General features: G+C 52.7%; 9 protein-coding genes, 4 long non-coding RNA genes and 6 other non-coding genes across 28 annotated transcripts in view; 10 read left to right on the top strand and 9 right to left on the bottom strand.

Annotated features, from left to right (window-relative positions):
- The window catches only part of CACNA1I (calcium voltage-gated channel subunit alpha1 I), a 117,499-nt gene extending 102,306 nt beyond the window's left edge, over positions 1-15,193 (bottom strand). Inside the window, exons 1-2 of the mRNA XM_069581655.1 lie at positions 15,034-15,193; positions 14,662-14,915 (exon numbers count right to left, since the gene is read on the bottom strand). Coding sequence (XP_069437756.1) covers positions 14,662-14,915; positions 15,034-15,147 — 368 coding nt within the window. The 5' untranslated portion in view covers positions 15,148-15,193. The remainder of the gene's footprint in view (positions 1-14,661; positions 14,916-15,033) is intronic.
- Positions 15,194-55,009: 39,816 nt separating this feature from the next.
- Positions 55,010-58,712, top strand: RPS19BP1 (ribosomal protein S19 binding protein 1). Its single transcript, XM_069586043.1, has 4 exons — positions 55,010-55,224; positions 55,378-55,506; positions 57,781-57,878; positions 58,259-58,712. Exons 1-4 carry the CDS (start codon positions 55,173-55,175, stop codon positions 58,391-58,393), a joined length of 414 nt encoding a protein of 137 aa, XP_069442144.1. The 5' UTR covers positions 55,010-55,172; the 3' UTR covers positions 58,394-58,712.
- A 2,717-nt stretch (positions 58,713-61,429) lies between these two features.
- On the bottom strand, positions 61,430-63,964 carry ATF4 (activating transcription factor 4). Its single transcript, XM_069586042.1, has 3 exons — positions 63,335-63,964; positions 62,434-62,754; positions 61,430-62,341 (listed from the first exon to the last, which is right to left on the bottom strand). Exons 2-3 carry the CDS (start codon positions 62,657-62,659, stop codon positions 61,506-61,508), a joined length of 1,062 nt encoding a protein of 353 aa, XP_069442143.1. The 5' UTR covers positions 62,660-62,754; positions 63,335-63,964; the 3' UTR covers positions 61,430-61,505.
- LOC138437924 (uncharacterized) lies at positions 62,726-64,536 on the top strand. The gene is made up of 2 exons (XR_011256206.1): positions 62,726-63,967; positions 64,322-64,536. It is a non-coding gene; the product is annotated as an uncharacterized lncRNA (long non-coding RNA).
- Positions 64,537-66,501: 1,965 nt separating this feature from the next.
- Positions 66,502-80,885, bottom strand: MIEF1 (mitochondrial elongation factor 1). Of its 2 annotated transcripts, none has more exons than XM_069586040.1 (6): positions 80,780-80,885; positions 77,981-78,337; positions 72,514-72,664; positions 70,950-71,127; positions 70,489-70,751; positions 66,502-69,968 (listed from the first exon to the last, which is right to left on the bottom strand). In XM_069586040.1, the coding sequence occupies exons 3-6, from the start codon at positions 72,655-72,657 to the stop codon at positions 69,162-69,164; spliced, it is 1,392 nt and encodes a 463-aa protein (XP_069442141.1). In that variant the 5' UTR covers positions 72,658-72,664; positions 77,981-78,337; positions 80,780-80,885; the 3' UTR covers positions 66,502-69,161. The 2 variants fall into 2 exon arrangements, with proteins under 2 accessions (XP_069442141.1, XP_069442142.1); XM_069586041.1 differs by lacking the exon at positions 80,780-80,885 and having other exon boundaries at positions 66,551-68,289; positions 69,261-69,968; positions 77,981-78,064.
- Positions 78,097-78,309, bottom strand: MIURF (mitochondrial elongation factor 1 upstream open reading frame). The gene has a single exon (XM_069586045.1). It carries the CDS (start codon positions 78,307-78,309, stop codon positions 78,097-78,099), a length of 213 nt encoding a protein of 70 aa, XP_069442146.1.
- Positions 80,303-99,263, top strand: LOC138437925 (uncharacterized). The gene is made up of 4 exons (XR_011256207.1): positions 80,303-80,466; positions 82,041-82,218; positions 86,533-86,644; positions 97,689-99,263. It is a non-coding gene; the product is annotated as an uncharacterized lncRNA (long non-coding RNA).
- TRNAG-CCC (transfer RNA glycine (anticodon CCC)) lies at positions 81,611-81,683 on the bottom strand. The gene has a single exon. It is a non-coding gene; the product is annotated as a tRNA-Gly (tRNA).
- A 984-nt stretch (positions 99,264-100,247) lies between the features above and the next one.
- On the bottom strand, positions 100,248-139,555 carry MGAT3 (beta-1,4-mannosyl-glycoprotein 4-beta-N-acetylglucosaminyltransferase). 4 transcript variants are annotated; one of them, XM_069586036.1, is made up of 2 exons: positions 139,331-139,555; positions 100,248-104,965 (listed from the first exon to the last, which is right to left on the bottom strand). In XM_069586036.1, exon 2 carries the CDS (start codon positions 104,962-104,964, stop codon positions 103,351-103,353), a length of 1,614 nt encoding a protein of 537 aa, XP_069442137.1. In that variant the 5' UTR covers position 104,965; positions 139,331-139,555; the 3' UTR covers positions 100,248-103,350. The 4 variants fall into 4 exon arrangements, with proteins under 4 accessions (XP_069442137.1, XP_069442140.1, XP_069442138.1 ...); XM_069586039.1 differs by having other exon boundaries at positions 139,386-139,474; XM_069586037.1 differs by lacking the exon at positions 139,331-139,555 and adding an exon at positions 130,955-131,093.
- A 15,865-nt stretch (positions 139,556-155,420) lies between these two features.
- On the bottom strand, positions 155,421-181,857 carry TAB1 (TGF-beta activated kinase 1 (MAP3K7) binding protein 1). 4 transcript variants are annotated; one of them, XR_011255343.1, is made up of 12 exons: positions 181,722-181,821; positions 167,761-167,897; positions 167,245-167,398; positions 166,237-166,323; positions 165,607-165,745; positions 164,526-164,639; positions 163,465-163,576; positions 161,763-161,907; positions 160,036-160,258; positions 158,887-159,049; positions 157,849-158,058; positions 155,421-157,363 (listed from the first exon to the last, which is right to left on the bottom strand). XR_011255343.1 is itself a non-coding variant. In XM_069581649.1 (11 exons), the coding sequence occupies exons 1-11, from the start codon at positions 181,752-181,754 to the stop codon at positions 157,156-157,158; spliced, it is 1,515 nt and encodes a 504-aa protein (XP_069437750.1). In that variant the 5' UTR covers positions 181,755-181,857; the 3' UTR covers positions 155,421-157,155. The 4 variants fall into 4 exon arrangements, 2 of the variants coding, with proteins under 2 accessions (XP_069437750.1, XP_069437748.1); XR_011255342.1 differs by lacking the exon at positions 181,722-181,821 and adding an exon at positions 168,114-168,508; XM_069581649.1 differs by lacking the exon at positions 157,849-158,058 and having other exon boundaries at positions 181,722-181,857.
- Positions 170,369-172,653, top strand: LOC138436119 (uncharacterized). Its single transcript, XR_011255344.1, has 3 exons — positions 170,369-170,437; positions 171,125-171,250; positions 171,606-172,653. It is a non-coding gene; the product is annotated as an uncharacterized lncRNA (long non-coding RNA).
- A 22,449-nt stretch (positions 181,858-204,306) lies between the features above and the next one.
- On the bottom strand, positions 204,307-232,255 carry SYNGR1 (synaptogyrin 1). Of its 3 annotated transcripts, none has more exons than XM_069581654.1 (4): positions 231,774-232,039; positions 211,203-211,440; positions 209,698-209,843; positions 204,307-205,650 (listed from the first exon to the last, which is right to left on the bottom strand). In XM_069581654.1, the coding sequence occupies exons 1-4, from the start codon at positions 231,870-231,872 to the stop codon at positions 205,429-205,431; spliced, it is 705 nt and encodes a 234-aa protein (XP_069437755.1). In that variant the 5' UTR covers positions 231,873-232,039; the 3' UTR covers positions 204,307-205,428. The 3 variants fall into 3 exon arrangements, with proteins under 3 accessions (XP_069437755.1, XP_069437751.1, XP_069437752.1); XM_069581650.1 differs by having other exon boundaries at positions 204,307-205,584; positions 231,774-232,038; XM_069581651.1 differs by lacking the exon at positions 204,307-205,650 and adding an exon at positions 208,128-208,428 and having other exon boundaries at positions 231,774-232,255.
- Positions 232,256-256,659: 24,404 nt separating this feature from the next.
- LOC138437918 (uncharacterized) lies at positions 256,660-259,393 on the bottom strand. Its single transcript, XR_011256205.1, has 2 exons — positions 259,254-259,393; positions 256,660-258,189 (listed from the first exon to the last, which is right to left on the bottom strand). It is a non-coding gene; the product is annotated as an uncharacterized lncRNA (long non-coding RNA).
- A 64-nt stretch (positions 259,394-259,457) lies between these two features.
- On the top strand, positions 259,458-265,808 carry RPL3 (ribosomal protein L3). Its single transcript, XM_069586034.1, has 10 exons — positions 259,458-259,613; positions 260,579-260,771; positions 261,523-261,691; positions 262,227-262,362; positions 263,285-263,471; positions 263,933-264,093; positions 264,594-264,695; positions 265,047-265,142; positions 265,388-265,507; positions 265,713-265,808. Exons 1-10 carry the CDS (start codon positions 259,611-259,613, stop codon positions 265,755-265,757), a joined length of 1,212 nt encoding a protein of 403 aa, XP_069442135.1. The 5' UTR covers positions 259,458-259,610; the 3' UTR covers positions 265,758-265,808.
- LOC138438466 (small nucleolar RNA SNORD43) lies at positions 260,068-260,131 on the top strand. Its single transcript, XR_011256393.1, has one exon. It is a non-coding gene; the product is annotated as a small nucleolar RNA SNORD43 (small nucleolar RNA).
- Positions 262,171-262,226, top strand: LOC138438513 (small nucleolar RNA U82P). Its single transcript, XR_011256435.1, has one exon. It is a non-coding gene; the product is annotated as a small nucleolar RNA U82P (small nucleolar RNA).
- On the top strand, positions 263,516-263,609 carry LOC138438499 (small nucleolar RNA U83B). The gene has a single exon (XR_011256424.1). It is a non-coding gene; the product is annotated as a small nucleolar RNA U83B (small nucleolar RNA).
- Positions 264,858-264,951, top strand: LOC138438498 (small nucleolar RNA U83B). The gene has a single exon (XR_011256423.1). It is a non-coding gene; the product is annotated as a small nucleolar RNA U83B (small nucleolar RNA).
- Positions 265,809-268,503: 2,695 nt separating the features above from the next.
- Positions 268,504-268,638, top strand: LOC138438481 (small nucleolar RNA SNORA2/SNORA34 family). Its single transcript, XR_011256407.1, has one exon. It is a non-coding gene; the product is annotated as a small nucleolar RNA SNORA2/SNORA34 family (small nucleolar RNA).
- Positions 268,639-280,712: the final 12,074 nt, after the last annotated feature.

Below are 280,712 nucleotides of genomic sequence, written 5' to 3'. Positions count from 1 at the left end.
CCTCCCAACGGCTGAACCTTCACTCACAGGCTTTAAATACAATCAATCTACAACTTGGAGAGTTGCCCTTCACCTTCAGCCGAGTCCCCTCAACTGGCCGGTGCTACTGTTACCCCATTTTACAGATGAGGAAACTGAGGCACCAGCACTGGCTCCAGGGCTCCAGCCACAGCCACCCAGGGTCACATGGCTGGTATGTGGCAAAGTCAGGATTTGAACATGCTTCTCTTGACTCCAAACCCCATGTTCTCAGCCACATGCTATGGCCTCAGGGAACAGGGCCTGGACTGGCACATGCTCAGTGGAATATTTGCTTTTCCCTTCCGACTGGGAGACTTCCCTGGTGGCTTAGACGGTAAAGCGTCTGCCTACAATGCAGGAGACCCGGGTTCAATCCCTAGGTCAGGAAGATCTCCTGGAGAAGGAAACGGCAATCCACTCCAGTATTCTTTCTTGGAAAACCCCATGGACGGAGGAGCCTCGTAGGCTACAGTCCATGGGGTCGCAGAGTTGGACACGACTGAGAGACTTCACTCACTCACTCACTCACTCCGACTGGGAAGGAAGGAGATGGTGCAGGAGAGGGTGGGAGGGGAAGCCAGTGAGGAGAGGGTGCCAGCCTCAAAGTCCCCAGCAAGAGCTGAGCCAGACCAGGAACATCTCCATCCCATGCCTGTCTTAAGAAGATGGGGTGTGAGCTGGTAGGACAGGGCCACCAGCAAAGCTATGATACCAGGGGCCCCCTTGAACCTGCCACTTCCTAAAGAGAAGACTGACTGGCTGGGCAATGTCCAGAGCCCAACCAGGCCCCTCAGGGCAGCCTCCTCTCCAGGAGCCAGAACCAGAGGCCTGCACGGTTACCACGGCAACCACCACCCTCCATCCTGCAAGCTCCGCTGACAGTCATGGTTTCTGCAATTCCAGGGGGCTCTGGGAGGGTGGGTAGGGGATGGGAGTGCTCAGTTTGGCTGGGGCAGCCAAGTTTGTTTTTATTTTTGTCAAATCTGAAATCAGATCCATTTCCCAGTGTGCACGTCAGTTGTCTAAATAAATCAAGTGGAGGAAGCAAGCCTGGAGCTACGTCCTCCTAGACCAGGGAGGCAGGGAAGGTGAGCCTGCCCCTATACAGAGCTCCCTCCTCTGTCTGTCTCCATGGCATCCAAAGATGGGCACCCAGGCCTCAGGCCTTCATAGACCAGGGCCTGAGGTTCCAGACCCTTATTCTTGGGCCAGTTTTGTGCTCCTCTAAGGCCAGGTTCATAAGCATCCATGGAGCACCTACTGGATATCTGACCTGTGCATCAGTGTCCTGAGATGAGCCAGGCTGGAGGTGCCCAGAGTGCTTACCTGTTCGAGGACCTGCCATGGTATGAGGCCACGTAGTATGCACTGTGCCAGAAGTGGCTACCATTTTGAATGTCGGCTATGTTGCAGGCCCTGGGCTTTAAAGAGGATATCCATTCACTTACTCACTCATTCATTCAACTTATCTTTATGAGCCACAACCACTCTGGAAAGCTGCTTGGCAGCACTTGTTAAAACTAAACAGAGGGCTTCCCTGGGGATCCAATGGTTAAGAACCCGCCTGCTAAAACAGAGGACATGGGCTCAATTCTTGGTCTAGGAAGGTTCCACACGCCACAGGGTAACTAAGCCACGTGCCACAAACTCCTGAGCCCATGTGCCACAACTACAGAAACCTGAGCACCCTAGAGCCTGGGCTCCACAGCAAGAGAAGCCACCGCAGTGAGGAGCCCACGTACCGTCACTAGACAGTAGCCCCCACTCTCTGCAACTAGAGAGAGCCCTGTGCAGCGATGACGGCCAGGTACAGCCAAAAGTTAAACAAATAAATATTTTTTTAAAAAGAAGGGTGACTTTAAAAAACATAAGCCCATGCTAGGATCCAGCTGTGCCCCTCTTGGGTCCACAGCCCCCCAGAGAAATGCCCAAATAAGTCCACAAAAAGGCACGTGTTACCCTTAACAGTCCCAGCTTGGGAACAACCTACGTGTCCATCAACAGGAGAAAGAGTCTGGCAGGGGATTTCAACTGGAGATGATCCGGGCCCCCGGGGGGACATGCGGCCATGTCTGGAGACGTTTTGGGTTGTCACAACTGGGTTTTGAAGGAGGCTCTTGGCATCCGGTGGATGGAGACCAAGGATGCCACTCAGCACAGCACAATGATAGGGCAGCCCCACCACAAAGAATCCTCTGAAATGCCCACAGTGCCAAGGCTGAGAAACGGCGGCACATTCCTTTGATGGAACGCTGCTCAGTGATCTAAAAGAACACACTATACAGCAGCATGGTCGGAGCGGCCAGATCTAGCGCTGGAAACGGGAGCCAGAAGAGCAAAGAGCGTCCAAGTTATATGAAGTGAGACCAGGCAAAGCGAAGCAACAGGGAAAGGGGTCAGAAGGGCAGTAGCGCTAGAGCAGAGAGAGTTCATCGCGGGCGGGGAGAGGGAGCCTGAGAGGGCTGGAGATGTTCTTCTTGGACGGAGTGAGGTCACAGGAGCGTGTTTACATGGAAAAATGCCTTGAGCTGGACATTAAGGTTTGCGAGCTCTATTGCATGCAAATTTTATCACAATAAAAAGTGTAACAAAAAGTGATGCCGAGCTACAGCTCTAGGGAAATATAAAATGCAACAATTAAAAAGCCACAACCCTTGCTGGGGCACCGGACCCCCCAGAAGACCTTCAACCACAACCCTGCAAAGGAGGGGTGTCACCCCTGTTTCACAGACTTGCCCAAGGCCACAGCAAGGGACAGAACAGGGATCTGAACCTCGCAGCGTTCTGTCTTCATTTAAGAATTTCTTCTGTCCAAGCCCACGGCAACCTTGGAAGATGGGCATGGCAGACATCATTCCACCCACTTTACAAATATGAAAATGAAGGTCCTAGGACTTCATTAGTGATCCAATGGTTAAGACTCCCCGCTTCCAATGAAAGGGGCATGGGTTTGATCCCCAGTCAGGGACCTAAGCTCTCACATCCCACATGCCTCGTGGTGTGGCAAAAAAAAAAAAAAGAAAGAAAATGAAGGTTCAGAGATGGCAGGATTTTCCCAAGCTGACACAGTGGTTCAGCTGAGACAGAAAATTGCTCCACAAAGTGAACGGACCCGCTGGGCAGATGGTCCTCATCCTCTTTCCACTTACATGCTTCTAGTGACAGGGAGCTCCCCACATGACACACAGCCCTTCCCCAGGCTGACTGGTTCTAGTTATAAGCTATGGAAGTTCAGTGGGCTGAGATCCCTTAGAAAGAGTGTCACTGCCCCCAAGCCCACTTCTTAGAGTCTGTGTAATTTGACAACTCATTGAATTTGGTCGAAGTCTTTGATTCCCAGATGCCCAGCAGGCCTCTGTGCCCAGTGCAGACAGCCGGAGCGGAGGAGGCAGTGGCGAGGGAACTGGGGCTGCCAGCTGGGAAGGAAACTGGGGTGGATGGTCCATGGGAAGGAAGCTCCAGCCAAGGAGACTCACCAGATGCCGCACTCCAGCCACTGCTGAAGAGAAGGGCAGGGAAGGCCCCTGGGGACCAGGGTCCCGCTGTCTGTGAGCTGACCCAGCCTCAGGAGCCCATCCACAAAGAAGGTGCGCCTGCAGGGGAGCCTCTTGGAGTCCTAGCAGGGCATGTGGAGGCCTCCCCTGGGCCCTTACAGAACCTCAGACGTGCCCCTGATGACAGCATGTTTCTGTCCCGGCATCCCACCCCCAACCAGGCCATGCTCTCCAGGGGCAGCGCATATCCGACCTTCAGCGCATATCTGACCTTCTCTCTGCCCAGAGGCCCACCTGGAGCAGCAGCTCAGGGCATCTACAGCCTCGGGGAAAGGAGTGAGGTGCCCGTCACTTGGAGGCATCAAGGAGGCTAAAGAGGGATTTCTGTGTTGAAGGGACCTGCAGCCCCCCTCCCCACCTCGAACTCCCCCTCCTCTCCTTTCTAACATCCATCACTCACTATTCATATATTCAGCCTCTCTTCACTGAGCCCCCGCCCCTCCTCTGTCTGGCCCACAGTGACCCTGGAAACCCTGAATGAAGATGACACAGTCCCTGCCCTCCAGAAGCCATGAGCAAACACAACACTAATGGAGATGAGGTTGGACAGGGTGAGGGCTGGACAGAGGGTGATGACGCTCTTCCTTGGCCTCCTGGGGGCCTGTCCCCCACCACACGTCTTCTCTGCCTGCCCCTGACCACACATGTGTACATGTTCACATGTGCATTCCCACGGAGCCCCTCCCACACTTACACACGCCGAAGTGTGTGCACACCAGCCTCCGCGGCCCCTGGGGGCAGCAGCACTGGTTACGGCCGACCCACTCTCTCCCCGCTCCAGCAGCTCTTAAGCATTTCTGTACCTCCTGGGGAAGTTCATGAACCCTTTCTCAGAATACTGTTTTTAAGTGCATAATTTTTTTTTTTTAAAGAAGGCTTAGTATTAGAAAGGAAGGAAACCAGTTATGTTAAAATAGTTGTCAAAATATTTTTTAGAAAAACAAATTTGTGATGGAGAACTCTGTGTGCTTCGTTATCAACACAATGAATAACCAAAGCCAGGGGCGGGTCTGAGCCTGTGTGCCTGGGAAGTTGGGGAGAACGACAATGACATTCCCAGAGCTCTACAAGGAACCGTGATGTGGCTCAAAAATATCGGTGACTGCTGCGGATGACAGTGGCAGGAACTGCCGGTAACCCCATTGTGCTCGGTTGCCTCTGTTCATAATACAAAGAAATGCTACATTTCAGTCAGAAGTCAATGAAACCAAACACGCAGCTTGTCCCGATTCAAGTGGACGAACCTCAGTTTAAGACCCTTGTTCCAGAAACTCCTGCTGGGCGCTGGGGATACCACAAGCCCCTGGACAGACCCTCATCTTGCTCGGTGGACCTCACCTTTTAAATGCTGGCCTTTCCCGGGCTCCCCAGGCCCCTGAGATTCCCTCTCCATCCACCGAACCCACACCCAGACCCACAGCCTCGATGACCTGCCCTGGACTGACAGGTCCAGAGTGAGCCACAGGCTCACTCGGCTGAACTAGCCTCCCAAGCACTGCTCTGGGATGTCCCAGGGAACCTCAAAGTCATCATGTCCAAAATGGGATAGGTCATCCTCTCTGCAGACCACCAAACTCCCCCCTGAACTTCTCATCCCATGAACGATGACCCCAACTACCACCAATCCTGCAAGCTCTCCAGGCTAGAACCCATCAGGGCCCTCCTTCCCTTCACCCCTGACGTCCATCTCAGACCTGTCCATCTCACCCCCTAAATCTCTCCTCTCCATCCCCCTCTGAACCCCATGGCCCCAGGCAAGCCTCGCTCTCTCACTTCTAAGTCCGTGAACAGCCTGCCCCTCCTGCAGCCCTGCCTTCTCTGACACATCCTCCACGCAGCAGTCTGAGGGCTCCTCCAAAACCAAAAGCCTTCCGTGGCTCCCCACTGCCTTCCAGAGAATTTCCAGATTCCTCGGCTCTGCATTCCATTGTGTAAGAGCTCTTGGCCAGCCTCCTCTCTGTCTGTATAACCTCCACCTCCAACCTTGTTAACTAGGATGTGCTTTGCTGCAAGCTTTGCTGCACACCTACTATGTGCAGCATAGGGCTGAGGGTCAAGGCTCAAGAAGAGCCATGCATTAATGGAACACGGAGCCTGCCCTCAGGGAGCTCACAGTCTAGCAGAAGGTGAAAATAAGAAGTTAGGTACAAGAGGTCTCGTAAGGGCTACAAGGAGAGAGTGATGGTGCCCAGCAGAGGGTTGGGCTGGGTATTCTGCATTTGCCAAATAAGTGAATGGTTGATAGATGGGTAGGTAGGAGGGTGAGAAGGAGGCCTTTGTGTGGTTGGAGCAATGGATGATTGAATGGGCAGATGATTGGGAAGGTGGGTAGATAAATGCACAGATGTAAGGACTGAGTGAATTGATGGGTGGGTGTGCAGATAAACAGATGAAGAAATGAAAAGATGAATGGATAGATGGGTGGATGGATGGATGAGTGGGTTGGGGAGTGGCTGGATGAATTGATGCATGAAGCAAAGGAAGGCGGGTGGGGAGATGGGTGAGTGGAAGGAGGGAGGTGATCGAGAATGTGACTCCCAGTAAATGGCAGCTCCAGGACTCAAACTCAAGGCTAGGAGACCACAGGAAACCCTGCCAGTTGGGACTCTGCACGTCCTCCTCTTCTCTCTCAGTGATCATCCTCAGCTTCCCTCCGTCTCAGCCCTCCTCCTCACAAGACCCTCAGCTCCATGCTTTCCACACTCTCGGAGCTTCAGGAGATCTCAAGGACCTTCTGAGCCTCTGCACTACTGACATCGAGGGATGGAGGACCCTTTGTTGTAGGCTGCCCTGTGCGCTGCAGGCTGTCTGACCTATACCCACTGGTAACCAGTAGCACATGCTGACACTGGGAAAGATAGAAGGCAAAAGAAGAAAGAAGTGGCAGAAGATGAGATGGTTAGATAGCATCCCTGACTCAACGGGCACAAATGTGAGGGAACTCTGAGAGATACTGGAGGACAAAGGAGCCTGATATGCTGCAATCCATGGATGGGGTCGGAAAGCGTCAGACACGACTTAGCAACTGAAAGACAACAACGCCCAGTAGCACACCCTCCCCGAGCTGTGACAACCAACAGTGTCTGCTGCTGCTGCTGAGTCACTTCAGTCGTGTTCGACTCTGTGCGACCCCAGAGACGGCAGCCCATCAGGCTCCCCCGTCCCTGGGATTCTCCAGGCAAGAACACTGGAGTGGGTGTCTGGAGACATTGTCAAATACCGTGGGCAAAATCACTCCCAACTGAAGATCACGGTTGATACGCCTCAACCCTTTCCTCAGTCCTGGTTTTTTTTTTGGAAATTGAGATGAAGACGGGAGGAGTGACCGCCTGAGGTCACAGGGCTTACACATGGGCTGGGTCTCTTCCCCTAGCCCAGCCCCCAATATTCATACAGAATCTCACAGTCAGCCAAGGCTTCTCCTGCTTTCTCATCTACATAAAGGAGCCAGATAGAAATGGGAGCCCAGAGAGGTCACGGGCTTGCTCAGCACCACACAGCAGTCAGTAGCAGAGTCAGGATTTGAACTTGTAGGGAGACAGGGACGCAGGACTCCCCAGGGCAGCTGGGGAAGGAAACGTGGATGGCGCCCCATAGGAGAGCTGGAGGGAGATGAGCAGGAAGACCTTCTGGCTGATTAAAAAGCCATATCGATTTCTCTCCCAGGGAAATGCACGGGGCCATTTGTCTCCCAACAGGACCGCGAGGCAGTCTGAGGGAGGCGACAGGTCAAAGTCAGCTTCTGACACGAAGCTGCAGCCCAGGCGGGACTGACAAGTAAAATTCCAATCGCGTTTTAAATGCCCCAGGAGGGGGTTGACTCTTCATTAGCCAGCCAGCCCTCCTTCTAATCCACCCGCTCTATATCCATCATAACGAGGCTTCCCAGCTGGGCTCACCTCGGGGCTTCGAGGGGCTGGCGACACAGGCCCAGGCCCCCACCCCAAGCCCCCTCAGCCACCTCCCAGCTGGGTGGTCTGGACAAGCACGTCCCCTCTCTGAGCCTCGGCTGTCAAATGGGAAATCTCTAGGGGGGACCTGAGCTGCACCCAGCAGCACATGGGAGGCCCTTAGGGATCACCAGCGTCCTCTCTGGCACAGCCTTCCAGAATCTAGACCCCGAATGTCCCTCTGTGCTCAGACTCCACTCCTCTGGTCTCCCAGCCCAGCCCCCAGGCTGTAGTCAGCGACCTTGGTGACCCCAGCTTGACTCGGAGCCTCCGATCAGGCTGTTTCCTCAACTGAGATATCATGCCCCATCCCCGCCTTCTCCCCCACCGAAGTCTCTCCTGCCCTGCTCCTCGTCCACAGAGGGCTCCTGCGGCTTCCCAGTCACAACGGACTGACCAGCCTCCTGGTGCCCACAGCCCGCTCAGAGTCCCTCTGCCCAGTCTTTACCCCGTTTTTCTTCACTGGAGTATGATTTGGGTGTGGTTCTGCCTCCCCCATCAGATTGGGGTCTCCCGGGGGCCAAGGCCAGGTGTACCAGGCCTGGTACACCGTGGCCCCACCCAACGTGGCTGAACAGCCCTCCACTTCTGTCTAGGACAGTGTCCAACACTACTGAAGCTGGGCTTCGCTAAACACTTGTTGAATCCATCAATCGACCTATCTATATCTATAATAGGTGGTTCTTGCTTGGTCTCCTGACCTTAGTCTCTCTCTCTCAAGCACCTGCCATTCTGCTCCAGGAGGAACTGTTCTAATAAATGAAATTACACGTGCCCTATCCCTGCTGGACATCCTTCAGTGGTTCTGCAGTGCCCACAGGATGGAGAGTAAGCTCCAACCTGGCATCTCATACCCTGCTATCCCGCCCCTCCTCACACCACTCCAACCACACTAAACTCCTTCCTGTTCCCGACACTAGTCTCCCTGCTAAAACACCATTCCTCAACTGCCGTCCTAGGAAACTCCTACTCATGCAGCAAGACCCAGCCAAAAGTCCCCTCCTCCAGGCAGGCTTCACCAACCCTCCTAGGCTTTGTCAGGGGCAGCTTCTGCACCTGTAGCTCTGTTTATGTAGACATCTCCAGGTGACAGTACCTGAGACTGCCATATGGGTCAGGCTCTCCCTGGCCCAGCCAGGCTCCTCTGACTGGCCGTCAGGTCCACCCTGCTGATCAATGAGTGTGCAGCATCCACTCTGACCACCGTGAGCATCCCCAGGGCACAGCTTGGTGCTGACTTGTACTTCTGAGAAAAACAACCTTCTCTACGCCAGATGGAGGGAAACGGACAATTTCCCAGACATGTGCTGATTCTTCCAGCAACACTTGCTGCAAGAACGTCTGGACGTTCCCTTTGGGCCAGGGCTGAAGGAGGAGCGGATACCTTCCCTGAAAGAACCCCTTCCCCAGCCACGAGTAGGCCCTGGCCTGAGAGTCCTGGGCTCTGATCTGCACTGGCTTTGTCCGCTACTCAACACGTGCCCTCGGGCAGGTCAGGCTCCCTTCCACAGCCTCAGGCTTCCCAGCTGTAGAATGGGGAGCTAGCAGACTTCTGGGCCCGGCACCACGCGGGAGGAGAGCATCTGAGAAGCCGTGGCGAGCGGGAAAGTACCCTGTAAACCGGAAAGTGATGAGACGCCTGTGCGTTGGAGACAGAATCAAGTGACAGCCACAGGCCCAGCCCTCTGGGACCCCAGTGGAGGAGGAGGAGACAAGGCTAGCCACCAACAATCTCCCGAGGCCAGAGGCTAGGGAAGGACTGCAGGAGGCCAGAGAGGGAAAAGCTGAGATTCAAGAACACTTCCTGCAGGTGGTGGCCAGGAAGCTGGTGCTGGTGGGGCTGGCAGGATTTGGCACCCTGGAGACTGGGGGAGAGGGTGTCTCAGGGGGCAGACCCAGCGTAAGCAAAGGCGGGCGGGCAGGGGTGTCAGGAAACACCAGCAGCGTGTTTGGGCTTCAGGATAGAGTGTGTGAAGGGAAACAGCAGAAAGGCGGCTGGAGGCCAACCAGGTGGATGGTGGAAGGCCCCGAATCCAGGCTAAGTGAGACTATTCTGGGGGTGAGAGAGCCGCTGAAGGTTTCTGAGGGAGGAATGAATAAGCAAACAAATGGAAGAAGGCAGCAAGGGAGGGAGGGAGCAAACAGCACTTGACTGATGACAAACCATGTCCACACCGGGAGCCCAGGACCCCCTGAGGATGAAGGCCAGCGGGGAGGAGCGGATGCAGGGAAGAGGCACTCATCGGAGGGCACTACGCTCTGGGCTCCTGGTTGAGGGTTGTCTCCACTGTACAGGGAAGAGGAAGGAGGAAGATGCCAGCAGTCAGTGGGGCAGGAGGGGTGAGATCCCAGAGGCCACCTGTTTAGACAAGAGGTGGTGGAGGAATACAGGCCCAGATTTCCCAACGGCCCCGACCCAGGGAAAGGGCTCAGGACAGGAGGGGTGGGGGTTAGATTAAGGAGGACTTCCTAACAGTCAGTCTAGGGCCTCAGAAGGCCCAAAAGGTACTTATCAGTTGGCCCCAGGCCCCGTCTGATGCAGCAGAGAGGTAGCCCACCAGAGGCAGGGGGATGGACTAAATGACCAGAGCAGGGACAGCAGGGTGATGGAGGGTGGTGACGCCCCGTTTCTCTTCCCGTGGCGAGGGCTTTCCAGGCCTTCTCCCCGTTACTCCCCAAACTTCATGCCCTCCCTCCACCCTGCAGGAGTCGGCACCTCTCTCCCTGGGGGCAACCCGGCCCACAGGCTTCTCAGACCATCATCCAGACATGGGACCCAGCTACCCACCAGCCTTGAAAACCCTTGTTCTGAGCCGGGTCACCCAGTTCACCCCAGGTGTGTCCCTGTGAGCTCCATCATTGGCTCCAGGGTGCACACAGCTGCGACTCCACACTTAACAGTTTGCCCAATCAATGCTTGTTCTGGAATTCTCACTGGAACCCCTGATATTCCCAAATGGGGGTCATTAAAGTTCCCATTTCACAGATGAGCAAACTGAGGCTCAGCAAAGACAAAGGCCCCTTGGCCAAGAAGGTTAACATTCATGCTTGACCAAGCTACAGTCCCTGGGGTCACCCCTGTGTCTTTCCAACACCAACCCCAAGGCAGCCATGCCTCCACGCGGACCCCTCTTTCCAGCCCCACCAGCACCCTCAGCCACCAGACTCCCCAGATCCCCTCTCATGATGGTCTCCTGGCTGGCTTATTGCCAAGGGAGCCAGAGTGACCCTCCCCTGCACAAAATGGCCATAGTTGGCCTCTGTTTGAGCCTGGTACATGGCAGGCACTCAGTAAAGGCTTGCCGACCCAACTCATGAATGGGTGAGTAAGGGACGGATGAACAAGAGCCCGTTCGCCCACCTCAGCAAATTCACTGAACCCTCACAGCGAACAGCACAAGGCTTGACACCGCAGGGCTGTGATGAGAAAATGGATTCTGTCTCTTCCTGCCCCAGGATGACCCAGGTCAGAGGGTCTGCAAGGCGGCAGGGTCTCAGCCAGGTGGGGTTCAATGCAAGTGCACCCACAGACCCCCAGTCCTAGCAGCAGAGCCAGGCGGGGCACCAGAAGCAAACAGAAGTGGGACAGAGGAGCAGATGAGAACCAGGCACAGCCATGAAAGCACAGAGCGAGGCCAACCGCCCACCAGGAACACGGAGCCCCATCCCTGCACACTACAGGACACTTTCTGACAAAGGCAGCAGGGAAACGGGCACCCTAGACAGCCCCTCCTGACTCAGGGAGACTGCCCGAGTCTCCCCATCCTGCAGACAGGCAGCCCGAGGGCGAAAGAGGGGAAGTGACTTGCCCAAGGTCACTGGCAGCTGGTGTCTCCCGCCTCCCGGCCCAGGCTGGCGCCCTCCCTTGCCCAGCAGAGAGGCAGCCTCCACAGCCGACTGGCTCCCACCACGCATGGCTGGCTCACACGGCGCTGGCTCAGCACAAGCTGGCATGGGGCAGGCAGCAGCCAGGGGCACGCGGGAAGGCAGGGGGCTGCAAAGTCCTCCTGGCACAGTGAGGTGGCTGCCAAAGGTACACGTTGGAACCCAGGAAGACCCCCGCCCAGCCGCCCAGAACTGCAAAGCATCCTTGCTCCAGTGGAGTGTGGAGAACCTGTCTCCAGCCTCCGAAGGTGGCAGCTGTGTCCTGGATAAAAGCTGAGCCTGGGGAATTCAGAGAGATTGAGGTATTTGCTAGTTTTACCACATCGTGGCTGTGCAACTTGGATAAAAGTTAGTCAACCTCTCTGAGCTCACTTTTCCCGTGTGTAAATGGGGCTCTGACAGCACCTACCTCCTGGGGTGTGGTTATAAGGGTTAAAAGGTGATACTGCAGGCAAACCATTCAGCACACAGTGCTGGCTCTTGTTATTATCACCGCCCCTCCTCCCCTGGCCTCACCTCTGGGCTGGACACGTGGCTGGGTGCTTGGCAAGAATCATCCCTAACCATCTTTAATTGTCCCATCACAGAGATGAGAAAACTAAGGCTCAGGGAAAGGAAACCAGAGTGCATACAACCCACCACTGGCCGTTCACCCACATGCCGCCAGTGACATGCCTAAGAAAGGCTCTCAAAGTCTAATCGAGGGTGGAAAATGGGTTTCAAACTGATTAGTCATGCTGCCAAGGGTGCCCTGCTGGAGGACGCCGTGATCGATTTGCAATGTCTGCATGGATGAGGGCATGGGTATCAGCATGGTAACTGGCACAAATCTACCTAAATCACAGAGATGGAATCTGATTTTCCCTGGAAACAATGCCCTCTGAAGGCATTACATTCTATCTAAAGATGTGATGCCCAGTGTCTTGGTGAACCTACCACGAGTAATGTTTACTCAGCTGTAAGTGAGGGCCCTGATCACTTTTGGACACAGGTAATAAGAGTGATAACCACATGTGTGGTTTTCTAGGTTACAAAGATTTGCTTTCCCATGTGCTAGTTATGTACTGCTTTGGTCTTCAATGTAATCCAGTAAAATGCGTAAATACCACCTCTGTTTAACAGATGAGAAACTGAGGCTCAGAGAAGTTAAGAAATTGGCTTGTGATCACACAGCAAACAACAGGCAGAACCAGCCCATGGGTCTGTCTTACTCCAGTCCCCAATGCTTTCCACATGCCACTTACCCATGAGTCAGACAGCACCAGGGGGGACCTCCCTGGCAGTCCCATGGTTAAGAATGTGCCTTCCAATGCAGGGGACGTGGGTTTGATCCCTGGTGGGGAAACGAAGATCCCACGTGCCATGGAGCAACTAAGCCCAGGCACTGCAACTCCTGAGTCCACACACCACAACTAGAGAATCCCTGCACTGCAGTGAAAACCCTGCACGATGCAACAAAGACCCCATGGACGGCAGCTAAGGCCCACAGCAGCCACAGAATAAATACTTTTCAAAATAAATTAGTTGATTCAAAAAAAAACAAAACAGCACAACGGACCCCCTGACATTTCAGATGCAGAGTCCTCCCAGCTGAAACCCGGCTGACAGTGCGAGCTCAAGGCCCAGACCAGGTAAGGAACGGTGTTGACCTCTGGGTGAGTGGACCTCTGCCACCCGGGCTTGGCAGCTTACGGAGGGTCCCAGCGGCCTTCTGTCTCTCCAGTGAGTCAGGCAGTGACTCAGGGCCTGCCTCTGGTCTGGGAGAGGAGCTGAGTCAGGAAGCACCAAGTTTCAAAGGGCAGCTGGCTCTGAGCCAGGGCCCCTCAGCACCAGGGACTCCGGCGCGCAGAACAGTCTGTCCCGGGAGGACCTCCCACACCACCCTGCTCCCACCCGGGCCTGCAGGTCCTGACAGCCTTTCCCTGCTGGCCTGACCCTGACACCTCCATGTCCACCATTCCTTTGGGTTCTTGATGCAGAGCAGACTCCTGCAACGTCTGCAGATGCAATGGCTCATTTTTGGTTGTCGCAATAATGGAGGGCTGCTCCCTACCAATATTTAGGGACCAGGAAGAGCAAACATCCGGTGCTGTGCAGGACAGCTCAGACCGCACAACACCATCACACTCCAAATGCCAACCCTGCCCGCACTGAGGAACACTGGGTTATGCAATGCTCCTTTCCTGAGCTCCCTCCCAGGAAAGAGGGGCGGGAGGGAGGTTTGTGGCTGGGGAAGAATCCTGGAGCCCTTGGCATGGAATCAAAGAATCCCACTACATCCCCCCAAGATCCTAAAGCCCAGCCTGAGTGCCCCGTGATGGGGCCTCTGCTCCGTTCACTGTGGAGACACGCGCCCAGCGAGCACTGCAGGAGCGCCCGCAATGTGCCAGGCACTGTGCTGGGTGCTGAGGTCCCACAGTCAAAAAGACAGGCTTGGTCTGTGTCCTGGTCACCTGACAGTGCCCTGGAGGAGACAGTGTCAGATTCTGAGTCCCACACTAGCTAGGGACAACAAGCAAGAGGGGCGGAGGAGAAACCACAGAGGGTTGCCCTGAGGAAGTGACTTGTAAGTGGGGATTTGAAGGATGCAACAAAGGATTTGGCCCAGTGAAGAGGGAAGGGAAGGCATTTCAAAGGAGAGAGTGTGAGAAGGCCCTGAGGCCTGGAAGAGCAGGGGAAGCAGAATGAGGGGAGCGGGGCAGGGCCTGGGGGCTGGGTGGCACTCTGCTGTGCCTCCAAGACAGTCTTCACCAGGGGGTGACCCGAGCAGAGGAGAGGCAGCAAGTGGAGGCAGGAAGCTCTGTAAGGAGGTGAGGTGGGTGGAGCCTCACCCTGCGTGTCAGGGTCACCTGTCAGTGGTCCAGGCCCATGGTTCCCCGACAGGCTCTCATCTCTCATCACCCCTGTGGTCAGCAACCCCCGAATGACTTGAGCACCGGGAGCTGGGCCACGGGCCAGTGTCTGACTTAACTCTGCTTCCTCCTGCAGACCTAAAGTTCACACCCGAGGGCTTCCTGAGCCGGCTGGACACTGCACTGACTGCCCATGGTCATCAGCAACTTCACATCAGCAGGACGCCAGGTCCTCATCCGTCTGAGCTCTGTAGTCCGAGATCTCCCAGGCCCAGCACCTGAGCTTCCTAACCGACACCACAGCCTCTCAGCCTCAGTCCAGGCCACAGGCCATCTGGCCAGAGGGACCGGCGGGGACCCGGGCAGAATCCAGATAAACCCAGGCCCCACAAAGGATATGGGTTACACACCATCTTGATGCACCAGTTCCGGGGGCTGGTGGTCTGTCGCAGGCAGAAGAAGGCAACGGGGGCCAGGTCCGGGTGAGGGACTTCTGGGTCAACTCCGTCCATGGGCTCTTCTGGGCCAGGAGGGGAGGGAGGGGGGCTCTGGGGCCCCGGCTGCTCCGTGACTCCGGGTTCAGCCACCGGGGCTGCAGCGGGGGAAGGGGGCGGTGGGGAGTTCTCAGCCATGTCGGTGCTGAGCAGGGAGCCCTGCAGAGGAAAAAGAGGCAGCACTTGGCAGGGGGTTAGGGGCGAGCCTGGCACCCGCCTCCCTCGACAAAGGGACACGGCTCAGACAGCCCAGCCTCAAGCCCTGTAGGCGCCTCACCCACACTCTGGCTGTGAGGGTCAGAAGAGCTGAGGGCCCGGAGGCACCCAAGTTGGAAACCACTTCCAGGCTGGTGGTATTGGGGCAGGTCTGGTCAACCTTGGTGAACCTCATTCGGAGGAGATGAAATATAGAGAGAATAAAACCTTCTTAGAACACAGTTGTGATACTGTTGTAAGGTTTTTTTTTTCCAACGAGACCAAAGTTGTATATTTATTGCATCACCGAAGAAAAGTTGCAAGAGAAAGACAAGAGTTATTGGGAAGACAGACAGTGCCAGGATGATGTGTGCTACAAAGCAGAGGTGCCGTGGGACCTCTAGGTACCCGAGAAAGCCAGGGTGGAATCAGGGCAGACTTCCCTGAGGAAATGACCCTTGAGCCAAGACCTACAGGTGAGCCCAGGGACACCCCACCCACCGCTCCATAAAGCTGAGAACTCAGAAGGACCTCACACACCAGCCTCTTTACAGCTGGAGAAACTGAGACACGGCAAAGAGAGAGGACAGACACAGAGACAGAGCTCCATCGGGGCTGGCTTCCTGAGTGTCTCAGGAGGACCCTCCGCTTGGTTTGTTCTGTGGTCACAAACTTGAAACCCTTAATACTTTTCCATCAAGGGGCCCACATTCTCATTTTGCGCTGGGACCTGCAACTCACTTAACTGGTCCTAACTTCCACTCGGAGGTACTTTGACAGCCTGGCTTCATCTGATGCTCATTACAACCCCAGAAGCCTTACTGGGCCCATTTAGCAGATGGAGAAACTGAGATGGGAGGGGCATACCCAGGTTACTCCTGGGCACAGGCTAAACTAGGGCACGTCTAGAGGCCAGAAGCCCAGCACCAGCCTCCAGATTCAGTGACAACTGACTGTGGCCTTGCTCAGCCCCCTCCACAGCCAGTCAAGGGCAGGGCCTTCCCCTGCCCATATCACCCAAGAGGTTAACAATCCCTGAATCCTCCAGGGGAGTCTCCTGGGCCCTGACACCCTGGCAGTGCCAGGGTGGGCAGTGGGAGTCAGGGATGAGTGGTACACACCCAGCTGCCACCTGTGGCTGCTAAGCTGTCAGCTGGGCCACCCAGAGGTGATACATTTGGACATTTCTCTGGCTCTTGGGGCAACAGGCGGGAGGTGGCACCTCCTACCTCTTCGCCCGGCTGGTCAGTGAGGCCAAGTTTTCTCCTGAGCTCAGAGCTTTGCTCTTGGTTCCAGAAAAACAGCCATGGGCCTTACATAAGCTCCCAGGCACCTTGGCCCGCCACGTGTCAACCACTGGGCGGAAAAACATCCTCCCCGGGGTGGCTGCAGGTCTGCTCACGGCCGTGCCAGCCCGAGTCCACCGCTCCCCACGCTGGCCCCATGCTCCTGCCAAACACTGCCTCGTCCCATCCTGGGTGCAGGCTGCCTCCTCTCCCAGACCTCTGCTTATGTGGCTCCCTCTCCCGAGAACACCCTCTCCCCATCTCCCATCCTCCCTTCTCCCGGGCCCTGACGATTCATTCATTTGCCCAACACTGATTTCCTGAGCACCTACTATGTGCAGGGAGCGTGTGGGCTCAGGGGGCTACATTGGTGAAGAAGCCAGACTCGGCACCAGCCTTCATTCAGCCTTCAGTCCAGCAAGAGAGAGAGAGGAACACGGGTCAATTCATTTTTCTCTCTAGGCTTCCAAAGCTCTTATCACCACCCAACATGCCGCATAATTTATGTATTTACATATTTATGATTTAGTGTCTGTCTCCCGACCTGAAAGGGGGCTGCAAGAGACTGGGGACTGTGGTCTGCATCGTTCGCCCCAGCGCCTGGACAGTGCCTAGAACATAACAGGTGCTCAGCAAACAGTTGGTAACTAAATAAGTAAAAAGTGCTGGGAAGTAAATAAACAGGGAGAAAGGTGGGCTCGGGAAGAACCCATCTTGCCCTCTAATGGCGACCTTTACAATAAAAACAAGAACTGGAGGCACCAGCCATGGATGCTCGGTGGGAAGAGGCCTCCAGGTACCAGGAACAGCTGGTGCATCCAAGGAACAGAAACGAGGCCAGTGTGGCGGAGCTGGCACCAGGGAGGAGGGATGAAACTGAAGAGTCTGGCGGGGCCCGTTGTGAGCCACGGAGCTTGGGTTTTAGTCCAACTGCAACAGGAAGCTGCGGAAGGGTTTATGCAGGGAGTGGTGTGCTTGGGGCTGCGTTTTAACCCCACCCCTCTGTGGGCTGAAGGGAGAGTAGGAAGAGAGGCAGGGGAGGACCAGAAGGAGCCTGGGAGGATGGGCTGGGCTGGCCTGGGATGCTGGAGGGGGTGAAAAGAAAGGGGTGGCTTTGAGGTATATTTTACAGGCAGGGGAGCCTGGCCTGGCACTGGCCCCAGTGCCACCTCGCCCAGCTCCGCCAAAGCCCTGCTGGGAACAGCAGAGGGGGTAGCGGCTGCCATGGCCTCTGGGACCGCACAGAACCGCCTCCTCTCCCCGCCCTCAGCTCATTCCCCTCGGTGCTAACTTGCTCTTCGCCTTACCTGGCCCTGTGGAAAGCTGTCACACTGTGCCGTCCCTCGCTTTCACGCGTCTCCTCCCACACTGCAGGGCTCTTAGAGACCAGGACTGCCAAGGCCACCAATCCACTCCCCACCGCCCCACCCAGCTTCCACCCTATCACCTGCTCCCCCGTGACCCTCCAGCCATCTCCCGCTGGCCTGCTCCCTCACAGCTGCCCAGGCCAGAGCTCTCCGGCTTCAGCTCTCCGTTCCCAATTCCCCCTGCTCTGTGCCTGTAGCCCAGCTCCTGTCCCCAGCTGCTCATTGTCTGTGGCTGAAGGTTCTTGGGGAGTTGGCAGCTGGGTCCCCCTGGGCTTTGTCCTGTCTGCAGATGGAGCCTCAGAGAAAGCAGACCACTCACCTTAGGTGGTAGGCAGCGTTGATGAATTCAAACTCAGGTCCATCTGGCCCCAGAGTCTGGGCTGCCTCCACGTTCAGAGTCTGGGCTGCCTCCATGTTCACAGCCTCCTCCCTCTAAGCGCTCCCAGGGTGGCCCCACAGGCCAGTGTGTGACTAGACTGGCCTCCACGACCAAGGGCAGGATCAGGACCCCACTGTATCTACAGCATACCCCCACCTACTCCTGATTCCACTGGCCTCTTGGAGTCTCAGTTTTCTCTCTGTGAAGCTCAGCCTTCCTCCTGCCTCCCTCTGCAGACTCCTGTGAAGAGGCAAAGTGGCACAGATGGAAAGATGCTATAGGACCCATGAAGGTGGTTGCCCAAGCAGGTATGGGGCCAGTGATGTCATCTCCAATGGCTGTCACCCTAACCGTCTCTGTGCTATCACCACCATCTCCACCATCACCACCACCATCATCATCTCCACCATCACCATCACTACCATCACCATCACCACCACCACCACCATCACCACCACCACCATCACCACCATCACCACCACCACCATCACCATCATCATCATCACCACCATCACCACCATCACCATCACCACCATCACCACCACCACCATCACCACCATCACCACCACCATCACCACCACCACCACCATCACCACCACCACCATCACCACCATCACCACCACCACCATCACCATCACCACCACCACCATCATCTCCACCATCACCATCACCACCATCACCACCACCACCATCACCATCATCATCATCACCACCATCACCACCATCACCACCACCACCATCACCACCATCACCACCACCATCACCACCACCACCACCATCACCATCATCACCATCACCACCACCACCACCATCACCACCATCACCATCACCACCATTACCACCATCATCATCTCCACCATCAACATCACTATCATCACCACCACTACCATCATCATCACCACGATCACCATCACCACCATCACCATCATCATCATCTCCACCATCACCATCACTACCATCACCATCATCACCACAACCATCACCACCACCACCATCACCATCATCACCATCACCACCATCATCATCTCCACCATCACCATCTCCACCATCACCATCACCACCACCATCACCATTACCACCATCATCATCTCCACATCACCATCACTACCATCACCATCACCACCACCACCATCACCACCATCACCACCACCACCACCACCATCACCATCACCACCATCATCTCCACCATCACCATCACTACCACCACCATCATCATCATCTCCACCATCACCATCACTACCATAACCATCACCACCATCACCATCATCACCATCATCACCACCACCACCATCACCATTACCACCACCATCATCTCCACCATCACCATCACCACCACCACCATCATCATCATCTCCACCATCACCATCACCACCATCACCACCATCACCACCACCACCATCACCATCACCACCACCACCATCACCACCATCATCATCTCCACCATCACCATCACCACCACCACCATCATCATCATCTCCACCATCACCATCACCACCATCACCACCATCACCACCACCACCATCACCATCACCACCACCACCATCACCACCATCACCATTACCACCATTACCACCATCATCATCTCCACCATCACTATCACCACCACCACCATCATCATCACCACCATCATCACTGTGTCCACCATCACCACCATCATCATCTCCACCATCACCATCTCCACCACCATCATCACCACCACCATCATCTCCACCATCACCATCACCACCATCACCATCATCATCATCTCCACCATCATCACTGTGTCCACCATCACCACCATCATCATCACCACCATCATCACTGTGTCCACCATCACCACCATCATCATCATCATCTCCACCACCACCATCACCACCATCACCATCACCACCACCACCACCATCATCCCCACCACCATCATCATCATCTCCACCACCACCACCACCACCACCATCATCACCACCATCATCACCACCATCACCATCACCACCACTATCACAGCATCACAGAGGCCCTGACTGAGTCTGACCCTATACCATGCAATAGGCAAAGGGCTTCGTATGCACTGTCCATGTTGATTTCCACCACAGTCCTATGACATACACACCATGCTTATTCCTACTTCATGGAGAATGTGACTGGGGACCAAGGAAGTCCAGCAGTGCCTGAGATCATTCAACCAGTATAGGGCAGAGTCAGGTTCCAGGCCTGGTCTGCCACCCCTGAGCCCAAGCCCACTGAACCATCACAGGCACCACTTTGGGACAAAGAAAGGTACCCTGGAGCCAGTCTTTCCCTCCCAGCTGAGTCACCAGGCAGTGAAGATACAGCTGCTGGTCCAGCAAAGACCCCTAGTATGGGCAAAGGCCCCTCAAGTCTTCCCAAGTCTCTGGTTTAATCTGCCTGTCAGGGTCTTACCGTAGGCACTCCAGAGCCTTTAGAGCATGGTATGGGGAAGCCTTGTTTCTGCAAAGCCCAGAGTCCTGGTGGAGAAGAACCCAAGGCCTGGCCGGGTCACCCAAGCCATGTGTGTGTGCGTGTTTGTGTGTGTGTTCACAGGTACACACAGGCCAGCAACTTGTTTATCCCTTTGTCAACAACCACACATCAGCTAATGTCACAGCTCCAAGAACAACAGATTCATTCTGGGAATCCTAGAATCCAGGAATCTCAGAATCAGAATATCTTAGAATCACCCAGAACGAACCTTAGAGACCCAAGATATCAACTATGACAACCTTACACTCTGTAACGTGTGCTTCAGAGCACCAGAGCGGGAAGCCAAGACTTGTATCAGCCCCAGTTCTGACACCAGCTCACCTTAGCACAGGACAACCTGGCAGGCCCCTGTCTATAAAATGAGGCCATTGGCTGTTCTGTGGTGGGGCCACTGGGAGGATGAATGGGGTAACACACACACCAGCACCTGACCACACCACCAGCCACTGGGCCGGTGCACAAAGAATCTGTGATGGTTTCCCAAGCGTGTTAGAGCATCAGCCACAGAATTCCAGAGCTCTGGAACTCAAGTGTCCCAGAAACGCAGTGGCTCCAGATTTCTAAACAAGGAATTTCTGAAAAGACTGAGACCCCAAAAGTGACATAGTCATCACCACACACATTCACCAGCACAAGGTAACACAATCACAATCACACACAGAGACATACCTACAATCACACACTCACACCACACCCAGTCACACAGATGTCTTACACATTGTCAGTCACAAACACGCGCACACATACAGACACACACTCACCATGATACACACATACACAGACACATTCACTCACACAAACATGCACACACACACTTCATACACTCATTATCACACACGCACAGACACACACACACAAACACCACACCCTCCAATGCAGAGCCTGGGAAAAAGTCTCTATGAGGCTGCGGGAAACCTGCCTACCAGAATCTTCCAGCTGGCGTCTCAGAGCCCCCCGCACCCTCTGTCTGCTCCCTCTTCCAGATGACAGCCCAGCAGATGTGTGACAACCGCCCGCCCACCCCCAAACCTCATCTGCCCCAGGCCTCTTGTCACTGGCTCCCTGATCCATTTCTTGGGTGACAATTTCCAGATCATCTGTTCCTTGGGACCTCTCCCCTGTCATGCTAGAGTCTGCCAACTTCCCCTCTGCAAGGGCTAGACCAGGTTTGCACCACGTCACCCAGAGCAGAGCAGACAGGTGCGCTCCTGACTCTGCAGAGATGGAGATGGAACTCTCTTGATGCAGTCTGGGAGCCTAGCAGCCAGACTGAAGCAACAATGAGGCGTATGGTCCACCGGTCTCCTCTGATCTTCAGAGGAACGGCAGCCAAGTCAAGGGCTCCTCTAGCCTAAAGAGGAATGGCTGAAATCTGGCCTCTAAGTGCGGGACCTGACACAAAACTTGCTCTGGTCTGGCCAGCTGAGCCTGCCCACATACTGCGGTCACCTTGGTTCTGTCCCCAGAATCAACAGCTCACCCTTCATCCTTGCTGCATTCGATGAATTGGATGAGCAGCCCCTCCAAGACAGCTAACAAGACTCACAGCCGACACTGTTGAGCGCATGCTATGTGCCAGGCACTTCTTTACAAACCAATGAAGTAAGCACTCTTGCCCTCTCCAAGTAGAGGCGAAGAACCGAGGTACAGAGAGATGCGGGGATTTTCCCAAGGTCAGTCGCTACTTAGTCAAAGAGCTAGGATTTGGATAGAGGGGGTTCAAATCCAATTCCCCAGTTAAAGGGTTGTCCAGGCCAGGCTGTAGACGGAAGGCTGAAGTCATGCTTTCGCCCCCAGGACCTGTCCATGTGTCTGTCGCTAGGCATCATCATTTGTTCGTCGGCCCTCGGCCTCAAGACAAGTCCCAGCAAGTGGGGCTGTGTTTGAATCTCCATCCGTGTGTTTGAACATCTCCCATCTGGTGACTCTGCTGATCATTTTTCAGTGCCTCTGCAGGAGGTAGGGCCTCGGGTCTTACTTCAGCAAACCAGTCAGGGTGACGGTGGCCCCTGACGGAGGAAGAGCATTCTAGCAGAAAGAACCCTGGGTCCAGAGTCCCAGCTCCACCTGCTCTGCATCGTAGTCACAGCAAGCTTCATTTCTCTTGTATAAAATGCAACACAAGGTCCTTTCTCTATCTCTCGAAAGGGGCAGCAAATGGGGAAGGAGATTCAGAAAGCACCTTAAGGAAAAAAGGCAGCTTCCCTGTACCAGAACCCGTGCTAGGCACTGCAGAGACATTTCTAAGCCTCATAAAAATCCCTTAAGGTGGATGCTATTTTCCCAATTTTACAAGCAGCCAATGCTCCCATGATGCTAAGTGCCTTGCCCCTCAGGGCCCAGGCCTGTGACCCTGCATGGGCTCATGTCTCTCCCGGCTGGGACAAGAGCTGAGGGATCCAGGGAGGAAGCCTGAGTCCCTGGACCAGTGGCGAGTGAAGGGCAGCCCTGACTGCTCCTCAGGGCCGGTGGTCAGCGGTAAGAAGGAAAGCCCTGACACTCTTCTCAGCGAGACTGCCCAGGCCGGAGTGCAGAAGATGGGGAACTGGCAGAGCGAGGGCCTCCGAGATGAAGGGAGAAGGTCGGCAAGGCAGCACGAGGCCTGTGCTGACCTTGGCCCCAAAAGACTGTGGCCTCCACCCTGGAGAAACCACTTCCCTCTCATCTTCTCCTGCTCAAGGAGCCCCGGAAGCTCCCAGCACTAGCTCCCAGGGTACCCAAACACCTCGTGCTTCCAAAGGCTTCCATGATCTGCACCCTTCCCCACAGGTGCCAAACACAGCCTGGCTCTCCTTTCTGAGCGTGAACGAGGAAAGCAGGCCCTATGACCACGTGCCCACACCTGGGCACCTGGCAGGAGGGATGCCCCAGACCCCTCCTAGGGGCACAGATACTCCAAGCCTTCGTCTGCTCCCCTCTGTTCACTGCTACATCCCTCCAGGGCCCAGATCAGGGCTTGGCACAAAGTAGGTGCTTATCAAACACAAAAGAGAGGAGGGAATCCAGGACATCAGATTTTTTTTCTTCCCTCCATAGACTGGCAGCCATGAGGGGGAGAGACTCAGCCCACATCTTCCTGGATATGAGGATCCACAGACCCAAGAACGTGCGGACACACAGACCCATGAACCCACATATCCACCGGCTCGCAGACACTTTACACCCACAGTCCCACGGACCTAAAGGCTCACAGACCCACACACTCACACATTCACAGAGATCCACGGATGACGGAGCACGGGCCCACAGACCACACGCTTCCAGCTCCCTGGGCAGTCTCTGGGCCCCCAGCAGAGCCGCACGCCAGACTCCTGCAGGCAAGAAGGATTGAGGGCGCTAGCCAAGAGCACCTCCTGGGAACTTGCAGAAAGGAAAGGCTCTGCAGAAAAGAACCAGAGGGCGGGGAGAGGTCAAAAAGGAGCAAGGGGAAGGGCGGACCAAAGGAAGCCAGGAGCCAGAAGAGGAGGGGGGATGGGGAAGAAGGGAGAAGAGCCATGCACCCCCTGCCGCCCCACCCAGCCCGGCAGCCTCTCTTTCCAGACATACTTTTGAGCACACTGACTGGGCATCCGGTGAACAAGGCGGCCCAGGAAGAGATGGGCACGAACCAAGGAGCCTCATGAGAGCCTGTCTTGTTACCTTGCGTGCCTTCAGAAGCTGCTGGGGCGGGAGCCCCTCGAGCGTGGGGGAGGGACAGAGCGGGGCCCAGAAGCAGACTTTCCTGGGGAGCCCCACTTGGGGCACAGGGTGAGGGGACAGAGATGGCAGTGGAGGGGGACAGAGGGAGGTGAGTCGGAGGCGATGCACCCCTCCAGCTGCGGTTTCTGGGATGTGGATCTGGGTCCAGGACCCCTGGGAGGCTGCGGTCAAATGCCAGTCCCTGAAACTGCTCCCAGCTTGGCTGCGGGGCCGCGAGGGGCAGGCTTGTCTGAAGACAGCACCAGGCAGAGGGAGGGGAGGGAGGGGATTCTGGCAGCTACCTCCACCCCCACCTCCCTACCCAAGGTCAAGGAGAATCAGGGCACAGAGAACTGCTGGGTGGTGCCCCCTGGTGGGCCTAGAAGATGCCCTCTTGGAAGGGAGGTGGAGGGAAAGGGGGCGGAGGACCTCCATCAAAGCAACTAGGAGAGACCTTCAGCCAGGCTGGCCGCCCCTCCCCCAGGCTGCCCCCCATGGAGCTCCAGAGGCAGCCTTGGGCAGCTCTGAGCAGCCAGGCAGGGTCCTGGAGTGGTACCCAGGCCCCTGGGGGTGGGGGTGTTGGGGGGCAGGGCGAGTTTGGCGCCAGCCAGCTTAGCACTCCCTCGGGATGGAGCTCTTCCCTTTTCCTCCCCCAGACTGCAGCCCCAGAGTCATCCCAGCTCAGTGCCACCTGCCCTGTCACCCCCTGGGTCCTCCCCGACTGGGCGCAACATGGATGGTGGCGGAGGGAAGAGGACAGAGAAGTCTCTAGAGGCCCCAGCCCACTCCCCATACAAGGCCCAGGGGCCTGGAGCCTGAACAGAAAGTTTGTCCTAAAGGGTGGACAAGAGTTTCCAGGGCCAGTCCTGGGGGCTGAGGGGAGACACTGATCTGAATGGTGGTCTGACAGCATGGACAGGGCCTGAGCAGCAGGCAAGCAGCCCAACTCCTCAGCCAGACCCTTTCCCACGGGCCCCGGGCCACAGACCCACAGCTCCATCTGCACAGCACCCTGGCCCGAGACAGGGCCAGTATCTGCTGGCTGAGTCCCCTGGGCAGCAAGAGACAGCAGGACAGACCGGCTCCCTGGTCAGGCCATCCTGAGCACCCCAGCCCCTAGGACGCCGTCACACGGCGTGTCGACATGTCAGACCTGATCACACCCCACAGCAGACGCAAGCAAGCTTCCTCTCGCTTTCTCTCTCTCTCTCACTCACACACACACACAAACACACACGCACACACACATGCACACACCTGGCCCCAGACCACAGACTCCCAGGGCCAGAACACAGCTCCAAGGTGTCTCCAGAGGCCAACCTCATTCACGGCTTTAGAGCCCCCAGGACCCTGAAGGGAAAGAAAGACACAAGCAGAGCAGCTGACTGAAGCCTCAGTCTGGGCCCATCTAAGAGCCCCCTCCCGCCAGGCTTCATGCCCTACCCCCAGAGGCCTGCCACCCCTGCCAAGGCCTCCTGTCCCCCCACATCCTACACACACACCACCCAGCACACAATTAAAACCCAGTCATCATAAACACTCATTATATAACCAGCCCCAACCTACTGAGGTTTCCTTTTACCCCCCAGAGTCCCAGCTCCGACCCCCGCCTGGCTTCCCACAGCGAGGCTCTGGGCACCCTCGGGGTGCTGACCAAGGAGGGGGCCGGCTCCCACCCCGGCCTCGAGGAAAGTTAAACGCTTTCTGGGATTCCCCCATTCAATCCCCCTGCGGCCGCCCTGCCTCCGCCAACACTCCCAGCTCAGCCCCCTGGACACGGGCACGAGCTTTGGTCCCGCCGGCCGCAGAGCCAGCCACGGAGGGACAGCGGGATAGACCGACAGACAGCCTGGGCGCCCGCCCCCCCCGCAACCCTCGGCCGGCAGCCTGACTTGTTGAATAAATTTCTGCAGCGCTGGCTCAGCCGGCTTCAGCATTGGCACGGAGAGAACTTTCGTGGCCTTGGAGAAGAGACCGGTCAAAGTTTCCCGTCCTTCCTCCCAAGGCACCTACCCCCAAGGCTCGGGGTGGGGGGGCCGACCTGATAGGCACACGCAGGTGGGGGGACCGGTCCCCAGAAATAAATAAACGCCCCAATAAAGAGCACGACGCGCCAAGAAATTGGCATCGGAGAGGAACCCTCCCTTGCTTCCAGTTCCCTCCCCCTCTCCACCCCCACCCCCACCTACCTTGTCATGGACTTGGCCGGGCCGCGGGGGGTTGGGGGGGGGGGTCGTCCACGTTAGAGCTACGGGGGCGACGCGTCCCCCGAAGCCGGAAATCGAGGGGGACCCGCAGCCCCGCCAGGCGCCCCCCGCCAATTCAGGATCAGCTGAGCCCCTGGGGCGCTAGGGGCGGCGGGCGGTGGGCGGCGGGCACCGGGGCCCGGGCCATGGCGCGAGGAGGCGGCGGGCTGGCGGGAGTGTCGCGCGGCTCCGGCGGGCGGCGAGAAGCCGGCAGCGCGGACGAGCCGCGGACCGAGCCGGAGTTGGAGCGCGCGGCGGGCGGGCGGGAGCGCGGCGCTCCCGGGCCGGGGCCGGGGCCGGGGGCGGGGGCGCTGCGGGGACCGCGCGGCGGGCAAGTGCCGGGAGAGGAGCCCGCGCGGGCGGCGGCCCGGGGCGGGGGCGCGGGGTCGGGGCCGCGTTCCTCGCCCGGCTCTGCTGGGCTCGCGCCTCCGGCCCCGGGCTCCAGGCGCGGGGTCTGCGCGCGGCGGGGGCTGCGGAGGAGCCCGAGCGCCCGGCGGTGCGGGGACGTGCGGCGGCGAGACCGAGCCGCGCCGCGTGCGAGGCAAAGCCGTCCTTATACTGACACCAAATGTCTTCGGGGAAAGCTGCAGGCGCGGGACGCTGGAGGGGGGAGGCGTGGAGGCGACAGACAGACCGACGGCGGCCGCTGGTGAGCCCCCTCTTCTCCCGAGAGGACAGGAAGCCGCCCTAGCCTTGAGGCCACCTCCTCAACATTCAGGGTCGTGCCTGGGGGAGGGTCCTATCCCCTCCACAAGGGGGCTGCGTCATGCATTAAAAAGGGAGGGACCCCATTACTGACCCGCTGCCCGGTTGGCCACATTACTGTCCGGATTCTAACCGAGACGCTGTGTGAAGGGCGGGGAGAGGATCCTTGCTGCCCCGGTGAGGGGCTGCCCGTCTAAGACCACCAGCTTTTCCAGGCTGGAGCCCGGCTTAGAACTCAACTCCAAAGGTTCACACCACAGCCCAGGCAGCCTCCCCTCCTCTCATCCACACCCAGCTTCTTCCTACTCTTCAAGGCTTGGCTGAAAAGCCACCTCCTCCAGGAAGGCTTCCAAGAGGGCTCTCAGGCGGAAAGGAAGCCTCACTCCACCTACAAATGCCCCAGCCTCACCAATTCCCTCCAGGGAAGCCAGGGCCACAGGACCCAGAGGGGTCAGAACCTCTGCTCAGCTCTCCCACCCCCACTTCATCTCCTTGGAGGCTGGGGGAGTGGGGACACCCTGCTGGGCTGGGGCTGTAGTGAAGGGATACCGAGACCTCCCTTGGAACCACTTGGTCTGCTAAATGGACAGAGAGTTGGAAGAGGATGCCTTCCAGCTTGATCCCAGCTCAGCCCCTTCCTGTAGGAGGGCCTTGCGAAACCCCCTGCAGTCTCTGGGCCCCAGGTTCCTCTTATGTGAAAGGAACACACAGATTCCCCGTAAAAGAATTTCCAAGTTCATGCTCTGCAGAATGAGAAGTCTAAAAAGGGTTTAGCACAGTGCCTGGCACATAGTAAGTCCTCAACAAACATTCATCCCTCCTACCTTTTCATCTGTCCAGGGAAACCAGACAAACCTTCATCACCAGACCGCGGTACAAGGTCATGTAAGCACACACCAGCCTGGGTGGTGGTGTCTCACAGGCACGGACTGAGCAGGCCAGAAGGCGTCCGCGGGCGGGATGGATTTATTTCAGAACAGAGTGGGCTGCAGATCAGACGTCTCGGGGAAGACCTCATCCAGGGCCAAAGGCTTGCACGGGACCTCAAAGGCACGTGCAGGACTGAGATAAGAGGAGACGAGGTGGGTGGAGAACTGGCATCGAAGAGGGAAAAGGGACATGTGCAAAGACTTGGAGGTAGGAAGGAGGTGGCGCGAGCAGGGGCTCCATTCCCTGACCGGCTGAGTGCCCAGCGGGACAGCCCCGGGCTTAGGAGAGTGAAAGAGATCAGACAGCAAGGCAGGGAGAAGATGCCAGCTACTGTGCGCTTTCTCTCCAGTCTCCTCCGGCAACATTTTCATTAAGCTCACAGGCTGGACCCTGAGAAGCCAGCAGATGGTAAGTCCTCAGGACTGGGGCTTCTCTGTCAGTCCCCCCAAGTGAGGGCCCAGCTCCCGCTTGTATACCTGGGGTGACATAGATCTCACCACCTCCTGGGACAGCTTCTTTGTTTTCTGAGCAACTCTGATCATTCATGGTTCTTTTTCACATTGAAGGAGACATTTGCCCCCCCTCCATGATCCCAGTCCCTTCCCTGTCCTGACAGGATTAACACCCCCTCCCCAGCCTCCTTCAAGCGTCCACACTGGCAGGAGGTCCTGCTTTGTGTCCAACCTAAATGCTTTCTGCTTCAGCAAAAACCTTCATGGTGCATTCCTTCACACTCTGCCCACCCCATCGCTCAGCATCGGATGGGTTCTGTGGGCATGAAGGGTGGACATGGAGTAAAGGTCACGGAAGCAGTGTGGATGAGGGGCGACCCTCAAACCTGCTGGGGGATGGGATTGCAACTCCAGGTCTCCACAAGAAGCAGGGCTGTGCCAGCCCCTCCTGGAGGCCCTCGCTGCCTGCAGGAGCTTCATTTATTCATTATTGCTATTTATATTGTGCCTGGTATTTGCAGAAGGCTGCAGCAGCCGCACACACTCGTTATGCCCTGCCCTGCCCTGCCCTGGGAGCAAGGGCCTCCCAGGCCCCTGCTAGGAGGTAAGTGAGCTGGGCCCTGGCCTGGAGTCCCCTTGTGCACCCACCTGACAGCTGGACCAGGCTCACCATCCCCTTCCCCAGAACGAAGTCCAGGCCTTGTTGGGTCCTCATACTCCAGCAGCTGCTGAGCAGAGAAGCCCAGACTCCTCTCCATCCCTGAGGAGAACTTTCTAGCAATTGTCATGGCTGCAAGAGTAGGGAACATCTGTCAGTGGGGATAAGCAAGCTGGGACTAAAGGAAGCTGGGGTCAAATTCCTGCCCAAGGACATGAGAAAGGTCCCTCCCAGGCCTAAGGATTCTGAGAGCACACAGATTCCAATTTCCTCCAAATCCACACTGATTTATTTCTCAGACACTTACAGAGCATTTATGCGCACCAGCCCCTGGTCTAAACCCTTGACAAATATTAACGCATTGAGTCCGTTCCGCAGTCTTGTAAATCGTCCCTACTGTGTTGCAGATGAGGAACCCCTGGCAGAGAAGAGTTAAGTAACTTGCTCAAGGTCGCACAGCTAATAATTTGAATTCAGGGGGCCAGAGTCTGTGCTCTTCACTAGGCTCCTGAATTCTAAGACTCAGAAACTCTTAAGAGTCAAGGTTTCAGTGTTCCAAACAGGCAGAGTAACCCCATCCACTAGAGCAGAGAGGGGATGGCCTGTGATACCCTCACAGTGGCCACCCTGCGCCCTTCAGGGGCATCCCCTCCAGGGCATGGAGAGGAGCTGCTCTCAGTCCAGCTCCCTAGACACCTAAGAACCAGGCCCTGGGGGCAGCCCACCATGGGAGCAGCTAGAAAATCAATGGCAGAAAACAAACTTCAACATTCCAAGAGATTTTATTAAGCATCTATTGGGTACCAGGCCTGTGCCAGGGCTGCAGAATGTGACGAGATGGAAAGGTCCAGAAATGCTGACTGTGGATGAAACAGGGAGGAGATTTAGAGATAGTTTCAGAGGGAAGAAGAGCCAAATGCTGGGCCTCCCAGGAGCAGGCGCTTGATGAGTTTAGAGAGGCCAAGGTGGACCCAGAGCCCAGTCTGGAGGATCGTGGCTGGATTGGTCAGGGGAGAAGAACCGGAAGTTTCAGAGGGGAATGAGCAGAAAGTGATGGCAGAAGAGAAGAGAAGAGGAGGTGGAGTCACAGCAAGGGGGAGCCCCCAGGGAGGAGCCCCCAGACAGGAGGACTTGGCTATGCCAGTCCCCTCTCCCAAAAGCCCCGGGGAAAGTTGCTAGATGCACACAGGCCTTGTGAGAGTGGGGTTTTCAGTGTGGGGCTGGATTCCCCTTGGAGCTGATGTGCACGAGGCCAGCCCTGGGCAGGTCAGCCAGTCCATCCCCCAACTTGACTAAGCTGATGGAAGCAAAGGTCAGGGCCAGAGGGGCCCAGGAGGATGCTGGCAACCCTCCAGAGTCGCTGCAGCCCCAGGAATTCCACCCAAGCTGGAAGGTGCCCAGCTGAGGCACGGCAGCCCCCTCCCCCAGACAGGTGTCCTTCTCCTCTGTTAGCCCACTTAACCTGGCAGCAGTCCTCGGTGAGAGGGGTCAGGAAGCTCATTTTACAGATAGGAGAACCGGGATCCAGAGAAATTAAGTAAACTGCCCAGGGTCACCCAGCTAATAAGCGGCAGAAACAGGATTCTGTGCTAGAGTGAGTGAGTGAGTGAGTGTGTGTGTGTGAAAGAGAGAGAGAGATAGAGAGAGCATACAGACCCATCCCCCACTTGCCTGCCCAGGAAGAAGGCTGGAGATGGGCAGAGGGGGAGGGGACGGATCTCAGGACCCCCAGGTTCCTGCCTGGTGGGAAGACCCAAAAGAAGCCTCTGGTGCCCTAGAAGCTTCCTGGGGGGGGGGGGGGGCTTGAAGAATCTAGCTTGAGTGCAGATGGACAGGGAGACTTGATGCCCCAGTGATCTGCAAAGGGCAGGGGTGGGGACCAGGGGCTTAGGAGCGCCAGTGCCTCTATTCCTGGGTGAACGTCAGAGAAGAGAACCGCAGGGAGGACTGCCCAGACCCCAAGACAGGACACCAGAAACCCCCCTCACATCTGGCTGGTGCTTGACCGTGAGCACACCACCCTCTTGGTGCCTCTCGGCATCCGGCGTGTATAACTCAGCAGACAGTAGGCGCTCACTGTTTGCGCAGTGCATTCCTGAATGCCAGCACTCTGAGCAGTTATTTGCACATCCACATTACTGATGAGGAAATGAGGTCACGAGAAGATGCGGCACGCGGACCATCACTCCAGGGGGTCATTCAGTGACACGTAGGGACCGTCTACCATGGTTCAGGTGTTGGAGGTGGTGCAGCCCAGCAGGGGGGCGGCCTGACAAGCCTGGTGAAGCGCAGTGGAGAAGGGGCTCCCCACGAGGAATCCATCTTTTCCCATGAGGAGGGTCAAAGCAGGCTTCCTGCAGAGAGCCCTGTGAAGGTCTGGAGGGATGGTGGGCGGCGGGAGAAGTCATCTCGGGCAGGGGTAAGAGCAGGAGAAAAGGCCTGGGGCTCTGAAGGAGCAGAGCTTGTCTTGGGAACAAACGGCCTTGAATGCCAGGCCTGGGGGTGGGGGGTGAGTCGCCAGTGGCAACATCAGGTTTGTGGTGAAGCCTGGACCTGGGTACCTTGTGAGAGCCCATTGCAGAGGGCGGAACCGGGGCCCAGAGGCCTGCCGAGCCTGGGCTGTATTGCTGATTGGAGGGATGGAAGCAGACTCGAGGGATGTGCTGGAGGCAGAGGGACAGGACTTGGGGAAGCTGAGGAAGGAGGGCTCTGGTGTCTGGCCGTTCCCCAGGCGGGTGGTGGTGCCCGCTATCTCCCCCAGCAGAGCCCCCAGGGCTGCTCCCAGCAAGACAGGCTCTGGGATGACAGTGAGACGGCACAGTGCGGCAGAGACGGCCCAGGAGAGGCGGAGATGAAGGACCTGGGGAGAGAGGGGTGGAGGGAGAGAGACAGGAGACATGGGGGAGCTGGGGGGGAGAGCGAAGGAGGAACCAAGGAAAGCAGCTTCTGCTGTCTTTTCTCTGCCTCTGTCCCTCTGTCTCTGCCTCTGTCCCTCTGTCTCTGTCTCTGTCTGTCTCTGTCCCTCTGTCTGTCCCTCTGTCGCTGTCCCTCTGTCTCTCTGTCTCCGTCTCTCTGTCTCTGTCTCTCTGTCTCTGTCCCTCTCTCTGTCTCTCTGTCTCTCTGTCTCTGTTGCTGTCTCTGTCTGTCTGTCTCTGTCCCTCTGTCTGTCTCTCTGTCTCTGTCCCTCTGTCCCTCTGTCTGTCTGTCTCTCTGTCTCTGTCTCTGTCTGTCTCTGTCTCTCTGTCTCCGTCTCTCTGTCTCTGTCTCTCTGTCTCTGTCCCTCTGTCTGTCTCTCTGTCTTTGTTGCTGTCTCTGTCTGTCTCTCTGTCTCTGTCCCTCTGTCTGTCTCTCTGTCTCTGTCCCTCTGTCCCTCTGTCTGTCCGTCTCTCTGTCTCTGTCTGTCTCTGTCCCTCTGTCTGTCCCTCTGTCTCTCTGTCTGTCCCTCTGTCTCTCTGTCTGTCTCTCTGTCTCCGTCTCTCCATCTTTCTCCTTCTTCTGCTCCTCTTTTCCGGCTCCTCTCCTCCCCAGCTGTCTCTCTCTCTTCTCCTTTCTCCGGCTCTGCCCATCTTTCTTCTCCCCCTACCCTTGTCCCGTCCCCCTCTCCCCTCAGTATCTCCCCCTCTCCCCAACTCAGGAGGGCTGCTCTCTGTCTTCATCCTCTGTGTGTAAGTCTCCCCCACACACACGCTCTGGCTGCCTTTTTCCCTCTGCCCTGCTTGCTGTTTGGAGACAGAATAATAGAGCAGGCCACTCTTCCCTTTATCCTCGGCTGGACAAAGGCTGGCATCCCTGCAGTCAGGCCTCCGGAAAGCCACCTTCAATGCCGCCCTCCAGGAGAGACAGCTGGGGGCTGTCTGGGTAGGAGCGGGGTCCTGAGCAGGAGAGGCTGTTCCAGGTTGGCCTCGGGCCTCCTGGCCCTGCAACCTCGGGACCCCTGATGACTCAGGATGGGCCTTCCAGGGATCATCTCCTCAGCCACCCAGGATGGCTGAAATTTCTCCCTTCTTTTAAGGTTCCAATCTTTTTTAAAACTGGAACCCACCCCACACCCCTCCACCCCCACCCACTCCCACCCCCCACCCCAACCCTTGGCCCTGGGAAGAATCAAGGAGCCCACTGCCCCAGCTCTGGAGCCAGGTCTCTACCCATGCCTACTCTGAGCTTTAGAGAGTAATCCCCATCCTGCCCTCTGTTCGGCCTTGGTCTTGGGGGTTGTGGGGAGGAGATGAAAAACCACGATCAAATGTCTCCACCTAGAGAGTGGCTTTGCACCTTCAAGCCCCACTCAGCCTCCTCTTCCCATCGTACCAACTGAGTCAGAGGTCCCTCACTCCTTACCCCTCCCCATCATGATGGCCTAGCACTCTGTCCTGCCCTGCCAGACCAAGACCCCTGCAAAGAAGGGTAGCCCTTGGCATAGAGCAGGTGGCAGCACAAATGAAGGGCTGAGTGAATGGATGAGTGATGATCACACAGGAGAGCGTGACAGGGCTGCTCTGTCTGTTCATCAGCTCCGCTCTGAGCCCCAGTTATGTGCCAGGCACATTTCTAGGCCCTGGGGGCACAGCAATGAACAAAATGAAGTCTTTGCCCCCTCTTGGATCTCATATTGTAGTGAGCAAGTCAGAAAATATTCCCTGTAGCTCAAACGGGAAAGAATATGCCTGCAACGCAGGAGACCCAGGTTCAATCCCTGGGTCAGGAAGATCCTCTGGAGAAGGGAATGCAGCCCACTCCAGTGTTCTTGCCTGGAGAATCCCATGGACAGAGGAGCCTGGCGGGCTACAGTCCATGGGGTTGCAAAGAGTCGGACACGACTGAGTGACTAACACTCCACTACTGTTACTAAAAATGTGAAATACATGTGTGCTTAGTCGCCCAGTCGCATCTGACTCTGAGACCCTGTGGACTGCCATGCCCTCCTCTAGGGGAATGTTCAAAACCCAGGGATCAAACCCAGGACTCCCACACTACAGGTGGATTCTCTACCATCTGAGCCACCAGGGAAGCCCAAGAATACTGGAATGGTAGCCCATCCCTCCTCCAGGGGATCTTCCCGACCCAGGAATCGAACCAGAGTCTCCTGCATTGCAGGCGGATTCTTTACCAGCTGAGCTATCAGGGAAGCATAGTACACCAGATATGATCAGCCTACACGTGCTATGTTGTTCTGAGTTGATCAGTAGTTTCTGACTCTTTGCGACCCCATGGACTATAGTCTGCCAGGCTCCTCCATCCACTGAATTTTCCAGGCAAAGAAAAATAAAGCAAGATGGACAGTGAGGACAGAGGGGTCATTTAAAGTGAGGTAGTGATTTGACTCAGATCCTAAAAGATCTCCTTAGAGACTTTCCTGGTGGTCCAGTGATTAAGAATCCATCTTGCGATGCAGGGGACACAGGTTCGATCCCTGGTCAGGGAACTAAGATCCCACATACCGCAGAGAAACTAAGCCCACACACCACAACTAGAGAGTCTACAATAAAAGATCTCTCACGATGCAAAGATCCCAGTCCCTGCTCTAAGACCTGAAGCAGCCAAATAAATTAGTATTTTTAAAAGGGTCACCCTGGCTGCTGCATGGCGACCAGCCTGGGAGGGGGCACTGCTCACCCATCTCAATGTGCTCTAGGGCCAGAGGACTGATGCTTTCTCAGCAGGTTCCTTGATCCCTGATGCAAATGGCCCCTGACATCGGGGCCCACCTGCCCAGCTGAAGGCCCAGGCTCCTACTTCTCCCTCTGGGTGAGCAGAGCCTGGGGCTCAAGCTGCCCCACTTTATCTCTGCCCCTCCCATCCACCTCTCATCTTCCATTCTCTTCCACCATTCCCAGGACACACACATCTCCTTTCATAAAATGCTTCTGGGGATCCCTCTATCAAAGGCAGAGACACAGACCATGGTGGGGATGTTAGAGGGCTCACGGGGGGAACGGAGGACGCAGATACACACCCTTGGCGGAGATCTGGGAGGCTTCCTGCCGACAGTGGCTTTCAAGATGCATCTTGAAGGTGAGAGTAGCCATCCACGGATTAACATGGGGGATACTTCCAGTGGGAGGACCCAGCCTCCAATTCTTTGAACATCAAATTATAAACACACAGTTGGGGAAGCAACATGAGCCAACCCATTGAAGCAGAAAAGCTCACACCTGATGGAGGGGCCTCAGGTGTTCTGGTGACCAGCGTGTCCTCACCAACTCCACACCCGTGAATTCCCTTGCTCCCCACCTCCAGCCTCATAAGATGAGCAGGGATCATGTTCCTCTGGCAGATGCAGAAGCAAGGACCAGAGAGGCCAATAGACTGACTCAAGGTCACACAGCAGAAAGTGACAGAGCAAAACAGCCCGAGCCTGGGTCCACTCTCTAGATAGTCTAGAGCCTGTGACCACCCTGCTCCCAGTCTTTAGGGGGTCTGGTGATCTCCATGCACCCCAAGCCTCTGTGTAAAACTGGGGAGGGGTTCTCCACTGCTTTCCCTTCCAGGGCATAGAGCTATACCCCTCAAAGGAGAAGAAACACACAGAGACACACAATCCCCTCACTCTTGTGTGTACACAGACCCACAAACACCACAGACAGCCTCACATATACACCCAGACAGAATTTTTATTGAATACATCCTCACAGCAAGACACAAATTCACACAGATACATTCACACTCCCTCTCAAGTACACACAGCCACTTGAGCGTTACTGTTATTAGGTTCACACAAACACAAGAGCAAAAAATACCCTTTCTCAGATGCACTCGTGAAGGCAGAAAGACAGAGTTAAGTGTTAGAGAGACAGAGGGAAAGGGATGAGAAAGAGGAGGAAGGTGGAAAAATCGAGGGAGGGGAGAGAGTGTGGGAATGGGCAGATCAGGGAAAGGCGGAGGGGGGGTTTCAGAGCATCCAAGAGGAGAGAGGTTTAGGGAGAAAGAGGGGAGAGGAGAGGGGAAAGATGGGGAGGAAAAGATAAGGAGGCAGTAAGGGACGGAGCGTGAAGAAGGGAAAGAGAGGGAGAGGGAGCCTGTGATTGGAGCCTAACTTTAGCTGCAGAAGCACAGATGACTCACACTCGGGGGGAGCATTGGGTTGGCTCCAGGTTTCTGTTTATATACCTCGATGAGCTAAATATACAGGCTAAGGGGTTCTTCTGTTCTGGTCCAGCAGCTCCTCTGCGTTCTTCCTCCCGCCCTCGCCTCCCCTTCCCAGCGCGCACACACACACACACACACACACACACACACACTCAGAGTCCCTGCCTCTCCCTCCCCCAAGCCCACAGAACCCTGCCTGTGGCCTCCGGTGGCCAACAGCACGCATCCTGCCCTTGCCTACAGCTCTCCCCGCCAGTGTATTGACTGCCAGGAGTTGACCATGAGATTTGGCTCCAAGCTCAGAAATAGCATGGTCCAAACTGCCCCCTTCTGATGCTAGGAGGTCAGGCGGGAGGGGTTGACACTTGCCCAAGGTCACACAGCACGCAAGTAACTGAGCCTCACCAGAGCCTCTTGTGACAGCCGGGCCAGGATCTCCCACATGAGACAGGGGTGTGGGCCTGAGGAGGTGAGCTGAGGGCCTGTGGACAGGCAACCTGGGGCCTGGAGAAGGGAGCATGGAACCTGGGGGGAGACAGAGCTCGAGCAAAGTCCTGCAGAAGGAGGAATAAGTGGAACTGGGAGCAGGGGTGGTGGCTGAGGGTCTTGAAAAAAATAAAAGAGAATTCCACTAGGAGAAGCATCTCTGGACCCACAGGGAGCTTCTCTGACATCACCACCCCAACCCAGCCACCTGCACCCCAACTTCCTGAGTTGGCACTCAAGGCCATGCAACCAATCTTTTTTTTTTTTTTAATCATTTTTTGTATTTATTTTTGGCTGTGCTGGGTCTTCGTTGCTGTTTGGGCTTTTCTCCAGTTGTGGAGGGTGGGAGCTACTCTCTAGCTGTGGGGTGCGGGCTTCTCACTGTGGTCGCCTCCCTTGTTGTGGAACACGAGCTCTAGGGTGCAGGGGCTTCCGTAGCTTCGGCACACAGGCTCAGTAGTTGCTGCTCCCAGACTCTACAGCACAGGCTCAGTAGCTGTGGCGCACGAGGTTAGTTGCTCCGGAGCACGTGGGATCATCCCAGGTCAGGGGTCGAACCTGTGTCTTCTGCATTGCCAGGTGGATTCTTCAGGAAAGCCCTCAACTCGCTGTCTTTGCAGAATCACTTCCTATAGAGCGGAGGCTGTGTCGCTGTCCGTGGTGCTGAACCTCTCACTGGCCTCTCCCCAGCCAGGACAGCGTCCATTCCCACCCACACCTCTCCTAGCAGTTCAGCAGGGTTGGGGAAAGAGAGTGGCAGGAAGGAAGCGGGAGACGGAGACAGAGGACAGGGATTGTAAGAGAGGTGACTCCAGCCAAATATTTTAAAGGCGAGCAATTTCTCCTTTGACATCGTTTTCAAAGAACCACAGTGACCAAGCACACCACAGCGAAGATGGCTGACAAGTCGAGAAACCAGCGCAGAGAGAGATGTCTGCTGATCTGGGCGAGTGTTGACACGCACAAACGAATCCAGGCCGGAGGGCGGAAACCGGGCGGGCTGAGAGTATCGTCCTCAGCAGACTTGAACCAAAACGCTTTTAGTGTTCCTGTGTTTTTCTTACCCATGTTGATGAAAAGACTGTGAATTTTCACACTGCCATGGAACAAACAGAGCCTTGACTTCCGTTTCCCAGGGTACGTGGCTGTTTCATGTACTCCTGACAGCTCCATCACATTTCTGACAGTTTCAAAAATTCTTGTTTTCCTCTGGGAATGTAGCAGAGTGCTAGCCCTCCCTTTCTCCATCACACGCCAGGCTCTGGAGCCTTGTTCCCCGGCACACACCTGCCCCCCAGTGCTCCAGTTACACTCGCCTCCTCCCTCTGCTGTCTCCTGCCTCTGAGGTCTTTACACATGCTTTGACCCTCCCCCCACCCCCAACCTGGAAAGCCTTCCCTCCCCCCTTTCTCCTTCTAGGCCCAGCTTCTCTGTCTCCTCCTCGGGACATGGCAGGGCAGGAAATACCACACTCAGTATCCCCGGTAGCCAGCAGAGAACCTGTCATATCCATTTCCTGGGTTTCCCTGCCTTTTAGATGAGTGAGCTGAGCCAAAGAAATGCTTAACTAAATACCCTAAGGTTGAGGAGGAGGGGTGCAAATTGACTCCTCTAGAAGGAGAATGTTGCAGGCGTTCAAAGTTCTTAGATGGAAATTTACTGCCTACAGCAAGCTGAAAAGCAGTTTAACAGAATCCTCCCTCCCTACTTTGTGTCACTTTGCAGATGAGAAAACCAGCTGAGAGAGGAAGGGCCTTGGTACAGGGCTGGTCGGGGAGACAGTGGGCAGCCCGAAGCTGCCCGAGACTGTGGGGAGGTCCTTCTGAGTGGGAGCAGGTGGGAAGGGAGCTGGCTCTGTCTCCCAGGTCTCTGGGCCCCAGCCTGACCACACACACGCCCCCAGGAGAGAATCTAACAGCCTCTGCAAGAAAAACGGCCCTGCCCCCTCTCCACCATCACCCCACCTGCCAGAGAATCCCAGCCTTCGAATAATGAAGGATTCCTAATTTAATTACATCTTTAATTCATTCAGGTCTCTGAGGAGCTTTGAGGGGATGCTCAATAGTTCCCAAGATGGGGGCAGGATTTCCTTCCCTATTTCAGGGAGGGGAGATAGAGAGGCCATGGTCCCTTTTTCCTCTGGGACTGTGTGTGCCCCCCACTTTCCCTGCAGGGAATCCCTCCATCAGACTTGGACTTTGGGATAAGCAGGGTGCTAGCAGAGGGTATGGAGGCAGCTGGTGGAGGAAGCAAGGAGTACTGGGGAAACCCCCATATTTTAAAAGACACTGTGGACTTCCCTGGTGGTCCAATGGTAAAGAATCTGACCGCCAGTGCAGGGGTCACAGGTTCAATCCCTGGTCCAGGAAGATTCGACATGCCACAGGGCAACTAAGCTCACTCACCAAAACTAGAGAGCAGCCCCACTCTCGCCACAACTAAAGAAAACCCTCAAGCAGCAAAGACCCACTGCAGCCAGAAAGAAAGAAAGAGTAAGCTCAGGGCTTCCCTAGTGGCTCAGAGGTAAGGAATCCACCTGCCAATGCAGGAGACATGGGTTGGATTCCTGATCCAGGAAGATCCCACATGTCACGGTGCAACTAAAACCATGTGCCACAACTATTGAGCTTGTACTCCAGAGCCTGGGAGCCCTGAAGCCTGTGCTCCAAAACAGAAGGAGCCACCGCAATGAGAAGCCCGCACCCCACAGCTAGAAAGCAGCCCCGGCTTGTGCAGCAGTGAAGACCCAGCCAGCCAAAATAAATGCATAAAAATTGTTTAAATCTGCTTTTAAGAAAATGAATAAATAAGCTCACTACTTTAAAGAAATAAAAGCCACAGAGCTCACACACGTAGCAGGAAGTTGGTTGTGGACTGCCTGCTTTGTGCTGGGGCATCTTAATCACTGATCATTTCTTGAGGGTCTTCTTTCTCAGGCACTGCATCCGATTTAACCTTTACCTCACAACATTACCATCTGTGTTTTGCAAAAGAGGAAACTGAGGCTCCAAGGAAAGGAGATGACTCGCCCAAGACCATCAGGTAGGTAAGAAACATAACCAGGCCTCAGAGGTGTTCTTTCTGGCTAGAAGCCCCAGTTCACATGTCCCACCTCCACAGGGATCTCCACTCACACATTTCTGACAAGGAATCCCAGGGGATATCTAATCCAAGGATATTGACACTCCAGGAATGAACCTCTTGGAAATGTTTGTGAAATCTTGTGCCCACGTGCAAATTTCATCAACTTATAATAATAGCAAACATTTATACAGTCTCTATGGTGAGTTAGGCGTTGTTCTAAGCACTTTCACATATTACCTCATTTAACCTTCACACCAGCCCTGTGAGGTAGGTGCTCAGATTATCACCCCCATTTTACAGATGAGGAGACTGAGGCACTGAGAGACAAGTAACCTGGCTAAAGTTCACATACCTGGAAAGTAGTGGGTTCTTACAAAATAAGGCTTATAATCCTGACTCTAAAGGTCAGGAAACAGGCTCAGAAGGAGGCATCTCCCAGAGACACACAGAAACGACCTGACTTAAACTCACGCCCAGGTCTGACCTCCCGGTCTCAGGTTCTCCACTGCATCGAGTAGGTAGGAACCTCTGTTTCCGCATTCATCAAACAGATTAGGTGTGAGGCCCAGAGGTTAACTGGGAAAGCACTCTACAAATGGATAGGCACCTAAAAACTTAACAGCTAGGTTCCTAGTTCAGTTCAGTCGCTCAGTCGTGTCCAACTCTTTGCGACCCCATGAATCGCAGCACGCCAGGCCTCCCTGTCCATCACCATCTCCTGGAGTTCACTCAGACTCACGTCCATCAAGTCTGTGATGCCATCCAGCCATCTCATCCTCGGTCGTCCCCTTCTTCTCCTGCCCCCAATCCCACCCAGCATCAGAGTCTTTTCCAATGAGTCAACTCTTCGCATGAGGTGGCCAAAGTACTGGAGCTTCAGCTTTAGCATCATTCCTTCCAAAGAAATCCCAGGGCTGATCTCCTTCAGAATGGACTGGTTGGATCTCCTTGCAGTCCAAGGGACTCGCAAGAGTCTTCTCCAACACCACAGTTCAAAAGCATCAATTCTTCGGCGCTCAGCCTTCTTCACAGTCCAACTCTCACATCCATACATGACCACTGGAAAAACCATAGCCTTGACTAGACGGACCTTAGTCAGCAAAGTAATGTCTCTGCTTTTGAATATACTATCTAGGTTGGTCATAACTTTTCTTCTAAGGAGTAAGCGTCTTTTAATTTCATGGCTGCAATCACCATCTGCAGTGATTTTGGAGCCCCCAAAATAAAGCCTGACACTGTTTCTACTGTTTCCCCATCTATTTCCCATCAAATGATGGGACCAGATGCCATGATCTTCGTTTTCTGAATGTTGAGCTTTAAGCCAACTTTTTCACTCTCCTCTTTCACTTTCATCAAGAGGCTTTTTAGTTCCTCTTCACTTTCTGCCATAAGGGTGGTGTCATCTCCATATCTGGGGTTATTGATATTTCCCCCGGCAATCTTGATTCTAGCTTGTGTTTCTCCCAGTCCAGCGTTTCTCATGATGTACTCTGCATAGAAGTTAAATAAGCAGGGTGACAATATACAGCCTTGACGGAGTCCTTTTCCTATTTGGAACCAGTCTGTTGTTCCATGTCCAGTTCTAACTGTTGCTTCCTGACCTGCATACAGATTTCTCAAGAGGCAGGTCAGGTGGTCTGGTATTCCCATCTCTTTCAGAATTTTCCACAGTTTATTGTGATCCACACAGTCAAAGGCTTTGGCATAGTCAATAAAGCAGAAATAGATGTTTTTCTGGAACTCTCTTGATTTTTCCATAATCCAGTGGATGTTGGCAATTTGATCTCTGATTCCTCTGCCTTTTCTAAAACCAGCTTGAACATCAGGGATTTCACAGTTCAAGTATTGCTGAAGTCTGGCTTGGAGAATTTTGAGCATTACTTTACTAGCATGTGAGATGAGTGCAGTTGTGCAGTAGTTTGAGCATTCTTTGGCATTGCCTTTCTTTGGGATTGGAATGAAAACTGACCTTTTCCAGTCCTGTGGCCACTGCTGAGTTTTCCAAACTTGCTGGCATATTGAGTGCAGCACTTTCACAGCATCATCTTTCAGGATTCGAAACAGCTCAACTGGAATTCCATCACCTCCACTAGCTTTGTTCGTAGTGATGCCTTCTAAGGCCCACTTGACTTCACATTCCAGGATGTCTGGCTCTAGGTGAGTGATCACACCATCATGATCTGGGTCATGAAGATCTTTTTTGTACAGTTCTTCTGTGTATTCTTGCCACCTCTTCTTAATATCTTCTGCTTCTGTTAGGTCCAGACCATTTCTGTCCTTTATCAAGCCCATCTTTGCATGAAATGTTCCCTTGGTATCTCTCATTTTCTTGAAGTGATCTCATCTTTCCCATTTTGTTCCTTTCCTCTATTTCTTTGCATTGATCGCTGAAGAAGGCTCTCTTATCTCTTCTTGCTATTCTCTGGAACTCTGCATTCTGATGCTTATATCTTTCCTTTTCTCCTTTGCTTTTCACCTCTCTTCTTTCCACAGCTATTTGTAAGGCCTCCCCAGACAGCCATTTTGCTTTTTTGCATTTCTTTTCCATGGGGATGGTCTTGATCCCTGTCTCCTGTACAATGTCACGAACCTCATTCCATAGTTCATCAGGCACTCTATCTATCAGATCTAGGCCAGTAAATCTATTTCTCACTTCCACTGTATAATCATAAGGGATTTGATTTAGGTCATACCTGAATGGTCTAGCGGTTTTCCCTACTTTCTTCAATTTAAGTCTGAATTTGGCAATAAGGAGTTCATGATCTGAGCCACAGTCAGCTCCCGGTCTTGTTTTTGTTGACTGTATAGAGCTTCTCCATCTTTGGCTGCAAAGAATATAATCAATCTGATTTCAGTGTTGACCATCTGGTGATTTCCATGTGTAGAGTCTTCTCTTGTATTGTTGGAAGAGGGTGTTTGCTATGACCAGTGCATTTTCTTGGCAAAACTCTACTAGTCTTTGCCCTGCTTCATTCTGCATTCCAAGGCCAAATTTGCCTGTTACTCCAGGTGTTTTTTGACTCCCTACTTTTGCATTCCAGTCCCCTATAATGAAAAGGACATCTTTTTGGGGTGTTAGTTCTAAAAGGTCTTGTAGGTCTTCATAAAACCGTTCAACTTCAGTTTCTTCAGCGTTACTGGTTGGGGCATAGACTTGGATAACTGTGATATTGAATGGTTTGCCTTGGAAACGAACAGAGATCATTCTGTCGTTTTTGAGATTGCATCCAAGTACTGCATTTTGAACTCTCTTGTTGACCATGATGGCTACTCCATTTCTTCTGAGGGATTCCTGCCTGCAGTAGTAGATGTAATGGTCATCTGAGTTAAATTCACCCACTCCAGTCCATTTTAGTTCGCTGATTCCTAGAATGTCGACGTTCACCCTTGCCATCTCTTGTTTGACCACTTCCAATTTGCCTTGATTCATGGTCCTGACATTCCAGGTTCCTATGCAATATTGCTCTTTACAGCATCGGATCTTGATTCTATCACCAGTCACATCCACAGCTGGGTATTGTTTTTGCTTTGGCTCCATCCCTTCATTTTTTCTGGAGTTATTTCTCCACTGATCTCCAGTAGCATATTGGGCACCTAATGACCTGGGGAGTTCCTCTTTTGGTATCCTATCATTTTGCCTTTTCATACTGTTCCTAGGTTCCTAAGGCACTTAGAATGTGTTCATTTAATCCTTATGACAACCTACAGGGTTGACGTTATTGTCAAGCAGCTTATGATGGAGCCACCAAAGCACAGAGAGTTTAAGTAATTTGCCTAAGGTCACACAGCTGACAGATGGTGGAGCTAAGATTTGAACCCAGGCATCTGACTTCAGAGTCATGCTTTTAACCATCATGTTCTGCCCCCTCTGCCTGGGAGCATGAGGGAAAGGGAAGGGAAGGGAGCCAGCGACCAGGCCTGGGAGGACACAGGAGGAGGTCATCTGGCAGAGAAGAGAAGGAGGCAGAGACACAGCCTAGCGCCCACCCCCAGGACAAAGTGGTCCTGTGAGCCTGTCGGCGTAGAAGCCTAAGCCATGGGTCCCCGGGCACAAAAGGTCTGTATGGGGGGAGAGGATGTGTTGCCGGCCTGGGGCCAGCAGATGAGGCAACAGCCACCCTAAAGGCACTGCTGGACAGGCAGAAGCTGCCCACTCCCCAGGCAGGCCTCCCAGCAACTCCCACCCCAAGCCAGCACCTGCAGGCACAAGCCTCGGGACAGACGAGAAGTCATCTCTAGGGCCTGATGACCCTGGGGGCATGGTCCTGGGGGTGGAGAGAAGGCAGAGTCTGAGGTGATTCAGAAACTTGAATGGACAGGACGGGTGACTCCTCTCAGGTAGGGTAAAGGACAAGGGGAGACTGGCACCCCAGTTTCTGGCTGGAGTGAGACAGAGGAGAGAAGCAGGTTTGGGGGAGGAAAGCAAGCTCCCTTAGGGACAGGTTGAGGCTGAGAGGCCCATGCAACACACAAGAGCAGAGGACATGCCGGGAGCCCATGGAGACATGAGTCTGGGCCCTAAAGAAAGGTCGGAGTTCACACAGAAGCCACACAGCCTGAGACGGCTTGGCCAAGGGCCAGCGGACTCACCAGCCTCCTTTGATCTGTTTCTCAGGAGAGGAGATAAGGGGAACTACCAGGACCCTCTGGGGAGAAAGAATTGATGCTTTTGAACTGTGGTGCTGGAGAAGACTCTTGAAAGTCCCTTGGCAAGGAGATCAAATCAGTCAATCCTAAAGGAAATCAACTCTGACTATTCATTGGAAGGACTGATGCTGAAGCCGAAGCTCTAATACTTTGGCCAACTGATGTGAAGAGTCGACTCATTGGAAAAGACCCTGATGCTGGGAAAGACTGAGGGCAGGAGAAGGGGACAACGGAGGATGAGGTGGTAGGATGGTATCCCTGACTCGATGGACATGAGTTTGAGCAAATCCTAAGAGATGGTGCAGGACAGGGAGGCCTGATGTGCTGCAGTCCACGGGGTCACAAAGAGTCGGATGCAACTGAGCAACTGAACAAGAACAACTAGGGACATGTCCTGCCAGTGTCCACCAAGTCAGAACCCCCCACAAGGGGCGATCACCCAGGACGCCCTCCCAGACTGAAGCTGCAAGTGACACTGTCCTCAGGCTGGGCTTTGCCTCCCTTCCCAGCAATTCCAGACTCAGGGCCTCCAGCACAGACGCTGCAGGCACCAGGGGCTGACTCAGGTCTGAAGGCCATCCTGCCAGGAAACAGGCTGCCTGCTGAGGAGCGAGCTCCCCGTGACACGTTACAGCCACACAGCGAACGGATGCCCCCCTCCTCCCGACCAAGCCTTCCCCCAGCCCTTTCCCCCCAACCCCGTCTCCCTGTCCTTGAGTCTGTGGGCACCATCTGCACCCCGCCTGCCCCTCTACTGCTTGGCATCCACACTCACTCTGCTCCCCTCTCTCACTTCTGCCCCAAAGCTCACTCATAAGGAAACCTTGGACAGTCCCTGGCACACAGTAGATGCTCAGTACATATTTTTTACCTAACAAATGGCTTGACACTCATTCATTCATTCAACAAATATCTGCCGGGCACTATTCGAGGGTCTGTGGCTGCTGGCAAGAAGATATAAAGAGTTTCCCAAACAAGCAAAACCTCACAAGAAATGTTAGAGGGATTCCTTTAAAAGGAGAAAGAGGAAAAGGCCATAAGTAGGATTCCTTTAAAAGGAAAAGAGGAAAAGGCCATAAGTAGGAATACAAAAACTATGAAAGAAAAAAATCTCACGATAAAGGCAAATAAATAGTAAAGGCAGTAGAGCAACCACTTATACAGCTAATATGAAGGTCAAAAGATAAAAGCGGAAAATCTACAATAAATTAGTGAGTATGAGTGAGTGTGAAGTCGCTCAGTCCTGTCCAGCTCTTTGCGATCCCATGGACTGTAGTCCACCAGGCTCCTCTGTCCATGGAATTTTTCAGGCGAGAGTACTGGAATGGGTTGCCATTTCCTTCTCCAGGGGACCTTCCTGACCCAGGGATCGAACCTGGGTCTCCCGCACTGGAGGCAGACACTTTGCCATCTGAGCCACCAGGGAAGCGCCACGATGAGTTAAAGGATACACAAAATTAAAAGATGTAGAATATTACATCAAAAACATACCTCACTCTGTAGTAGGGGGGTAGTAAAAATGTAGCACTTTTAGAATGCACTCAAACTTAAGCAACCATCAACTCAGACCGCTATGTACGTAGGTTGTTATATAAAACCTCATGGTAAACACAAACCAAAAATCCATGACATAAAGATAAACAGAAAGGAAGATGACCATAACACTCTAAAGAAAGTCATCGGATCATAAGGAAAGAAAGCAAGGAGGGAGGAGCAGAGGACCAGAAAAACCACCACAGACAATCAACAAAATGGCAATAAGTGCATTCCTACTACGTTTAATGATTAATTTAAATGTAAATGGACTGAAGGCGTCAATCAAAAGACACAGAAGGAAAAAAGGCTATGTAGAAGCCCTGTGGGCCTCACATCACGTTTGAGAAGACGGACAACAAATAAGAATAAGACGTGGAATAAAACATCTGGTGGTCAGACAGTGGTTAGTGCTGTGGAGTGAACACGGGCATGGGCGGGGGTGGCAGGAGGTGTGATGGTCATTTGAAGATCGCAGGGTGGATCACCGGTGGATCCATTACTGCCCCACCCCACCTCAAGGCTTTACACTCTCCTGAATCCTCACAACTCTAGAAGGCGGAGTCATTTTTTTTTTTTTTTTTTTGCAGATGAGGAAACTAACTGGTTCTTGTGCTGTGGTGGGAAGGGTAAGGGATGCCTTAGAAAAATCCCGAGCTGAAAAACCCTTCCAGGCATGGGCAGTCCCACTGGGTTCCCCACCTCCACCCCCAAGGGCCTCATGCTTGGTTAAAGGCTCTGCTCTCAGCTCACCGTCTCAATTATTTTTGAACAAGGGGCGCCACACTTATTTTGCACAGGGATCCACAAATAGCTAGTCCTGCCCTCAGGGAACAAGACTCTGACAGATGCTCCCTTCCCCCCATCCTGCAGCCTGCCAGCCAAAGGCCACTGTTACCGTCTTCCCCACCAGGCTCCTTGACTGTGGTGGGGTCAGAGCAGCTCTTCTCTGTGTCTGCAAAGCCCAGCACGGGGCTAGCAAAAGCAGACCCATGGAGGGTGTTGGCTGGGTCGGACCACTGGGGTTGGGATGGAATAAACTGACCCTTCCTGGGGGTCCTTGGTGGAGTCACTGTTGCTCTGTTGCTAAGTCCTGTCCAACTCTTTTCGACCCCATGGACTGCAGCACAATAGGTTTCCCTGTCCTTCACCATCTCCCAGAGTTTGCCCAAACTCATGTCCATCAAGTCGGTGATGCCATCCAACCATCTCATCCTCTGTCTCCCCCCTCTCTTGCCTTCTGTCTTTCCCAGCATCAAGGTCTTTTCCAAGGAGTCAGCTCTTTGCACCAGGTGGCCAAAGTATTGGAGCTTCAGCTTCAGCATCAGTCTTTCTGATGAATATTCAGGGTTGATGGTTTGATCTCCATGCAGTCCAAGGGACTCTCAAGAGTCTTCTCCAGCACTGCAGTTCAAAAACATCCATTCTTTTGTGCTCAGCCTCCTTGGAGAAATTTTTGGCCCAAATTTCTAACTCTGTGTCCTCCTTCCCCTCTGACCACATCCTGACTCCAGGTCCCAGGGTCCTGACTGGGAGGCAGGCTCTCAAGATACACCCAGTTCGGGGATCTGGAGTCCAGAGACGCCCCCGTCACTGGCCCTGCCCCCATCACCTGGGCCCTCAGCCCCACCTGTGTGCGGTGAAGAGCTTCGGACATTCCGCGCCTTCTCTTTTCACAGGTTCGCTGGATCCTCTCCTGGGCTGCCAGCAAGGGCATGCAGGAGTGAGATGACCCTGCCCCAGCCCCGACTCTGGTTCCTCACTAAGCTCCCCTGTCAGCCATCTCAGGACCCTGGGGTTTCCTCCTCTGAGCTTGAGGAAGCCCCAGAGACCTGGTCGAGGTCTCAGCACACCCACAGGCCTCAAGCCCTAGCTCCAGGCCTCTCAGCCCTCTGCGTGCTTGAAGGCTGAGCCTTCGGGGACGGGAGTTTAACCACTGAGCAGACACAGGACCCTGAAGCCACAACAAACCCTGCTCCTTCTCATTCTGCCTCTGTGCATAGATGATATAGGTCATCCTGGAGCCCCGCCCTGACCTCTTGGGGGCTCCTGGGGACTCTCAGGAGGGGAACTGGGAGGTGTATTAGTCAGGCTGTGGTAGGCTATGCTATGGTAACAAATTCATCCTGAATCTCAGAGTTACAAAAAACTTTAACAACAATAGCTTATTTCTTATGAGTGTCACAGTTCTACTGGACTGTCCTCTGCCACCCACAGTATATTGTCCCAAGGTTGTGGCACCAAGGAACATGAGCTGGAAGGACTTCCCTGGGGGTCCAGTGGTTAAGACTCCGAGCTTCCAATGCAGGGGGCTTAGGTTCGACCCCTGATTACTGTATTACAGTAATAATGCCATCCAATCTGAGCTTCCTAGTGACAGAGGCAAAAAGGGATACAGCTTCTTTCATATAATCATCCCTTCCGGCTTCTTTCAGCCGCTCTCTTTTCCCTTCCCAAAGTTCCTTCTCTTTATCCTCCCTGTTTTCAGATTCTCTGGGGGTAGAAAGATCCCTCCACCATTTTTCAGGCATCCACATCTCCCTTGCAAGGAAGGAATAGCATAAAGTCAAAGGGCTGCAGCAGTAGTGTAAGACTGGCTCCAACTGAAGGCCTGAGCGTACACAGGGCTTGAAGGTCACTCATGCCATTATTTTGGCTCTTGGTTCAGGGACACAGCAGAAGCTAGAATTCCAGGGCAAGAGACACCTTGGTTCGTCATCCAGTACCCTGGAACTGCATCCAGAGAGCAGACCCTGCTCTCTGACATCCTGTGCATTTAATCACTGAATCCCCAGGGCGATCCTGCAAAAGAGGCCTATAGTATTATCTCCAGTTCACAGATGGAGAAACTGAGGCCAAGGAGGGAAATGACTTCATCAAGGTTACCCAGCTCCCTTCCCCTAAAGACCCAGCCTTGGGGCGGGAGCCCCCCAAGTGGTGCATGAGAGAGAAGAGCAGTTCCAAGCAAACTGAAAGTTCAGGAGATGGAGACCGGCTCCCCTTTCCCCCACCCCTCAGATTCCAGTTTCCATGACAACAGGTCCTCCTTTCTGGGTGTTTGTGGAAATTTGCATTTTAATGGAGATGTAATTAGAATTAAAAAGCTGAGGCTGGAAGGGATGAGACCCTTCCTGGCCACTTGGAACCTGAACCATCCTTCTCACCCTTCACCCTGCCCGCCACCCCCCAACCCCCCAGCCCTATCCTGACACTTTGCAGCCAGGCTCCTGGTGTCTGTCCCCACTGCCCAAATGGGCAGTCTGAAGCCTGGAGCAGAGAAGGGACTTATTCAAAATCTCACAGTGAGGACAGGTCCCCAGAGTCTGCACTGCCTAAGGAACCCCCCATCTGACAAGACGAAGGGGTGCTGGCTTGATGAGGGCCCCTCGGGTCCTCCCCTGACTCTTCCAAGCTCACTTTTCCTCTCCCTGTAATCTCACAACATCTTAGTGACCCTGGGGACCTGGCAGGCCTCTGCAGCTGGGGCGGGGGCTGGGGGCGGTGGTGGGGACCCTCCCATCTCACCCCAAAGGGAACTGAGGCCCAAGGGATGTGCTGAGGACACACAGCAACACTTAGTGTCTTTGGCCAGGCCTGAGTCCATAAAAAGATCCCACCTTTGGGACTTGCTTGGCAGTCCAGTGGTTAAGACTTCATCTTCCAGTGCAAGGGGTTGGGTGTGATCTCTGATCGGGGAGCTACCCTCCTACTTGCCTCCTGGCCAAAAACCCAAAACATAAAACAGAAGCAGTATTGTAACAAATTCAACAGAGACTTTTAAAATGGTCCCCATCAAAAAAAAAGATCTCATCTTTGACCCCCCACCCAGAGTCACTACCTGACCCCAGAGCTCCATGGAGAATTTCTAACAGGGTGACAATGGCTGCATTTGAACACAAGCCTGCTGACTCCAGGCTCTTGAACAGCACTCTCCCCGTGTGATCACAAGAGCATGGAGGTCCAGCAGCTATACAAACACACGGATCACACTCACAGACGTGGACAGAGGTCCCAGGGCACACTGCTGGTCTTTTATTTTCAAACACATAGTGCTTAAACTCTGTACCCGATGTGCTATTCCAAGTATTAACACTTTGCGCTCAATCCCCACAACCACCCCAGAAGGCAGGGACCACTGAAGTCGCTCAGTCGTGTCCGATTCTTCGCGACCCCGTGGACTGTAGCCTACCAGGCTCCTCTGTCCATGAGATTCCCCAGGCAAGAATACTGGAGTGGGTTGCCATTCCTTCTCCAGGGGATCTTCCCGACCCAGGGATCAAACCCGGGTCTCCTGCATTGGAGGCAGACGCTTTAACCTCTGAGCCATCAGGGAAGCCCTTATAATGAACACACAGATGAGGAAACCAAGGCACGGAGAAGTTATGAGACTTGCCCAAGGTCACATAGCTAGTGAATGAAGAAGCCAGAATCCAAACGTACACCCTGGCTTCAGAACCCATGCTCGCCCTAGACCTCAGGACCCTGGAGCCAGGAGCCCTGGGCGCCACCCCTCACCACCCCCTGCAACCCTCAGCCCTGGGAGGAGGGCCAGACAATATTTCTCAAAGCCCAATTGACAGAGGAGGAAACAGGCCTGCACAAGGAAGGCAGCCTACTTTGGGGCACATGGCTGTGTGAGCCCAGAGCCTCTGCACCAGCCCCAGCCCTGCCCACCTCCCAACCCCTCCCTCAGCCCACAGGGCCCTCCCCTACCCTATGGCGGCAGCCTGGTCAGGGGGAGATGAGGCAGGGGACACGAGCATCACCTTTCAGAAAAGAAAGCTCCAGAGACCCTGAGAGGGAGGTGATGAGACCAGAGGCCGAAAAGAGCCCATTCCCCATCCATTTAGAACCAGACAGCGCAGAAATGGATTTTCTCTTGAGCACTCTTGTGAACACACTTCAAAGCCACTGATGGCAGGAGCAGGAGGTGAAAGGGAGGGGAGGCAGAGAGGCCAGGCGGCAGAGGGATCAAATTCCATTTGGGTTTTCAGTTTGAAGATGGAGAGAGGCTGGGAGCTTGGGGTGGGGGTGAGGGGACAGTGCAGTGACTGAGGATGAGACAGAGAGGACTCGGAGATGGGGAGAGAAGGAGAGGACAGAGACATGGAGAGACAGAGTCAGCGACAAAGGCGAGGAGATAAAGAGACACACAAGGAGGGGGAGGCAAAAGCAAGTCACCAGATCCCGGGTGCCCCCAACACGCAATTCAAGGCCACACAGGGACTTGCCCGGTGGCCCAGTGGCCAACCCCTCCTCCCAGTGCAGGGGGCCCAGGTTTCACCCCTGGACAGGGAACTGGATCCCACACCTAGTTCCTGGACAGTGGAAACTAGATCTGCTGCAACTGAAGATCCCTCAGGCCACATCTAAGACTCAGCACAGCCATATAATTTTTTTTTAAAAAGAAAGAGATTTCAAAATGGACTCATGCACACACTCACACATGCTCTTGATCAGGACTCAGAGTTGTGGGTCCTTGTCCTCCCTCTGCTCTTAAAACACCCTGTGACTCTGCAGAAGACCCTACCTCCCTCTGAGCCTTGAGGTTCCCCACCCCCATGCCTAGTGAGGTTAAGTTGGCTCCAGAAAGGCCAGGAAGGAGACTAGGATGGGGCACGTGGGCAACAGGGGCTAAGCAGGCAGCCACGTCACCTGGGTGCTTCTGTGCAGCTAAGGGCCTGGGCCAAGCAGGCAAAGAGAGACACCCAGAGAAGGGTCGGGGCAGGCTGGTAAAGAATCTGCCTGCAATGCAGGAGACCCCAGTTTGATTCCTGGGTTGGGAAGATTCACTGGAGAAGAGATAGGCTATCCACTGCAGTATTCTTGGGCTTCCTTGGTGGCTCAGCTGGTAAAGAATCTGCCCGCAATACAAGAGACCTGGGTTCAGTCCCTGGGTAGGGAAGATTCCCCTGGAGAAGGGAAAGGCTACCCACTCTAGTATTCTGGCCTGGAGAAGTCCATGGACTATACAGTCCATTGGGGTCTCAAAGAGTCGGATACAACTAAGCAACTTTCACTTCACTTCAGGCAGGAGCCCAGCGCTTCCACCAACAGATGAAGAAACAGGCTGAGAGCAGGAAAGCAGCGGGAAGTCAGGCAGCCAGGACAGAAACCCACCTGTGAGACCTCAGGACCACCCCCTCCACTCCCCAGGGGCAGGGAGTGAGCAGGAGGGAGCTGCCCTCTTGGAGCTGGACCAGAACAGGCAAGGCACTTCTAAGGTGCCCAATTGCAGGCACCTCGTTCTTGATCAGAGTGGGGCAGACCTGGCTGTAAAATTCACCAGGAACCCTTGTGGGGTACTTTCCTCCCCAGTTTCTAGTCGGGTAATACAAGCTTTATCAGTATTAACTTACTGGCTCCTCCTATCCACTTTATCAGGGAGCTAAGGGAGCCTGGTGGGCTGCCACCTATGGGGTCGCACAGAGTCAGACAAGACTGAAGCAACTTAGCAGCAGCAGCAGCAAGCCCCATTTAACAGATGAGGAAACTGAGGCACTGTCTGTTAAGGGGCTGGGTGAATGCCCCATTGTCATTTGCACACCTTTCCATAAGAAAGCCTTATCTCCCCACTGGACAGTCCAACCTGGTGGCTCTGCCTCGACTTCCCCACCCAGTCTTGGAAGGCCATGGGGCAGGGACAGCAGGAAGCCAGGGCCATGCAGGGCTGACCACAAAGAGTCAGCCGACTCCGAGGGATGTCCCCACCCCACGCTCCGGCACCCTAGCCTGGACAGTGGCAAACCAGCTTGCCGGGCCGCGCGATGGGAGAAAGTGGTCCTGCGGCGCCACCTAGTGGCCAGAGTGGCCGCTTGTCCCCTCTGGAGGCCGGCGGAGACGCTACAGGAATCCACTGGTTGTTTAGGACATTGGCATACACAAAAAATCCCTCCACGACGACGACCGTGTGCTGACCATCCCACGTCGGGAGGAGAAAGGGGATACGGTCGGGCTTTGTCCTTTGCCCTCCTGAAAGGCAGACTCACTCATCCCACACTGACTGGACCTGGACATCTCTGCCTTCCTCTCTCTGATTCGTACCTTTATGGAACACTTACAATATGCCAGACTCTGTTCCAGGCGCTTGATGTAATAGTGAATAAAGAAAGATGCCTTTCTTCATAGAGTTTATACTGAGGAATGGGTGGGGAAACATTCAATAAACACTACATGAATGTATCAGTTAAGTTCAGTCGCTCAGTGGTGTCTGACTCTTTGCGACCCCATGGACCGCAGCACATCAGGCCTCCCTGTTCATCACCAACTCCCGGAGCTCACTCAAACTTATGTCCAACGAGTCAGTGATGCCATCCAACCATCTCATCCTCTGTCGTCCCCTTCTCCTCCTGCCTTCAATCTTTCCCAGCATCAGGATCTTTTCCAATGAGTCAGTTCTTCGCATCCGGTAGTCAAAGTATTGGAGTTTCAGCTTCAGCATCAGTCCTTCCAATGAATATATAACAGAAATGAGAAAATCTGGCCATTTCAGAAGCAGGAAAAAAGAGCCTGTCTGACAACATCACTGGAAGGCTGGGATCACCTCCCCCCACCCCCCCTCCCCCGCCCCACCGCCCCACCAAGCCCTCAGGGCAAATCTGTGGCCCTGATGCCAACGAAACCACCCAGCCCTCTGCTCCTTCAGGGCTACACCTGTCCCAAGGGACAGGCCCCCACTACAGGGTCCTCCTGCCCCGGACACTCCCCTCCCACATTGCCAGCTCTTCTCCAGAGACCTCCTGACCCACACTGCATCCTGGGTGGTTGGCACAGGCCAGCAATGCATAAATGCTCCAGCCCGATGGTCTTTCTTTATTCCCAGCTCTGACACCATCGATGTGACCTGGATAGGTTCCTTGGCCCCTCTGAGCCATTTGTAAAATGAGGGAAACAGTGGTTTCTACTTCAGAGCGAGGGGGGTGGTGTAAGTGAGCCAACAAATGTAAAACACTGAAAACAGCACCTCGAGGTAGTTTGTTATTATTAATGTTTGTTTAGGCATTTCTCTCCCTTCTGGACAAGCTGGTGGAGGTTAGTCAGGTTCATTCACACAGGAGCAACTGAGTCACCTCCATGTCCTACACTCTACAGCGTCTAGTATACAAAAGGCCCTCAGAACATGTTTGTACTCCGAATTCATTCACCACTCATTTATTGAGTGCCTACTGCATGCCAGGTACTGGGCTAGGAGTGCAGCAGCAGTGAACAAGACAGGGCTCCTCCCGGCAGCAAGAAGAGCACTAATTTCTAAGCCAGGATCTCTCAAACTATCGATATTTTATATAAGAAACTCTCTGCAACCCCATGGGCTGCAGCCTGCCAGGCTCCTCTATCCATGGGATCTTCCAAGACAAGAATACTGGAGTGGAATGCTATTTCCTCTTCCAAGGGATTTTCCTGACTCTGGGATCGAACCCATGGCTCCTGTGTCTTCTGCACTGGCAGGCAGATTCTTTACCACTGAGCTACCCAAGAGGTGGCCCAAGGTCCTCTTCCTTCTTAAAAAACGTCAGAATCCCAAAGAGCTTCTGCATATGTAACTATCTAATGAGAGTTACCACGTTAGAAAATAAAACAAATACATTTTATAATATTTATTAATTTAAAATAACAGTAACAAACTCACATATTAACGTAACTGACGTATTTTAATGAAAATGGTTGTATTTTTCAAAACCAAACAAAATAGTTTTTTTAAAAACCCACTGATACTGTTTTGCGTTTTTGCAAATATCTTTAATATCTGGCTTAAGGCAAGACAGCTGGATTCTCACGCCGAAGTAAACGTTGCTCTGGTTGAAGTATATGAAAAAATATTTCCAAAAATATATTTCCCTTTTTCGTAAAAACTGAGAATACTAAGTCCCCTCCCCGGCCTTGCCCACTACGTAGCGGCCAGACCGCAGAGGCTTTACCTACGAGGCTGAGTTACTGGCGGGCGGTTTCCGGGAGAAGGTGCCGCCTGTCTCGCAAACGGTTGATTGGGTTGCGATTGGACAACAAATGCTTCTTTGGCGCTTTGGCCCCGCCTCCAGATCCCGCCCCCTTTCCGCCGATTAGTAAACCTTACGCATGCGTTCTAAGGAAGGTGGGCACTTCCGTCCGCTCACTGTGGAACTTTTGCTTCTGGCTCAGGTTTCCGCCGAAACCACCTCGGGGGCCAAGGCGGAAGTAGTTGAGCTGTGTGGGCAGAACTAAGGGCAGCTATGTCGGCTGCTTTGCTGCGGCGCGGCTTGGAGCTACTGGGGGCTCCTGAGGGTAAGGAGGCTCTGTCCGACGACGTTCGGCCAGGCGGGAAGGTGGCAGGGGCTGGGGGCAGGAGCCCCGAGGGCGCCAAACGATCCAAACCAGTCTTAGCCTCGGTGGGATGGGAACCCTGAGAGCCCTCCGACCCGAGCCCGTTCTTTACAGCCCCCAGCGCCGCTCCAGGACACACCAAACCGAGCCAAGCTCCGATGAAGCGGACCCGGAAGGCGAAGGCGACCCAGGCCCAGAAACTGCGGAACTCCGCCAAGGGAAAGGTGCCCAAGTCGGCGCTGGGTGAGCTTGGGAAGGGGCTGAACGCGCTGCTTCCGGGGGCCGGGGGCGGTGCCCTGGAGGAACTGGCGCTGGAGTCAGGGCTTCACATGTTACCCAGGCGTTTCTAAACTACCTGCCGTGCGACGGCCGCGGAGCGGGGTCCTGGGAACACGGAGATGAACGAGTCACATCGTCCCGACCCTCAAGGTCTACAGTCCTAGTGGGGAGAGAACACTGAGGAGTTTCAAAATCAGCGTTTTCAAACTTTTTGGGTTTGGGTTGGGTCAGGTTGGGTCTCTGTGATGAGATTTGTGCTGTAAAACTAGGGTAGTATGAAAGGGACTTAGAATAAAGACTTCTCTGAGGAAGCGACATTTAAGCACAGACCTGATGGAAGTATAAGAATGAGCTGGGGGAAGTATACTGTTGGCATATGTGGAATCAGAAGTTTACTATTAATCTTTGAAATGTCAAAGAAAGAAGCCTGGTTGAGGTGACATACGGTAAAGCAGGGTGACACACTGAGCGTTTAATACAAGTTAACACTCTGGGTGCTGTTCTCAGCCTCTGACAAATGTTTGCTCATTTGTTCCTCACAACCCTGTGAGGTCGGCGCTGTCATTACCCCCATTGCTCAGATGCAGAAACAGACCCCTGCCCAGATGGTACAGGTGGAAACCAGGCAGTGTGTCTCCAGAGCCCTGCTCCCACCTGTCCCTTCAAGCAGAAGGTGCTGTGACCTGAGCACTGGTGACAGTGCCGAGATAACAAGAGAGTCCTGCAGATGGAAGCTGTGTTGATGGTGTCAGTGGTGGATTGGCTGTGAGGATGGAGGGAGCATCTTGAGGGATTTGGTGACACTTAATGAGATGTACAGACTTGAACAGTGTGGGCAGGATGGCAGGGTGTTTTGATGTTTTGACCTGTGGCAGGACTTGAGCTCCTAATGTGTCTTCAAATCCCCAGTGTTAGTTGCTCCGTTGTGTCTGACTCTTTTGTAACCCCGTGGACGGTAGCCCGCCAGGCTCCTGTGTCCATGAGATTTTCCAGTCAAGAAAGTGGAGTGGGCTGCCATTTCCTCCTCTACGGGATCTTCCCAACCCAGGGATCGAACCCAGGTCTCCCACATTACAAGCAGATTCTTTACTGTCTTGAGCCACAAGAGAAGCCTCAATTCCCCAGGGCCTGGTGCAGTATAAAGGTGTTCAGGTATTTGTTAAAAGAACTGAGTCTCGGGGAGGTAAGACAACAGGAGCAAGTGTGAAATCAGGGAAGTGAGCCTGGGTTGAGCCACAGTGATTCCAGGGTGGAGTGGGCACCCCCTCCATCCCCACCCCATCCCACCACCCTGCCATGGCACATGAGTGAGGGCTCTCAGGGCCAACCTAAAGGACACCTCTGTGGATGCCACCTTGGTCGGAGCTATACCGTCTCTTGCCTGGATTATTACAAAAACTTCCTAATTGGCCTCCTCCTTCCCCCTCCCCCAGTCATCTTGTTCTCAGCATAGCAGCTGAAGTGATGCCGTAAAATCCTAAGTCAGACCTGTCTCTACCCTGCCTTGCACCCTCCAGGGGCTCCCATCGGCCTCAGTGAAAGCCTGAGTTCTTCTCATGCCTCCGTGCCTGCTGAAAGCCCCCCAAGATCTGCCCCCTCCAGCTTCCAACCCTCAGGTTCACCCCTCCGCTTCCTTCAAGCACATTAGTCACACTTCTGCCTCCGAGCCTTTGCACTGACTGTTCCCTCTGTCCAGAATGCTCTTCCGCCCACAGTTTAATGCTGTTTTCCTCCAGGATTTCCTTCAGTGAATTTCAGGTCTTCTCAGAGCCTGCTGTTTATTTAGAATTGCCACCTTCCCCCCATCCCCTGCATTCCTCCTTTCTGATTGCCGTTCTTTTTTTCTCCATAAAACGTCCACCTTCTGAACTACTGTTTGCCTTGTTTACCATCTCTCTTCCTTCGGAATGGAAGCTCCATGAGGGCAGGACTTTTGCTCTGCTGTTTCCGGCTCTGTGCTCTTGCACCTAGAACAGTGCCTGACACACAGTAAATGCCCAGGACACATTTGTTGAATAAATCACTTGAGCAGCTGGAACCAAGGGGGACTTTGAGCGGGATCTATGTGGAGTGTGGTTTTGACATAAGAAGCCAGACTGTTGCAGTGACATAGGGAATGGATGATGGGGCCTTCAGCAGGGCTGGGGGGTGGGGGTGAAGTGGGGAGGTGTCAGAAGGGGACCCAGAAGGCTTCCACAGAGTGAATCTGGAATGATACCACCCTCCCTGCCTCCACAGCTGAGTTCCGGAAGAGAGAGCGTCGAGGTTACCTTGGAGTAAACCTGAGGTTTATGACCAGTGCAAGAAGCACAGTGGACGAGTCCATCACCCGGCAGGTTCGTCAGGGGTATGGGCTGTGGGAAGTGGGGGTGGAAGCTGAGGCTGTCCCGGGGATCCCTGGGAGTCTCAGCCCTGAGCCTAGGGTGGCGGGTGGCGGGTGGGCCCCCACCCCGCCCAGGCTCCCAAGAGCTGGACACACTGCTGTGCAGTGAGGGGCCTCCTCAGAGGACTGACAGCATATCAGGGAAGGTGGGAGCCTGGCCTCACTCCCCGGCGACCCCTCTGGGCCTCAGTCGGCTCCTCTGTGAATGGAAACGATGTGCCCTCCCCCTCCCCAGACGTGGTGAGGGCCGGGGGAGAGGGCAGCCCTGCCACGCTGTGGGGCTCTAGGTGGCGGAGTCACCACCCAGGGCTCCTGACCCCTACACGCCCCCAGATTGTGCGCCAGAACCGGGGCCGCAAGGCCTGTGACCGGCCTGTGACCAAGACCAAGAAGAAGAAGAAGGCCGAGGGCACCGTGTTCACCGAGGAAGACTTCCAGAAGTTCCAGCAGGAATATTTCGGCAGCTAGGCTCCCAGGAGGGCGCAGCCTCCTCTGACGTCTCAGCCCGGGGTGGGGAACCCCTGGGGGAGCTGGCAAGCTGGAAGCCCACGGGAGGACCTTCGCTCAGACTTGAGCTGACATTTCCAGGCTCAGGAGGTACCACCTGCCTCCCAGAAGAAACACTTCCGACTGTTCTGTTTGCTTTGGCCCAGGGAGGGCCTCTGGGTTGTTTGCTGTGGAGAGGCCGGTCACTGGGCCCTTGGGGACCACACCTCTGACAGGAGGAGGGCCACTGGGTGGGCTTCGGGGTCTAATAAATGTGGCCCGGGGCTGTGTACTGCTCTAACAGGGTGTTTCCCGTTGTCTCCCCCAGTACCAAGGAGCCTCCACCACCACCCTCCCACCCCTCCAGCTGCTTCTTAGGCTCCAGGTGAGAAGTCCTTGGGCCCAGCCCCAGTGCAGATGCCAGCATAGAGCAGTTCACAGCCTCCATGGGCCTCCTCCCCCTGGCGGGCAGCCACGGCTCAGAAGGCAGCTCTTGGTGCAAAAATAGCACCCACAGCTGCTGCGGCCTCATTCCAGGGAAGCCGACACCAGGATCTGAGGGAGGGATCACTGCTGCCTCAGGCCAGTGCCCAGGGCACGTGCACACACAGTTGGGGGACAGATATCAAAGGCTACTTTTTTTTCCTCTTACCTCTGTCATGAGGTGGGAACTAGCGAGGTGAGGGGGAAGGTGGAGGCTGGGCCCCATCTGGCGGGCACAGGCACTGCTGAGCAGAATGCCTGAGTGGGTGAGTGGTGCCGCCTAGCTCAGGCTTCAGTGTGGTATTGATGACAAGCCCTGGTAGCCCCAGGAGTTCCTTCTGAGGACAAGTTGGGGGCCTTGTGGAGAAAGGGCCCTGGAGGCCTTCAGGCTGCTAGTCTGGCTCTTGTAGGGCCCCCACCCACCCACCCATGCCTAAAAGGCTCCTTGGGACACGCATTGTCTGGTGAGAACTTCCGAAGGGCCCCGTGGCTGGGAAGAGCTGGCCCACCCCACCATGGCTTCTTTAGTGCAGATTTTACCCCTTACACACCCATCCTGGCATGGGGAGCACTTTCCCTGGTTATTAGCCAGCTTTCCATCCTCAGTGGGGACACAGGGACCACAGACCTGCCTGAGTCCAAGTTGGAATCCTTCCTGTCTGCAGGTGGCCACCATCTGAGTAGAAACTGGCCTGCCTTCTAGGAAGTCAAGGTGGGCGGAAAGGAGCCGAGTCTCCAAATCGGTATTGTGCCAATGTCCTCAGATGGGCTTGTCCAAGAAGGGAGAGGCTGGTGTGCCCTGAACTCTCCACCCTCCTCCCCCCACAGGGAGAGGTGGTTGGGTGTGCTTCCTCTTTTAAGTAGCTTAGCAAGCAGGCTCAGCTGCTCACTGCCTCTCACCAGGAGTTTGTTCTCTGAAGAACAGGCTGATCAGGCCCCCCTTCCTAACAAGATGCACCTGACAGATCTGATGGGAAAGGCAGGCTCGGGAGCCAAGAAAGAGGACACTGGGTTGCCGTGTTGAGGCCAAGACTAGAAAGACCAGTTCTCTGAATGGCCGTGAAGCACCTGGAAGCATGTCTCTGGTGGTTTGGAGCAGCTGGCACATTTGCCTGGAGGAGACCCTAGGGTAACCAACAGAGCCCCAGCCAAGGCTTCCTGTGGCTTCCACATGGGTGGGCTGGTCTAGCCATCCACTGCCCTGGGCCTCCATGAGTGGAAGGGCCGGCTGAGGCCCTAGCCAGACAGCCGCATGGGCACATGTGGGTGGGAGGCAAGTTTATGCTAGAGTTGGGTGGGCCTTCTCCAGGGACTTCCTCTAGCAGAGCTGGGGTGGGGCCGTCCTCTTGGAGGTTACTTGTTGGGGTTCCATCCCCACCTCCAAGGCTTTGCCTGAGCTGCTTTCTCAGGTGCTCTCCCCATTGTGTCCACAACTTTCCCTGTCCTTCTCAGGTACTTAAGACCTCAAAAGTCACGAAGGCCACATACACCCTTGGTGTGCTGGAGGAAAATTCCCACCTAGGTCACCAAGCAGCTAGCCCTACCACTCTGAACACCCCGCTGTAGGACATGGGTCACCATGGGCACTGTGTTTACAGCAGTGCCTGGTGCCACATTCCCATCACCCTTGTGACCCACTCAGCTACATTGTCCTTCATGATAGTACACTCATCTTCCTTCCACAGGCTCCAAAGGACATAAGGGAAGAAGAAACTTATCTAGGCTGGGATCGTCTTAACAATCCCAAAGAAAATGTCTGCCATAACCTGCTCTATGTTACCAGCCAGGGTTTCAATAGCAGCATAACCCCAGTGCCCTTCCATGCTGACACTCTTCCCCAATTCCCACCGCCAATGGATGGCAGGCCTTCTAGCTGGCCTAGGTGCCAGAGGGAAGCCTGACAACCAGCCAACCTTTTGACCCCTCATCCACTTCAGCTTCCCTGGTGACTCAAAGGTTAAATCGTCTGCCTGGAATACAGGAGACACAGGTTCGATCCCTGGGTTGGGAAGATCCCATGGAGAGGAGTCTGGTAGGCTACAGTCCATGGTGGCGGACATGACTGAGCAACTTCACATACATGGGGTCTTATCTGAGTTATTTAGTGTTGGCACAAAAACGGAAGTGGAGTCCAGGCTCTTCCTACCCCCACCCGTTTCTTAAATTCCACAGCCTCACACCCAAGGGTGGTAGTGTCAAATCTAATGGTTTGGTTTATTGTCAAGTCTTGGTTTTCAGCGTAAACCCAACCACCTACTGGAGGGATGTAAACCAACTCATTGTTTCAGGTCCCATCATCAGCCATGGCCCAAGGGTTAAAACTCCTGCTCTTAATGCAAAGGGTCCAGGTTCCATCCCTATTTAGGGATAAGACCTAGCACAGCAGGTTATTAAATCTTCACCTATGGCCCATTGTGTCAAGAAATTTAAAAAAGATCTGTGCGTTTAAATACTGACAGCCAACCCACAGCAATTGAGACACTGGGGGATTCATCAGGACTCTTACCAGAGGCAACACACCAGACTCTGCAGGAGTACTTCACTAGAAAATAATTTATTAAAACAGCTTCAGCCTCCTATATACAAGCGCACATACTCCTGACTACCCTAACTAAGGGACCCTTTTCTTCTCCCTTGCTTTGCGAACCTCTTCTATCAGATCTTTAAGATACTGGATCTCCTTGGCCAAGGAATCTGCCTTCTCTTTCAGAGCCTCATTCTTTTTTTCTAGCTCTTTACATTCCCCAGTGAGGGCCTCCTGTTCTGCCCTCTTCTTCTGGCGGTACCTAGTAGCTGCTGTCTTGTTCTGCTCCATTTTCTTCAGCTTCTTATCCAGTTTCTCACCCTTTACTTTTGCTGCTACCATCTTCTCTCCAGGAGGGTCGTAGGGTTTGGGGCGGGAAGAGCCACTGAGGGCACCTGGAGATAGCAGGCTCTTATTTGGAGAGCCCCTGGAGGTGGAGGGGCTATGCTGGGGAGAGCCCAGAGAGGAGTCAGGGCTCATACAGATGCCACTGTCGTTATCTGAGTGGGCATCCTCCTCTTTTATGCACTGAGGGATCACAGTAATGGAAGTGGAGGAGTCTGGCTTGCTATCTCCTTCAGAGATAACCACTTCACTGCATAGCTCTAAACTAAAGGAATGATCTGGAGTGGAAGACAGGGCCCCTGGGGAAGGGGGAAGAGGTTGCAAGAAAGTGAAGGGGGCACCCTGGTCAATTGTAGGTAAACTTTCTGGAAGATGGCCAATTGGGTTCACTATCTCGGGGGGCTCCTTGTTAGTCTCCTGGAGTAGGGGATCAAAGAGATCACACGTGTCATCCAACGTGGCCAAGAGCTCATCTGGCATGGTTTCCAGGTCATCTATACTCAACAGGGTATCACTAATATCAAACTCCTTCAAATCCATTTTCTCCACCATCCAATCTGTCCCGGAGAAAGCATCCTCTGGAAAAGATAAAAAGTCAGAAGAAACGTGAATCAAATATAGAAGCCCCTATCACCAGATCCCACGAGCAGATAAAAAAATCCCTCCTTACCCGTGCTGTTGTCTGAGAAACTGACCAACCCATCCACAGCCAGCCATTCGGAGGAGCCTGCCTTAGCCTTGTCGCAGGAGAACCCATGAGGTTTGAAGTGCTTGGCCACCTCCAGGTAGTCATCTAGGAGACCTAGGCTCTCTTCAGCCCCCAAACCCGACTGGTCGAAGGGGGACACGAAGTCCCCCACAAACACCTCGCTGCTCAGGAAGCTCATCTCGGCCATGTTGCGAGGTTTTGGTGTTTAATTCGAGGAATGTGCTTAATTCGAAGGTGTCTTTGTCGGTTACAGCAAGGCTGCTGCTGAATGCCGTGAAAAGCCTGGATGACAATTAGAAACCGAGTCCCATTAGAAATCAGCTGGTCCGAGAATTTCATCTTCTCACCCATTAGGCAGGATGGCCAAATCAGAACTCCACTCCATGTTGAAACTAGGGACGACCACGTGGCCCCAAGGCCATGGTGTCACCCTTCTATGAGGCCGCACAAGATGGACGCCCAGCCCTTCCGTAGCGGCCACAAGAGGAAGTCGCCCCACCCTCGCGCCCAAATCCGGCACCAGCCGCCGGCCCCGCCCACGCCCCTACGACTCGGGCCGCGGCCGCCGCCCTGCCCCGCCGCCATCTTTGCTGCCACGTTTCGCGAGACGCCAGATGGGACTCCGGTGGTTTCCAGGGAGCCCGGGGCCGACCAAGGCTTCGCTCTACGGCAAAACGCCGCGGCCCCCCGACACAAGGGCACCGGCGTTTCGGAGACACCCAAGCAGGAGTCACGCGTCCAGGGCGCTCGTAAAACCGCTTCCCCTCCGCGACCCCTCCAGGCCGTCGGCCGCGCCCAAGCAGGCGAAAACCCCTCACCGACCTGGGGACCCCGGCCAGAGCGGCTCCTCCCTGGTACTTACGCCATGGCTTAAGCCGCTGGGGGGGGTTGCCGCTGCAGAGCCTGGTGCTGCTGCCGCCGCTGCAAAGGCCGATGCTGCCGCTGGCACTGCTGCCTCTAATGCGCCATGGTGGCCGCGGATCCTGGGGGAGCGGGAGGAGAGACTGTGCGCACTTGCCCGGAGGAACTACATCTATGGGCGGGAGGAAGAAAAAATGGCGACAGCAAGCCAAGCGCGGCTCCTTTATAGACTCTGCTTCTGTGAGGACGCATCACAGGCCACATCCTTCCGCCGCCGTCACGTGACTCGCGCCTCCTCCCCACGTATTGTCATCTATCCGACGCCCCGACCGTTTCCAAATTTCCCACTTTTATGTCTAGGACATGCCAGTGAAGAGAGAATTAGTTGTTTTTTTATTTACGGCCTCAGGAAAAAGGCGTACTTCTTTACAAGGCTTTTAAGATCAAAGAGTCACGCTAGGCAGCCGCCAGAGAACGCGGAGGGATCCGTACACTCACTTCCGGCGTTGGCTCGAGGGGCGGAGAAAGAAGTCTTTAACTCCCAAGAAAGGTTTTTATTGTGAGGTAGACGGTCTCCTGGTTCTCGCGCGAGATAATGGAGGAGCGAGCGCGTCGAGATGATTGGTCAGGCAAGGTGAGTCATCTATATTTCCAGTTCCTATTGGCTCAAGCTCCTGATCTGCGCGGGAAGGGGCGGAGCGGCCGGTGAGGTTCCCGCCGTCTGGCGCTGTCGCCCACTCGCTTTTTTCTGTGGTAACGCTTTGGATTGGTCTGCTCATGCCAGTCCGCCCGGAGCCGGTCATGATTGCCTGGGGCAGCCCTAGCCTAGTGCGTCCCAAGTAATGGCGTTAGGTCCCCGCCTTGCAGTCCTTTCCTGCCGTTCTCAGTGAAGCCCCTAACTAGCCACCAGTTTCAGGCCCTAAGGTAAAACTAGGCAAAAGGAAGTGTCACTTCGTGTGTGCGTTTTCACAGTGTCGTTTTCTTGCAGACATTTGCAAAATACTGAGGACTGCAAGCCCTTCAGTAATTGAAAAGGTTGGCTGATGACGTCAGTCGAATCGCCGCATCTGTACCCACCTACCATCAAAGGCCAGCTCCGCGTCCCTACTCTTGACTGTAAAAGTCGAGGAGATGCATAATCTTACCTCCGAGTGTATTTTTACATAATTCATTTTGCTAAAATACAAATCTGCTATTCTGTTACAGGGGGGATTTCTTTACGTTTATGTAGTTTCAATTCCGCTAAGAACAAGGAGAGATTTCATTAAGCTACAGTCTTTCGGGTGGTTTCAAGTATCTCCCACCGCTGTGACTTCTAGGCACAATCGCTTCCCATCAAGTCCTCCTAATGCCCAATTGTGGTAGTTTGTGTTTGGAAGCCGCCGTCCACGTCGGGATCAGCAACTTGCGCTCTCTACTGGGAAACTTAAGAGTAATGAGAAAGCCCTCCACCACCTCTCAACCCTCTTGTCAGGCCCCGTAGAAGTGGAAACCTTGAGTTTTTGTTTCCATCCACTTAAGTGGGCTCTACAAATATTCCTTTGAGGACTGTGATGTGAAAAACTGCCGAAGCACTGTCCTCCGTGACTACTGACCATTCATTGACTTAATTCAGTCTGGCCTAACAATTTCTTTTCAGTGATAAACAGGACTAAAGGGATGTGTTCTTGCCCCATGAAGGCAGTATGAGGTAGGAGTTGAGAGATTTTTTAGGGACAAATACCCGCAAATTTGGCTGTTTATTAGTGGAGACGTTTTGGTTGAGTTATCCTGCTAAGTCTGTTTCCTGATCTGTAAGAGGAGGCTCGTGATGAGTATGCTTAGAATGAAGTAAGGTAATACATGCAAGCACTGAGCCAGAGCTCCTGGTATCTGATAAGTGCTGGATAAATAGTTCCTATTACTACTATTATTAGAACTGAGGTCTTCCGAACCTCCCAGGTCCCCCGTTCCCATCTCCATTACATCATCCTGCTTCCTCAGAGGACTATTATTTACAGAGATGAAATCAACAGCTGAGCAACTAGTATAGGCAAAGCATACTAGATGCAGTTTTCCTTTCTCCTTGGGGAATCACAAATATCTCGACATACATAAAGCATCTAGTCTCTCTCTGCAAAGACAGTAAGAAGCCCTGAGCCACTACTCAAGTCTTCCAAAGGTGTCACCAAGGACCCTGGGGGACATGTCCTCCATTTGCTGTATGGAGGGAACTGTCAGTGCTTCTTGACAGATGACCATATAGATGGCTGAGAATTAAAGTAATCCTGCTCCAGACTGACACTGCAGAGGGGTGGGAGAATGACTCCAGCAGCAGGTCATCCCATCCTTTCCATTATGGTAACCCAGTTCAAAGTTTCTCCTACCTGCAAATTTAGAACCAGTCCCACTCCTATAGGAAAATGTTTCATACCACACATACAAACCAAAGCTGTTGGAAACTTTTTATTTTCATCTTCCCATGCTGTAGACAGACAGCACATTCCCTGGCTTTATTTCCTCCCTCAAGGAGAAAAAGGATAGTAGTTGTCTGGGTCTCAGGGCTAACTGCTTCTCTCTGGACCTAGCCCAGACAGGACAGAAAAGACTGGTGCCGAATTCCAAACCTATCCGCCAGACATAGTAACCTCTTATTGAAGGGCAGGCAAATGACTGGATAGCAGGTTGTGGGCCTGGCCTCAGGGGTGAAGAATAGAGACCATGAGGTGACTGTAACGAAAAGGTAAGCAACGCGCTGTACACAGCCCCAGAACACACACCTCTGCTATTTTAGCCCCTTCGAATCAGCTAAGTGTACCTACAAGGGCTACTGCCTCACAGCTCTAGTCCTAAGTCCTCTTACCATTCTCTTTGGCTTTAAGCTTCGGCTCAAAGGTCAGGATTCTAACACATCCTGTGAGAGCAGTTCTCGGCCAGGGTCATAGTCTCAAAGATGTGCCACAACAGAGCCTCTGAACACATGGCAGGGATCCCCGCTCACACAACTCCACCCCCAACCTTCTCCAGGGCTCTTGATCCCAAAGCCGATTCCTCATCAAAACCATCTGCGTTCTCAACTTGAGTGAAGTACCAGGGAGGAAAACCAGCCAATCAAGAATATGAAGAGGACCACAGGGGCTGAGCCCAGGAGGAAAGATTATAGGTCTCACAACACAATTTTTCCAGACATGAGCTTCAGTTATTTTTTTATTTGGGAAAAAAAAGTCACAACCAAGAGTATAAAGTACTTTGTATTGAACTCATGTTTTAGGAAGGGGCAACAAGGAAAACCAAAATACACTTTGGAATTGATTGGGGTTTCGAGATGATGAGTCTTTTTTCAAGCATTAAGCTAACTATGTGGTTTGCTAACCTAGATGGTGCAAAAAAATTTCCAGATGGAGTAGAAGCAGATGCTGTTACTTCAGGCAAAAGTGAAAGTTACAGAGTAGAAAGGTGGGAAAAGGCCCTACATCTTTCCCCAAAGCTAAAAAAAAGTGTGTGTGTGGGCAGGGGGGGTCCCCTCCTTCATCCAAGAATCTCAAAGCACTGACTTCATCCACATGTGATGATGGGACTTGCCCCATCTCAGTCAGCAAACCCACCACGACTAGAGTAAAGAATTCCCACTGCTTCTAGTTCTGAGGACCACTAAGATATTCTTGTTTGCGAAATGGCAGAGTTAGGCGTTTTGGTTTTGTGAAAACAGGTAAGAGACAGAGCTGCCTGTAGAAAGGTGCTCAGAGATAAACTCAAATCACAATTACACTTGGCTTAGATGATTTGGGATCTGGTCTTTAAAGTCTTTTGTCTTTTGAGTCTCCATCCAATGTCTTATATAGAATTTGGTCAGAGACACCTGCTTGGGAAAATTCCAGGTTTTCTAATATTCACATGGGGAAAACCAGATCCTTTCTCTGAATGAAGAAAAACAAGAAGGAATGCTTCTCACTCACTCATAGCCCTATCTTTCCTTTTCTTCTAAAGACAGCAGATGGGTGCATCAGTGCTCAGCTCCACCCCACACCCGCTACACCAGTCACCCTGGATGGTACTCAGGCGTACAGAGCATTTTAAACTCCCAGTTTGACTCTGATGAATAGCCAAGATGGAGAACCTCTCTAAGGGTTCTGGGCTGTTGTGTTTTTCATTCTCTCTCAATGTCTTCATACAAAGGGAACAACTGAACCATTTCAGGGAGCCTTTGCATGTATGTCAGAGAAGAGACAGAAGACTCTCTAAATATAGCCAATGTTAACCCTACTGCTCAACCCACTAAACCATGACAAAAAAGGGGACAGGAGTCTCTACCTTAAATTCAAAGGGAAGCTAAGGTTTCAATGCTATTTAGTCATTTCATGTCACTGTCATTGGAAAGGAATGAGACAGCTGCGGAGAGCTTCACCAGAATCTCATTGATGAAGAGGTAGTAAGAATAAAAATAAGATTTGATGGGAGAAACAAAATACTGGATGGGCAGATCAGAAATAGAATTATCATCAGTCTCCTGCCACAAACAGGAAAAAAAACCACACAAAACAAGATGCACTGACATTGTGTATTAAATATTTCTCCCCACTCTCAGGATACTTTTTACATTGCAATAAACAGTGCAATTTTAGCAGCAGGAAACAAGAAGGAATGTGGGAAGTACCCACCTCCCTCTCATGTGTTCTAGCCGTGTGCTCTTCCTGGGTAGCACCGATCTCCCCAGGTGCTGGGTGAGAGATGGGATGGAGGGAGGAGGTCTGTGCATGTCTGCCTGCCCTCTGGCCTCTGGTGATGCCTGCAGAGTTCAGCAGACACTCCCTCATGTTCTTATGGCACATGCTGGGGATCGAAGGGCTGGCTCTTGGACCCGTTCTTGCGCTAAGGCAATATCTGAGAAAGGCAGGCCCGACAGGGAGGAATGTGGTCATTGATGTTCAGCTGCCTGTCAACCTCGAGCACTAAGACTGTGTCCTTGAAGGCCTTGTCCTCATTGGCAATACGGCCAGGAGGGGCCAACAGCAGCCCTTCCGTCCCCTCTGACACCTGCAGCCAGTGGCGCCGGATGTGAGCAGCCCAAGGTGAGGCACAGACATCAGGCACACAGACTCCACTGCCACCTCCAGGTTTGCCCACCTACACTCTCACTGATGGCCACGGAGAAACACAGTCTCCGGATAACTCTGCATCCAGTTTATCGTGAGCCCTCACTCCCCTGTGCAGCAGCCAACAGTGTGCCCAGGAGACCTCGGTCCTTCTGGATATGAATTGGTCAAGAGGTGGGGGTGGGCTTCTTTTTTCCAGGAACTTGGGTCAAAGACCAGCTTTATCCCCGGAAATCCTAAATACTGTCTCAGCACTCCCTGCAGAGTTGAGTTTGAAACATGCAATCCTAACTTCAATGACAGTCAACTGCAAGGCAACATCTTAATTAGGCAGATGCGCTCCAGGAAAAAAGAGCAACAAAGAAGATGTGAACAGGCAGGAAAGACAGAGCAGACACCTAAGAGGAGCAGGCGGCACAGCCAACACAAACAGACCTAGGCCAAGATGCAAAATACCCAGTGGTCGCCACAGCTCAGGGCAGGGCTCCACCTTCTCAATTCATTCAAGGAAAACTGGCGTGGAGCATGGGGGAGGGGAAGAGTAGGGAGCACAGTGTTTGATAACAAAAGTCAAAAGGAAAGGTGAGAAAAGAGGAGACAGAAACATCATTCTAATCAGCATGAAGTGACCAGGGGGATGACCAGCAAGACAGGAGGCACCTAGGGACCCTGTGAGGCACCAACTATGTAGCCAAGTGTTTCTAACGGAGAATTGGGGGCCTGAGCACCCGACACCTGCTTTGGCCTTCACCTGCCCTACGTCTGCAGCAGCACCTCCGGCTCGGATAACGAGCAATAGAGAGTGTATCCCAATTCGTCTATTTCCTCAGGGGTGAGCTCTGCAAATAAGTTCACCTTGGGATTCAGGACACTGGGCAGAATGCCGGCCTCTAAGTGGCTGATGAGCCCCCTCAAGGCCTGCAGGAAGCGGTCGGCCAGCACGTCCGGGGACCAGTCAGCCTCCTCCTGGGCCAAGTGGAGGATGACGTTGGTGAGCTGGCTGGCAGTGAGGCGGCCCAGGGCCGGAGTGGACTTGCATATAGCCTTGAGGATCTTGAGGCACAGGGAGCGGCAGCCCGAGTCGGCCTGGTCCAGGGCCCGCAGGCGCGCTGTCTCAGCAGGACGCAGGCTCAGCCGCCACAGGTTGTCATACTGGGCTAGCCGGTGTGGTTTGGCCACCAAGACAGTGTCACCAAGGGTCACTGATGGCAGGAAGTCAATGACGAGGTGCTTGTCGCGCTCATACTGCACTTCCAGAGTCAGGGCCTCTGGGGGCGGGGCTGGTCGAATCACATAGTCCAAGAGGGACCCGATGGCCGGCCAGTTGATGGAGCCAGCTACTACCTTCTCAAACGTGTCTGCCACCGTCTTCGGAGAAAGGTAGCCCCCTACTACACAGCGGTCCCAGTAACTGCTACCGCGAGGAAAATACTCTGGATTCTCCCGGCGAACTAGAAAGAAGCCAGGGACGTTCATGATGGTGTCCTCCCCGGGGATACACGACCACAGGTTTGCCTCTAACACAAGGGGCACGATGAGTTGGATGTGGTCGGCTGTCACCACCTGTTGTAGCAAAATTAAAAAGGGTTTGCGGGACCTTCATCTCCTCAAGAGACAAGTTTCCCCAAACACAGGTCCCACCATCTTGTATCCGCCCCCCCCCCCCCAGCAAAAAAGGAATCTAAAAATTCTTGCACATGACCACATCAATTCAGAGTGAGGACTTAAACCCAGGTCTGTTAGACATTAGAGCCTGTGCTCACTCCACACATCCCACTGTCTCTGGACCCAGAAGTACACATAACGTCCTCCATGCCTTCAAGATCCCAGAAGACAGAAAGCCAGGAAGGAGAAACTGGGACAAGAGTATGGAGGGAGGAAGCCTCTAACAGCTTCCTAGAAGTTTTATGACTGAAAACAAGTTAAAGGCAGGGATCAAATGCTACCACAATGCGCAGAATTCAGAAGCAGTAAGACTAATCTTTTTTGGCAAGCCTGGGACACTGATCTTCTGCCCCAATGGCACTATTGAGAAGCATCGTGGTCAGAACCACCCTACCCTTCGTAAGCACCCCCTGGTTACCTGCAGGTCATCATAGAGGCTGCCACTCAGGTACATGTCCCGAAGTGGCATATCAGGCAACTTGGCCCGCAGGAAGCTCCGGAGCTCGGCACATATGTCCACAGCAGCTTGCTTGGCCCGAGCCTGCTCGCCGGCAGGGATGGCCGCCCGGTTCCGGTAGTAAGTGAGAAGTTTCTCCTGCAGGGACATGCGGAGTCGTGACTTCTTCAAGTCTACCTGGCCCTTCCTGGCCAATGGCTTGGGCTGGGGCGGGCAGAATGTATCTGCCAAGGCAAGAGAGAGAGGCCCATGAGCTCATCCCGTGCTTGCTCATCCACAGCCGCCTCAGCCCCAGAGGGGAGAAGGGCTTAGCACAAAAGGCCAGCATGGCGCCAGGCGCGTGTGTCCTTAAGAAACGTGTTGAGGGCAAGAGTAGCACCAAGAGCCTGAGAGGAGTCCCAGAGGGCGACAGCCTTCCTCACCTGTGTCGAAGGCAGAGGAGCCTGTGGGAAGGGCCTGCAGGGACCTGCTCAGGCCTGCCTTCATGTCCTTATTGAGCAGTCGGGGAGAGCCCATCCAGTTGGGTTCTTCCCAGCTCCTTTTCCCCGAATGGCTCAGGCGGGTGGGGCTGGTGGGGGCGCTGATCGCCCTGTCGTACATCTGAAAGAGCAGAGAGGACCCAGCGTGTGGACTTCTTTCCTGCTTCCCACCAGTTCTACCATAATGAGTTCCTCTACTTTTCAATAACATCATCTTAGTCTAGATTATGGAATGCTTTGCTCCACACAGAAAATCTCAGGAAATACTAAATCTTATATATAAGTAAGAAACACATTTATCCATAATGTCACAACCCAGAAAAAAAACTCAGAATTTCTGCTAGTTCTGTTCATAAGAGCCTGCTGGGTGACTCGGGGACACCCCCTCCTCCACCCAGGCCCCAGGGCTTCCCCGACGGGGGTCAGACCTGTGCCCCTGCGGGGCTTGTCCACAGGGCCACCTCTCTGTCCTGGGGGCACAGGCACCAGCCTGCTTTCGGGGCTCAGTACCCATTTCAGGACATGACCGGCTCTGAAGGACTAAGTGCCGTGCTGTGTCCTCAGTCGCTCAGTTGTGTCCGACTCTTTGTGACCCCATGGACTGTACCCCGCCAGGCTTCTCTGTCCAAGGGTGTCTCTAGGCAAGAATACTGGAGTGGGTTGCCATTTCCTCCTGCAGAGGATCTTCCCAACCCAGGGATCGAACCCAGGTCTCCTGCATTACAGGTGGACTCTTTACTGCCTGAGCCACCAGGGAAGTCACACCAGAAGATAACTATTAATATCTGGGTATATTTCTTTCTGGAAATATGTATTTATATAATTAGCATCTTCCACTATATATACCTTAAAAAACTGATTTTTTACTTGTCATTTTTATCACTCCTCATATCACTAAGAATGAATCAGGGCTGAACAATATGGTACAATTTCTGATGATACAACACTGTACCTTATCAATACACCATAATGTCAAACACCGATCCATTTATTTAACAAACACATCACTGAATGGCTACTCTGTGCCAGGCACTGTTCTAGGTATACAAAATAAATCAGTTTCCCAACCCAATTCCTGCCTTCATGAAGTCTGCAGTCCAGTATAGGGATTTAGGCAATACATAATCAACAAGCTCAAGCAGGCAGACACAGGTGTTAATTAAGAGTAAAGCAGGAAAGGGAAATAGAAAATATATGTGTAAAAAAAAAAAAAAAAGAAAATATATGTGTGGTGAGGGTGCTGCTATTTTAACTAAGGTGGTCACAAAAAGCTATTTTGGTTCTTTGCAATTTAACCCTGAGATAAACTTCTTTCTTTGTATTTCCAGCAGTTTCTTTATAGCAGGATCCTAGAAGCACATTTACTTACTTCTCTTAAGGTCTCGTCTAATAATGTCGAATTGCCATGTTACCTTCCCATCAGCAGTATCACGGTCTTCTTCTAGGTCAGCTCCACTTGGCAGCCTTACCACCTCTCCAATGCCTGGCCTGGCCTGAGTGCACTTACCCGCTTAACCGCCAGGGTAGCGATGCCCAGCATGGCTGCTCCTCCCACCCCCAGCACCAGCCGGGCGTTGGAGAGCACAAAATCGATGGCCGTCCCGATGCCATTGTCATCTTTCTTGCTTTTGCGCTCACCAGAGCCTGCCATTGCGCACCTGAGGACGAAGGCAGAACACAGCTGTCACCACCTGTGACCCTGAGAACCAGACCTCCTCCTCCCTCCCGCTTCGGGCCAGTCCAGGGTACTCGAGTTCCAGCAAACCAAATCCCCCTGACTCTAGCGCTCCACGCTCGAGGGCCAGGAGGGAGGTAGCGTGTCCTCAATGTACCTGGATGCAGGTGGAGGAAATGGTCATGCTAGTTATGGGAAAACCACCCCACCCATCTACTGAGATTACAGAGAGCACTAAGCTCATGGTCAACCCTTTCTTGTATTAGAGTGAAGACCCCACCACGAAACCCAATCCTCCGGACCCTTTCCCAACACTATAGTGCAGATAGTGCTTTGATCCTTTGGCCACTGCTGATGGAAAGTCAGAGCAGGAAGGTCTGATTTAACTAGAGGCAGCCCATCTAGTCCCATCACATCACCTCACACACAGGGAGGTGGCTTGTCAGAGTCCTCAGAGAAAAGGAATGACGGAGCCACGTGCACAACTCGCAACTCCCAGCATGATGCTTTTCCCCCTCTATCATGTCTACCCTTGCCCAGATCAAACTGTCCCTATTCTGTGAACTTCCTGCGAATAACGGTAACGACGACGACACGGACTGAATACCCTGGCACACGGAGACTTAACTACAAGTCCACGTGTGAGGAAGGGCCAAAAAAGAAAAGAACTCTCTGCGGACAGTCCCACTTGACAAATGCTGTTTCTCAGGGAGCGTGCACAGGGGGCCACGAGAAGCTCAGGTGAGCCTGGCACTGGGGCAGACGCTGCATAAACACGACGGTCGCTGGAGACTGAGCTGCCAACTGGAGAACGAGAAAATCCACCCGCTCACATGCACCTGAAAAACGAACTGAAAATGTGGCCACCCGAGTGGAGTTCACAGGCACGATGCAGACGGGGCTGGCCTCTGTGCAGTGTTCCCGCGGGGTGAGCTCACCTTTGTTCCCTGGCAACAACTGGGTCATCCTGACTGAAGTTCCCCTCATCCCCCAAAAAACCCATTTCCCATGGACTTAAAACCCTGGGCCCAACCCAGATGAGGGATGACAAAGTGGCTCGGATCAGAGCTCGGTGCTTCACACTGCTTCTCTCCTCTTCCTCCCATGTCCTGTATCCCAGGAACTACCTATAAACAGTTGTGTGCCATCCACCCGTTACCCAGAATGGGAGGACAGAGAGACAAGATCACTGGTGCACCTTCCAGTGTGAAGTAGTTTTTCGATACCCTTACAACCGAGTGCTATTCATCTCACACTGCATGCTTCGCGCCTCCCTCATCAACAAGAAAGGAGTATTTCTGACTCTACTTATTTCAGCAGGAGTTGTAGTCAAGCATTACTTTTTCTCTAACTAGAATTCACCACCTTGGCACTTCTCTGTTCTCTTCTCCACCTTCTGCAGTTAGTAGACGCTTCAGATTCAGGGACAGAATGAGAGACTTGGCCAAATTAAATATACTTCCACTTCAAATGCTCAGAGCAAGCAAGGCTGAGAAGAGGGAAACTCTGTATTTGCAGGTGGGGTCAGGCAGGAACTCTAGCCATCATCATCCCTCCAGCAGCCACTGAGACAGAGATGGGACATAAATGTCCCCGAGGCAAACTAATACAGTCAGGACAAAGTTGACAGGTACAGTTCCCCACACATAATGATGACCATTGTTTTGTGTGTGCTCAGAGTCTGACTCTGCGACCCCATGGACTGTAGCCTGCCAGGCTCCTCTGTCCGTGGAATTCTCTCGGCAAGAATAATGGAGCGGGTTGCCATTTTCTATTCCAACCACTGTTTTATTTCTTTTAAAACAAAAGGCTCTTTAGGGATGTATTTACAATAGGGAGAACCATCTCCTAAATGATCCTTGCATATGATACAGCAGAGCAAGAAGGGCCCAGCTCCCCTCTGCACGGAAGCTGGAAGGAGCCTCTCTGGGCCATTTAGTTTTTGACCCTCTGATGGCTGGTGAGAATGAGGCAGTGAGGTGGCACGACAGAAGAGGCTGAATTTTAGAGTCAGAAATCTTGAGGACTTGCCACTGAGCCCTGACTAATTAGCTGGGTGACCTCAAATTAGTTACTCAGCCCCTCAGCTATGTAAAGGGGATAATGACGCCTGCACGGCCTAAATCACAGGGTTGTAGTGAGGCCAACACAGCTACTAAAATACTGCACGTGAACATTTTATCAGCTGTTAAAGGGCTCTACAAACATGGGCTATCATTAAGTCTTTTACAATTTCCATCAACAGGACAAAGGTCACGTTTCAGAAGCCACTTTGAATCCAGACTGTCCTGTGAGGTCCATTTCACCTTCTGAGATGGAGCCAGGAACGGTCTCTAAAACCGACACTGATGCCATCGTGGGCTTGAGACCAAAACTATTATGTTGAGCAGACTTGGGAAAAGGCTCTTCTACACCAGTGCAGTATATTCCCTGCCCCATCCAAGGACCAGGTGCTGCTGACAACCTAGCAACCAGCAAGAGGAGAGAACACCCACAAGCTCCCCCAGGGAGATCAGAGTTTCTATTCTAAAACTGAACTCAACCTGTTCCAGTTGAAACTGCTTATCCACAATATACCCTCCACTCAGGCCGTGCTCTACTAGCTGGGAGCCGCAGAGGGGTGCGAGCTCTGCCTAACCAGGGGGAAGGCGCCTGGGTCCTTGCGCAATTAGGAAGGAGCCCTGTGGCTTAGCTTCAGTTTTTCATGATGAAAAAGCTCTGGAAATCTGTTACATCATAAGATGGATATTCTCACCACCACTGAACTGTACACATACAACTAGTTAAAAGTATTTAAAGAAAGAGGAGGAACCACTGTCCCGGTGGGCAGGGCTGAGGATGCAGAATGTGAACTCTGCTAACATTTCAGACGAGGTGTTCAACCTGTCTCCTCAGACACAAGAATGGGAACAGACATACTCACCACCCCGTGTACTGGCAGTGGCAGTGGTGAGTAACAGTGGCCCTGTGGCTTCCTAGGATGATGACACAGAACTCTGAACATTCCAACTTCTTTTACTTGAAAAGGTCATATGATTTGAACGAAACATGACCTGGCTTAAGTATGCATAAGAACTAACGCACGGTAAGCATGTACCATGTGCTGGGCATTTTCCCCCTCTTTGCTCTCTTACTCTTCACAACAATCCCATGAGGTCAGTCACATGGTTAGCTCCGACTGTCAGATGAAGAAACTGAGGCAGAGGTCAGGTAACTGGCTCAAAGTCACCAAGCGAGTAAGTTGTGCAGTCGCGAGTTGAACCTAGAGCTCACGGTGCAGGGGTGCAGGTTACAGGGTCCCAAACAGCCTGCAGCCCCACCTTGTACCCATCTGCTCTCCACGCACCACTAGACCATATGCCCCAGAGGCATTCTGGCTCATTCACTGCCCCCAGGGCCAGCAGTACCTGACAGACAGGACTTGACGCATCTGTTCCACCAGTGAGCTACTAATTCTGTGGCTTTTTTTTCGTTTTTGGAGGAGGTAGTGGCAGCAACCTGTAACCCAACTCACACTCAAAATAGACTCTGAACAGAAAGTCTTCAGTACTCACTTCCACTTTCCCTACGCAGGCAAGCCCTCGTGGGCATCACTTCCTACCTCCCCTTTACTCCCAAAGGCAGGTCTGCCAATCAACGCAAAACTATTACACAAGGCTCCTCCTGCCTTCCCTCTCTGTTAAAAACAGTACCCTCCACCCAGCTGGCATGCCTTCCACCTCAAAGTCATCCTTCATTCTCTCTCCTCCTGCTGCACCAGCCCCCTCTTGGTAAAGTCCCCTGCTGCCCACATTGCACCTACATGCAGCCACCCCACCACCTCAGTCCCTCCACTCATCTGCTCAGATTCACCCCCTATGGGGCCTCTCACCGATTTATTCTGCATGCTGCCACTGCCCTGACCCCTCATCCACACCACTCCCCGGCTGACAAAGCTGTGGTGCCCACCACCCCACTATCAGATATCACAACTTCCTCAACAGGAGATCTGATGTCCTTCCAGACCTGGCTCAGTCTCAACGCCAGTCACCTGCCTTACAGATACGCAATTCGAGCTACTCCAGACTCAAGTTTCCAGACTACAAAATGTGTTTTTCACCTCCTCACTTGCTCATTCTTGCCCATCTACCCGATGAGCTGCTACTTTTTGTTTGAGGCAGACCTCCAATGTCTTTTCTATAGCTACCTGTGATTCCTCGCCCTAACCCCGCTCTCCAGGTAGTTTTGGCCCCTTCCCCGTCTGTAAGCTCTTGACCCACCTCTAATCCAGAGCTACCTCCTGCAGATCGCCACATCGTTCATCCCCATCTCAGCGCCTACCATGATGCTAGGGCGGGCCCTCTGGGAAAGTTGCTGAATTAAGTACAGTCATCAGGTTACAGTGGAACATGCTGGTCACACTGGCATGACAGGAAACAGAGCTCACACACCACTGGCCAAGAACCAGTGAAGCACTCTGTGTGCATTTTCTTATTAACTCCTGCAATAAGCTGAAGAGGTGGGTACTATTTCAGTGGTGGTGCTCAGTCGTGTCCCCTTTGCAACCCTACTGTAGCCCGCCAAGCTCCTCTATCCAGGGAATTTTCCAGGCAAGAGTACTGGAGTGGGATGCTATTTCATCTACAAAAGAGGAAATGGAGGCCTAGACAGATTGAGTGATTTGCCCTAAATCCCACAGTTGTTAGCAGCAGTGGCACGAAGGCAGTCCTCTGAGGGCTGGACACTATGCTTGCTTTAGAGACTTTTGAAACAGAGTATAGTTATATTTACAGCTTCCCAGTGGCTTAGTTGGTAAAGAATCTGCCTGCAGTGCAGGAGACCTGGGTTCAATCCCTAGGTTGGGAAAATCCCCAGAGAAAGAAATGGCAACCCACTCCAGTATTCTTGCCTGGAGAATTCTATGAACAGAGGAGCCACAGTGGGCTACAGTCCATGGGGTCACAAAGAGTAGGACTGGATTCAGTGACTAAACCACATAGTTATGTTTGGAAGAACGTGATCTAACCCTCAAGAGAACTGAATCCACTGAAGAATGAGCCAGATGGAACAAGATCTAAGTTTTAACCAGTAACTTTTCTAGCATTTTCATACATTTAATGTTGTATGAAGAAAAATGATCTCCTAGTAGGACTTGAAACTAAGGGCCTTTTTAACTGGGAGCATTTTATAAGGGACCATTCTGTTATGTTGATATTTCCTTCAGTATGCCTAAAGAACTTTGGCCACTAAAAAGAAAGATTCTCCCTTTCCTGGTCCCCTGTATCAGAAAAAATGAAACCTAGAACAGAGGCCTACCTACCTGAGGCTTCTTAATGCATCTGTGAGGTGGAGGTGGGAGAGAGGCAGGTGTGTCTCTGGAAGGCACCTGTGTCCTCTTTCCCTTGGAATTAGGATGGGAGGGGAAAGGAGAGGACACTAAATGATCCCTCCTAGCTTGCTGTGGAGGAAGACCAGGCCCTTTTCCAGCTGCTTCTCCCGGGCCTCGGGATCCTCCAGTTTCTGGTTTTTCCGGAACTCACGGCGGATGGAGGCAAGGTAGAAGTCTCGATCAGTGTAGCGAAGCTGTCGGCCTTGGCGAAGCAGAGCCCGGTAGAGACTCAGCACCGCCTCTCGGCTCCATGAGGCCATGAGGGACTGACAGGGGCTGGGCGTCAAGCTATACACAGGAGGGAAGAAAGAGAAGCCTAGAGTCAGAATTAATGATAGAAGGGAACTACACTGTTGTTCTCGTTCAGTTGCTCAGTTGTGTCCGACTCTTTGTGACCCTTTGGACTGTAGCCCGCCAGGCTCCTCAGTCCATGGGATTCTCCAGGCAAGAATACTGCAGTGGGTTGCCATTTCCTTCTCCAAGGGGATCTTCCCCACCCAGGGATCGAACCCACATTTCCTGCATTGACAGGTGGATTCTTTACCGCTGAGTCACCAGGAAAGCCCAGAAGGACCTATGAAAGTGAAATGTGAAAGTGTTAGTTGCTCAGTCGTGTCTGATTCTGCAAACCCATGGACTGTAGCCTGCCAGGCTCCTCTGTCCCTGGGGTTCTCCAGGCAAGAATACTGGAGTGGGTAACCATTCCCTTCTCCAGGGGATCTTCTTGACCCAGGGATTGAACCCAGGTCTCTCTTGTTGCAGGCATTCTTTACCGTCTGATTCACCAGTAATTCTGTAGTTCTTAATCCAGGTCTCAGAGACCCCCTCAAGGTCACACTGTGACTTAGTGGCAGGGCCGGGACTAGATCCCAGCCTACAGACTCCTGCTCCTGGGAAACTACCAGTTATGCTGAAAGGTCAGGGACTGGAAGCTGGACTACCTGCGCCTGAATTTTGGCTCTGCCACTTACGTGCCATATGATTTTGGGCAAAGTACATAACCTCTTTAAGCATCAGTTTCCTCGCTTGTAAAATAGAAATAATGCTATCTACATTTATATACCGCTATATACTTTTATGCTAATAGTACTTACCCCACAGGATTATTTTGAAACTTGCCTGAGATATCGCATGTAAAATGAAAGAAAGTGAAAATATTAGTTGCTCAGTCATGTCCATCTCTTTGTGATCCCATGGACTGTAGCCCACCAGGCTCCTCTGGAGCCTAGCTTCTCTAGGCAACTGCAGGGGGTTGCCATTTCTTCCTCCAGCAGATCTTCCCGACCCAAGGGTTGAACCCCGGTCTCCTGCACTGCAGGCAGATTCTTTACCATCTGAGCCACCAGGGAAGAAGCACACATAATGTAACTTCACCACAAGGGGCCTCAGTCATACTTGAATCCTAGCACCAACACTTAGTAAGCTGATTACCCTGGGCAAGTTTCTTAACCTCTCTGGGCTTACCTTAGTTCCTCATTTGTAAAATGAGGATTAAAACTGTATTTTCCATATGGTTAGTATGAGGATTAAAAGTGGTTAGAATAGCACTCAGCATATGCCAAGCCATATCGTGGCAGCTATGATTAATGCTACCTCCCCTTGTGTGTAAGTGCTCAATAAGTATCAGATTTAGTTACACATAAACCACCATCATCTGCCTTCAGTAACAATAAACCCTTACAGAACCAAGGAGTGTTATCATTTGTAAAGTGCTTTGTCATCCATTATCACATTTAAACTGAGGAACTTATGAAGTGGACAGGGTTCATAACAACAATGGTTAATGTTTATTGATTGTTTACTGTTATAGCACACACTGGCCAAGCAGGTCCCACGTGACATCTCATTCCATCAACAATTCTAGTGTCACCAGTATCTCCATTTTAAGCAGAGGAAACTGATGCTCCCAGAGAGAAGTAACTCACCAACAAGCAGGGCTGTAAAGGGGGGTGCACTTCCGACCCCGACTCTGCCTGCCTGTGGAATGAAAACTACCGTTTGCTGGGATCTGCCCATGCATACAGCACTTCTAAGGTGCTGTACAAACTTTCCCAGTTCAGCGCCTGGCACATACCCAGGGCTCAAAAAATAAACTTAACAAAGGACGCTCACAATGTCCCTGTGTGGAAAAAATGATCACCCCTCTTTCTGAAATAAATATATGAGACTGAATGGGAAAGGTATCTGACTGGTAAAACGGTCTGGACTTTGGGCCCAAAGTCAGCTACCGTCAGCCTCCGGCCTTGCGAGCCTGCTGCGCGAGCGTGAGCAAGCCTCCGGACTCGTCCCTTTACCCTCAACTGCAGAAGAGCGCCCCTCGGCGCCAAGTCTCCCTGAGTGGGACAGATGAATCCAGAAATCAACAGAAAAGTGTTTTACGAAGTAGGAGGCGACTGGCATGCAAGAGCTGTTACAAGGTCGACCGGCGAATGGGCGGGTGGGCCCTGGAGGGTCCCCAGGTCCTCCCCCTACCTGGGGGGATCGCACCGAACCGGGGTAGAGAGACCCTGAGGCTGGGGCAGGCCGGCTCTGGGGCACCGGGAGAGCTCCGGAGGTTGGGGAGAGGCCCCGGAGCGGCCTCCAGGGGAAAATCCAGGGCAGGCTGGGGAGAGACCCCCGGTGGCCAGGCCGATAGTGTGGGCCCCGGCCGGGCTAGGGACCCAAACAGCGACCCTGAAAAGAGGGCGTGGCGAACCCCCAACCCCGGCCTTCACTCCTCCCCGCGCTCACCTGAGGACAGCGCGCACTCCCTCTACTCGAGATTCGCCTCTCGCCCGGTACCTCTTCTAGGGTCACCCACCAACATGGCCCCTTTACTTCCGGGCCACGACCTTGCGCCCGGACCTGAGAGGAGGAACCGAAGGGAGCCGGGAGGCAGACGGTGGCTGGAGGACTTCCGGTCTCCCCTGCCTAGGCCTCTCTCAGGGTGGGGCCAGGAGCCGCATCGGGCCCCGCCCCCTCTCGGGGCCCCGCCCCACAGTCCTGAGTCCCGCCTCTATGCGTGACGTCACCCAAGGGTGGGCCTGGCCAGGCCATTTGGTCCCCGCCCAGAGGGCCCGGTGGGGGAGAGGGGGAAAGCGTTGTGTGGGCTGGATCAGCCGCTGTGCGGGCTGGTCCCCCAACCTGCTGTCAGCCCTGTAACCTGTCATGCCCCAGCGCTGTTTGCTGATCTCGGGCTGGAGCCGTGGAGGGTCCCTGGGGAGGTTTAGCACTAACGATGTTCCCTATCGTGGCTTTTAAAGGTCTTTTAAAGATTGCTCATTTTTTATCCTTCCGTGCTGTTACCGCTGTTAAAGACCTACCGTCCAAGGTCCTCCTCAAACATCCCCTCTAGAAGTCTCCAGCTCATTCCGCGCCCCTATCCAACACACCTAGGTGTCTCCTTTGAGTCCCACAGAACTGTTTGCACATCCCAGTTAGGGCTTCACTCCTTCAAGGAAATGTGTTGTTTGGGTTTTTTTTTTTTTTTTGGAGGGGGGGGGGCTAATCCGGGTCTTAGTTGGGGCGCTCAGGATATTTGTTGCTGAATGCCAATTCTTAGTTGTGACTTGTAGGATCTAATTCCCTGACCAGGAATGGAACCTGGGCCCCCTGCATTGGGAGTGCAGAATCTTAGCCGCTGGACCACCAGGGAAGTCCACAAACATGTTTACTGGCTCCTGTTATTTGCTAGGCACTGCTTTTTAATTTCTCCATTACTTTTAGTCTCTCATCAGATTTGAGGGCAAGAGCCATGTCCTTATGGAATCTGTCAGCCCTCTTTCCCCTTTTTCCCAGCTCAGCATCTCAGAAGGGGAGGGGAAGAGGTAGGCTTTAGAATCAGGCCCAACCTGCTCCAAATTCAGCTCTACTTTAAAGAGAGCAGCCTGCCCTCTGGCAACTTTCCTAACCCCTCTCAGCCCCTCTCAGCCTTTGTGAGGATTAAAAGGCATCTAGCAGGAAGGTGTCCAAGGTCAGGGGCACCGGCCGAGACGAGCTAACCCACGTCCAGGTCAGGGGCGGCAGCCAAGAGGAGCAAGGCCACGTCCAAGGAGCGGCGGCTGCGCGGGCGCAAGAGGGCTGAGAGGAGCTACTCCACATTCAAGGTCAGGAGGGGCGACTTCGTCCAAGGTAAGGAGCTGCAGCTGTGCCTTGCTGGAGCAGCCGTGAAGAGATACCCCACATCCAAGGTAAGAGAAACCCAAGTAAGATGGTAGGTGTTGGGAGAGGGCATCAGAGGGCAGACACACTGAAACCATAATCACAGAAAACTAGCCAATCTGATCACACGGACCACAGCCTTGTCTTAACTCAGTGAAACTAAGCCATGCCGTGAGGGGCCACTCAAGACGGATGGGTCATGGTGGAGAGGTCTGACAGAATGTGGTCCACTGGAGAAGGGAATGGCAAACCACTTCAGTATTCTTGCCTTGAGAACCCCATGAACAGTATGAAAAGGCAGAAATGATAGGATACTGAAAGAGGAACTCCCCAGGTCGGTGGGTGCCCAATATGCTACTGGAGATCAGTGGAGAAATAACTCCAGAAAGAATGAAGGGATGGGGCCAAGGCAAAAACAACACCCAGTTGTGGATATGACTGGTGATAGAAGCAAGGTCCGATGCTGTAAAGAGCAATACTGCATAGAAACCTGGAATGTTAGGTTCATGAATCAAGGCTAATTAGAAGTGGTCAAACAGGACAGGGCAAGAGTGAACGTAGACATTCTAGGAATCAGTAAACTAAAACGGACTGGAATGGTGAATTTAACTCAGATGACCATTATATCTACTACTGCGGGCAGGAATCCCTCAGAAGAAATGGAGTAGCCATCATGGTCAACAAATGCAGTACTTGGATGCAATCTCAAAAACAACAGAATGATCTCTGTTCATTTCCAAGGCAAACCATTCAATATCACGGTAACCCAAGCCTATGCCCCAACCAGTAACACTGAAGAAGCTGAAGTTGAATGATTCTATGAAGACCTACAAGACCTTTTAGAACACCCCCAAAAGATGTCCTTTTCATTATAGGGGACTGGAATGCAAAAGTAGGAAGTCAAGAAACACCTGGAGTAACAGGCAAATTTAGCCTTGGAGTATGGAATGAAGCAGGGCAAAGGCTAAGAGAGTTTTGCCAAGAGCACACACTGGTCATAGCAAACACCCTCTTCCAGCAACACAAGAGAAGACTCTACACATGCACATCACCAGATGGTCAACACCGAAATCAGATTGATTATATTCTTTGCAGCCAAAGATGGAGAAACGCTATACAGTCAGCAAAAACAAGACCAGGAGCTGACTGTGGCTCAGATCATGAACTCCTTATTGCCAAATTCAGACTGAAATTGAAGAAAGTAGGGGAAACCAGTAGACCATTCAGGTATGACCTAAATCAAATCCCTTATGATTATACAGTGGAAATGAGAAATAGATTTAAGGGACTGAGTGCCTGATGAACTATGGATGGAGGTTCATGACATTGTACAGGAGACAGGGATCAAGACCATCCCCATGGAAAAGAAATGCAAAAAAGCAAAATGGCTGTCTGGGGAGGCCTTACAAATAGCTGTGAAAAGAAGAGAAGCGAAAAGCAAAGGAGAAAAGGAAACATATAAGCATCAGAATGCAGAGTTCCAGAGATAGCAAGAAGAGATAAGAAAGCCTTCCTCAGCAATCAGTCCAAGAAAATACATGAAAACAACAGAATGGGAAAGACTAGAGATCTCTTTAAGAAAATTAGAGATACCAAGGGAACATTTCATGCAAAGATGGGCTCAATAAAGCACAGAAATGGTATGGACCTAACAGAAGCAGAAGATATTAAGAAGAGGTGGCAAGAATACACAGAAGAACTATACAAAAAAGATCTTCATGACCCAGATAATCACGATGGTGTGATCATTCACATAGAGCCAGACATCCTGGAATGTGAAATCAAGTGAGCCTTAGAAAGCATCACTATGAACAAAGCTAGTGGAGGTGATGGAATTCCAGTTGAGCTATTTCAAATCCTGAAAGATGATGCTGTGAAAGTGCTGCACTCAATATGCCAGCAAGTTTGGAAAACTCAGCAGTGGCCACAGGACTGGAAAAGGTCAGTTTTCATTCCAATAACAAAGGCAATGCCAAAGAATGCTCAAACTACCGCACAATTGCACTCATCTCTCACACTAGTAAAGTAATGCTCAAAATTCTCCAAGCCAGGCTTCAGCAAAACGTGAACTGTAAAATTCCAGATGTTCAAGCTGGTTTTAGAAAAGGCAGAGGAACCAGAGATCAAATTGCCAACATCCACTGGATCATCGAAAAAGCAAGAGAGTTCCAGAAAAACATCTATTTCTGCTTTATTGACTATGCCAAAGCCTTTGACTGTGTGGATCACAATCAACTGTGGAAAATTCTGAAAGAGATGGGAACACCAGACCACCTGACCTGCTTCTTGAGAAACCTGTATGCAGGTCAGGAAGCAACAGTTAGAACTGGACATGGAACAACAGACTGGTTCCAAATAGGAAAAGGAGTACGTCAAGGCTGTATATTGTCACCCTGCTTATTTAACTTCTATGCAGAATACATCATGAGAAATGCTGGGCTGGATGAAGCACAAGCTGGAATCAAGATTGCCAGGAGAAATATTAATAACCTCAGATATGCAGATGACACCACCCTTATGGCAGAAAGTGAAGAGGAGCTAAAGAGCCTCTTGATGAAAGTGAAAGAGGAGAGTGAAAAAGTTGGCTTAAAGCTCAACATTCAGAAAACAAAGATCATGGCATCTGGTCCCATCACTTCATGGGAAATAGATGGGGAAACAGTGGAAACAGTGTCACACTTTATTTTTTTGGGCTCCAAAATCACTACAGATGGTGATTGCAGCCATGAAATGAAAAGAGGCTTACTCCTTGGAAGGAAAGTTATGACCAACCTAGATAGCATATTGAAAAGCAGAGACATTACTTTGCCAACAAAGGTCCGTCTAGTCAAGGCTATGGTTTTTCCAGTGGTCATGTATGGATGTAAGAGTTGGACTGTGAAGAAAGCTGAGTGTTGAAGACTTGATGCTTTTGAACTGTGGTGTTGGAGAAGACTCTTGAGAGTCCCTTGGACTGCAAGAAGATCCAACCAGTCCATTCTAAAAGAGATCAGTCCTGGGTGTTCTTTGGAAGGATTGATGCTGAAACTGAAACTCCAATACTCTGGCCACCTCATGCGAAGAGTTGACTCATTGGAAAAGACTCTGATGCTGGGAGGGATTCGGGGCAGGAGGAGAAGGGGATGACAGAGGATGAGATGTCTGGATGGCATCACCGACTCGATGGACGTGAGTTTGTGTAAACTCCAGGAGTTGGTGATGGACAGGGAGGCCTGGTGTGCTGCGATTCATGGGGTCGCAAAGAGTCGGACACGACTGAGTGACTGAAATGAACTGAACTGAACTGAGCAGGAAGGGGTGGGCACCCACAGAGCAGTTGCCCACCCATCCAATTATTCTTGCACAAATCGTTGCTTGGGGTCTCTGTCAATCCTAAAGAAAATCAACCCTGAATATTCATTGGAAGGACGAATGCTGAAACTGAAGCTCTAGTACTTTGACCACCTCACCGAAGAGCTGACTCACTGGAAAAGACCCTGATGCTGGGAAAGATTGAGGGCAGGAGGAGAAAGGGCAACAGAAGATGAGATGGTTGGATGGCATCACTGACTCAATGGACATGAGTCTGAGGAAGCTCCAGGAGATAGTGAAGGACAGGGAAGCCTGGTGTGCTGCAGTCCATGGGGTCGCAAAGAGTCAGACATACTGAGTGAATGAACAACAAGGTGCCCTGCACTGCCACACGAGTGGCCAATGACGAGATCAAGGCCTCATCTTCCCACCGGGGCAGATGTAAAAGGAAGTGATAAGAATTGGGGGGAAAATAATGCATGAGGGTGGAGAGAAAGGAGCTCCTTTTACACCTGGAATGTTGCTGGAGAGCCTGTCTGATAAGAGGACCTGAGTAGGACCTGCAGGAAGGGCATTCCAGGTGTTGGCCCTCAGGTGGGCCCTTAGTCTATCCTAGGAGCAGGCGGGGAGGAGGCCAGTGCCTGGGGGAATAGAGTGAGCAAGAGCTGAAGAAGAGGCAAGACAGGAGGTCCTTATCCTGGGCAGGGGAGAGGAGACCATCTGAGATACGAGCCGCCAGAGGATTTGGAGTAAAGTAGTGATGGGATCTGACATCCATTAGTTTGTCTGTGGTTTAAAAAAAAAATATTATACTTAGAATTAGCCAACTGGACTTAGTTTACATGACACAATTTGTTGGCACCACCCAAAGCATTATGAGGCCTGTCGAACCTATATGCCTTCTTCTCTCTGTCAGACCCCATCAGGGTGTTGGCCTGGCTAGGTGATGTCATAAAAGCATCCTCCCAGCCTGTCTGATACCTGTGTTGATGGCCTTGACCTCCATAAAGAACATGAGCGTGTTGCTGTCCTCTCTTTCACGGCGGATCCAGTGGCCTGGGGGATGTGGTGCTGGCATAGCGGTCAAGCTTGGTCCTCCTGGAGGTGTACTTCCGAGAATATTGAGACTCGCACTGGAGCCGTGGTGCCTCTGTCCTCTGGAAGGTGGGTGACGTGGATTTTCTTTTGTGTGTGTGTCTTTGGATGCATTTCAGCACCGCCTTGCTGACCTTCAAAGTCTGTTTTGACTTCAGCTCTGGGAGGGCAGGGGCTTTCTTCTTCACTTTTGGTGTCATCTTTGAGAAAGAGGTCCCTGAATTCTATTTTCACAGGATCTGTCTGACTGGAGACTAATGGAAGGCTGAAGGGCTAAAGCAGGGTGACTGATCAAGAGGCTGCTGCAAAGCCCCAGGGGAGAGAGGACAGGGGCTCGGACCAGGGGGCAGCAGTGTGGAGGGGTGTGGTCGGATCCAGGAAGTATTCGGAGGTAGGGCCACAGTTTGTTGATGGGGGAGTGAGACAGAGGGTCAACCATGGCTTTGGGGTCCTGCCTGAGTAATGCCTGTTGCTTCCCCTGCTCCAACCTATTCAAGAGCCTCTTCCAAGCTTCCCATGTTTCTAAAAGAAGGCAGTTTTCTGGGGTCTAGAGTATCCACTCAGGTAAAGGAAGATCTCCCATGACAGAGGGAGCCCCATCAATACTGGGGAGACCATGGACCCCTGGAACATCTAGGAAAGGGAGGGACCCAGATAGGGGCCTTGAGGAGGCTAAGATTTAGGAGTAATAATGTGTATGGCATCTGGGATCTTAGGCATCATTCCCTGAGGGCTAGATTGGTGCGGGGGAAACACCAAAATGGCAGCAGACCCTACATGTGCCTTTATGAAGCATCTGTTGTGTGCCAGACACGTGGCTAAGTACTTTACAAATGTTGTTTATGTCAAAAGTCCATGTTGGTCAGCATGATTGTCATGATGATGATAAGCAAAGCAGAGAAAGGTTCAGGCGTTTCCCTAAGACACCAAGCCAGGCAGCTGAGAGGCTCACTGCGGAACCCAGGTCTGTCTTACTCCAAAATGTGTACTCTTCCAACTCTTCGAGGCTGCCCTACTTTGCTCTTTAAGGAAATAATGTTGTGACCCACATAAGCCTAATTGGTGACTTTCCCAGCTGGAAGACCAAGGGAACTTTTATATCTCCCCTGACCCTCCTGTTCTAGAGAACATTAGTTTTAGGAGGGAAAGAGGAAGGCCCCTTGGGCATCTGCCCTTCAGATCAGCTCCCCCAGACTCTTCTTGCTCTTCAGAGCAAACTCCGGGAGACAGTGAAGGACAGGAAATCCAGGTGTGCTGCAGTCCTTGGGGCTCACAAAGAGTTCTATGTGCCTTAGAGACTGAATAGCAGCAAGACAGAAAGCCCAGCCCAGCCCACCAACCCTCCCCAGCCTACCCAGGGAGACTCAGGGTGTAGTGAAAGTGTAGATGCTCTTATTACCCGGGATGATGGAGACGTTGACTATAACCAGATCAATGAAGACTCCGTGATATAAGTGGCCGGGGATTTGGAAATCATTCTTTGAGAGCCAACTCCATCCTCATGGGATTTGCTATCTTCAGATGTCATCGATTCTATATTTACCAGACTAGAACCTGATATCCCTGGACAGGTGTTTCCCCCATTGTCCTGTGAAATCTTTGCTGCCCACATTGTGCCAGGTGGTGCTGAAATGGGCAAAGGGAATGGAAGCTTGTTCATTGAATACCTCTCTTTGGCAGGCACAAGGAGTAGGGGCCTGAGGGCAGAAGATGTGTGGGCTCAGAGCCCAGATCCCAGCTCCCCACTTTCCACTTGTGCACCTCAGGGAGTTCCAGGATGTGGGAGAGAGACAGGGAGAGTGAGTGCAGTGAGCAGCCCACAGTTGCTCGGGGAGTGGCAGCTGCTTCCCTTTACATCCTTCACCCCCATGGATTGACTGCAGCCTGTCAGGGCACTGCACTAGTGAACCCACTTTTTAAAAATTATTTTAAGCTTAATCCATGTTGTCATATCAGTTTATTCCATTTTACTGCTACCTGACCTGCCTCCTGAGAAATCTGTATGCAGGTCAGGGAGCAACAGTTAGAACTGGACATGGAACAATAGACTGGTTCCAAATAGGAAAAGGAGTGCGTCAAGGCTGTATATTGTCACCCTGCATATTTAACTTATATGCAGAGTACATCATGAGAAACGCTGGGCTGGAAGGAGCATAAGCTGGAATTAAGATTGCCAGGAGAAGTATCAATAACCTCAGATATGCAGATGATACCACCCTTATGGCAGAAAGTGAAGAGGAGCTAAAGAGCCTCTTGATGAAAGTGAAAGAGGAGAGTGAAAAAGTTGGCTTAAAGCTCAACATTCAGAAAACAAAGATCATGGCATCTGGTCCCATCACTTGGGAAATAGATGGGGAAACAGTGGAAACAGTGTAAGACTTTATTTTGGGGGGGCTCCAAAATCACTGCAGATGGTGATTGCAGCCATGAAATGAAAAGACACTTACTCCTTGGAAGGAAAGTTATGACCAACCTAGATAGCATATTGAAAAGCAGAGACATTACTTTGCCAACAAAGGTCAGTCTAGTCAAGGCTATGGTTCTTCCAGTAGTCATGTATGGATGTGAGAGTTGGACTGTGAAGAAAGCTGAGCACTGAAGAATTGATGCTTTTGAACTGTGGTGTTGGAGAAAACTCTTGAGAGTCCCTTGGACTGCAAGGAGATCCAACCAGTGCATTCTAAAGGAGATCAGTCCTGGGTGTTCTTTGGAAGGATTGATGCTGAAGCTGAAACTCCAATACTTTGGCCACCTCATGCGAAGAGTTGACTCATTGGAAAAGACTCTGATGCTGGGAGGGACTGGGGCAGGAGGAGAAGGGGATGACAGAGGATGAGATGGCTGGATGGACGTGAGTTTGAGTGAACTCCAGGGGTTGATGATGGACAGGGAGGCCTGGCGTGCTGAATTCATAGGGTCTCAAAGAGTCGGACACGACTGAGCAATTGAACTGAACTGAACTGAACTGCTAGATAATATTCCATCATATGTGTGTACAACAATTTTTAAATATCTGTTTATTTTACTGTCTTGGGTCTTAGTTGCATCGTATGGGATCTTTATTCACTTGGGATGATGTGACTCGAGTTGCCCTGCTGCATGTGGGATCTTAGTTCTCCAATCAGGGATGGAACCTGTGCCTCTTTTGTTGGAAGGCAGATTCTTAACCCCTGGATCACAAGGGAATTCTCTCAGTGTACCCATTTTACAGATGAGGCCCCATTCAGACTGACTATACCTTCCTTGACTACAGCTTCACAACTTAGCGGTTGAACAAGCACGTAGCTTCCACCTCCACAAGGGGCAAACTGGAAGTCCCCGTGCTGGGCTGGACCAAGACGTGTTCTTGCTTCACATCAAGCTTTGTAAGATACAGACAAATATAAAAGACAGCTTTCTAGTTCGGCTTAAATGTTTAGAAGATCTGGAAGCACTGGGCTCAGAGTTTGAGCTCCCCCTGCACGCCAATCCACGCTGCTCCCTGTCATCTTCTCCATGGATGTTCATTCATCTACATGACCCGTTGGGCTCCTGTATCCTGCCGAGTCTGTCAAAGCCTCACAAGGCTTTCTCATCCGAGATGGAAAGGAAAGGGATTCGGAGAGAAAGTATGATTGCCTTCCGGAGTCAGGATGGGTACCCTTTCTGACGTATCTTCCCAGCTGTAATCACAAAGCATCAAACCTTAAAATATAGAACGAGGAAACCAGAACAGCACAGCTGTGCTCAAAGCCAGGGTAAATACCTCCACAGCTCAGGAGGGGGACTGAAGCTGAAGTTCTTAGTACAGCCTGGGAGCCCAGGTGGACTCCCGGGGGGTGCTGGGACCTACAGGGCCCCCAACCCCGCCTCCCGGGAGTCCCAGAAGAAAATCCAGGCATGGTGGGGCAGCTAGAGTTGAAGAAGTGAGAGCCAAGATTATTCCAGTCAAGGGCAAAGTATCACAGGAAGCAGGTGGGTGTGGATGGAGAAGGAAAAACCCACTCCAGTATTCTTGCCAGAGAATTCCGTGGACAGGGGAGCCTGGTGGTCTGCTGTCCATGGGGTCGCACAGAGTCAGACACGACTGAAGCAATTTAGCATGCATGCATGCATTGGAGAAGGAAATGGCAACCCACTCCAGTATTCTTGCCTGGAGAATCCCAGGGACAGAGGAGCCTGGTGGGCTGCCATCTATGGGGTCGCAGAGAGTCAGATATGACTGAAGCGACTTAGCAGCAGCAGCAGTGGGTGTGGAGGGCTGAGGGTCGCTGGGCTGAGGGTTAGACCTGAGAGTTTATTCAGCTTAACTTTCCACCTGCACTGACCCCCCTCTTCCACTGTACAGCCACTCAGAGACAGAAAAGACTGGCCAAACTGTACTTTTTAAAAATCTTATGTCTGTGGTGAGTTCATTTTGTTACAAGGAACGAGAGAGGGATTGTCATTAATCTTTTTTTGAAACGACTGTCTGATATTTATAAAACAATCCTTCTTTCCCCCAATGCCAGTTTATCATATATCAAATTCCTGTGCGTATTTGAGGACCCCGTTTCCGAGTCTTCAGAACAGAGTGGCAACTTCACATTAGCCTCCTTCCAGGTCAGGGTACTGCCTTCCAACATCTACTACTGTTATTACAAGTTAGAGGCCAGGGAGACCAGTCATCCAAGGAAGGGTGAGTTACTATGTGCCCAGGTCAATATAATTCATCAAGGATTTAGTGAGTGTGCCCAGGCCCGGGGCAGACCACTGGAGACCCAAAAGTGAGGCCCAGCCCCTCCGCATAAACAAGAGAGACGCTCCAGAGGTATGTCCTCTGTTCATGCTTCTCTCGGAGCTCCCGCACCTCCAGCAGGAGCTTTGGAAACTTCACTTCCTCTACCCCGCTGTGCCTTCAACACTCTGACATGTCCCCAGCATCGCCTTCATCATGGTGTGTTACTTCCTGAGATTGGTTTTCTTTTATCATTTTCCGAAATTCTAATTTTTATATATTTGCTTTTCCATTCTGTGGCCTGTATTTGTATCATCTGGCTCATATCCTGGGTTGGTGTCCGGCGAGAAGGAAGAGGAAGGAAAGAAGGGAGCAAGCAAGGCGGGTTCTGGCTCTCCCACTAGGGGGCAGCGCTGCGCCACGAAAAGGCTGGTAGAGCCCTCCCTGGTCATTAATCCGGCTGGAAGCGGTTCCCAGCCTTTCAGCAATTCTACCCTTAACCTCCCGAAATCCTAGGCTCCCCACCTCCAATCTCATAGACTGGAATGTGGGAAGAAACCCTTCCCAAATACTGTTCAGATTGCGGAGAGATCATATAGCCAAAAGGCCTGATGTGGACACAGCAGAGGCTTGGGGCCCAGGTGGCCTTTCTTCTGGGTCAGAGGCTCTAGGGTGAGTGCTTCAGGAGTTGCAGCTCGAGGGCTCATAGTTGTGGCACCCGGGCTTCGTTCCTCCCAGGCATGTGGGATCCTCATGGACCTGGAATTGAACTGGTGTCCCTTGCATTGCAAGGCAGATTCTTAACCACAGGACCACCAGGGAAGCCCCAACATGTCTTTAACAAAAGGGCACACATAGTTGAGAAATCCTGGCTGTGGGGTTTTTTGTTTTTTCCTTTTTAATTTGGCTGTACCAGGTCTTAGCTGCAGCATGTAGGATATAGTTCCCTGAGCAGGGATCGAACCCCAGACGCCTAGATTGGGTGTGCAGAGTCTCAGCCAATGGACCATTAGGGAAGTCCCTGGTTGTGTTTTAGCAGAGGCTCCATATAGCAGCCAGTGCTATAAGCTATATGCTCCACACACACCCCTGTATTTTTTTCTAGTAGTGGATGGAGAAGTTCTTTTTTATTAAGGAAAATAACTTTTTTTTTGGCTGCAACGTGAAGTTTGCAGGATCTTAGTTCTCTGACCAGGAATTGAACCCAGGCCCTTGGCAGTGAAAGCATGGAGTCCTAACCACTGGACTGCCAGGGAATTCCCAAGAACTTTTTTGGTTAATATTTGTTTATTTGACCGCACCAGGTCTTAGTGGTGGCATGCAGAATCTTCGATCTTCATTTCGGCATGTGTGATCTTTAGTTGTGGTGTGTGGACTCTCAGTTGGGGCATATGGAATCTAGCTGTGGCACGTGGTTCTTTGACCAGGGATCAAACCTGGACCTCCTGCATTGAGAGTGTGGAGTCTTAGCCACTGGACCATTAGGGAAGTATCCCCAAGAACTTCTTTCTAGGAGCTTCTGGCAATTTATTCTGTATCATGACCAACCTGGATAACATATTAAAAAGCAGAGACATTACTTTGCCAACAAAGGTCCGTCTAGTCAAGGCTATGATTCTTCCAGTAGTCATGTATGGATGTGAGAGTTGGACTGTGAAGAAAGCTGAGCACTGAAGAATTGATGCTTTTGAACTGTGGTGTTGGAAAAGACTCTTGAGAGTCCCTTGGACTGCAAAGAGATCCAACCAGTCCATCCTAAAGGAGATCAGTCCTGGGTATTCTTTGGAAGGACTGATGCTGAAGCTGAAACTCCAATACTTTGGCCACCTCGTGCGAAGAGTTGACTCATTGGAAAAGACTCTGATGCTGGGAGAGATTGGGGGCAGGAGAAGGGGACGATCCAGGATGAGATGGCTGGATGGCATCACCGACTCAATGGACGTGAGTTTGAGTGAACTCCAGGAGTTGGTGATGGACAGGGAGGCCTGGCATGCTGCAATTCATGGGTCACAAAGAGTTGGACACAACTGAGGGACTGAACTGAACTAAAGCCTAAATTGGGCCACTTTTCCATCCCTGAAGCTATTGCCCTGACCAGGCCATGTATGTACGCATTGGCTTAGCCATGCAGGGCCACCTCGGAAGCTGGGTGTACCCACTAGGGGATGCTGAGAAGAGCCGGTGCAGATGTCCACAGCAGGTAGCACTGACTACTGGGTGCCCAGCTCTGTGCCCACTGCTTCACGGGTCTCATTTAATACCCACATCCAGCCAATGCTTTGAGGTTGGAGTTGTCATCCCCACTTTACAAATGCTGAGCTGAACACATCTAGGGTCATGTGATTAGCAACTTGGAATCTGGAATTTGGACCCTGGGTGGTTGGACCATAACCCTGGTATACAGTAGGTGATGATCAGTAATGGTAGCCACTATTAGGGAATTTTCGAGGATGACTCTCAGATTTCCAGCTGTTGTGATTGGGAAGATGAGGCATCATCAACAGGATGGAACGTATGGGGGAAAAGCCTTTGGGGAAGCTGAGTTCCATTTGGCTCTTCGGTGTTTGAGGCGACCGTGACACTCAGTCCCTGTGGGAGCCATGAGTAGGGTGCTCAGGAGAGAGGACTCCCTGGAGAGATCTGTCTGACTCCACCTTTATTTTTAGATTAATTCATTATTTCTGGCTGCGCTGGGTCTTGTGCACGGGCCCTCTTTAGCTGCAGGGTGGCGGCTGCTCCTCGTTGCAGTGCCCAGGCTCCTCACCACGGTGGCTTCTCTTGATGCGGGGCATGGGCTTCAGTAGTTGCCATACTGGGGCTCAGTAGTTGTGGCACACGAGCTTAGTTGCCCTGCTGCAAGTGAAATCTTCTCGGACCAGGGATCAAACCCATATCCCCTGCATTGGCAGGTGGATCCTTATCCACTGTATCCACCAGGAAAATCCCTCAATCCCACCTTGATAAGAATCATGAACTGTAAGCAGAGTTGTGGGCCCAGGACCAAGCCCCAGAGAAACCCCTTATTGAAGGGCTGAATCATGATGATGTGATTACTAATCCAGAGCCAGACATCTTGGAATGTGAAGTCAAGTGGGCCTTAGAAAGCATCACTACGAACAAAGCTAGTGGAGGTGATGGAATTCCAGTTGAGCTATTTCAAATCCTGAAAGATGATGCTGTGAAAGTGCTGCACTCAATATGCCAGCAAGTTTGGAAAACTCAGCAGTGGCCACAGGACTGGAAAAGGTCAGTTTTCATTCCAATTCCAAAGAAAGGCAATGCAAAAGAATGCTCAAACTACTGTACAATTGCACTCATCTCACATGCTAGTAAAGTAATGCTCAAAATTCTCCAAGCCAGACTTCAGCAATACGTGAACCGTGAACTCCCTGATGTTCAAGCTGGTTTTAGAAAAGGCAGAGGAACCAGAGATCAAATTGCCAACATCCACTGGATCATGGAAAAAGCAAGAGAGTTCCAGAAAAACATCTATTTCTGCTTTATTGACTATGCCAAAGCCTTTGACTGTGTGGATCACAATAAACTGTGGAAAATTCTGAAAGAGATGGGAATACCAGACCACCTGACCTGCCTCTTGAGAAATCTGTATGCAGGTCAGGAAGCAACAGTTAGAACTGGACATGGAACAACAGACTGGTTCCAAATAGGAAAAGGAGTACGTCAAGGCTGTATATTGTCACCCTGCTTATTTAACTTATATGCAGAGTACATCATGAGAAACGCTGGACTGGAAGAAGCGCAAGCTGGAATCAAGATTGCCGGGAGAAATATCAATAACCTCAGATATGCAGATGACACCACCCTTATGGCAGAAAGTGAAGAGGAACTAAAAAGCCTCTTGATGAAAGTGAAAGAGGAGAGTGAAAAAGTTGGCTTAAAGCTCAACATTCAGAAAATGAAGATCATGGCATCTGGTCCCATCACTTCATGGGAAATAGATGGGGAAACAGTAGAAACAGTGTCAGACTTTATTTTTCTGGGCTCCAAAATCACTGCAGATGGTGACTGCAGCCATGAAATTAAAAGACACTTACTCCTTGGAAGAAAAGTTATGACCAACGTAGATAGTATATTCAAAAGCAGAGACATTACTTTACCGACTAAGGTCCGTCTAGTCAAGGCTATGGTTTTTCCAATGGTCATGTATGGATGTGCAAGTTGGACTGTGAAGGCTGAGCGCCGAAGAATTGATGCTTTTGAACTGTGGTGTTGGAGAAGACTCTTGAGAGTCCCTTGGACTGCAAGGAGATCCAACCAGTCCATTCTGAAGGAGATCAACCCTGGGATTTCTTTGGAAGGAACGATGCTAAAGCTGAAGCTCCAGTACTTTGGATACCTCATGCGAAGAGTTGACTCATTGGAAAAGACTCTGATGTTGGGAGAGATTGGGGGCAGGAGGAGAAGGGGACGACCCAGGATGAGATGGCTGGATGGCATCACAGACTTGATGGACGTGAGTCTGAGTGAACTCCGGGAGATGGTGATGGACAGGGAGGCCTGCCGTGCTGCGATTCATGGGGTCGCAAAGAGTCAGACACGACTGAGCGACTGAACTGAACTGAACTGATGGGGTAAATTGTTAGTCACTCAGTCGTGTCTGATTCTTTGAGACCCCATGCACTGTAACTCGCCAGGCTCCTCCGTCCATGGGATTCTCCAGGCAAGAATACTGGAGTGGATTGCCATTCCCTTCTCCAGGGGATCTTCCCAACCCAGGGACTGAACCTTGGTCTCCTGCATTGCAGGCAGATTCTTTACCATCTGAGCCACCAGGAAAGCCCTATGGGGTAAAAGGGGCCCAGGAAGGCAACCAAGAAGGAATGACAAGGAGGAGGAAGAGAAATGCCCAGAGGCTAAGGGGAGGAGTGTTGAGAAGAGACGCATGGTGCATGTGTCAAGCGCACCACGTGAGGAAATGCAGGGAGGAGACATGGTCATCATGCTGGCTCGCACCTGCAAAGCTCTCTCAGCGCTCCAGGCTCAGTCCCAAACTCTGGGCATCCTCACACCCACTCCAGAAGCCTGCTCTATGAAGATCCTCAGCTCACAGATGATCTAGGAGAGCAGGTTGACCAAGGGTTGGTGAAAGGCTTGATGGAGGCAGCTGAGAGTGTACCAGTGGTGACATCTTTGCCCCCAGTTTGGGGGAGCATCTCCCCTCCTTTTCAGTCAATGTAGAGTGGGCTCTGGTTGATCTAAGCCAATCAGTATATGCCAACCCGTCTCCATTCTCAGTGGTCAAGGCACGATCACATGACCTCATCCAAGTCAGTGAGATCCAGACCCAGGACTTTTAGGAGCTCTATTTCTTCTGTGCTGAGTACACAAGATGAGATCGTGTGAGCCCTGGAGCTGCTACAGCCATCTTACAGGCATGAGGGGTAAAACCGTCTGAGAATGAGGGCAATACTGGTTAGGATGTGGAGCTGGGCTGAGCCACAGAGACAGCTGGATGGCCATGTGACATTGAACTCTGCCTCAAGCTGCAGCTGAAGGCTTTACCATTACTGACATTTATTGCCAGCAAACCAATAAACTCTTCCTCTGCTTTTCTAGTTTGCGTTGGATTTTCTATCCTTCATTGAAAGCAAACTCTATCAGTTATGTAGGGCCACAATTAGGCTGAGTAACAAACACCCCCATAGCTTAGTGGCTAAAGCAGTTCAGCTCATGAGACTGGATTGATGGGTTGGACTTGACTGGGAAGTCCTCTGGCCTTGACCAGTGGGGTGATGGAGACAGCCAGGCCACATGTAGAGGCCCCAGTGATACGATTATGTCACTGTTGACGTTTTGTCTCTGGAAGCTTTCAGGAGTCTAGGATAGGTGCTTCACAGATGGTCTGTGCTACTGATGGAGGGCTGAGCTTTTCTTACAAATACTGCAGGAAGGGGTTGGAGGCTATGGAAGGGTAGATTAGGGGCCAGATTGTTTTTTTCCCGTAATTTGGGTTTGTGTGATGCTTCCTTGGGATCATGGTCAGGCGATGGTTTTTTTCCGCAGCAGACCTCATGGGGGCAATGGGTCCTTCTCAGAGCCTCTTTTCAGTGGGTCTGTGAGGCTGAGGGAGTCCTGTCTGTGTGACTGTTGATGGGCTGGTAGGCTCATTCTTTTGTATGCCATCCCTTCCTTTGTCAAAACAATGCAGGTCAGGTCTGAGCAGGTGGATGTGTCTCTATAGCAGCTGCCCACCCACTGCAGATCAGAAAAACTGTTCAGCTGAGCCCAGCCTGGATTGTAGAACTGGGAGCAAATAGATTGTTGTTTTATCTACTATATTTCAGGGTGATTTGTGTTGCAGCAATAAATAGCAACAGCATTAAAAAAAAAGACTATTAGAAGATTTGGGGGGCTTTCCTGGTGGCTCAATGGTAAAGAATCTCCCTGCCAATGCAGGAGACACAGCTCCAATCCCTGGTCCTGGAAGATCCCACATGCCATGGGACAGCTAAACCTGTGGACCTCAACTCCTGAGCCTCTGTGTAGAGGCCAGGAGCTGCAAGTACTGAGCCCACCTGCCGCATCTACTGAAGCCTGAATGCCCTAGCGCCTGTGTTCTGCAATGAGAGAAGCCGCTGAAACGAGAAGCCCTTGCCCTGCAACTAGAGAGTAGCCCCCACTCGCCACAACTAGAGAAAAGCCTGTGCAGCAACGGAGACCCAGCAAAACCAACAAATAAATAATTTTTAAAAACTGTATTAATTTGAAAGAGTTAGTTTCCTATTACAACTGCTGCTCTGCTAAGTCGCTTCAGTCGTGTCTGACTCTGTGCGACCCCACAGACGGCAGCCCACCAGGCTCCCCCGTCCCTGGGATTCTCCAGGCAAGAACATTGGAGTGGGTTGCCATTTCCTTCTCCAATGCATGAAAGTGAAAAGTGAAAGTGAAGTCGTGTCTGACTCTTTGCGACTGACTCATGGACTGAAGCCTACCAGGCTCCTCCGTCCATGGGATTTTCCAGGCAAGAGTACTGGAGTGGGTTGCCATTGCCTTCTCCTATTACAACTGAGTCACTGGGAATTCACCGGAACAGCAGGTGAAGAGTGAAGGATGCTGGCCCTGGACAAGGCCTCTCACTCCTTAGAGCTTTAACCAGATATCTGTTTTAACCCCAAACATGTGTGAGTGTTTCATGATTTGGGGCACATGGGTGGAGACTTCCAATGGGCTCCAGGATGATGGGCCTTTGGGATTTGGGGGTTTTATCTGCACACAGGCAAATCCCCCACTCGCAAAGCAAACTGGGAGGATTTTAACAACGGGTCTTGACTGCAGTGATCACGTTTGCTCTTGTCTCTTCCAACCTAATGGAGCTTACCAGGTTGCCAAGCTTTTCTCTTTATTTCATTTTATCCTCTGCATGCAGTAAGGCTTTCTACGGGCTATTCTGATAGAGAGGAGACTGAGTCTGGAAGAAAATATATGTCCCCCCTTCAAGGTCAGGAAGCCCATCAATGCCCGCACACCTACTGGATGGCCAGTGGAGGGGATGTGTTTTACTTGATGCTTACGGACAAACAGCGACACTGGTCCCTGCACGATGCCACTTTCTGGGTTCTGGGGACTCTGTGCCAGCCTCACCTCCCTGTCCCGAGGTCATGCATCCCTGTGTTCTCCACTGACTGTGGTCCCTCTGAGAACAGGAACTGCCCTCTCTCTCGGCGACCCACGACCCAGCACTGTGCCTGGCTATCAGAAGCCTGGATGATGTCTGAATGATGGCACTGGCCTCACCCCCATCCTCTCCACCTCTCCCCCCACCCTCCTCCTCCTCCCCGAATGGACTCAGAGATGAAGTTTGGCGGTTAAGATCTCAGTTTCTGGAGTTAAGCAAACTGCCCTTCCCTGCCTTATTGAATGTATCCAAGCCTCACTTTCCACATCTAAAACATGGGAATGATAAGGGAGGAAACTCTCTTAGCCCAGAGTTTGGCACAAAATAGGCATTTCATTAAAAATGTTTGTGAAGGATTACAATGGTGATGATTCATTATCAGACACGATTTAAAGGCTGTAAACTTGACCTTAATTGGCAGCTGGGTCACTGTTGCATCCCCCAGATAGAGGCAGCATCTCCATCTCTCCCACTCCCGCTCAATCCCGCACCTGCGGGCGCCTTCCTGGGTTTGGGGTGTGGCTGAGTGCAGGCGTCAGTGATGGGCATAAAGGGCTCGGCACTCCCCAGGTGCTCAGGAGACGTGAGCCCCTGCTCTGGTCAGCAACACTGTGGTCACTCCTCTCCCGTCTCTAGCCTCAGTTTCTCCATCTAAGACAGAGGCTGCACAGCCACCCCACGAGGGACCAAGGCAGAGTTCACCTTTGAGACTCTCCTTATAAACTATCCAGAGGCTCCCCCTCTGCAGGACAATGCCAGGATCCAAAAGACCTGGAATAAGCCTCCAGGAAGTCCCCACGTTCCACCACCCGGGCGCCATCACAGCACAAGTCCAGGTTAGCTCCATAGGGGAGATGACCAACTGTGGAGGCTGCCATTCCCACCTGCCCTGGAGGGTTGGTACCCCTAATTCAGGTCTGACCCCACACCCACTAAGTGTGTGGCCTTAGGACCCGTGACAGGTGCACAATAGTGGAAAAATCACTCCCCTCTCCCTAGAGGCACCAGGGTCTTCATCTAGATCCCCAAAGGGGTCCCCTGCCCACCTCAGGAAAGTGGCCAGGCCCGGACCCACTTCCTCCTTCTGTGAAGGACCACCCGTCATCACCCCCTTTCCAGGCCCGTTTCCACTGGTGGGAAGTCAGAGGCTCCCTTGGTGGGGGTTGGGGGTGGGGGTAACTGCATCCCTAAATGAAGATGCTTGGAATGCCCCCCCACTGCCTGTCCAGTCCTCAGGAAGGCTCACCACCCCCCACCGACCCAGCAAGACCAGAGTCACCCACTTGCACCCCTTCTTGTGCCAGCGCACCCCCAAAGCAGCCACTCAAGTACAACCTTCAGACTTTGTAGCTGTTTTTATTATTAATATTATCTTCTCCTTTAAGCATCCCTTTAAGGGTGAAATGAAATCCAACCATTTACAGAGAAAATGATTTCAGAATGTACATATTGATTTTCCCTTACAAAAAAAATAATACTATTATTATTATCGGTGTCCTTAAATTCCACATTTCCCAGGGCCCTGCCTGCTGCTGGGGCAAGTCCTAGCTCCCCACCCTGTCACCTGTCCCCAAAGCTCTCCCACGCCTGCTGTGGGAACCACCACACCCTAGGGAACCCCCGTAGGGTGGGCTGGGCCTCCATGAGTCTGGAGACCCCCGGGCCAGGGCTTCCCAAGGAAGGAAGGAAGGTGGCTATGACGACAGGGCCAGCAGCCTGCTGGCATCCCCTTTCACAGTTTGGTTTGCCTTCATGGAGGGGAGTGGCCCAGGGATCCCCTGTCCCCGAAGTTCCCAGTGTATGATGTGACTCTGAGTGAAACTCTGCAACCCCATGCCTTGGTCCCCTGACCCTGCAGATGGCTGGGCTTGCTCTCCATGGCCAGGCCTCCACTGGGGGGTGACCACAAACACACCTGGCCCTCCTTGTCTGAGAGGGAAGGCGGGGTCTGGCATGTCCAAGCTCCTTCCCTCTTTCTACCTTTGCCCCTGAGCTGGCACTGGAAGCGAGGGACCCCTGCCAGCCTGGAGGGGGGACCTCCCCACAGGTGTGGGGGGTGTGGGGTGAGGAGGCTGTCAAGGTGGGAGGCCCTGGGCTGGGGCTCAGGCATGTGTCCCCGGAGATGCCCGCCCAGGAGGTGGGCAGAGGTGGCTGGCGGGCAGGCCCTGGCCTGGAGTGACCTGGAGCCACAGGGACACCCTGACCTCTTGAGCCACTTCTCAGCCCCAAGAGGGGCTGGGGGGTTGGAGGGGGCGCTGCTCTAACTCCGAGGGAGGGGTTGGTTCCCTTGGGACACCCCCTCAACTGGAGGGACAGTGGGGGCCCCCCAGCCTGCTTCATGCCCGCCTGCCTGAGGCTGTTCCGCAGCCAGCTCCCCACACCACACCAGCTCCCCGGGAAACCCCCCAGTAAGACACGCCGAGAAAGTCTTGGCTGGAGGCTTAGAGGGAAGAGGCTAGAAGGTCATGGTCTCACAGCGGTACAGCCCTCAGGTTGAGAGCATTCTCATTCCTTAGACTGAAAGACAGACAGACAGACGGACCCCCATATCCCTTTTAGCCTGGCTTTCTGGCTCCCCAGGTTGCCTTTCTGCCTCAGTCATTTTGGGGAGTTGCAGGAAGTATGGCCACAGGCTCCAGGTCCCAGCAAGGAGAGGCCTGGGCCCTGCTCCCACGTCCCACACACAGGCATATATATACAGGGACACACCAACACAGACACGGACAAGTACACACCAAGCATGCACCCATGCCATAAATACACACGCACGCAAAGACATGTACCGTTCCACAGGCAGGCTCAGCATCACTGGGTAAACACCCGAGGGGGCCGCTGGGAGGGGGCGCCGCTCCCTGCCCACCACTGCATGCTCTTAGTGATCCAGCCCTGGGTCGTCAGTGAGACGGGCAGGGACAGGCCGATGCAGGAGCTGTGAGCATGTCAGCAGGATCCCACCAGGGCAACAGTCACTTCCGCCCTCTCCCCTCCTCCCTCAGGGTCAGAGATGCCCCTTGTCCCTGTAAGTATCCTCTCCGCCTTCATTTTGTCCCCTCCTTCCTTTAATAGGTGACAGGGGCAGCCCAGCTGGAAACCATTTCTCCCGCTTCCCTTGCAGCTCTGGTGGCCAAGTGACGTAGTCCTGCAAGATGCCATCAGAAGTGACTGTGCCACCTCTGGCTCACGCTCTCAACAGATGGGGCATGCACGTCCTCTGTTTCCCTCGGACATGGATGCAAACGAGACGGTGGGAGCTGGAGCAACCACTCTATCCAGAGATGGAAGGCATGAGGCAGGAAAGCAGAGCTGCCCTCCAGACCACCACCCTCCAGAGAGGTAAGTTAGAAACAAGCTTCTGTCTGCCGAAACCACTGTATTTTGGGGTCTCTTAATTACAGCAGCTTAGAATCTACTCTAACATATACACCCCCCTCCCCCGAGGCAGCTAAGGAATGAGACGACAAACAACTGGCCTTAATGTCCCTCGTGGGCCCAGAGCAGCCTTGTGGCCCCTTCCTGGCCCCAAGCCAGCCCCCAAAGGGGCACAAGGGTGCCTCCACCTGAGACAGTGGAGAGCTGAGGCTGTGGGTCCTAGTGGGAAGGGGTGATGGGGGAGGAGGCTCCCCACATCTCACCTACTAGGCTAGCTGACAGTCCCATCCCAGCCTGAGAACTGGACTCTTGGAACTTGCAAGGACTGGGTGGGCAGCCCACAAGACAGCGATATAAAAAGTAAGAAGAAATGTCAAGGCCAGCTTTGGAACCTAGAAGAAGACTCCCCGGGCTTCCCCACACCTGCGTCATCTCCAGAGGGGCTGAGGGGCACAGGGCCATCTGTGCTGTATGTCCTGTGAGACGAGAGTGGAGGTCCCCACTCCCTCTGGCCCGGCACTCTTGAGGCCACTACAAAGCATCCATTGGAGCTTCTTTCCAGCTGCCGTTTTTCATTCCCTCCCACCCTGGTGTCCCTGCTTCTTCCAGGGCCCGAATGCAACTATTTACAGAGCCCTGGGAACTCCTGGCATCTCTCCCTTCCTACCGTGGGTCCAAAGCCCCAGGAGGCCACATGGTGGGCTGCTTCTCCCTGGAGGGGACCGCGGCACCCCTCTTGCTGCCCCAGGGTTCCTGCAGGCTCCCTCCCCCGCCCACCCCTACTCCCCAGTAACCCTCCTGCGCTCTCTGCAGGCACCTCCCAGCCGCAGCACTCCTAGGGGCGGTGGCACCTGCTCTCCTCCCCTGGTGGGGTAAGGGTGTTTTCTGAGCTCACAGGCCTGACCCTGGATTCACAGGGGCTTGAGTAGGAAAGACTCCCCCACCTTCCACTCCTGGTCCTCTGACGAACCACCCAGAGGGTGGAAGGAGGCAGAAAGGTAACAACAGGAGGGGCAGGGGCCAACACCCCACCCCACCCCCACCCTGCCCCTGGCCCTGTAAGATCATGCAGCCTTAGCCTTCAACCACATCCAATTTGCCCCTGGCGGGTGGCCTTCCCTCCGGACCCTTGTTCCGCCGCCCACCGGCCGCTGTGCTCTTCGGCTCCTGGTAGGGGTTGTCCAGCAGGTAGCGGAACTGGTCGTAGTTCTTCAGCAGGTACTTGGGGGCGTACATGTGCTCGCTGGGGTCCGCCGGCGGGTACTCCTGCTGCGTGCCGTCGAACCAGCCCCCCGTGCGGATCAGGCTGCGGATGTAGTTGAGGTCCCGCTTGTCCTCGTAGTCGCCCCAGCGGGGGAAGTCGCCGTTCTGGGCCGACACCAGCTTGAAGTAGATGCCCTCGGGCGTGAAGCACCAGGAGCAATGCCAGCCGGCGAAGTGCAGGGGGCTCCCCAGCGACCACTGCACCAGGATGTGGCCCGTGCGGTTCTCATACTGGCGGAAGTTGGGCATGGTGTAGTACTGCCGGCGGCGCAGGCGGATGCCATCCAGCCCGTACACCGTCTGCAGCATGTCCACCGTGCAGCCCGACACCACCTCCAGGCTGCCCGGCTGCTTCCAGAAGAAGCCGTACAGCGACTTGCGCATGTGGAAGGCGAAGGGCTCCGTCCAGCCGTCGTAGAGCTTGAGGAAGAGCACGCCGTCGCGCGCGGGGATCTCGTCGGCGTCGTCGATGATGAAGACGTCGTCCGGCCGCAGGTTGCGCAGCCGCGACACGCCGTCCTGCGTTAGGAAGGTGCGCAGGTAGTCGTCGGCGATCCAGCCGTCCTGCCGCCCGCCCAGCGGGAAGTGGTCCAGGAAGACGTACAGCACCTTGTGCCGGATGTACTCGAAGGTGCCGTTGGTCAGCATCTCGCGGAACTTGAGCGGCCGCGGCTCCCCGTACGCGGTGAAGTTGGACTCGCACACCACGAAGGCGTCCACCACGTCGCCCAGCTCGTGGAAGCGCACGTCCAGCAGGTCGAACTCGTGGTTGATGTTGATGGCGTTGATGACCCGCCGCGGCACCTCCCGCGGCACCAGGCGCTCCTTGGTGGGCAGGTTGGAGTACTGCACCACGGTGGGCACGCCGCAGCTCGGCCCGTGCCAGCCCGGGAGGCACACGCACTCCACCCACTTGCGCCGCGTGCCGGGGCCGCGGCTCCCCGCTCGCTCCCGGGCGCTCAGCAGCTGCCGGCCCGGGCCCCGCGCCGACGACGACGCGCCGTCGCCCGCCTCCATCTTCTCCTCTGGCCGCCCCGATGGGGGCTTCTCCAGCATCTTGGTACCTGGCTTGAAGCAGACGCCCCCGGCTTTGGTGCGGACGAAGTACTCGGTGGTGTCCTCGGGCAGCACGAAGTCCATCCGGTGGAGCTCCTCCGTGGCCTTGCTCGGCGACAGCGGCTGGAGCAGGGGTGAGTGGGAATAGAGTGGGGTCCGCAGCAGGTCGGGGCTACCCGGCTCCGGGCTGGCCTGGGGCGTGACCGGGGCATTGTTCCAGAAGAAGCTGGACACCAGATTAGGGCTGAGAGAGGCCAGTTCGCGGGGAAAGGTGACATAGGACAGGGTCTTAAAGAAGTGCAGGAAGGAGATGAGACACAGGCCGGCCATACAGAACATGAGAAACAGCTTGTAGCGTTTCATCTTCATCCTGCAGGAAACGGGGGAGAAAGCAGAGCAGTTAGGAGTCTGCAGACCTGGCGAGGGGAGCCTGAGGCTCTTCTCCCGAGGGAAGGAATGCAACTTTTAGAGAAACTAAAATAGAAAAAGTCGTGTTCAGGCTTCAGAAGGAGAGCCGGCCTCTGACCTGCTTGCACACTGCCTGGATTCCATGCCTGCCTGAAAGCAAAGCAAGTCAGGCAGCACTTTAAATAAGAAAGGGAGTGGGTCTTGGGATTCTTGAGCCCCTGGAGGTCTGGCCAACCCCCTGGGGTCTAATGAAATCCTGTGACTCAAAAGGTGAAACAAATAGCATTGTAAAAGTTAAAAACGAAAAAGACAACCCAGAGCTGCATTTTTGAACACAAACTGCTTATAGTACCAGGTTGTGGCCTGGGATTATAAGCAGGAGCCCTCAAAGCTGCAATTTGGATTATCACCCATAGGGTGTATGCACCACCCAAAACCCTTCCCATCTGGGACTCCAGATTGCAGGGACCTCCCAATGATGGTCAAGTCTGGATGTAGGTTGTTGCCCCAATGTGGTGATGTATGTTCTTACTTCTATTGTTTCTATTTTTTTCTTTTAATGACTGTATATTGAAATTCTCTTCTCTTCTATAAAAAATTGAAATTGTTTGTGTGCTAGAGTGGTTTCAAATGAATCCTTTGAAAAAGTTTACTAAAAAGGAAAGTAAAACTTTGGCAGAACAGCAACCAGCTCCAGCACCTGGCCCACCCCACCATGACTGTGCCAGCTGCATCGCTGGGCTTTACTCCAGAACAGAATGCATCCTGGGAGAAGCTCAACCCTACAATGTGGAACCTGCCTCAAGGGGCTTACAGGCCCTAAGGGAGGGGGAGAGTGGGTTGTAGGCTGCAGACATGGGGTCCCTTTCCTGAACTGTCCAGGATGCTTTCTCCTTCTATCTGTCCATCTGTCTGTCTCTTTGTGTGTGTGTGTGTGGCTATATTAACAAACCTTTTTCACTGAAAAAAATTTCCAGGTCTCAAGGGAACACTTCTAATTCTAACATATTTAATAAACACAATTAAGAAAAAGTTCTCCAGAGGATGGCGACTGCAGCCCCAAAATTAAAAGATGCTTGCACCCTGGAAGGAAAGCTAAGACACACCTAGACAATGTATTTAAAAAGCAGAGACATCACTTTGCCAACAAAGGGCCATACAGTCAAAGCTACGGTTTTGCCAAAAGTCATATATAGATGTGAGAGTTGGACCATAAAACAGGCTAAGCACACAAGAATTTATGCTTTTGAATCATGGTGCTGGAGAAGACTCTTGAGAGTCCCATGGGCAGCAAGGAGGTGAAACTAGTCAATCCTAACAGAAATCAACCCTGAATATTCAATGGAAGAACTGATGCTGAAGCTGAAGCTCCAATCCTTTGGCCACCTGATGCGAAGAGTCGGCTCATTGGAAAAGACCCTGATGCTGGGAAAGATTGCAGGCAGGAGGAGAAGGGGATGACAGATGATGAGATGGTTGGATGGCATCACCAACTTAATGGACATGGGTTTGAGCAAACTCCAGGAAATAGTGAAGGACAAGAGAAGCTTGGGGCGTCATAGTCCATGAGGTTGCAAAGAGTCAGACACGACTGAGTGACTGAATAACAGCTCCTTCATTGCCCCATGCAAGGCAGTTGACTGATATCCAGCCATAATATTTTCTGCTTGAGGTGCATCACTGGTTTTATATGCATTTTTTTCTGTTCTCAGCTTAATATTTTTTTTATAATTATTATTCTATTGAACACTCATCCAATCAAGTGGTTTTCCTCAATCAACCACAGGTTAAAGAGACTTTCATGTCAGTAGAAATAAATGTACCATTTCCTTTTAAATTTCACATATTCCATACTCATTTGGAATGAATCATTCTCTATGAGGGATCGTGATTATGACCATTCTCTACTTGTTTGCACAGTTTATCAATTAGTTTATGGTTGTGGAATGGAAAGCCATATATATTGTTTTTCATAATTAAAACAAAGTTCTGTTTTAGAATATTTGTAGCTTATCAAAAAGTTGCAAAGATAGTTCAGAGGGTTCCTTTACACTGGTTACCCCGTCTCCCCACGTGTGGACACTTACATTGCCACAGTATGTGGTCACAACTAAGAAACTGAAAGGCTCACGTTACTCTAAACTGGACTCCACACTTAACTCAGCCATGCTCTTTATCTCATGAGGGAGCCTGTGCAGCACCTTTGACTCTCACCACACAGCCCAGGAAAGAGGGCACACCGGCCAGGAGGTTACACCCACCTGGCCAAGTCAGACCAGTGCCTTCCCGGGTAGCACTGAGTGGTAAAGAATCTGCTTGCCAGCGCAGCAGACGTAAGAGACTCAGGTTCGATCCCCGGGTTGGGAAGATCGCCTGGAGAAGGGAATGGCACTCCACTCCAATATTCTTGTCTGGAAAATTCCATGGGCAGAGGAGCCTGGAGGACTACAGTCTATGGGGCTGCAAAGAGTCAGGCATGACTGAATTAATGACCAGTGCCTTGGCTGGAGTGACTTACGGAGGTAGAGAAGGGGCTGGGACAGAAACTGGTATTTTCATTTCCCTTCCTGTGTGTGTGGGGGGGGGGTTGGGTGGGGCGGGGGGGAGCGCACTGTCCTTTCCCTTAAAATGTTCCTTTCTGTGGCCTCTCCCTATGTTTCTGGTTCTTCCTCTGGGTCATTTGAGCATCCCTGGTGGCTCGGAGGTTAAAGTGTCTGCCTGCAATGCGGGAGACCTGGGTTAGATCACTGGGTCGGGAAGATCCCCTGGAGAAGGAAATGGCAACCCACTCCAGTATTCTTGCCTGGAGAATCCCATGGACGGAGGAGCCTGGTGGGCTACAGTCCACAGGATCGCAAAGAGTTGGACACAACTGAGCAACTTCACTTCACTTGCTATACTCTCCCCTTCCTTTCCTAACTAAAGCCAGGCTCCTCACCATTCTGAACCTTGGTTTCTACATCTGTGAAATGAGTACAGAGTTCCTGGTGTACAGCAGGTATTCAACAGGTTTCTACTTCTTTCAAAGCTCAAGGCTGGAAGACTCCAACATAAATGTTCTCTAAACTACATGATTATAAGGCACACAATCATGAAATGTTTGATCTAGAACAAGCTTTAAGGACCATATCCTCCCACCCTTTCATGTCGGGGAGGAGGGGCCACCCTCCCCAGCCTCCCCTTGGTGAGGAGTCCTGAGCACGCTAGTGAGGAGCAGCTGGGTCTGCCAATCCTGCTGGCCAGGGTGATACTTGCGCCCTCATATGTCCCCCCTCCTCCAGTTTAAATGCAGACACCCTGGAGCCCGGCCTCAGGTGGGGGTCGGCACAGCTGACTGCAGGAGGCAGGACAGTCAGGGGTTGGGGCCTGACCTCTGCTAAATGTCAGCTGCCCTGGGGCAGAGCCAGAGGCGGGCGGGGACTGGTCTCCACTGGCTTTGAGGGAGGCGGGAGGGAGCTCCCGTCCCCACCACGGATTCTAGCCCTGCTCTGGCAAAGGCAGACCCGGCCGGCGGGGTGAGTGGAGTGGCCGAGAGCTGAGGCCCAGGAGAGGCAGGAGGATGCGAGCTCTTGCTGGGGCAGGGACCTGGCGCAAGGCAACACAGCAAACAAGAGGTCAGCATGGCAGAGATCTCCAGAGCGCCCTCCTGAGGGCTTTTAGGGCCTGGCAAATCAGCCCTGCACCTTCTGGCAGATCATTTCTGCCCACTTGGAGCCTGTCTCTATGGGACACCCCAATCATAGCCCTCCCTGGACTGAACTGGCCGTGAGTGGTGCAAGGCAAGGTTGGGGCCGCCACTCAGACGAAACCTCCTGGCAGCCGTGAACACGGGCCCCAGGAAGGTAAGAGAAACTCAGGTAAGGGGCCCCCGCAGCCCTGCTGAGGTCACACTGACCCAGCTGCCCCTCAGCTCCCTGGTCAGACAGGCTTTTAGGATCTAGTTACCTCTGGCCAGCTGCACCCTTTGGAAAACAGACTCGCCAGGGCCTGGGAGTCCCCCCTCTGAATTGCAGGGGCCTTCAGGGTAAGGCCATGTGATAAGGCCCCAGCCCGGCTTGCTGCCAAGAATCACGGAATGGAGTGTGTATCCTTCGTGGCTTGGGCTGCTGGGAGGCTGACAGACACAGAGGCTGGCCCAGAGCAAGGCAGTGCCTCACAGGCCAAGTTTTCTGGGACACTGTTACACACAGCTGTCTGGGTTTTTTTTTTTCCTTGAACTTGTTCTTGGCCTGCTCTCTTTTTATCTTTTTTTTTTTCTTTTTTTTTCTTTTTATCTTATCTTCAAGTATTTTCAAATACATTTTATAGACTGAGTGGCCTGTAAACAAGAAACCGAATAAATAAATAAGCATGGGCCCTGGGGTCTCACATAAGTCTTGCCCACCCAGGGAGACAGGACTGTGATCACCGTTTTCACAGATGGGGAAACTGAGACTCAGAAAGATGGCAAGACTTTCCCCAAAGGATATTAGGAAGGCGATCAAATCAGGACCTCAAGGTAAGTTTGGTTTCCGAACCAGCCTCTGCCTCCTTACATCTGAGACCACAGCCCTCCTTGGTGCTGGTGGCCTGGCTGCGGGAACCAAACTAGACCCCTGCTTCAGCATCTCTGCCTCCATTATAAAGCTTCATCTAGAATCACCAGGTGTACCGATAAAGCTGATGGTCACTGACATTTACAGGCCAGCTACTGTCTTGAGCACATCACATGCACGTCCTCACCAGATCCCCCCACCATGCAGCAGGTACCACTGTCCCATTTTACAGATGAGGAGACCGAGGCCAGAGAGATGGTATAACTTAGTGACACACAATCAGTAAGGGTCGGACTCAATCCTGTGGGGTCAGTAGTGGGATTTCATCCAGTGGTAAAGCTGTCCTGGGTCCCTTCCATCTGCCAAGTTCAGCCCAAGTGGAGTGAAACACAAGTGGGGTGATAAGGGTCCCATGGAGAGTCCACCAGTGACCAGTGAAGGCAGTCCGTGGACGGAACAGCTACCACTGCATTTGACCCATGTGACCCCCTGCAGGGCGTCACCCAGCCCATCTCCTCCATTTACTCAGTAACTACTTATTGAGAGCCCACTGAGTGCCAGGCTCTGCACTGGCCCAGGGAGCGAAGCAGATGAGGACCACAAGAGCCCCCAGCTCGTGAAGCTGGCGCAGGGTGAGCAGGCACGGGGCTGTGGCCACTAAAGTGAGCCAAATCATACGGTATGTTAGAAAAATGTGCTCTGGAGAAAAATAAAGCAGTAAAGACTAGGAGTGGGCAGGTTCGCAGGTAATCAGGTGGCCAAGGTGGGCCTTACAAAGAGTGAGGCCAGCAGACAAGGAAGGAGGGGCGGCAGAACGGAAGTGCTGGAGTGCGGCTTTCACAGGAGGATGCTAAGTGTCCAGGCTCAGCTGGGCTGCTCTGCTGAGAGCGCAGTCACCTGAAGAACAGAGCAGGGAAAGCGGCAAGGAGGCCGCGGCACTGTCTGGGCAAGGGCCGGGGTGCAAGCAGCGGTCAGACCTGGCGTGAAGTGTGAGTGACGAGTCACACTCAGTGGCTCCAGGACCTGCAGAATGGACCAGCCTTTGACTGGGGCGGAAGTCATCCTTCAACTACCTCCACGGAGATGGAAAATGGCAGAGCTGGGCTGGAGGTAGCTCTTGTCTCTGCAGGGTCCTCTCTAAGTGCCTTGCCCATTTCAGTCACCGAATCAGAGAGACCAATCTGCAGCCCCACCCTGTCCCTTCTTCCCAGTGCTGAGCCCATCTCCCCATCTGTCTCCTCATCTCTGGACACGAGCCTCTGGGGGCAGGGAGCCGCCAGGGAGCGAGCTTCAGCCAGAGCTGCCAACTGTGTGCACACAGAGCCTAGAACCAGACAGTCCGGCTCAGACCTCTGGCTCTGCCATTTCCTATCTGCGTGGCCTTGGCTGCTGCTGCTAAGTCACTTCAGTGGTGTCCGACTCTGTGCGACCCCATAGACAGCAGCCCACCAGGGTCCCCCATCCCTGGGATTCTCCAGGCAAGAATACTGGAGTGGGTTGCCATTTCCTTCTCCAATGCATGAAAGTGAAAAGTGAAAGTGAAGTCGCTCAGTCGTATCTGACTCTTAGCGACCCCATGGACTGCAGCCTACCAGGCTCCTCCATCCATGGGATTTTCCAGGCAAGAGTACTGGAGTGGGGTGCCATTGCCTTCTCCATTCCTATCTGCGTGACCCTGGCAGGTGAAAATAACTTTCCTCCTTTGGCTTACCGAGAAAATGAGGGTTCAATAATAGCCCATGTGAAGCTCCTAGCACAGAGTAAGAGCCCAATAAGCATTAGCTCTTCTTACCGCTGTTATTCCCCCACCTGGAAGAAGAGTAGGGAGAGCCTTCAGCTGGGGGAGGGGGCAGCAGGTGCACAGGCTCAACCAGAGCTGAGCCCCTGGCAGGGCCTGGGGCCTGGTGGGTGCTTTCTTATTTAACAGCAGCAAGGAGTTGAGTGGGGGGCTCAACTGGAGCCTGGTCAGAACCTGAGTTCTGATGGGAGATGGGCTGGGAAACAGTGCCCGGCTTCCCTGGGCTCCACTGGGGCTCTGCAGAAAGGAGGGAAGAATTATGAGACTCTCTGGAAGCCTCCGTAAAAGACCCCCAGGCGCGCACACACACACGTACTCTCTGTAGGTTGCACCAGCCTCCCCAAAAGACCCCCCGCCACACACACACTCACTCACTCACTCACTCTGTAGGTTTGCACCAGCCTCAGAGCCCTGGGTCTCCTGCAGGAAGGTGATGGGAGTGGACTGGTGCTTCCTGACAGTCAGATCAGCCACAGGAAGCTGACCCAGACCCAGGATGCTGGCAGGACCAGCCCGCCCTGGGCCTCCTCTTTCTGTACTGACTCTCAGCCATGGCCATGCTCGGAAGGTTCCAGCTGGGCAGACTGTCTTTCTACCCTGCCTCTTCCTGCTCCTCCCTCCTTCTTGTGACCTCTTCACCCGGCCTCTGCTTGATAAGCTTATGAGGTGAGAGAAGGAAGATGAGCCCAAAGCCCACAACCTAGTCACGGCCTTGGGGTCTGGGCTCAGGCTGCATCCAGTGGAGGCTGCCAGCCAGAGAAAAGACAGGTGCTCCCTGGAGGCCACGGGCTGTGACTCGTGTGCTCGTCAGGCGGGCGGCAGCCTCCTGGGTATGGGTGCACCCTGACAGCTGTCACCTGGCGACCAGGCTCCTGTGGCGCTCTCCATGGTCCTGAGCTCACATGCGCTGACCAGGGTCCTAGCTCGGCCCTTAGCCGGCCTCACCCTAGCCCCTGCCAGCCTCTGCTGTGGTCTTGCAGCTTCTGTCCTAACGGCCATGTCCCCTGTTCACCACCCTCTGGCCCCCTTCCCCGTCTTGCCTTGCAACACCTTGCTGACAGCTGTGATCCCTGGTGTCCTCAGCTTGCGAGCAGCCACAGGGCACCCAACTCCTCTGGCTGACAGAAGGGGCCAGCAGCGAACAGGTCTGACACCTAGGAGGTGCTCAGGGCACTCTTGGAATATCCATGGGGGAAATCTCGGAGGTTGCACAGCCCACCCTATCTCCACTCCTAGCAGGAATCTACACCCCCAACCCAAGAGTACCTTCAAATGGACTCTCACCAGCTCCCATGTGCTTCAGCAGGCATCTTGACGGAGCCAAAGTCTGCCTTGCACCCCATCCAAGTTCTGCTCTATAGTACCCAAGGGCTCTGCCTAGCTCCGTGTGCCAGGCTTTGCTCCCGGCCAGCTTTGTTAAATGACTGGGCCAATTTGGGAGGTGGGGGGGCTCCTTACTGCTGACTGGTACCCATCACCTCAGTGCATTCTCAGTGACTTATCTGGCTTTCAGAACCAAACCTCTTGCCCCATGCCAGTGCCCCTCCCGAGTGCCCATCTGGCCTCTGCTTGTCCAATTCTGAGTACCGCCCATTCCGGGCCATTTGGGCTGCTAGAAATTCTTCTATTGGCCTTAATCAGCTTCCCTGGAGCTTCTGCCACCACTTCCGGGTTCTTCCTTGCGGCTCAGCAGAGGAAACCAGTGTCTTAGGGACCAGAAGACAGCAACCACCTCCCACTGAGTCTGGAACTAAATAAAGGTCTTTCCGATGTGAGGTTCCCCAATTCCACATAGAGAAGAGATGGGCCGAGGAGGTGGCTACAGAACATGACGGATCCCAGAGCTCCGGCAAGGTAGGAGAGACAGCTGACGCTGAGTCATCTCTCCTTGTTTTATTCATTCCTTTGGTTCATATCCATCAGGCCGGCTCCACAAGAAACAAGCCTAGACCTGGGGTCACTCAACAGCCAGCGCATGACCCAGGCTGCTGGTGAACGTTTACCAAGAACCTGCTATGAGCCAGGCGCTGCCGATCCGAGGGCTGGAGAAAAAATCAGGGGCAGATGCCTGGGGCAGAGCCTGAAGGAAGGTTCGTGTGTCTCCATTTCGCAAATGAGGAAATATGGGGCTTCGAGAAGTTAAGCTACTCACTCCGCCACCCAGGGCTTACGGGAATGAAGACGAGATGGAAAACTGAGGCTCCCCAAGCACCCTGCACTTGCCAACAGGTAGACCTGGAGTGGAGCTGCAGATTTGGCAGTCCTGCCCCGGGCTGGACAAGAATGGCTGAGGGTGGGTGTGGTGTACCCTCAGTCCCCAGGAATTCTGCTCCCCTGGCATCCCCTGGAGAGAGGGAATCGGCTCAAAGGAAGGACTCCATCTGCCCAGGTGACCGGAATGTCCTGGCAAAACCTGTTTACCGGGGGGGTGGGGGTGGGACACAGCTACCACTCTCCGCATCCACAGATAAGGGACCCGAGCGGCCAGGCAGAGCCCCACCGGGAGCCAGTTCTTGGACCAGCCAGATGGGGCACTGAGGCCACTTCCCTGGGCACTTCCCGCTTTCTCTGCTGGCTCGGCTCTGGGGGGCCAGCCTGGACTAAGAACTACGGAATGACTGGTGGCTCAGATGGTGAAGAATCTGCCTGCAATGCGGGAGACCAGGGTTCCATCCCTGGGTCGAGAAGATCCCCTGGAGAAGGGAATGGCTACCGACTCCAGTATTCTTGCCTGGAGAATCCTATGGACAGAGGATTCCATGGGGTTGCAAAGAGTCAAACACATCTGAGCGACTAACACTAACTGCTAAGAACTAGGTGACTGAAGGAGAGAGCTGGAGGAGGCACGGTGCTCTGAGGGGAGCCCAGACATGCCAGGACCAAGATGAGGCTGAAGGCAGGGCCTGGGGAAGGTCTGGGAAGGTGGGAGAGCAGGAGCAGAGCCGTCAGGGACCAGCCGGTGCCCGTGGTCTCTGCCAGGCGGGGACACAGGCTGATCCAAGCCGGGGGGCTGGGTGGGGGGTGACTAGGCCTGGATCTGCACAGAGGCCTCCTGAGACAGCGTCCAGACCCTGCAGCCAGATGGCAGGGCTTCGCCACTTCCCTGGCCTCAGCTTCCTCACCAGTGAAATGGGGTGATGATGTGGCCGTCATGCGGCAGTGGTGAGGGGTCTGCGTGTCTGAAGTACCTGGACCAGGAGGTATGTGTGAGACAACAGCTGGTGAGGGGTACGTGGGGAGCGTCTGTCGCGGGAGGAGGGAGACCACTGAGGCCTCTGGGGTGGCAGAGGGGACTCTGGGGTGGCCCTGGGGATGAGGAGAGGGGCTGGACACAGACACCTACAAACAAGCCACAGAAAGGGCTCTGTGGGCACTGAGAACAGGTGATCCCAGAGCAAGGCGCCCCCAAGGTGCCCCAGCCCTGACCCTAACTGCCCCACCCTGGGGCAGTCCCGTCTCCTCCAACCCTGCTTTGGGTGCGTCACCCTTGGCGGCGACAGGCCTTGTCCCCTGCCTTGCCCACCTCTGTCCCCACACTGCTCTCTTAAGTCCGGTGGGCCTGCGCTCCCCACAGCCAGCCCGGGGCCCAGACAGACAGACGTTCAGCGAGTGTTTGGGGCAAGCCAGAGCAAAAAGCTTTGGCCAGGACTCTGGCCACCGGATGCAAAGAGCCGACCATTGGGAAAGACCCCAATGCCGGGAAACATTGAGAGGTGAGGTGGCAGGGGATGAGATGGTTTGATGGCATCACTAACTCCAGGGACATGAGTTTGAGCATGTTCTGGGAGATTGTGAAGGACAGGGAAGCCTGGCACGCTGCAGTCCGTGGGGTCACAAAGAGTCAGACAGGACTGAACAACTGAATGGCAACGCCAGAAGAGAGAGGCGTGCTAGGCTGGGATATCAGGCCCAAGGACCCGGCTGCGTCTGTGCCCTTCAGCAACACCGCACAGCCGCTGGGGGGCGGGGCACAGGAGCAGGGCAGAGGGAAGGCACCCGGGGGCTGAGAGCGGGCCTTGGGAGATGTACGGACCACCGTCAGGCCACTGGTGCTTCTGCCTGCCCTGGGGTGGGTGAGAGCTGGGGGTACAGTAGGGAGCCAGGTGGGGGGAGGAGGTCCTCATAGAGCTCAGTCCAGCGGAGGGACAGAGGGCAAACGAGAAAACCGACCAACGGAGGGTGCCAGGTGTCAGGGAGGGCCTCCCAAGGAGAGGACCCTTCAGCGGAGACCCAAGATCGAAAAGGAGCCACCGTGCAGCGTGGGGACAGCAGCGTGGGGCCAAGGGCTCAGAAGCCAACGTGTCGGGAAGCCTAGTGCAGGGGCAGCAAAGCAGGAGCCTCGAGCCTGGGGAGGGGTGAGGGGCCCCGAGGGGTGGCACAGACACTCCCCACACTTCGGGGGTGGCTAGGGCAGGAGCCTGGGCTCCGCATCCTGGTCAGCACCCTCTGGGATCAGCAGTCCCAAGGCAGCTGTGCAAAACTTTCAGCCTAAAATAGAACCAGAGGAGGGCTTCGCGGGCTTAAGTGGTTAAGACTCCGTGCTCCCAAGGCAGGAGTCACGGGTTCGATCCCTAGTCGGGGAATTAAGATCCTGCATGCCATGTGGCCAAAACTAAATAAATAAAGTAGAACCAGAGGAGATACAAAGTAGAGTTTCTCACACATGTACCCTCAGGGAGACCAAACTTAAGGACGAGGAGACCTGACTTCCTATAAACGCTGGATTTATAGAAAACTGATAATGTTGATCAGAGGTAGCCTCCCATCAACCTTGGGAAGTTCTGCCAGAAACCACCCAGCTGGGAGGAAGTGGAGCCCATACACCACGTCCGCGACTCCTCACTCAGGATTTCCAGGACAAAGGCTAGGAGGCCACATTGAGCCTGACCCGGGGAGGGGCCTCTGGCAGGAGCCCGTGGGCCTGAGTCTGTGGGTCACAGTCCTCCCTGGCTCTGGCATGTGCCCGGACCAGCCACCAGAGCCCCGTGCCCAGGACAGCTGCACCCTCCCAAACCCCCATGGCTGGCAGCTTCCCTTCCCTTCCCTTCCCCCTGTAACGATGTGAGTCCTCCCACCCCACCATGAGATACTCTGCAAGGTTGGCCTGTGTTGACTTCAAACTGTATTTCAGGGACTTCCCTGGTGGTCCAGTGGCTAAGACTCTGCACTTCCAACGCAGGGGACCCGGGTTCGATCGCTAACCAGGGAACCAGATCTCACATGTCGCAACTAAGAGTTTGCATGTCGCAACTAAAGATCCCTCGTGCCTCAACTAAGACTTAGCACAGCGAAATAATAAATAAAAATTAAAAAAAAAAAAACACACGTTTCACAAAACTCAGGGTTCCCTGAGAAAGGCTGAGGGAGCCCCAGGGCCCTTTCCCAGCCCCTCATCCAACTCCAATGGGAACAGATCACCCTGAACAGGGTCCCACCTTGCTGTCTCCAGTAGCTTGAAGGGGGTCTGGTGCTCCAAAAAGTTGGGGAAACTCTGAGGCCAGGCCTGGACTTCAGGAGCTCTGGGGGCCTGAAACCTCCCAGAGGACCTGACTCTTGCTGCCCCCTGCCCCCACGCTCTCTCTCATCAGTTTTTATCCCCAGCTTCCCCATTATCTTCTCCCTGGCCCTAATGGCCCGGATTCAGACAGTAAGGGTGCCACACAACTGCGCCCCTGCTGGGCGTTTCCATTTGCTTGCTGTTTGCCAGTTGGGCCTGACCACATGGCCTGGGGACCCCCGGACTCCTGTGCCACAGCCATCGCCACCAGCCTGTTGGCAATATGGGCAGAAGCGGGCCCACCTGAGGCCTCTCCCAGAACCACCCCCTGGCAGGGGCACTAAGTACTTTTGTTACAATCTGATCCTTTCATTGGCTGCCAGTGCCATCACAGGTGAGGAAGGAGGCTCAGGGTCAGAGTGCCCAGCCTGACCCACCCTCTAAGCGGCGGCAGAGTGTCCGACCTAGACCCTGGGGCTTCCCACTCCCCGCCACCACCCCCTAAACTTGCTCTCTGCCTGGCCCCTCCCTAGAGACCCCAGGCCCACCCTCCCCTCACCCAATCCGGTACCTGCCTCGGACCCCGGGGTGGCAAGCCACAGGTGAGGCAGCGTCCTGTCCCAGCTGCTGCAAGGCGCTGCCCGACCCAGTCCCCGGCCCACACGGCAGGACAGCAGCTGCTTCCTTCCTCCCTGAGGGCGGTTCCCCACCCCCCAGGCCGAGCGCAGGCCGCAGGTAGGTGGCTACCTGATGAGCCGGCCTGGGCCTGGCCTGGCGCCAGCTCTGCCCTTCACAGGGCCTGGCTTCCTGGCTCCACCTCCTCCCACTTGTCCGGGCCTCAGTCTCCTCATCTCAGTTCAGTTCAGTTCAGTTCAGTCGCTCAGTCATGTCCGACTCTTTGCGACCCCATGAATCGCAGCACACCAGGCCTCCCTGTCCATCACCAACTCCTAGAGCCTGTTCAAACTCTTGTCCATCGCATAGGTGATGCCATCCAGCCATCTCATCCTCTGTCGTCCCCTCCTCCTCCTGCCCCCAATCCCTCCCAGCATCAGAGTCTTTTCAATGAGTCAACTCTTCGCATGAGGTGGCCAAAGTACTGGAGTTTCAGCTTTAGCATCATTCCTTCCAAAGAAATCCCAGGGCTGATCTCCTTCAGAATGGACTGGTTGGATCTTCTTGCAGTCCAAGGGACTCTCAAGAGTCTTCTCCAACATCACAGTTCAAAAGCATCAATTCTTCGGCGCTCAGCTTTCTTCACAGTCCAACTCTCACATCCATACATGACCACTGGAAAAACCATAGCCTTGACTAGACAGACCTTTGTTGGCAAAGTAATGTCTCTGCTTTTCAAAATGCTATCTAGGTTGGTCATAACTTTCCTTCTAAGGAGTAAGCATCTTTTCATTTCATGGCTGCAATCACCATCTGCAGTGATTTTGGAGCCCAAAAAAATAAAGTCTGACACTGTTTCCACTGTGTCCCCATCTATTTCCCATCAAGTAATGGGACCAGATGCCATGATCTTCGTTTTCTGAATGTTGAGCTTTAAGCCAACTTTTTCACTCTCCTCTTTCACTTTCATCAAGAGGCTTTTTAGTTCCTCTTCACTTTCTGCCATAAGGGTGGTATTGATATTTCTCCCGGCAATCTTGATTCCAGCTTGTGTTTCTTTCAGCCCAGTGTTTCTCATGATGTACTCTGCATATACGTCAAATAAGCAGGGTGACAATATACAGCCTTGACGTACTCCTTTTCCCATTTGGAACCAGTCTGTTGTTCCATGTCCAGTTCTAACTGTTGCTTCCTGACCTGCATACAGGTTTCTCAAGAGGCAGGTCAAAGGTGGTCTGGTATTCCCATCTCTTTCAGAATTTTCCACAGTTGATTGTGATCCACACAGTCAAAGGCTTTGGCATAGTCAATAAAGCAGAAATAGATGTTTTTCTGGAACTCTCTTGCTTTTTCCATGATGCAGCGGATGTTGGCAATTTGATCTCTGGTTCCTCTGCCTTTTCTAAAACCAGCTTGAACATCTGGAAGTTCATAGTTCACGTATTGCTCACATCTTTATCAGTTCGCTTCAGTCACTCAGTCGTGTCCGACTCTTTGCGACCCCATGGACTGCAGCATGCCAAGCCTCCCTGTCCATCACCAACTCCCGGAGTTTACCCATATCTTTATGGAGCCCACCAAAGCCAGTGGGGAGGAGACTTCCCCAGAGACCCCTGCATCTCGGGCCTGCAGCTCTCGGCCCACCTCCCAGCCACTCATCCTTCCAGACCCAAACGACCCACTCTGGCCCAGCAGGACAAGAGGGTGGCCAGAGCAGATGGCCCTGCCCTGCCTCAGTGTCCATGTCTGTGGAACAGAGATTAGGCTCACAGCGAGGAGAAGCAAGGCCGGTCAGGCTGGGGCTGAGCACCTTCTGCATCTATGAGAGAGAGAGGCAACTCATTTCTAGGCCCAGCACAGTAGGAGATGCCCCCAGCCCCATCTCTCAGGAGGTGGGGCAGGGCACTGCAATTCGGGCAGCAGCTGCCCGGGATCCAGAATCCAGAGGCACTGTTCTCAAATCCTGCCCCCATGCCTTTGCACTCCTGTGCGATCCTGGGCAGGTCACTTAATATCCCTGAAACTCAGAGTCCCCCATCTGCAATGTGGGACCGCCCTAGCCCCTCACCCCAGGAGGATTAAACAGGATAACACCTAAAGAGAGAGACCAGTCCGCCGAGCTTCCAGGCTGGGGTCAATGCCTGCTTTCCACATGCCCTCCGTGTGCCTGGATGGCCTGGCAGGGATGCTGGTAGGCCAGTTGGCACTTCCCTCCAAAAGGCCCCTCCTCCTCTTCCTCCTCACTGGTCTCCCTCTTGCCTGTATCTTTTTCCGTCTTGAATTTTTTTTTTTTTTTGCCACCTCCAGGCAAGTGGGATCTTAGTTTCCTAGCCAGGGATTGAACCCATGCCCCGCTGCAGTGAAAGCGTAGAGTCCTAACCACTTGAAATTCTCGATTTTTGAACCAAGGGCCCTACATTTTCCTTTGGCATTGAGCCCCACCAGTTCTGTCACTGCAAAGGCCCCATTGGGCCACATCCCCCTGCTCTGAACCCTCATCACACTCAGAATAAAATCCCAACTCCTTTCTGTACCCACAGGCCCTGGCCATCTGGTCCCTGCATCTTTGCTGACCTCATGTCCCTCGTCCACGTGACTCCAGCCACAGTCCCTGCCTCCCGTCCCTTCCACACCCCAGGCTCACCTGTCTCACAGTCCTCACCCTGGCTGTTCCCTCCACCTGGAATGCCCTTCCCTCGGATCTCCACATGCCAGCTGCTGCTCAGAGGGGCCTTCCTGACCAACCAGCTAAAGCCAGCTAAAGCAGCGGTCCCCTCCCCGTCATGGGCTCCACACTCCACTGCGGAAGCGATCCGTCTCCTTGTTTACGTGTTAGTGGTCGGTCTCCCCCACCCACACCCTGCTCACTTGGAATGTCAACAGCAGGAGAGCAGGGTCACCATGGGCCACAGTCGCCGGTCCCTGCTGCCCCCCACTCCCTAAGGGAAAGCCCACCCCGGAGCAGGAGCTCCACAAACAGCTGCTGAGTGAGCACAGAACCCGGATGGGAAGTGATGCTAGACTCCACTCCTAGCAGGATGCTCTCCGCTGCGCTGAGAAAGCCCCCTGCCCCCTCCCCGCTGAGATAGCCCCCTGCCCCCTCCCCGCTGAGATCAGTGCCATCCTTCCCAGGCAGGCAGCCCCGGCAGCGCCAGCCCCTCCCGCTCAGGCTCGCCCATCCTCCAGGGACAATGTACAAAGGGCCACTTCAGCTCCATCTCCAGCCCAGAAGGCCTGAGAGTGGGGGAAGGGAGGGGAGGGGAGGGGAGGGGAGGGGAGGGGAGGGGAGGGGAGGGGAGGGGAGGGTCCGCCCCACCCCTTCTCTGTCCTCACGGTGCTTTCTCTTGCTCAGGCTGGGTGGGCAAGAGTCAAGCTGCAGCTGGAGGAACTTTGTCCCAGGCGTTGCACCCTGGGAGGTCGGGGTGGGAGAGTGCCTGTGCTGGGGGGGCGGGGGGGCGAGAGGGTGCCCATGCCCAGGGTGGTGGGGGTGCGGAGGCACAGGACGGAGGCAGAGGTTGGTCCCCGTGTTCCTAGGCAGTGGGAGTGGAAGGCCTCCCACGGGCACCTCCCCACGTGTACGGGGGGTGGGGGGTGGGGCAGGGTGCACGTGTGCAAGCAGGAGGCCAGAGCACCGGCTGGGCTGAGGGACACAGACGGGCAGGCTCCACGGGATCCCGGATGGGCCGCAGGGAGGGCAGGCACCTGGGCTTTACAGTAAATTCCCATCATGCCTGCCTGCCACCCTCAGCCGCAAGACAGGGAGCAAAGAACTCGCTCCAACGGTTGTTCTAACAATCTGAGCCGATGACCCGTGACCTGAGCCTGGCACCCAGGACAGGGGGACAACTGCGGCCGTTACCAACTTGCCTCCTTCTGCGCCCCGCCAGTGACGTGAGCTGCCACCCGGGAGCCCATGCCAGGACCCCAGGAGCCACCCTAAAGCCTCCCTCTCGCTGACCCTACACGCCCGTCACCAAGGCGGGTCTATTCCGAGTGCCCTGAAACCTCTCAAGCCCCGCCCTTCGCCCTGTGCCCTGTTCCCCGCTGGCTGTGCCACTGCCAGTGCTCACCTGGACAACAGCTGTGGCCTTCCTAAGGGGGGCCCCAGCTAGGTGCCCTGGAGCCAGGCAGAAGCCACATCTGACGCTGCCCCTTCCAGCCTGGCCCTCAGGATAAAGTCCAGATCTCTCAGGAGGCTCCAAGTTTCTGTGTAATCTTACACTCCCCGGCCCCACGCCGAGCTCAGAGGGTTCAGCTGAACTGGACTTGACTTCCTCCAGGCCTCTCTGACCCTGGCCTGTGGACAGAGCCGAGCCGTCTCAACCCTGGCCTGCCCAACCCCCCAATACCCCGGGGTCCCCAGCTTCAGCCCAGCACCTGATAGAGAGGCTTGGAGAATGAATGAATGAAAGACCCCGCCCCCAAATCCACATACTACTTTTCAGTGAGTGCCGCTGGGCTCTCAGGCCTGGTCCGGGGCTTGGCAAGGTGGCTGCAAGTCCTAGCTCTGTCTGCCATGTGACCTCGGGCTCAGGACGCCCCAGTGAAGGGGCTCGTCTGCACGCATCCTAAGGGTCCCTTCCAATGAGCTGGTAGTAAAGAGAGACACAGGGCACAACTCCATCCTCAGGGAGCTCGGAGCAAAGTGATGCCTGATGGCCGCGAGGAGGGACAGGAAGGTGGAAAGTGAAGCAACCGCTTCGAGCAGGTTAGGATCCTCCCCACCATGGCTCACCACTGTGTGTTCAGTGCCCAGATCCAGGCCTGGCACACAGTAGGTGCTCAAGCAGCTGCTGCTGAGGGAGGAAACGGGCTTGAGCCTGGCTCTGCTACCCCAAGCTCTGCGACCCCAAGCAAAACTCCCACTCTCTCCAGGCTTGTCTGCGGCGTGAAAGGGAGGCTGGTAACGCCGCCTGCAGGCTCCCAGGAGGGTTTGGGGGCTGCACCTGGCCCAAAGGCAGCGGCTCCTGCCACCCGGGAACCTGAGCAGCATAATTAACCTCCTGCTGGGTGCAGTCCTGAGCAGGTACACAGCTGGTTGGCTCTGCAGCTCTGGGCAGAGGTGAGCCTCCTCAAGGCTGAACAATGAGCCTTTTCTCTTTTCCCTCCTTGATTTTTCACTGTCCGACCCGGCCTGCAAGGACCTACAGCATCCCTGGGTCAGGACCTGACTGTCCCCACCAGGCGCTCTCCATGAGCCCTCACCACTGGAGGGGATATCACACAGGGCTGCCGGCACTGGGCCCCTGCTCCTTAATTTCACGGGTGCTACCAATCTGGTCTCACCGGTAATGACTTAGTCCTTCCCGCCTGCTGGATCCACAGAGCATTCTGGAACAGGCCGGCAGGCGCTCAGATTTCCCACTGATCAGAGGACAGGAGACAAAAGATGAAATAGTAGAGACAGAACCGTCAGCACAGGTGAGAAGGGGCCAGGGGGCTGGGGTCCAGGCCCCAGCAATTCAGCTAACCTCCCGGGAGACCCTGGGCACCAGCAGCAGCGTCCCCTTCCCAGGCGGTGCGCTTCGTCCTAGCCCATCTGCTCAAGCCCACTTCACAGACGGGGAAACCGAGGCCTAGAGAGGGGACGTGCCTCATCCAAGGAGGCCGTGGGAAGGGACTGGCTCAGCGGAGACCACACACATGCCCACTGCTGCTCCCCAAGGCAAGGGCCGCCCCATCCTCTCTGGACCTCAGTTTCCCACTGACCCCTGGGGGCGCAGACATGACCTTCCAGCTTGACCCGCATCAGCACTCCACGTTCCAACAGGCCAAGTTCTAGGTTTGCTGCTTAATGTTCCCTCTCCAAGTACTATCTTCCAGTTTCTCTGGTCTGAATTTGGCAGGGGGAGGTTTCTACTTTCCGGGTGCTGTGTTCTGGGTTCTAGTTCCAAGGATCGCCTCTCATAGAAAGTTCTATAGCTGGAGGGACTTTCCCGGGTGGTACAGTGGATAAGAACCCACCTGCCAACACAGGGGACAAGGGTTCGATCCCCGGTCCAGGAAGATTCCACAGGCCATGGAGCAGCCAAGCCCGTGCGGCACAGCTACTGAACCTGAGTGCTGCAACTCTGAAGCCAGCGCGCCCAGAGGCCGTGCTCCGCAACAGGAAGCCCATGCGCCCCGACTAGAGAACACCCCTGCAGCAACGAAGACCGGTGCAGCCAAAAATAAATAAATAAACTAATTTAAACAACAAAAAAGGAGAAAGTTCTGCAGCCCAGGCTCTCCAGCCAACACACTCCCTCTTCAGGGCACCGTGCCCTCCTCCTAGCACCAGCGGCGGCACTCACAGCCCAGGGCTCCGTGGTCCTAGAGCAGCAAAACCAGCAAGGAGGGCCCGCTCGGGCTCCCAGGGATGGGATCGCAGAGCACACCCACAGCCCCGGCAGGAGTGCCCCTCCCCACCCCTCTCCTTGTCACCCCAGGATGCCATCTTGACCACCCCCCATGCCTGCTGGCCCCCCTTCCCCACCAGCCTGCTCTATAATGGCCCCACGAGACAGGCACTTCACAAGGACAGGGACCTTGGGGCACTCAGCTTCTGGGTCATGGCTTGGCACCTCCTTGTGGGCACTGAATAAACGCTTGCTGAATGAATTAGCTAGGCGTGTTCGGGACTGGCAGGATTACACATGGGCACAGCCTAAGGGACATGCATTCGTATGATGGAGGTGCTCCTGCTGTGTGTGTGCTAGGTAACTCGCAAAAAAAAAAAAAAAAAGCACAAAATCACAGACATGATCACACCCTGCCCTGGCACATAGCCCAGCCCCCGGTACAGAGAAGACACCCAGTGATCAAGTACTAAGTGGATGAACGAGTGCTCTGTACCAAGGACAGAGGGGGCCGTGGTGGAGACAGAGATCAAGTCCCCAGCTGATCGGGGCTCAGCTGTCATTAGGAAGCCCGTGACCACAGGTGAGAACTTGACTATGGCTCAGGACTGCCGGAAATGCGCTCAGAGACAGGGTCAGTCAGGAAGACAGCCAATCCACTGGGCACAGGGGTTGGGGGGGCAGTAATGTCAACAGCCCTAGGGGCGCCTCTGGTTGGAAGAGGCAGAGGTGGCTTCCTCGGTGAATGGCAACACCTGGGTGGAGGTGGCTGGCTTTCCAGATGAAGAGTCCAGCACAGTAATGGCCCCAAGGCAGGAACGTGGGGTGCACAGGGGAAGAGGTGCAGAGGCCGGACTGGGGCCACAGGAAGGAGGTCGGAGGTGTGGACAGAATTCTCGGGGCGCGGCATCCCAGTACCCCCTGGCCTGGACTCTCACTGACCCAGTTTCCAGGGATGAGGGAGAGGAAAGCTGTGTGCCCCGGTGCACCTGTGCTGGGGGATGTCCCTGGGGCCGGGCAACTCCCACCCTGAGACCCCACAGCCAGCCTCCCTGGAGGCTACTCATGAGCAGGGACCCCAGAATCCAACAAATGGGGAGCTGGCTGTTCTCACGGCCCCTTTTCTTCTCTTAGAACCTAACTTCATCTTCTGGTTCTAAAGGTTTCTCATACATTCTGGGAAATCTGGACATCACAGCGAAAGAGACAGGATGATACCACTCATCAACCTGCCACCCCTGGCCTAACATTGCAGCCTAAGTTCTTGTAGACTTTTTCCTGAGCTTCCTGCCAGGTTGGGGCAACACGCAGTTTTCCTGAGGAGCACTGTCTCCAAGCCAGAGGACCCGAGGGCAGGCCTGAGCCCTGGGGACTCTGCTCTCCTGGCCTCCTTCTCATCCACCCCCCGACCAGGACCCCACTGAGAAACACTCCAACGTGGGAGAGGAATGGGGGCGGGGCACAAACCCACAGTCCTGGGCCTCCTACAGATTGCAAAGCTCTGGGTCAGTGCCAAGCGCCCCAGGACTCAACATCCCCTCTGTGAAATGGGTGGCCTCAGTCTGGCCCCCTCTCTAGGCTGAGGTGACTGTCACCTGGCTGGACTGCGCTTCACAGTTGCTTCCAGGAGCCGTGCCAGGAGGCCCCTTGACCCTTCCTGTAACCCCCTCCCTTTGCCACTTGGACACAACAAACAGCAGAGCAAGCCCCATGGCTGGCCCTGGAGACCTCCTCCCCAGTCCCCCGACCACTGGCACCCTCCCCTCCAACCAGGCCCTCGACAGACCTCCCTGCACAAGGCTCTCCTCCCAGGCAGACAGACAGGAATGTGGGGTAGTACCAACGCCGCATGGCTTCCTGGAAGAGTCTTACAGGACAGATGAGTCAGGAGAGGAGAGGAAGGGCACTTGCAGACAGAGGGACAGCACCAGGACAGGCCGCAGGGGGAGCCGGCCCCAGCGCTGCTTGTCTGGGTCGGGGGGAGAGCTGGTGCAGCGGCCCTGAGGTGCTGAAATCACGCCATAAAGCACCAGCGTCTCCTTCCCATTCACGCCATAAACATGAACTGTGACACACGCAGTCCCAGGTGATGGTCGGGAAGGCGCCTTCTCCACCTTTCACCTAAGCCGGCTAATCTGCCTTGTTTCCGGAAGTGGCCCTCACCCTCCATTCTCAAAATCACCATTCAGCAAACACTCAAATACTGCTCAAGTGCCTCCTCGTGTGAGGCAAGGTGCCAGCCCCCCAGAGAGTGCCCGTGTGCCCAGCTCAGGAACCAGTGCCCTCACTTAATGGGCAGCTTCCCCCCGGTCCTTCTTCCCCAGTCACCTCAATTCACCCAGACCGCGTGCCAGGCCCCCAGTAAAAGAGGAGGGTGGCCACAAGGGGCTTGTCCAAAGTGGTAAGCAAGCTCTGGGGGGTCCACAGTCAGCCTGGGATCTGATCCCTGGAGGAGGTGGTGGCAGCAGGTGCTGAGATAAAAGCAATGGGCTTGGGAAGGGAGGGATGGGAGGGGTGGGACAGTGTGGTTGTTGCAGAGCTGGGGGAGCAGAGAGAACACAGGAAGCAGCTGAGTCACAGAGGCTGAAGGGGTCTCGTAAGGCAGCATGGAATTCGTGGGGCCAAGCAGTGGTTCCTGGAGTCCACAGGCCTCAGAATCTCCAGGGGATTCGAAACTATAGATTTCCAACCCTCTCTCCCAGGATGGGATTCTGACTCGGTGGGGCGGAGAGGGGAGCCCGGAAAATCCATACTAACCCCCTGCTGCCCAGGCAAGGCTGAGCAGGCCTTCCTGAAGCAGGGTCCCAGGCCTATGAGAAGGAAGCAGGCAGCCCCAGGGCTCTCTGGAGGGCGGGGTGGGGGGAGGCGGCACTCCAAGGCATATGAGCCGCAGACAGCAGTCATCTCTGGGTAATGGAAGGGTCTGGACAAGCAGCCCCATCCTACAGGCTGGGGACCTACAGGCTGGATATAATGGATCCCAGCCCTGCCACTTCCCGGCCTTGGGTCCCCAGCCCCTTCGCATTGCCAAATGGGATAATAATAGTACCTACCTCGTGGGAAGTTAGGAGGTGTCTCTGAGATAATGCAGACAAAGTGCTTTGGCCCAGCGCCCAGCACATAGTAAGTGCTCGATAAATAGCTGCAAATTATTATGACTGCAAAGTTCTTCATCGCGGGTCTCTGGCATCCAGACTCTCAGAGATGGCCTCTGGCCACCCTCCCTCACTCAGACCTCAGACCTCCGGGCCTGCTCCTTCTGGGAAATTCCTGGCCTGCCTAGAGGGGTAGCCAGAGGCCGGGCCCTCAGGAGACCCCAGCATCAGCACAGACTCCTACCTCCTGTCCTGGCCTTCACCCCGCACCCCACCCCACCCCACCCCCGGGATTCCCACTTCAGTGGGAACCAAAGTCTTAGCCAAATAAGCTCTAAACTCATAAGACAACAAAGTAATTAGGTGTGTGAATGATTCCTATTGTTCCGATTTTACTTTTATAGAAAAGATGAAAAGAAGTGAGCCAACAGGAGAATTTCAGCAATGCAAGGAAAAGTATTCCCTGTTAACTTTCTGGATTATAAGCAAGGTCTTGGGCCCCTTGTCAGCCTATTCTAGACCATGCGAGGGTGGTCCACTACTCTTCCACCCCCACCAGGCCTCCTTCTAGCCCTTGGGAAGTTCTCACCCTTTCCTGAAGCCTCTTTCCCTTTCTGGGAAATGGGGACAAGCAAGGTCCCTGTGACCATTCTGCTGCAAGTGAGGCTGCCCACTGGAGCCTCAGTGTCCTTGGTCAGGGAGGGAGGAGGAGGTGGAAGGAAGAGCAGGGATGTTCCCCTGGCTGAGAATCACTCATTCACTCATTCACTCATTCATTCGTGCTCCTGTAGGTCCACGGGGCTAAACACACAATAACAAACACGCTGGCATCACACGGAGGCTTCTGGTGAGAGCCAGAGTGCCAGGGGACAGAAGGCGGAACAGACATTCGGGTGGTGAGAACGGCATAGGCAAAGGAATAGAATCTGAGGTTTGGGGCCTGTGGGACCACATCTCAGAGCTCTGTTTGGCTAAAGCATGGGGTCCAGCTGGGCCATTCTACGCTAAGGCCCAGGCCAAGGTCAAGGGGAGCCCCTGGGAGGAGAGGGGTTAGAGAGGAGAGAGGCAGGCTCAGAGGTGTGGAGGGAAGGAGACAGCCGCCGTTCCCTCTCCCCTCCTCCCTGTGGATGCTTACTCAGGGCAGTCTCTCGCCCCACCCTCCGCCTACCCAGCGCTCTCCAACAAGCCCTCCGCAGCTCCAGAATCAGGTGGCCGCTTCCCAAGTCTATCTGACCAACAGCTCCCAGGGACTTTCCTCCTTGTTCTACTGTTTATTAACCACCTACTGAATGCCTGGGTGCTGTACCGGCTCCCATTGTGAGACTGTTAAATGGTTGGCAGCTTGAAATCAGTCCTGCTGGGAAGATTTACACCACGGAAACTGGCCACCACTGCTCATCGGCGAACCAGCAGACCACTGCCCCCCCTGCCCAAGAAATGGGTACAGAGAGGCAGGACCCAGCCCATGGGGACTCACAGACAGAGGGGAAGACAACAAGAAAGTGAACCACACATCGACTGTGGCAGGCTGGGCGAATAGGGAGACTCATTCTGGAAGGGGGGCAGCGAACGCCCACTGGAAACTGAATGGAGCTCTTCAAAGAGCAATACTGTGCATCTCCCCACATTAGAGACAAGGAAACTGAGGCACAGGGAGAGTCACTAGCCTACTGTCACGAAATAAGAAGCGACAGGGTCGGAATCTGAACCTGGGCCACTGGATCTGAAATTCTTGCACTTTCTGCACTTGACTGCCTCATGGCACAATTATTGAGACTGCTCCCTACCTGCCAGCAGCCAGCACAGAGCTAGGCAGACCATGGGTATCTGTGCCCACGTGCCCGGGGGTATCTGCTGCCCAACTCAATTTGAATCTCTGGCGGGCAAGGCCTGTATCCTCTCCACCAGGCTGCCCAGCAAAGTGCCCCTCACAGGAGGACATCATGCTGTTGGCCAGAATATCTGAAGAAACTTCTGGAAGGGAGCCCTAGTCCCATGTGGTAGATGAGAGAGCTGGCTGGGAAGGGGTGTCCTGCGCTGTGCGGCAGCATAGGGAACAAAAATTGGCCTTGGGGAGCAGAGCAGAGTCCCCTGCTCGACACAGCCGGGGGCCAGAAGGTGGTGGGTGTCTACACAGGCAAGAGGAGGCTGTCCATGCAGACCACCCTGCCCGGGTCACTCTTCACTGCTACTTTTGTCTCCTCTGAGAAGGAGGACAGGGACACTCAGCTTCCCCAAGCCTCAGTTTCCTCCTGGTCACAACCAGCCCTCACAGGATCCTCACCATGAAGTGGACATGGCCTGCCAGCCGGTATCAGCGTCCCTGTTACACAGGTCAAAATACCCATGGAGCCGCCGGCCGTTTCCTCGGTGCTTCTCAGGTGCTGGGCGTACCTGTACACGTAGATGCAGCATGCCATGCAGTCCTTGCCACAGCTTAGGGAAGGGATCTCCCCATTTGTCAGACATGGCAACTGAGGTTCAGAAGGCTGTCCAGCCGAGGTGGTCCGGCTATCTCAGTGAAAGTGATCAGCGATGTGGATCAAGCAGCCCTGACCACATCAAGGGCGCTAGGCAGACCCACAGCAAGGGGTCAGCCGGGCCAGCCGGTGCCATCCCAGCCGGTCTCCTTGCTGTCCTCATGCCAGCTCCCTGGGGTGGCCCACCACCTCGCCTCCACCTGGCCTTCCTTTTCCTCCAGCTTCAGCTCCCCTCTCTTCAGTGGCTTCTCCTGTCAGCCCCCAGCAGGGCTTTGGCTGTCCCCCATCTCCAGCTCTTGCATGCACTCAGCACATCTTGGAGCCTTGCCTTATCCATCCCTCCGCCCAGAATACCCTTCCCACTTTCTCTCCCAAGCAAACCCTTCTAGCTTCCTTTTATGTCTTCCAGCAAGTTCCCTCTCCTCCGGGGGCAGCAGGGGTGGGGGCGATGCTGGGGGCCCCTTTTTCAAACTTTCCCAGGACCCTGTGTCTATCTCTTCAGCTGGCAGGAATATTGATAACTCCGCAGAATGGTCAGCTCCTGCCGGTGGGGCTTTGGGGGAAGTGGGGTGGGGTGGGGGGAGGAACTTGTCTTGCTCTTCCTTCCATCCCCAGGCTTGGCCCATTGCCTGGATTTTTAGTAACTGCCCGGGAGGTGACACAAGTCTTCCCCATCGAGGCAGATCTGAGCTGGTGGCCCAGGAGTGGAGTGCTATGTGAACCCAGAGCGAGCCGGGCTGGGGGACCAGAGAGCTCACTGGGGCAGTGGTCCTGCCCACTTCTAGGAAGTCTCCTGGAGCCTAGAGAGTCACCCGACCTCAGGTCACTAGGGCTGGCTGAGACCCATCTCTGCCCCTCTGGCACTCCAGCTCAGGCACAGACCCCCCTCCCCAATACAACCCAGGTGCAGTCCCCTCCCCACCCCCAGTTCCAGAACTCACTATTTGCAGATATTTATAGCACCCTCCCCCAGCCAGGTTCCCTCCCCCGCCCTGGGCAGTGCGGTGGAAAGAGCGGGAGCACCCCCACCAGAGAGGGTTGGGGTTCTTTCTCCACCTCCCTCGGTCTGATCCCGGCCTCCGCACCCGCCCAGCACCCCGACAGCGCCAGGGCCTCGGCCGCGGCCGCGCCGCAGCCCGGGGTCGGGGGGTAGGGGAAGGCGGGAGCCGAGGCCTCCCACCCCCAGCCTCGCGGCGCGCGGGAGGTTTGTCGGGGGCGCGGTGCACAAAGCCTAGCTCAAAACCCGCGCCTCGGGGACGCCCCCTGCCCAGGCCGGGGGTCGGGGAAGTGGGGGGGTCGAGGGAATGAGGCTTTGCCCTCCCGGGCCACAAAAAGCTCAGCTGAGCAGCCAGGTTGGGGGAGGGGGTGCCAGAGCTGAGTAGCCGCCCCAGCATCCGCCCCCAATCTCGGCCCCCACCCAGACCCCCAAGCCTAGTGCTCCCGCCCCCGCCCCAAAGGTCACGCTCGGGGAGGGGGGCCGTAGGAGCTGTGACGGGGGCGGGGGGCGCAGCGAGCGCGGAGGAGGCGCAGGGCCGGGAGTGCCGGGATGCGGGGGCTGCGACGCGGGCCCCCAGGACGCCAGGGTCAACTCACCCATCGCCCGCCGGGTCTCAGCAGCGGCGGCAGCAGCAGCGGCGGCGGCGGCTCCGCGGCCCCCGGGGCCCCCGGCGGGGAGATGCTGGCGTTCGCCGCAACCTCTCGCCCCATCCCGGGCTCCGGCGGCGGCGGCTGCGGCGGGCGCCCGGCATCGCAGGCAGCGCGGCCCCGGCCCGGCCCCGATCCCCGCCCCGCCGCCCCCGCCCCCACCTCCAACCCGTCCCACGGGCCCGGCGCGGCCGCCTGTCTGCACCCGGGGGCCGCGGCGGGGACCCGGCGAGCGGACCCCGGCGGGGGAGGGCCCCACGGGAGGCAGGCGGGGGGTGCGGAGGCGAGGCCCGAGCGCGGCGCGCAGAGGGGCAGCTCCCGCCGGGCTCGGGCGGCTCCGGCCCCCGCCCCGCCCCCACCAGCGCCCCCTTCCCTCCGCCGCCAGCCGGGCTCCGCTCGCCGCGCGGGGCCGGGGACGCCTAGGACCGCAGTCTCAGGCCGCCGCTGCTCTGCGCCTCCCGCGTGTGCGATCAAATGTGTGTGTGTGTGTGACTGTGTGTGTGTCCGTGCGCGCGCGCGCGCGCGCGCGCGTGCCTGGGAGCGCGCGATCCTGCCTGTGACCGTGCGTGCGCCGACCCACGGCCCGGTGCGTCCTGTGCGGTTGTGTGTGTGTGTATGAGATGAGAGGCGCAGCGGGTCAGAGCGTGTGCGTGTCTGGCATGTGCATGCATCTGCGTGTCCGACTCTGTTGCGCGTGGATGCATGTGTCTGTTTTGACGTATGTATGGGTCTGGGTGACCTGCGGCGTGTACCCGAGTCTGTTCCTGTGTGTACACGGGCGTGGATCCCAGCCGCTGTGCCTGCGTGTACCTGGATAGTGTTTGTGTGCACACATCTGTGACTATGCAGAGAGGCCTCTGGGTCTTGTGTTGTGTGCGCGCCTGGTCGGCTGAGATGATGTGTATACGCTGCTGTGACCGTGTGCAAAGGGCCAGGTATTGTGGTGTGTGTATCGCTGCGGGCCTGTGACCGCTTCTACACATGTCTGTGTGTTTGTGAAGATCGCCGATGTACACTGGCCTGTGGGCCTTGGGCCTTGGCCCGCCTGTATCCTTCTGACCCCCTCCATCCAGGCATATGACCAATGCAATTCTGTGCTCCCTCTATTCCAGGCCTGGCCCACTGACACCTGGTGGAGACCTTTGCTCCCCACCCCTAATCCGCCCCCCTCCGCGGGCACTCAAAGCCCAACGGTCCTGCCCACCTCCTGCGTCTCCTCTTCTGCTGCACAACCAGCCGCGGTTCTCCAAGCGCCCACCATTTCACACCTTGTCTCATGCTTTTGCACTGGGCTCGAGGCTGCCTCCGCGTCCTTCCCGCCATTTTAGGGCTGTGGGCTTCCGGCTTCCGCTCATGTGAGCCCCTCTAGCAATCACTTCCGCCTATGTGTGTAAGCGGGTCCGGGTATGCGTGTAAGCGGGTCCGGGTATGCAGCAGCCTCGCTGTGGACCAGTGGCGAAGGCACCGGGAGGGCAGTGAGCTGCCTCCCAGCTAGGCGCCCACAAGGTTCTCAAGAGCAGCCTTTGGAGCCTTTGGAGAGGGCCTTTAGAGTCCTCTCCTGCTTTTGTTCTTCCTGGTTCAGGTGCTCCTCGCCCATCTTTGTCTATTCTTGCTAAGCAGCCAGTCAATCTTCTCCAACATTTACTTGAGCAGGACACTCTCCTCCTTGAACACCTGATGGCTCCCACTTGCTTTCAGCTTAAGCTCAGTTCTTGGGCAGAAAAGGAGGCCTTCGTGACCTAGACCCTCTGCTATTTATCTCTGCTGGTTAGTTCCGTCTAAGCCCAAAATGAGCAAACTATTGTCTGCAAGGGCGAGATAGTAAATATTTTAGGCTTTGTTGCTCATAGGGTCTCTGTCTCAACTACTCTACTCTGCCATTAAGGCATAAAATCAACCATAGATATTGTATACAGAAATGAGTATGACTGTGTTCTAAGAAACCTTTATTTAGGGACACTCAAGGTAAACCATTATTCTTTTGATTTTTTACTCCAACCACTTGGAAATGTAAAAACCATTCCTAGCTGGCACTACTCTTAAAAAAAAAAAAAAAGAAACTTTAGTCAATCAGTCTTGTCCAACTCTTTATGTCCCGGTGGACTGTAACCGGGCTCCTCTGTCCTTCGGATTTCCCAGGCAAGAATAGTGGAGTGGGTCACCATGCCCTCCTCCAGGGGATCTTCTGACCCAGAGATCAAACGCAAGTCTCCTGTGTCTCCTGCACTGCAGGCGGATTCTTTACCTGCTGAGGCATCAGGGAAGCCATACTATGCCTTATGTATCATCTCCATGACTCACCTGCTTCAGTTACTCTGTCACTAGCCCTTCCCCTGGACCCCAACTATTCTACCCTGAAAATATGTCTTGAGACTTCTCTGTTAGTTCATTGGCTAATACTCTGTGTTCCGAATGCAGGGAACCGAGGTTCGATTCCAGGTCAGGGAACTAGATTCCACATTTCACAAATGAGTTCTCATGCTGCAAGCGAAGATCCCACATGCTGCAACTAAGACCAGGTCAAATAAATAAAGTGCATTGCAACAAGTGACAACTAAGTAATCTAAAAAAAAGATGTCAGCCTCCGCTTCTCCCCGACTTGCCTTGCTAGCAGACACTCCTCCCTTGTTGCTCAACCCCTACAGAATCCTCACTACTGTTCACACACACTCACCTCCACCTTGCCGTAGCCATCACTCCACCTCTGCCTGGGGATTCCTGCCATCTGGAAAGGACCCTCTCAGAGACACTTTTCCTTGCCTGGCCATGTTCCGCAGGAGAATCTTCTCCCACAGACCTCCTGCAACACTGTGGACGTCCCTCGGCCCAAAAGAGAAGCTCTGTTGCAGGTCTGACTCCCCTAGCGAACTTGTCCAGAAACCTGGATGCTGGCCCAGCACCAAGCTGGGCACAAAATATCACATCCCTCGCTTTTCACAGCTCCCAGCAAAGGGGAGGAGGTAAAGTGACGTGCCCTGGGCTCAAGTTCAGGTTTATGGGGCTTTCTCAGTTTTCACTCTCTTTGCCAGGATGCTCCTGGTGGGTGGTCCACAGCCGTCATGTGTCGCTTAATGTGTGCTCTTTCTGCCCCTGACAAGCGCTGGTGCCCCGCAAGACCACGAGCCCCACAATTCCAAATCAAGGCCTGAGCCGCAAATATGCCTTTTGTCCTTTGAAATCATTTGATTGATTTGGGTGGGTAGAGAATAATTTCACACAGTGCAAATCTGAAAATTACTGAAGGGTGGCCAGTGGAAAGGAAGCTTCCTAGTCCCAGCCCAGGCCTCCCAGATCCCCTCTATGTAAGGATTTTACCCTTGTGACACTTTTTTTTTTTTTTTGATGCAGCTCATTTGATGTGAAGCCATTTTGCTGTGACCTAAAAACTAATTCATCACACTTGTAGCTTGACTCCTTTTTGTTTTTTTTTTTTAACGATGTGCAAAATAGATGTGGTCGTCTATCACTGAGCCCCCAGGCCCTCCCCGTGGGGCTGAGTGAGAGATAAGGGTGTGGGCAGGTCGCTACATGTTGGTAACTGGGTTCAGAAGCCAGAGACATCTGGCTTCAGTCTGAGTTTTTGTGTCAATGACTTAAACCTCAGTTTCCTCATCTGTAAAATGGGAATAAGGAAGTTTCCTTCATAAGGCCACTCAAAGGGGCTTCCCTGATGTCTCAGTGGTAAAGAATCTGCCTGCCAATGCAGGAGACACAGGTTCAATCCCTGGTGCAGGAAGATTCCCACATGCTGTGGAGCAGCTAAGCCCACGGACCACAACTACTGTTCCTGTGCTCTAGAACCTGGGAGCCAGAACCACCAAAGCGTGATCCGAAACAAGACATGCCACCACAATGAGAAGCCCGCACAACCCAGAGTAGCCCCGGCTTGCCACAGTTAGAGAAAGCCCACATGCAGCAACGAAAACCAAGCACAACCAAAACTAAAAAATAGTTTTTAAAAAAGATCACGCATGCTGCAATGAATATCAAAGATCCCACATGCTGCAACTAAGACCTAGTGCAGCCAAATAAATAAATAAAAGAGACCTGGGCTCTAATCAGCTTCTCTACCTGTTATACTCATGTCGCTGCACTAAGTCTCCATTTCCTCATCCAGAAAATGGGAATGATCGCTGCCCAGTCATCACACTGATATCAGTGGAACCAGGACAGTTCCATCCTCTCCCTCCCACTTGCTTACTTCCTCTCCTGTCTCCACACCATCCAAGGGGGTGTGGGAGAGGCAGAGGCTTGGGAAGTGCTCCTCCCTCCCCACCCTTCCCGTGGGGCCAGGCCACCTGACAAGGAGGCTGTGGGAGCCTCGGGCTGAGAGAGGTCCAGGTACAAGATTATCTACCCCAAGAAAGGTGTCGCCTTACAGATCTGCTGTCCCCTTTCACCTGGGGCCTGTTTGGCTCTGGGAACAATTGCTAGGTCTGTTATCCCTTTTGGCAGCTGCTGCCTGACCGGTGGGAGCCATACTCCCCACCTCCTTCACTTGGCCCTAGGTCTCCAGGTGAGAAGTCCCCTGAGCCGTGATGAGGCCCGAACACCTGCCTTGCCAAGGCTCCTCAGGGGCCAGGAGCCTTGTGATGCCACAGGCAGTGTGAGCTGGCTCAAAGCTATGGCTTAGGGAATCCCCTGGCTGTCCGGTGGTTGGGACTGAGCCTGCAAGCCTCACAGTGGTGCAGCCAAAGAAAAAAGAAGCTTCAGCTTATTCATCTGTGTAATGGGCATGAGGTGGCTGCCTGAGAGCCTGTGGGTTGGCAGCAGCAGCAGGATGTTAGTCCCCTTCCTTCCTCATCACCTGCCACATGAAGTCACCAGACTGGCTCTCCTGCCCTCCCCTACATGCACCCCATTCATTCATTCATTCATTACTGAGCTCATCTCCCAAGCACACAGCAAGCAGCTCTCTGAAATGCTTGCAGTTTCTCCAGCCTTCCTTGTCTCTGCGCCTTGACATATAATAGTCCTGCCCAGAGAGCTTTTCTGAAAAAACTCCTACTCGTCCTTCAAGACCCAACCCACGTAACCCCTAACAGAGGCCTTGCTCATGTCTGATTTGGAGAGTTTCCACCTCAAGGCCTCTGGTGCTACCAGACTCTGCCTGCAATGCCCTCCCCAGCCTCATCTCTAAGTATTTATTCCACCCATCCAGTCCTCCAGGGTGAGGTTGCACATGCCTCCTCTCTGTGGAATCTTCTCTGACTTCCCCTTCCTGAAGTTCACCTTCATGGCCCACTACTTGTGTCCAGGGCCCTCTTAGGCCCCTCAGCACTTCCTGTCTGATATTCTGACCTCCATGACTGGCCTCCTGGTGAGCTCTTTCTTTTTGTTTGTTTGTTTGTTTTTAACTTTATTTTAATTTACAATACTGTATTGGTTTTGCCATACATTGACATGAATCCACCACGGGTGTACATGCGTTCCCAAACATGAACCCCCCCTCCCACCTCCCTCCCCATAACATCTCTCTGGGTCATCACCGTGCATCCTGGTGAGCTCTTAAGGCATAAAAATGAGATGGGTCACCCTGCTCAGTACAGGGGGACAGAGAGCCCCAAGGCAGGGCGTCTAGTCTTGTCTGGGCCAAATGCTGCTGGTCAGACCCTCTTTGCCTGGGTGACTTTGGATAAGTCCCCTTTCTCTCTGCAAACCTCAGTTTCCATACTTGTCAAGCGGAGGGGATAGATTGGACAGGAGTCCATTACCTGGGAGGTCAGGGGGTCCAGGAACCTCCTAACATTTCCTGTGGCATGGTGTGTGTTTGTGAGTGTGCACATACGTGGGTAAACATGGTGTGAGTATACCCGTGTGAGGATGTGGTTTTGTGCTTGTGCGTGTGAATGTGTATGAGCGCATGTGGCCTGTGGGCGTGTGCATGCACACCTGTGTGCTTTTGTGGAAGTGGGCCCATGGGTGTTACTGAGTCCTCAAAGGATTGGGGACCAGCTGAGGGGTTCCTGGGCTCCCCTGGCCCTTCAGAGGCCCCTCCCCCAATTCTCCCATGCTCTTCCCACAGCAGAGGGTCCTGTGGGCTCCCCAGTCCTCTCCTCCTATGAATAGAGATTTCCAAGCCGCTGCTATGTGCCAGGCTCTCACCTGCATTCCTTTTTGTTTTAAATAGCTGTTGTTGCTCTATTTATTTTTGGCTGCTCCTAGATCCCCGACCAGGGATCGACCCTGTGCACCCCCGAAGTGAAAGCGCAGCGTCTAAACCACGAGACCACCAAGGAAGTCCTTCACTGGCATGCTTGCCATAGCTTTGCCCCTGGTGTGTCTGCTCCACCCTATAGGGCAGTCAGTGTGTTTCTAGAAAGCAACAAGGCAGATCCGCTGCTCAAATCCTGCGGTGGCTCCCATCTCACCCAGCATGAGGCCAGAGTCCTTCAGGAGCCACAAGGGCCCGCCTGCTGCCCCCCGCCCCATCCCCTCCATGCTCCGTGAGCGCATCTGCCTCCTTGGGGTGGGCTGTTCTCTCCTCCGGAGTTCTCTCCTCCGGATGCTCTTCCCCAGATACCACATGGCTCCTCCTCCCAGTCTCGGTGCAGACTCAGGGCTCCCCAAGCACCCTGTTTAGGTGCAGGCTTCCTGATCACTCTGCCTTCTCTTCTTTTTTCTTAGAACTTTTCACCTTCACCATACTAGGTAATTTCCTGTGTCCTGTCCTTTTGCTTGTCTCCCCCACTAGACATAACCCTTAGCAGCGCAGTGATATTTGTCCTGACCCAGCTATTGGTTCTTCAGTACCCACAAGCCTGGCACACAGCAGCGGCTTGGTAATCTCTGTTCATAGGAAGGAAGCCTCCCTCCTGCCCCCCACCGTGTGTGTTTGAGGGTCACCCCTGAAATTCCCAGGTGGCGCCATTAGTAAAGAACGTGCCTACAAAGCAGGAGACACAGAGACATGGGTTTGATCCCTGGGTGGGGAAGATCCCCTGGGGAGGAAATGACAACCCACTCCAGTATTCTTGCCTGGAAAATGCTATGGACAGAGGAGCCTGGAGGGCTACAGTCCACGGGGTCAGAAAAGAGTAGGACACGACTGAGCACGCGTGCACACGTCATCTGCAAATGTATTTTGTGTGGGGCTTGAAGACTGCTGGGAGCCCAGAGAGAGAAGTGCCACCCTTCCGGGTAAGGGAAGACCTCTGGACTGGAAGACTCCCCACACTGGGGCCAAGGCTGCTGTGTGGTTGTAAACCAACACGACCCAGCAGCCCAGTCACGTCTTGTGCCATGAACCGCACACTTAGCTGGACCCTGGCAACCTCGCCTAGAAACTCGGGAGCCCGTTCCCTCTCCACCACGTTTGCCTTCCCTGGAGGCCCCCAAGCCTTGCACACTGGATCCCCCATCGAGGAAACTGATTGACAGAGCCCCCCAACCCGACAGCTGAGAGCAGAGCCAGGACGCAAGCCCAGGGGCAAGGCTCCAGTGACCAGGGCCCGGGTCCCTCCCCGAGTCCTCTCATCCTCACAGCTGACCCCATCCAGAGAGGAAGGCGATCACGTGGGGCAGGGGGAGGGCAGGGTTACATCTGTTCACAGATGGAGCACCTACTGTACGTCAGGCCCTGGGCTAGAGCAGTCAGACTCATCCCTGCCCCCAGGAGAAGCTGGGCCAGTGGGGTGCCGAGGACAAGACCGAAACACAACAGGAGACAGCCCCAGGTCCCCAGGGGCTGGGAAGGTAAAGGCAGCATCTCAGCCAGGCCTCGAAGGCTGGGGCAGATTTGGAGATGGGCATCCAATACAAGGCTGGACAGGGAAGGGACTAGTTAGAGCCAGAAAGCGTGCAGGGGACAAGCAGGAATGAGTCAACCCGAGGGTCTCCACAAGCTCCAAAGACACCAGAGATGCTGAACACTGGGCTAAGTCACCGGCTGAGCTAGGGACACCCCCTGTGGCAGATGGCAGCCCAGGAGGGTGGCCTGCTGGAGGGAGGCCCCGGGCTGGGTCCCCGAGGGCATGGCTCTGGGTCACATCAGTGGTCCTACCAGCAGAGAGAGGTACACAACCACACCTATGTGCTTATGCCTGGCACCTGCTTGGAGCAGGTCATGCCCACCAGGAGACTTCCCATTCAGGGCCGCTTACACATACACACTCAGCCTTGGACACAGAGACCCACGGACACACCCCTTGTACACTCACAGAGGACACACACCCTGCAACCCTCAAAACCCTACTGGGCGCTCCCCACAAACTCACATGACAACATGCCTTCCATTCTCAGCCGGGAGGCCAGGACTGGGCTGGGCCCACCTGGAGGCCCCTCCGGCCTGTGGCCGCTGCTCCCATCCGCGGCCCCCGCACCTACCCTCGAAGTAGGGTGCCTCGAAACTCCAGAAACAGAGGTGGGGCCACCAGCCCACCTTGCTGACTCACGGCCTGTCCACCGCCGGCAGCTTCCGCTCCTGGGCCATCAGCGAGGTTCCAGCCTCACAGCTGCTGAGCCACCACCTGGCCCACACCCCCTTGGTCACCTCTCCCCAACCTGGAAGGCAACCTCAGGATGTCCAGACTGGTTTCCCTGTCTGAGCCTGTACGCCCTGGGCCCACAGGTGGTCCTTGAGGGGTCTCAGAGGTCCTTTGGGTCAGCAAGGTTTCTGGTCCTTTTGATGACCAAAAATGTAAATAATGTGGGTGCTGCGGGGAGCCTGGGCTGTCCAGCTGGAGCCGGGCTGCTGGGTGGGAGTGGAAGAACAGAAAAATTCACCCAGAAATATGTCTGTGGGTTGGCCGCAGAAAAGGCCCCGGGCGGGGCTGGCACTCCACCTGGGGACCTGAGCCAGCCCCAAGGGTTCAGCTGCTAACCTTGAGGCCATGTGCACCGTGAGGCTGCCAGGGCTGCCTAGATGTGGCTCGACTGAGCCTCACGCTCAAGATCATCTCCTCTGACCTCTGTCCCACGTGGCTCTGCTTACATGCCTCCTGTGATGTGCTGCTCCTGTCTCCCTTGACAGCTCTTTTCAGTGGGACAGCTTCAGCTACTAGAAATCCTAGATCCCACTGCCTGGAGTTGGTCCAAGCCTGTCAGCTTCTTCACTGGCACCACCATCCTTCAGAAACTGGTTGGAGTCCCTGCACCACTTCTCCCAGGAGCTTTAGTGGCTCCTCCAATGCAGGGTTGTCAGAACTTTCCATCCCGGCCTTTCTCCCACTTGCCCCTGCCTTTCACCAGACACGACGTGACTAGTACAGCCCGAGGGCCTCTCCCTCCCCTGACAGGCCAACCCTGAGCTCTGTGTGGCCTGTTTTTGCGGTCAGGTTTCTGGCCTCTCTTATACACTTCCTGCTAGCTGCTACCTGCAGTTAAGTTTCCTCTTTTGTAAAATAGGAATAAGACTCGTATCTTCTGCATAGGGTTGTTGTAAGGATGGAATGAGTTTATACATGTCAAAATGCTTAGAAAACGCAGCTAGTGCCATTGTTCCTGTTTGCAGATGGTTACTGTCCAGAAGGGCTTCCCTGTGACTCAGCAGTAGAGAATCCACCTGCAAAGCAGGAGCCGCAAGAGTTGCGGTTTCGATCCCTGGGTGGGGAAGATCACCTGGAGGAGAGCATAGCAACCCACTCCAGTATTCTTGCCTGGAGAATCCCATGGACAGAGGAGCCTGGTGGGCTACAGTCTATAGGGTCTCAAAGAGTCAGACATGACTGAAGCGACTTAGTATGCATGTGGTCCAGAAACTGCAGCCACCCTCCTCAGTGACTTCTCCTCCTCTTCTGAAGGTTTAGGGTCATGGAATCTTCTAGATGGGAGGGCCTTTAAAGGCTACTGAGTCCCAGTCTAACCCCATTACACCAGTGAGGAGACAGGAAGAGGACCTGAAGAGGCTCTGTTTCTGACATCTTCTCTGGAGGGCAGAGCACCCACCCTCAGCCTGGGACCAGAGCCTTCAATGAGTTCAGACTTTCAAGGACCTGATCGCCTCACCCCTCTTGGAAGATGCTAGCAGCCTGGGCAGGGTGTGGAGAGAGCCAGGGTGGGAGCCTGGAGCCAGGGTTCTAGAACACCCACCCCGCCTTGACTCACCTGCCCAGTGAGGGGCTTGGCCTTGGGAATTCCTAAAGGGAGCCTGGCATCTCCTGGGTCACAAGTTGGTTCTCATGCTTGCCCCTACAAAGCAGAAGAGGTAACTGAGGCCAGGGAGGGGTGATGGCAGAATGAGGGGTGTGGCAGGGCAGGGTGAGGTCCTGCTGAGCAGGGACCCTTCTGCCCCAGGGTTCGACTGTGCCATGGCTTTAAGCCTGCCAGGGTCCCCCATGCTGGCCCCTCTCATGCCCTTTGCCCTGGTCTAAGGTGGCCTGGCAGAGCGGGGTCAGGAAAGGTCGGGGTCAGGAAAGGTCAGAGCCAGAGGACTGAACCCAGGGCTTGGCATCCATGGGTGAGGATGCCGGCACGACAGGCTCCCCCGGTGCCTGCCCAAAGGGCCAGCATCACTGCCCCACCCCACACATTCCTCACTTAGGAGCTGCTGGACAATCTCTGCCAGCATCTTACCCAGCCCTACCCGGCGCCCAGTGGGGCTGCCAGCATTCCCTGGGCTTGGACGATTGCAAAGAGGAATCAGAAACCCTTGTGCCTTGCTGGTGGGAATGTAAAATGGTGCAGCTGCCATGGAAAACAGCACAACAGCTCCTCAAAAAATTACACAGAGAATTGCCCTATGACCCAGCAATTTTTCCTCTAGGTACGTACCCCAAAGCGCGGAAAGCTGGGACTTGAACAGATCATTGTGCGTCCATGTTCACAGCCTCTTTAATCACAATAGCCAAATGTAGAAGCAATTCAGGCGTCCATTGAGGAATAAATGGATAAGCAAAAACATGGTGAAAGTATGCCATGGAATATTATTCAGCCTTGAAAAAGAAGGAAATTCTTAGAGAATTCCTTGGCGGTCCAGTGGTTAGGACTCCACTTTCACTGCTGAGGGCCCGAGTTCCATCTCTGGTTGGGGAACTAAGATTCCAAAGCCAAAAAATGGAAAAAAGTTCTGACAGATTCTACAATATGAGTGAAACTTGAAGGCATTTTAAGTGAAATGTTGCTGTTGTTCAGTCACTCAGGCGTGTCAGACTCTTTGTGACCCCATGGACGGCAGCACGCCAGGCTTCCCTGTCCTTCACCATTTCCCGGAGTTTGCCCAAACTCATGTGCATTGAGCCATTTAAGTGAAACGAACCAGTCCCAAAAGGACAAACAGCATATGATTGTAGTTCTATGAGGAGCCAAATTCATAGACACAGGATGGCAGTTGCCAGGAAATGGGCAGTTACTGTTTAGTGGGTAGTTTCAGTTTGGGAAGAAGAAAAACGTCCTGGAGATGGATGGTGGTGATGGTTGTACAACAATGCCGCCGGATTATGCAATTTAAAATAGTGAATATGGACTTCTCTGGTGGGCCAGTGGTTAAGAATCTACCTGCCAGTACAGCGGACACGGGTTCTATGTCTGGTCTGGGAAGACTTCATGTGCTGCAGGGCAGCTAAGCGGATGCACCGCAGCTACTGAGATCTAGAGCCCATGGGCTGCAGCAGGAGAAGGCACGGCAACCGCAAGCCAGAGTGCAGCAGCTAGAGAGCAGCCCCTTTGCGTAACCAGAGAGAGTCCGCTCAGCAGCAAAGACCCCGCACAGCCAAAATAAATAATTTTTGAAAATGGCTAAAATGGTAAGTTTTGTTATGTATCAGTTCCATTCACTCAGTCGTGTCCAGCTCTTTGCGACCCCATGGACTGCAGCACGCCAGGCCTCCCTGTCCATCACCAACTCCCAGAGTTTACTCAAACTCATGTCCATTGAGTCGGTGATGCCATCCAGCCATCTCATGCTCTGTTGTCCCCTTCTCCTCCTGCCTTCAATCTTTCCCAGCATCAAGGTCTTTTCCAGTGAGTCAGTTCTTTGCATCACGTGGCCAAAGTATTGGAGTTTCAGCTTCAACATCAGTCCTTCCAATGAACACTCAGGACTGATTTCCTTTAGGATGGACTGGTTGGATCTCCTTGCAGTCCAAGGGACTCTCAAGAGTCTTATCCAACAACATAGTTCAAAAGCATCAATTCTTCAGTGCTCACCTTTCTTTATAGTCCAACTCTCACATCCACACATGACTACCGAAAAAACCACAGCCTTGACTTGCTATGTATATTTTTCCATAATAAAAAAAGAGAACGGATTAGGAGATGGGGAGCAGACACTGCAGCAGTGATGAAGCGTAGACTCCAGAATGATGACTGTGTGACCCCATGCTAGTTGCTTGACCTCTCTGGGCTTTCATCTCCTTATCTGTAAAGTGAGACTAATAACAGAGTGCCCTGCCCTCAGCCCACATAGAGTCACTGGGAGGGTTAAATGAGCTGCTTGATGTAAAGTGCTGAGAACAGGGCCTGGTTATGTTTTGTCCTCTCTTCTCCCCATTTTTCAGATAAGGAAACTGAGGCACAGAGAGGCAACTTCCCCAAGATCCTAGACCTAACGAGCGTCAGAGTCGGGACTGAATGCACGGCCGCTGTGCGCTTCCTGTGAGGTCCTCGGGGGTGCTGGTGGTTGGGGAAGGGTTCTCACAGTCACTGTCCGGGGACAGCACTTCCTCAGAACCTGTGAGGCTGGGGTGGGGCTGAGGTGGGGCTCCTGGAAGAAAGTTTCTCAGAATCAGGGAGGCCCAGGGGCAGGGCAGGGTGGGTGGCAAGTGGCAGGCAGGGCCACAGCATTGCTCCCTGCCAGCAAGGACACCCCCCGTAGGGCCGAGGCAGGGTGCAGAGTGTTGTCACCCACAGGACGAGCAGGCCTGGCTTCATTCCCCACTGGGGCTCATCCGCCTCTCTCCTCAGGGGCAGGGCCATCGGGGCGCAGTGGAGGAAAGACCCAGAAGCCTGGAGAGAGAGGGCTCAGGGGTCTTTGGTCCCCTTGGACCTGGCCAGGGCCAGCCTGTCCTTCTTGTCTCCCCCTGCTGAGCCTCCAGCTTCCTGGCTCTCCCCTGTCCGCATACTCATGGCTCTCCATCCTGTCTCCCACCCTCTTCCGCACAGGAGCCTGTCAGCCGGTAGCAGTCGCCTTCAGGCCAAGTCCTTTGGATGGAAGCAAGTCCGCCAAGATAGCTGCCAGCAATTGCTCCCAACCCTGTAACTTGGCTGTGAGACCCACCCTCTCCTCTACCCTGGAATTTGGGTGGCCTGTGTACCACTTGCTGTGACTAATGGGATAACATTCCAGGCCTAGGCCTCCAGAGGCCCTGAAGAACCCATTTTCTCAGCTTGGGAGCCGGAAGCCATTTAAGGAAATTGGATTCCCTTCCTAGAGAGAGGCTACTCTGCTCTGAGAAGCCCTAGAGCACCAGACATGTGAGGGAGGCCGGCCAGGCTGCCACAGCAGAGCCAAGCGGTCCATACCTGGACATGCCAAACTGCAGAGTAGTGAGCAGATCCATGCTGGTGGTTGCTTTGAGACACTTAGGTTTGGGGCATGTTTGTTATGCAGCAGTAGACAGCCGATACACTTCTAGTCATCAATCTTAAGGCCCCGAAATCTCAAGATCTCAGCAACATGTCAATCCCACTGGGTTCAAGTCCTGCTTCCTCTGGTGACCTGAACCAGTTAACAATACCTCTCTGGGTCTTGGTTCCTCCCCAGCAAGGATAACAGTAGCACCATGTGGCCTAGAGTGAGGAGGCAGAGTGAGGCTGGCCCAGAGGTTGTGTTGGAGAAACATGAGCTGTGGAGTCTCGTCTACTCCTGCTTCCCAGGGTGGAGGTGGGGCTCCCTGGGCTAACAGCCCTGCCACGCAGGACGATGGTCCCTCCCCATCTCTTTCTGGCAGCAGTGTGGTGGGCACTGCTGTTTCCATCCAACCTGCTGAGGAGTCTGGAGCGGAGGGTATAGAGGGTCATTTTCTTCCTCCATCTCAGGAAGTCACCAGACTTCTGGAGTTTGGGTCTTTTTAAAAAATATTTATTTGTATTTATTTGGCTGCACCAGGTCTTAACTATACCAGATGGGATCTTTGATCTTCCTTGCGACACCCAGCATCTTTACTTGGGGGGTGTGGGGTCTAGTTCCCCAACCAGGAATTGAACCCAGGGCCCCCTGCACTGGGAACATAGAGTCCTAGCCGCTGGACCACCAGGAAGTCCCTAGGGTCTTTTGAATTACAAAGGTCTCCAGGACTGAATCAGGCAACTCTCTCAAGCTGGCCGAAGTCTCCAGGGACCTGGAGACACCAGGACGCTCTCCAAGGCTATGGCTTCAGGGACCAACTAGGCACCACGTCTACATAGGTACACCATTGCTTGGGAGCATCCAACCATCCTGTGAGGCATACGATGGAGCCCCAGGTGAGAGAAGGAGAGAGTGAGGCCGAAAGGCAAGGTGACTCCCTGACTCCACTCAGGCCTGTGGCCCTCTGCCTGTCCTCCGTCCCCACCCCCAAGTCCTTTCCTGTCTGGGAGAAATGGAGATGAGCCACTGGTCCCTGCCCAGGCTCCTCAGGGTCAGCAGAAGGCCATCCGTCATCACCCCTCTGCTCATCCCACCAGAACCCTGCAGCCCAGGGTCCCTTGGGTGAGGCCAGGTATGGAGGGCTGAGCGGAAAGGGCCCTGGGTGGGGGACTTTGAGTCCACAGGACACACAGCAAAAGGGCAGTGCCCAGCCCACGTGCTCCCCTAGTGCCAGGCTTTCCTCCCCTCACCCACCAGCTCTTCCCAGGGTCTCCTGTCTGAGAAACTGCCAGAAACAGGGTGCTCAGCCCGCCCCGGTGGGACTGTCGGACCACGTTTCTGCACAGGAGGGGTTTGTGTAGGGGGAGCCTTGAGAAAGAGATGCGTCTTTGTCTACTTGGGGCTGAGGGTGCCGATGCCACTGTGGGACCATCTGTCTGTATGTACCTGTCCCCCATTGGGGGGGTCACGCCGACCCTCATGCCCAGCTTTGCCCTCCCCATCCCCCACCGCTCCTTCCCGTGGGCCTGGACAGGTGCACGGCTCACCCCCGCGGTCTCGCCATGTCCCCACACTCCCGCCATTTTATTTGTGGGTCATCCCTGTGCAGGAAGGAGACTGGGCGGGTGCCAGGAGCACTGAAGCAGACCTCGTTATTCGCCCTGGGCAGGAGTGCAGAGGGTGTGCAAAGCAGCCAGGTCCTGGGGCCGGTGCTTAGAGAGCTGCCCCATGCTACCTTCAAGACCAGCCCCCAGAGAGAAAACAGAGGCCCAGAGATTGGGGAGTGACCTGCCCACATCACACAGCGGGAATGAGACGGAGCCAGGCCTGGAATTGCACCCAGTCCTTAGCTTCCCGGTCGAACTCTCGGCAGCCCAGGGGAAATGGTTCCTCTGAGGCCAAAAGGAGGACTGGGGTGGCCTCATGGACTGGGATTCCCCCCACACCCCATTTCTGGGGACCACCACTCCGCCCCCCCGCAAGACAATGGCAGAGGATGGTTTACTTATCAGGATCTGTTCTTCCTGTCACCTGGGGAGGGACCAGCTTCACTTTACAGATGTGGAAACTGAGGCTGGGAGAGGCTTGGAAGGCCCAGGGCCAGCAATGCCAAGCCAGCCTCCAGCCTTCCCAGCTGTTTGCCTCCATTTCCCAGGCCTCTCAGGATCTGGGGGCAGGAGGAGGCACTGATGGTCACATGGCAGACCCTGAGGCTGCAGGTGGGGGCATCCATTCCCAGGACTTCTCCCACAGCGAAATCTGATGGGAGCAGGGAGCAGGACAGACGTCCTACGTTTGTGTTTGCAAACAACCGTGAGATTTCAACGTCTCCAGCTCCAGAGCGGGGAGAGGAGCTGCTTCTAAATTGGGCTGGGATGACAGTCACTCATCCCTCCCTAGGCTGTACCCCACCAGCCTCCCTGGAAGATTCAGACCTTGCCGGGTCCCTGCAGCGATTCTGCCTACCAACCCTGGGCCCATCCTACAGCTGGGGAATCTCAGGCTCAGAACCTGGACCTTGACTTGCCCAAGGTCAGGCAGCCACACCAAGTCATGTGATGGCCAAGAGGGATCCGGCCTGGGCCCAGTGGCAAGAGCACACCCTCTAAGCGTGTGGCCTTGGATGTGTCGCTTTCCTGAGATTCCCCCTGCCCTTGAAAGTGTTAGGCACTCAGTTGCATCTGATTCTTTGCGACCCCCTGGACTATAGCCCTCCCGGCCCTTCTGTGCCTGGGATTCTCCAGGCAAGAATACTGGAGTGGGTTGCCATTCCCTTCTCCAAGGTATCTTCCCAACCCAGGGATCAAACCCAGGTCTCCCGCATTGCAGGCAGATTCTTTAGCCCCCTGGGAAGCCCCCTGTCCTGAGGCCACACCGCGTTGGCTCTCTCACCACTGTGGCTGGAGCTTTCAATAGGGCTGCCAGCCTCGGCGATCAGATCCCTCCAGGAGCCAGTGGGTGGGGGGTGGGGGTGGGCCGCTGCCTCACGGCCGGCCTCCCCGGAGGGGCCTGGAGCCACCGACCCACCTGAGGACCTAGGGAAGTTTTCAGGCGACCCCTCCCCCTGTTCCCTTTGTTTTTCTCCCAGCTCCATCATATGATACACTTACATTTCCTTGTTGGTCCTCCGTCCCCCACGAGGCAGGGCTTCTGCCTGGTACCTAATCAGCGCTACGCTAATCAGTGCATGTTTACCGAGTGAATGAGTGAACACCTGCCAGGCCTAGCACATCCCTAACCGGCTGGGATAGTGATGCGGGGAAGAGGTGAGGGTGGCTGGGCCAGGTGAGCTGGGGGCTGAGAGAGGAGGTGAGACCAACAGGACTAGGCAATGTCTGGGGTTGGGGGGAGGAGTGAGTCCTGGAGGGTCTGGCGGGGAAGGCTGATCCCTTGGACGCTCACCCCCGACTTTGTTTGGAAGCCCTGACACCCTCTGGGCTGGTGCCTCCCCCTGAGATGGGCCCCTCCCCGTCCCCATCGCCTACTCCTCAAACTCCCCTTTCAAGACCCAGGATATACACACCCGCCCCCTGCAGAACCAACCAAAATACAAACTGAAAGGGACCTTGCAAGCTCTCACCACAGATGTCTGCAGTCCAGGGGACTCAAAGAGGAACTGGTTCTCTGGGGCGGAGGTACTTGGCCACAGTGCGGGGGGACTTCCTGCCCCCTGCGTCACCCCTCACCAGCCTAGAGAGACCCTGAAGAGTCAGTGCCTGAATAGCACGTGGCCATTCTGGGCACCCAGTCCTCACCAGGCACGAAGTTTCCCCCATCTTTTCTCATTAACACCAGTGACTGTAAATTTGTGACTGCCCTGGTCAACACAAACCAAAACACATTGAGTGGCAGGACATATTATACTGTTAACTGTGATAAAATATACATAACATGAAAGTTACCATTTTAACCATTTTAAAGTGTATTATCCAATGGCATTAAGTACACTCACTCTGTTGTACAACTACCACCACTATCCACAGCCTGAACTTTTTCATCCTCCCAAACTGAACCTCTGTCCCTACTGAACACTAACTCCCCAGCTCCCCCTCCCCTAGCCCCCAGCTCCCCCTCCCCTAGCCCCCAGCTCCCCCTCCCCTAGCCCCCAGCTCCCCCTCCCCTAGCCCCCAGCTGCCCCTCCCCTAGCCCCCAGCACCCACCCTCCTGCTTTCTGTCTCCCTGAATTCGACTTCTCTAAGTGTGGTGTATGAGTGAGCCACACAGTATTTGTGTTTTTGTGACTGGCTAATTTCTCTTTAATATAATGTCCTCACGGTTCACATGTTGTAGCCTGTATCCGAATTTCTTTCCTTTTTACAATCGAATAATAGCCCATTGTGTGGATACAATACATTTTTGCTCATCCGTTCATCCGTTGGTGGGAGTTTTATCCATCCATGGGTTGCTTTCACCTTTTCCCGATCGTAAATAATGCGGCTACGGATGTCAGTGTATAAATATTTGTTTAAGTCTCTGCTTCCTCTTCTCTTGGGTGTTTACCCAGAAATGGAATTGCTGGATCATACGGTAATTCTATGTTTAATTTAGGACTTATCTTTAAGCGATTATTCAGATGATCCTAAATAGGATTATAGTCAATTTGTTTTTAATTCACAGACCCAAAACTCACTGAATTTTTAAACTCTCATACTCTGCAGGTTATGTCCCAAGACTCCAGGCTGAGACTCGCTAGAGCTACACAGTCCTACCGGGGTGACCACGCGGCATGAGTGACTGTGAGCGCAGGAGTGTGGACAGCCTGCGTCAAGATGCTCTGTGCAGATAAAGACACTCATGTTTCAAAGATTTACCGTGAAAGAGCCCTCTCATTAGTAATTTTTGCATTGATTACCTGTTGAAATGATAATATTTTGGCTATACTGGGTTAAAGGAAGTAGAGTGTTACAAACGCGGTTCTTTCTGTCTCGGCGCAGAAAGAATTCAGTGAGAGGCAAAGTGGTAGATGAGAAGCGATTGATTAGAATGGGATGCTTTTGAGGCTTACCAGTGGGCAGGCAAGAGGGTGCTCTGCCCTGAGAACTTAATGGGCTACAGTTTTATAGTCAAAGGAAAAGTGGGGCGGAGGAGAGGACCGCCTTCTTCCTCATTCTGGAGCAGATGTCAAGCTTCCATCATCAGCTCCTCCTGTACAGAAGGAGGAGTTTTCTTGTCCCTGCATGGCCAAGCCAGGACTGTCATAGCGCAACAGAAATGAGCAGAAAGGTGGTCACACACTAAAATATGGCAAGTCATCTCAGGTTTCAGTATAAAGTCACCCTCTCCGCATATTCTGGCTTTTAGGGTACACAGAGGAGTGTATCCTATGAATCGTTAACTTACTGAGCTCACCGGGCTGGATGTGGGGCTCACGCCAATATTATTTTATTGTTTGGGGGCATCGTGCTCCTGTTGCCCAGTTTTGTCGTTAAGCAAAACTGCTTTCTCGAGTGACCATCAGCTTACAGAGGTCTCCCACGCTTTTTTCTTTACTTATGATCCCCTGGTGCGGTTAACTATTTAACCACCTACTTTGTCCCTTTACTCTGTGCCTATCAGTTTCACTCGTATCTTTTCACTTTCTGAGTGTGACTCTGAAGGAATCCAGCATGGCATTAGTGATTCGAACTTCCTGTCTATTGAAAACATAACCCTGGCAGGTTAATCCAGGTGATTGCTGAGTCTAGAGGAGGAGTGTGGAGCTTGCAAGCCTTGGCTGGCTCTCTTGTTTATTTTTAATTGAGAGAAAGTTCACATAACATACACTCAACCATATTAAAGAGCACAATTCTATGTGGCACATGGTGTGTTCACAACCTTGGAAAACTACCACCTCTCCCTAGTTTCAGGCTTTTTCATCACCCCAGAAAAACACCTCATATCCACTAAGGATACACTCTCATTTTCTCCTCCCCCCGGGCCATGGCAACCACTGATCTGTCTTATGTCTCTATGGATTTGCCTATTCCCAACACTTCATATAAACGGAATTAGACAACACATGGCCTTACGTGTCTATCTTCTTTCACTGGGCATAGTGTCATCAAGGCTCATCCATTTTACAGAGTACATCAGTGCTTCACTGCTTTTTATGGCTGAATAATATTCCACTGTATGCACAGACCACCATGAGCTGATCCACCCGCCCACTGAGGAATGCTGGGGTTGTTTCCGCCTTTTGACTGTTATGAGTTGTGCTGCTCTGAACGTTTGTGTATAAATTCTGTGTGGACATCTGTTTCCATTTCCTGGGATGGAATTCCTGGGTCACTTGGTAACGGCTGCGTCTGTTTGTCCTTTTTACCTTACTTATGTACCAAAATCCTAGATACACATTTTCAAAGAGCCGACAGCTTCCTTGCGGTGTGTTAGGACACACCCTTGAACCTGCTGAAGTAGGGTCTGGGAGGTACTTGCTGGGGATGCCCCCCCGTCACTATTTTTAGGAATCTGTTCTTAGAGGATTCAAGTCTCCAGAGGGTCCTTCAATGTCCTGCCTGGAGGGTCAAGGCCTGGCTGCTGCTGGGAGCAGGACAGGAGATAAGGCAGGGGCTCTGGACTCAGAAGCCCCTACCTCTTGGCTCTGTGTTTTCAGTATGACGCCCCTATCCCCAGGCCAGGGATCCCTGTCGCCAGAGAACGACTCTTTTCCTGCTGGGGTTGGGAGGGGTGGCTACCTAGCAGTTCTGTGACAGGATTTGGGGGCCCAACTACTCTTTACTTCGCCCCCTCCCGCTACCCTACCTGGGGCTGTCCCATCAGGCTAAACCCTTGGTGGTTCTATGGGGTAAACCACACTGGGGCTCAGCTGCCACCCTGCTCGCTCGGCACGTGGCCGCCACTCTGTGTTTACTTTCCAGCTTCAGAACTGCACTGGCTTGTCTCCCGTCCTGCTTGCCCCATCCTCATGGCTTACACCTTTTTTTCTTTGGCCACGCCATTCAGCTTGCTACGTCTTAGTTCCTAGACTAGGGGTTGAACCTGGATCCTCAGGAGGGAAAGTGTGGCACCCTAAGCACTGGACCACCAGGGAACTCCCAAAACATTGCCATCTTTTTTCTTTTTATGCTTTTTTTTTGGCTGCACCATGCAACTCGCAGGTGCAGATCCCTAGTTCCCCAACTAGGGATCGAACCTGGGCCCCCAGCAGTGGACGTGCAGAGTTCTAACCACTGGACAGTCAGGGAATTCTACACTTAAAAAAAAAATTTCTGTAGTCTTCACAGGGTTTCAGAGGGGAAGAAAGTTAGTGCCTGTTTCGTTTGCCATCTTTAGCAAAGTTGTTGGGACGTGACTAGACTAGAAGCCCATATCCTTAAGGAGTATGCCAGCCCCGGCTCTGGGGAGTTTCCGAACCCGTCAGCAAGAAGGGGGGCTCCCACTCAGCTCGGGTCTCAGGGCCTATTCCAGCTGGAGTTCCAGGTGCTGGGTTATCTTCCCTCCAGGGCAGGAATCTCATTGGACTTCCCCCTCTCTCCACCCTCCCACCCACAGCCCCTGACCCAGGGCTGCACACAGCTGGCGCTCAGCGTGCTTTGCCACTAGACAGAGAAAGAAAGCAAAGGATACATGGGAAGAAGCGACTGTTGGGTGAAGGCTTGGAGATGACGAAAGTGGAGTGTGAGGGGACCTTCCTCTGCTTTCATCTCAGGATCACCTCCCACCTGTCCTTGAACTCTCCTCGGGTTTTCTTCCTGGGCCTGAGACCCCAGGAGTGCTCAGTTCAGGAAGGCTGGGACCAGGCCCTCAACTGCAGGCCACCCCACTAAAGGGAACCGAGGCCCTGCTGGTCACTGAGAGGCAGGGCCGACCTCATTAGGTGCTACAGACAGCCCCAGGGTTGGGACCTTCAGGGAAGGACTGGACCCAGCACACCCGCCCGCCCCCACTATCTGGGCCTGACTTTCTGCCCAGCGCCCTGCCGCCTGCCCTGTCAGCCCGCCCCCACTCCCTGCTAAAACGTGTGCCGCCTCCTCCCCGGAGAGGGTGGCCTGACCGCCACAGCCTCCTCAGGCCTGCTGCAGCCGCCAGCCCTACAGGCCCTCCACACCCTGGGCCTGTGCTCCTGCCTTTCGGGCCACCCGGAGCTGCCTTCTTTTCCTTCTCTACCCAGCTGAATGCTACTTCTGTCAAGATGCCACCCCAGTCCCTCCAGACGATATTCCAGGAGCCCTCGAATCTTGGTCAGGTGTAATCCCAGACTGCGAGCCAGGACAGGGCCATAGCCGATTCCTGCCTGGTCTGAAGTTGAGGGCCACGTCCCAGTGTGGGGGAAGGCCTGGCACCTCCCCTGTCCCCAAATCCCAGAGGACAAGTCAGACCTGGCAAGAAAATTCCAGTGTGACCTGTGATCTCAGAGGGTCCTTGTGAAAGTTCCCCTCCTGCACCCGGGGGGTCAGGATATGTTAAACCCACACTGAGGGACTGCTGTCAAATCCCACCTCTCAGGCCTGGAAGGTCCTTTGAAAATCATGAGGCAACCTCCTGGGGCATAGAGAACAGCCTCAGGTTCAAATTCCTGCTACCACGTGATCCTGGGCACCGGCTTATCCTCTCTGAGTCTTGGTTTCCTTTTCTCTATGGTGAGGTCACTGACATCTGCTGCTTGGCCAGGTTGGTAACTATTACGTGAGACCTCATTGTCAGGTACCTGCCTGGTACATGAGTACAATTCATTAAATGATAGTTGTGGGCTTTCACAGAAAGCTGAGCTGTAAACCCTCATTTGGAGCTGAGACAGGGATCAGAGAGCTTTGGGGCCTCATCCAAGGCCACTCAGGGGCACAGAGATGTACCGTTCACCGAAGCACCAACTCAAGGAAGGCCACCTGGAGGGGGCAGGTAGGCAGAGGCCATGCAGCTCAGCCTTCAGTCAAGAACTCCAGGGGTACTTGGTCCTGTGGGGTTCCAGACCCAGGGGTCTCCCTCTGGAGGGGGTGATTTGTGAGTCCAGGGTAGGGCCAAGGAATCTGTATTTTTAATAACTACGCCCTCTTCAGTGTCTGTGACAGGCTGGGTCTAGAGCTCAACCCTTCCGCTCCAGCAGATGCCAGGGGTGCAGCTTGGCTCACACACCAGAAAGATGGACATCTCCATGTTTACGGTGTGCGCAGGTAGCCCCCTCTGACGTTCAACAGCTCACAGGCTTACTGCTCTTCTCCTGAGCAGAACTCCGTCTCCTGATCACTCTTCAAAGTCCCACCTGTGCTTTATTTCATTTCTAAAGCGAGGACTACCAACAGGACCCAGCAAAACTTCGGGCACACATCCCCGCCTGGTGGCACTGGGAGGCATGTGGGGGGCGGCCACCCTGAGGGCCTCCCTCACAAGTTAATGCCTTGCAGGTTCCCACCTGGCACGGAGTAGTTAAAGAGTTTTATAGGGTCACCTGGGTCCCTCAACCTGGGAACTGCTGGGCTCCCTGCAATGTGCCGAGGCCTCCGAATCTTCAGGTCTGACATGGAGTGCTTCCTGAAGCATTGATTTACTTGGTGGTAAGTAATTAACTCACCTAGATATTCAAAATAAGTTATAAGACATCCAATTGCTTACACACTTCCAAACTCTGGGGAGGGGGGTACTGGTGGGAGTAGTTTTCTATAGGCTAGAGATGTTTCCTGTAGGAAAGTTCTAGAAGCTCTTCCCCAGGCAGTTTACCCATTGCCTGCTCTTGCTCCTCTGATGTTTCTTCGACTTGCCCAGGCGCTGGCCTGTTGAGATGACTGAAGAAGAGGGTTTAGGTTGGAGGGGGCGGAGGAGAGGAGTGAGCAAACACAAAGGACTGCAACACAGCAGGTGTTGGGAGGTGGAGGCAGGAGATATGGAAGGTTCTTGAGCTCAGCATTGTCTGGACAACAGGAAGGCTTTGCTGAAGAGACAATTGCAGGAAACAGGCAGGGGCTTTGGCCTCGAAAGAGAGGGTGGGGCTCTGAGGTCCACCCTGGCCCACTGAGTGACTTGGGAGAACAAGGAAAGCAGGGGCTGAATGAGCCAGCTGGTCCGATAGTCTGAAGGTGCGGGGTAGAGGGGGTCACAGAGGCAGGAATGGAGACTATGAACTGGTGTCAATACTCCTCAAAACTGGCCGCCTGACACTGTCTGTCCTCGAGGAGTCCACCCGGACTCATGGAAACATCCAGCTTCGCTCTGAGCTGACATCACCTGTGTGGGGGAACCAAGCGTGTGCTCATGCCAAGCCTGTCCGGGTTAGCAGTGATCTGCATCATTGTCTGGTTTCAAAGGAGGGGGCCCAGAAAGAAGAATCACGGAAGATGCTCTTGTTGGAGGAAATGTTTGGGAGCCTGGCTGACAGCCTCCCTCTGGGCTTCACTGAGAAGAGGTTGAACCACACCCATGGCCTGACATCTGGGTTCCTGGGAAAAGCGGCCGGTAGCACCTGCTACATGAAATGACCAGGCAGAGTCTTCATAATACATGACTCCACAGTGTTAGAGGGATGAGGTCTCAAGTCCCGTAAAGCAGGAAGAGGCACTTTGTGGACCAGTATTCATAGAATAGCTTCCACGCAGACAAAACTGAAATGAAGCTGAGCAACCCTCTCAACATGTATTAACCAGTGAGGATGGGAGGCCTGTGTCCTGGAGGCCTGCAGCCCAGACAGCCACACCACACTTGTGCTGAGAACTGGGCCCGCCACCAGGAAGACTGGGGGCCACACAACAGCCCCTCCACCGTCCACAGGCCTGGAGGACCTGGCCTGCAGCAGGAGAGACCTGTTGGCCTCTCCAGATGTGCAAGGACCTGGGGGGCCCTGGACAACACAGCGCTCTCCCTGGGGCTGGGAGACGGCAGCTCTGGTCCAGTCAGGAGGCCAGGTCCGCATCCGGGCTCTGCCACTCCCAGCCTGGGGAGCTGGTGCTTCCAGGTGCTGAGCAGGGCAGGCAACAGCAGCCACCTCCCAGGGCCACTGAGAGTTACACGAGATATGAGTGAAAGACTCTTAACACCACGGCATATAATACCACCCTTTATTATTTCTTTACTGAAGTAAAAAAGTGATTCTATTTCTAGAGACCAAACAGCATCACAGACACTCTTGGAAGAGAATTCCTTTTGTTCCCGAGCCTCTGTGACTGATCTGAAATCTGCTCACCTACACAACAGAGACGGCCTCGTAGTCGGGGCGGGCTAAGGGCTCCCTGCTGAGATCCGCTCCCCATGGAAACTGGCACCGTACGGGGCCCTGCCCCACCACAGGGAAACACATTCCTGGACCACAGGGCCAACAGGGGACCTTGGAACTGGCCTCAGACTTTTCACACTCCAAGCACACCTGACGCCACACACTGTGGCCAGTCCCTGGTGAGCTGTCTGGGGAGTGGTGGGCAGGAGCCTGGGAGCTGGGGAGGGGGCAGTAAGAATCCCGGGGACCTCAGAGACTAACAGAAAGATGCGAATTCTGCCCCACCACTAACTGGGCTTCCCAGGTGGCACAAAAGTAAAGAATCTGCCTGTCAATACAGGAGATGCCAGAGACACGGGTTTGATCCCTGGATTGGGAAGATCCCCTGCAGGAGGGCAGAGCAAGTACACTTGCCTGGGAAATCCCAAGGACAGAGGATCCTGCAGGGCAACAGTCCATGGGGTCACAAGAGTTGGACACAAGTGAGCGACTAAGCCTACACGCCACCCCTAACTGTGTGACCTGGGCCTGCTTCCTCCTCTGAAAACACGAAGGGCAATTCTAGCCGAGAGCCCTGGTGGCACCCCTCCCCGCTGAAGGCAGACCACAGGTATGGAACGATCTGACTCGGGGCCTGGGCTGGCCTGATCCTGCCCTAAGAGTCTGTAGAAACAGTGCGCATCTCCAGAGCTCCGGACCACCCAGAGCAGCTCGTCCCCAAGACCTCTTCCCTTTCGGAACCATTTCCCACCGTTCTCTGTGTCTAATGAGCCCCGTGGCCTGACCGAAGACCTGTTTGTTACCCTGAAAACAGCAGAGACTCACAGTCAGTGGTAAAGACTGCAATCTTAGTGGCTCCCCAACCTGGGGCTCCCCGGGTCTGGGAGGGAAAGAGCTGCACCGGCTCCCGGAGAAGAGCAGCCGCTGTCCTGCTCAGGCCAGGCATGTCCTCACCTCTCCTTCACCTGGCTCTGGTGGGCTCCAGGACCACTGCTCCTGTCAGACCCGTTCCTTCCAGGTCCTTCCCACCTGACAGCCCCTCTGCAGTCATCCCAGTCCGCCTGAACCCAGGCGGGCCCAGGGACAGGTATAGGCCTCAAAGGTGCAGACGCCAACTGGAATTCCCCTCTGGAGGCCAGAGAAGAAAGGCGAGAACCACCGCGGAGGTGAAGAGGGGTGCCAGCAGTGGCCACAGGCTCTTCCAGGCCAGGCGGGGGCGGGAAGGGATGGCCTCGGGAAAGCAGGGCCGTGGGCCTGCAGCACGCAAGGCTCCACTTGGTGGGCTCCTGGCTGCCACACGCGTGCCCCGCGTTCGGAGAAACACGACGGTCCTGGCTGAGGCAGCCCCGTGCCGGCGCCGTAATAAGGGGCCCAGCCTGCGTTGGCACACTCGGAGAACATTCTCCGCAGCACTGAAGGCTGTGGGGTGAGAGAACGACGCAGGCTGAGGATGGGGCCCTGCCGGCCCCTACGGCACAGGCAAATGGCAGGAAAAGGTCCATCCTGCCCGGAGCTGGGCCTCCCGTCCCTGGGCCCCATCCTGTCGGGCAGCACTCCACGACCAGGCTACGGCGCTGTCACCACACTCTGCTCGCCGTGGTCCACGCTCCAGAGGCGGTAGAACTCGGCAAAGTCCACGTAGGGCTCCACGCGGCCGTCCTCGCCGGGCGGCAGGGAGTGGGCGGGCCGGGAGCGGAAGAGGCCCCCATCCGAGCTGGAGCTGCTGCTCTGGGTGTGCGTGTTGGTGGACTGCAGGGTCAGGGTCGGGCTCTGGCTGTGGGCACGACAGAGGCAAGTCAGTCACAGGCCTTGGCTTCTGGCCTGGGGACACACGGCGCCTGCCTTGGCCAATCCCTCTGGGCACAGGCCTCTCTGACAAAGGCCATCACGAAAGCCAGCCCGGCCAGGTGTTCTTTGGGGCAGGTGAGAAGTGAAAAGCATTTGTGAAGTTCTAGCTATAAGTGGCTATTTAAATTACCTGGAATTAAGTAAAACGGACCACTCACGCCAGTGCTCAAAAATCACGAGGGGCTAGTGGCTGCTGTGTGGGACACAGAACGCGTCGCCCTCCGAGCTGCGCTGAGCCATCCATCCCAGCCTCTCTGAATCCACCCTACGCCAGACCCCACTGACTGCAGGGAGGCCAGCATTCTTCTCCCAGGAAACCTCCTCACTCCTCCTCCTCGTTCCTCTCACTGCTGGGTCAGGACAGGGCCCCCCAGGCACCCACCCTCAGAGCCTGTAACATCTGGGAATTACCTGCCAACCCACCGTCCTGCAAACGTCGCGCACTGCCTAGCACTCTGCACTGGGCCAGCCCCGGGGGCCCAACTAAGCTCCAGCGCAGGGTGGAGGAAAGAGGCTGTTTGGGGTCCTGGGGAGCCGGAGGCACAGAACGGCTAGTCTCCCTGCCTGGTCCGGGACGACCGCTACCACTCCCGGCCTTTGTGGACACAGCTGGTGGCTCTGCTGCAGGGGCGGGGAGATGCCCATTACTCAGTGGCCTGGCAGGCCCCTTGATCCCACAGTGGCAGTGGCGGGGGAGGCGGGCAGGGAGCTGGAAAGGCCCCCTGCAAGGCAGAGGGAAACCTTACTGGTGGCCCTTCCAACTGGCCAGCTCCTGAGTGGGCCGGGTGTGGCATCTCTATTATTCTCTGCGGGGGCTGGAATGTGGAAACCGGACCCACCCCCTGCTGTGGCAGCTGGTTGGGGAGCGGGATACACTCCCCAGAATGGAGGGGGTGGGGTGGACACCAGACCTGTCAGGCAGGTCTGCCCTGTGGAGTGAGGAGAAGGCCTGCCTGCCACACCCCCAGGATCCAGACCCCCCAGCTGCAGCCACCCCTCCCCAAGCCTGAAACTAGAGGCCTCACTTCAAAGCTAACACTGGACACTTTCAGTCAGAGCGCACCAGCTCCCACGGGCCAGCACAGGTCAAACAATGCCCCACAAGCACGGGCGCCATGGGGTGGCCTCCCAAACCACACACTCTGAGCCGGGAGCAAAGAACAAGAGGAAAACATTCCTATTAAATGAAAACTGACCCGCGGCACCTGCAGGAAGAAGTGAATGGCAGGCTGTTGGCATGAACCGCCTGTCCCCACCCCTCTCTGCCCGGCTTCAGGGAGCTGCTGGAACCAGATCTACGCAGGCCTACCCAGGGATGTGGAGTTGGGGAGTTCGAGAGGAACAAGACCCTACAGGACGCAGCCTGTGGCCACTCCATCCAGGGATCGAGGGCTGTCCTGGGGAAGCATGCCTGCCTGAAAGCGGCTGGGGGTGGGGGTGGGTGCTTACTTGGTGAGGGTAGGAGTGGCCTCGTCCAGGGTGGAAGCGCTGTGGGCCCCGTTGACCAGCTGGCCCTGGGAGGGCATGACGAGGGACAGAGTCACGCTGGTCTTGCTGGTGCTCTGGGCGCTCGAGTAAGGCACGGACACAGGGTACACGCGTCCTCCAGCGGCTATGGGAGGAAGAGAGTGGTGGGCCACGGGATGCAGCTGGTGGGGAACCCTGGGGTGGCAGGAACAGGACTGCGCCGGGAGCTGAGAAGATGGGCAGGGGCCCGGCTTGGTGCCCGGAGCTCGGCCCTCTGCCTCTTGGGACGGCGAAGGAGTATTTGGCAGAGACAAGGTCCTGGCCAGGCGGGGGCCTGCTCTCAGCAGCAAAGCATCGCTGGTGCTCAAGCAGGAGAAAAAACCAGGGCTGCGCTGCCTCAATGAAAGGGTTACTGCATGGCTTCCCACGATGCTTTAACCCGAGGGCTAAGAATGCTCCTGGGTGAGGTTGGCCCAACAAAAATATGGTTGCAATAACAACCTAAAACTGCAGGAACCCCGCTGTCCGTGGGAGAACGAATCCCTCTGTGGAGGCCTGAGTGCTAGGGCTCGCTTGTTTGGAAAAAGAAAAGGAAACGCAGCCTCAGGAACTAATGGTCTTGACACGACACAGCACTAGGAGGGAGGGCAAAAGTGCAATCGCCTCTCTTCCTGGGCAGCTCGATTCAGAATTAAACCAAATCACCTCCAACACAGGCAACTGTGCCTAGGTCCCTTCCTCCCAGGGCCTCGGTTTCTTTTCTGTAAATGGTCATTTATGAGGATGAAAGGAAATGTGGCAGGTGAGGTGCCTGCTGCACAGCAGGCCCCGGGCCAGCGGGTGCCACGGTCCCAGAGATGTGGCCCATGGCGCTGCAAAGTGCTTCCCGCAGCTCAGGTCTTTAGGGGGAGGCCAGGGCAGAAGGTACTGTCCTGGTTTCACAGACAGAAAGGGAAATGTAAGCGCAGCTCAGAGAGCTTTCAAGTCAGAACCCAACCTGGAAGTGCTCAAAGGCAGGCCTCCCAACCCCACTCCCCCCAAGGCAGCGAGGCCCAAGGCCTCAGCGGCTCTGCCCGAGCCCAGCCCCAGACAGTGGCCTCGGATGCCTTCCTGTGCACGTGGCATACATACCTGGGGCTGGGGAGGGTGCAGACTGGCTCATCTCGCCCAGGGGGTAGCCAAAGTTCCGCACCAGCAGGGTCATGTCCTCATGCCTCGGACAGAACTTGGCACGCTCCCCGCCACTGGCAAAGGTGTCGCTGTGGATCCGCTTCACCCTGTCCACCACGGCCTGGGCCACCGCATCGAGCGAAGTCTGCTTGGCGAACTCCGTGTCGATCATGGCGGCGATCTCCTGGGGGTGAGGCGAGCACCAACCCGGTGAGGAATGAGCGGTTCCAGCGACTGCAGGCCCCAACTGCACCGTCTTCACAGTCTAATCAGGACACTTAGGGGTCACCAGCCAAGCCTGCGATCTGAGCTTCTCAAGCTATTCAGGATAACTCTCCCGGAACTTTCTCATTAGAGAAGATGTGACCTTGTGATTTCTCTGATTTTTGGCTTTCAGACCAAAACAATGGGGGAGTAACATCCACCTCGCTGCATTACAATGAGGATAAAATGGATGTGAGGACACTTCGGAGACTACTAAAAAGCCCAGTACAAACCGTCATTATGAATAAGCTTTCTTTCCTGGAACAAACTTACTGTAGGAGATAATATGCCAGTTTTGCCAGAAACTGAGGACACAGGATGAAGACAGGGCCCTGTCCCCAGAAAAGTCCACTGTTCAGTGCATTCTAGAAGCCAGAAAAAGCCACTACATAATCTTATTGTGAAGACCAAAGAAACAACAACAACAAAAAAATCACACTGCTGGCTGCAGTCTCCTGGAGGTAGGAGAGCAGAAGCAGGTAACAGGAAATGACCTGGGCATGGTCTGGGGGAGGCGGCAGAAATGGGCTCAGCTCTATCACCGAGCAGCTGTGTCGCCTCCGACAAGACCCTGGACTCTGAGCCCCAAAGTCCCTATTCTGACATGGCAGTGAGCCCTCGTCCCCACTACGTTATCAGGCAACTGGCAGGAATGAGATAAAATAGGCGAAAAACCTAGAGCACAGGTGGTAAGAGACAGTTAGGCACCTAGACTTCCCCTTCTTACTCTCATTAGGACAGAATCACAGATGGGAGGGGGAGCACCAGCTGAACTTCCCTGCCCAGCCCCGCCAGCCGAGGTCTTCCCTTCAAGGTCATCCTTCAAGTGACTGCCTCGAGTCCCACTTCAGAGACACACACACACTCCGAGGCAGAGGGGAAAGCAGCATCTCCCACGGGCTAAGGACCTATGTCTTCCTCGCCCGGCCCTCACCGCAGCCCCACAAAGTTAAGAGGTCAGCATCCTCATCTTAGAAATGAGGATCAAACTATAAGTCGTCTCAGCTCAAAGAGGAAAGTGGAAAAGGCAGTGGAGTGGGACCTGGGCAGGCCCCACGAGTCCTCATCCGGCACTCTGTGTACCAGGCTGCACCCCTGCAGGCCAGGCCCTTCCCAGCAGTCTCCAGAGCCATGCCTGCCTCCACTTTCCTCACCCTCTTCCCTGAGGCTCCGCTCAGGGCCCTGGGGACTGACACTGCTTCAGGTCCGGAAGAGCAAAGCTTTTGGGTGGGATGGGTTTGCTTAGAACTCTGGGCTTTTTCTTCTCCCAGTTTTGAACACAGCAATGTCTAGCAAAAGCATTTGAGAATCAGAACTCTAGGTCCCTGATTACCCTGGAGCTGAGCGGGAGAGCTGAATGCAGCCCCCAGGGAGCATGCCACCCTGCAGGCGGGTCAGCCACGCTCTGCCCATGCCCAGCTCACCTGGTTGGCCTGCCCAGGCCCGTGGGCTGCCTCCAGGGCCTTGTACAGCCCCTCGGACATCAGCACCAGGAAGCCTGTCACCCCATCCAGGGGCTGTGCACCATGGATTTCAGGCTCCGCGATGATCGGCTTGGACTTGGCAGCGCTGTGGGAAGCAAAGTGGAGGGGAGAGCTGTGCTTAGAATGGGCCCTGGGACATTTATCCTGGTGAGAAGAATCTACACCCAGAATGTAAAATAAAACATACTTCTGACAAGAGCAAAAGAAATAGAGGAAAGAGCAAAACCAAGAAAACAGACCTGTCTTCTGAGGACAGCTGCCAAAATAAAGCTCAGCAGGCCAGGAAAGTCAGTGGGCAGCTGAGGTCAGAAGAGCCAAGGTCAAAGGCCCAATCCTGGCCCCACCCCACATCTCCTGTCCTCCTTCTTTAGAAGTCCACATCTCCCCAAAGCTGACTAGAGTCCAAATACACTCCAGCTGCAAAGGGGCCGTGAGCTGCTGGTCCATCAGAGCTGGGCAATGTCAGGAAGCTCCAACACATGCACGCAGGGCAAGGATGAGGGGCGACCCTGGCAACAGGAGTTGAAAGAGTGAGTCTAGAGACACCCCAGAAGTCCATCAGCAGGGGCAGGCTAGGCGGGTGCTGACAGCTGCACCCTGGAATCCTAGCTGCAGCTACCAAGAGTGCGGCAGCCGAGACTGCAGGTGTGCAGGAAAGGAGAGCCACACGCCTATGCTGAGAACAGTCAGGTGCACAACACGGCATGGGATGTGAGATCTGTAGCTGTTCTGAAAAAGCAATCTGCCCCCTCCCTGCACCCACCACACACACACACACGCACGCACGCACGCACGCACACACACACACACACACGTGTATATGCTCATGTGCACGGAAACTAGCAGCCTCTGAGAAAGGAGTCTGAGCCTGGGGTGGGGGGAAGATCCACTTTGCACTCCGTATCCTGGGCATTTCTTGAATTGTTCTAAAATGCAATGTGCCTTCCCATAAAGCAAACACAACCCTGTGAATTAGACAAAATGTTCCAAACTCAATTATTTAAACCCAAGCTCTGAATCCAGGCTCCCTGGGTGCAAGTCTTGACTCAGCCCATTGTTAGCCTTGAGACCAAGCAGGCTACCCACTGTCTGCATGTGTCAGTTTCCTCATATGAAAATATTTTTGGGGCAGAAACAGCACCCATCTCACAGGGCCTGAGTGAGGACGGAATAAGAGCATGGATGTGAAGAGCTGTGCACCGGCTTAGATGAAGGCTCACGATTATTACCCTCTCCCGTCTGCTGCGAGCACTGGGTGGCGCCTAGCGGGGACAACCCATCTAGCACCCCCGCCTTGGCCTCAGCCACGAGAGCGCTGACCAACAGGCTTCGGTCCGTTTCTGTCCACACGAGGCCGCTCATGCCAACTCTGGCCTGCCAGGCCCCGTGGCACCGGATGCTGCCTGTGGCTTTGACCCAGCTCCCTAACTGACCCCTTGCCAGCCTGGTCTACAGGATCCTGACTCCTAGACTACTGGGTCCAGGGCCTGCCCTACACCAACCTCTCTGGGAGGATGAAAGAATCTCCTTGGGCTCTGAACTACCTCAACTCTAACTCTTGTCCCCAGAGCCTACAATCTGTTATCTGCCCCTGGGCCTCTGGTTTTCCAGACAAATGAGGGGCAGCTGGGCCGGCGCTTACCTGAGTAGGTCGACATCAGTGTACCCGTACTTGACCTTGTAATCCCCGATGCGCCTGGTGCTCTCCTGCCCACAGATGACCCCCACTTGCTTGATCTTTCCTGCATCCAAACCTACCAAAGGGAGAAAAACACACCTCAGGCTTTGTTCATAAAGAAGAACCCAGCGGCTTCCCTGGTGGTCCAGTGGTTAAGAATCCACCTGCCAGTGCAGGGGACAAGGGTTCAATCCCTGGTCTGGGAAAACAGCACGTGCTTCAGAGCAACTAAGCCCATGTGCACAACTACTGAGCCTGCAGGCCCCAGAGCCCGTGCTGCATGAGAGAAGCCACCAGAGGGAGGAGCCTGCACGCCGCAACCAGAGACGAGCCTCCGCTCTCCACAGCTAGAGAAAGCCGTGCACAGCAACAAGGACCCAGCGTCGCCAAAACCAATAATAAAAAATAATAAAAAAAAAGAACCGAAAGGGGACAACACAGACATGTCCACAAAAACAAAGCAATGGGGATCCACTGAACAGGAAGCGAGGTCACAGCAGGGAGCCTTGGAAGGCAGCTAACCCCAAGTGCCCCAGTGTCCCCAGCCCCCCTGCTGTCGGAACACGCCTGGCTCAGAGTCCCTCCCCGACGGGAAACGAGACCCAGCACCGGCCAGCCAGGCTTCCTCTGCGGCCTGAGCTCACAGGGGAGAGCGGGGGTGGCCGTGGTAGGGCTGGAATCCCAGGACTTCTTTGGCCTCTCAGGCTCCACCAGCAACAGTGAGCACCAGGGACACTTGGAAGCAACGCCCACGTGATAACCCTTTCAACCCTTACACCATCCTGAGTGTTACTACTATCCTCGGTGCACAGAAGGGGAAAGTAAGGCACAGAAAACCCGAGTAAGATCCCAAACCACCAGCGAGTAAGTGGCCGAGCTGGGATTCGACCCCAGGCAGGCCAGTCCTAAGCCCAAGATCACAGCCTGTCCACGTTGTGCCTCTCTCTACACGGCCACAGAATGAGCCGCTGGGTTCGAGCCCCTCCCCCCAGAGCCCTCAGTCTGCACTGCCCGCCCCCACTCACCCAGCTGCGAGAGCCGGAAAAGCTCATCCTCGTTCTCTGTGGTGTGGTCCACGTTCAGCTGCGTCACCTGCAGGCCATCCACCGTGGATTTGCATAGGAGTGCGCGGTTTGTACCTGCAGCGGAATGTGAGCAGCTGAGCTAAGACTGAGAACACAGCGAAGAACAGGACACGTTGTGAAAAAGAGAGACAAGAGGCAGGCGTCTCACATGCGGAACTCCCTCAAAACAGCAAAGAAAACAGGCTCAGACCACTGGAGCAAGTCACTAGCTGGGGAGAGCTGAGGAGATCAAGGAATTCGTTCAGACTTTTCCAGTGTCAACCAAGGATGATTATGATTTGAATAAGAGACCTTTTTTCTAAGGAGACACACTGCAATATTTACAGATAACACGACAGTGTCAGGATTTGCTCCACAACAAGGCAGGGACAGAGGGCTGTGGATGAAATGAAACTGGCCGGGGGAAGGGATGTTGGGGCTGGGAGAGGGGCACACGGAAGTTCATTAAATGCTATTCTATTTGTTTACACTTTTGAATTTTTCCCATAATGAAATCTTAAGGGAAGGAGGAAGAGAAGAGGCACCATGTCAGAGGGATCTCTCGGAGCCCCTGCAGTAGCCTGCACCCAGGGGGCACCAGCTTCTCGGGTTCCCAGATGGCCTTTCTTTGCCTACAAACCCCATCAGCCCTGGGACCCCGCCCCACCTCCAGGGTGCACCTAGCCCATCTTGGTCCCCTTCACAGGACGCCACATGGGTCTTCCACAGCCAGGCAGCCTCTTCCTTCTCAGAGGAAGCCACTGAGGCAGAGCAGAGAGGGGATGCAACTCCCCAAGCCACAAGCCAGTTAGGGACAGAGTAGGGACTAATGCTAGGATGCCCGCCTCCTAGCAGGTACTTCAAACACTCTGGGCTGGGACCGAGATATCGTGTGCAGTAACGGGAAACACCCAGCGGCCTCAGGGCACTTGAGCTGCAGGTCTTGTGTGTCTGGGGAGCAGGCTGGCTGCCCAAAGGACTCCTGGATCCTGAGGTGGCCTTCTTCCCCACCGCCCGGCCTCGGGACAGGCAGGCGGCTCACCGACGTTGGCCACGTAGAGCCTGTTGTTGAGAAGGACTGCCACGACGGCCATGGCTCCTCCCGAGACCTCCTTCTCCAAGGCCTTGAGTCTATCGAGGATCTTCTGATACTGAGGCGGCAGCTGGTGCTGAGGGACACCCTAGAAGCCATCATGGGGGTTCAGAGCAGGCCAGGACCTGGAGACCATCTCACCCACCTGGCCCCCCTAAAGAGCAGGCATCTGAGGCCCGGCCGGGAGGGAAGCTGGCTGCAGCGCCAGAGCAGGTGTCTTTCAGGACAACCAGGCACGACCTCACTTGTCCCGGCAGCCCCGAAGGCGCCTAAAGCATGACGTGAGCAGGCAGATGACGAGGCCTGGACTGATTCGGGCCAAGGACCGACCTGACAGGGGCTTCTCTCACACCCCTGCCCACCCTAGCAGAGCCTCAGAGCACGGCTGCTCACAGCTAGCCAACAAGGTCCCTAAAGGACAGAACTTTCGCCCACCCACATCCCATCAGGAACTATCCCCCTAATGCCTGCTGCTCTGGCCCAGCTGTGTCAATGGCTCAGGAGGGACACAGCAGATGAGTCCTTGCTCCAAGCAAAGACGGGCCTTGCTTCTCCAGGGGCACAGGCTGAGGACACTACCTCGGGCAGCTGGGACTGGAGGCTCGCCTTCTCAGCCAGTGCGTCATCAATGGACTCCAGGAAGCTCCTCTCCACCACATCAAAAGCCTAGATGCAGGGGACAAGGAAGCAAAGGCAGGTTGAAATACCACTGTCACCTGAGGCTGATACGCCCCTTATTAATAGCAACAAGTCATAGCAACCACAGGTTGCCACAAGATGAGGCTTCACACAGGGCACCGCCAGGCACTGCTGCTCCTGCAGAGCAAGGTCTGACAAAGACGGCCCCGTGGGGCTGGTACCTTCCAGGAGGCATCACAGAGCAACCAGAGAAGCAAGAGATGGCAGAGAGGCTAAGGGCACAGGCTTGCAGTCAGGCCACCTGGGGGTGAACGTCAGCTCTGCCCCTGCCGGCCAGTCTCAGCCCCTCATCGATGACACAGAGAAAGTGCTGCCCAAGAGTCACTGAGAGCATCCCCCCGAGCACCCAGCCCTGGCTCAGAGTGAGTCTAGGTCAGTGACAGCTAATGTCACCGCCACATCCTGAAGGCCCCTTGACATGGGCCATGCCACCACCTTCCTCAGGGGCAGCTGACAGCTCTGGGCCCTGGCCCCGAGTGATCAGGCCTTTGGGTGCCAAGGCAGGAAAATGGCTGGGAACGCTGTTATCGAGGAACCAGAATCCACCATTCTCATCTACAATTAATGCCTTGGGACTTGCTTCCAAAAGGAGATGCCAGGAGGAGAAACTCCAGAACCACAGCAAGCAGGAACTCAGAATTGGAAAACGACACCAGGCAACCAGGAGTGAGGGGCTGCAGGGAGCAGGGCCCGGGAGCTGCAGTCACCCAGGCCAAGCGTCTGAGCCTCGTGGAAAGAAAGGGGTCACCCTAAACACCCTGCTTCTACCAGGGCTCAGCAACTCCCACCTCAGCCCTGGGTCCAAGGTGATGCCCATAAGCCCTTCCCCAGGAGGGTCTCCTCTGGGCCAACCCTGGAAGTCACAGTCGGCCTGCCCGAGCCCGGTACCTGCAGCAGCACCCGCCGCACGTCGGCCTCGGTGTGCTCAGCGTTGAGCTGACCCAGCAGGAGCTCCGCCGACAGCCGCTGGGCCACGAAGTTGGTCACCCGGTTGCCATCGTAGCCGTTGAAGACCCCGTACAGGAAGCAGTTGTTCTCACTCCTGACAGAGAGACAGGGCAGGAGAGGCCTGAGACCAGGGCTTCGTAGGAGACTGACTCCAGCTCCAGAGTGAGAGGATGAGGAAAGCAGCCAGGGAGACAAAAGACACAGCGGCTGTGGCTTCAGGTGAGCACCTGGGTCCCACTCTGACCATCATTTCTCTCTGGCCATGACCTTCTGGGATGCCCTCTGTCCCCTGGCACAGGCCCTCGGCTAGTCTGAGGTCTAGGTGTGGAAGGGACAGCACAGATACCACCTCCCGTGGGCCACGCTGCACTGGTAAGCCCCATGCAAAAGAGCTGCCAAACTGCTTTTGTTGCAAGCCTGCTTCTGCCACCCAGCAGAGCAGTGGCGGCACCTCACCTGAACTTGAGCCAGTTGTCCTCTGGTGGATGGCTCTCGGTGCCCTTGCCGTCAGCGGAGTAGCTGCGGTTGGAAGCTGAGCCGACCCCCGAGAGGTGGCAGAGCGGCAGGTCGTCCGTCCAGCTGGGCTGCTGCTCCTGGGAAGGACACCAGGACACCAAGACACATTACCTTCTCGCCCAGGGCAGACCCCACCTCATCTTCTTTTTCTTCCCCAGCAAAAACCTAGCAAGCCAAAAGCCCCACCCAGAAGGTTCCACTTCCTCCTGGAAAACAATGATGCATTTATGAACAAACACCTGCAGAAGGGTTTGTATGGTTTCCGTCTAATCCACAAACGGTCCCCAAGACACCTGGAAAAGATTGGAGTCCCCAAACGCAAGGCTCAGCAGTGGTCTCCAGGAAGGTGCTGCACTACGGACGCCGCACGAGTCACAGACACAAGTGAAGGAAACTCCTCGCGTGAAACTCCCTGGTGGTCCCCACCTCACACCGCAGCCCCTGGGGCGCTGTTTCAAACTGCAGATTTCCAGGCCCTTCCAGAGTGCCTGATCCTGGTGGGGCTCAGGCTGTCTGCAGTACAGGCAGCTCTTCCCAACCTTGAGAAACTGACAAAGCTCAGCTGCACTCACTCTTCCTGGTACTAGGGTCTCCACCCCTGGTTCCTGCTTCACCCTGGAGTCCAGTCCCATCTGCACCCACCCCCACATGCTTCTCTACTAGTATCCAATGCCTGGAGTGCCTGCCCACATCTCACTCTTTCTTCCTGTATGGACAGCCTCTTTGTCTAATAATTCTCCCTGTCCTTCGCGACTCTGGCTAGGGAGTCACCGCCTCCAAGCAGTCTTCCTTCAGGAAGACCTTCCTCCAGACTTGGTTGCCAGCCCTCTTGCATATCCCTACTACACCTGGTCCCCCCAACCCTGCCTGTGTCTGACCCCCATTCTATCCTATAGGTCTCAAAGCAGGCTGTTCAGTACAACCAAGATGGAGCTTTAAAACATGCACAGCTGTCTAGGCGCCAGCTCAGACAGACTCTGCATTTCCTCAAGCTCCTTGGGGGACACTCTGAACACCTGCATTCTCTAAGCCCCGAAACGACCCTGACACAAGGCCCAGGTGTGATCCATGGCGTCCCACTGGAAGCCTCCCCTCCACCCGGCCCCCACTGGGGGGCTGTGCCTGGCTCACAGAGGCACTCCTGTGCCCACCATGTCGAACTAGAGCAAACTAAAACAGCTGGGAGAATCCAAGTTCAGCTCAAGGAGAGCAACATTTGGATTGAAAGCTTTACTGAAAACTGAACAAGCACAAATACTGTGCACAACTTCTTACAAGTCAGCAGTCGCAGTCTTCAAAAAAGGATGTGAAAACCACTTCAGCCGGCTTTTGCAATCAGATATGTAAAACGCCTGTGGTTTAGCTTTTGTGGCACATTTCGTCTTTTGTTTATTTACATATTGACAGGGAGGGACTTTACAGCTTTTTTTTTTTTTTTCCATTTTAATTGCTTCTATGCTGCACTTATTTCAGCAGTTTAGTTGTATGCTTTGCACCACGGAGCAACTTCAGCAGGCTGTGGGAGTTCATTTTTATTTTTAAATTAGCCTATAGTAACACTGCCTTTCTGGTGGGTAGGCCTATGAATTTTAACACTTGTAGAGATTTGTGTAACAAACTGAGACACCGAACAGCCACAACTGAGACAAAGAACAGCCCAGCAACCCCAAACGTACCCTCAGGTGCCCCTCTGAAGCCACACCCTCATCTAACTCCTGGCAACCACTGACCTGTGCCCCATCGCTATGCAGTCTTTTCAAGAATGCCATAAATGAAATCACAGGGTACATAACTTTCTCCCTCGTTTACTGTGGTTAGCACATGGAAGATAAGCTTTATCATTGCAACCGTTTGCAAGTGCGCATCTTACTGCTATTAAATAAATTCCCAATGTTGTGCAGCATCACCACCATCCATCCCCAGAACTCTTTCCATCTTGTGAAACTGAAACTCTAAACCCATCAAACAAAAACTCTCCATTCTCCCCCTCCTCCAGCCCCAGGCCACCACTACTGTACTCCAGGTCTTTAAGGGCATAACCTTTTGACGCTGGCTTCTCTTGCTCAGCATTATGCCTTTGAGATTCATCCAAGTTGGTGCCTGCATCTACAGTTGGTCCCTTTTTATCGTACAGCAGTATTTCATCATATGCATGTAGCAGAGTTTATCCATTCATCCCCTGAAGGGCATCTGGGCTGTTTCCGGTTTGGGGTAATTACGAAGAGAGCTATTATAAACACTCATGGGCAGGTTTCTGTGTGAACATAGCTCTTCATATCGCTAGGGTAAATACCTAAGAGTGAGACTGCTGTTTAACTTTGTAAGAAACTGTCAAGTTGTCTTCCAGAGCGGTGTACCAGTTGCATCCCACAGGTAACGCACAAGAGTTCCAGCTGCTCTCCGTCCTCACCACTGCGTAGTATTTTTTTTCTCTAAGTCAGGCATTCTAAGAAGTGCGTACTTATATCTCATCACACCTTTCATTTGCATCTCCTAATGACTAATAATGACGTGGAACATCTTTTCATGGGCCTTTTTCGTCATCCACATTTCCTCCTTGGTGAAGCATCTGTTTAAGTCTCATGCCCATGTTTTAACTGAGTTGTTTTCTTAACTGGTGAGTTTTGAGAGTTCTTTATATATTTTGGATAAAAGTCATTTCTTGCATATGGGATTTGCAAATATTTCCCCCAGTCTGTAGCCTGCTATTTCATTCACTTACTCGTGTCTTTTGAAAAGCAACTTTTTAGCTTTAGTGAAATCCATTTAATCATTTTCTTCTTTCATGGTTCATACTCTTGATGTCATGTCTAAGAACTCTCTGCCCAGTCCCAGGTCAAGAGATCTTCTGTTTTCTTCTAAAAGTATTATCGTGTTACATTTAGACCTGTGATCCATTTTGAGTTAATTTCTATATAAGGCAGGAGATTTTGGTCAATTTTTTTTTGCAAATGGATGTCCATTTTTTCTGATACTATTTGTTGAGAAGATTATTCTTTCTCCACTGAATTATCTTTGCATCTTTGTCAGAAATTAACTGGCCATACTTGTATGTGTCTATTTCTGAATTCCGTTCTACTCTGTTGATCTATGTGTCTATTCCTCAACCAATTCAATGATCTTGATTACCGCGACTTTCAGTTCAGTTCAGTTCAGTTCAGTTCAGCCACTCAGTCGTATGTGATTTTAAGTCTATATTTTAAATCTACATTATAAAATTGGTTAGTGTGATGCCTCTAACCTTAATCTTTTTCAGGACTGTTCTGGCTATTCTAGTTCCTTTACCCTTTCCTATAAATTTCAGAATCGGCTTGTCTGTATCCACCAGAAAATCCTGCTGGAGTTTTGACTGGAATTGTTTTAAATCTATAGATCAATGTGAGGAGATGTGATACCTTCACTAGGTTGAATCTTGCAATTCATCAACATGGTATGTCTTTAAATGCCCTTGTGTTTTCTTTACAGGATTTTTTAAAAATACACACAATTTCACCATAAGGGCTAAAAAACTATCCCGTGACAACACAAAATATGACTGAAACCTGTGAGTGGAACAGGAACAGCAATAAGAGCTGAGTTTCTGCTCAGCTCCCGGTGATGCTGGCTATTTATTAGATTGGTGTGAAAGTAACTGGTTTTGCACTGTTGATGAACTTTGCTGTTTGATACTGGCATATATCCTTAAATAAATGTGGTTATGTTATACATAATTTTAATGCACATTTCTCCCCCCTTTTTTTTTTTTTTTGCTAATGACTTATTACTGCTGTTTATATTTACTTTAGACTAGGGAAATGATGTTAGACACAAAGAAAATTCAAGTGATCTTCTTATTTGAGTTCAAAATGGGTCATAAAGCAGCAGAAACAACTCGCAATATCAACAACGCATTTGGCCCAGGAACTGCTAACGAATGCACTGTGCAGTGGTGGTTCAAGAAGCTTTGCAAAGGAGACGAGAGCCTTGAAGATGAGAAGCGTGGTGGCCGGCCAGGAAGTTCACAATGACCAATGGAAGCCATTATCAAAGCTGGTCCTCTTACAAGTACACAAGAAGTCACTGAAGAACTCAATGTTGACCATTCTACAGTCATGCAGCATTTGAAACAAATTGGAAAGGTGAGAAAGCTCAATAAGTGGGTGCCTCATGAGCTGATCCCAATCAGAAAAATCATTGTTTTGCTTGGTAGGTGGATTCTTTACCACTGAGACACCAAGAAGACCCTTAAAATCATTTTGAAGTGTCATCTTCTCTTATGCAAAGCAACAATGAACCATTTCTCACTTGGATTGTGATGTGCAACAAAAAAGGATTTTATATGACAACTGGCAATGACCAGCGCAGTGGCTGGACTGAGAGGAAGATCCAAAGCTTCTTCAAACTTAGACCCAAAGACAAACTTGCGCCAAAATAAAAAGGTCATGGTCACTGGCGGTCTGTTGCTGTCTGATCCACCATAGCTTCCTGAGTCCTGGCGAAAACATTAATCAGAGAAGTATGCTCAGCAAATAGATGAGATGCACTGAAGATTACAAGGCCTGCAGCATTGGTCAACAGAAAGGGCCCGATTCTTCTCCAACAAGGCCCGACCACCCGTCATACAACCAGCACTTCCAAAGTTGAATGAATTGAGCTATGAAGTTTTGCCTCATCTGCCATATTGACCTGACCTCTCACCAACGGCCTACCACCAAGCATCCTGACAACTTTTTGCATGAAAAATGCTTCCACAACCAGCAGGAGGCAGAAAATGCTTCTTAAGAGTTCACTGAATTCTGAAGCATGGATTTTTATGCTACAGGAATAAACAGACTTATTTCTCATTGGCAAAAATGTGTTGAATTTGTAATGTGTTGACTATTTGGGGCTTCCCTGGTGGCTCAGGCAGTAAAGAAACTGCCTGCAATGCGGGAGACCTGGGTTTGATCCCTGAGTTGGGAAGATCCCCTGGAGGAAGGCATGGCAACCCTCTCCAGTATTCTTGCCTGGAGAATCCCTAGGGACAGAGAATCCCTACAGTCCATGGGGTCGCAGAGTCGGATAGGACTGAGTGACTAAGCACAGCACATTTTGATTAATAACTGTGTTTCAGCCTAGTTATAATGATTTAAAATTCATGATCCAAAACCGCAATTACTTTTTCACCAACCTAATAACTCTCTTGACAAGCTGAGCTACAGGGAAATAAAACGAAACAAAAAACTACTTCATGGTAACACAAAATTGTTTCTTGCTCTAATCCTAACCTGTCTCATTTAAAAGCAACAAAAATGTCTGTTTCAATGTAAGTGCAAGCTTGACTCTTTGGAATCCCCATACAACATTACATGATGAAAGTATATTTGATTAATACATATATTCATTCAACAAATATTTACTGAACATTTACAATAGGCTGACATTACCCCTGCTGCTGTGGACACAGCAGAAAAAATAACCAAGGGTCCTCAACTTGAAATCTCCTTGCTAGGGAGAGAGACTTCAAACATGTTATACAATGAATAAACAAGGCACTTTTGGACAGGGAAACGCACTACGGAGAAAACACATCAGGGTAAGGGGACGGACAGGGATGGGCAGGGCTCTTCCAGACGAGGACGTTACAGGAAGCCTCCCTGGGGAGGTGACCTCTGAGACAGACCTGAGTGATGAAGGAGCAGCGGTCATTTCAAGGAGCCTCCAGTTAGAGGCATAGTACACGCAAAGACCCTGAGGAAGAACCTAAAGTGAGCAGGGCTAAGGGGGCACGAGGCGGGCATCGCCTCTGCGGTGAGGAGGAGCAGCAGCTTGTTCCTGTGCCACACACAGGCACGCACGTGTGTGCCCAGGTGGGGACACAGGAAGGCCTTCAGGCCACAGAAAGGAGTTCACTGCCACGGAGTTACTTTTCAAGAGAGAGATGTTGCCCTGAGCCCATGCACCACAACCACTGAGCCTGCTCTCTCTCTAGAGCCGGCGAGCCGCAACTGCTGAGCCCATGTTCCCAACTACCGAAGCCTGCGTCCTGCAACAAGAGAAGCCGCAAGAACCTTGGGCACCGCAGTGAGGAGTGGCTCCAGCTCTAGAGACTAGAGAAAGCCCGTGCACAGCAACAAAGACCCAGCACAATCAAAGATAAACTAATTAAAAAAAAGAGAGAGAAAGAAACATGTTGCCAATCATCCCCTATTACCTTAGATCTGATTAATATATCTTCATCCCCAAGAACCTCACAAAGGTCTCAGGACACCTGGCAAGTAAATTTTCACAAGAAACTCCTTTTCTAGGGTCTCTCTCCTGCCTCCAACTGGGATGAAGTTAAGCACAAGAATAAGCAGAGGCATAAAAGCAACTCCTCAATCACAACTGTCACTTGTCCTCTTGAAAAGATGGGCCAAGAAGCCAATATTTGGCACTCCAAAATGCCATTAACTGTTTTAAAGCATGGGAGAATACATTTACATGTTCTAGAATCCTGCCTGTGATTAACACTGAGATTAAGACGGACTGAACTCGTCCTCTAATGTGAGATGAACAATGCAAGTATGTCCCCCACGATGCAAAACCTGTCATCCGTGCTGCGATCACCATGCTTCCCCTGCCATTTCTAACCCCCATGAGGGACAGACACAGGTTTCCAGGGACTTGAATCTTTCCAACACATTCATACTTCCCAGCAAAAAATAAATTATCACCCAAGCAACTTATGGCCCCACTCAGCACTGAGAAATACACTATGAGAAAGACCGGTACATTAGTTTCTCTCACAGGAAGAAAACAAATTCAGGTGGATGACTGGGGAACTCCCCACGTCAGAGCGCCGTGGCAGGGGAACAATTCGTGTAAAAGCACTTCACGATGGGAGCACACGATGCTGATCTCGATGCTGCTCTCGGGAGCAGGCTGACGCTGCACTGGCGGCTGCAGCCGCGTGGGGCTGACGTGAGCACAGCAAGCTCCCCAAACCAGAGAGACTGCGTGTCTGACAGTGGTCAGTCTACTCAGCAAGCACCTTATTCTTCACAGAGTATTTATGCCTAGTGCCTGGATACTTAAACAATGTCAAGTGCTTTTTCTGATATTTGATTTTTATAATGATGAGCTGTTAATATTTTGGAAATATATTATTTTATTAACTGGCAATCAGTGTTTAGGTCAACGGGTAAGTACTCCAGGGCTATTTTTACTTAAAGGCAGTCTTTGTCCATAAAGACACTTAAGGAAACTGTAATTGATGGATATTTTCTTAATATACTATTCTATGTACACTGCAGTCAGTCCTAACACCAACGTCTTAGTTAGTGAGTAAACACAAGAGGTATTTGTGTTCAGATCAGGAACACAGCAAGGATACTGCAACCTCCATCACTTAACAACGAATTAGAGGTATTAGCACATGCAATTAGACAAGAGAAAAGGAGGAGGGCTTAAGACTTGGAAAAGACATAGTTACCTCTATCTGAATTTGATATGACAGTACTTGGAAATCCCAAAGAATAAATAATAAAACCAACTCAAAGGAAATAAATAAAGGCGGCAGGATAGAAAATCAACACAAAAAGTCAAAAGCCTTCATATACATAAAGAAAAGATGGGCATCTAGCCTCCACGGGAAGATTCCTACTGTCAACTAGAATAGCAAAATCTTTTCTCTCTGAAGTTCTCTTGAGTCAGTCCCCTGCAACCACACTCCTGCAGAGGGTTTTTTAAACCTAAATTTTTTATCGGTTGGATTATATCGTAATGCTTTCATCTCAGCCTTCCAGCCTGTTGACACAGTTTTGAATCTCACCCTTTGACAGATGGACAATCTCACTCAGCTGTCTTGTACAGATAAGGCCTGCTACAGAGTGTTCCAAATGATTTCCAAAAAACTGTGACCAGAACAAAAAGCGTGGAAAGCTAACCCACTTCTGATAGGACGTGTCCGCAGCAAACACAGAAGGGAAGTGACACCTCCACTGAAGGTTTATGATACTTGAAAAGCCATGTGTATTTTTGGAGCCTCAAATGAAGAGGTTACTGACCCTAGAGGTACAGTCCCAGAAACAAGCACACACTTTAAAAAAAACCAACTATTCATGCATAGAAACCATGCTGAGCAAAGTTCTCCTGATTTCACACTGGCACTCTTGAAACGCTGAGTTTCTAGACAACTTAACTTGGTTCGCTATTTAAAGAAAAGAAGAAACTCAAAAAAAATTACCCAAAAAGCATATTAAAAAGTATCTATGGGAGGGCTGGGCCTTCCCCTTTCTGTCTTTCTAAGTCCTGCCCATCCCCAAAAGCCCTGCTCAAATCTAACTGGTGCTGGAGGCCCATGCTTCCCAAACCTCAACCATCCACTCACTATCTTCAACAAATCACCCACTTCATGTTTTTCCTTTTTAATATTATTAACTTATTAGGCTGTGCAAGGTGTCAGCTGCAGCACGTGAACTCAGCTGCAGCATGTGGGATCTAGTTCTCTGACCGGGGATAGAACCTGGGTCCCCTGCACTGGGAGTGTGGAGTCTTCGCTACTAAACCACCAGGGAAGTCTTTCCTGTTTCTTCTCTAATTCCCCCCCCTTTTTTTTTTTAATTCAAATGGTTTCATTTTGAATGTGAACTTATTAGTATTTTAAGTGGAAAACATGACTGCTTGCCAGATCTTGATGGTGATAAAAAGGAAAACAAAACAAGGTTAGGAAATTCTAACTGATCTCTTGGCCCACTGCACTGTGAGCTGAAGCCCTGTTCTCTTTGTTGAAAAAAAGGGAGATTAGCAAGAATCAGAAAGGTGTTTGGTCCTACGTACATAGTAGTTTTTCTCTTGAGAGCATCACAAAGTTTGAAAGAGAACTAAAGAACAAATAACTTTCATAAGTAGCAATGAGTTTTATACCAGCACACACTGACCACCTCATGAATGTGTCCTAGGCTCTGGGAAAATACTGCCCAAGGCGGCGGGGCCCTTTCCCTGCACAACCATGTACACTAGGCACCCGCCCCCCGGCTGTTAGTTCTTTGGCTTTGCGGCAACTCTCAGGTTGTAGCCTGGTACTGTTAATTGGCTCCTTTATTTCACTGATTCGAAGACACGTGTTTTCAACATTTTTAATATCTCGGCAGTTGGTGTATTACAAGTTAATCAGCAGTGTGCTTTCTTTCTTAGTAGTATACAAAATAATGATGTGTCCTTACAAGCAATAGTGTCTTAGACTTGATGACATCTGGGCGATTTCTCAGGTAGCTAGACTGCAGTCCCCATGGCAGCGCAAATGTTCAGTAACAAGTCGCCAGAGAATTCCAGGAGGTGCTGCCCATGCTGGAGTGGGAGAGTACTGGGTCCCCCCTGATTTCAGCAGTGGCCCCCAAAATCATTCTCACCCCGCTGTGGCTAAGCTTCAGTTCTATTCTCCCCCCTTGCTCCACCTCCATGGGGATTATCCACACCAAGCGTTCCCTGCTGATTCTATTAAAACCCACCAGACTGCCTACCCTCTTGCTTCCTTCCTCCACATTTCTGAACAGTTTTCGGAAAGGTCATTTGTTTTCTATTCACACAAACCACCCACCCCTCCACCAGGCACCCACTGATGCATGCTTTCTCCCCCGCCTGCAAATGCCAGGCCCGAAGCACCAGCAGCAAGCAGCGCTTGAGTGCCTGAACACAAGTCGTGAGAAGCTGGAAAGGGGGCATCTTACGGCTCACAGAGCCGAATAAACACAGGCAACTGTGAGCATGGCCCACTTAGCTCTTCGACAGGCTACAAATTCATTTCTCACAAGAAAGAATCTGTTTCAAAAAGCTTAACTTTGACTGTGAGGGAGTTTCCAAAATTAATATTTTGGAGTACATTTCTCTAGTGATTCAACTGTACTTAACCCTTTAAGGACGTTACACCTGGTGCACATATATTTACGCATTAGCACCTCATGTACATATGTGACCATGTCACAAAAAATCCTCCATAAAAGCCCCTGTGGAGACGCAGCTCAAACTCCTGGGCAGCAGAAGTGGACAAAAGCATGATTCCAAGTTCAGGCCACAGCTTGAATATCAAATTATTATATGAAAAGGCCAAGCGTTTTTGTGGCGAAAGTACCCGGATTCCTTAGAGGCAAAAAGGAAGCTCAGAAAGGGAGAATAAAGCCCCCAGGAAGATGACTCCGGGTAGGGGGGGCGGACAGTTCTTTCCTCCAAAAAGCCTAGAACACCCTGACGCCTCATGCCGCCTCCATCTTTCTGAATGATCTCCTTTTCCTTCCCTGCTTCTCCGGGAGCAACTCCACCCCTGGCGCCCGCATCTTTCACCAGGGTTTCCATCAAAGGTTCTCTGTTTTCATCAGAGATATAGACCTGATACACTCTTAAAGGGGCTACTAATAACCATGGAGTTTACTGTGCCCTAGAGGAGCTAGGCAACCCACTCCAGTACTCTTGCCTGGAAAATCCCATGGATGGAGGAGCCTGGAAGGCTGCAGTCCATGGGGTCGCTACAAGTCAGACGTGACTGAGCGACTTCACTTTCACTTTTCATTTTCACGCACTGGAGAAGGAAATGACAACCCACTCCAGTGTTCTTGCCTGGAGAATCCCAGGGACGGGGGAGCCTGGTGGGCTGCCATCTGTGGGGTCGCACAGAGTCGGACACGACTGAGGCGACTTAGCAGCAGCAGCACAGCAGCTACACCACATTTTGATGGTGATGAGATGGTTACAGGTGATGACCTAAAGAATGTTTTCACTTTAAGGCTGTATGTTTATTTCCATACACATTGGGGGGAAAATATGGCTGGGACTTGGGATATCATAGATATAACTGCTCAGGAAAAAAACTGATTTCAAGTGAACTTTTTTACAATTAAGCAAGTAATAGTTTAGGCAAACTCAAACTAGTGATTCTCCCTGCCCCCAAGGTCCCCCACCTCAGTAAATGGCACCACTGTTGTTCCAATGAAAACCTTGTAGTCCTTCTCAACTCTTCTTCCTCTGTCCCACACCCCATGCCTGATCTGCCAGCAAATCCTATCAGCTCTTCCCCGAAATGCAGTTAGAACCCAGCACTCCTCACCACCCCTCTGCCATCGCTGGCCAACCCTTGGTCATCTCACTACTGGACGACCAAGAGCACCGCGCTTCCACTCTCGCCACTCAAATGCCTGCCTCTCTATGGAAGGCTCTTGCTCCTGCCACAAATCAGATCGCTCCATGCCTCGACTCAAACCTGAGAGCATCTCATTACACTTAGCACAGAACCCAGAGCTCACATGAGGATACACAAGGCTCCCTCAGACGTCAGGCATCTACCACTCCCCCAACACTCACTCCACTCCAGCCATGCTGGCCTCCTGATGCTCTTTGAACAGGAGAGCCTTTGCATCCCTCTTGCCTCATGCGGAAATACTCCCTCCTACATGGCCCGTGCATCTCATCAAACGTCAATCTTCCCCGACCACTCTCTACAACAGGCTCTCCATCATCCTATCTGTGAATCCTGCCTTTTCTTCCTCGTACCACTTCCTGTGTTATAGCCTAGAAACTGTAATATCATATACAGTCTGTACTTATTGTTTCCTGCCTCCCTTACCAGAACATAAGCTTCATGAGGGCAGAGTCCCCTGTCCCTACTCAGTGCCTGCCACACAGTGAGTAGTCGGTGACATTGGAGGAAAAGAAACGCAGCCTTCATTCAGAGCAGAACCGCAGGTGGAGGTTCATGGCTGGAGCATAACCACACCAGGTCAGGCATGTAACATGTTCATTTAATACTAACAACGCTCCCGGGAGTACCCTTGGTTGAGGAAACCAAGGTTCAGGGAAGTTAAGAGAAAAATCAAGGTTCAGGGATGCTATGTGACTTGCCCAAGGGCATAAAGGACTGGTGAGCTGTTTTATGAGGCTGTGAAGGGTCCGTGTTCTTTTGAAGCTACTTCAAAAGCTCATCTTCTCTTCAAAAGACCTTTCAAGGCACTACACCACCTGGGGACCAAAGGTGAAACTCCTCAGGACGACATCCCATGAAGCACTCAGCTAATCTGTCAGCTAATCAGCGCCCCCTCCCAACCCCATGTCAACAGGTCCCCAGCCCCTCCTACAAGCCTCCAATGACCTGGTCAAATCAGGCCATCAGCAGGCCCTCTTCACACTGACAGGAGAGTGCCGTCATCACTGCCTTTGTGATACAAGCTTCTCCATGCAGCACGGCAAATGCAGTACGGGTGGACATCCGCCCTGTTTATCTTCGTATCCCCAGGTGTAGTAACTACAGATCAGCATCCCTTACAGCCACCTGCGGAATGATGCTGTCTGAGCTCCTCTCAACAAGACTCGGGACAGCGGAGGGCAGGTCAAGCCTAGCACCCGTGCATGGACGCTTGGACACCCTGTGAGCAAAGATGTCTTGACCGTTATTAGGGTGGGAGGGGCCTAATGTGGGCACGCCCACCATTCCTTCGCCTTTCATCACAATGCTACGTGCTTCAAGCTAACCAGCCAACTTTTTAAAAGAATGCACACCACCCAGGAACACATTCTGGAGCTAGCAAAGCTCGCCTCTGTCTAACCCGAGTCACTTGGGCTCCATCGCACGGAGAAGCGAGGGAAGCTGGTAACCACTCTCTTCGGCAAGCCAAGTCAGCCTACAGTTCCCACTCCAGCACTTGCCACCATCCAGCCGCTATTTCTTCAATGTTTACCACACTGGGGACATTTGCACAGGGGCCCTGCCCTCCTAAAAAAACAGAAGGCTAGGCCTGCCTAACCAACTCAAGGGGGAGGCCAAACTGCCAGGCAGCAGTAAAATAAAGGGGCAGCGAAAGGTGTGGAGGGGAAGAGAGCATTCCCCACCAGGGAAGGCTGAGCACTGGACCTGGCTTCAAACGCCTTACAATGTGTTACATGCCCACCCAGTGGAGGTACGCAATGGTGACACTCTTCACTGTAGATCATAAATCCCTCTCTTCACTTTCCACTACAGGCGGCAGTCAAGTCCACAGACCAGTACAACAGACTGCCATGTCTGAGGAGGACGCAGGTGACTGCCAACCTGCCCTGGCAAGTCAGAATAGGTCCATGGTGCCAACATGCACCACGGACGTGAACGTGTGTCAAAAGGATGCAGAGGCTGGAAGACACCAGTGACAAGCCCACGAGGGTCCAGAATGAGAGGAGTGGAATCTCAAGACACGCCCCCACCTCCCGCACACATACACTACCTACTCTAGCCTAACACCTAAGGAAACTGAGGCCAATGGTGGACTAGTGAATTAGAACCAGGGTCTGAACCCAGCCGTTCCTTCCGTATAACCTAGAGGTTAAGAGAGTTTCTCGAATCAGAATCCCTAACTTGAATCCTGCCTCTGCCACTTACCAGCTGTGTGGCCTTGGGCAAAGGACCACCTCTCTATGCCTCAGTTTCCTCATCTGTAAAACAGGAAGAATTACAGTATCTACCTCACGGGGCTGATATGAAAATTAAACTTACAAACAAATGTAAAGCGACTGGCACAAAGCCTGGAATACAGTAAGCCATACACAACGGGCTGGTGTTGCTATGAGGATTACCGACCGACCTGCCCGGGGCCGGGGTGGGCTCGCCGCTCGGGCTCTCTCGGCGGCCGCGCGCCAGTGTCCCTGCAGGGTTCAGGACGCTCGCACCCTCCACGCGCCCTTGACGCTCGCGGCCGCTGGACCGCGAGTCCGAGCCCCCGACCGCCTGGGCAGCAGCGCGCACGCGCAGGCCTTGCGGGGCTGCACGCGCCCCCCGGTCACGAATGAGGGGGGGGGGTGGGCCGGCCCGGGAAACGGGAAGGGTGACGGCCACACCCGGCCAGGGACTGGGAGGCAGCCCAAAGGCGCAGAGGGGGCCGCGCCTGCACCCGACAGTTCCCCCGCGGCTCCCAACCCCCAGCCCGAAGAGCGAGTGGGGTCCTCACACTCTGCAGCAGGCTCCTCCTCTGCGCCGCCATCTTGGAGGGACCCCCGCGGACGCGCCCGCCTCCCGGCGGAGCAGTCGAAAAGGGCGGCTAGAGCGGCCCGGAGCCAGTCAGGAGGACCACGCTATCAGGGAGCATGCGCGCAGCGCCACCCCACGGCCGGAGCAGGATGCGGCCGTAGCGAAGCGAACTGCGCAGGCGCGCTTTTGAGTCCTTGCTCCAAAGCGGGAAAAAGCGCGCTTCCTTTTGCGGTTGCTGCTCATCCTTTATTTGCGAGCATTCTCCAGAATCCGTGTCAGGTGGGGCTCCTAAAAGTTTGGGGTACTTTATGAGCAGTTTGGGGGCGGTTGTTATTCAGTCGCTTAGTCGTGTCCGACTCTGCCGCCCCATGAACTGCAGCACGCCAGGCTTCCCGCCTGCCTCCCAGGAGTATGCTCAAACTCCTGTCCATTGAATCGGTGATGCCCATCCGATTCAATGCCCAGCCAGCTCATCCTCTGCCCTCCCCTTCTCCTTTTGCCTTCCATCATTCGCACCATCAGGGTCTTTTCCAATGAGTGGGCTCTTCGCGTGGGGGTGGGGGCTGGCGAATTATTCATTCACTCAATAAATATTCTTTGGATAACTGTGCCTGACCCTTTGGGGGTGAAGCAGCAAGCAAGACAGGCCCTCAAACAACTAACATGTTAATTGGGGAGGACAACATTAACATATGTAAGTCATTTGAATGGTGCTACTTGCTGGAAAGAGTTTATGGATGTAGCAGGCATGAGAGTGTGGCAGGTTAACTGACAACAAGGAAGAACAGGAGGGGACAGCCGAGGAAAGGGAGTGGTGAGTTCAGGAAGGTGGGTGTCACGGAAGGCCAGAGGCGGGAACAGAGAGGGAGGGGGAGTGAAGGGAAGCGGGTAAGAGGGCGGACTCTGACCCTGCTGGCCCAGGCAGGAGTTGGGCTATTCATCTGGAGGACAAAGGCAAGTTGTTGACTTCTGAGCAAGTCATTGACATGACCCTGTTGGTAGAAAGATTCCTTTGACTACTGTGTGCAGAACTGGTGTTTAGAAGAGGATTGGAGTGGAGATGAAAAGACATTAGGAGACTGTTTACTAGATCAAGGCAACAGCCCCTGGAGTGGCCTGAGTCAGCTGATGGCCATCGGATGGACTTTATTTAGGAGATGAAACTGGCAAAGCTTGACCGTGGATTGGTTGTGGATGATGATGGGAAGATATGTGTCAAAGATTCAGATTTCTGACAAGAACAGCTAGGTTTCTGGAGAGGGAGAATTTTCAGTTTGGACGTGTTGATGCTATTTCTGTTGTTTTCTGCTTTGTTTTTGGCTGTGCAGCACAGCTTGTGGGACCTTAGTTCCCTGACTGGAGATTGAACCTGGGACCTCCGCAATGAAAGCTTGGTGTCCTAACCACTGGACTGCCAGAGGATTCCCTGGACGTCTTGAGTTTGAGATGCTTTTGAGACATGTAAGAAAAGGAATCAGATCATTCCTTAGACAGAGGACTAGAGCTCAAAGCAGAGGGTTTGCAAGCAAAGACAACAGAGAGTGAGCAGCTGGAGAGGCAAGGAAAGCAGAGGTGCCCCAGAACCCAGGGTGAGGGGGGGCATGGGCAACAACATGGCATGCTCCTGAGAGATCCAGGTAGAAGATAACCGAAGCAAGCCCATTAGATTTAGCCGTCCCAGGCCCTTGAGCCAGGCAATTCTGATGGAGTGGTAGGACAGAAACCCAGATGCAGTGAGTTGAGGAGTGGCCGGGAAATGGAGACACCAAGACCTTGAGAATAGGTGGTTCCTCCCAGTTGGTGGATTCGGGAGAGGGAGGGAAGGGAACATGGGTTTGAGGGAGGGTTTTTTCTTTTAGCTTGGGAGAAACTTGAGCCTGTTTGGAAGCTGAAAGAAAGGCTTAATAGAGAAGAGCTAACATTCAGAAGGGGGAAGAGGGAGGCAGTCTACAACTGGGATGGTGATTCACCATCTTGCTGTCCTACCAACACAGCTAGCTCCGCACAGCCCGAGATGGCTCCTTGAGTTCAGCCATTTCATCTGACTTCAGCCAGCAGAAAGGAAAGAGAAAAGTAGGAAGATGGCATTGTCTTCCTCATTTTTTTCCTTTTTTTCAAATTAACATTTACTTGTAACCAGTCTCACTGGCTTTCCAAGTGCCGCTAGTGGTAAAGAACCTGCCTGCTAATGCAGGAGACATAAGAGACACAGGTTTGATCCCTGGGTCAGGAAAGATTCCCTAGAGGAAGACATGGCAATCTACTCCAGTATTCTTGACTAGAGAATCCCCATGGACAGAGGAGCCTGGTGGGCTACAGTCCATAGGGTCACACAGAGTCAGATACAGCTGAAGCAACCTAGCATGCACGCACGCATGCAATCTCACTGGCTTCCCAGCTGGCACTAGTGGTAAAGAATCCACCTGCCAATGCTGGAGATGCATGAGATGTTCGATCCCTGGGCTGGGAAGATCTCCTGGAGTAGGAAATAGCAACCCACTCCAGTGTCCTTGCCTGGAAAATCCCATGGACAAAGGAGCCTGGCATACAATCTCCCTTCTCTTTTAAGGAGACCCCAGAGGTGCCTCATGACACGTCTCCTTACATCTCAATGGCTGTATCCTAGCCCCCATGACCACATCTTGGTGAAAAGGAGGTCAGGAAATGAAGGCTTTGAATGGAGCTACAAAGTGACCTACTACAAGTTGTGTTACAGAAAAAGATTGGGAAATGTATACCAAGAGGCTATGCGCAGTCTCTGCAATGAAGGTAGGAGAGGCTTGGTGGTTTGTCTATTGAGAAAAAGTCGAAAGAATTAAGATTTGGAGTCCAGCCCACTTCTTTCTAACTCTTGCCCCATATGCTGTCACCTGTGTGACCTTAAAGAAGCCACCTGCCCTCTCGGAGCCTCAGTGTCCTCTGTAGAATGGGAGTGATAATCTACCTGGCTGAATGACTGCAAGGATTAAATGAGATGCCACAGGAAGACCTGACCTATGGCAGGTGCTGAGGTTAATTACATTCAGATTACAATTTAATGTTTTAAAAAGAGAATATACATTGAGCAGCTACTGGATGCCAGGAACTTGTTGGATGTTTTTTCATCACACATTTATTTACTTCTCACTCCAACCTGGTGAGATGGGTATTGTAATCATCCTAATTCATAAAGCAGAAAACTCCAATTCAGCAAGTCAGCCAACAGAAATGTCAGAATTTGAACTCCAGTCTTCTGATTCTTCGTCTTCTTCCCAGGTCCTAGCACAGAGCTTCTCAAAGGGTTTGGGGGTCTTCCTGGTGGTCCAGTAGCTAAGACTCCCACTCCCAATGCAAGGGGCCCAAGTTCGATCACCAGTCAGGGAATCACTACAAATCACGCCGTCAGTCATTTTCTGATCCCACATGATGCAACTAAAGAACCAGCATGCTTCCGTGATGAGCGAAGATCCCACATGCTGCAACTGAGACCTTGTGCAGCCAAATAAATAAATATTTTAAAACAAAATAAGCAATTTTTAAAAATTAAAAATAATAAGAGTTTTGACATTTCCTGACAGCGATGATAGGAGCATCTTGTTATTTATAGCAAGCACTTATTCACTGTACTGGAGTTTATAGATAATGAATGACGTGGCTGGAAGCTCTTAGATAACTTCTGGATGGAGGCTGATTGCAGAGGGACCAACCGTGTGGTTAGAGGGCTGGAGCTTTAGGGCCCCCACCCTCCACCTGAGGGGAGGGGAGAGGGGCTGGAAAGGGGAGAGGGGCTGATCACCAGTGGCCAATGATTCGATCACTCTTGCCTGGATAATGGAATGTCCATAAAAACCCTCAGTGAAGGGGTTTGGAGAGCTTCTGAGTTTTGAATACATCCACTTGCTGGGAGCGTGGCACACCTCAAACTCCGTGGAGACAGAAGCTCTGCTCTCTGTGCACCCTAACAGAGCTTACCTATGTACCTCTTTGTGTAGCTGTTTGTGTCCTTTGTAATAAACCAGCAATAGTAAGGTGTTGCCCTGAGTTATGTAAGCTGTTACAGCAAATTATGGAATGGGAGAAGGGGGTCAAGGGATCTGATTTGTAGCCAAATTGGACAGAAATGTGGGAAAGCTGAGGACCCTCTGTTTGCAACTGAAAAGGAGGGCAGTCTTATGGCACTTGACCCTTAACCTGTGGCATGCGTGTGTGCTAAGTCGCTTCAGCTGTGTGACTCTCTGCGACCCTGTAGACTGTAGCCCACCAGGCTCCTCTGTCCATGGGATTCTCCAGGCAAGAATACTGGAATGGGTAGCCATTCCCTTCTCCAGGGGATCTTCCCAACCCAGGGATTGAACCCTTGTCTCTTCTATCTCTTGCATTGGCAGGCAGGTTCTTTACCTCTAGCACCACCTGGGAAACCCTCTTAACCAGTGGGGTCTGCACTAACTCCAAGTGGTTAGTGTTAGAATGAATTAAATTACAGGGCGCCCCATTGGTATCTGCAGAGGACTGGAGAATTGTTTGCTGGGGGAATCCACAAGCTTGCCCTCAGAAGTGTCCTGCTGTTGTGGGTAAAAACACGTCAGTAGAAGATGCCAAGACCTTTCCTGAAAACCCTGTGAGGGAGGGAGACCCTCCAAGGCCCTTCCCAGCTCAGCCTCAGCTCAACTGCTTCAAGTTTCTCAAACACATGTGTTTCCTGCCGCCATCTTTGTCCCTGTTGTTCCCACGCATGCCTGCCCAGTGAACTTATGCTCCATCTTCAAAGCCCCTTAGCAAATGAAAGACCTTGGCATTTTTCTTGATCCTCTAGGATAGGAAGAATTTCCCTTTGCCCTTCTAGGTTCTTTTTGGATGGTCTAATAGAATTAAATTGGCAAAAGACAGATCAACAGGAGAAAATCAAATTTAATTTCATCCATTCAGGAGCCCCAAACATATGAAGCTCAAAGAAGTGACTGAAGCAGGCAGCTTTTGTATCTTGCAGACAAAGAAACAATTATTTGTGAAGTTTGGACAAAACAAAAGGCTTTTTGCTTGGGGTAGCAAGTTAATGAAAGAGTAACAGAGTTTGTTTAGGCAGGCTTCTTGGCCTTGAGACCTTGCATTTCACGTTTCTGGAGATAAGGATTTCTCCTCTCATCCTGGTACACAGAGAATAGCTTCACATGGGAGATTTATTTCCTTCTTTCAAGGGGACACGTGTTCTCCCATTGGCTGTTCCCCAAGAAACTTTAATTCAAAATAATCAATTTGCCAAAGTGGCATATTTGGGGGTAGCCTACCCTGAACCCCATCTGTTCCCTCACTACAAATCACGCCCTCCGTCGTTTTTTGATCATTTAAAACCATAGTTATTGTTTGAAGTGATCTTTCCAAGGACAGGAACTATGGCAGGTCAGCTCTGGGTCTCCTTGCAGGCCCCCAGGAAGCTGCTTAATGACCATGTGTGGCATCACACTGATTAGAGTGAGATGGAGATGAATGGACACATTGGTAGATGCGGCAAGTGGAAGAGATAGTCCTAAGGTTCCCAAGTGACTTATGGGGAGCTGGAACTGAAACTTAGGGCTTCCAGACATGTACCCCCAAGCCTCTCTCCATCCCTGCCCCCAATGCACTCTGCTGGGTCCTCTTTCCAGAATTCCTCAAGTTGGATTTTCTAGGGAGCAGGAAGACACTGGGCTCAGCATGGCACTTGGGAGAACAAGTATGAAGTCATCACGCCTCCTGTTTACAGGAAGCTGAGCCATGGTTTTTCCAGTAGTCATGTATGGATGTGAGAGCTGGACTATAAAGAAAGCTGAGCACCGAAGAATGGATGCTTTTGAACTGTGGTGTTGGAGAGGACTCTTGAGAGTCCCTTGGACTGCAAGGAGATCCAACCAGTCCATCCTAAAGGAGATCAGTCCTGAATATTCATTGGAAGGACTGATGCTGAAGCTGAAACTCCAATACTTTGGCCACCTGATGTGAAGAACTGACTCCTTGGAAAAGACCCTAATGCTGGGAAAGATTGAAGGGGGGAGGAGAAGGGGATGACAGAGGATTAGATGTTTGGATGGCATCACCGACTCAATGGACATGAGTTTGAGCAGGCTCTGGGAGTTGGTGTTGGACAGGGAAGCCTGGCGTGCTGCAGTCCATGGGGTCGCAAAGAGTTGGACATGACTGAGTGACTGAACTGAATTGAACTGAGCTCCCAAGGAGTAAGGGTGGATCCAAGGAAGTCTGCTGGGGACAGGCCCCCTTCTCCTCTGGGGTCAGTGTGCCTGGGAACCAAGCTGAAAAGTGGATCCTGTTTTCCTCAGGACAACCATCTGGGTCAGGGTTTGTCATCAATGCAAGTGCCAGAGGAACAGAGATCTCAAAGCCACTCACCCCGGTAACCATTCAAACAGGCGGAGCAAGCTCCAGGCGCCCAGGTGGGCGGGCCACCTGGCTGGGATGAGGACCCTGATGCATTTGAAGCACACACATGGCCTGGAACATCAGATGACTCCCTGCCACCACACCTCGGCCTTTCTAAAACCCTGGCAGCAGAAGAACAAACAGCCGTATGGCTTGTCGACCACCTTCTGGAAACTGAGACGGGCTGTCTCCGGGCTTCGCCCAGAGTTTGGATCCACTGTTTGTCATGAGGTCTGCAGCAAGGCTTTCAGTGGCTCCAGCCAGCTCCCCACGGAGCCAGCAGATGCCACCAGTCCTTTGTTCAGCCTCACACACAGCCCGCAGCAAGTCTGGTTTGCAGGTAACAGCCTGGAAAGACGATGTTAAGAACAAAGAAGAACATTTGGAAGGGAGAAGAGCATTTTCGCCCGCATCTCACCACCCTCATCCTCACCTTCCTTTTTGCTTTCTCTGTTCTGACTGGGAACCCAGGCAGCTATGTTGGCCTGCTTGCCAAAAGAAGAGTGCGGAGACCAGCTTGGACTGAGCTCTTTGTTTTTCTGGGCTTTTCTTGGTCACGAGCATCTTGCCAGGAGGCTGTTGTGGTCTTCATATTGATCCTCTGAAGAGATGCATCAGAGTCCTTTGACTGGTCACCTCTTCATTTTCAAATGTTAGCTAATAAGCATGTTTCCAGTTGGGAGCTGTTATAAACAGCTCTGCAGCAGCCATTCATGTGATTAAAAGCTATTCACTCAATTTCTTAGAGAAGCATAGTGAAATACATGGGGGGTGGGGGTGATTTGCTTTACAATACTTTAGTAAAGGAGGAAAAAAGTGAAAAGTGGGGAGAGAGTGAACCAATGGGACAAAATCAGTGTGCTCTTGGGGGTGATGGGTGTATGGGGTTTCATGGTGCTGTTCTCTCTTTTTTTTTGGTAGATGTCTGAAATTTTTCATAATGAAAAACTAAAAATAGAAATGTAAACACAGTCCCTGCCCTCCGGGAGTTCACAGTCCTGCAAGGAAAACAAAGAGCCAGGCCCTGGCAGAGCAGTGTGACAGGGCAGACATGGGGCTAGGGGACCCAGAAGAGAGCCACCTCTCTGACTTAGGAAATCAGGGAGGGCTGCCCAGAGGAAGGGCCATCTTAGCTGAGGCCTGAAGGATACACAGTGAAGTGCAGGTCGCTCAGTTGTATCTGACTCTTTGCGACCCCATGGACTACAGAGTCCATGGAATTCTCCAGGCCAGAATACTGGAGTGGAGAGCATTTCCCTTTTCCAGGGACTCTTCCCAACCCAGGGATCAAACCCAGGTCTCCTGCATTGCAGGTGGATTCTTTACCACCTGAGCCACAAGGGAATACTACACCGAGCCACCGAGAATACTACAGTGGGTAGCCTGTCTCTTCTCCAGGGGATCTTCCTGACCCAGGAATTGAACCAGGGTCTCCTGCATTGCAGGCGGATTCTTTACCAACTGAGCTATCAGGGAAGCCCATGAAGGATACATAGGAGGTGGTCAAATGACAGGGAAGGGAAAGATGTTCCAGGCAGAGGTACCTGCAAGAGCGTAGACCTGGTAGAGGAAGAAAGGCGGTGGCTGAAGCCTACAGCGATGGTCTGTCTGGCTTCAGTGTTGGTGTGCTAAGTCGCTTCAGTAGTGTCAGACTCTTTGCGACCCCATGGACCGCCGCCAGGCTCCTCTGTACATGGGATTCTCCAAGCAAGAATACTGGAGGGATTGCCATGACTTCCTTCACGGGATCTTCCCAACTCAGGGATCGAACCCTTGTCTCTTATGTCTCCCGCGTTGGCAGGCAGGTTCTTTACCACTAGCGCCACCTGGGAAGCCCTTGGTGTTGGTGAGATTGAACCAAAGCTGCAGCAGAGGCAGGGCTGGACCAGTGGTGCTTCGTGACCGTGGGAGTCTGGGGGCCCCCAGGTGCCTGGCAGCTGGGGAAAGATGTGATCAGATCTGGATTTGAGGATGATCTTTCTGATCACTGGGACTCCTGGGTGCAGGGTGGATTGTGAGTGGTGGAGAGTGCCCTGAGCATCCTCACCTTTGTAGCTTTTTATTTCTCCTAAATTACTCCTTTAAGACCATTTCCAGAATGCTCACCCCTTCCCCATACCCTGCTCTCAATTTCTCCACGCACTACTTCTATCCTCACTTGGGTTCACCTCACTTGGGTATACCTCTTCAATACCAGGGACGAGGGACTTCCCTGGTGCTTCAGTGGCTAAGACTCTGAGCTCCCAATGGAGGGGACCTGGGTTTGATCCCTGGTCAGGGAACTAGATCCCATATCCTGCAACTAAAGATCCCACATGCTTCAACTAAGACCTGGTATAGCCAAATAACTAACTAAATAAATTTTTTTAAAAAATAAGAGAGAAAGAAAGGACTAGGTTTTACTCATCTCTGCAACCCCAGTGTTTTGCACACAGCAGATACCAAATAAATGCTTTGTGAATGAATAAACTTTTATTGAGCACCAAACAAGTGCCAAGCACTTTTCTCAATTCTTTACACATATGACTTCTTGTGCAGGGTTGTCATAACTACCCCTGTGGAACGTGTTACTATTACCTTTGGGTAGGATATGCCATCAGACTATGATGCAGGTCTGAAAGTCTGACGCCTGGGGGATGGCCAGTACGGGGGGTGGGGTAGGAAGGATCTCAGATGGCTGGTAGTGCAGTCGGAGGACAGTGTCAGCCAGGCCACCTGGTAAGTCCTGGCTAAAGGCACCATGTGTCTCGTGGGGACTAGCCCACGTTAGCTCCCCTCTGCTCAGTCACTGGCTGGAAGCAGCATGTTCCTGCAACCTCAGCAGCAACATGAGGGTGGATCTGGAAAGGCAGCAGCTGGAGACAGCTGTCAGCAATACACACAATCCCCATTTTACAGTCATGAAAACTGAGGCCCAGAGAAGTTAGGTCATTTGCCCAAGGTCACACAGCTAGGAAGCAGTGGCACTCCTTTGCTTCAGGGGCTATCTTTGTGACCCCCTACTCTGTGACAGTGTTGTTAAGGGTTGAATCATGTCCTCCCAAATTCATATTTGAAGTCCTAAGCCCCAGAACCTCGTCACAGATGTGATATGCTGGATGGGGTGGAAGTGGGGAGGAATAAAGAGGATGGAGAGGTGGAAATCCAAAAGGTTTCCCAGAGGAGGTGCCCAGCCTTAGGCAACTCAGCTAACTTCTCTAAGCATCTTGAAAGTGAAACTGTTTGTTAGTCACTGAGTCCACGTCTCTCTGCAACCCCACGGACTGTAGCCCGCCAGGCTCCTCTGTCCATGGAATTCTCCAGGCAAGAATACTGGAGTAGGTTGCCATTCCCTTCTCCAGGGTATCTTCCTGACCAACAGATCAAACCTGCGTCTCCTGCATTGCAGGCAGACTCTTTACCATCTGAACCACTAAGGAAGCCCTCTGAGCATCTTATCAATTGTTTATTTTCTTTAATGAGTAATTCTTAGGCAAAGCTCTAGTCATCAGAAGTGGATCGGTGGTTATCAGGGGTACAGGAAAGCAATTGGATAGCACTGTATGTATTATTTTATAAACTTTTTTCCACTGAATGTAATTTTAATGTTTTATTTTGTTATTCTTCTACAAGAAAGTTCTTTTTTTTTAAGACAGTAAATACTTTATTTTTTTTAATTTTTATTTTTTTTTAAATTTTAAAATCTTTAATTCTTACATGCGTTCCCAAATATGAACCCCCCTCCCACCTCCCTCCCCATAACATCTCTCTGGGTCATCCCCATGCACCAGCCCCAAGCATGCTGTATCCTGCATCAGACATAGACTGGCGATTTAATTCTTACATGATAGTATACATGTTAGAATGCCATTCTCCCAAATCATCCCACCCTCTCCCTCTCCCTCTGAGTCCGAAAGTCCGTTATACACATCTGTGTCTTTTTTCCTGTCTTGCATACAGGGTCGTCATTGCTATCTTCCTAAATTCCATATATATGTGTTAGTATACTGTATTGGTGTTTTTCTTTCTGGCTTACTTCACTCTGTATAATCGGCTCCAGTTTCATCCATCTCATCAGAACTGATTCAAATAAATTCTTTTTTACGGCTGAGTAATACTCCATTGTGTATATGTACCACAGCTTTCTTATCCATTCATCTGCTGATGGACATCTAGGTTGTTTCCATGTCCTGGCTATTATAAACAGTGCTGCGATGAACATTGGGGTACATGTGTCTCTTTCAATTCTGGTTTCCTCGGGGTGTATGCCCAGCAGTGGGATTGCTGGGTCATAAGGTAGTTCTATTTGCAATTTTTTAAGGAATCTCCACACTGTTCTCCATAGTGGCTGTACTAGTTTGCATTCCCACCAACAGTGTAGGAGGGTTCCCTTTTCTCCACACCCTCTCCAGCATTTATTGCTTGCAGATTTTTGGATCGCAGACATTCTGACTGGTGTGAAGTGGTACCTCATTGTGGTTTTGATTTGCATTTCTCTAATAATGAGTGATGTTGAGCATCTTTTCATGTGTTTGTTAGCCATCCGTATGTCTTCTTTGGAGAAATGTCTATTTAGTTCTTTGGCCCAAGAAAGTTCTTACTTCCCTTATGGTAATGGTATTCCACTGTAAAAGTAAAACCAAGATTACTTAACCAGTTTTCTTTGTGTGATGTCTTGGTTGTTTCCTGTTCAGGATTCAACTCAAGGTTGCATTGCAAATTCCTGTAGACTAAGATTTCTTAACTTTCTCAGAGCCTCTGACCACTAGGAGGAGCCTTCACCACCATCACTCCCCCAATAGTATTTTAAAATGCACAAAATAATATACCAAAGTTTATAAAGGAGATCCATTATATTGAAATGCATTTATCAAAATATATATTTAAGTTGGGTACAGTGGTCCAAAGAAGGTATGAGACCATGGAGCAGAGCCGCCCCAGCAGACCCGGAAACCCACAGTGAGAGACAGAACAGGCCCAGCCGTGCGGCTTGAAGCACCCAGCCTCACCCAGCCACAATCAGCTGAGACCCACAACACCTACAGATGTGTGACTTTGTTTTAGAATAGTGCGTTAACACAGCAAAGGCTAACTGATACAGTGGGGGAGGAGTAGCCCTCCAACAGAACCCATCACCTCAGTGCTTGTCCCACTTCTTGCCACCCCCTGGACTGTAGCATGCCAAGCTTCTCTATCCATGGGATTCTCCAGGCAAGAATCCTGGAGTGGGTTGCCACTTCCTCCTCCAGGGGATCTTCCCGACCCAAGGATCGAACCTGTGTCTTCTACATCTCCTGCACTGGCAGGCAGGCTCTTCACCACCAGCACCACCTGGGAATCCCCCAAACCTGGAACAGAAGTGGCGATAAGTGTATGAAAAGATGCTCCATGTGTCTTCACTGTTGTTGTTTAGTCACTTAAGTCACACCCAGCTCTTTTGAGACCCCATGGACTGTAGCCTGCCAGGCTCCTCTGTCCGTTCTGTCCATGGAATTTCCCAGGCAAGAATACTGGGATGGGTTGCCATTTTCTTCTCCAGGGGATTTTCCCAGATTGGGGATTAAACCCACATCGCCTTGCTTGGTAGGTGGACTCTTTACCACTGAGTCAATGGGGAAGTCCCCCACACATCTTTGGGGAACTGCAAATTAAACAACAATGAAATACCACTACACATCTATTATTATGTCTGAAATTCAAAACGTGGACACCTCCAAATGTTCACAAGGATGTAGAGCCATAGGGATTTTGCTCTATTGCTCGTGGGAGTGCAGAACGGCACAGACACTTTGGAAGACAGTTTGGTGGTTTCTTGCAGAGTTAAACATAGTTGTACTGTATGGTCCAGCAATGACGCACCTTAGTGTTTATACAAATGAGCTGAAAATTACACTCACACAAAACCTGCACGTGGATGTTTACAGAAGCTTTATTCATGATCGCCAAAACTGAAGCAACCAAGATGCCCTTCAGTAGACGAATAGACAAACAACTGTGGGACATCCAACCAATGGAATATTATCAAAGATAAAAAGAAATGAGCTCTTGGGAGTTCCCTGGCAGTCCGGAGGTTAGGACTCAGTGTTTCCACAGCTATGGCCCCAGGTTCAACCCCTGATTGGGGAACTAAGATCAGAGTATGCACATTTTTAAGGATTTTGCTGCAACTGGAAAGTTGTCTCCCAGTTTGCAGTTGCCATTTCCAGTCACCCAGCATAGAAAAGGGCCTGTTCTCCTGCCTCCGACACGAAGCCAAGGGTCCTGGAATTCTGGGGTTTGGGCCCTTGGGCAACACTGCTCTTTAACACAGCCCGTGAGACCAAGCTTTCGAATGTTCACTTTGCCCAGTGACTTGCAAGCCATGCTTCCTGTTTCCTGCTCTGACCTGGCTGCCACTCATCACCTGAGCCACCTCCCTTCCTCTGGACCACTGCCCTTCTTCCCAGAAATGGGTCACCTCCTGCCGTCTGCTGACATCTCCAGGCTTCAGCTCCCAGGACGGCTTCTCTAGGCTCAACACTCTCCCTGAATTCCCTAAAACACAGCTACCACCAACCTAATAAAAATCTGACTGCAGGTTTGGGGAGAACAAAAAGCAGATTTAAACTGGAGGTCGCTGCTGCCAAAGTCCACAGTCTGGGATTCTCCACGGGGGTCACATGACTGTTTTCTTTTTAGCCCACCTCGGCCTCTGGATAGGGGTTCAATGCCCTTGACTGGACCCCTATTCCCCAGCGTGCAGCCTACTGCCCAGCATGCAGACCACCCCAGCCACCACCGCAGGGCAGAAGAATCCTGGCCTCCCATCTAAAGCGTGCTTCAGCTCCTTTTCTTGCACCTTCCTGCAGAGAGCAGTCCAAAATCAAGTTTGGGGTTGGGGCTGGGGGCGTCCTTTAACTACCTACCCAGTTTATATAATGGATTAGAATATTTAATACCTTAGTCTAAAGCAGCTAGCTTGGAACGTCCCCAAGAGCATCAGGGGGCTGTTACTTCGCAGCTGCCTAAGAGGGCTGGAGGAAAGGGTCTTTCCAAAACAATTTGGAACAAAGGAAGGGTCTTCTCTGTAACAGATCCCCTCTCCTGCCCGAGAATGCAAAAGCTGTTTATAACCTATACAATGACAGTTTCTATCATCAGCAGTTTTATACAGTGCACTCTCCCATGGTACCTCATGACACTTTCATTATTATTTAATTTCTTTGGCTATGCCAGGTCTTAGTTGCATGTGGGATCTATTTCCCTGACCAGGGATCAAACCTGGGCCCCTTGCATTTGGGAGCATGAAATCTTAGCCACTGGACCACCAGGAAAGTCCCAGATAATTTGGTACATGTTAAACAGTACCTCAATTTGACTTAACTCATATTTCTGTGATTACTGGAAAAATTGAACTTTGGCCCATCTTTACTTCTCACTGTGTGAATCGTCTGTTTAGATTATGAACCTGCACTTCTGTCTGGTGCTGTGCTGTGCTCACTCGCTTCAGTCGTGTCTGACTCTCTGCGACCCTATGGACTGTAGCCCACCAGGCTCCTCTGTCCACGGAATTCTCCAGGCAAGAATAGTGGAACGGGTTGCCGTGCCCTCCTCCAGGGGATCTGCCTGACCCAGGGATCAAACCTGCATCTCCTGAATTGCAGGAGGACTCGACTGCTGAGCCACCAGGGAAGCCCTTTCTATCTGGTAGCATGTAGGAAATATTTTCCCCAGTTTTTCGTTTTCACTTTATTTGTTGACATAAGAAGCATTTACATTTTTACATAGTCGGGTCTCTCAGTATTTTCCTTTCTGGTCACTGCCTTCTGTGTTAGGCTGACAAAGACCTCCCCTACCCCAAATTCACATAAACCGTCACTTAAATGATTGTGTGGTAAAGCACCTGCCTGCAGTGTGGGAGACCCCAGTTGGATCCCTGGGTCAGGAAAATCCCCTGGAGAAGGGAACGGCTACCCACTCCAGTATTCTTGCCTGGAGCATTCCATGGATGGGGGAGCCTGGTGGGCTACAGTCCATGGGTCGCAAAGAGTAAGGCACAACTGAGCAACTAAGTATTCCATTTGGAGTTTTAATGCCATGTAAGGGATCCAACTTGACTGTTTCCATATACATAGCCGATTTCATATTAAAGTCTTTTATTGAATAGTTGCTTGAACTGCTTTGAAATGCTACTTTTATTAGTTCTGTAACTCTTATACGCCAGTTCGTTTTTAAAATCCTTACCTCCCAGGGATTTAACAATGAAGTAGCATCTCCAGGGCCTTTAGCACGAGAACATAGAATCTGCTCCAAACGTGTTGGTTCTTGTCCCTTCTCCTTCTCTTTTCCAGTCCCACTTGCCCCCTCCTCATGCCATATGCATCTACCGTTTGACCTTGGGATTCTGGGAACAGTTCCAGATTCACAGAAGGTGCTAAGGCCTTTGCCATTTGGGCCACCAAACTGCTTTTCTGGCCTGTTAGTCACCTCAGCCAAGGTGACTTTGCTGTGAGGACTGGATGGGTGAGCCCCGGGAAGATGATGGTAATTACAGAGTGCTGGGGAGGTGGGAGCAGGTGATCAGGGAAGACTTCACGGGGGAGGTGACCTTGGAGCTGAGTCTAGGAGCACAGAGGAATTAGGCAGAGAAGGGAAAAAGGGTGTTCTGGACCAAGGGGACAGCACGAACAAGGGGTGGGTTGGGGGGGTGTTGGGCAATGGTTGAAGTCATGGCAGGAGGCTGGAGACAGGTCTTGACTGCAGTATGCAAGATTTTCCTTGTAGTGTGTGGGATCTAGTTCCCTGACCAAGGATTGAACCCAGGCCCCCTGCATTGGGAGCACAGAGTCTTAACCATTGGACCACCAGGGAATTCCTACAGGTGATGTTTAAAGCCATAAGACCAGGTGGGTTCATCCAGGAAGCGAGTGCGGATGGAGAAGGCCAAGGATGGACAGGGCGCCTGCCATGTTGACAGCTAGGGCTCAGCTGATGCCAGTGGCCCAACTGATATGACTTTTAAAAAGCCTGTGGATTTGGAAAAAGCTTGAGGAAAAGGCTTTTGGTTTTGTTGAAGTTTTTCCAGCATTTGAAGTAGCATTTTCTAGGACATGTAATTGGGACAGGCTTGGGAAGACAGCAGAAATGGGTGAACCCAGAGGAGGGTGGATGGCTTACCGAAGCCAAAGCCTTTGCTGATTCAGAAACATTCAGAGCCGGGGGAATTGCTGCACAAAAGCCTTTAAGGATCTGTGAATTACTGGAAATATATACAAATATTTCAACAAAAGGCAGCAGAATGCCTAAGAGCATGGGTTTTGCAGGTGGGGCCCTATAGTACTTCAGGCTCTGCCTCAGCATGACCCTAGCGGAGCCCAGCTCCTCCTCGGCAGAATGGAATAAGCTTAGTGCCTCTATCCACAGGTGTAAAAGAAGTGAAACAGACACTACGAAGTGCCTACCATAGAGCTGGCCCTAAAGGGAAACACAATTTTCTTCTATACTTCTACTCCCAGTTCTGACAACAAAGCTATGTGGGTTTCCCACACCAACCAATTCTCTGACACCAGCTGAGTGTCCTAACCAAACCTTATTTGGTTTTTTGTTTTTAAATAATTTTATTTATTTATTTATTTCTGGCTCTGCTAGGTCATTGTTGCTGCGAAGGCGTTTTCTCCAGTTGCAGCGAGTGGGAGCTATTCTTCGTTGCAGGGCACAGGCTTCTCATTGTGGTGGCTTCTCTTGTTGCTGAGTACGGGCTCTAGGGGGCTTGGGCTTTGGTAGTTGTGGCACATGGGCTCAACAGTTGTGCTTCCCAGGCTCTAGAGCACAGGCTTAGCTACTCCAAGGTATGTGGGATCTTCCTGGACCAGGGATCGAACTCGTGTCTCCTGAGCCAACAGGGAAGTCCCCTATTTGGTTATAACACTATGCACCTGGAGTTAGGGTCCCATCCCTCAAGTTAGATCAGTTTCAGGGACTACCCTAACTTCAGAAAATACTCCTGAGCTACTGGATATAAATCAGTGGTTCCCATGGTCTCCTCCTCGGGTTCAATACTTTGCTAGAATGGCTCACAGAACTCCAGATAGTGCTTTACTTATTACTGCCTATTTATCATAAAAGGATGCCTTTCAGGAACAGCCAGATGGAAGAGACACAAAAGGCAAGGCATGTGGAAGGGGTTGCAGGACTTCCACACTATCTCTGGGTCTGCCATCTACCCAGCACTGACCTAGAAGCTCTCAGAAGCCCTTTAGGTTAAGATTTTTATGGAGTGTCAATACTTAGGCATAATTGATTGACTCATTGGTCATGGGTGATTGAACTCAATCTGTAGCCCCTCCCCTCTCTCCAGAAGTCAGCGGGTAGGGCTCAAAGTTCCAACCCTTTAGTCACAGGGTTGATACCCCTGGAAACAATCCCCCATCCTTAGGGGCTTTCCAAGTCACCTCATGAACATCTGCTCAGGTGTGGTTAAAAGGGGCTTATTACGAACATAAAAGACAATTCTCTTAGCCAGATCATTCAGAAATTCCAAGGATTTTAGGAGCTCTGTGCTGGTCAGGAACTCGGATTAGATGAAGACTAAGTATATGTTTCTTATTATAGCACAATATTACAGGCCCAGTCAAGTGTAGCTGTCTACCCGACAAGGAGACTAAATGGAGGAAAAAAAAAGATTCAGAATTGGACTTCCCTGGTGGTGCAGTGGATAAGAATCCACCTGCCAACTCAAGGGACACAGGTTCGATCCCTGATCTGGGAAGATTCCACATGTCGTGGAGCCACTAAGCCTGGCACCACAGCTACTGAGCCCTAGAGCCTACACTCCACGACAAGAGAAGCCACCACAGTTGGGAGCCTCCACACCGCAACAAAGGCTAGCCCTCGCCTGCCACGATCAGAGGAAGCCTGTGTGCAGCACCAAAGACCCAGCACAGCCAGAAATAAACAGATTCAGAATCGGGTAAAGGGGAAGTAGAGGGCACTGAGCTCACGGGCATGTGACCAGTGCAGTCACACAGGGGCCTGCTCTCAGCAGGGATCCAGTTTTCGGTTTACTGTCTGCATGTGGCATCTTGAAATTCTTAACAAGTTTCTCCTTGAGCTTGTTTTGTAAGAGAAATCCAACGGGACGACAAAGCATGTGTGTGAGCAGGGAAGATACAGCAGGTGGCAGCAAGCAGGCTCTGGCCAACAAGAACGGCGGGCAGTGGGCAGTCTGGGTGAGGAGCAGTTGGCCTGGCCACCGGGCGTGCACCCACATGGCTGGGCAATCTGAGACACTGCGGGGCTGCAAGGGGCCAGGATCTGTGCCCAGACTGGCAGCAGTAGAAGATGGCTGCGGTCCATCGAGGCTGTGATGAGAAGGGACCCCACATGGAAGTGGATCCTGTAGCATCTACAGAAATATAAACGCTGCAGCCCAAGTCTGCGAAAGAACTGCCAGGACTCTTGCAGTAAACTGTCAGTAAATTATTACAAAACCAAAGCATACACGTGGATGTTGCTATAAAGCATGTCAGGGAGTCATTAGAATTCTTCAGAGCTTGAACCTCTCATTTTGAAAGCTGCTGCAGCATTGCAAGTATTCACCGGCTTAGAAACAGAAATTAAATTTACAGACCATCTTCTATAGAGAGGAATTCCATTTTCAAGTGAAGTTGCATTATTAGTGAGGAAGGCATTTTTTAAATTAATTTTTCCTTGTAACTGAAGGTAGAGCAAGCTAATGTATAAACAAGTTATTAAAATTATATACAAATCATGAAGTCACTCTGTTTCTTATACAACTTCCATAAGTTACAGAAAATGTTGGGGAAAACATTAAAATGTCACTGTATAAATTTACATTCAAAATTACAAGTCAGACTTACATGAAATTGATTTGCATGAAGAGTTAAATCTTTTCAGAAAATGGTTCCACGAGAATCATTATGTGTAGATGCGCTTCAACTTATATTTTGAAAGTTTACTAGAAATTTCTCCTAATGTGACAGCCTATGAAATATTCTTAACAACTCCAGCAACAGTTGCAGCAGCAGAAAGGTCCTTCTCAAAATTAAAAATTATAAAAAAATTGTGATCGTGAATTAGCCAGGAATGATTGTCATAGCTTCCTATTATTTCAATTGAAACGATACTAGCAAAAGTATGTGTTTTGGTAAATGAATTTGCAAAAAAGTGAGTCAAAAAAGTTTAATAATTAGATATCATATTAACAAGGTGTATTGTATTATATAAATTTATGACAATGAAAATTTGTTTTGCAATTTTAGGTTTATAGTGTTATTCATGTATCACTATTACCTCTTACGTATAATAAAATATTTTGAAAGGAAAAATCTTTATATTCTAGTACCTTTAACTGTACTACTTTTTATTGCTTTCTTTTGGCTGTGCCGGGTCTTAGTTACAGCATGTGGGATCTAGTTCCCTGACTGGGGATTGAACCCGGACCTCCTGCACTGGGAGTGCATAGTCTTAGCCACTGGACCACCAGGGACGTCCCTTTTATTGCTTTTCAAAGAGGCTGTGCATTTAATTTTGAACTGGGCTTTGAAAATTATATAGTGGCCCTGATTCTCAAAACTACTAATATTTTTTTAAAGCATTTTCACATTTTCCCCAATTGTCCTGACTAAGCCTTTCAGGCTTTTGCAGACTTCCCTCCAGTCCAGTGAATGGCCATCATATGATGACTTTTTGAAAACCCACATCAGTGTGGAGGGCTGGTCATCTTGGAAGGCTGGCAGTCTCCATTGGGATGTCCCGTTCAGCCCTTTTAGGGACCCATCTTCTTGACCCAGGGCATAGTCTTTTGAATCACTCCCCCACCCCCACCCCAGATGGCAGATCTGAGTCCTTCGCTGTCAATTTTTGAAGTCTTTTGACAGGTAACATATGTGCTAAGTGCTTTGGTCACTGCAGGGTGGAGGGGACACCCGAATCAAGATTCAAGGACAGAAAGTGCAAATGGAGAACGATGTGACTACTGCCGCCGTTCAGCTGCTCGGTCGTGTCCAGCTCTCTGTGACCCCATGGACTGTAGCCCACCAGGCTTCCCTGTCCTTCACTGTCTCCCAGAGTTTGCTCAAACTCATGGTCATTGAGTCAGTAACGCTATCCAACCATCTCATCGTTTATAAATCTTCTTGAAGACTGAAGGGAAAGGCTGTTACAGTGAGGCCCAGGGTCTAGCCAAACCCAAAGGGTTGGAGCCCAGTCCCACCATGTCCCAGGGGTCTGCTTCAGGTTAAGGGTCGTCTGCTCAGAGGGGCTCAGCACTCACGCAGTTGAGATTTTTGCTTGCATGTTGGTTTAACAACTATCTCCCCTGCTGGAAGGCCACCTCTGTGAGGTCAGGGACTGTCTACCTGGTTCACTGTTGAACTCCTAAGGCCAGTACAGAGTCTGGCACTTTACAGGATCTGTTTAAGTATTAAAACAGCTCAGGGCAGCTAACTTTAAAAACAGTGTCCTGCAAACGTGGGTGTACATAAGCGCATGGGAACGGTCTGGAAGGAATGAGGTCGCGCTCCTAATCTTGGCTGCCTCTAGAAGGGACCAGGCTATGGAGTGGCGATGGGGTGTGTGCGCGTGTACACAAGTCAGGTTGGGGGGTACTGGCTTCAACTGTAATGATTTTACATTTTAACTAAACAATAATGAACAATAAAGCATGTTCCAGGTCAGGGGAGACAGAGGCGATAGGGAAATGCCAAGCCACACTCACGAAGGACAAAAAAAACACCATCACGCTCTGCATCCGCTGGTGGGTTTTGAGTCTTCACTTTATTACTATGTCACCAGAAGTCACCACCTTCACTTGGTTCACCACAAATGGACAGATGTCATAGAGGAGGGTGCCACAGGGCCACTGGATTCACTCTTGAGAGACTTAACCAGGTGGTGGGGGAGTCCAGAGTGGGGGCCCAGGATGGGGACCGCCATTCACTGCGCACACGCACACACACACAGATATATTTGTGGAGCCTTATATTATACATCTTATATATAGAAAATATATATATTTATACTATACACAGGCAGTTACATTGCGGGCAAGGCGGGGGCACCCAGACAAGGGCTGTGGGCACCTGGGGACGGGGAGTGTCACACTGAGAGGCAGCGCCAAGAGATGGGTGGACACGTTCATCCTCCCACAAACTCTTGTTAGGAGGGGTGCTCCCCCTTTGTGCTCCATAGAGAATCAAAGGGGTCTTGGGCCAAGATTGGGGGCTCCCAAGGGGTAGTATGGGGGGAGAGGGTCTTGGTTACATGGGGGAAGCCTGGGACCCCCAACAGTCTTTGAAGATCAAGAATCACCTGGGAAGGTTGGAGTGGGGAGAAGATGCTGGGACCGTCTGAGCTAGCCCCAACAGTTACCCCCCAAGGAGTGGCAGGAGCCACACCCGGGCAGATGACCTGTGACTGCACAATCAGAGGCTGGAGACCTGGATCCGGAACCTCAACCGTGGACAAGTCACTGTCTTCCTGGCCCGGACTTCACCCCATAAGGGTCCTCGAAGCTCTAAACTTGTGTGGAACCCAGTTTTCCTTGCCCTCTCTTGTACTCGATGGGAGGAGGGGGTCCAAACTCAGCGAGATCAGACTGCAGGGGTGCCCTTCTCCAAGGAAAGGCTTGGAAGCAGGGAGGAGGCAGAGGAGGGGCAGCAGGGAGGGAAAGAGGGTGTCACTGACCTGTGAGCACTGGCTCCAGGCTTGAGGCCTCCAGGGGATTGTCCTCAGCCAACAGAAGCAGCAAGACTTCCCCACCAACCAGTGAGAAGGAGAGTCAGGAGCGCTGGGTCTCAGTTAAGTCCTGCGCTCCACATCTCTGGCCCTCTCTTTCTCACCCACCAGGGCACAGCCTGACCACGGTGGGCTCCTGCCTGGGCAGCACCCCAGGACTAGTGGGGAATGCTGAGTGAAATGATTCAGCACCCCCACTCTTGGCAGGGGGTCTGGTAAACCTTCCCAATCTGGGGGGGGCAGGAGACTCTGTAATAAATACCCAGTACCTTGCTCTCTCACCCAGCATCACCAGCAGCTGGTCAGTGCCCCAGGGAACAGACAGGCAGCACCCTGGGGTCTCCCCAGCAAGGGAGGGTTTTGGCAGGGAGGGGACGAGGGGGAGGACTTCTCATAGCATCCTGTGTGGACACCAAACTTTCTCTGCCAGAAACAGACCACATCCACCTGCACCCTGACCTGCTTTGCAAACCTCTGGTCTAGTGCAGGCTCCACTGCTCAACTTGGAGGATACCAGAGTCCCAGCCTGTCCTGACCTGGGCCACCCTGGGGGAGCCCCTTTCCCAGATGTGGAAAGCTGAAGTCCCCAACAAGCAGCTGTCACCCGGCTGTCTGGGGTCCTCTCCCGTCACCGCTGCCCCTTGGGAGGACTTGATCAGACCTGATCCATGCTCCACTGCCAACTCACTCACGTGCTGAGCCTCAGTTTCTCCTTCTGCTAAGTGGGGGCAATGATGCTGCTTCTCTGCCACGGAAATTCCCACTCCTTCCCTCACTGGCATGCTAACACCTGCCCGTCCTCCGGGCCCCTCCGTGGGGACCCGCAGTCCATACAGCTGTACTCACACAGCACCTGGCCCCCGTAAGGGACCCAGGGTCCAGCGGTCGGTTTAACGCTCATCTCTGAGGACAGTCAGCTCCTCGAGGGCAGACACCCCACCCTTTGTGTTCCTGCCACGAATGCCCCATCACTGCTGAGTCAAAAGGAAAGTGAATGGCTATGACCTGCTTCGTAGGGTTCTCGTGGGGGCTGGTGGTGGGAACTACCCAGCACAGTACCAACCCACAATCCCGCTGCCCCATTCCCCGAGGCACTGGCGGCTGGACCTCGTCCCCACAGTCTCCCCGCTTCAAGGCCTGCCCACCCCATAAGGCTCAGTGGAGAGCCTGCATTATCCAGAGTCCCTCCTCAACCTCCCCATGCCTCGGGGGACACCTGCCACCCTCTCCCCTGGCCTGCGGCCTCCCCCGGACTTCCATGCCCGAGGGGCTCTCACCACCCATCTTGGGGACAGTCTGTCCCACAGCAGCAGCTTTCAGGCGTAGGCCGAGCTGGGTCTAGAGCCCTGTCTTCCCGCAGGGAGCCCAGTCACTTGGCAGGCCTTCTGGAAGGCCTTGGCTTGGCCGTCCCCACCCCTCGGCCCCCAGCTGACCCTGGATGAAGGAAAGATGACACAGTGTCCCAGATCAGTTCTGTTTCCTAGGAGGTCACAGGGGCAGGGAAGGGGGCACCTGCTGGCTGGCTGGGGCGAAGTTGCTCAGGTAGCAAGCCCAGCTCTGCCACTCGCTCACTGTGATCTCGGGCCGAGCACTCCCCCTCCAGGCCTCCTTGTCCACCCAGCCCCAGGCAGGGACTTAGCGCGCCACTCCTAGAGTCAGGGACAGTGGTCAATCCGTCGGGAGGCCGTGAAGGCCTGCTGGAGCTCCCGGGAGGATGCACCCAGCTCGGAGTGGTACATGGGAGCCAGGCCAGCCCGCTCGGCTCTCTCGCCCGGGAAGGCAGCCAGGGGAGAGGCCAGCGGGATGTGGGGAGAGGGGCCTGGAGGCAGGGCTGTCCCGCTGGGCGGAACAGTCGGGGCAGAGCAGGCCCCTGGCTTGCAGCAGAATCAGGGTGTCTCATGGGCTGAGGTCCCCAAGGCCTCCCAGAGGGACTGTAGCACTGAGCGGCGGAGCCCCGGGCTCAGGGATGGGAGATGGTGGGGACCCTGGGGGACAAAAGGTGCTCTGTAGTCGGGCAGCCTGTGGTGGCCCCACCTCTATCACTGGCTGCCTGAGTGACCCTGACCTCGCCAGGCCTGTCTCCTCAAGCATAAAATGGAGACGGCCCAATACTCCGAGCAGGGCGGGGGTGTCACTCCTAGCAGATGACAGCCCCCAGTGTCCTGCAGTACTCACACCCCGCAGTCAAACCTTCCCAGCATCCTCCAGGTGGAAGATTCTCTCCATTCCTACCTCTGGTTAAGAGCAGGGCCTCCTCCACATCCCCTCTTCCTCGTCTCCAGGGACCATCTGTCTTAGCACTCGTGCCAAGCACAGGCCTGACATACAGTAGGTGCTCAATGAAGACTCACAGACAAGGAACGAACTCAACCCCCAGGGCACCGCACACCTGCACACACGTGTGGACACCCCCAGCACCTCACTGCCCTGCCCACCCGAGTGGCCCTGGACCTCAGTGGAACCACCTGGAGGTGCCGGGCAGGGCAGCCAGAGAGGGAGCAGGGGGGCTGGGTGTGGAGGGAGGGGGCAGGGGGCGGCTGGGGTGGCTCAGGGGCAGGCGGGGGGCAGGTGGTCCCTGTGGCTCAGTAGCCCTGTGACTGGTAGCCCTGGGGCTCGGGCTCGAAGGCGCTGGCCGGCTGCTGGTAGGTGCCGCCCATGCTGGTGGGCTCTGGCCCGGCGCTGGGCTCCACGTAGGGGGCGTAAGGCATGCTGGAGTCCTGGCTGGGGTCCATGTAGTCCTGGGAGAAGAGGGCCGAGTCGGCGCCAATCTGGTACCGCTGGAAGGCCAGCACAGCCTGGCCCGCCTGGGGACGGGGGTTGGCAGGGACAAGGACAGGCGGGACGGGGTGGTTAGGGGAGAGACAGACAAGAGCACTGGGTTAGTAGAGGTTAGTCCACAGGACACGGACAGTAGAGGGTTAAATATCCTCAAAACACGCTTGAGGGGGGATGGAGGAAAGCTATCCTTAGAAGCCAGCCCAGAACCACACTGTCCAGCCCATAAGAAGTCTGGAGATCACCTACCTGATGACCCCTAACGCCAAAGGTTACTGAGGGCAAAAAAAATTTCTAGAGTCTCCACTCTGGAGTGTTAAAATGACCTAAGCCCCATAATATCCTTCTCCAACTGTGTTCTTAGGATGTTAGATGGGATGGAGAAAAAAATTTCTTGGTGGGACAGATAAATGTCGGCCTCTCCTAAAAGTCATTCTGTCCCTCTTGCAGCTAGGCATAGCCATATCACTAAGCTCTAGCCAATGGGTCGGCCCCAAGTTCTCTTCTCACCCTTTGACTTGATGCCTAGAATGCAGATGTGAGAGCTGACACTGTAGCTGCCATAATGGACCATGAGGTCCATAAGCCAAACTGTAAGGCTGGAAGAGGCCTCAGTCACTAAAGACTTCCAGAGTCACTTATGCCAGCCCTGGACTGTCTTCCCAGACATAGACTTTTTTTAGACCACTGTCATTTGTGATTTCTGTCATTTGCTGCTGAACCTAATTCTAACTGAAATGCTTAATCAAATAAGTTTGGGAAACTGAGTTAAACAGAGGACCACAGGAGTCATCAGAGCTCTGATTATTTCATGTATGCTGGGATCCCCAAGCAAGCAACCACTTATCTGACCACTGAAGCCCTTTTTACATACAACTCAGTTGGGAATGACTTGTCTACAGCATATACACATAGGTGGGAAACCCTTTTTAAGTAAAAGCAATTACATTATTATTAAGGACAATGAAACTGATCACACCAAGCTAGGGAATAAGTTAAACCTGTCATTAAAAGACAGTGTTTACAGGTTTATGCTGAAAGCCTTCTCCAGAGGTCTTCCCAACCAAGGTCATCTGCCTGTGATGGGAAAATGCTTATGTTCTACATACTTCTGTGTGGGGGCCAGGAAGACTGAGGCCTAGAAAAGGGGGCCTCATGGCAGAGTCAGTGCCAGAACCCAGATCTGAACATAGGGGTCCTGCCCCTTCCTAGGCCAGGGCCCTCCCCATCTCCTTCCTTTTGATCAGCCAGTTGACAAGGCACTAAGTCAACCAGGAACCTGAGAGGACCAACAGGTGAGAGGCAGGGGCAAAGTGCCAGGGGCCTGGAAAAGGCAGACCAGACCTCAAGGAGGTAGGCCGAGGAAATCAGGAGCGGCCCTTTCGTATTTTCCATGATGTTACTATGAGGTCCTGGCTACAGGGTGCTCAGATGCAGGGGCCTGGGGAAGGGAGATGGGAAGCCCCTCCCCCACCCAGGGTAGGGACCACGTCTCCAGCCCCCTTGAGCCATCAGCGAGTCCACAAAGAGCACAAAGGGAATGGATGAATCAGTTCCTGAGAGGAATTTCTGCAGACATGGTCCTCCCGAGCTCCCTGGCTCTACTGCTATCCTGCACGGAGGCAGAGGCCTGGAGCCGATGACCTTTGCAGACCCTTCCAGGGCGGGACTCTGGCTACAGGCAGCTAGTGCTATCTCTGCAGTCACTCCTTCAACCCAGCTGAGTTAAGGACTCTCTGAGCCATCCAGTTCAAAGAGCCACAGACAGGAACCGTGGAGGGGGTGTGGGCCCCTGCTGGGCCTGGGTGCAGAGGTGAAGCTGGGAGTTCTGTTCAGAGCCCAGGGACCTAGTGGTCCACCTGGCTCTGCTTCTTCAGAGCAGGCGCACTCTCTGCGGCATCTCCACTGCGCAGGGCTTTGCCCTGGGGGCCGGTCTGTGTTCCAGGGCAGCTGAGGGCCCCAAGGAGCGAACCTGTGCAGGACTGGAGGCCAAGGTCCTTTGGAAGATCAGGGATTCACCACACAGGAATCACTCCCAAAGAAGAAGTTATGAAGGTGTCCCTGACTCCTTGGAGAGAATGAATGAATGAACAAAAGAACTGACATTTATTGAGCATCTCTGTGCCAAGCCCTGTGCCAACCTTCGTTTCATCTGCACAACAGCCCTGAGAGGTTGGTTCATTATCACTTCTCAATCCAGGGAGGCAGACTGAGGCACGGAGTGGTGCATGGCTCTGCCCAGGGTCCCACAGCACACGAGAGCAGAGTCAGACCAGGAGTTCCCTGCTGTGCTGGGCCAGGCCCCTTTTGGCAGCCAGCCTCCACCGGGACTGTAAAATTGGCCTTCGTATTGCAGCTGTGGGAGGGCCTCTCAGCCCTTATGGAGCCACCTCCAGCCTGTGGCAGTGCATTTGAGAGAGATTTTGGTTTCTCTCTCTTCTCATCCCCAGCCTGTGGGCTCCTGGGGCCAGGAACCACCTGTGATTCATCACTAGGCACAGAACAGTTGCTCAATAAATGTTTACTGAATGAACACACACACGAAGATCAACAAAGGAGGTGATGAGAAGTGGTGAGCCTTAACTGGCCCCTCTAGCCAGCCTTCTGCTACCCTGCACACCCTGGCATCTTGGCTGGTCCAGGCAGTGGGCTGCCCTTCAACCTTGCCACTGAGCATATACTTAGGGCTTCCTGCTTCTGGAAGCTGTGCAGGCCTACGGCTGTGCCGAGGCGGGAAACAGCGTGTTGTATTCCTCCTGGAAGGTAAGGTCCTTGAATCTCCGCACGGCCAAGGCTGCGGTCAGGCTCTGCCAGGAGAGAGCAGGGGTGAGGCCGGCGCGGAAGATGAGGGGGCAGGCAGAGGCACCATCAGGGAGGTTGGCTTCAGGGGGCAGGTCGGCACCTGTCAGTCAGCCATTCAGACTCCGCCCCTGGAAGTCCCGGTGACCACTCACTCACTCCTCCTCTGCAAGCCCCGCCCCAGGGGAAAAGGGATGTCTAGGTGTCCACAAAAAGAAGAAATCTAGCCAGGATGGGCCCAGGAGGGGAACAGGGAAGGCTGGCTGCAGCATGGTCTCACAGGAGTGGCCTATATACAGCACCGGGGGGGCTTCTTGCAGAAGGCCGAGGACAGCTGGAAGGCCTGGATGGGAGGGGGATGTGGGAGGGGAAGGGAGAACCCTTGGGAAGGGGGAAGGGAGCCTACATGACCCAAGATATCTGCAGGAGGGAGACAGGAGAAGAAAAAACATGTTGAGAGGACAGGGAGCCAGTGGGAGGAGGGGACAGTCACGCTGCCATACCGACTGGCGCGCGAGACCACCAGATCCAAAATCCACAAAGGGGGCGACCTCTGGCCAGGGGCGCCCAGAGACATGCTTTTTTTGACCTACATATATATGTAGAGGTCAAATATATATGTATTTTTAACACACAAAGATCAGAATCCACATAGAAGTTCAGATTCCTGGCCTCCCTGGGAAAACCAGAAGCCCTGGCCTCTGTGGGTCCCCAGTCCTGCTCAGAACAGGGCCTGGGTAGACCCTTTCAGGATGCTGAACACCTGCCGCCTGGTCCACTCACGCCTTCTCTCATTCTGCCTGCCAGATGGGCACCTGTGTTTGTGACACAGCCCACTGCAAACCCAATCTCCCCATTTTACAGACAGGAAGGCAGAGGCCCAGAAAATTAGGAGAAGCCCCAAGATTCAACCCAGGTCTCCTGACTCTCAGCCTCTGCTCTTTCTCAGCCTTGAACCTCAAAGCCTTATCTTCCCATCTAGGCCTCAACCTTCTCGTCTGTAAAAGGGAACAGTAAATAACTACCACCCAATGACCAGAGTGGTTAGGAGGGGAAGCTGTTTCCACAGGAAGGGTGCCCTGAACCAGAGCCAGGGTCTGCTATCACCCCCGACTGTCCTGGCTGGCAAAAGGCAGCGGTCTCCCTCCTCAGGGAGCAGCCCCGCCGTGTGCATTGAGGCGGGAAGCAGAACAGAGACCCTGGCTGTGCTCAAAGCCCACCCGCCCGGGAGCCCGGCTGGGGCGGGCAGGTGTGGGCTGGCTGGACTGCGTACTCACCCACGTGAAGATGGAGAAGAAGGAGAAGGCAATGGCGGCCCGGGCCGCGTCTGTCCCCTCGTTCAGCGGGTTGTCCTTGGGCTCGGAGACCTGCCACTGGTTGGCCAGGAAGCAGAAGCCCACGAACCAGAGGAAGGCCCAGAAGGCTGGGGTGGGCACAGGGCCAGGCAGCCCACGTGGGCAGAGAGGGCGGGTGGGGAGGAGGATACGGGAAAAAAGACCGAGGAACCGGGGAGGTTCAAGGGCATGTCTCCCACGCTCCCCACCCACAGAGGGAGAGGAGGTGGGGGGGTCAGAGTGCGGGGAGCGCGGGGAAGCACAGGTGAGAACAGAGAGGCCGGCCAGACCCGGAGCAGGAGAGACCCCGGGGAAGGAGGCGGCCAGGCCCGGACCAGAGTCAGGGAGGGGCGGGCAGTGAGAGAGGGAGAGACGGGGAGAGGGAGAGACAGAGAAAAGTCAGTGAGCCTCGGCCGCGCTGCTCTAAGCTCAGCCAGCACAGGCTTCCCGGCTTAATCCCTGACTGACCCGTGGTCCAGCCTGAGGCCCGCAGCTCTTCTGTGAGGGGCGGCCACCTGAGCCCACCCCCAACCTGGCTGCAGCTGCCCAGAGCACTGGACCGGGGAGGACGAGGGGACACGTCTATTTGCAGTCCCACGGAGCCTTGAGGCGGCTGAGGGTCCCTTTGAGAGCCCAGGCCTGGGAGTTTTAGGGGTGGGAGCCTTGAGGGGACAAGTTCCCCTCTGGACGCCCACCGTCTACCTAGAGAGGCCCAAAGCTGCTCTGGATGAAGAGCGTGCGTGCCCAAGGGCTGGCACCTAGAGCCCAGCCCCTCCCAGAGGCACTGCTGGGGAGCCCTTGAGAACCACTCGCGGCATATCTGTACCTTCAAATCGAAGGGGCCCCAGGCCTCACTGCCTGCAGACCAGGCACATCCTGAGAGTCCTGGAAGTGGCTGGAGGGGCCCCAGACTGAGACCCAAGAGCTCCAGGCCAGGGACACCAAGCCCAAGCCTCCTCCAGCCTCTCAGACTCACTGGGACAGAGGCCAGGGCACCTCTGCCAAAGCCGCTTCTAAAGGGCAAGGGCAGCTCCCCAGCCCCAAGTCCTGACCCTCCCAGGGCACCTAATGTGTGCAGGTCCTTCGGCCATCGCTCGGCTTAGTACTCACAGGGCTCCACCAGGGAGGGGGGCCAGAGGAGGCCAGTGAAAGCAAAGGAACCCCCTCTGGACATTGTGTTCCTACTCTGCCATGAGCTGTGGGCTGTCTTGAGGTCTCGGGCCCCGCCCTGGTCCTACACAACCCTGCTGCCAGCCTTGTGACCCCAAGTCTGTCCCTTTGCAACCGCCTGCACCTCGGTTTCCCCATCTGGAAAATGGGCAGAAGGGTGGCAGCCACCTCCCAGGTGTGTGTGAGGCTGAGCAGGACCACGGTCAGGAGAGCCCCTGGCAGACTCTGTGCTGCTAGCGGGGGGAGGAGGGCACAGTACCCACTGGGGCGGGGCTCACCCGAGACGCCGATGTCGGACAGGACAGCCTTCTTCCGGTCCTTGACACTGCTTATCTGGGGGAAGTACACGTCCAGGGCCAGGTAGAGCAGGCAGGTGAGGAAGGCGAGCACGCCCACGGTCACGCCGTAGCCGCAGGCATTGGGGTTGCGGTTGTAGATGCAGAACTCCTCACTTTCCGAGGGGCTGTTGAGGTAGCCCTCATTCACGATGGAGCCGAACACCACGATGGAGAACACCTGTGGCGACAGGGGAGGGGTGGGGGTGGCCGTGAGACCCGGGCAGGCCCCTCCTAGCGCCGGCTGGGCTGCCTGCCCCTCTGTGAGCCCTCTTCATCCCAAACAGTCACAGGGCCGAGGTGCGGCACGCAGGTCAGAGGGGGAGGCCCAGAGAGGGAGGGAAACTTGCATGGGGTCACACAGCACAGGTGGGATCAATCACTTCCTTCTCCAGCTGGAGGCACTGAGGACCCCCCACCGCCCAACCACAGATGTGGCCCTACTCCCCTTCCAGCCAGGTGCTAAGAGGCCTTCCTGGGCCCTGACACCAAGGTTCCTCTAGGACTGGACCCAGCCTCCCGAAAGAAGCGGTCTCAGCCCTCCAGGTGGTGAACTGCCACGCCTGCAAGCCCCTGGCTGATTGTGGCATGAGCCAGCCCCATCACAGGTTCTGCGGAATGACAGGCTGTCCTGGGCTCTCAGGCCCTGTTCTTGGTCCCACCCTTCCCTGATGCCCAGGCGCTGACAAGCAGAGAGAATGACAAAGGACCAAATACACCTGTTACGACCTTGTCCATTACAGGGCAACCTGCAGGACCCCAAGCGTCACAGGCGTTACCTCCTTTAACGCCCCCAACAACCTCCAAGACGGGTCTACTTCAGCTGAGTTGGCTGCCAGCAGGGGTGGTCCCTCCTGGCATCTACACCCTTGTGCTATCTCCTTCCCCTTGACTGAAGGCTGAGCCTAGCATGTTGCTTCTCAGCAAAACAGACTATGGCAAGAAGTGATGGGATGTCACTTGTGTGAGGAGATTACAAAGACCCGGCCTCGGTCAAGCTCATCCTCTCCGGCCCCTCCTTGCTCGCTCTGAGGGAAGCGGCTGCCAGATTTGGAGCTGCCTTATGAAGAAACGTACGGACGCGGAACTGAGGGAAGTCTCCAGGCAACAGCCAACTGGGAACTCGGCCCACAAGGAATGAGGCCTGCCAGCGCCATGAAAGTGAGCTTGACGGCAGAGCTACCCTCAGCCTTCAGATGAGACCGCAGCCCTGGCCAACACCTCAATGTGCGAGGCAGTGGCACCTGACTAAGGAGGCTCCTGGCCACGGAAAGTGAGAGAATCAAGCGCTTTTGTTGTTGTTGTTGTTAACGTGTGCTTTCCTTATTTGGCTGCATCAAGGCTTAGTTGCAGCGTGCAGGATCTTGGTTGCTGCAGGATCTTGGTTACCGCGTGCAGGCTTCTCTCTAGTTTTGGTGTGTGGGCTTAATTGCTGCGCCGCATGTGGGATCTCAGTTTGCTAACCAGGGATTGAACCAGCATCCTCTGCACTGGAAGGCGGAGTCTTAACCCCTGGACCACTAGGGAAGTCCCTGAACATTGCCTGTTTTAAGTCATTACATCTGGGGGTGTGCTGTGGCACAGCAGCAGCTAACGAATACAGTCAGTATCCTTGGCGTTTTGCAGATGAGACAGGGAAGGTGAAGGTGTCAGTTTATGTGCCCAGAGTCACACAGCTGGGACGTGGCAGAGCTGGCTTCAAACCCAGCGACCTGATTCTGAAGTCCATGCTTCTTCCTCCTGCCTCTCACCTCCCCTGAAATTCTGAGGATGAAGAGGCCCAACCACAGTCAATGGACAAACACACAGACAGGAAGACAGAGCCTCAGATGTGGCCTGCAGTGAACCTGAGGTGCAGCTGCATAGGACTTTTTTTTTTTTAACTTTTTATTTCATATTGAAGTATAGCTGATTAAGCTTCGCCGATGGCTCACTGGGTAAAGAATCTGCCTGCAATGCAGGAGACAAAGGAGATGTAGGTTAGATCCCTGGGTTGGGAAGATCCTCTAGAGAAGGAAATGGCAACCCATTCCAGTATTCTTGCCTGGAGAATTCCACAGACAGAGGAGTCTGGTGGGCTACAGTCCATGGGGTTACAGAGTCAGGCACGACTGAGCAACTAAGCACACCGCTGATTAACAAAGTTGTGATAGTTTCAGGTGGACAGCAAAGGGACTCGGCCACACATACACATGTATCCATTCTCCCCCAAACTCCCCTCCCATCCAGGCTGTCACATAACAGAGTTCCCTGTGCTATAAAGCACGTCTTTGTTCGTTATCCATTTTAATGCAGAGGATTTTAATTGCCCATTTCCCACTTCATTTTGCTTTCCAATTTTTCCACAATGAGGAACTATAATTTCAGTGTGAACCAGATACATTTTTGTCCTTAGCTAACACCCTGGATGGGTAGAGGCTCCATGGCAGGTGTGAGAAAAAAATATGAGAAGCATCATTTTTTAAATTGCATTTTTAAGATGTCTACACATGGATTGTATAACGTACTAGATATATCAGTGTAGTAGTAATATATATATATAACAAATCTACATTTTTTATTGAAGTATAATTATATATTATATAAGTTACAAGTATATAATATATACTTGTGATTCAGTTTTTAAAGGTTATACTCCATTTACAGTTATTATAAAATATTGGCTATAGTCTCCACGATGTACGATAATGTAGCTTATTTTATACATAATAGTTTGTACCTCTTAATCCCCAACCCCTGTATTGCCCCTCCCTGCTGATAACCACAATTATTCTCTATATCTGTAAATCTGCTTCTTTTTTGTTGTATTTAGACTCCATATATAACTGATATACAGTATTTGTCTCTATCTGATTTATTTCACTTAGCATAATATCCTCCAAGGCCATTCATGTTGCTGCAAATGGCAAATTTTCCTTCTTTTTTATGACTGAGTAGTATTCCATTCCAAGACAGATTTAGAAAAGGCAGAGGAACCAGAGATCAAATTGCCAACGTCCGTTGGGTCATCAAAAAAGCAAGAGAATTTCAGAAAAATACCTACTTCTGCTTTATTGACTACGCCAAAGCCTCTGACTGTGTGGGTCACAACTGTGGAAAATTCTTAAAGAGATGGGAATACCAGACCACCTGACCTGCCTCCTAAGAAATCTGTATGCAGGTCAAGAAGCAACAGTAAGAACTGGACATGGAACAACAGACTGGTTCCAAATTGGGAAAGGAGTATGTCAAGGCTGTATATCGTCACCCTGCTTATTTAACTTATATGCAGAGTATGTCATGTGAAATGCCAGGCTGGAAGAAGCACAAACTGGAATCAAGATTGCCAGGAGAAATATCAATAACCTCAGATACACAGATGACACCACCCTATGGCAGAAAAGGAAGAGGAACTAAAGTGCCTCTTTATGAAAGTGAAAGAGGAGAGTGAAAAGTTGGGTTAAAACTCAGCATTCAGAAAACTAAGATCATGGTATGTGGTCTCATCACTTCATGGCAAATAGATAGGGAAACAACGGAAACAGTGACAGACTTTATTTTGGGGGGCTCCAAAATCACTGCAGATGGTGACCACAGCCATGAAATTAAAAGGCGCTTGCTCCTTGGAAGAAAAGCTATGACCAACCTAGACAGCATATTAAAACGCAGAGACCTTTGCAAACAAAGGTCTGTCTAGTCAAAGCTATGGTTTTTCGAGTAGTCATGTACAGATGTGAGAGTTGGACTATAAAGAAAGCTGAGTGCCGAAGAACTGATGCTTTTGAACTGTGGTGTTGGAGAAGATTCTTGAGTCCCCTGGATTTCAAGGAGATCCAACCAACCCATCCTAAAGGAAATCAGTCCTGAGTATTCGTTGGAAGGACTAATGCTGAACTCCAATACTTTGGCCACCTGATGCAAAGAACTGACTCCTTGGAAAAGACGCTGATATTGGGAAAGATTGAAGGCAGCCTGAGAAGGGCACAACAGAGGATGAGATGGTTGGATGGCATCACCAACTTGATGGACATGAGTTTGAGCAGGCTCCAGGAGTTGGTGATGGACAGGGAAGCCTGGTGTGCTGTAGTCCATGGGGTAGCAAAGAGTCAGGCACAACTGAGTGACTGAACTGAACTGAGTATGCCATTGCATATATATACCACATCTTCTTTATCCATTTATCTGGTTGCTTTTTTTTTAAAAGTATATTTATTTTTATTTATTTGGCTGCATGGGGGTCTTAGTTGTGGCACACGGGATCTTCACTGTGGCATGCAAACTCTTAGTGCAGCATGTGGGATCCAGTTCCATGACCAGGGATTGAACCCTGGTCCCCTGCACTGGCAGTATAGAAATAGCCACTGGACCACCATGGAAGTTCCTGTCCATTCATCTGTTGATGGACACTTTAGGTTGCTTCCATTTCTTGGCAACTGTAAATGATGCTGCTATGAACCTTGGGGTGCATGTATCTTTTCAAGTCAGTGTTTTTGGTTTTCTCAGATATATGCCCAGGAGTGGAACTGCTGGGTCACATGGTACTTCCATTTTTAGTTTTTTGAGACACCTCCATACTGTTTTCCACAGTAGCTGCACCAATTTACATTCCCATCAAAGGTGTATGAGGATTCCCTTTTCTTCACATCCTCATTAACATTTGCTATTTGTGTTCTTTTTGATGATAACTATTCTGACTGATGTGAGGTGATACCTCATTGTGGTTTTGATTTGCATTTCCCTGGTGATTAGTGATGCTAAGCATCTTTTTATGTGCCTGTTGGCCATCTGCATGTCCCCTTTGGGGAAATGTCTATTCAGATCTTCTGCCCATTTTTTAATCAGCGTTTTTTTTTTTACAGGATTGTGTGTGTGTGTGTGTGTTGAGTTGTAATAGCTGTTTACCTATGCTGGGTATTAACCCCTTATCAGCCTTATCAATTGCAAATATTTTCTCCCATTCAGTGGGGCTGTCTTTTTGTTTTGTTTATAATTCCATGGACTACAGTCCATGGGGTCGCAAAGAGTCAGACACGACTGAGCGACTTTCACTTTGTTGTGCAAAAGCTTTCAGGTTTAATTAGGTCTCATTTATTTATTGTTGCTTTTATTTCCTTTGCTTTAGGAGATAAATCCCCCCAAAATATTGCTAGGATTTATGTCAAAGAGTGTTCTGCTTATATTTTCCTCTATGGGTTTTATGTTTTCTGGTCTCACATTTAGGTCTTTAATCTATTGTGAGTCTATTTTTGTATATGGTGTGAAAGAATGCTCTGATTTCATTCATTTATGTGTAGCTGTCCAGTTTCCCCAGCATCACGTATTGAAGAGACTGCTTTTTCTCCACTGTATATTCTTGCCTCCTTTGTCACAGGCTAATTGGGTTTCAGATTCACTCACACTTCATGGGAGGACTGACTCAAATTTTTTTCCCTAAAGGAGTGCATGATCTAAAGTTTGGAGATCACTGGTCCATGACACTGTGTATTAAGGATTCTGACCCAAATATCCACTACCAGATGAGTGGAGAAGAAAGTTGTGGCGCATCCATACAGCGGAATATTATTCAGGCACTAAAAGGGGCAGAGTTCTGATACAACTCGAGGGACCTTGAAACTGATGAAGAAAGAAGCGAAAGAAGCCAGACGTGAAAGGTCAGTATTATGATTTCTTTTATGTATTATACCGTTAACAGGCAAACCATGGCAAACAGACCGGAGATCACCAGCGGCTGGGTAAGTGGAGAATGGGGAGTGACTACTTAACGGGCATGGGGGCTCTTTATGGGGGTAATGAAAGGGTTTCGAAACTAGACAGGCAGCAGTTGTACAACACTGTGAACGCACTAAATGTCACTGAACTGTATACTTTGAAATGGCTCATTGTGGGTAATGTCCATTTTTTTCTTCAATTCAAAAAAAAAAAAAAAAAAGAAAGGACTGATAGGCTGTGTTCTGGTTCAGCCACGGGCACCGAAGTGGGCAGTGGGGGCCCGTGAGCTACACGTCTGCCAATCCTGAGTTGGGAACGTACATGTCACCACAACCCCAGGCCTGTGGAGGCCTCCGGGCTCACAGCTCTGCCCAGTCACAGGCTCCGGTCTTCACAATCGCCCCATGGAACAGTGAGGGCGATCCCTACTGCCCCCAAATTACAGAGCAGGAAAACTGAGGCTCAGAAAGAGAAGGTGTACAGGCTGAATCGGAGCCCAGTTCCCCTCAGTCTCAGCATTAGGCTCTCTTCCAGCTGACCGAGCTGGCTCAGCCTCAGGAGGTAGACCCCTAAAGGAGGGGCGACCCTTTATTTCCAGAGACCCAGGGGATCAGCAGGAAAGCAGGCTGTGGGGCCAGAGTGGCAGGTCTGGCGTTCGGGGTCACAGGAGGGGAGAAGCAGGAAGTCCTGACTTCAAAGCGGTTGTCAGACGGATCCCTGGGCTACTGACACAGCCCAGAGGAGCAAGGCAGACGCCAACGCGAGATGAAGGCGGGCTATGACAGGCAGCTGCCTGGGCCGTGCACTGCACAGCTCCAGGGTCCACCACTCAAACAGCCCCTTGGACTGTGACCGAGATCAGTCTAAGACTCCTACCAGAAAACCGCCAGGTCGGGAATCTGAGGCCCTGTCTTCAGATTCGGTCACTAGACACCACCGATCCAGCAAAATGGAAAGACAGTGAAAGTCGCTCAGTCGTGTCTGACTCTTTGCAACCTCACGGACTATAGAGTCCATGGAATTCTCCAGGCCAAAATACTGGAGTGGGTTCTTCTCTAGGGGATCTTCCCAACCCGAGAATCGAGCCCAGGTCTCCTGCATTGCAGGCGGATTCCTCACCAGCTGAGCCACATGAGAAGCTTGAGAATACTGGGGTGGGTAGCCTATCCCTTCTCCAGCGGATCTTCCCGACCCAGTAATCGAATCCGGGTCTTAAAAGCCTCTTGATTAGAGAGAGACTTCAGACACGAGGAGTCACACAGACCGGATGGATTTAAACCCAAGCCTGCTCCTCATGCTGTGTGGCCTCCAGCAAATGACACAACCTCTCTGAGCCTCAGCTTGGTCCTCTGTAAAAATTAACCTTCCCTCCAGGGCTGATGGGAGAACGACATCAGTGAGTACCCAGAGCAGAGCGGCTGGAACTTTGTAGGGTTAACTGCCTTCTCCAGAGGCCCTGGACACTTCCTTACAGATGTGCTCCCTGGGGGCTGGAACAAGGCTGCCCCCCTCCGATGGGCCCCCCCCCCACAAAGCAGCCTTCGAGGAGGTTGTGGGGGGAGGGGAGCAGATGGGAGGAAGTCTGGGCTTTGGCAGAGGAGGAACCATTAAGAAAAGCCCTCTTGGGGGAGAGGAGCAGGGCGTCCTCAGGGAGGCCAGAGGAAAGTGCTGGCAAGGACGTGTCCCCAAGAGGGGATGAAGCAAGATCAAAACAGCCTCCGAGGGGCCTGGAGGAACCACAGGCAGAGCGGAAGGAGGGGGCCTCGGGCCAGCTCCTAGCCGCCTGTCCTTCAGAGCTCCCTGCCCTTCTCTCCACAGACACGGCCTCGGGAAGGCATTCATCACAGGTCACAGGCTTCTTGGTGCCTCACGTTGGGCTGAGAGGGGGCGTCCGGGGTGACCACCTCCATGGAGACACAGCTGTCGGGAGGTGACCAGCTCTGGAGGGACAGGAGCAAGAGGGCAAGAGCCTGGGTCACATTAGCCTGGGTGCTGAATCTGCCTGGTCCCTTGTCTAGCAGGTGACCTCAGGCCGGTCACTTAACCTGAGTCTCGGTTTCCAAGTCTGCACAGTGGGGCGATAACAGTACCTAAACCACTGACGTTTTGTGAGCAATGAGTGAGGTCCTGCATGCAAGGATCAGCCTGTGACCTGGAGTGACCTGTGACCTGGAGCATCCAAAAGGTGCCAGACTGACCCTAAACAAGTGGAGCAGATAATGTAGGCCATGACTCATGGGAGGGAAGTGGCAGCGATCAGGGAGAGAGCCCTGAGCAGTGATTTCTGAGCTGAGTCAAGAAGGAGCCTAAAGGAGCATCAAGCGGGACAGAAGGAGACAGACCGGGTGAACGGGGGTCACCCAGTGAGCTCTGAACAGACACTTGTCTGCAGGGATGTAGGGCCATGGAGATATCTGGGAGAGATGCTCCGTGGAGAAGTAGCCGAAAGTGCGAAGGCCCTGGGGCAGGAATGAGTCTGGTGGTTGGAGAGGCACACAGAGTGTGGCTGAAGGGAATGAGCAAGGTGAGGTCACCCAGGGCTTCAAGGGGAAGGCGGAGTTCAGGAGAAGGTGAGTGACTTGACCTGAGTTAGGTTTTAAAAAGCATCACCCCGGAGAGGAGGAGAAAAGACTGTGGGTCAAAGGGAAAAGCAGGGGGACCAGTGGGACCAGGTGAGGGATGAGGGGGCAGGGCTGGTGTGGGTCAAGGGATGGGGTCGAAGGGGCGGGAGGGGACTGTCCTGTGGAGGGAACGTCACCAGAACCTGCAGACAGAGGCCCGCTGCTGGGAGGGGAGGGGGGCGTGGGGGGTCATGCCAGGTCCCCTGGCTGCAGGGCTGGGCCAGGACAGGGAGCCTCCCAGGGCCAGGCTGAGAGTCTGCTGGTCAAGAAACTGAGGCTCCATGAAGGGAAGAAGTATGGCTACGAACACACAAGCAGGCCCCTGCAGTCTGCCCACACTCCCTACAGACATTCTGAGTCCAGGTGAACTACTGTTTAGCCGCAGTCTCCCCGCCTGACTCAGCAGGCTGCTCAGGATCTCAGTGGGGGCCAGGCCCACAGATGAATCCCAAGCAGGAGTGTGTGCAGGGTCAGGATCAGGGAGGGTGGGAGGCAGCCCCCGCTAAAAGCAGGCCCCAGCCTCAGGTTTCTGTTCCACAGTCAGACAGAGGAGGAACCGGGATCCCTCCAGACCCACGATGGGAGTGAAGAACACACTCTTGACTCCGAGAGGTCCCTGTCCTTATTCTCATTCTACCCGCGTCTGGGGGGCCTGCCCAGGTCACATGGCTGGTTGGGGTGGATGAAGACTCAAACCCGGGTCTCTCTGAATCCAAGGCTGGTGCCCTGTGTCAGGCGTCCTCTGGGGTAACCTGCTGAGGCCGGATCTATAGGGACGGCAAGGTGTACACAGGGCAGTCACCAGAGAACCGGAAATGAAACCCAGATGAAATTTGATGCCGGCCACAGCTGCAAAGGCATGGGAGGGAGACGCTCACCCCACAGAGCAGATCTGCTGCAGGGACTGGAGGCAGGTCTGCGGAGGCAGATCCAGCAGCTGGGAAACAAGAGAAAATGAGGGTGGGGGCCTCGGGGGGCCCCTGGTTACTGGCAGGCACAGGAAAAACAACATCCTTCCCTTGCACTAAAGAAAATGTTTTTTTTTTTAAAAAGCACCAAAGTAAACCGGGCCAAGACGCTGTTTTTTTCCCACCATCTTTATAATCCAATCCTGTGTCTAAAAAAAAAGAAAACCCAGATTCCAGATGGCATTTAGAGCAGAGCTATGCCAAACTCAGAAAAATAAATCGGCAGGGACCTCAGCATCTCAGGCTCCTGGAGTTAGACACACAGAGACAGAGACTCCAGGACCGCCAGACCCTGCCTGGCCTCCCATCTCTTCCTCTCTCAGCCCGCAATTCAGTCATCCCAGAGGGCCAGTGTGGGCAAAGCCACAAGCTGTCTGATCATTTTGCCCCAGCAGTTCCCACCTCCCAGAACGCCCTTCCCCACCTTTTCCATTTTTCAAATAGGAACGAACTCCTTCACACCCTTCAAGACCCCGCTAGGAGGTGGCAACTTGCAGCCGCCGTCTGGGACACCCTCTTTCCTAGTCACCCTCCCCGACCCTGACCCTGGACATACTCCTGCTTGGGAGTCATCTATGGGTCTGTCCCCTGCTGAGACCCTGAGCCAACCCACAGCCTCCACAGGGGCCCTGCATCCACTGGGAGTGCTTGACAAAATCATCTTGTTTAATCCCCATCAAAACCTCTAAGGAAAAAAACCTAAAAACACCCCCCTACACATTAGGAGATGCATACCACAGTATATAAAATAGATCAAGTCCTACAGGATAGCACAGGGAACTGTATTCAATATCTTATAATAACGTAATGGAAGAGAATCTAAAAAAATCCATAAACATATACGTAAAACCGAATCACTCCGCCGCACACCAGAAACTAACACAACATTGTAAATCAACTACACTTCAATAAACAAACAGCAGCAAGAAAACATCCCCCCAAAGCAGGCTTACTCAGCCCATTTCACAGACAGGGAAGCTGAAGCTTCTCTAGACTTTGGCCTGCCCGTGGCCAGCCCACCCGGAGCAGGTCAGTGTAGCGCCAGGTCTCCCAGGCTCAGCGCCCCTACCAGCCCCATTCCAGGATGTGAGTCAACAAACCCTTAACCTTCAGCTGCCTCCCCATGAGGAAGTGAATTCCAGACCCCAAACTCCAGGAGCAGGTGAGCCCCAGGAGTGACAGCTGCTATCCCGCGCCTGTCTCCACCCACAGTGCAGTAGGGGCCTGGCCCACTTTCCTCCACGTCTGCACACGGAGCTGGCAGCCTGGGCCTGGCCCACTGCCGGGCATAAGGCTAACTTCGGCTCCAGGGAGAGTTGGCCCAGCTGGTGCGGTGGGCGGGGGGTGGGGGTGGCAGGGGGAGGTAGGGGCAGAGGTCACTGCTGTTTGCCAGGAACTTCCCAGAGGGCTGGCTTTAAACACCTTTAGGCACCTGCTGAGTCTTTCCCCATAAACTATGGAGAGATGAGGCCGGGAGCCTATACTGCCCACCTCCTTTGCTATTTCTGGATGGCATCTTCTGCCTCACCCTGTACAGGGGCGTCTGCTTCCAAACTGGGCGGCTGGGAGGAGTCCCTGGTCCTAGCCTCACACTGCAAGGCAGCCAGCTGACCTGCTCACTGGCTCTCCACTTCGCGGTCTGGGCTGCTGTCCACTCCCAGGCCGCTATGTTCCACTCCCAGGCCGCAATGCTGCTGCCTGAACCAGGACCGCCACCTCTCCAGCCTCCTCCAAGCCGGCTCCAGACGGCCGCCAGGGGGCACTCACCACCCCCCAGCTCTCATCAGTCCCTCCTGTGCCGTGCTTAGTCGCTCAGTCCTGTCCGACTCTGTGTGACCCTATGGACTGTAGCCCGCCAGGCTCCTCTGTTCACGGGGGTTCTCCAGGCAAGAACACTGGAGTGGAGGAGGCTCCAGGGAATCTTCGGTACCCAGCAATCGAACCGGGGTCTCCTGCATTGCAGGCGGATTCTTCACCAACCCAACTACCAGGGAAGCCTTCAGTCCCTCCTGGGCTGAGCAAAAAGTCCAGTCCCTAAGATGGATTCCCAAGGTCCCCCTACTTGGGCCTCTGGTCTCATCTCTGGTCTCTCCCAGTCTTCAGCAACCTCCAGCCCCTTATCCGTCCGCACACTGACCCCCACTCAGCTGCTCAGACCCCAGAGTGGGCGTGTCCTCAAACCCCATCCAACCTGGCTCCTGGGCCTATTTCTTCAGCCTTCCCCAAACAACTCTGCTTCCTCCACGCCCCACACACTTGTCCAGGCCACCGTCCCCCGTCGCCAGGCGATGACAGCAGCTTCCCAGGGCCCGTGTGCCACTCCTGCCCCCTGCCCCATCCACTTTGCCACAGCTGGAAAGCTCTCTTCAGACCTAAGCCAGATCACGTCACCCCCTGCTGCATCCCACACCTCCACGGAGAGAGCCCTGTCCCCACCACAAACCCCAGGGTTCCTGCCTTCCGCTCCGCCTCCTTTCCTGCCATTCTCCTCTCGCTCCCTCCTAAGCTCATTCCTGCCTCAGGTCCTTTGCACAGCTGCTTCCTTTGTCTGGGATGCCTAGAGTCCCCCAGGTCTTCCAAGTTGGCTCCTGCTGGTTCCTTCTTGATATCCAAATCTCAGTACAAGCCACTTCCTCAGAGAAGCCCTCCAGACCTGACTCCCAGTATGTGCCAATGCACCCACTTACTTTCTTGATAACATCATTATGTATTTTCTTTTTCTTATGTATCGCTTCTGTTGTTGGGTGTATGTCTCTAACTCAGACCCAGAGGGAGGGTCGGGAGTGAAGAGCAAGCCTGAACGATGGGCACTTGAGTTGAAAGAGTATTCTCTCCTCGGCACCTTGGCTTACACACCTCTAACCACGGGGAGCTCACTCCCTAACAACAGGCTGCCAAGTCCTCTCCCTCAGTGAGAGCTGAACCGCCTTCCTGCCAGCGTCCCTGTGAAACCTCTGCCTCCTGGGCCTCCAGGGGAAGGGTGGATGAAGGGGCAGCCAGGCATCTGAGGGACGAGTCAGGCTGTGACGGGTCCCTTCCCGGAAATGGGCCCTGCCTCCCCCGGAGTCATGTGAGGGGAGGGGCCTAAGCCAGCACAGCGGCGCGTGACGGGCACCGGGCGGGCACTCGGCTTCCCCGAGAGCCTCGTGCAGAGCCGCGGGGCCGAGGCGGGGCGGGCGGGCCCCCTTCTCTCCTCCCTGGCCCGGCTGCCCCCTCCGCAGCCTTGGAAGCGACCTGCGGCGGATTAGGCCGTAATCTTCCTGCAAGCTGTTCCCGCGTGTGCTCTCTGCGGTGGGGGTGGGAGTGGGCTTGCTGGGCAGGGGCCCTGTCCCCGAGGCACTGAGATTCAGCCTGCTGATCCGAAGGCATCGCGTCTTCCCCCTCCTGTGGCTGCACAACCGCAGTGGGGCAGGGAGCCCCCTTAGACATGGGGAAACTGAGACCCACTCGCCCTGAAGACGGGAGACTTGAATGGAGAACGTGGGTGGAAGGAGGGTGGGGCAGGGAAGTTTCCAGCTTCATTCACCCACATGTGAGCCCCGACGGGACGCAGGCGCCGTCTAGCACTGGGGACGTGACTGTGGCCTGATGGACGCGGTCCCTGCCCCCCAGAACTTACATCACCACGTGGTGCCTCCCGGCCTCCGCCTGCACCCCTGCCAGCCCTTCTGCCTGGAACATCCCCCCTGCGCCGGGCTGGCCCCGTCGCTCCAGCCCGTCCGGCCTGAGTGTCTCCACGTCACCTCACTCTAGGTCTTGCGCTCACCTCCGGATCTTAAGTGGTTTCTCCGCTGCATTTCCCTGTGTGAGCCTCGCACAGACCGGACACATTAAAGAGGAGGCGAGAGTCCTGCTGGAACCACCGGGAGGACGTACAAACCCCTCACTGGGCCAGATGCAGCCGAGAGAGGCATTAATGACGATCGGCCGTGGGATCTGGCCACTTGAAGGTCACGGACGATCTTGACAAGGTGGCGGGGTGGGGGCAAGGGCCTGAACGGGGCGCACGTGTGAGAGAAAACCAGCGAGCAACAGCGGGGACAGTAACCACAGCCAAACCTTCTGGAGAACCAGAGGACTGGGCGAGGGGGTAGAAAGAACACGCGTTTGTAAGCTGACAGGAGAGAGCCAGAGTGGAGGATGGAGGCGAGAGTGGGGAAGGAGGAAGAGAGGGAACTGGAGTCCTTGAGCAGGTGACGGGGGCATCCGGTGGACCCTGCGAGCCTGGCCTGGCCGCCGGAACAGGAGAGAGCCTGGGGGAGGGCGGGCAAGCGGAGGCCAAGGGTGGATGCCAGCAGGACTTTGCCAGGTGAGCGCAGCAGCGACGCAGGAAAGCTAGAGCCCAGAGCAGGTAGGTGAGACCACCCAGGAGCCCAAGTTGGAGAGGGGCACAGAGAGGATGGGGTGAGGGCCGGGGCACCATGGGAGGGTCCCGGGTAAAGGACACAAGGGAGAGAGCTGGGAAGATGGGAGGGGAGGTGAGGGGCGGACACCTGAGTTCTCACCAAGAATGACAGCCAGAACCAGGGTATGCCGGGTGAGAGTGGCTGAGGCGGAGAGGAAGGAGGCCAGCCGGAGAGAAGCAGGGAGCTGCAGAGACCAGGAAGGAAGGCAGGCAGGACGGTGCTGGGGCGGGCAGGCAGGCGCGGCGTGGAGTCTCTGCATTTTCGAGGGACAGGGGAAGTGACCCGGGGGCTGGGCCACAGTGAGGGCAGTGGCTGGTCCGGAGCTGGCCTGAGATTCCAAGCTGGGGGAGAAAGGTCTGCGAGCAGCCTCAGGAGCCAGGAGGACTCTGTCCCATCTCCAGGCTCAGCGGAGGGAGGGCATGAAGCAAAGAGTAGTCCCCACCAAGAAGGCGGCCTGTCATTCTTGGCCCGGGGAAGCAGGGCCGGGCAGGACCAGGTTACCCTGCAATTTTAAGGAAGGGGTCCGGGGGTGTTCAGAGGAGGGTCGGAGATCTGGGAACAGACCATGTCCTCTTGACCCCTGGACCCTGAGCTGTTTGAGTAGCCCAGGAAGGTTGGGGCTCCTGGACGCTTGCTTTCTAAACAGCCTGGGACTGTTCCAGCCAAAAGGCCACCCCTTCCCCACGGTGCCCCTCCCCCATGCATCTTCCCCAGCAGAGGGGGTGTGAGCACGATTCCTTCCTGGGTGGGAGGGCTTCCCCAGAAACACGAGGAGGGTGTGGGCCACCCTGCCGGCTCCAGCTGACACTGTCCGGCTCACACGCTTCTGGCCCTAGGGCCAGGCCCGCTCTGCAGACCCCCACAAAGCATTGGTGGGGGTCAGGGGGAGGTTGACATCGCTTCTTCAAACACTTACTGGTCTCAAAGTTCCCCACCTGCAATGTGCTAGGAGCAGAGGAGGGTTCTTAGAGGGTGGAAAGGCTGGAAACTCACCAGCCCAACCTGTCTCCTGTTCCCATCTGACAGACGGGGAAACGGAGGCCCCATCTTGGCCTGTTACTCAAGTCACACCACCCGCCACAGTCGGAGTGGGCGCAGAACATGGCCTCAGGCCTTGGGCCCCAGACACTCCTGACGCCCAGCCTGGCCTCCCCTCCTACCAGACAGCTGGTTCTTCCGGTGGAGGTGCCAACGCGGCTCCCATGCCAGTTCTACCATCTGCCCTTTCCCTTCCCCACCCCCTCCTCCTGGCTTTTCCTTCTCTCCGCTCTCCCTCCCCCAGGCTTCGTTCTTTCTTCCCAGGCTCAGGCCCGCCTAACGGCTCTGCACAAGTGGCCGTGTGGGACTCCCCATGTGGCTGGGGACTCCCCAAAGCAGGAAGCAGGGGCCAAGTCCTGAAAGTCAGGTGCAGGCTGCAATCTCACTTAAAGTGAGGCGGCGGGGGGAGGGACGAAACCCACTGGACAGGGATGTCGTGCCCAGAGGAGCGGATTGGGCAGCAGGCCCTTTATACGTCCATTTTCACAAACTGAGTCAGGTATCCCCTGGAGCCTGGGTACCCCAATCCCATGCTACTGATGAGGCTGGGACTTTCCGTCCCCTTCTGGTGGCCCTGTGGTCAAAGCCAAACCCAAGACTCCTCAAGCTCCTGTACCGTCCCAGGACGTGAGATGCCCAAGACACACGCAGAAACCTACCAGCCCTCTCCTGACCCCCTCCTAGGCCTGAGAGTGATGGGACCAGCCAGTCACAGGTCAGCCACACGCGAGGAAGATTTCAAGACCTTCAATGATAAATGCCAAAGGAGCCCCGGACCCAGCTCCCTAAGTAAGTGGCAGGGCCTTGCCTGGTGCTGGAAGAGGACAGGTTGGACCATTCCACACATTTCCTGCTGGGCCTCCTTCCCCCAGAATCCTCCCTAAGTCACACCTCCCACTGCAGGGAAGCTTCCAAAACACGCCTCTTTTCTCGGCTTGAACTCCCTCTCTGAGGCTTTCCATGGCTCTCAGATGAGGCTCAGCTTGTGAAACTGGCATCCAAGGCTTGCCCTGGGCTGCCCCCCTGCCTGCCCCCATGCCTCCGGACCGACTTCTCACTCTCACTCACACACCCAGGGTCCCCAAGAGCTCAGCATCGTTTCTGAAGCCCACTCAGACCTGCTGTTCCTCCCAACTGGAATATACACTTCCCCCACCTTCTTTATCAGGATCAGCTCAGGAACCATGCCCCCAGGCAGAGGTAGCCACTCTGCACTGGATCTCCTCTCTTCCTTGACACATTCCAAGCCTTCTGGATGGTTCCTGTCGATTCAATTTTGTTTTCACTGGACGAGAGGATTGCTGGTGGGACATACAGGCAGGCATCCAGCAGGGATTTGGTGTTTGTGGAATGAACGAACGCCAGAGCTGGCCACAGGCTCTGTCACCACCCTGGACCTGTTTTACCCACTGCCACTGCAGGCTCCAGAATTTCTAGGCAGGACAGGGAGGGCAAATGGTTGGGAACAGAGACAGGGGGTCTAATTTTGAAGGCGCTGCGTTTGCAAAGCAAACTTGGGGTTTTTTTTGTCCCAGCCCATGGCGTGTAGGATCTCTGTTCCCCAACCAGGAATCGAATCTGCACTCCCTGCGGTGGAAGCACCCACCAAGTCTTAACCACTGGACCTCCAGGGATATCCTGCCAATTCAGCTTTTATACTCAGTGTTTGCTTGCAGTGATTGAGGGAATCTGATAAAAATGAGGGTGTAAAACTGTTCCCTCAAGCCACTCCTTGACGCCACCGCGACTCAGACAGGGAAGCCACGGGTGGTATGCTGAACGTGGACCCAAGTAGGCTGGGTTGGAACTGCGGCTCTGACAGTCCCAGGCCCAGTCTCTGTCTCCAGACAGCAGACAAGTCACCTCCAGCCTGCCCCTTACTTCTGTCCTGGCGGGAAAGATGTCCCACTCTACTTACAGCATCCTGAGTGTATAAGCTAAAGCCCTTACGAGATCAACTCTGAAAACAGCAATACCTCAAACAGTTTATTGGTTAATTTGTGCCAAAACAGAGTATTAATCCAGAAAGAAAAAGAAAACCTCTCATTCATCAGCGCCACTATTTTTTTTCCCATGGGTCATTTCAATGCTCTAAAGGTAAAGATGTACATTTCAAACAGAAGGAGGGCCTTCATATGAAATCAGCTAGCTCCCAGCGACGAGGGAGCCTGATGGGCTGCCGTCTATGGGGTCGAACAGAGTCGGACACGACTGAAGCGACTTAGCAGCAGCAGCTCCCTGCTCAAACTCCTTTGTTCTCACCTGGCTCTGGACAAAGAAAGGGGTCACTGACGGGCTGCCGGATCAGAGCCAGACTGGGCACCTCTGACGGGGAGACAGAGGCACAGTGGGGGCCACGGCTGGCGCCAGACCTCCTGTTCCTCCAGCCAACACAGAGGAGCAGCTCTGGGCTCTACCTGCTCTACTGAACTTCACCTTGCCCTGGTCAGGAAGGGTCCAAGCTGGAATCCACCAGAGGACTCATCAGCTCCCTCCCTACCTTAACCCTCAGGGTCAGTTTCTCAATCACTGTGGTGAGTAATCACCCTCACATGTTGGGGGAAGGAGCGAGCTAGGGGGTTGGAAGGTGAACAGGGGTGGAGAGGAGCTGAAAAAGCCTCAGTCATGAGATCAGGGGGTCCTGTGGGCCTGGGGGCTAGGGTTCTAGGGTAGGTCCAAGTTTGGTGACTCTCTGAAGCTTACATGCTTTGGGGGCCCACTTTCAAATAAATAACAGAAATAACAAAGATCTTTTACAGATTTTTACACAATCAAGAGCCCATGTGCTCTCAATGCTAGGGCCCCTCCAGGGCTGCAAGAAGGGTCTGGGGAGCACAGGAATCCTGGACAGAGTGACCGGCCATCTTGTCTGTCTGGGACAGGGCTGCTCCCAGGATATGGGACTTCCTGTGTAGAAGGCAGGAAAGTTCTGGCAAACCAGGGAAAATCGGTGATGGATGCTCAGACTCCACTAGCTCAAAGGTGAAGCTTAAGACCTGCCAGACTCTGTGGGGAGCAGAAGGAACCCGAGGGCAAAGGACAGGTCGGCACATGTGTCCACGACATGACCCCAGCATGTTAAAATGTCTCAGGACACCACGTGTTTTTGAGAAAGACTGGAAGGAGACAGAGGCCCTTCTTATGAGGTGGGATCACATGGGCTTTTTCTTCCTTTTTTTTGTGGTAAGATACATACAACATTGGAATAGAAAATGGCAACTCCAATAACCTTGCCTGGAAAACCCTTTGGACAGAGAAGCCATGCTAGGCTGCAGTCCATGGGGTCACGAAGAGTCGGGCACCACTGAGCACACACACACATAACGTAAAATTTACCACCTTAACCATTTTTAAGTGTACAGATCAGTGGTGCTAAGTATGTATATATCATTGTACAATCATCACAAGTGACTTGTGTTCTCTGTTTATTGGCAGGTATTACTTCTAATGATTAGGAAAAAAAACCTATGTACATTTTTAAAAGTGTCAATCAGCCTGTATCAGACACCTCTGCTCATGTAAAGGTAGTGAGCAGGGCTGGGAGGCTGTGGGGGCCTTTGGGGTATTGGATGGGGGCTGTGGACCCAGATGACCCTTATCCTTCCCCAATCTGAGATCTCAGGATTCCAAATGCTTCCTGATCCAGGGAAAGCACTGTGCTTTGGAGACAGGAAGGTTTGAGTTCAAATCCTCGCCATTTGCCACCACGATGCTCAGTAACCCTGGGCCTCTCTGAACCTCAGATGCCTCAAGTGTGTCTCCAGGGGAAATAGGTGAACAATCGTGAGTGCAGTCCTGCACACAATAGGTGCGTAGTGACTTTTTCTGTCTTCTGCTTGGAAGGTCCTCCCTGTGCATGGATGTGCACGCCTGTCAACCCTCATTCTTCCAGGCTCAATTTGACATCACCTTCTCCAGGAAGCTTCTCTGATTCCTCCCCGAGCGCTCCCAGCCTCTCTGCCTGGGGGTGCCTGGCTCACTCCCCGGCAGGACCGGAGGCTCCCTGGCACTAAAGGGATGTGTCTGAGTCATGCCACCTTCCCTCTGGGCCTAGCCGACTCAATAAAGCTTCGCTAAATGAAGCCATCACCAGCAGAAGTGACCCAGGCAGACAAAACGCCCACACCCCCTCACAAAGCCGGTGACTTCACCCTCCCAGGCCAGCGGCCCAGAGGCCAGGTGAGGGAAGCAGAGCACAGAGCCGGCCCACCTGGTCAGGCAGGTGTCCCCCAGAGCTGCACTGTTGCCGAGGATTTGCCAGGGTCTCTGCGGAGCTGGAGACACACGGATGAATGAACCTGGCACCACAAACCTTCCAAGATGTACCCCTGGGGTGCCTGGCTGTGGGCCATCACCGGGCTTCCCTGCCCCCAGAGAGCTCCCCATCTGGGGGGGAACTTGAGAAGCCTGGAGTGTAAATGTTGCCACGATGCTTCCTGAGGCACCAGAGGCAGGTTTGAACGTTTTAAGACAAAGCAAAGGTAAATAGCTCCCTTTTCCTCTGGGAGGCCAGAGATAAACACCCAACGGTCCCACCCATCACACGCTAATGTGGCCCTGAAAATCCAGGAAGTGAGGGAGCTTGAGCATGCCTTGGCCTCAGCGGGCTTCAGGTGCACCCCCTGGGGTGGCTGGTAGGGCCCCTGCCCAGTGTCCCCAGTGCGGGCACTTCTAACATAGGCCCACAGGCAGGGGCCCCAGGCCTGCAGAGGCAAGACCCTCTAGTGAGTGGGCCTGGGCAACCCGAGGGAGCCCCAGATACCCCTTTCCAGAGAGGGGCAGGCCTCCCTTCCCTGGGGGTGCCTCCCAGGCCATGTGAACCCTTCGCCGTGTGCTGGTTCTGTCCCATCCTCTCCTCAACCCCAGCTTTGAACAGGGACCCCCCCACTCAGCTCTCTGCACTGGGGTATTCTGCCCTCACCAGGCTGGAGGTCAAGATCGGGCCTCTCTGCCCTTCTCTGTGGGCAGGGGTCCTTTCTCCGGCTCCCACGCCCCACTGCTGGGGCATCCAGGTGTATTCAGGGCTTGTCCCCAGCCCAAGGAGGTCTCAAGGAGGCTCCTCCCATCTGGCCACAAATAGGGAAACTGAGGCAAGCCAGAGGAGGTGACGCTGCCCATCTCAGAATTTAACTACTTGTTTCCCAGGAACATTTCTCCAGTGGCTTCCAGCCCAAGGTCACGCTGCGGGAAAGGCAGTTCCCAGTGGAAGCCAGGAATCCGGCTCCCGCCGCGTCGCTCCACACTGTCCAGGTTAAGCCACAAAAGCCCGGTTTCCTGCCCTCTCCTCCTTGAACGTCCATGGCAAACGCGCGTGCACCCCCACGAGACGATCCACGCCCTGATTCACGCCCCCACTCTCAAAAACAAGGCCACCTGGTGATTCACCGACACACACCCCCCCTCAAAAAAAAAAAAAGCCACCTGAAACCAGGGTTTGGTCCCCACGGTCGCCAGTCCGCCCAAGCGGCCGCACGCAGCCCGAGCCGTGAGGTGGCTGGTCGCGGCCTGGAGGTCACCGCGACGCGGGGGAGAGCAAGTAGTAGGGTCACCGGGAAGCCAGGGGTGGGGGAGCAGGAAAGCCTCCGCGAGCGCTGGGCACCCCTGTCCGGGGGCTCGGAAAGGAAGAGGGGCGGGCGTCAGAACCCCGGGCGGACGGCTCCCCACCAGCGGCCGCGCCCGGGTCCCCCGGTGCCCCGGGGGTAGTTGGCGTCCGTCCCGGCGCTCGGCCCTTGCCCGCACCCCCCACCCCGGCTCCCCACCCCGAGTCCGGCCGGGCCACCCGGCCGTCCTTACCCAGGAAACGACGCGCAGGATGGTGTGAGGCTGCCGGACCAGGGTGTAGGGGTCGAAGGCGCCCCCGGCTTTGCCAGCTCCGTACGCACCCCCTTCCATCGTGGCTGCACCCGCGCGGTGCCCCCCGTTCGGCGCGCGCCGCCGGCCCGTGCGCGTGCGCGGCGCCCCCGCCCCCTCCCCGGCTCGCGCCACCCGCGTGGTCGAGGGCCCCCGCGAGGGGGCGCTGTGCGCGGAGGGAGCCGGGCGGGCGCGGGTTCTGCGGTCCCGGCGGAGGGCGCGCTCGTCGCCGGCTTGGTGACCTCTTTGCTAAGTAGAGGGGGCGGGGGGACGAGGAGGGGGTGTGTGTGTGCAGCAAATGCAGGGCTTGTCGCCGCCCCCCAGGACCGGGCCGCCCTGCGTCCATCACTGCCCCCTCCGAGCCTACGCGGCTCTGGGATGAAACCACCTTGTTTGCTGGTTTCCTGGCGATCTGTCTTGCCCCCAATATAATGAGCGAGGAGGGACCGCCCTTGTCCTCTTTATGGGGTGCTTGGGACACAGGAGGTGCCGCAGGAAGACTTTTCGAATGAATGAACCGTGAATGAATAACCTTTCTCTCGAGAGCCTTCTGAAGCACAGCTCCCCACCCCCTGCCCAACCTCCTAGCCTTCCACCTTGCTTTTACGCTCACTGCTCAAATCCTGTGTGTCCTCCACTCCCAGCCTGGAGGGGTCAGCGATACTTGGCTCAGAAACAAAGGCGGAAGAAGGACAATAAATTCTTTGGGAGAAGTCCTGCCTACCCCCACCCTACCAGCAGGCTTCCCAGGTAGCTCAGTGGTAAATTATCTGCCTGGCATTTCAGGAGATGATGGTTCAATCCTTGGGCCAGGAAGATCCTCTAGAGGAGGAAAGGCAACTCGCACCAGTATTCTTTCCGGGGAAATTCCATGGACGCAGGAGCCTGGCGGTCTACAGCCCATGGGGTTGCAAAGTGTGGGACAGAACTGGGCGTGCAGGAACGCCAGCCCACCATCATACTATGCTTCCAGTAATTAGTATTATTTGTTCATCGTCTTCCTCTGCTAGTGTGTGGATTTTGTCTACTTTGTTCACTGTTGTAACCAAGGGCCTGGCACACAGTTCAGTCACTCAGTCCTGTCTGACTCTTTGCGACCCCATGGACTGCAGCACACCAGGCCTCCCTGTCCATCACCAACTCCTAGAGCCTGTTCAAACTCTTGTCCATCGCATAGGTGATGCCATCCAGCCATCTCATCCTCTGTCGTCCCCTTCTCCTCCTGCCCTCAATCTTTCCCAGCATCAGGGTCTTTACCAAGGAGTCAGTTCTTCGCATCAGGTGGCCAAATATTGGAGTTTCAGCTTCAGCATCAGTCCTTCCAATGAACATTCAGGACTGATTTCCTTTAGGATGGACTGGTTGCATCTCCTTGCAGTCCAAAGGACTCTCAAGAGTCTTCTCCAACACCACAGTTCAAAAGCATCAATTCTTCAGTGGTCAGCTTTCTTTATAGTCCAACTCTCATATTCATACATGACCACTGGAAAAACCATAGTTTTGACTAGATGGACCTTTGTTGGCAAAGTAATGTCTCTGCTTTTTAATATGCTGTCTAGGTTGGTCATAGCTTTTTTTCCAAGGAGCAAGCATCTTTTAACCTCATGGCTGCAGTCACCATCTGCAGTGATTTTGAAGCCCAAGAAATTAAGGTCTGTCACTGTTTCCATTGTTTCCCCATCTATTTGCCATGAAGTGATGGGACCGGATGCCATGATCTTCGTTTTCTGAATGTTGAGCTTTAAGCCAACTTTTTCACTCTCCTCTCTCACTATCAAGAGACTCTTTGGTTGTTCTTCGCTTTCTGCCATAAGGGTGGTATCATCTGCGTATCTGAGGTTATTGATAATTCTCCTGGCAATCTTGAGTTCAGCTTGTGCTTCCTCCAGCCTGGCATTTTGCATGATGTACTGTGCATATAAGTTAAATAAGCAGGGTGACAATATACAGCCTTGACGTACTCCTTTCCCGATTTGGAACCAGTCTGTTGTTCCATGTCCAGTTCTAACTCTTACTTCTTGACCTGCGTACAGATTTCTCAGGAGTCAGGTAAGGTGGTCTAGTATTCCCATCTCTTTGAGAATTTTCCACAGTCTGTTGTGACAGTAGGTGCTCAGTAAACAGACCCTAGTCCCCATCACCCCGTCGCTGCTTGGCCTAGAGCTCCAGGTATCATGGAAACAGAGGCTGGATGGAAGACTGTTCACTGCAGTGAGGATGATGGCTTCCAAGTCTGGCTCTCAGGATGACTCGTAGTCCCCAGGGCCTCCGTGTCCCTACTGGTTCCAGGAGGTGGTTGGATAAAGGTATCTATCTGCAGGGGCCTTTGTTGTCCCGGTGATGACAGAATATCTTGAATTCTGTAATGACAGGACACCAGATCTGTGCAGAGGAAATGTGGTGCGTGTGAGGGCACCTCTTATAAACATTCCATACACAAATATCCACCTTAGACTCTGTTTATTGATTCTTATGTTAACTCTGCAGCAGGCCGAGAGCTAAGGGCTTTGCTTATGTTATCTCATTTGATACAGCAATCGTATTCTATGGTTGTATGAAACTTCTAAGAGAAAACAAATTTTTTTGTGACTTTGGGTTAGTCGAAGAGTTCTTAGATGTATTACCTAATGCATGATCCATAAAAGAAAACAATCAATGGGTTAGATTTCATCAAAATTCAGAACACTCATCAAAAGACCTTGTTCAAAGAATGACTGAAAAGGCAAACCACAGTCTGAGAGAAAATATTTGCAAAGCATATTTATGACAAAGCATTTGTGTCCTAAATATATAAAGGACTTTAAAAAGTCAATCGTAAGAAAACAATCCTTTAAAAAAAATGGGCAAAAGATTTTAACAGACGCACTTCACCAAAGATATGCAGATGGCAAATAAGTACACGAAAAGATGCTCAACATCATTAGTCATTAGGGAAATGCAAATTAAAACCAGAATGAGATACTGTAATTTCACACACCTATTAAAATAGCTAACATTTTTAAAATTTGACAATTTTGAGTGCTAATGAGGATTTAGAACAACTGGAACATTTGTACATTGCTGGTGGAAATACAAAATAGTGCAGCCACTTATAGCAGCTTCTTATATAATTAACTACACATTTGCCATATGACCTTGCAATTCCTCTCCTAGATATTGATCCTAGAGGAATGAGAAGCTATGTTCACACAAAACCCTGCACAGGAATGTTTATGGAAATTCCACTGGGAATAGCTGAAACCCAGAAATGACCCAAATGCTCCTTAACTGTAGATTGTATAAACAAATTGTGGAACATTCATACAATGAAATATTACTCAGGAATCAAGAGGAATGAACAATTAATACACTCAAACACAAGAGACTACAGGCTGTGTGACTTCCTTCATGTGACATTCTTGGTAACGCAAAACTATAGGAACAAAAAAAAGACCAGTGGTTGACAGGGGCTGGGGGTGAGGGTGTGTGTGCGTGTGTGTGTGTGTGTGTGTGTGTGTGTGTGTAGGGTTTACTACTAAGAAGCACAGGGAAATTTGGGGGGATGATGGAATCATTCTATATCTTGTCTGGGGTGAAGGTTACACAATTGACCATATATGTTTGTCAAGTTTTGCAAAAATGTCCATAAAAAGGGTGATTTTCAACGCGTTTAAGTTATTCCTATATTTTTTTATGGAGAGAAAAGTGAGCAAGGTTGATGGTCTGAATCCATGAATAATATTCAGATCAGTGAGCCATGCTCATTTATTTATTTATTCAATAAATATTTATTTGAAGCCCACCTTGCATTAGGCTTGTTGCTAGGCATAGGGCCATAAGTGTGAAGAGTTTAGAGACTGTCTCTAGCCCTTCCAGCTGTAAAGTCTGATCACACTAATGAAAAAAATCTCAGAAAGGGTAGTATTTAGGAACCTGAACTTCAGACTGAGATATTCTTGGGTGGGCATCCTGGCTCCCCCGACCCTCCTCCACTCACTGTGTGACCTTGGACAAATAGCTTCAACTCTCTGTGCCTGTTTGCTCATCTGAAAACTGGAAATAAGCTTAGTGCCTATCCCTGAGGATTACCGCCAGGATTAAATGAGAGAATGCACAAAATGTGCTTGGAATAGTGCCTGACACAAAGGCTTTTAGCCTCCCAGCCCCGTTGGTCTTCAAGGTAGGTGTGTACGACAGGGTAGGTAGGTATTTTCTTAAACAAAGCCCTACACGGGGGTGGCCTCCTGACTTACCTAGGAATCTCTCCTTTTTACCTATCGTCGCAGGTCAGAGGAACAGCTTCCTCTTCTACTGTCTGTATTTATGTGTTCTGCATTAGCAGCAAAGCCGAAGGAGGAAGTCAGGTTGTCCTTTGTAGGTCAAGCTTTTGCAAACCTAGAGCTGCCTTGTTCTATCCCGACATTCCAGTTCCCAGCCCAGACCCAGCAGTAACCTGCCTTTGCTCCTTCTCTCCTGCCCCCTGGAGGCTACTTTAGTATTGTAGGTGTTAGGTCTGTTTTCTCTGAATGTGGAGTTGCCTGGGCAAAAAATGCATTCATTGTATTTGAGTGGATGAACCAAAGCCTAATGATAATATTAAAAATTTGCCAAAGATACCTTTCTGGGGAGCTGTTTGGCAGTGTCTTTCAACTGAATTTTTTTTTTTAATGTGCCTTTTATTTACAAAACAGACTCACAGACTTAGAGAAGGAACCTATGGTTGAGGTTGCAGGGTGAGAGGGGTGTGGAGAATGGAGGGAAGAGATAGGGAGTTTGGCATGGACATGTACACAATGCTATATTTCAAATGGATGACCAACAAGGACCTACTGTATATCACAGGGAACTCTGCTCAATGTTATATAGCAGGCTGAATGGGAGGGGAGTTTAGGGGAGAATGGATACATATATACGTATGACTGAGTCCCTTCACTGTTTACCTGAAAGTATCACAACATTGTTAATCAGCTATACTCCAGTACAAAATAAAAAGTTTATTTAAAAAAAAAAAACAACTGATGGCTTTTGATATAGCAATCCCTTTCTTTTCCCAAGGAGGGGAGGTAGGAGGCGCACACAGATCTAGTTAGCTGCAGGCCTCGGTTGCACACTCAGAGTCATTTGTTCCGTATATATGTAGCACCACTGTGCACCAGGCCACTGAAGAATGGTCTCTCTGATACTCCTCCTACAGAGAAGTGGAGTCCAGTTCGCCTTCCCTTGAACATGGGCAGGTTTGAGATTCGTTGATCAATAGGATGACATCGTGCCATTTCCTGGCCCAGGACTTAAGGAAAAAAAACAGCTTTCACATTCCCCTTCTGGGAACACTCAGCCCTGAGCTGTCATGTAAGGAGTCAGTGTTGATACCACTGAGACATCATGTTCACACTTGGGTCAGGAATCCCAGCTGAGGGAATTCCCTGGTGGTCCAGTGGTTAGGACTCAGCACTTTCCCAGCCACCAACACCACTGTCCTGAACCCTCCAGACTGACTCGTGTACCAGCTGAATACCACAGAGTAGAAACACAGGCTGATCATGTGGAGGCGGGGCTGGGGTAGGGTGGTGGGATTTCCCTGGCGGTCCTGTGGCTAAGACTCCACACTTCCAATGCAGGGGGCCTGGGTTCCATTCGTGGTCAGAGAACTATATCTCGCATGCCCTAACTAAGGTCTGGCACAGCCAAAAAGAAATAAAGTGAATCAAATAGAACCTTTGTGTCTTTTGGCCACTCGGCTTGCAGGATCTCAGTTCCCCAACCAGGGATTGAACCCAGGGCACAGTAGTGAAAGCCCAGAATCCTAACCACTAGGCTGCCAGGGAACTCCTTTTAAGTATTGAATGAGAAATATAAACATTGACAAAAAGAACACAATAGGTGGAGAAAATAGCATGAATGCATCTGAGGAATGAATTAGTGATGAAGCTGGTCAGAGTGATTAATGCCCTGGCGCAGTTTTACTAATGGCTAGGGTGCCCAGTTATTTGGTCAAACACTGGTCTAGAGGTTCTTGTGGAAGTATTTTGTAGATGTGATCAACATACACTCATTTGACTAAGTAAAGGAGATTACCCTCAATAATGTGGGTGGGCCTCTCATCTCACCAGGTGAAAGCCTTAAGGCTTCTCAGAGTGGAAGGAATTCAGATTACATCAGCCCCTGTCTGAATTTCCAGTCTGTTGGCTGGCCCTACAGATATTAGACTTGCCACCCCTTACGACCACATGAACTAATTCCTTAAAATAAATAAATTGTACATATATTTTTATTGGTTCTGTCGGTTCTGTTTCTCTGGAGGACCTCAGCTGATACAAGTGCAATGTAAAAACCTCACCACCCTAGGACTTCCCTGATGATTAAGAATATGCCTGCCAGTGCGGGGATGAGGGTTCCATGCCGGGTCTGGGAAGATTCCACATGCCTCGAAGCAACTAAGCCTGTGTGCACAACTACTGAGCCCACGTGCTGCAACCGCTGAAGCCCACGTGTCCTAGAGCCTAGGCTCCACAACAAGAGAAGCCGCTGCAATGAGAAGCCTGTGCACCGCACTGGAGAGTAGCCCCCGTTCACTCAGCTCAGTTCAGTTCAGTCGCTCAGTCGTGTCCGACTCTGTGCGACCCCGTGGACTGCAGCACGCCAGGCCTTCTTGTCCATCACCAACTCCCGGAGTTTACCCAAACTCATGTCCATTGAGTCGGGGATGCCATCCAACTATCTCATCCTCTGTCGTCCCCTTCTTCTCCAGCCTTCAATCTTTCCCAGCATCAGGGTTTTTTCAAATGAGTCAGCTCTTTGCATCAGGTGGCCAAAGTATTGGAACTTCAGCTCCAACATCAGTCCTTCCAGTGAACACCCAGGACTGATCTACTTTAGGATGCACTGGTTGGATCTCCTTGCAATCCAAGGGACTCTCAAGAGTTTTCTCCAACACCACAGTTCAAAAGCATCAGTTCTTCAGTGCTCAGCTTTCTTTACAGTCCAATTCTCACATCCATACATGACTACTGGAAAAACCATAGCCTTGACTCGACAGACCTTTGCTGGCAAAGTAAAGTCTCTGCTTTTTAATATGCTGTCTAGGTTGGTCATAACTTTCCTTCCGAGGAGTAAGTGTCTTTTAATTTCATGGCTGCAGTCACCATCTGCAGTGATTTTGGAGCCCCCCAAAAGAAAGTCAGCCACTGTTTCCCCATCTATTTGCCATGAAGTGATGGGACCAGATACTATGACCTTAGATTTCTTCATGTTGAGCTTTAAGTCAACTTTTTCACTCTCCTCTTTCACTTTCATCAAGAGGCTCTTTAGTTGTTCTTCATTTCCTGCCATAAGGGTGGTAAGATCTGCATATCTGAGGTTATTGATATTTCTCCTGGCAATGCTGATTCCAGCTTGTGCTTCATCTAGCCCAGCGTTTCTTGTGATGTACTCTGCATATAAGTTAAATAAGCATGGTGACAATATACAGCCTTGATGGACTCCTTTCCTGATTTGGAACCAGTCTGTTGTTCCATGTCCAGTTCTAACTGCTTCCTGACTTGCATACACATTTCTCAAGAGGCAGGTAAGGTGATCTGGTATTCCCATCTCTTTTAGAATTTTCCACAGTTTGTTGAGATCTACACAGTCAAAGGTTTTGGCATAGTCAGTAAAGCAGAAATATATTTTTGGGGGGAACTCTTGCTTTTTTGATGATACACGGATGTTGGCAATTTGAGCTCTGGTTCCTCTGCCTTTTCTAAATCCAGCCTGAACATCTGGAAGTTCATGGTTCACATATCGCTGAAGCCTGGTTTGGAGAATTTTGAGCATTACTTTGCTAGTGTGTGAGATGAGTGCAATTGTGTGGTAGTTTGAGCATTCTTTGGCATTGCCTTTCTTTGGGATTGGAATAAAAACCGACATTTTTCAGTCCCATGGCCACTACTAAGTTTTCCAAATTTGCTGGCATATTGAGTGCAGCACTTTCACAGCATCATCTTTTCAGTTCAGTTCAGTTGCTCAGTTCAGTTCAGTTCAGTCACTCAGTCGTGTCCGACTCTTTGCGACCCCATGAATTGCAGTACGCCAGGCCTCCCTGTCCATCACCAGCTCCTGGAGTTCATTCAAACTCACATCCATCGAGTCAGTGATGCCATCCAGCCATCTCATCCTCGATCGTCCCCTTCTTCTCCTGCCCTCAATCCCTCCCAGCATCAGAGTCTTTTCAATGAGTCAACTCTTCGCATGAGGTGGCCAAAGTACTGGAGTTTCAGCTTCAGCATCATTCCCTCCAAAGAAATCCCAGGGCTCATCTCTTTCAGAATGGACTGGTTGGATCTCCTTGCAGTCCAAGGGACTCTCAAGCATCATCTTTCAGGATTTGAAACAGCTCAGCTGGAATTCCATCACCTCCACTAGCTTTGTTCATAGTGATGCTCCTAAGGCCCACTGGACTTCACATTCCAGAATGTCACGTTCCCCGGTCACTGAAACTAGAGAAAGCCATCTGGCAGCAACGAAGACACAGTATAGCCAAAAGAAAAAAAAATTCTCTTGTGGTTCAACTGGTAAAGAATCCGCCCTCAATGCGGGAGCCCTGGGTTCGATTCCTGGGTTGAGAAGATCCCTTGGAGAAGGGAAAGGCTAACCCCTCCAGTATTCTGGCCTGGAGAATTCCATGGACTGTATAGTCCATGGGGTCGCAAAGAGTAAAAATAGAAAACTGAGCGACTTTCACTTTCTTCCTGCTTTATGTTGTAGCTGTCATACATCACCTCTGCATACACTGCAAACCGCGTCTGCGGGAGCTGCAATAAATGTAGAGGGCTGAAGGGAGAGCTTGAGAAGGGGCCTAGCGAAACTGAAAGCCAGAGAGGCATGACTCGTCTGTTTCTTCATGCGTGCCTGAGTGCGTGCTCAGCCGCTTCTTTGCGCCCCAATGGACTGTATCCTGCCAGGCTCCTCTGTCCGTGGGGATCTTCCAGGCAAGAATACTGGAGTGTTTTGCCATTTTCTTCTCCACTGTTTCCTCATGACAACATGTATTTGAAACATTCGGACTTCAGTAGTTCACACATGATGTCGTGCACTTCAGCGTGCATCCAGTTGGGAGAGACACAATGCCAGACTGTCCCACTATCTGCCGTTGGCTTAAAGTGTGACCGTCAGCCTCTCCTTGATGTTGAAGTGCACTTTTCCTTGCTGATTAATAAGCAATCTGTAGCTGATACTTTGCATGACTAGAGTGTTTTTCAGCTGTGTTTCATCCAAGGGTTTTAAGGTCTCTTGACAATACTTGCCTAATTCAATTAGGGATTACCAAGGGGTGATTTTTCTATTTTTATTCTGTGTTTATTAAGAGAGCTGTTATCTGGTGTTTTGTTCTTAACAGCACAGTGCTAGGTTTTGATTGGTTGGATTAGAAACACAGCCTATTTAGAATCCTAAAACTAAGTGGAAGGGGCCTGGGATCATCCAGGAAAGAGATTCTGGTTCAACTGCATCATTTTCCAGAGATGGAAAGGAATTTGCTCTAAGGCTCCTTCCTGGGGCTTGCCTGGTAGCTCAGCGGTAAAGAATGCGCCTACAGTGCAAGAGACAGGGGTTAGTTCCCTGTCCGGAAGATCCCTTGGAGAAGGGAATGGTAACCCACTCCAGTGTCTTTGCCTGGGAAATCCCATGGACAGAGGAGCCTGGTGGGCTACAGTCCGTGGAGTCGCAAAGAGTTGGCCACAACTTGGGGACTACCTGGAGAAAGAAATGGCAACCCACTCCAGTCCTTTTGCCTGGAAAATTCCATGGACCCAGGAGTCTGGTAGGCTACAGACCATGGGGACACGACTGAGCGACTTCCCTTGTTTCCCTTTAGGGACTAAACAACAAAGGCTTCCAACATGAGCTTTGCAATATCCTACAGGAGCTTCCTGGTATACAGCCAAGACATATACAGTTACTTGGATTTTAAGCTTAAATGGTTTGCTCATGCTTTCCTTAGCTGAGTGGTGCTTAATGGGGCGTGCCCATCAAAATCACATGGGGTTCCTTTACACATAGCTGTGTTTCTCCTTCCCCCAGCTCCTGACTCAGCAGGCCCCGGGGGCGGTATCTATACTTTGAAGAAGCCCAGATGACTCTTGTTTTGTTTCTTCTCAGAAATTTACATTGTTTTTAATTTTTTTAATTGTATAAATAATTACCAGGTCCATTTTTTTGTGAAGAATAGAGCCCCATACACAAAACTATCTGGGAAAGTCACCTGCACCCCATCCCTTATGCCCATGACGCTGCTCAAATGCATCCAGTTTGATAAGTTACCTTCTGGTCATTTTTTGCATCTAGTTTTTAAATAAGTACGGTTATGGCATTTGCACTGTTCCATGAATTGCTTGTTTTACTTAATGATGTATTTCTCAAGTCACTGTTTATAGATCTACCTAATCCTAGTCAACAGGCTGCAAACTATTTCACTATACAGAAATATCATTGAAGGAGACCAGAATATGTCACCCCAAAACATGTCTCATTGACATAAGAATCCTTTTGAACTTATAAGACCACTGGGTGTGTGTGTGTTAGTTGCTCAGTCATGTCCAACTCTTTGCAACCCCATGGACTGTAGCCCACTGGGCCCCTCTGTCCATGGGATTCTCCAGGCAAGAATACTGGAGTGGGTTGCATTTTCCTTCTCCAGGGGTTCTTCCCAACTCAAAGATTGAACCCAGGTCTCCTGCACTGCAGGCAGATTCTTTACTGAGCCACCGGGGAAGACTTAAGACAATTAAGATGTAGCAAATACAGAAAAATCTCTCTTTCCCCTTCCCTTTTGTAGGGTATAAATTTTCCTTTCCTGGAGACAACTCTAGACTTCTAGCCCAGAGACAGCACTGGAGGAATCTGAAAACAAACTGTATTCCATTCATTTTCCCCCATATATTGAGTGGGTCAAAAAGTTCATTCAGCTTTTCCCACAGCACCTTACAGACAAACCCAAATGAATTTTTTGACTAACCCAGTATTTACTTCCCCACTATTTGCCACCTTGGAAGCTTAAAGCCATTTCCTTCCTCTCGTCACTTCCCTACAACTTGGTTGTCCTTTGTTGCAGGTGCAAAATAAGCCTGAGGTTGAGCCACATGTTTGAGTTACTCATGGGTTTCTCCCATGTGTCTATGTGGTATCAATGTTAACACACAGGTCAAGAAGGAACAGATTCAGACACGACTGACTGGCTTAAAATTGGGAAACTACAAGGCTATACATTATCACCCCGCTTATTTAACTTATGTGCAGAGTACATTATGTGAAATGCTGGGCTGGATGAGTCACAAGCTGGAATCTTGTCAATTCCAAATGCGGTCCAGGGACTTCCCTGTTGGTTCTTCAGTGGTTAACACTAAGACTTTACACTTCCACTGCAGGATGCATGGGTTTAATCCCTGGTCAGGGAACTAAGATCCTACATGCCTCCATGTGTGGTGAAAAAAATCTCCATGGATGATTCTAATGTGCAGCCAAGTGTGAAGGACTCTGTCCCTGAAACTCCTCTCCACCTTGGCCAGCTGTGGGCCCCTCAACCACTCTGACCCTCAGTGACCTGGGCTATAAAATGGGTATAAGTAATAAGCTGTACTTAGGGCCTTGCTATTTAAAATGTGTCCTGGGACTTCCCTGGTGGTCCAGAAGTAAAGAATCTGCCTTCTAATGCAGGGAACACGGGTTTGATCCTAACTGAAGATCAACTAAACCGGTATGCCGCAACTACTGAAGCCCACATGCGCTGGAGCCTGTGCTCCGCAACAGGATAAGCTCGCACACCAAAACAGACTCAGCGCAACCAAAAAGGAAAAAACAACTGTATTCCACGAACCAGTAGCCTTGGCACCCCTACTACTACTACTAAGTCGCCTCAGTCGTGTCCGACTCCACGCAACCCCAGAGACGGCAGCCCACCAGGCTCCGCTGTCCCTGGGATTCTCCAGGCAAGAACACTGGAGTGGGTTGCCATTTCCTTCTCCAATGCATGAAAGGAAAAGTGAAAGTGAAGGCGCTCAGTCGTGTCCGACTCTTAGTGACCCCATGGGCTGTAGCCCACCAGGCTCCTCCATCCATGGGATTTCCCAGGTGAGAGTACTGGAGTGGGTTGCCATTGCCTTCTCCACCCTATCCTGAACTGGAATCCATATTCTAACAAGCTGCCTGGTGAATTGTTTGCTTACTAAAGTTTCAGGAGATTTTGAAGATTGACTGAGATAGTAAATACTATAATTGTATAATGAATTACATATAATGAGTCTAACAGCATCTGGTAACAGGCACTCATCATGTTTTCACTGAATGAATAAATGAGTGACTCCTTGATTTAGACGTGATTTTTCCTGTTTTACACCTGAGGAAACAAAGGCTCCGTTGGCTACTAGGAGAGCCGGTTAAACTCGTAAAATGCCGGGGGCGATGGGCGTGGTGTTTCAGTTCAGTTCAGTCTCTCACTCCTGTCGGACTCTTTGCAGCCCCATGGACTGCAGCACACCAGGCTTCCCTGTCCATCACCAACTCCCAGAGCCTACTCAAACTCATGTCCATCGAGTCAGTGATGTCATCCAACCATCTGGGGGATGGCAAAAAAGGAAGCTTCCAGAGACTTGAAGGCCAGGACACACACTGCACTTTTGTATATTCTGGGAGAAAGGGCTCCTTATCCTCATACCCCTCCAGGGAAGAGAAATGTATTTTTGTTAGAGAGACCTAGGAGGTCCAACTACGTATATGCTAAAACAAACATACCCTAAAATGGAAGGCTCACCCTTCCATTTGTCCAAAATATTTACACAGCCTGCCTATGCGCTTGGTGCTGGACAAAACAAAAAAAAATAGTTTCATCTCTGAAAAGCCTGGGCTTCAGCTGGTAAAGAATCCACCTACAAAGCAGGAGACCCTGGTTTGATTTCTGGGTGGGAAAGATGCCCTGGGGAAGGGATAGGCTACCCATTCCAGTATTCTTGGGCTTCCCTAATTGCTCAGATGGTAAAGAGTCCACCTGCAATGCGGGAGACCTGAGTTCAATCCCTGGGTTGGAAAGATTGCCTGGAGGAGGGTATGGCAACTCACTCCAGTATTCTTGCCTGGAGAATCCCCATGGGCAAAGGAGCCTAGCAGGCTGCAGTCCATGGGGTTGCAAAGAGTCGGATATTTGACTAAGCATTAGCACTAGCACTGAAGAAGCTAAGTTAAAATCCAGTGTGGATAAGGTCTGAGGCGGGGAGAGACTGGTTTACAAGATCAAGTGACTGGGGAAGGCTCCCAAAGAGATTATATAGAAGGTACAATCTGAAGAGTACAGGAATATTTAAAGATTAAGAATAAGCAAAAGAAATCACTGGGACTTCCCTGGTGGTCCAGTGGTTACGAATCTAACTTGCAACGCAGAGGATGCAGGTTCAATCCCTGGTAGGAGAATTAAGATCTCATGTGCCTCAGGGCAACTAAGCCTGTGAACCACCACTACTGAGCCTGAGGGCTCCGGGGCCATGCTCCCCAATTAGACAGTCCCTGCATCACCACAAAAGATCCCACATGACCCAAGTAAGACCCGACGCAGCCAAATAAATAATTATTTTTCTGAAAAACAGAGAGATCCCTAGTTATCCTTTTAATGACAAGCTAGAATCTTAGAGATGAGTTCTTTGTAGTTTAAAGGTTCTTCTTTTCCCTTAAACTATTTTGCAGCTCTGTACACTGTAGATAAAGGATAGCCATACAAATAAGCCTTAACTATACACATGCAAATAAACCCTGTCCAGAGAAATGACACCTCTCAGCCCAGCAGAAAAAGCCAGTTTTACGTCTATTTGTAAATTCATTTAAACATTTCTTGCCTCCATATAACTACGTGATTCTGTGTTCTACTTTGATCCGTTTGTGGCATATGCCTGGTTCCCTCGTTAATTAATGAGCTAAATAAAAATCTTTGACATATGTTCATTTTATATCTGTACAAGTGTCGTGATTTTATCATCTTTTACAATTTATGCTTTAACAAGAATAGAAGTCAGCTTGTGTTCCAGGCAGGAAGAGAAGCAGATCTCAAGGTTCTGCTTTGGGTGGGGTCTCAGGTGGAAGTGGGGAGGTCAGTGAGAGGGGCAACCTGAGGAACATGGGATGTGGTGGGTCCCAGGTGGCAGTCCTGCAGCTCTCATGGGAAGACACTGGAAGATCTTTTTTTAATTTACTGATTTAAGTTTGATTGCTTTGGGTCTTTGTTGTGGCACGGGCCTTCTCTAACTGCAGCAAGCAGGGGCTATTCTTCGTTGCGGTGGGCAGGCTTCTCATCGTGGTGGCGTCTCTTCTTGCAGAGCACAGGCTCTAGGCACATGAGCTTCAGTAGCTGCAGCACGCAGGCTCAGTAGCTGTGGCTCTTGGGCTTAGTTGCTCTGTGGCATGTGCAATCTTCCCAGACCAGGATTGAACCGGAAGTCCATGGAGGGTCTTTTTTTTTTTTTTTTTAATTATTTATTTATTTGGCTGTGCCAGGCCTTAGGTGCATCATGCAGGGTCTTTAGTTGCAGCCTGTGACGTCTTCATTATGGCATGTGGGATCTAGTTCCTGGACCAGAGATCGAACCCGGGCCCCCTGCATTGGGAGCACAGAATCTTAGCCACTGGACCACCAGGGAAGTCCCTGGAGGGTGTTAATCTGTGGTATAACGGTCTGATTCTTGGTGTAAAAGCCGTCTAGCAGCTGGGTGGAGAAAGAATGTCTTGAACGGGCAGGAGGGGGACCATGAGGATGCACGTGGGGATGGGTTCAGCAATCCAGGTGGGGGGTCACCGCGGTCTGGCCTTAGTGGGTTGAGCGCTGAGGAGGCAGCAGTATTAGCTGAAGCACAAATAAATGGGGATGGCGCAGGCGAAAGGCTACAAGCGGGCACCGCATCTGATCTCATTCACAGGGTAAATGCCCTAGGCCTGGGAGCACAGAGGGAGCTCAGCCGAGCTCGCAGGCACGACACCAGACACCAGCGTGCTAGTGCGGGGCGTCAAAGTGGGCACAGAAACCCTGAGCGGGAGGGGAAGGTTTGTGGTTGAAGGAGAGTGCTCCACTGGATGATCTCAGGGAGTTACCTGATTCTTTTTCAAAAAATAAATAGATACATTCTTGTTGTTTAGTTGCCAACTCGTGTCTGACTCACATGGGCTTCCATGGACGTGGCCCACCAGGTTCTTCTGTCCGTGGGATTTCCCAGGCAAGAATACTGGAGTATGTTGCCATTTCCTCCTCCAGGGTATCTTCCAGACCTAGGGATCAAGCCCATGTCTCCTGCCCTGGCAAACTGTTTCTTTTTCGCTGGGCCACCAAGGAAGCCAAAAATTATATATATAAAGACCTGGGGCAGACGATAAATTATATAAATACACAAAATATATATTTATATTATATTAATATAATTATTATATTTTATATATAAAATATGTATATTTACATAATTTATCGTCTGCCCCAGGTCTTAATTGCCGCACTCGTGATCTTTGACTGTTGTTGTGGCACGCAGGAGCATTGGGGCATATGGGATCTAGTTCCCTGACCAGGGATTGAACCTAGGCCCCTTGCATTGGGAGCACGGAGTGTTAGCCCCTGGACCACCAGGGAAGTTCCAGGAAGTTACTTCTTTTGAGAAATCTCCTTTAAAATGGAGATGATACAAGAGTGGGTTGATAGAACAATCCAATGAAATAAAAAACGATTCCGCCCTCAATAAGTGGCAGCCAATTTTATTTCAAAGAATAATGAATGCCTCGAGCACATTAAACTAACCTTTGCATTGGTATAGTGCTATAAATGTTTTTGAACCTTCTATGGAGCTGAGATACAAGATAAGATCTATTGTTTCCTGTGGCTGCTGTAACAAATTATCAAAAATTGGTGGCTTAAAGAACAGAAACTCTACTGCAGCTCTGGAGACAGGAAGTCTGAAAGCAGATGTCGGCAGGGCTGGTTTCTTCCAGAGGCTCTGAGGAAGAAGCTGACTGTTGCATGCCTCTCCTGGCTTCTGGTGGCTACAGGTGGCATCAGCATTCCTTGGCTAATCTGTTTCCCTCTTCTCATGGCCTTCTCTTCTTTTTCTCCTCCCTTAGCTTCTCTTACTAAGATGGCTGTCATTAGGGTTGCTGCTGCTGCTGCTAAGTCGCTTCAGTCATGTCCAACTCTGTGCGACCCCATAGACGGCAGCCCACCAGGCTGCCCCGTCCTTGGGATTCTCCAGGCAAGAACACTGGAGTGGGTTGCCATTTCCTTCTCCAATGCGTGAAAGTGAAGTCTCTCAGTTGTGTCTGACTCTTAGCGACCCCATGGACTGCAGCCTTCCAGGCTCCTCCATCCATGGAATTTGCCAGGCAAGAGTACTGGAGTGGGGTCATTAGGGTTAGGCCCCATCCTAATTCAGGATAACCTAATCTCTAGATCCTCAGTTCAAAGTATCCTTGGCAAAGACCCTTTCTCCAAATAAGGCCACATTTACAGGTTTTAGATGGGCATGTCTTAGGGAAGAGATGGTTGGATGGCATCACCGACTCAATGGACATGAGTTTGAGTAAACTCCCTGATGGACAGGGAGGCCTGGCGTGCTGCAGTCCATGGGGTCGCAGAGTTGGATACGACTGAGCAACTGAATTGTTGAACTGTTGTCTTTGGGAGAGCACTACTGAACCAACTAGAAAAACCCACGTTAATTTATTTTTTCATATGTGAACCAGTTTCTCCAACTCTGTCTGCTAAATAATCCCTGCTCTCCCTACTGTTTTTTTCGTTTGTTTTGTCCATGCTGCAGGACTTGTGGGATCTTTGTTCCCCAACCAGAGATGGAACCCAGGCCCTGGCAGTGGTGAAGAGCTGATTAAAGACCCCAATGCTGGGAAAGACTGAAGGCAAAAGGAGAAGGGGTGGCAGAGGATGAGATGGGTAGATAGCATCAATGACTCAGTGGACATGAGTTTGAGCAAACTCTGGGAGACAGTGAAGGACAGAGGAGCCTGGTGTGCTGTAGTCCACAGGGTTGCAAAGAGTTGGACGCAACTTAGCCACTGAAAGCCAACCTTGGCAGTGAGGCCCCTGGGCACTGGACCACCACCAGGGAGTCCCTCCCCACTCATTTGTGATATCACCTTTTCAATGTACTAAGTGCCCATTTGTACCACGTTCCCATTTGTAGCCAGCTTATGTCTGGACTCTGCATTCTATTCGATTTGTCTGCTTGCTTTTTCTGCCACATTGTTTTAGTTACTGTGATTTTGTAATATGTCTTAATATCTGGTAGAGCAAGGCTCCCACCTTCGGTGTGCTTTTTTTAAAATGCCTTAAAATTTTAAGGACCTTGATTTTCCATATACATCTTAGGATCAGTTTATGAGTATTTCCCCTCCTGCCCCAAATGCCTTGGGATTTGGGTTGCAATCCTAATGACTTTATAATTTGGAGAAAATTGACTCTTTTAAGACATTAGGTTAGTTCACCCATGAACTATGTCTGTTTTTATTCTGGTCTTCTTTTTATGTCCTTTCAGTCCATTCTGAAGGAGATCAGCCCTGGGATTTCTTTGGAAGGAATGATGCTAAAGCTGAAACTCCAGTACTTTGGCCACCTCATGCGAAGAGTTGACTCATTGGAAAAGACTCATGCTGGGAGGGATTGGGGGCAGGAGGAGAAGGGGACGACAGAGGATGAGATGGCTGGATGGCATCACTGACTCGATGGACGTGAGTCTGAGTGAATTCCGGGAGTTGGTGACGGAGAGGGAGGCCTGGCGTGCTGTGATTCATGGGGTCGCAAAGACCCCATGGACACGACTGAGCGACTGAACTGAACTGAACTGACTAAAGTGTTCTCCAAGAAGGCCTTGTATGCTCTGTTAGGATAATTGAGGGGGAAGAACATTCTACAACTTACAAATGACTTATTTTTATATATCCCCTCTCCCTGGAGCTTTTTTTATCCACATTTTACAGAAAAGGAAACAGGCCCAGAAGGGTCAAGGAACTTTGCCAAGGACACATAGAAGTGACAGAGCTGAAACCAGGCCCCCTAGCCCAGGCCCTGGCACTCAATGTGTCTTGCATACTGAGTACTACCCATCCTTGCCCCCAGCTCAGCAAACGCTTAAGTGAACAGATCTGATGCCAGTCAATCTCTCATTGACAAAGGTAAACCATGGACATTTCGCAGGCTGGCTCACATTTAGTCATTTATTTTAAGACCTGCACAAAGAGACACGCGGCGTAGATATACAGAAGAACAATAAGAATACAGGTCGCTTTGACTTGTTGTGCGAGGGCTTGCCTGGATGAAGATCTGAAGTCCATCTTGCTTGTGCTACTGTTGTGGAACCTGGTGCTAATGGGCACCTTGCTGGTCCCCTGACTGCAGCCTCCTTCTCCCTCGCTGGCGTCCTTGTCCTCAACCACTAGGCACAGGCTGACGGAGGCTGGCCTGAGCCCGCTCAGGGTGGCGGGGTCAGGCCCAGGGAAGCGCTGGCTAAAAGGAATGGTGGTCACTGGAAGGACGGTGGTGACCGCATCCAGATCTTCAGAGGGTGCCTTGCACAGCCTGGCCCATCCCAGGGACCGCAGGCCACCGCCCCACATGGCTCTGGCCACCTGTCCCATGGCCACCCCCAGCCTGTCCAGGCAGCGGAGCAGCAGGGACACGGCCGTCTGCTGCAGCACAGCCTGTGGCAGCAGCTCCAAGGCCCTTCTGTGCTCATGGTGGAAGTCGACCAGGCTGTAGTAGGCACACTGGGCCACAGACAGCAGGGCGAGGTGGGCCTCCCATCGCAAGTGCCACTGGAGCCACGGGACGCAGCGGCAGGCTCTGTGCATCAGGGTGGCCAGCAGCTGAAGGCCCCAGCCCCGCGCGATGGTCAGCAGGCGCCACACGGTCTGCTGGGCGGGCAGCAGCACCTCCATACACAGCTTCTGGGCCAGGAAGAGCACCCCCATCACCTGTAGATTGCTGCCCCAGAAGACGCAGAAGCCCAGCATGTAGAGAGGCAGGCAGTGGGAAGCCATGTTTGCCACGGCTGCCTGCAGCCCCAGCAGTGGCCGGTAGAATTTCACCAGGCTGGGCCCACACAGGAGCAGGAGCTGCCAGGTGCCTCGGGCCAGCCCGCTCCCATTCTGTGGGGCATCACCTTGGCAGATGGTGGTGGAGGAGCCGGGAGAGGGGCCTTCATGACCCAGAGGCTCTGTGCCCAGCCTCCCGTTCTGGGGGCATGGAGCTGCCCTCATGCCACAAGCTCATATTAACTGGCCCTCTGGCCCAAACACCCTGTCAGCTGAGCCAGGTGGTTGTGCAACAATCAGTGACAGCACAAAAGATCAGGATGTGAGCTCTTGTCAAAGAGGGAGCATTATTGCCTCAATGGGTAAGGGAGGCAGACTTTGAAGCTATGAAGTTTAGGTGGGGCCTGCTGTGTTCATGCCCACATCTGACAAATGGCAGCCTGAGCCTTCTTGGAGCTAGGCCCTGCAATCTCGGCCGCCATGAAGCTTGTGGTCTGGCAAGAGAGATGACAAACCTTGACAGTGTATTTAAAAGAAGAGTCATCACTTTGCTGACAAAGGTCCATATAGTCAAAATTGGTTTTTCCAGTGGTCATGTATGGATGTGAGAGTTGGATCTTCAAGAAGGCTGAAGAGTGCCAAAGAATTGATGCTTTTAAACTGTGGTGTTGGAGAAGACTCTTGAGGTTCGTTTGGACTGCAAGGAGATCAAACCAGTCCATCCTAAAGGAAATCAGTCCTGAATATTCATTGGAAGGACTGATGCTGAAGCTGAAGCTCCAATACTTTGGCCACCTGATGCAAAGAGCTGACTCATTGGAAAATACCCTGATGCTGGAAAAGATTGAGCGCAAGAGGAGAAGGGGGCAAGGGAAGATGAGACAGTTGGATGACATCACTGACTCAACGGACATGAGTTTGAGTCAGGGAGATGGTGAAGGACAGGGAAGCCTGGTGTTCTGCAGTCCATGGGGTCACAAAGAGTCAGACATGACTGAGCGACTGAACAACAAGAGAGATGGACATTGAAATACACTCATGACAAAACTGCCTCACTCAAGTCCTCTCTTCCCTCTTGCCCTCATACTTCTCCATTTTTTTTTTTTTTTTCTCTCTGCTATGAAAGAAAGCAGAGGGATTGAACCTGGGGCCCCGGAAGTGAGAGAGCTGTGTCCTAACCACCAGACCAGCAGGGAATTCCCCTGTGCTTCCCCATTCTGCTTTTCTGGTCCCCCTAACCTCCTGCTGCCAAGGTTGGTCCACGCTTTGGGTTTTACCTAGCAGCAGAAAATAACTGCCCTTCAATGATTTGAGCAAAACATGGGCCCTTTTCCATTCCTTACTACGAGTTCCATTTTCAAAAACACTATTGACAGAGGCCCACTTATGAACAGAGTCAGTTCACTTCTTTCCAGACTCTGGATTTTTTCTTTGGATTAAATTAGTAATCGGGGATCAAGTAACCTAACTCCTTTGTTTTGACCTGTTGCAAACAGCTCACCCAGATGGGCTTGGTGTGTCACCCAGATTTCACTGGTTTGCACAAATGTGCTTAACTGTGTATTCACTGTGCGGTGATGTTCAGGGTGTCATTAGCTGCATCCCATTTTGATCCCTTTAGGAGAACCCCATCTCCCTGAGAAATTTCTTTAAAGCCTTATTCCAGGCACAGTGGACTCCTCTGGCCATTGTTTGTTTTTATCATGTGGATGTTGTGAATCATGTTACTAATCATATTTATCTTTTGTATTTGGCTGGAAGAGGCTTGAAGCCAAATGGAAGGACTACTCTGGCATGAAGAGTGGTCTATAATGTGTGTTTGGGTGTGATCCTGAAACTGAGTGGTGCCCTGTCGGGTTCCCGGTCATGGAGGCCTTTTTGTCCCCCGTTTCTTGTAGGCAAGACTCCAGCCTCCATGACCTTCCCCGAGTTCCAAAAGGCCAGTTCCAGCAGTTGCTAATCAAGGTAGGTACAGCCAAGAACTTTGGCTGAGGAAAGATTAAAGAGACTGTCCAGTGGTTAAGAATCTGCCTCAAAATGCAGGAGATGCAGGTTCAATTCCTGGTCCAGGACCTAGGATCTCATTCGCCACAAAATAACTAAGCCTCCACACCATAACTACTGAGCCCACATGCTCTGGAGCCATGCGCCCCAACTAGAAAGTTCCTGTTGCAATGAAAGATCCCATGTGCCATAACTAAGACCCAAGACAGCCAAATAAATAAATTGGCTGAATTTATTGGCAGAAAAAAAAAAGATTAAAGGGATCAGAGAAGCTCATCAGAGACCCTACACACACCCTTACTCTTATCAGCAACCTCACCGTGATCTGTTGCCATAAAACTCCTTACCAAACTCCCAAGCCCTTTGCCTGGCAAAGCAATAAAGCTTTTCTTTCCTGCTTCAGCAAAAACCCTCTGCGTGATTCGATTCTGCACCGGTATATACAGAAAAACTGAGCTTTTGGCATCAATCCCTCTCAGGCTTCATATTTCCCTTCTCTCACATCCTTAGTTTCTTCTTGTTAATTTGCATACATCTTGCTGTGTAGCCTTAGACTTGTTCTTGGAAGAAGAGATGATAGAGTTAACCCCATAAATGATTCTAAACCTATCAGTTCAGTTTAGTTCAGTCGCTCAGTCGTGTCCGACTCTTTGTGACCCCATGAATCACAGCATACCAGGCCTCCCTGTCCATCACCAACTCCTGGAGTTCACTCAGACTCACGTCCATCGAGTCAGTGATGCCATCCAGCCATCTCATCTTCTGTCGTCCCTTTCTCCTCCTGCCCCCAATCCCTCCCAGCATCAGAGTCTTTTCCAATGAGTCAACTCTTCGCATGAGGTGGCCAAAGTACTGGAGTTTCAGCTTTAGCATCATTCCTTCCAAAGAACATCCAGGGCTGATCTCCTTCAGAATGGATTGGTTGGATCTCTTTGCAGTCCAAGGGACTCTCAAGAGTCTTCTCCAACACCACAATTCAAAAGCATCAATTTTTTGGTGCTCAGCCTTCTTCACAGTCCAACTCTCACATCCATACATGACCACAGGAAAAACCATACCCTTGACTAGACGGACCTTTGTTGGCAAAGTAACGTCTCTGCTTTTGAATATACTATCTAGGTTGGTCATAACTTTTCTTCCAAGGAGTAAGCGTAATTTCATGTAATTTCATGGCTGCAGTCACCATCTGCAGTGATTTTGGAGCCCCCCAAAATAGAGTCTGGCACTGTTTCCACTGTTTCCCCATCTATTTCCCATGAAGTGATGGGACTGGATGCTATGATCTTCATTTTCTGAATGTTGAGCTTTAAGCCAACTTTTTCACCCTCCTCTTTCACTTTCATCAAGAGGCTCTTTAGTTCCTCCTCACTTTCTGCCATAAGGGTGGTGTCATCTGCATATCTGAGGTTATTGATATTTCTCCTGGCAATCTTGATTCCAGCTTGTGTTTCTTCCAGTCCAGCGTTTCTCATGATGTACTACTCCGCATCTAAACCTATACACAGAAGTTAATCTATCCTTTGTAAAAGTAACACTGTGCTGTGCTTAGTCGCTCAGACTCTTTACAACCCCATGGCCTGTAGCTTGCCAGACTCCTCTGTCCTTGGGGATTTTCCAGGCAAGAATACTGGAGTGGGTTGCCATGCCCTCCTCCAGGAGATCTTCCCAACTCAGGAATCGAACCCAGGTCTCACGCAATGCAAGCAGATTCTTTACCACCTGAGCCACCAGGGAAGCCCAAGAATACTGGAGTGGGTAGCCTACCCCTTCTCCAGGGGATCTTCCCGATTCAGGAATTGAACCAGGGTCTCCAGCATTGCAGGTGAATTCTTTACCAGCTGAGCTACCAGGGAAGCCCCAAAAGTAACACTATCTATATTCCAATATTCCAAAATGGTTATCTTAACTACCAATATTCCAAAATGGTTATCTTAACTCCTGCTATCTCTGCTTGCTCTCCCAGGTCCCTCACAGTGACTCATACAAATAGTCTCCGGATCCTATGGATCCTAAAGATCTTCTGATTCTGATCATTCATGTCGACTCTCAGGGTCCTTTTCCTGGTCACCCACCTGATGGCTTGCAAGGAATAGTGAAAGCCCTTCTGCTTTATTCCCATCTTTCAGTTCAGTTCAGTTGTTCAGTTGTGTCTGACTCTTTGCGACCCCATGGACTGCAGCACGCCAGGTTTCCCTGTCCATCACCAACTCCTGGAGCTTACTCAAACTCATATTCATCAAGTCAGTGATGCTATCCAACCATCTCACCCTCTGTCGTCCTCTTCTCCTCCTGCCCTTAATCTTTCCCAGCACCAGGGTCTTTTCAAATGAGTCAGTTCTTCACATCAGGTGGCCAAAGTATTGGAGTTTCAGCTTCAGCTTCAGCATCAGTCCTTCCAATGAATATTCAGGGTTGATTTCCTTTAGGATTGACTGGTCAGATCTCCTTGCAGTCCAAGGGATTCTCAAGAGTCTTCTCCAACAACTACAGTTCAAAAGCATAAATTCTTCAGTGCTCAGTTTTCTTTATAGTCCAACCCTCACATCCATACATGACCACTGGAAAAACCATAGCTTTGACTAGATGGACCGTTTTTGGCAAAGTAATGTCTCTGCTTTTAATGTGCTATCTAGGTTGGTCATAGTTTTTCTTCCAAGGAGCAAGTGTCTTTTAGTTTCATGGCTGCAGTCACCATCTGCAGTGATTTTGAAGCCCCCCAAAATAAAGTATGACACTGTTTCCACTGTTTTCCCATCTATTTGCCATGAAGTGATGGGACTGGATGCCATGATCTTTGTTTTCTGAATGTCGAGTTTTAAGCCAACTTTTTCACTCTCCTCTTTCTCTTTCATCAAGAGGCTCTTTAGTTTTTCTTTGCTTTCTGCCATAAGGGTGGTATCATCTGCATATCTGAGGTAATCGATATTTCTCCCGGCAATCTTGATTCCAGCTTGTGGTTCATCCAGCCCGGCATTTCTCATGATGTACTCTGCATAGAAGTTAAATAAGCATGGTGACAATATACAGCCTTGACGTACTCCTTTCCTGATTTGGAATCAGTCTGTTGTTCCATATACAGTTTTAACTTTTGCTTCTTGACCTGCATACAGATTTCTCAGGAGGCAGGTCAGGTGGTCTGGTATTCCCATCTCTTTTAGAATTTTCCAGTTTGTTGTCATCTACACAGTCAAAGGTTTTGGCATAGTCAATAAAGCAGATGTTTTTCTGGAACTCTCTTGCTTTTTCGATGATCCAGTGGATGTTGGCAATTTGATCCCCATCTGCTGAATGAATGAATGAATCCTTCATTTGACAGATGGGAAAGCTGAGGCCTAAGGCAATATCTCTAGAGGAAAACGGTAGCATGGGAAAGACTAGAGATCTCTTCAAGAAAACTGGAGTCACTGAAGGAATATTTCATGCAAAGATGAGCACAATAAAGAACAGAAATGGCAAGGACCTAACAGAAGCAGAAGAGATTAAGAAGTGGCAGGAATACACAGATGGACTATACAAAACAGTTCTTAATGACTCTGATACCATGACGGTGTGGTCACTCACCTAGAGCCAGACATCCTGGAATGTTAAGTCAAGTGGGCCTTAGGAAGCATTACTACGAACAAAGCTAGTGGAAGTGATGGAATTCAAGCAGAGCTATTTAAAATTCTAAAAGATGATGCTGTTAAAGTGCTATACTCAATATGCCAGCAAATTTAGAAAACTCAGCAGAGGCCATAGAACTGGAAAAGACGATGCTGTTAAAGTGCTGTACTCAATATTTCAGCAAATTTGGAAAACTCAGCAGAGACCACAAAACTGGAAAAGGTCAATTTTCATTCCAATCCCAAAGAAAGGCAAAGCCAAAGAATGTTCAAATTACTGTACAATTGTACTCATTTCACATGCTAACAAGGTCATGCTCAAAATCCTTCAAGCTAAGCTTCAACAGTACATGAACCAAGAACTTTCAGATGTACAAGCTGGATTTAGAAAAGACAGAGGAACCAGAGATCAAATTGCCAACATCTGTTGGATCATAGAAAAAGCAAAGGAATTCCAGAAAAACATCTGCTTCTGCTTCAGTGACTATGCTGAAGCCTTTGACTGTGTGGATCACACCAAACTGTGAAAAATTCTTAAAAGATGGGAGTACCAGACCACCTTACTTATCTCTCCTGAGAAACCTGTATTCAGGTCAAGAAGCAACAGTTGGAAAAAAAGAAAAGCAACAGTTAGAACCGGACATGAAACAATAGACTGGTTCAAAATGGGAAAGGAGTACAGCAAGACTGTATATTGTCACACTGAAAATTTAACTTATATGCAGAGTACATCATGTGAAAGGCCAGGCTGGAATTGGGCCAATGCCCCACTTTTTTGTCTTTGATGGGTGGCCTTGGAACTGGCGAGTGTGTCAGGTAGCTTGCTGATGTGTTCCAGTGACCACATACTGAGGCTCAAGGTCTAGTGGAAGTGGACTAGTCTGTTATCTTGGACCTATTTGGTTTTAATCAGTACGTGGTGTCCTCAGGATTTGTCATTCTTTCAAAGGTTGTGCCCTGCCCCCTTCCCTTTTGCGTCATTCCCACAGCCTGGTGCAGCATCTGAGATGCAGCGAGACTCCAGGAAGAATTTCTTATTGAGCAAATGAGTGACTCAGGACCCCAGAGCTCCTTTTCCAGTGAAGAGGTGAATGAACCCTGAGTCTGATATCATGAAAACCTAACCTAGAATCAGACTTGAGCTCTGTCCTTTCTTAATTGTATGACTTTTGCCAAATTATTCCTTTTTGGCCTGAACTTAGTTTTCTCTGTAAAAGGGGACAGTGTGGGCCATAATTCCTTGTCTGCCATTCTGAAATAAAAAGTTTTGATTTATAATGTTAAGTTTCTGGTATAAAGGAAAGTGATTTGGTCATATATTCTTTTTCATATTCTTTTCCACTATGGTTTAGTATAGGATATTGAATACAGTTCCCTGTGGCATACAATAGGACCTTGTTTCTCTATTTTATACACAGCAATTTGTATCTAATCCCAATCTCCCAATTCATTCCTTCCCTAACCCTTTTTCTCTTTGGTAACCATACCTTTGTCTTCTATGTGAGTCTGCTTCTGTTTGGGAAGTAAGTTCATTTGTATCATATTTTAGATTCCACACAAGTGATATCACAGTATTTGTCTTTTTCTGTCTTCACTCAGTATGATACTCTCTGCTGCTGCTGCTGCTGCTGCTGCGTCGCTTCAGTCGTGTCCGACTCTTAGCGACCCCATGGACTGCAGCCCACCAAGCTCCTCCGTCCATGGGATTCTCCAGGCAAGAGTACTCTCTAGGTCCATCCATATTGCTGTAAATTGAATTATGAAAAACTTAAGTCAGTTGGTGGCAAAAACGAAACTAATCTGAATTTTTTAGGCAGCAAAGTTAGCCTTGAACTGTGGGGCTATTTATTCCACTCCATGTGAATATTCATGTCTCTTTACAGAATTAATGTGTTTCATTAAAGAGCTTAGGGAGGATTACATAATATACAGTATGTGCACCATACTGCATGATATTATCTAAAACATGGAAAATGCTGAATTTGGAAACAGATCTGGCCTCAAAGATTTCCAATAAGGGGCTGAGGACTCTCAACACTGCCACTGGGGGATGGAGTGAAGGTTAGTTGAGAACGTTTTCTTAATAACGGTGTGAGCAATGGCCAGGCCCAGAATCAAAGAACAGAACGGGGTGGGATGGAGGTAGAAGGTGGGAAAGTGTGTGTGTGTTCACCCACAGAAAAGAGGCTGGAGCAGCTAGTTAGGGCAGATTCTTGGCTTGCAGGCTCAGGAGCTAAGCCTTAAACCAGAGGAAATAACTAGGAGTGGGGGTGAGGAAGGGCACGGGAAGTAACCAAAAGATAATACGATTTTTAGATCTGGATGGACAAGCCTGGCGGCAGGGTGAGCAACTAGGAGACTCCTAGGTGACGACGAGCCCAGGCAGAGATGAGCGAGGGTCCTTCATGCAGAGGATCTGGGAGGCAGGGAGAGCCAGGCTTCGTGACGCCCGGCAGCTGGTGAGGGATTCGCCGCCTCAGACCTTCAGAATCCAGAGCCAGGCCCCGCAGCCCGATAGTGGGAGGAATGGCCTAGATGGAGCTAGAGGGAGGGGAAATCCCAAATCAGCACGTATTAAAGGCAAGCTGGTGTCGGGAAGAGCCTCTGAGTTGGGAACCAGGAAAACCAGGGGTTCAGTCTTTTCTAACTTTGAGTTGGTGGGGGCTGCGCAACTGATTCCACTTCCCAATATGCCTGCAAAATGGCAACATCGATGATCCAGAGTGCTGGAGGGAAAGGATATACCACGTGTGAAAACGCTTAGGAACTGAAGCCCCGATAGGGTTATTCAATTCCAGAGGTGACTGACCATCTCCTTTCAGCGTAATAGCGCGTTTCAACGTTTCCTTAAAAGTTGGCTACTGTCCAACGCTGTAGGGTAACAGTACTTTCATTTTATGCCGGCGCGTCCGAAAATTTTCTCGAAGTGTGATCCCAGCCGCTCGCTGTAGGACCTCTAAATCCCGCCTACCAAACTGACGCCCTGGTCGGAGCGCAAGCAAGGCGAGAACGAGCATGCGCGGAAATGGAGTCCGGTGTCTGCCCCGCGACCCGACGTCTGCCGCGGGTGCGCGCTCGTACGCCGGAAGGGGCGGAGCCAGACTAGCATTTATATATCTCGCGCGGCCCGCTGGCCGACCTCTACCGGCAGCTTCCGACGGCAGGAATGGTATGTAGTGTCATGGCGGCTTCCTCTTTGTCGTGGTGGCCTGGCTGAATCCGCGACACATCGCCGCCATCTCGGCTCACCCGGCGCCGGGGTTCTGCTGTAATAGCACGGGGCACTCAGCGGAACCCGCGGTCAGGTCTATTTCCTGGAAACGTCTGGGACTTGAGGATGGTGTGGGGGCGGCCGAGAGGCCTTGGCTTGTGGGGCCTGGGCCCGACAATTTTCAAACCATAGACTGACTACCTGGATTTCGAGCTCAGCATTCGAGATTCAAGTCTTGAGCCTTTTGGCAGGAGGACAGTGTGTGCGATTGTTTGGCTCGAGTGTTAAAGAGGTGCAGAAATACAGGCTGTCAGGCTGGGGAGGGTATTCGGGGCAGGAGTTGTTGAGGCCTCATTCTGAAACGTCTGGGAAGGTTGGTACAACTCCTTTGGCCTCTAGAGTTGTCAGAAACCAGAAATGATGAACTTATTGACGGGCGGACAGAGACGCTGTGCTGATTGTCATGTTCTGATTTGGCTCTGCCGAGTTCTAGTGGCCTCCATTTTCCAGTTTGGCTCCCGCTGGGAGCATCGGGAATCCTTCAGTACCGTTGCCCACCACCCAGCCCTCTAACAAGGAGTCCCTGGGCAAAGTGGCAACAATGATGATCAGAATCTTGAGCGTAAGGCTTGTTAAGCCATTCTTAATGCTACTCTCTGGTGTGTCTTTGTCTTTTTTTAAGAGGAAAAAGGGGATGGTTCCTTTTAAGTTATAAGGTGAGGGGTTGAGGTAAATATTCAATTCAGGTGTGGCTGAATAATGCCTTCTGGATGTGATTACAGAGAATTTAACTTAATTCAGAATGTAAATTTTTTAACCTGGGTTGCTGGCGTGGAGTCATCATTGCTTGAAATCCTCTTGAAACCTAGGCCTCTGGGAACAAAGCTCCTCAGAAGGTGCTAACGTTCTTCTATTTCTCTTAGTCTCACAGGAAGTTCTCTGCTCCCAGGCACGGGTCCCTGGGCTTCCTGCCTCGGAAGCGCAGCAGCCGGCACCGCGGGAAGGTGAAGAGCTTCCCCAAGGATGACTCTTCCAAGCCCGTGCACCTCACCGCCTTTCTTGGCTACAAGGCTGGCATGACCCACATTGTGAGGGAGGTAGATAGGCCAGGGTCCAGTAAGTACATGCTGCATCTTTCTAGCTGATGGGAGAGCTGGAGTTGGTGGGAACTGACTAGATGGGGCCAAGCAGTCAGAAGGGAGCAGGCTTTGGAGGAGATCAACAGAACCTCTGGACTTCAGAATGGAAATATATTTTAGGATTGATTAGTGCCCCAGAGTTCAGGTGACTGGCATTGTTATAGGCAGAGGGGTGTAATGAAGTCAAGGAGCATGGGCGAGTAAATTTGTTAAGAGCCAAAGAATAGAAGGATTCCCCCGCTGGCTCAGTGGTTAAAAAAAATACCTGCCTGCCAAGCTGGAGACCCCTGGGTTGGTAAGATCCCTGGAAAAGGAAATGGCAGCACGTTGCAGTATTTTTTTCCTGGGAAACTGAAGTAGAAAAGTGACTAAGTAGAACATGTAGCACTGAGTGCTGAAACAGATAGCGTTGGACAGTTAAAATGGTTTCTAGGCTCCGGTGTTACTACCTTACTATACTTGGTATTCTTGTGAAAGCAATGAGGAATTAGTCTCTAGAGGTGGTTATAACTGACCAGACCTGGAGCCAGACTTAGCGTGGTTGAGTAGGGTCCAGATGGTTTCGATTGAGTTGAAAATACCTGCGCGCCAGCTGAGCAGTCTGTAGTGAGGACAGGCCTGAGGTGCAGACGGCTGCAGACCCCTGTCCTGGGAGGCAGGTTGCTGGCCTGGGAGGGCGCGTGCAGGGCCTCGCTGGTGCGCTCAGCCTGACTGCTCGCCCTTTGCAGAGGTGAACAAGAAGGAAGTTGTGGAGGCCGTGACCATCGTGGAGACTCCGCCCATGGTGGTCGTGGGCGTCGTGGGCTACGTGGAAACACCCCGAGGCCTCCGGACCTTTAAGACCGTCTTTGCTGAGCACATCAGCGACGAGTGCAAGAGGCGCTTCTACAAGAACTGGTAAGGGAGCCGCGGCTGGGCTCCGCGGGGAAAGGGCTGTGTGCTGTGTAGGGCCTCAGCTCCATGGCCGACGGCAGGGCAGCTGCTCTCGTGTCAGGCTTAGTTTCCTCTTGGGCAGAACAGTTCTCAGGGACAATGGGGGCAGCGTCCCGGACAGTTCCTTTGGTGTAGACTTTGGGTGCTGCCTCAGTTCAGCAAGCCTCTTGGTTACTGACAAGTATGGGGGTCTACAGAGCGGTGACTAACGCCCCCAGCCCACCCCAGGTGTGTGGTCTGGTTAATGGCTAACTTGGAGCAAGAATTTGTGTATCCGAATGTCATGTTTCATTATTAACCTTGTGGACCTCTGCTCAGCTCCGCTCGGCTCTGCCCGATGAGCTCCATCCAGGCTCCGCTTGCCGGTGGAAAAGGCTCCTTAGAAGCCGGCAATGAGCCCCATCCCCACACGGTGCCTGTATGCCTCCCCCTCACCTGGTGGAGGGGTGATCAAGGCTGGCACCTGGGCCCCCTCCCCAACTCTGCTCTGCTCCTGAAGGCATAAGTCTAAGAAGAAGGCCTTCACCAAATACTGCAAGAAGTGGCAGGACGTAGATGGCAAGAAGCAGCTTGAGAGGGACTTCAGCAGCATGAAGAAGTACTGCCAGGTCATCCGTGTCATTGCCCACACTCAGGTGAGCTGGCCAGGGCCAAGAGGAGGGTGACTACCCACTGCTGCCCGTCTGTGAGGGCGGTGGCCTACGTGGTCACCAGTGGCTTTGGGGGGACTCTGTTATCTTCTGAATTGATTCTGTGCTCAACGTTTTGTGCCAGACCTCATGATTTCAGGAATAGTAAGATTTTCAGGTCTTTAAATGTATTTTCCTGGTGGGTGAGAGATTGTTAAAAGCAACACAGTCCAGCCAAGGCCCTGCCTTGAGACCTGGGTTCCTGGGGCCGGAACCTAAGGACACAGTGGCTTGAGAAGGCATCCAGTGGCTCCACGCAGGGCTTTTTGTTACCAGCAGAGGGCACTGTGTCCCCAGTGAATCTTACTTAGATAAAACCATGCCCCGTTTTTAGGAAAACTGGTTGAAGGAATTGGTGAGTCATAACTTACGTAGGTAGTCTAGCACCTAACTGAAAATAGTGTTGAGAGGCTGACTTGAGTTTGCACTTCAGACCTGGCTTGAGTTGAATTAGCTTTAGCTTTTAGTTTTCTGGGTTAGACTGGGTGTAATCTGGGTTGTTAAACCTGTGTGTTTACCTGTCATTTCTAAGTGAAGAGTCGTCTTGTGTGGTTAGTGGTGACACATTACCACAGCCTCGTGCTGTGTCCACTGAAGGTAGCTCAGTAGTATAGCACTGGCCAGCTTTTAAAAAGCTTGGTTTAGATTTTGTTCCTCATAGCTTGTATTTGCAGTGCTATTCTGCTCTTTTTAAAAGTGGCTTGTTGGCAGTTAAGAGCATGCTAGACGGCTAGGGTAAACCAGAGCAGGTACCCCAGAGGCACTGGCCAAAAGGACCAGTCTGGAACAGGGAGCTGGTTGGTGGAAGGTTCTTGGTGTTTGGCCCGGCTTGAGGTCCTCTCATGCTGAATTCCCTGTGCCTTTCTAGATGCGCCTGCTTCCTCTGCGCCAGAAGAAGGCCCACCTCATGGAGGTCCAGGTGAACGGAGGCACTGTGGCTGAGAAACTGGACTGGGCCCGCGAGAGGCTTGAGCAGCAGGTCCCTGTGAGCCAGGTGTTTGGCCAGGATGAGATGATTGATGTCATTGGGGTGACCAAGGGCAAAGGCTACAAAGGTGAGCGTTGCTGTGGTTACCCTGGGAGAGTGATGCTGGGCCCCGCTGTTGAGTGATGAGGCCGTGGAATGAGTGCTGGGCACAGCGCCCGAGTCAGACTGCGGAAGTGTTCCTTGCTGCCTGCCTTCTGAGAATAGCTCTGGTCAGGTGGTTGGGTCAGTGTGTGGGACTGGGGTGAATGGCTTTCGAACACACTGCAAAATAATGGGCTCCGGGCTTCGTAAATCCTCTTGGGTCCACATGATATTCTGGTACAGGGATGATTCTTTAAGGCCTGATCTTGTTGCTGAAAAGGTTTATGTCTAAGCTGATAATCACCTTGGATGGATGGAGGTATATAAAGGGAGAGGATTGTTGCAGTCAGGTGTTGTATTTCTTCGGACAAAGTACCACGAACTGAAGTTGGGCATTCATAGCACGAAAGGGCCAGTGGCATGGTGTTAACAGACTGTCACTCCCAGGTGTCACCAGCCGTTGGCACACCAAGAAGCTGCCCCGTAAGACCCATCGAGGGCTGCGCAAGGTTGCCTGTATTGGGGCATGGCATCCTGCCCGGGTGGCCTTCTCTGTGGCTCGGGCTGGGCAGAAAGGCTACCATCACCGCACTGAGATCAACAAGAAGGTGAGGTGCACGTGGGGCCCCTGTGGAGACTTAAACCTTAGGGGAGCAGAGTGGCTCCGTTATTGGGGGTTGTGGGGGGTTCTAGTCCTTGTCATCATCAGTCCATTGGGTGGAGCCTCACATGGACTTAGTTGCTCATGCCTGGTGGCACAGTTGTGACTCGTTAGTGTCCTGGTTTGTAAAGTGCCATCCTTGAAGGTGATTCTGGTCAGGTTGAGGATGGGAGCCTCGTTTATCCTCTTCTGTCCCATGGTGTTGGAGAGGCCCCATCCCTTATTTCCCTGGATTGTTCGGCCCAGGCAGCTTTTCTTTGCTACAGGCCTGGGATGCCCCATCATGAGGGTCAAGGTCATAACTGCTTTCCCAGAGTCCTTTGTAGGCTCCCCTGCCCCCAAGTTGGGGAATCGTTTGTCCCTGATGGCAGTCCTTGCCTCCAGTCAGCTTGAGTCCCTGCCTTGTTTTCTTGTTAATCAAATATTTATGCTCATTTCTTCCTTTAGATCTACAAGATTGGTCAGGGCTACCTCATCAAGGACGGCAAACTGATCAAGAACAATGCCTCTACTGATTACGATCTGTCTGACAAGAGCATCAACCCTCTGGTGAGAAATGGGAGCTGTCCTTGCAAATCCTGTCTGGTCTGGCGGGGGATTTCCCTGAGTCCCAGGCCTCCCTTATGGGATCAGGATTGGTTTTTCCCCACAGTTCACTGGTCCCCTGGGCAGCATCCAGCCACAGTGGGGACTGTTTGTGGGGTGGGGCCAGCTGTTCAGTGATGAGACCCTGGAATGAGCGCTGGGCACAGCGCCCGAGTCAGACTGCGGAAGTATTCCTCGCTGCCTTCCTTCTGAGAACAGCTCTGGGCCCACCAGGACCAGGGTGTGGGCGTGGTCAGATCTGGCTATAGCCTCATGCTTGATCTGTGCTGACCCGATGACCTTGCTCCTTCCCAGGGTGGCTTTGTCCACTATGGTGAGGTGACCAATGACTTTGTCATGCTCAAAGGCTGCGTGGTGGGAACCAAGAAGCGAGTGCTCACTCTGCGCAAGGTGAGGCTGGGAGGGGAATGCCGAGCTCTGTTAGGGGAGTTGGTTGGGAGGAAAAGCAGGAATTGCTATGCCTGACGTCTTGGGAGGAGAAAATTCCGGCTGGCTTGGCCCAGATGTTTGTTGCTTGCCTATATATATATATTCCTCATCTGTATTCTCACCTCATCCCTCTAAGATGAAGGGCTATGAACTAAGGTGGTACAGGGAAAGGCTTGGCTCTCTAACCTTCCCCTCTTGGCCCACAGTCCTTGCTGGTGCAGACCAAACGGCGGGCCCTGGAGAAGATCGACCTCAAATTTATTGACACCACCTCCAAATTTGGTCATGGTCGCTTCCAGACTGTGGAGGAGAAGAAAGCCTTCATGGTAAGTACTTAGCTTGCTGCCCTCAGGCTGGGGTGGGGGTGGCTTTCAGCTGCTATTACCTGTCAGCCTGCCCATGTGGTACTGATACAGAAGGTGCTTCTTTGTGCCAGGGCTGGGGAGACCATTCCAGAGTCTGACCCACTGGGGTTGGGAAAGTTGTGACTGCTGCCTTCTGCCTCTAACGTTGCTGCTTCTCTCTCCACAGGGACCACTTAAGAAGGACCGAATTGCAAAGGAAGAAGGGGCCTAATAGAACAGATTATACAGCTGGTAGAATCTCAATAAAATTGTTTTCCAGTGACATCTGCCTCTGACTTTGCTTTCTCAGTTTTGGCCACTTCCTTGGGCCCTCATGCTCCCTGGGTCCCCCCAGCTCTTTGCCCTACCACGGTGGCCCCAGCCTTGTGAAGATGAGCAGAAGTTGAGAGCCAGCCAGCCTGGGGAGTGAGCTTTGTGTGAAATGTTTGTCATTGGGCAAGGTGTCTTGGTTGCTTGTGTGGCAGTGCATGAGGCAGTGGGGATCTGGAGTCCTTGTCACCCACTGGCAGGGCAGACCCTGGCTCTGCTGAGTGTCCAGCTACATGGTTTAGTCAGTGATCACTGGAGGGATTCCAGTTGGGGCTTGCTGAGGTTCTTTCATAGCCATCAGCCAGGTTCTGGCTGTGGGAGAGAATGGATGTCAAGCAGAAGGGCCTGCATGTCCCTTGGGGCCCAGAACAAGAATTTGCTTTGTGGAAGCCCCTGGTGATTAAAATTGACTTCATTAGAATGAGAATATGGGTTGGTGGGGGTTAAGTGGACCTGGCTCACATGGCTTGTCATGTTATTGAAACCCTGTTTGCATTCTGGTCTCTGTCTGGCTCCTGTTGTGCTGACCATTGTTGAGCATCTGGCATCTTGTAGGCCAGTCAGCAAACAACTGGGAGATGGTGAGGGAAGCCTGGAGTGCTGCAGTGCATTGTGAAAGTCAGTCGTGCCCGACTCTCTGACCCCATGGACTGACTACAGTCCATGGAGTTCTCCAGGCCAGAACACAAGTGGGTAGCTTTTCCCTTCTCCAGGGTATCTTCCCAACCCAGGGATCAAACCCAGGCTGTTGAGAGCTTGGTTCCTGGACCTCTGTGCTGGCTTCTGGGGTCTCGCCCACCCTTTGGTGCAGTGAATCCCAGCATCTCCTTTCCAGTCCCAGCTGCCCATGTCGTCTAAGTGGCATGTTTTGCCTTGGCCCCACCTAAGGGGCAGAGACCACAGCCCCCGTACTTCTGACATCCCTGCCCAGCATCTTAGCAGCCGGCTGGTTCTGGTATTCTCTGAGCCTTGGTTTTCTTTTGGAGGAGTCGTAATGGGAAGATTGGCCCAGTGAGCATATGTGCTCCATTGTGTGACTCTGACCCAATGGACTGGGTAGATGCCAGGCTCCCCTGTGCCATTTTGCAGACGAGTCCAGGAGTGGGTTGCCATTTCCTTCATGGGATCTCCCTGACCAAGGAACCTAACTCAAGGCACTGCGGGTTATGTGTCAGGATTACTGGAGGTGGCCTGAATTGAGCCTCTGGTTCTCATTAAACGTGCCCCCCACACACCACCCCCCGCCCCCTCCACACTTGGTTGGGTTCTGTGGTAGAGGAGGCTGAGCAAGAACCCTTAAGCCTGGGGCCCCTCCCCACCATCTTTGCCCAGCTTTCCTGGAGTCCCTTCTGAGCTGAGTGGGGCAGTGGGCCTCGGAGCCCGCCTCTGCTAGTTTGCTATCCTTGCAACACCCATCTTCCCAGGACCCGGGCCCTGAGCTGCACTCAAGGCTGCAGCCACCAGGGGGCAAGAGTGGGCAGCTCCCCGTTGGGACAGCCTTGCGGGAGGGCTCTGGACTGCAGGAGGCTCAGTGCCCTCCTCAACCAGGGCCGCTTCAGATGCCCCATAGTCCCCGGAGTCAAGCCCACAGCCAGAGAGGGTCAGGACCTGCCCCAAGGCCACCAGGCAGCTCTGGCAGAACCAGAGGATGGGAGCTGGGTTCCTGGTCTTGTCACTGCAGAAGCTTCTCCCGTCCTGGGGAAGGTGCTGAGATGGTTGAGGCCCCACCTCGTCCCTTCGCCCACCCCAGTTGCCCTTGGCCTCTGAGCCCGGGGGCCTCCGCGGACCTTATGTCAGCCCTGGAGCCTAGCTGCCCATCCAGCCCAGGTAGGAAAGGCTTTGCTGGTTTGAGATGTCTTGGCTGGGCCTCACTCCCTTTTAGGAATCTGCCCAGTTGTAGAGGATGACAACTGTAGAGATGGGGTCCAGAGAACAGGCTGATGGTGTGCGCACATGCATCCGACAGCAGAGACAGACGGCACCCTCCTGGCCCCACACCTGTGCACAGAGAGACTTCAGGAGCAGGCTTGCTTGACTGAGCCCCTGTCTGCCGACCATCCCTGTATCCCTATGTCCCCATCCTCCTCTTTGTTTCTGCCCTCCCCCTGGCCAGGGAGTGATCTTGGGCACCTTCCAGGTCACAGATCTGAACCTCAGCCTCAGCTGGTTGGAGACTGACACCTTGGCAGTGGGGGTTGTGGGACCCAGTGCAGAAGGTGGACCCAGTGGATGCACAGAACCACTGGAGCTGTGGTCAGAATGAGAATTTGGGCTTCCCAGGGGCAGCAGTAAGCCCACCCATGTGTGTGGGATCAGCTTCACTCTTAAGAAACCCTGAGTGCCCGCCAGGCACACAGGTGCTGGGGAAGCCGTGCTGAACTTAGAGGCCCAGCTCTTGAGCTTATCCTCTAGTTGGGGAGGGCAGACAGTAAACACTGGCAAACAGGACAGTTTTAGAAGTGACGAGGGACTTCCCTGGCGGTCCAGTGGTTAAGACTCTGAGCTTCCACTGCAGGGGGGTACAGATTCTATCCCTGGTCATGGAAATAATCTCCTAGGCTGTGTCTCACAGCGTAAAAAAGTTTAAAAAAAAAAAAAGCGTTGGTCTGCTAAGGTTTATTATTTAGATAATAGAAGCGATGGATGCTTTGGCCCTGAATCAAGGCCAGCAGTTTGCGGAAGCTGTCAGTGTTAAGCAGGAGCCTAAAGAAATCTTTGTATGGTCTGTTGGCCTTTTCAGAACTTTGAAAATGAAATAGTCGAATGATTCAAAAGAAACATCTGAGTCATTGGTGATAGATGTGGGGTAATACTTACTTGTAGTTAGTTGATTGATGCATCTGTTAGTCGATTCCAGAATTTAGAGATCCCTGATATAACTTGGGGCTTCCCAAGTAGCTCAGTGGTAAAGAATCTGCCTCCCAATGTAGGAGACATGGGTTCAATCCCTGGGTTGGGAGGATCCCCTGGAGGAAGAAACGGCAACCCACTCCGGTATTCTTGCCTGGAAAATCCCACGGACAGAGGAGCCTGATGGGCTACAGTCCATGGGGTCCCAAAGAGTCAGACAGAACTGAGCATACACACATGATTTAACTTGTTCATTAGAATTATGATACTGTTAAATCCAATTATTACAAAAAGAATTGCTGTGGGTCTAAAACCAGTAGGATGATTCTGAACTGTGCGTGCTGTGTAGCTGCAGTCCACGGGATTCTCCAGGCAAGAATACTGGGGTGGATTGCCCTTTCCTCCTCCAGGAGCTCTTTCCAGCCCAGGGATTGAATCTGTGTCTCTTCTTTCTCCCACGTTGGCAGGCAGGTTCTTTACCACTGGGGCCACCTGGGAATCCCTCCAAACTGTGAGCTTCTTTTGAATATTATCATTTTGTAAGGTCCTGGGTATACCAGGGCCCTGACTGGTATATTTTACTCTTCATTCAAATTGGAAACTTATATTTACTATTGGGTTGTTAAACTTTTTGAGCTGAGTCTTGGATTATGAGGGCCTTCCCAAGTGGCACTAGTGGTAAAGAACCTGCCTGCCAACGCCAGAGACTTAAAGAGATGTGGGTTTGATCCCTGGGTCGGGAAGATCCCCTGGAGGAGGGCATGGCAACCCACTCCAGTATCCTTGCCTGGAGAATCCCATGGACGGAGGAGTCTGATGAGCTACCGTCCATAGGGTCGCAAAGAGTTGGACATGACTGAAGCAACCCACACACACGCGCACACACACACACACACACACACTGGGTAGTGAAGGGCTCTATATTACAGACATTGATTGAGAACGTTTCTTTCATAGTATATGCTTTTTGGCTGTGCTGTGCAGCTTGTGGAATCTTAGTTCTCTGACCAGGGATTGAACACGGGCCTCGGCAGTGAAAGCATGGAGTCTTAACCATTGAACTGCCAGGGAACTCCCCTAAATGCACTTTTAAAAGAAGAGGGAGGGGGGTTCAGGATGGGAGACACATGTACACATGGCTGATTCATGTCAATGTATGGCAAAAACCACAACAATATTATAAAGTAATTAGCTTTCAATTAAATAAATTAATTTTTAAAAAAGAAGTGCTAAATGCTGTAAAGAAATAAAACAGGGATCGAGTGAGATGGGGCAGGGGAGGCCTTTCTGAAACCTGAGGGTGTATTGGATCCAACCTCGTGGAGCTCTAAGGGGTGAACATGCCCCACTCAAAAAGACCAGTGGGTGCATAGGCCCTGAGGTGGGAACGAGGCTTTGGGGCTCAGATCTGAGCTCTGAAAGGAAACAACTCTCCAGGGGAAAGTCTGAGTGAGTGGGCATGTAGCAGGTGCCCAATAAACGTTCCCTGCATCTCTGGGACTCATCAGTGCTTGGGTGTCCCGAACGGGGGTCCCCAGGCCTTTCCGTGGGCCTGCAGTGGGCGGGACAGGCGTCCGGGCCTCCTGAGATCCGTGTCTGTGCGTGTCACGGAGAGCGGTCTCCAAGTGCCCAGAGGTCTGTGTTTCCTGTCACCAGAACCCCATACAGGCCTCTCCGGAATCCTGCGGTGACAAAACAAGGAGCTTCATTCCATTCCTCCTAAAAAAAAGAATAAAGAAAATACTTGCTGGAAATTTCTGAGCAAGTGAGAACATGGAGATGGCAGAAGCCACCATTGCCTTAAAAGGCAGAGCCAGCAACTTTGTGGAGCTCACCTGGATACAGGCTTGGGGGTGGAGGTGCTCTTCCCCAATCCTTGCCCCTCAGTCCTCATCCGCCATCACCCCCAGCCCTGCCCCTGCCCCCCAGGTGCCTGGCCTTGGCTTCTAGCGACGTCACCCTTCTCCCATCGGCTCTCGGCACGCAGCGGCTTGTCTGAAGCTTCTGTGGGTCCCCCGCCTTCCTTACGACATTCTGCTGCTAGGCTGGCACTCAGGGCCTGCTGTCCCCTCCAGCTCCCTATGCCTTCCAGGATCCGGACTCCTGGCTGCTCCCAGGAACCCCAAGAGCTCTCCCTGTCCTTCCAGCAGAGGCTCCAAAGCCTGAGCTGGACCCCTACGAGGAGAGAGGGTTAACATCTATGAGCCCAGAAATGAGGGAGGTGGCATTCAGGACACTTCCAGGCCCTATTAACACATTGTTGTTCAGCCGCTAAGTTGTGTCCGACTCTTCTGTGACCCCATGAACTGTTGCCGGCCAGGCTTCTCTATCCATGGGATTTCCCAGGCAAGAATACTGGAGTAGGTTGCCATTTCCTTCTCCAGGGATCTTCCTGACCCAGGGATTGAACTCGCATCTCCTGCATTGGCGTGCAGATTCTTTACCACTGAGCTACCAGGGAAGCCCCTGTTAACATCAGAACTTTTAAATGTTGAATGACTGCCCTTGGCACCCATCAGCCGTCTGGACCCACATGCTGCCCAGGGCCCAACTTCACCAGCTCCTTGCCCTTGATAACCAGCGCTCATGTTGACTTTGAAGGCCTCCAGAGGGTGGTGCCTGGGTTAGCAGGTGGTAATAACTATGAATAATTTATACCTATCAGTCACTGTCCTATGTACTTCATATATATAAACTCAATACTCAGGCAAAGGAGAAAAGGAAAGATACATCCATCTGAATGCAGAGTTCCAAAGGAGAGATAAGAAAGCCTTCCTAAGTGATTAATGCAAAGAAACAGAGAAAAACAATAGAAATGGGAAAGACTAGAGATCTCTTCAAGAAAATTAGAGATACCAAGGGAACATTTCATGCAAAGATGGGCTCAATAAAGGACAGAAATGGTATGGACCTAACAGAAGCAGAAGAGATTAAAAAGAGGTGGCAAGAATACACAGAACTGTACAGAAAAGACCTTCGTGACCCAGATGACCACGATGGTGTGATCACTCACCTAGAGCCAGACATCCTGGAGTGTGAAGTCAAGTGGGCCTTAGGAAGCATCACTATGAGCTAAAGGAGGTGATGAAATTCCAGCTGGGCTATTTCAAATCCTAAAAGATGATGCTGTGAAAGTGCTGCACTCAATATACCAGCAAATTTGGGAAACTCAGCAGTGGCTGCAGGCCTGAAAAATGTCAGTTTTCATTCCAGTTCCAAAGAAAGGCAATGCCAAAGAATGTTCAAATTACCTCACAATTGCACTCATCTCACATGCTAGCAAAGTAGTGCTCAAAATTCTCCAAGTTAGGCTTCAAAAGTACATGAACCGAGGACTTCCAGATGTTCAAGCTGGATTTAGAAAAAGCAGAGGAACCAAAGATAAAATTGCCAACATCCACTGGATCAAAGAAAAAGCAAGAGGGTTCCAGGAAAACATCAACTTCTGCTTCATTGACTACACTAAAGCCTTTGACGGTGTGGATCACAGTAAACTGTGGAAAATTCTTAAAGAGATGAGAATATCAGACCACCTTACCTGTCTCCTGAGAAATCTATATGCAGATCAAGAAGCAAAAGTTAGAACTGAACATGGAACAATGGACTGGTTCCAAACTGGGAAAGGATTATGTCAAGGCTGTATGTTGTCACCTTGCTTATTTAACTTATATGAAGAATACATCATGTGAAATGCCAGACTGGATGAAGCACAAGCTGGAATCAAGATTGCTGGGAGAAATATCAGTAACCTCAGATACGCAGATGACACCACCCTTATGGCAGAAAGTGAAGAGGAACTAAAGAGCCTCTTGATGAAAGTGAAAGAGAAGAATGAAAAAGCTGGCTTAAAACTCAAAATTTTAAAAATGAAGATTGTGGCATCTGATCCCATCACTTCATGGCAAATAGATGGCGAAACAATGGAAATACTGACAGACTTTATCTTTTGGGGCTCCAAAATTGCTGCAGATGGTGACTGCAGTCATGAAATTAAAAGACGCTTGCTCCTTGGAAGAAAAGCTATCACCAACCTAGACAGCATACTAAAAAGCAGACATTACTTTATGGACAAAGGTCTGTCTAGTCAAAGCTATGGCTTTTCCAGTAGCTATGTATGGCTCTGAGAGTTGGACTATGAAGAAGGCTGAGCACCAAAGAATTGATGCTTATGAAGTGTGGGGTTGGAGAAGATTCTTGCAAGCCCCTTGGACAGTAAGGAGGTCACACCAGTCAATCCTAAAGGAAATCAGTCCTGAATGTTCATTGGAAGGACTGATGCTGAAGCTGAAACTCCAATACTTTGGCCACCTGATGCAAAGAACTGACTCATTGGAGAAGACCCTGATTCTGGGAAAAATTGAAGGTGGGAGAAGGAGGTGACAGAAGATGAGATGGTTGGACGGCATCACTGACTCGATGGACATAAGTTTGAGCAAGTTCTGGGAGTTGGTGGTGGACAGGGAAGCCTGGTGTGCTGCAGTCCATGGGGTCGCAAAAAGTCATACATGGCTGAACGACTTAACTGAACTGAACTATACTCAGGATCACCCCTTGAGGCAGCTCCAATTATTACCCCCATTTTATAAATAAATTGAGGCTCAGAGAGAGTGTACGACTTGCCCAAGGGCACACAGTGTATAACTTGTGGGGTGGGATTTGAACCTGAGCATCTCTTCACCCTAATCCTATGGTATTAGGACCTGCAAAGCATATTTTGGCTCAAAGGAGGAGGAGTTGGTGCTTGTTTGGTTTTTGGTTTTTGTTTGGGCATTGCCATGTAGCATGCGAGATCTTAGTTCCCTGACCAGGGATAGAACCCCTGCCCTCTGCAGTCCTAACCACTGGAATGCCAGGAAAGTGCCCAAGGAGGCTTATTTGTTGAGTACCTACTGTGTGCCAAACCTTATGTTAGACCCTTTCAAAGCTACTCTGTTTAATCCTTGCAACCACTATTTCCATTTCACAGTTGGGGAAATGGAGGCCCAGAGAGATTCAGAGACTCTTTCCAGGTCAGAGAGGTAGAATGTTCTCCGCCAGGCATCTTAGATGCTGTCTCCCTGGGTGATTGTGACAGTCCTCTGAGCGGTGTGACGAGGTTCCTGGCGTCACTCCTGTTTTCACAGTGAGGACGTTGAGACCTGGGAGACTAAATCAGAGGCCTTCACTCAGACGGGACTCTCAGCAGTGCTGACGCAGAGAGCCAAGTCCAGGCCCCAGGAGGCTGGTGCTAACCACTGCACTGCACTGCCCTCATTGAATGGGGGCCTGGAGGCTCGTGGCGAGGAACAAGGAGCGAGAGAGGATGCCACATCCCAGCAGCCCCCACGGCACCGACCACCCCTCGTAGATGCCCGACTCCGGCCTCTGCTTGCTTGAGAGGTGGCATGATGGGGGGCACCAGGGGATGCTGCCCTCAGGGCGGCCAGCACACTGGCGGGGTACCAGGTACCACAGTCGGCCCCCTCCACTTGCCTGAGCCCCACAGCTGGCCTCTGGGTCACCGGGCTTCATGTGACTATGGAGAAGTGACCTCTTCTCCTGGCTCCCTGCCCCAGCCCCTTGTAGCCAGGCAGAGGAAAAGGGCTGTGAGAGAAGGCGCTAAAGATAGCTGACAGGCCAACTTCCCCATCTCCCTGGCCACCACCTCATCCCCCGCCACGGGCTCCTCCAAGCAGGCCCCCACCCCACAGCAGCCGCTCCCCAGAGCCTCGTCACCCAGCCTGGGGCATCACACAGGGACCCAGGCCGTGGTCCTAATGTGAAGGTTCCCCACTGTCCAGGCGCTAGGCCAGGCAGGGATGTGACTTGTCCATTCTCAAAGTCCCTGCCCCCTGCCCCCCAAGGTGACAGGAGGGGAGTTTTTTATCACCCCCATTTTCTATGTGGGGAGCCTGAGCAGAAGGGGACAGCAGCTCCCTGGAGCACAGCAGCCCATTCACGCCCCAGTGCCCACAAGCACACCTCCACCCTGACCCAGTCACCTGGTTCCATCCGACTGTGAGCACACCAGCACAGCGACACGAAGGCCCCTGGAGACAGCACGCCCTCCTGTTTCCTCAGGGTCAGCCGCTCACCTGAGTGCTCCAAGATGTGTTCCGTCAAAGGCAGGGCCCTACCCTGCTCAAGAGCTTTCCATGACTCTCCGCAGCACATTTCTTTGTGCATACAGCAAAAACTTGTATTTATCACATCCTGTGCATCCGGCTGAGCACCGAAGAATTGGTGCTTTTGAACTGTGGTGCTGGAGAAGACTCTTGAGAGCCCCTTGGACTGCAAGGAGATCAAACCTGTCAATCCTAAAGGGAATCAGCCCAGAATATTCATTGGAAGGACAGATGCAGAAACTGAAGCTCCAATACTTTGGCCACCTGAGGCGAAGAGCTGACTCACTGGAAGAGACCCTGATGCTGAGGAAGACTGAGGGCAGGAGGAGACGGTGGTGACAGAGGATGAGATGGTTGGATGGCATCACTGGCTCAATAGACATGAGTTTGAGCAAACTCCGGGAGATGGCAAAGGACAGGGAAGCCTGGCGTTTTGCAGTCCATGGGGTCGCAAAGAGTTGGACATGACAGCGACTGAACAACATCAGCAATGCATCAGGCACCTTGGTGTGGCATTCAACATGTATCACCATTTAGCCCCAGTCAACCTCCAGCTCATCGCAGGCTGGTGTGCCCTGGTCATGTGGGGCCACCAGAGTCATCCTGCCCAGGCCTTCTGGCTGTGCTGTGATGACCTCATGAGGTGAGTCAGGCTGGATGCCAGCTCAGCCCCTTCTAGCACTGTGACAGCCCCCGGAAACCGCAGTGAGGATTCAGCAGGTCCTCTATGGGACACGCCGCTGACCTGAGTCTTCACTCAATGTCCAATCCACACTCCCTATCAGTAAATACTGAATGTCTGGACAGAACCCCAAAGAGGTAGTATTTTACTTCTGTTCCACAGATGACCAAACCATTTGCCATGAGAACTCAGTATCTGGGCCTCAGTTTCCTCATCTGAAAGAATGGGGGCTCAGGGCAGCCTGGGTTGGATTTCTCAGGACCCTTTTAGCTGAGACAGTGAAAGCCAAAAGCCAGCACAGAGCAAGGAAAGAGAGAGTGAGGAAAAGGGAGGGAAAGAGAGATTCCACGGGCAGCAATAGTCAGGGAAGGCTTCCTGAAAGAGAGAGGCTTGAGCCTCTGAAAGCTGAGCAACACCCAGCCCAGGGCTAACCCGAATAAATGTGTGGTTCTGGAAGGGTAGGAAAGCACAGTGCAAAGGAATGAGTTTGTAACAGGGATTTCAGGCACAGCAGGAAGCAAGTCGAGAGAGATTCGGGGGTGGCTGGTGGGAGGTCTCCCCTGAGACTGTCGTTGCACCTCATCGGAGGGAGCCCACTTTTGTAGACCAGGTTGGAGTGGGTGGGGGTGGGGCCTCGTGGCCTTGTGTATCTGTGTATCTGGAGCTTGCCACCCATTGGCTCTCTCATATTTTATTTTTTATTTTTGGTGATGCACAGGCTTCTTTAGGGCCTTAGTTGCCCTGCAGCACGTGGGATCTTAGTTCCCCAACCAGGGATCAAACCTCTGTCCCCTGAATTGGAAGGCAGATTCCTAACCGTGGGGCCACCAGGGAAGTCGCCTCTCTCTCTTTTTAAAAAAAACATTGATTTTTCTGTTGGCTGCATCGGGTTTTAGTCGTGCTACGGGATCTGCACTGTGGTGTGCGGGCTTCTCTCTAGCTGTGGCATGTGGGCTCAGTAATTGCAGGGCACGGGCTTAGTTGTCCTGTGACATGTGGGGCTTTTAGCTCCACCACCAAGATTGAACCCGAGTCCCCTGCCTTGGAAGGTGGATTCTTAACCACTGCAGCCCCAGGGAATTCCCTGCATTGGCTCAGTTACTCGTCACATCTAGAGGGGCAGCCGGCACAGAGAGGACAGCCAGTTCACAGGCTAGGAATCCGGGCTGGACCACTGGGGTTCCTCTGCTCCCTTTTATCTAGAGGAGGGAAGGGAGAGGAAGTTTTTCACAGAAGCAGGAGGCCCACGCCTCAGAGCTTCTGCTAGAATGCTTTCCCTCTGACGCTCTCTCTGCTTCTCCTGCACCATCCGCACCAGCGTTATCACTCCATTATTTTTGCTGCTCTTTGCTCCATGTCTGTCTTCCCAGCCACACGGCACCTCCCCGAGTCAGAGGCCAGTCTGTTCTGCTCGTTTTGCGCCCTCTGTACACAGCACAGTGTGCATAGCAGGTGTTCAACAGATACTTCTTGAAAGACCAACTGACCAAAGGCATGAATAAACAAGCTTAAGAATGAACAAAATGGTTTGTCCAAGGTCATCGAGGTAGTCAGGGAAGCGGGGCCCCGGGGGAACCCAGGGCTCCTGCCTCTTGCCTTCTGTCTGGTTTTCCCGCTTCTGTCTGGACGTCCTTGTGGAGGGTCCACCCAGCAGCCGGAGTGACCCTGTTAGAACTCAAGTCAGGTTGCCTCCCTCCATATGGAGCTTCAGTTTTACAAGATGAGAAGAGTGACAGGGATGGGTGGTGGCTGCCAACCGGGTGAATGTATACCAGTATTTATTGATTTATGTCTTCAGCCGCACTGGGTTTTAGTTGCGGCACGTGGGATCTAGTTCCCTGACCAGGGATCGAACCCTGGCCTCCTGCAGTGGAAGCGTGGAGTCTTAGCCGCTGGACCACCAGGGGAGTCCCATGGATATATTTCATACCACTGAACTGTGCACTTAAAAATGGTGAAGGTGGTATATTTCATCTTACTTGTATTTTAACACATGCACACACATGGCATCGTTCCTCTGCTCAGAGCCCTGCATGGTTCCCATCAATGCCGTCACTAGAGGAAAAGCCTGGGCCACCCTAGACACCCTACCACCCCGACCTCACCTCTCTAACTCTCCCTGAACTCATGCTCATCCACGGCCACACTGACCTCTCTGTTCCTCTGACATGGCAGGCCCACTCCTGCCCCAGGACCTTTGCACTGGCTCTTTCCTCTTCCCAGAAGGCCTCTGCTTAGAAGTCTGCAGTGTGTTTGTTGCTCGGTCGTATCCGACTCTTTACGACCTCATGGTCTGTCTTTGGAATTCTCCAAGCAAGAATATTGGAATGGGTTGCCATTCCCCTCTCCAGGGGATCTTCTTGACCCAGGGAGAGATGCTACTTTCTCACCGCAGACATCACCCTATTTACTGCTGCTGGAACCTGCTTCCCCGGTACTCTTGACCTGCTACCCCTCCACACCTTTCTTCTGCAGCCTGTCCCCTGATACTGAAACCAGAGAGAAAGGGGCAGGGCACAACCTTTAAAAGAATGACATAGCCTGAGGACACAACATATACGGGTTAGCACCAAATATGTTCGAGATGGCAGATGAGCCAACTTCTGCTAGACCTTGAGCCTCAGTACATGCTCATTATAACACATCAGCAAGCTAAATACACACCCACAGGCACCATGACAGTCCCAAGGCCGACCATAAAGGTCAAAAAGTGAGCGCGACCCAATTCCTGGAAATTCCCCACCCTTTTCCCCAAATAGGTGGAATACTCCTCCCACTCATTAGTCCATGAAATTACCCTCCCCTATAAAAACTGACAACCCCCAGGCCCTGGTGGTGCTCAGATAAATCCGCTTCTTGCCTATCACTTTGACCCTTACTGAATTCTTTCTGTGACGAGACATCAAGAACCTGAGCTTCGTGAAGTCCTGACTCCAAGAATGTGGTTTCAGTGAAAAGATTGCAGGTTCAGGTCCCAAACCACGTTCCACGGTTTCACTACCATCTGCAGAAGGGACTTATGCATCCTGTTTACTGTCTGTCGCCCCCTCTCCTGTTCTCCAGGAGAGTTCAGGTTTTTCTGAGAAGTTGGAACTCAGGTTTCCAGAGAAGGTGGAAGTGCGTGGAAAGGGATGTGGTCTGGAGCGCGTGAGAGAGAGAACTCCAAGAGGCCAGCAACTTCCTCAAAGCAAATTTAGGAAAAAGCTGAAGTGAAAAAGGCTTGGGCAGCTGAGGGTTTCCTGCAGGCGGGTCCCAGGGGCTGGGGGCTTGTGTCCAAGTGTGAGTGTGCATGTGTGTGACTTTTTCTCTGTGTGTGTTTCTCTGCACACAGGTATGTGGGTGGTGGGCGGAGGGGATCCTGAAATAAGTGCTCTGCCCTCTGTGGGCTGTAGGGTTGAGCTAAGTGGTCTCGAGACTCCCCAGTGCTGCTGCAGGCTCAGCGCTTCCGTCCCTTGCCTTCCCAGGGCGATGTGACCTAACAGGACAGCACGTGGGCTCTGGATCCAGATTCTCAGGGTCCCCATCTCAGCTCTGTTGCTGACTGTGTGACTTTAAGGAAGCCATTCAGCCACACTGGGCTTGGTCTCATCATCTGTAAAATGGGCGTGATCAGCCCAGAATCTGTCCCTAGCTTTGTTGCTGGGATCTGATGAGTGAAGGCCTGTGAGAGGCTGGAACCAGCCGTGGGGCCTCAGTAAAGACCCACAGTCCCCATTAGTCTAAGACCCAGGTGGGGTAAGACCCAGCCCAGCCTTGGGGAGTGGGTGTCCCGGCAGAGGCCGCCACTGGCAGGGCAGTGGGGCTGCAGAGCGGAAGCCCGAGGTGGTCCAGAGGAGACACTGGCCCCAGGCAGGTGGTCTCACTGAGGCCTCAGAGATGAGGATGCTCTGGCCCGGGAAGGATGGGGGAGTCAAGGAAGCTGCAGGGAAAGAAACGGCCTGGCAGAGGCCACCAGGAACTCAGTGAGACCCATGCCTGTGGGATCACAGGATGAGACTGAGTGCAGCCACAGAGCCCTAACGAGAGCTGAGTGCCTTAGACTTTGTCCCTGGGCAGCAGGGAGCCAGGGAGGTATTTGAGCAGGGGCTTGGAGGCCTCTGCCCAAGGCTTCTGAAGAAAGTGCAAGTGTTAATCACTCAGTCATGTCTGACTCTTTGCGACCCCATGGCCTGTAGCCCACCAGGCTCTTTTGTCCATGGGATTTCCTATGCAAGAATACTGGAGTGGGTTGCCATGCCCTCCTCCAGGGGATCTTCCCAACCCAGGGATCGAACCCTGGGTCCGGCATTGCAGGCAGGTTCTTTACCATCTGAGCCACCAGGGAAGCCCAAGGCTTTTTCTTCCAGGCTAATGAGGAGGCACCCTCCCAGCATAGGCTGAGAAGATGAGACATTTTTGTACACAATACTGAGACAGCAAGGTCTGAGTAATTACAGCATGCAGCTTAGTGGAGGAGTGAAGTCTTAAGCAGGCAGAGAGGCCCAGGGGAACCTGATCTGGGAAGGCTTCCTGGAGGAAGATGCCCTGGAAGTGAGCCTTAGTGGAAGCTGTAAGCGACTGCTGCAGCGAGCTGGGTGACTTTGGGTGAACGGCTGCCCTCTCTGGTCTCAGACTCCAGGTGCTCTACGGCTGTCTCAGCTCTGACATTCTGCGGTCAGGGAAGGGGACGACTGGAATCTGCCAGGGGCAGATTCTTGGTTTAGACAGCCCGCCTGCCTCGGTTTCCCCTCTGCATAGAGCTGGGGCGAGGCAGGGAGAATAATAATGCTTGATTGTCAAAACCTTGTACGCCTCAGGGGCCAGATGCCAGGGATTGTTTTCCATTCCTAGGAGGGTGGGCCCTTCCTGCCAGGAGAAAATTCCAAGCTCCTCCAGCCAGGGAGGGGGTAGACCCTGCCACCCCTGTGACCACACACCCACCTCCCGAACCTGCAGCATCAAGGGCCTTCTTTCTCTTCTCCTCTCTGTTGGCAAAAGGAAGCCGCCCAGGGCGTGGAGGAGAGGCCCTCAGCTCCTTCGATTTGCTCAGAAGCGCCCCCTCTCCCTTCCTGCCTTTGCTGTTCCAGGAGCAGAGAGACCTGCCCAAAGCAGGGGCCAGTGGAATGACCCCACCAAGGCCTGGCTTGGTCTGCTCCTGGTTGTTAGTCTGGGTGGTGGGAAGATTCCCCGGGCTTGTGTCCTCTGGGATAATGTGCTTGTTATTTGGGAATTTTCTGCTTAA

Source organism: Ovis canadensis, chromosome 3 (genome assembly GCF_042477335.2).
Source record: "Ovis canadensis isolate MfBH-ARS-UI-01 breed Bighorn chromosome 3, ARS-UI_OviCan_v2, whole genome shotgun sequence".
Lineage (NCBI taxonomy): Eukaryota > Metazoa > Chordata > Mammalia > Artiodactyla > Bovidae > Ovis > Ovis canadensis.
This window is presented reverse-complemented; position numbering and strand designations above follow the sequence as displayed.

Coding starts and splice junctions, on each gene's coding strand:
- RPS19BP1 (XM_069586043.1), top strand. CDS start 55,173: ATGTCGGCTGCTTTGCTGCGGCGCGGCTTGGAGCTACTGGGGGCTCCT. Junction 55,225..55,377: donor GCTACTGGGGGCTCCTGAGG/GTAAGGAGGCTC, acceptor CGTTCTTTACAG/CCCCCAGCGCCGCTCCAGGA. Junction 55,507..57,780: donor GGTGCCCAAGTCGGCGCTGG/GTGAGCTTGGGA, acceptor CTGCCTCCACAG/CTGAGTTCCGGAAGAGAGAG.
- ATF4 (XM_069586042.1), bottom strand. CDS start 62,659: ATGGCCGAGATGAGCTTCCTGAGCAGCGAGGTGTTTGTGGGGGACTTC. Junction 62,342..62,433: donor TTTCTCAGACAACAGCACGG/GTAAGGAGGGAT, acceptor TATCTTTTCCAG/AGGATGCTTTCTCCGGGACA.
- MIEF1 (XM_069586041.1), bottom strand. CDS start 72,657: ATGGCAGGCTCTGGTGAGCGCAAAAGCAAGAAAGATGACAATGGCATC. Junction 71,128..72,513: donor CTACCCTGGCGGTTAAGCGG/GTAAGTGCACTC, acceptor CTGCTCTTTCAG/ATGTACGACAGGGCGATCAG. Junction 69,969..70,488: donor GCCTCTATGATGACCTGCAG/GTAACCAGGGGG, acceptor TTGCTACAACAG/GTGGTGACAGCCGACCACAT.
- MIURF (XM_069586045.1), bottom strand. CDS start 78,309: ATGGCCTCATGGAGCCGAGAGGCGGTGCTGAGTCTCTACCGGGCTCTG.
- MGAT3 (XM_069586036.1), bottom strand. CDS start 104,964: ATGAAGATGAAACGCTACAAGCTGTTTCTCATGTTCTGTATGGCCGGC.
- TAB1 (XM_069581647.1), bottom strand. CDS start 168,452: ATGGGACTGGACTCCAGGGTGAAGCAGGAACCAGGGGTGGAGACCCTA. Junction 164,640..165,606: donor GCTCTACGTGGCCAACGTCG/GTGAGCCGCCTG, acceptor ATTCCGCTGCAG/GTACAAACCGCGCACTCCTA. Junction 163,577..164,525: donor TTTCCGGCTCTCGCAGCTGG/GTGAGTGGGGGC, acceptor TCCCTTTGGTAG/GTTTGGATGCAGGAAAGATC.
- SYNGR1 (XM_069581654.1), bottom strand. CDS start 231,872: ATGGAAGGGGGTGCGTACGGAGCTGGCAAAGCCGGGGGCGCCTTCGAC. Junction 211,441..231,773: donor TCCTGCGCGTCGTTTCCTGG/GTAAGGACGGCC, acceptor CTGTCGCCACAG/GTGTTCTCCATCGTGGTGTT. Junction 205,651..209,697: donor TCTTCTCCATCTTCACGTGG/GTGAGTACGCAG, acceptor CCCCGTCCCCAG/GCGGGCCAGGCTGTGCTGGC.
- RPL3 (XM_069586034.1), top strand. Junction 264,696..265,046: donor ACAAGAGCATCAACCCTCTG/GTGAGAAATGGG, acceptor GCTCCTTCCCAG/GGTGGCTTTGTCCACTATGG. Junction 265,143..265,387: donor GAGTGCTCACTCTGCGCAAG/GTGAGGCTGGGA, acceptor CTTGGCCCACAG/TCCTTGCTGGTGCAGACCAA.